The sequence below is a fragment of the Mercenaria mercenaria genome, chromosome 12 (genome assembly GCF_021730395.1).
Source record: "Mercenaria mercenaria strain notata chromosome 12, MADL_Memer_1, whole genome shotgun sequence".
Taxonomy (NCBI): Eukaryota; Metazoa; Mollusca; class Bivalvia; order Venerida; family Veneridae; genus Mercenaria; species Mercenaria mercenaria.
The window spans coordinates 50593598-50853101 of record NC_069372.1 but is presented as its reverse complement, the minus strand read 5'-3'; the positions used below and the strand labels follow the sequence as shown (position 1 = coordinate 50853101).

At 35.6% G+C, this 259504-nt stretch overlaps 6 protein-coding genes and 3 long non-coding RNA genes across 12 annotated transcripts; 5 read left to right on the top strand and 4 right to left on the bottom strand.

Moving 5' to 3' along the window:
* Nucleotides 1-16059: 16059 nt before the first annotated feature.
* On the bottom strand, nucleotides 16060-117852 carry LOC123534828 (syntaxin-like). 2 transcript variants are annotated; one of them, XM_045317262.2, is made up of 10 exons: nucleotides 117662-117852; nucleotides 109520-109600; nucleotides 96534-96633; nucleotides 72722-72796; nucleotides 52689-52762; nucleotides 43307-43415; nucleotides 37052-37125; nucleotides 33100-33237; nucleotides 31204-31314; nucleotides 16060-29186 (listed from the first exon to the last, which is right to left on the bottom strand). In XM_045317262.2, exons 1-10 carry the CDS (start codon nucleotides 117692-117694, stop codon nucleotides 29109-29111), a joined length of 873 nt encoding a protein of 290 aa, XP_045173197.1. In that variant the 5' UTR covers nucleotides 117695-117852; the 3' UTR covers nucleotides 16060-29108. The 2 variants fall into 2 exon arrangements, with proteins under 2 accessions (XP_045173197.1, XP_045173196.1); XM_045317261.2 differs by lacking the exon at nucleotides 43307-43415 and adding an exon at nucleotides 42746-42854 and having other exon boundaries at nucleotides 117662-117848.
* Nucleotides 56819-57484, top strand: LOC123549195 (uncharacterized). The gene is made up of 2 exons (XR_008366489.1): nucleotides 56819-56930; nucleotides 57336-57484. It is a non-coding gene; the product is annotated as an uncharacterized LOC123549195 (long non-coding RNA).
* On the top strand, nucleotides 117818-146264 carry LOC123534829 (GTP-binding nuclear protein Ran). 2 transcript variants are annotated; one of them, XM_053520035.1, is made up of 7 exons: nucleotides 117818-117893; nucleotides 135454-135517; nucleotides 135987-136071; nucleotides 136599-136724; nucleotides 138572-138759; nucleotides 140652-140822; nucleotides 144714-146264. In XM_053520035.1, the coding sequence occupies exons 2-7, from the start codon at nucleotides 135476-135478 to the stop codon at nucleotides 144759-144761; spliced, it is 660 nt and encodes a 219-aa protein (XP_053376010.1). In that variant the 5' UTR covers nucleotides 117818-117893; nucleotides 135454-135475; the 3' UTR covers nucleotides 144762-146264. The 2 variants fall into 2 exon arrangements, with proteins under 2 accessions (XP_053376010.1, XP_045173198.1); XM_045317263.2 differs by lacking the exon at nucleotides 117818-117893 and adding an exon at nucleotides 118054-118203.
* LOC123534827 (uncharacterized) lies at nucleotides 119547-124214 on the bottom strand. The gene is made up of 2 exons (XM_045317260.2): nucleotides 123546-124214; nucleotides 119547-123071 (listed from the first exon to the last, which is right to left on the bottom strand). Exon 2 carries the CDS (start codon nucleotides 123053-123055, stop codon nucleotides 119999-120001), a length of 3057 nt encoding a protein of 1018 aa, XP_045173195.2. The 5' UTR covers nucleotides 123056-123071; nucleotides 123546-124214; the 3' UTR covers nucleotides 119547-119998.
* Nucleotides 146265-152446: 6182 nt separating the features above from the next.
* Nucleotides 152447-167100, bottom strand: LOC123535179 (probable 18S rRNA (guanine-N(7))-methyltransferase). Its single transcript, XM_045317741.2, has 11 exons — nucleotides 166987-167100; nucleotides 162724-162761; nucleotides 162395-162490; nucleotides 160847-160929; nucleotides 159033-159129; nucleotides 157992-158088; nucleotides 157596-157646; nucleotides 156660-156745; nucleotides 154454-154561; nucleotides 153476-153565; nucleotides 152447-152547 (listed from the first exon to the last, which is right to left on the bottom strand). Exons 1-11 carry the CDS (start codon nucleotides 167026-167028, stop codon nucleotides 152493-152495), a joined length of 843 nt encoding a protein of 280 aa, XP_045173676.1. The 5' UTR covers nucleotides 167029-167100; the 3' UTR covers nucleotides 152447-152492.
* A 182-nt stretch (nucleotides 167101-167282) lies between these two features.
* LOC123535181 (uncharacterized) lies at nucleotides 167283-169454 on the top strand. Its single transcript, XM_045317742.2, has one exon. The coding sequence runs from the start codon at nucleotides 167304-167306 to the stop codon at nucleotides 168114-168116; it is 813 nt and encodes a 270-aa protein (XP_045173677.2). The 5' UTR covers nucleotides 167283-167303; the 3' UTR covers nucleotides 168117-169454.
* A 2979-nt stretch (nucleotides 169455-172433) lies between these two features.
* On the bottom strand, nucleotides 172434-192314 carry LOC123535182 (vacuolar protein sorting-associated protein 37C-like). Of its 2 annotated transcripts, XM_045317743.2 has the most exons (6): nucleotides 192175-192314; nucleotides 186417-186635; nucleotides 186031-186060; nucleotides 181061-181232; nucleotides 179677-179759; nucleotides 172434-176704 (listed from the first exon to the last, which is right to left on the bottom strand). In XM_045317743.2, exons 2-6 carry the CDS (start codon nucleotides 186591-186593, stop codon nucleotides 176378-176380), a joined length of 789 nt encoding a protein of 262 aa, XP_045173678.1. In that variant the 5' UTR covers nucleotides 186594-186635; nucleotides 192175-192314; the 3' UTR covers nucleotides 172434-176377. The 2 variants fall into 2 exon arrangements, with proteins under 2 accessions (XP_045173678.1, XP_045173679.1); XM_045317744.2 differs by lacking the exon at nucleotides 186031-186060.
* Nucleotides 192315-192476: 162 nt separating this feature from the next.
* Nucleotides 192477-194053, top strand: LOC123535183 (uncharacterized). Its single transcript, XR_006683160.2, has 2 exons — nucleotides 192477-192687; nucleotides 193640-194053. It is a non-coding gene; the product is annotated as an uncharacterized LOC123535183 (long non-coding RNA).
* Nucleotides 194054-237357: 43304 nt separating this feature from the next.
* Nucleotides 237358-239360, top strand: LOC123550027 (uncharacterized). Its single transcript, XR_008366488.1, has 3 exons — nucleotides 237358-237474; nucleotides 238347-238485; nucleotides 239298-239360. It is a non-coding gene; the product is annotated as an uncharacterized LOC123550027 (long non-coding RNA).
* Nucleotides 239361-259504: the final 20144 nt, after the last annotated feature.

The window sequence follows — 259504 nt, the reverse complement described above, 5'->3', positions numbered from 1 at the left end:
TTAACAGTCAATTGTTATGTCGGACAGACGACGGCAGACACAGGGCGATCTCAAAAGCTCACCTTGAGCACTTCAAAATCCATAAACTTGAAAGGAGGAAAAATTTGTTTCCAAGCTCCTGTGGTTTGGAGGAGAGGCAGGGGATAAGAATTGAAAAGATGAATTTTTATGGGAATAATTAAAATAACAAATATTACAGAACTATTTTTATTGACAAGTTAAAAAACAATAAATGACATAGCAACTGGTGAATAAACAAATAGTATAAGAATGACAGAAATCTACAGGATTAAAAGCTCACAATGCCTTTGTAATACACTGCACAAATTTTCTAGTCACTCATAACTCAATATTGTTCATGAGACAAAAGTCATCCTCCCTAGAATGCATGGTGAAATGCATAATGGAATTTTAAGTAAGATTCCATAAAAATATACAAATATTTTTAAACTTATTTCATTTTTAAAGGCTTTCTTTTGTTAAGTTAAACTGCAATTATAAGAAAGAAATCTAAATAAATTCTGAGCATTGTATGAACTTCATTCATATCTACAGTTAGTAAAAGAGGTTTAGTCCATAAAATACCTGGTATGTCAATTATTTTTATATTTAATTTTGTTATTTCTCTAAAGCGTGACATTTTAACCCTTACCCTGCTAAATTTCTATAATGAACTTGTCCATCTTTCAATTTGGACAATACCATTAACTGTTAAAAGGGGTGCTTACCAAAAAAGATACTAGCTGAATAGCAAACAGTGCAGATCATAGTCAGACTGCACGGATGTGCAGGCTGATTATAATCAACACTGGTCGCAAAGGCAGAATCAATTGTGTCTGGCATGATAAGGGTTAATGTCACTATGCAAATTTTGTAACATGGCTTTTCGTCAATTTGGTGTAAGTAACTTGATGATAATGTTTTAAATTAAAGCATTAAATACTATTCCACTAGCATATATGAAAGGGAAGCCGTTCCAACTGCAGAAATTAAATGGTCAAAGCAAACTGTGAACGTTTGATGAGTTTAACCCTTACCCTGCTAAATATCTGTAATGAACTTGTCCATCTTTCAATTTGGACAGTACCATTAACTGTTAAAAGGGATGCTTAACAAAAGGTACTGACTGAATGGCGAACAGTGCAGATCATGATCAGACTGCACAGATGTGCAGGCTGATCATGATCTTCACTGGTTGCAAAGGCAGAATCAGTGTTTAGCAAGATAAGGGTTAAGGATCCAACATACCAAAGTTGGGGCATGGCATATGTAATTTTGATACCTTAGAAGTCAAGGCAGAATAAACAATCCCCTGTGGGAAGCTGAAATATGATTAACAACATTTCATGGTTAAAAAAAGCACAGTCACAAATTTAATCAACTTTTTCAAAGCAACCACATGAAATAAGTGAAAGGCAAAAATGTCTAAACGGTCAAAATGATTCATGTAATCAATTGTCACTTCTCTGATACGTCTTTAAATTTGCAAATTTTCTACCAGAGGCATGAAATTTAACTTTGTTTTCATTTGTTACTTTACATGAAATAACTTCATAGAAAACTGGTATGTTTTAAACAGTGGAAATGACCAAATATACTGAAAATTGAAACCTCCAAGCATGTTTTTTCTCCCTGATTTTAGGTCTGACCACCCTTTTGTGCAAATCATTTTAGCCAACATCATGAATATGGTAAGTTCTGTATAAAGTATGCCACCAGGATTAAGAACATCTCTGGACTGGCTAGGAAAATTATATCTATATACATGTACTTAAACTGTAAGCCCTTCTGGGCATTTAACATGTACATTCTAAACTGGTTTGTTTTAGGTTTAGTGCTGTTTTTCAACAGTACTTTGTTATGCAATTAATTAACCTAATTCGAAACCAGTATTAACTCATTTCAACTTCTCTACATTAGAGGTGTAGGATGAATGATTTCAGTCAAATTCTATCAAATTGTCATGAAGAATACCCCTTGCACAGAGGTCAAACTCATGACCCAATTGTCCTTAACATTGTAACCCCTTGCACAGAGGTCAAACTCATGACCCAATTGTCCTTAACATTGTAACCCCTTGCACAGAGGTCAAACTCATGACCCACTTGTCCTTAACATTGTAACCCCTTGCACAGAGGTCAAACTCATGACCCAATTGTCCTTAACATTGTAACCCCTTGCACAGAGGTCAAACTCATGGCCACATTGTCCTTAACATTGTAACCCCTTGTACAGAGGTCAAACTCATGACCCAATTGTCCTTAACATTGTAACCCCTTGCACAGAGTTCAAACTCATGACCCAATTGTCCTTAACATTGTAACCCCTTGCACAGAGGTCAAACTCATGACCCATTTGTCCTTAACATTGTAACCCCTTGCACAGAGGTCAAACTCATGGGCACATTGTCCTTAACATTGTAACCCCTTGCACAGAGATCAAACTCATGGCCACATCATCCATTTATCTATGTTTTACCTATTTTAAGCTAAACAGATGGACCTCACCTAAAGCAAATTGATAGTTCAATGTGTCTAAGGATCCTACATACCAGATTTGAGGCTTCAAAAAGAATCTTAAATGTCCTACCTGATACTGGAACATACATGCATACTTAGTACCTTAGCTTTTTTCTTTATCTTCATAAAAGATGTTTAACCCTTAGCCTGCTAAATTTCTTAAATGGACTTGTCCATCATTCAATTTCATCGATACCATTTATTATTCGAAGGGGTGTTCAATGAAAATTTACTGACAGAATAGCGAACAGTGCAGACCATGATCAGACTGCACGGATGTGAAGGCTGATCTTGGTCTGCACTGGTCGCAAAGGCAGAATCACCTGCCGGCAGCAGGCTAAAGGTTAACTATCCTTACATATACTTGACCAGTAAAATAGATCATAGTACATAACAAGAGCTGTCAGAAAGACAATGTGCACGACTATTAAAAAATCCTTACCATACTTATATAACTGAAAATGACAGTTAAGAATTAATGCGACAGAAATATTGTGCATTTTGTTTTTCACTTTCAAGTGTCTGTGTGGTGAGGGGGGAGTGGGCAAGTGTGTGTTATTCTAAGAAACAACATGGGGACATGGGGAAACACAAGCAATTGAAAGATATAAGTATGGCTGGGAAAAGGGGTATGATTGTAAGAAACAATACCCTTTTGGTGGAAATTGGGTTTTGGGGTAACAAGCTGAGGTAGAAGTTTGAAGTGGAGGTAGAAGGGATACTGGTTCTAAGTTTCAGAAATTGAGAAGCATGCAAATTATATCTTTAACCACCACTACTAAAAAAGCTCATCCCAATGGGCTTGACCTTTTGGGTACCTAGCCTTAAACCAAAATATTTCTATCTTTTATTAATATCAATCTATAAGTGAGATTTGATGAGTATAAGGGTAGCAGATAAGAAGCTCTTGTGAAATTGAGAAACTTGCATTAAAACTTTAAATACAACCTATAGTGACCTAGAGTCCCCCCATCCCCTCCCCACTCACACACACAATAACTTCATGAAAATCATTCATAATACAGGTATACAATAAAATAAAGGTGGACAATTTAAGGCCCTTTCTGATTTACAGTATTTCACAACTTTGTATTTTACAACTTTATTGCCTAAGGTGTGATAGCTTTTTTTCTTATTCTGTCAATGCTTTTTAAGTAATTTTTTTTTAGAAGTTTTAAACACAGCTAAATTTAGAAATAAAATATGGTTAATAAAATACAACAAAGACTGAGTGCATACTGCTATATTAATTAAATTAAATTAAATGTTTAGATAGCAAATGTCCAAGTTTTGGCCTTCCAACACTGAATGACATTTTTTCCGTCTAATTAGGCGTAAAAAAAAAATTGTTTGTTTCCGGTATCCCGACCTACCCTAAATTTTTGGCCCGACCCTAAATGTTTTTATGGCCTTGGAGAATATTTTTTTCAACTTTTTAACAAAAAGATGCAAAACTGCACTTTTTATGCTTTAAACATGGCCAGTGATGTTAGAAATCAACTTACTGATGCTCTAAAGGCATAACTCCCTTAAAAATAATTTGTATTCATTTTTTGACAAAAAAATAATTTCCGAAAGGTCTCCTCCCTTAATAAAAAAAATTTCCAAAAAAAAAAAAAATTTTCCGACCTACCTACCCTAATTTTTTTGAGCATGTTACCGGAAACAAAGAATTTTTTTTTTTAGGCCTTATTTATGACAGAGGTACACTGAATGTTACTGTTAATTTGTAACTGCATGAACAGAGAAGATGCTTGTATGTCTCAAGTATATAAATTGCATATATAATTACCGTCATTGAAACACAGAAGAATACACTTATTTTGTGGGTAGTCTTTAACATTTACTATTAAAATATTTGACCCCAATGACCTTGACCTTTAGGATACCTGACCAAAAAGATGCCGATCCCTTACTAAGACCAACCCTTATGTTGAGTTTGAGAAAATATGGACAGTATTGATAAGAAGATACTGTGAAATTGAGAAGCTAATGCAACAAAACTTTAACCTGAAAACAACACCAACAGCGACAGCAATGCTGGGGCAAGTACAATAGCATTCCTTATTCTATGAATAGTTTCATTTAAGCTAAATACTAGAAAAAATAAATGCTAAGCTCAGTAGATATTTCTACGTTTTGGGGAATACTAATAAAGTAGCATAAATTATGTACAAATTTTAGTTGACATAATATTGAGTAGGAAAACCAGCAAATTTTGAGGTAGCAGCAACAAGCACACTAATAAAATGAAATTATTTAACCTATACCCTGCTAAATTTCTATAATGAACTTTACTTTCGTTTGTTAATAATTGTAGACAAAATGTAAAAATGAAGTCTCAGTGAGTTGTAGATTTCTTGGCATTATTGATTTATAAAAGTAAACTTATGTACAAAAGCTATACACTGTGTTAATAACACTATAAATTTAATGAACAAGTTAGCTGTACTTTATATCATACACATAAAATATCATCTTAACCATTACCCTGTTAAATTTTTATAATGAACTTGTCCATCTTTCAATTTGGACAGTACCATTAACTGTTAAAAAGGATGTTTCCCAAAAAGATACTGACTGAATGGCGAACAGTGCGGATCTTGATCAGCCTGCACATCCGTGCTTGATCAGACTGCATGGATGTGCAGGCTGATCATGATCTACACTGGTCACAAAGGCAGAATCAATCATGTCCAGCATAAGGGTTAATACAAAAAAGAATTCACTATCTTCACCTATATTTAGTGGGTCTTAACCTGTAACAGTATAGTGGTGGAGACTTGATTCATATGTCAGTCTTTATTTCAGAACTCATAACATTGCATTTATTACAGTTTAGGTCTACACATTCAAAATGTACTCGAAAATCTTGTGCTGAAGCTCTACATGATTATGTAGATTTATGTATAGCAAACAAATAGATTTAACTTTCCTGACAAATTTCAGAAAATGTTACCGCAAAGTGGTATACCGGTCAGAGTTTGTGAATTTCTGATAACTTTACATGCAATAAATTGTGTTGCTGAAATGTCGTCTGCAACATTGTAAAGTTCATTCATTTGCTCCAAAGGAAGAAATATGCAGAGTAGCAACGCTTGACCTGATCACCGATTTAATCGGGTTGATCGGTTCAACTGTTGCAAAGCTGTAAATTCGCCTGCAGCAGGCTAAGGGTTAAAGTCATTTTGCGAGTGGTAATATTCACAAATCATCAAAAACTTAAGTACCAAAGCTAAGTTAGTTTATCTTTTCTTTTCTCGACTTCATTTTTTATGTCTTGGTGAATATGGAAATTTACACTAGCTGATATTTTCACAAATTTATTGAATTTGCAAAATTTGCAAACATTTCCATGTCACAAACATTTCCACATATATAGTATAGATAGATGACTTTTCCACATGTAGGTGTACACATCTGTCATATACATACATGTATCTAAAGAAATCAAAACCTTTATAACATTACCCAATGTAACAGAATTTATAATGGGTTCCAAAGCAGACCCAGGATATCAAGTTTGATCTGCAGTTCAAAATACTGGCAGATTCCATCTTTCCACTACACCCACCCCATCCCCACATCCCATGTCCTCCGCTTATCATTTGTTTATGTTACTGTTCATTGAAAACAGATATTTAGTAAACAGATGTCTCCTTAAATTAATGGCACAAATATGATATGAAGATTAAAATTCAAGAAATAAAAGTACACAAATAATTTCAAACATCAAAGGTATAGGAACAGCACACCAGACCATTTGGCCAACACTGGTCATATCACTTCATTTTTAGTACATGGATAACAGGGCAGAACATTTGTTCAAATATATAAATTATGGAATATGTGAAGCTTAGAATGTCTGATAAAGCTGTTAAAATATATGAGAAGCTATGCATAAATTTTCAGAAGAGTAGTTTTAGGGATTGCACATACAACTGAACTTGTATTCAGGTAATGGGTTTGTGTTGCTCCATTGGCTAGTTGCTTAACCTTAGTTTACCCTGCTAAATTTCTAAAATGGACTTGCCCATCATTCAGTTTGGGCAGCACCACTTAATATTCAAAGGGGTCTCCACTGAAAATTTATTGACTGAATAGCAAACAGTACAGACCATGATCAGCTTGCATGGATATGCAGGCTGATCTTGGTCTGCACTGGTCGCAAAGGCAAAATCACTTGCCACCAGCAGGATAAAGGTAAATACAGATTTGACAGTATACAAGTGTAAGATAGAAACTTGCATGCTACACAAAGAGAAATGAATGGTAAAAATTCTTATATTACAGTTTATACATATGAGATATATCATGCCCAAATGTCGTATGTCAAAATATGAATAATTACTACAAAGTATTTTTGCAAACATAAAGAAATTGTTTTTAAAATAAATTTGTGAATATTTTACAACTGCCAAAATGAATTTTCTTTGCGCATGTGTTAAAAAAATCAAATTCCGACCATTTTCACCTAAATTATAGCAGAATAACTAACTTTTCCGTTAGAAATGCAGGAACTGCTAGGGGGCACTCTTTGCAACAATAAAAATATAGGTTTTATGCAAAAATTTCTGTGTTTTCCAAAAATACAATATTTATTCAGATAAAATTTTATTTGTGTGCATCAACTTTTGACAATCTTTGTCTAAGGTCCAGAGCCTCCTCAAACTTCACACCTAAATTATATACTAGTATATTATATATTAACCCTTACCCTGCTATATTTCTATAATGGACTGGTCCATCTTTCAATTTGGACAGTACCACTTATTACTCAAAGGGGTTTTCACTGAAAATTTACTGACTGAATAGCGAACAGTGCAGACCATGATCAGACTGCACGGATGTGCAGGCTGATCTTGGTCTGCACTGGTCGCAAAGGCAGAATCATCTGCCGCCAGCAGGCTAAGGGTTAAACAAAGTATGAACAAATAATGGGAAGTCTTTTTAACAAGTGACATTTTCTACATAACATTTAATTGAATATTGGCATGCTTAGCCAATAAAATCTCTGATAAGGATATTCTGTATTTAACTCATTACCAATTTAGTAAAAGATAAGCATAAAATATCTTTAAATATAACCACATAGGAAATATCATCAACACATATATTACGTATCTGTAGACTAATGATTTGGTAACAAAACCACATACTGACCAAAACACGAATCTACAATTACTACATCATACACCAATGATGTAAAAGCAAACTCACATACAGCATTAAATAAAAAATCAGTATGTAAAATCATTGTTCTTGACCAATGAAATAAGCTTTTTTCAGCAGGATGTTATAATATATTCAAACAAGAAGACTGAACATGAGACGTTATGAAACAAAATCACTACTTGTCCATACCATTATTACTACATACTCATTTAAAAAAATCTGTTTAATTTCAATGGAACCTGAAACATCCATATTTTTCCATACTGGCGTTCAAATTTCATATCGAGTGTGTGACGTCAGTTTCATGTATACCGTCTTATATATAAAAGTTCTTTAACAACGAAATTTTCAATTTCACTCGGGCTTAATTACAAAATTGAATCATTTATATAATAATTTTAAGTGTTGATGCATATCCCTGTTTCTCGTATTCTCAGGGTTTCTCATATTCTCATTTTTTGCCTTAAATATGTCAAATAATTTAATGTTTGTTATTTTCTAGACAGGAATGTTACAAAACTGACACACTGAAAATTTCAAGTGATTTGAACGCATATTGACGAAACTATCAGCATTTTACTCAATTTTCAAAAAAATCCTTATTTTTTTCTGGTGGTGTTAGCAAAGTTGCCATAAATTATTGATTATGTAATTAACTGACATATTTCTTGATGTATTTACTACAGAATATATCTTTTTATTACACAATGGTTATTTTAATGTTTTAAATTCTACAACTTATTTGTGATGAAAAGTCAAATCTAAATCCACGGGAATATGAGAAACTCTTGGTCCATTTCTGCGGGTGAGGGTGGTATCAAATAAAGTAACAAAATAATTAAATGGGATAATTTCTGTAACATTTTATGACTCCATCTGAAAGACAAGTGAATTTTCTACAAAATAACACCCAAATGTTGTTTATGAAATGGTTATTCTGTTACTGGGAATAAAAACAACCCCTTAGGCCCCCGAGAATATGAGAAAACAGGATATGTAATAAAAAGATTATTAGATTTGCATTGAGAAATTTGCACTCATTCTTTCGCAGAATAATACTGTGCTCATAAAATCGCGCAATATTTATGCTAAAGAACTCGTGCATATTTCTCAATACAAATCTAATAACCTATAACTTTGTAGTAGCATGCTGAAAATGAATATGACAAAAACAAAACAAGCAAATATCTGGGGGATGTCATCAAGAATGAACACTGAACACTGAATACAATTTTTAGTGGAATGTTGTGCTTACTTCTGAAACACTTTTCAAGGAAAGTATTATACAAAAAGTCTGGTATCAGTTGTGAAGGTAATACTAGTATTACATTACCACAAAGAAATGGAATGTAAATTATGGTTACGGAATGTAAATTATGGTTCTGAAATCACAGTGCATATAGTCGTGTGAAGCGGAATGTACCACAATGTCTTATATACCCAACAGAATATTTTTCATGTAATTTAATTCTATTACAGATTTTGTGTATCAGTATGTCACAACTCCACTCTTATTGAATCTGCATCTGATTCACTTATTTTCTATTTTTCCTAAAATTTCAGCTCAAATAGAACTGGTTGCAGCAGTAACTCAATAAGCTGTCTGATTTTAGTTATGATTATAGACTTTTATTTTTCAATAACCATTTTATAAACAAGAGTTATTAGAAAAACATGTATTCTTTCGACCTTCTTACCTTACTTAGAGGTAACTGGCCATGCAGCTATTGTTTAGTGTAAAGAACAGTATGACCTAATGCTCTCTTAACCTTTACCCTGCTAAATTACTTAAATGGACAGGCCCATCATTCAATCTTGGTAGTACCACTTATTATTCAAAGGGTTGTTACTGAAAATTTACTGACTGAAATTAGCACGAACGTGCAGGCTGATCTTTGTCTGCTTTGGTCACAATTGCAAAATTACTTGGCACCAGCAGGCTAAAGACTGCAGGTTATTTACTGACCACAAGCACTCTATTAAGTCTGTAGGCCATATGCCTTAGCTTACTGGAGATAATGACTAGAAACTGGTTTAAGTCAAAAGGTATGAACACACAAAACTATAGAGTCATCTTCTGACCACAGGAAAACATCCTGTGAAATTTGACTGTTACCGACTTAAGTACTTTCCACTTATTGCTTAGAAACCATTTTCAGTCTTGAAGTCAGTTACCTTGACCTCTGGCCCCAAAATCATAAAGGTCAATTACTGACCACCCGAGCTCAACATTAAGATGCCCTATATTCTTTGAAAAGGTGCATTACATAAAGAAAAGTTCATTCCAGATGGAATAGTAAATCATGAAAGTAAAAACATGGAAATTAACCCTTACCATGCTAAATTTCTATTATGGACTGATCCATCTTCCAATTTGGGCAGTACCATTTATCATTTGAAGGGGTGTTTATTAAAAATTTACTGACTGAATAGCGAACAGTGTAGACCATGATCAGACTGCACGGATGTGCAGGCTGATCTTGGTCTGCACTGGTCGCAAAGGCAAAACCAATCGCCGCTAGCAGGCTAAGGGTTAAGACATGTATACTTTTTCATTCATATTTGATACTGGCATGTTGATGAATTGATGCTACAGAAATTTGGTTCATTTCAGATTTTCTAACCGGAGCAAATACAATTTATTCTATACACTAAGTTCAGAAATTTTCGCCTTTGAAACTTTAATTATTTTGTACAACACTAAATTCAGTATAATATGTGAAACAAAACAAATATATTGTAATATCAGTCACGTGATCCTCCCAATATGATATTAAGAGAAATGGCCAAAACATCATAAAATTTGAACTCCGTAACTCCACTGAAAATCACCAGTTCAGGACATGCTGAAAACATGCACAGCTAGGCTTGACAATGATCACTTTTGTGAAGTTTGGTGTGATTTCTCCTGGTGGTGTAAGAGCTGTTGGCTGACAAGGTAAAATATGACAAATAGTGGTCCTTAACTCCACTGAAAATCACTGAACTGGAACTTGCCAATAATCTATACAATGAGGCTTGGCATTGATCACTTCTGTATTTGTTGGATTTAACGTTGCACCGACACAACTATAATTCATATGGCGACTATCCAGCTTTGATGGTGGAGGAAAACCCCAGGTGCCCCTCCATGCATTATCATGGGCAGGCACCTGGGTAGAACCACTGACCTTCCGTAAGCCAGCTGGATGGCTTCCTCAACGCCCTGAGTGAGGCTCAAACCCATACCGATGAGGGGCAAGTGATTTGAAGTCAGCGACCTTAACCACTCAGCCACAGAGGCCCTCTGATCACTTCTCTCAGGTTTGGTGGAAGTCTGCACAAAAATAAAAGAGAAGTGGCCAAAATGTCACTAAACTTGAAGTATCATGGGCCATAACTCCACTAAACCAGAAAAACCAATGATTTGCACAACAAGTTACAAGGCTTGGCAATCAGATCACATTTGCGAAGTAAAGTGTACATCCGCTTGGTGGTGTCGGAAAGGTTGTACAGACAACTTTTTGACAGAAAGACTGACAGACAGTACTTAATCAATATTATCTCCACTCACCCCCACCCCACCCACATGAAATAAAATGATGTCTGTAACAGTATCTTTCAGCTGGTTGTGTGAGACATTTTTCAAAAGGTACAGACATTTTATGTAACAATGAAAACCTCTATGAAATACAGTCATGATAAAATTACTCGATAATCAAGCATACAAACTTGTAAGCTGCACCAGAAAATTTTATATTTACTGTGTCAGTAGCCGAGTACAATATAAATAATTTTCTTCTCCAACTCACATTGTATTGTGTAGCAAGTCAACAAATGAACTATAAATAGATGAATTCCCACTGGCCAGTCTAACAAACTATTTTTAGTAACTAAGCTAACTATTGTAATGGGGGTTATTCTGGCCAATCAGAACTCATCTGTTTATAATTCTTATAACAATACAAAATATGTACCATAAAGATATGGAACATCCTATATATTACTGCCACTTACATGAGAAATGGAAGCATTAATTACCGTAGATACCCATGTATAATGCACAGTTTTTTGACCCCCGGGACCACCCCCAAATCGTGGGTGCGCATAATACACAGGTATAGACAATTTTCCAACTTCAAAACAAGTATGACTTAAAAGTAATTCAAGCTTTCTACTTTTGATTATGGAGAAGACCAAGGTGTCCCTCCACGCCTTTATTCGGACATGCTGCCTGGGCAGAAACACTGCTCTGCATGCAAGATAAACAGCTTCCTAGAATGAAAGAATAACGAGACCCCAATGAGGCTCAAATCTGCAGCACTGAGGGCGCGTGATTGGATGTAATTGATCGTAATCGTAGCGACCCAGTTGTTATAACTGTACATACCTTATTGCATAATGGTATTAATTACAAATGAAAACATGGAACATTTCAAAAGAATGTCTACATTAACAGAGTAAATTTTGAAACGCTTGCCATCTGCAAGAAAAGTACGACAGGAAAAGCTTGCAAAATATGTGACAGATAATAGACCGCATGTAATGGCAAACATATTATATAACACAGCCAAGTTAATTAGAAAACTACACCATACCCATTTTGGAAGGCAGTATCCCCAGAGTTATTCTTTTGGAATGTGCAAATTTGTACAACTTCTTTTCATACTTGACTCTCATATTAGATCAGATAATACAACTTTTATTTCAATCAAATTTCCATTTAGGGCATTCCTGTTCAAATCCCTGAATTAACATTGATATTTCTTTCAGGTAAAAATAATTTGATAGAAATCCTTAACTTAACAGTAATTCGATCAATCACTGAAATAGCATAGATCTTTTTTTTTAAAGGAAATAATCTCAAAAAAATAATTATTTTCAAATCTGACAGTTGTATCCAGTTGTATGGTATTCCAACTTCTGAACATCCAGGAAAATTCAGTTCCTCACATTCCAGCTGACTTTTTAAAAGGTATAAATAACAAGAAAACAAGTTGATAGTGACACTGAAAACAGTTAAGATGATTAAATCGATGACGTGACATCATAGGCCAAAGTATCCGCCGACAGTTGACACGAGGACTACTATTAAGACAGCTACGCATATCAACATCATTATCTTCTTCTGCAAACAGAGAAAAGAAACATAATTATCATAAAATCATTCATTGTAGACTGGATACAACACTTGATTTAAATATTTGGAACATAGTAAGTAACAAATTAACTGTCGTGAATAAAACAAGAGCACCGCCTTGCGGGTGCTGACGCTCATCTGATTTTTTTTGTGTAATAGAAATATTGTCCTAGCCATGATTTTCTAACTCTAAAAAGGGCCATCATTCTTGCAAAAAGCAGGATAGAGTTATGTTTCTTGGTGTTTAGTGTCCACTTATGATGGTGAAAAACTGTTGCAAGTTTTAAAGCAATAGCTTTGATAGTTTATGAGAAAAGTTGACTTAAACATAATACTCAACCAAGAAAATGATTTTCTAAGTCCAAAAGGGGCAATAATTATTGCAAAAAGCAGGATGGAGTTAAGTTGCTTGCTGTACAGGGTCAGCTTATGATGGTCAACAAGTGTTGCAAGTTTCAAAGCAATAGCTTTGATAGTTTAAGAGAAAAAGTTGACCTAAACATAAAACTTAACCAAGAAATCTGATATTTTCTAAGTCCAAAAGGGGCCATAAATCTTGCAAAAAGCAGGACGGAGTTATGTTTCTTGCTGTACAGGGTCAACTTATGATGGTGAACAAGTGTTGCAAGTTTTAAAGCAATAGCTTTGATAGTTTAGGATAAAAGCTGACCTAAACATAAAACTTAACCAAGAAAACTGATTTTCTAAGTCCAAAAGGGGCAATAAATCTTGCAAAAAGCAAGATGGAGTTATGTTCCTTGATGTACAGGGTCTGCTTATGATGGTGAACAAGTATTCCAAGTTTCAAAGCAATAGCTTTGATAGTTTAGGAGAAAAGTTGACCTAAACATAAAACTTAACCAAGAAATCTGATATTTTCTAAGTACAAAAGGGGCCATAAATCTTGCAAAAAGCAAGATGGAGTTATGTTTCTTGCTATACAGGGTCAGCTTATGATGGTGAACAAGTATTCCAAGTTTCAAAGCAATAGCTTTGATAGTTTAGGAGAAAAGCTGACCTAAACATAAAACTTAACCAGGCAACGCCGACGCTGACGCCGACAACCGCTCAAGTGATGACAATAACTCATCATTTTTTTTCAAAAAATCAGATGAGCTAAAAATGTACAATTTATCCAAAAAGGTATTACTTGCTGGGAAAAGTTCTAAATACCACAAACATTTTTCATCAATTTCAAATCATGAAATAATAGTCACAGTAATTCATCCAATTCTTTGTGGTTTTCACAAAATAATTTCCTTGGCTGCATCAATGTATGAAATTAAATCCAAACAATTTTTGTGAATTTTTTTCACATTTTTACTCATTAATTTTTGAAATTCCAGGAATATAATTACATCCCCATGCAAAACAAAATGAATAGCAGTCCCACAAGTATTAATGATTCCACTTTAGGTAGAGCAAAAGCCGACATGAAATTTGTACGCTGTTAGAGGTTATTTTAACTTGAATATATTCTAAGAAACAGGAACAATCTGCCTCCAAAGGGAAGGTATTTGAGCCGCGCCATGGGAAAACCAACATAGTGGGTTTGCGACCAGCATGGATCCAGACCAGCCTGCGCATCCGCGCAGTCTGGTCAGGATCCATGCTGTTCGCTAACAGTTTCTCCAATTCCAATAGGCTTTAAAAGCGAACAGCATGGAGCCTGACCAGACTGCGCGGATGCGCAGGCTGGTCTGGATCCATGCTGGTCGCAAAGCCACTATGTTGGTTTTCTCATGGCGTGGCTCATTTACTCTTCAGAGGAGTCTTTTCATAAATATATACAATATTTTTCTCCTTTATATAAATTTGCTGAAATAATCTGTTCAAATATCATTATATTTTTACAATTTATGAAATCACAAAATTAAAACAATTTACAGTAAACTGTTTTCTTTATACTCTATCATTGTCTTGTTTACCTGTAACTCATGCAATACTGACGATGAACAAATATTACTGTAAAGAAAAGTTACACAAATTTCAAGTGCAAACCACAGAAAACAAGAAAATGAGAATACCAAAGTGCATACTTTACTGTGAATGCGTGTTTGCCTCCTAACTGTGTATTTACTTCACAATGATATCATCTACATGACATTTCTTTGGAAGTCTTCATTTAGGGATTTAAACCACAGGTTCTTTTGTTTTCTGTTCACTGGAGAACTTTGCATTTATTCATAAATGTAAATATGTGTTGTTCTTAAAATGTCCACAATTTGTTCCTTTTTGTCCACTTTTTGTCAAAATGTCCACAATCTGTTTCATTTTGTTTCCATGCTGTTCTGCACAGTTACAGCTTTTAAGATACAACCTTTTATCCCTAGTAACATTCTGTATTACCTGCACTTCATTTCTTCGGGGTATTTAAACTTATTTGTGAAATTACACCCGCTTTTCTACATAATGTAGGAACTGGAACCATACGGTGAAACTGTCTTACATCTCCCATTTTTAAAATAAATTTTTAATGACATCTTTAGAGCAATGGCTAGAATTCATTGGCTCACCTTGTTTTTACTTTTAAATCACAGAACTGGTTCAAACATTTTGATGTAAAAGGCTTCTGAGTGAAATAATGAATTAAGGAACAATGTTGTGGATCCGTACTGACAAGAAGCAATTTCAGTGTTCTTGTGTGCTGTTTTGGTATTCTTCAGCCATTCCTGTAGCTATATGAGAATATGGCTTTTTGTATTAACCGGGAAATCTGAAATCCTATACAGAGATCATACAACTGTATGGCATTATGGGTGCATCACCTTAATAGCACCAATGAATTTAAAGAACCAAACTTAGGGATTTACAAACAGTGATTTATAATTCTAACATGGCTCGATTTGATTTCCAGTTACACCAAGAAGAAAATCAAGCTCTATATATTCTGCGATAAACAACGGGTGACACGCGGACCGGTAAGAGAGCATTATGACGTCATATTGCCGCATGACGTCCGATATATTACTCCTCGCGTAAACGAAGTCCAGTATAGTATCTAAAATATATCAATGAGCATGTCAGAATGAAAACAATCAAGGCCTTCTTGTTATTTATCGTCTAATTAACCACGGTTCATCATTCAGATGCTTCAGTATTTAACCACTCGGGCTAACGCCCTCGTGGTTCAATTCTTACGCATCTGAACTCTCAACCATGGTAAATCAGACGATAAACACCTCAAAGTCTTGATTATTTGTTAATTAATACTGTAAAAGTTATATTCAAAGAACAAAAACTCAGTTTTCATGGCAGACTATTAAATTTTAATATAACAAATACAACTGTATGTCACATAGTATCACAATAAATCTAGAATGCGCAGAATAAATAAAAAAAGTCGTAAAACAAATATATGAGACACCAAGACAGTTTCCATAGCAACAGATTGCAATATCAAGAAAACCTTAAGACTCCTACATTATTTAGTTTAGCATTATTCCATGATGTATGGCAATACATTATGAAAAGTTCAACGGCTTATATTTATATATAATCATCTGCCTGTATTTATGATTTCGAAAATGCCAGTATTCAAGATTTGCTAAAATTTTTGTAGTTTTGCTTTGCTATCATTCCATTAAAACATAGAGTAAACAACATGTGAAAGACAATTTAATATTATATCATTCTGCAATAGTAATTTCAGAATTGGCAGCAAAATTACATTTGACTCAGAAACAACAGCTCTGCATAGCTGCACAATATACATCCTTGGTTTTAGAAGAATAGAGAAAAAGTATTTAATGAGAAATTTGTGTGGCAGGGGAAGGGGGTGGGGCATGCAAATGGGGGATGGGCAGTTTTCATGGTTTTTAAGATATGCTCCAGACACGAGATATGATATCGTATCTGACTTCTGACTTTAATTTGTGAACTTAAACTTTGACCTAACAACCCAAATATCGTGCTCTACATTACCGTCTCATTGTCATCTACCTACTTACCAAGTGCTGTGTCAATACACTGAATGGTTTTTAAGTTACACTTTGGATAGGAAATATAATGGATAGACAGACAAATGGATGGACAGTCGCATGCACCATTACATAATACATCCTATTTTTTCAGAAAAGGCCTATAAAAATGAGAAACACATACCAAGTTTGATTGGGGTGAGGTACTGATAAATTTAGAACTATCTTTAAATTTAATATATCTACCTTTTCCTGATTTTACCTATTTCCATGGAAAACTGTCTTGTATCACATATTTTGCCCTCATATGTAGTGTTCTTTACAAGCATGTTTGTAGGTAGATACGAACATTTACATATAATTTTCTGAACATATAAACATACATTACATAGTTTCAGCACTGGCATTAAAAGAGCGTTTCCATTAACATTTTACTTCAAAATATCATGCCCTATCTAATTTGTTTGTATAGTACAGATTTAATGCACTTTTTTCCAATATTTAAGTCAAATAATGTGTTTTAATCATAAATAAGGTATCTTTTAATTATTTCATAACACGTCCATTTGAAACAAATGCAAGTAAAATTTTTCTTTAAATAACAAATAATTCAAACAGATCTATTTCAAATGCATTTTATAACATTTTTACTCTAAATGCTTTTTATTATATCAAATGTTTTTTTCCTTCTCTACTTTGCTCTGTTAACTGGCACAGTGGAAGCATGTACATAGTTAAGGGAAACAACCCTTTCTTTCTGCCGCGTAACTGTATATATACCAGTGTTTATATAATAGTAGTTCTACAATTTATACAGGCTATTACTGTACATTGCACATCTAAAGTACATATGAGCCGCGCCATGAGAAAACCAACATAGTGGGTTTGCAACCAGCATGGATCCAGACCAGCCTGCACATCCGCACAGTCTGGTCAGGATCCATGCTGTTCGCTTTTAAAGCCTACTGCAATTAGAGAAACCGTTAGCGAAGAGCATGGATCCTGACCAGACTGCGCAGATGCGCAGGCTGGTCTGGATCCATGCTGGTCGCAAACCCACTATGTTGGTTTCCCCATGGCACGGCTCATATTGTAATAATTCTCTATCAATACTGAAAAATACTTCAATGTGTTAGGCCTATGCCTACACAAATTACAATATAATACACCAATGTTTCATTGAGATTTACTTCATTTGAGTAGATGAGAAACCATTGTCAACAGTTTCAAATTCAGTATTTTATTCTATCATGTATATAGTTAAATCTATTTATAAAGTTCTATTTATAAAATGTGAGTTAACTCCCTTGTACCTCTTGGTGTATTCTTAAATATTACTAAATTTTCTAAACAATTAAGTGAGCTGGAGTGGAACGATGAAAATGAGATATGAAATACAAGTGAAGTCACCATGACTGCTCTAACTGTTAAACTACCGAAGACACCATTTAAAGATAACAATGAATTAAAATCTAGTACATTCTAGATGTTATATAAAAAAATTATCGGCATATGCCGATACATGTACACACAGACAACACAAAGATTGGTATGAACTTAAAGTTCACTTTTGTGCATCTTCAAGGCAGTCAATTGCATTAATCTACTGCACTTGTAGATGATTTTTACCTTTAAATTTGTTCATTATTAGAATTTTGACAGTTTTTTTTTCAATATACTAAAGTGTGATACCTAACAAATTTACCATTTCTAGGAATATAATCACTACACTTTATTTAAATCTAGTCAGCAACCTTCCAACTGAAGAAATGATGGACACAATAAAATCCTAAACAAATTACTAAGGTCTGGTGAAAGAAACAAAACTGATGGATATTCATTTCTCTTAAAAAAAAATGAAAACCCTATCATCCCCGTAAAACTCACAAAGATCATTCCACATGACAAGATTGGTCAGTCCATTATGATGCCATTGGGATGTTACAAGTATGTTTTTCATACCAGTATGTTAGCATAGTTTCAATGATATGACAATGGTAGAGATAATTTTTTTAAATGACCTAAAAAGCTAACCACAAACATTTAGACCATGAACACTAACATCAAGCGTATAATGTGAACAGTGCCTGAATGATTTTATTCAAAATGACCTTTCGGCAAAGGTCTTAGGAACAAATTATAACCTTTGTTGAAACGGTCATTTTTTAAAACAGACTATATATAAATTTATACAATGACAATGAAATACACTCTATGAGCAAAAGCTACCTAGCTGCTACTTTGTATTAGAGCTAAAGAGACTCGTCGGCTGTTGGCGCAAAAAGTGTCTATCTCTTTTGGTTTGCAAGAAGACAGAACTGACATTTTTTGTTCATGTACAAAGGCTATTAGAAAAACATTAAACACATGGTGGTATGGCAGTTAAAATATACTGTTGATACAAACTACAGAGAAACATGTACTAAAAACACCACTTCTCAATAAAGATGAGAATTATATAAAAAAAAACTTTCGACAGTATGATTTTACTTATAATGAGTGGCCAACCCTTAACAAAGACTTTTTTTTTTCCACTTCAAATTAAGATATTCTGTCAGGTTTATATGTCCTGAATCTCTATACATAAAGGGACAGATACACCAAGACAGGTTAGGTTTTCACTGACAAAAAGCTGTCAGACAATCTAACATAATTCTAAAATTATTTTCTTTAATTACACAATATTACTACTCTTCATCATGGAAAAATCTTTAACAATATAAATATTAATTTTCAATTATTTTTAGTTGTAACATACACGTGTGTCTTTGCCAACTCTATAAAACTGATATTGCATGGTGATATTGCACAGCCAGGCGTATAAATATGTTTATGAGCCTCTGATTTGGTAGCCAAATTATTCTTAACTGTGATATAAAAACACCAAAGAATTTCAGTACTGAGTTTATTAAACAAGCTGAATACAATTGTGTAATTGCAACAGGCTTGCTTAATATAATTTTATTCACATTGTTGAATAAATTCAGTCCTGAAACTGTACTCATCTGATATCTAATTCTTCATACATAAATGAGTATTAAAAGTTCTCGACCCAAGCTACACTGATTATCCTGTGCAATGTTTCTGCACATGTATACTTTACTAGGAGAATCTTATGCAAAAGAATTGGGATATTTCAATCCACATATACAACCAGTGTTTGATTCTTTTTCTTGCATACTGAAATCTCCAAATATAAGAAATTAAATGCTTATATTATTAAATCTATATTTATAGTCCTTTCCATTGGTCTAGATCAATGATAAAAAGTCTTACTGACTCAATGGCATAGTCAAAAACATGTACTGACCTGCAGCTGTGACGTCATCAATGTCAAAACAATGTAACGTCTTGATCAATTTACTATGAAAAATGACCAAAGGCTGCAGATATTTGTATTTAATTTTTATCCGTTACAAGTAGGCTGGATTTAATGATAAACAATTGTTGCTTTTTACATTCGGTCAATATGTGGATCGACCTGATAAAAGCCATATCAACCGAGGGCGCGACCAGGTTGATAAATCCACAAATCAACCTCACCAAAAGGCAATAACTGTAAATTGTTTTAAGCACAATTTTACTACAGTAGGGTATGAATTTGCACATTCTGTCATAAATCATAGTACACCAGTCCTCTTACAGTCCGAGGTATTAGACGAGATATTCCAGCACTGGGGAAAACATGGAAATATCCTGTCTGGCATGCAAGAAATATGTAATAATACATGACGCTAAAATATTATACATGCAAAGTGCATACTGTATCCCTATAAAATAATACTTTACTCTTCCAAAATTAAATAATTTCTAATCTATGTAAGCCATTCGGGTCTTTTCTTTATTTGACAAGTACTTAACAACAGGAAGAAAATTAGGACTAATAATAACAACACAATAGGCCACTTCATTTATCACTAAAGATTATCTATGGTAACTAAAATCCAATGAACACTGACAGTTCAAAATATAGTTGGAGCCACAGTGTTACAACGATCAAAACTGTATTAGCAAACAACCAATCTGTTCCTGATACTAATTGGTGGGCACCAATAAATACATGGATCTGATTGGCTACCTTCCTTGTTTTCCTCATGCTTTCTATTTCACCTGAATGTGCTACATAATCTGGCCATATTATAGATAAATATGAAAATCCTTAATTAGTCATTGACTAATTCTAAGCCCGTTGTAACCAACTGAGTCTCTAAAATAAATAACGATGTACACAATTTTTAGCAAATGTCTTAAAACATCCTACCATGCAAAAAACTTACACTTAACATACCTGCATGGAAACACTATGAAGGAAAGACACATTACGTTTCTTGACTTAAGTTACTTTAAATGTCAAAACTATAAACTGTGGGCTGAGCGCGAAACTGTTAAAACAACAAGATACAATAGTTTTACACTCAGCCCACGAAACACTAAACGTAATAGTCTTATCAAAATCTTTGCTACAATACTTTCAGAAAGTTACAGAATAATGTGTAGCACACACACAAATATATATGTCATGATTGAAGCTTTTTGGACCTATTGTTCAAATGGAGTATTTCCTTTGGAACTGGTCTGACAGAAAAACAGTCTGTTTTCCTACACTGTTTTGCAAACTGATCTGATATTTTATGTGTAGGGGTAAAAAACACTTAAAACAATTTAAACACACTAAGTTAAGACACAAGAAAAGCTAACAACACATTTAACAAGGTTAATAATTATGATGATGCTGATGATGATGAAGATGACAATGATGATGAAAAAATGATGATAAAGTTAAGGAAAATTTGAATAAACAGCAACAGTGTTTTGTTTCAATTACTACAATGAAATCAAATTATATATGAATACTATGTTGTTTAAACTGGATCTGAATGATTAAATTATATGCCCAGAAGTTACATGATTCAATGTTTTATTTATGTGACATGTATAATATATATAATAATAACAAAATAATAGAATTTGTAAAAAAAATCTGACTAAATGAATTATACTGAGGTATAAATATTAACTGAAAAAGCTTCAATATCTTTTAAGGGGAATGCCTCAAGTTTTATGTCATTTTCTTTTCTTTAAATTTGAAAGAACATTCAATTATTCATTATAGTAAATAGAGAGTAAATATAAGGTGATTCCATGAGATCCATGAAGAATTTAGGCCTAAAATCAATAAAATATGTTGAAAATATCTCTTAAGCATAATTCGCACAGTAAAAAGGTTGATTTGATATAAAGAATTTGCTGTAATTTATACCATACTCATTGTAGACTTAGGATACTGATACTCTAATACTGTGCATACTTTTTACAGCAAACGCCTCGCGCTTGAGGGTCTATTGCTCAGTTCTCCAGGTTCACTTGGGCTGATTCTAGACATTTCCTTTACATTTTCTCTGTTTCGATAGCTCAGATATCAAATATCTCAAGCACACTGCTAATCCCTTGTAACGTCGATCAATCTTAGTTTTACTGTTTTTGTTTTGAAAGGATGGTACTTTGAAGCAATCTAAAGGTGAGTCCCTTAAACGGGTATGCCTTGAGATTTGCAAAGAACACTATGAAAATATTGATTTCTAAATCATAAATTAGCAATACTGTGTTTAAGTTGATATTTTGTATGTATGATATAAAGTACAGCTAAACTGTTCATTAAAGTTGTAGTGTTATTAACACAGTTTATAACTTAAGGACTATCAGAATATTTTTATAAATCAATAATGCCAAGAAATCTACAACTCAATGAGACTTCATTTTTACATTTTATCTACAATTATTAACAAACGGGAGTAACTTCCAAGTTTTTAAAAAATTGGCATAAATCTTGAGGCACAACCCTTTAAAGGTCTAGCACACACAGACACAGCTATCATAATATTACATAGCAGCACACATTTTATTACGTTGTACAAAATGCCTCCTGATATAAATTTCTTAAATGCAATGATGGACAAATAATATTTCCTTCCTGATGTACCGGTAACTTCAAGTAAGATGAAATGAGATAATCAGAAAGTTAGGACACCAACTCTTGTTACTTAAAAGACACTGCACCACCTAAATAATTCTAGCAGCTGTTCTGCCAGTGAAAAATCATGCAAGATGTTTTCTCTAACTTAAAGGTGTTTTCTAAGCTGACATTTAAAATTGTTTCTTTTTTGAGACCGGGACAAAAACTGTTATGATGAATGGCTTGCTGTTAATAGTTTCTATTTTCCTGATGTCCGTAACACAAACAGTAATGACACATCTAAAACATATGTATGCTTGTTCGTTTGATTTGGGTTTAATGTCATTTTTCAACAGTATTCAAGCCAATCAAAGCAGTATACAAACCAATCAACAGTGGTCAATTAACCCAACAAGTACACCTGGATTCTGTGCCAGTGCAGATTTTTCTACAGAAGTTCACAACTTCCCCACATGAATCAGAGGTGGAAGACAAATGATTTCAGACACAGGATCACCTTTCAAATCATTAAAGAAAACACTTACATAGGCAGTTCAAATGCATGATGTATTATGACTATAGAGGATTTAAATTGACTTGTCAATGTCTTTAAAATCAAGGTTTTTTTCTCTACCTAAAGAAAGCATAATTTAGTAATTCTGGCTTTGATGTTATAAATCTGAAATTGCTGGTCAGTCTAAGAATGCAGCCTTGCCATTGGTCAAATTCAAAACTGTACTCACAAACAACCAATCAGAAGCTGAGGTTATTCAGACTGGTTTCCAAATTTCAGTTTTATAACCTTAGATCCTATTTGTAATTATCTAATAACTGAACAGAATACATACACATGGAACATTCACAACCTACACAATAAATTTACATAAAAACAGGTCTCGTAACTTGTCATATAATTTGATAAAGCTCTAATATCGTGGCGAAAAAAGGGGGGAATACAAGAAAGATATATGACAATAAGAAAATAAACAGAAATATTATTGCACTTTTAAATTGAAAATAGGACAGCATCTTTGTGAAAGAAATCAAAATACAATTGCAAAACCTTTATGTAAGTGTCTATTTTCACATTTATAACAATTTCCCTGTATTGCATTTGTTCCTTTTAAATTTTGGTTAGTGCTGGAGAACAGAAGGTCAAAACTCAACTAATACTGTGATCATATCTCTATATCAGTAGGGACTCTCCTTAAAAAAAAAGCGTAACAAAGCAAGGACAGAAACCTTCCTACTTTGTTGGTGATTCTGTTATCCATGACCCATCCAACTTGCTGGGCCATCATAAATGCAGTGACTCGTAAATCTATCAGCCATCCTTTCCCTAAGGACTGAGAAGTATAAATTTCTGTTGAAAGTAGTCTATGTTTGACTTCAGACCTTCTATAGACACCTACTATAATGGATAATATTAGTATGGAAGAATTTGATCCCGATAGGGTTTGAATCCAGAAACTGGCAAAAGGCTAATAGTATGAAGTTAAGCCACCTTAAGTAACCCTTACTTGAAGGTTTCACAATATGCATTTTATTTATAACACAAAAGTACTGCCATTTCCCGCAGAACACTGCACAATTAAATACAGTTTTCAATATAGAACATGTTTTGACAGCACTTATTGTTAAATCCATTAACTGAATTTTAAGATACAGATAAATGAGCCACGTCATGAGAAAACCAACATAGTGCCTTTGCAACCAGCATGGATCCAGACCAGCCAGCGCACCCGCACAGTCTGGTCAGGATCCATGCTGTTGACAAACAGTTTCACTAATTGCAATAGGCTTTGAAAGCGAACAGTATGGATCCTGACCAGACTGCATGGATGTGCAGGTTGGTCTGGATCCAAGCTGGGTGCAAACGCACTATGTTGGTTTTCTCATAGAGCGGCTCACTTGTGTGGGTAAATGAATGTATACAAGCCATGCTGTAGATTAAATAACTTTAGTGATAGTACAATTATATAATTTGCATACAGTACAATGCAAATATTAACAATGGTTATGCTTTTAGCTAATTATAGATATCGCATTACAGTTTTTTTTACTAACCTGCATTACTTCCCTTAACATTATTAAATATGAAGCAAGTTTCTTTAAAACTGACTGTGTATGAAATCAGGAAATAAATGTTATGTGAAAAAATACCGAATTCACAGACCTGAATTTACAGAACTGTTACGAGAAATAATAATAATATTTTGTATAACTATAACGTAAGACACACACAAGTGTATATGGTAAGAGACTAAATGTGTTGTTATGGATTTCTCGCAATTATACTGGTCCTAGAATGTGTCATCATGAAAAAGCTGTGAAGATCTGCTACTGCCAATCCAATGACTGGGGTTGAAATATGGCGTTAGTTCTAATTTGATTAAATTAAGTAATCAGAACACAGTAAGTCGACAATCCTGATTCATAGGTTAAAGAAACAATGTAAACTGAAGTATATGATAATGTTGCTGTTCAAATATGTTTCACTGCACTATATTTGTAGTGCGTTTTCATGGACTTTTAACTCAGGGTTATGAATTCCCAAGACACCAATGTTTAAACCACTTGTGCAGTATTCCTACTGTTAAAAAATCTACACTGAAACGAGATAGCAGAGATTTATCCAACAACAAATTTAACTCAAGCAATGCATAAAATAACACCTACTGATTGCATAGTTCTAAATTACCAATAAATAAAAAACACTTTACCTAATGTAAAACAAAACAAGAGGTTTACATTTAAACCACGACTCTGGAGGTATGGTCCTTCTTACATATTTTGTGTCTGAAGATCTGACAGCCTAGGTTTGAACTCAAGGGAAAATACTACATATATGGTATGTAAAAACCCTTATTAATATTCTATATCTGAATAGTACTCATGGCATCCATAGACATACCAGTATATGGTATATTTAAGTAAGGGTTGCATCTAAAGACTATGACACACAAACTTCAAAAATTCCCTTAAACTTGTTCTTTAAGGTAGCCGGACTGTAATGGTAACAGGCTATTTCAGTTGGATAATGTAAAATCTGTATCCGAATTTTGGCATTCCTGTCTCAATTTTGGAAAGCTATACATTCACCTGTAAAATGCCAAACAAACAAGAATAAAAACAAGAGCTGTCCGTAAGACAGCCAAGCTCGACTATTCGAAATATTGTCACAGAAGCAGGAAATTATTACCCAAAATGTTAAATATCAAAAGAGTTTTAAGTTCGAAACGGGACATAATTTGACCAAAATGCATATCAGAGTTATGGGACTTGATGCTATCAACTAGTTTAATAACCCCGAAGAAACATGTTAAGTTTCAATTCCATATCTGCATTAGTTTTGGAGATAGTAACTTGCATGTAAAACTTTAACCAGAATTTTCTAAGTCCAAAAGGGGGCATAATTTGCTCAAAATACATGTTAAGAGTTATGGAACTTGACCCAGTGAGGTTGGTAACTGACCTAGAAAAAGAATAAATAAGTTTCAAAGCTATATGCCTTTTGGTAATAGCTGTATGTACTTGCACGCAAAACTTTAACCAGGATTTTGTAAGTCCAAAAGGGGGCATAATTTGGCCAAAATACATGTCAGAGTTATGGAACTTGATTCTATCAACTAGTTTTATAACCCCGAAGACACATGTGAAGTTTCAATTTAATATCTGCATTAGTTTTGGAGATAGTAACTTGCATGTAAAACTTTAACCAGGATTTTTTAAGTCCAAAAGGGGGCATAATTTGCTCAAAATACATGTCAGAGTTATGGGACTTGGCCCAGTGAGGTAGGTAATTGATCTAGAAAAAGAAAAAATAAGTTTCAAATCAATATGCATTTTAGTAATAGCTGTATGTACTTGCACGCAAAACTTTAACCAGAATTTTCTAAGTCCAAAAGGGGGCATAATTTGGCCAAAATACATGTCAGAGTTATGGGACTTGACCCAGTGAGGTAGGTAATTGATCTAGAAAAAGAAAAAATAAGTTTCAAATCAATATGCCTTTTAGTAATAGCTGTATGTACTTGCACGCAAAACTTTAACCAAAATTTTCTAAGTACAAAAGGGGGCATAATTTGGCCAAAATGAAGGTCAGAGTTATGGGACTTGGTGCTATCAACTAGTTTTATAACCCCGAAGACACATGTGAAGTTTCAATTCAATATCTGCATTAGTTTTGGAGATAGTAACTTGCATGTAAAACTTTAACCAGAATTTTCTAAGTCCAAAAGGGGGCATAATTTGCTCAAAATACATGTTAGAGTTATGGAACTTGACCCAGTGAGGTTGGTAATTGACCTAGAAAAAGAATAAATAAGTTTCAAAGCTATATGCCTTTAAATGATAGCTGTATGTACTTGCATGCAAAAACTTAACCAAGGTGTGATGCCGATGCCGACGCCGACGCCAGGGTGAGTAGAATAGTTAGACTATTCTTCGAATAGTCGAGCTAAAAACAAAACTTAATTGCACCCAAATTTCGGACTGTCCATGTGGGACGGTACTCTAAAGTTCAAAGACATGTTACAGAAATTCTCTACTCAAGTCCTGACAGATTTTGTGAGTGTATTCTGTTATGCCAGTTGAACTTATATATAGTTCTTAATATATTTAACACAAGTGGACTGAAATAGCTGCTTTACTGCAAAACTTTACTTTGAATTTTTGTCACCATAAAATTTAACTTTATTTTGTCTGGCATCCATTAGATAGTGGACACGTAATGGTGATTTCTCATTACGCCAAATTCTATGGAAAGCCATGTACGCATTGAACCAAAGAATTTCAAATTGCATAACAAAAGTATGTAATCATACTAAAATTGCCAAGCACCATTATGGGTCCACTACTTTAACAAAATTTCTTCCCGTTAGTGTCAGGTAATTTTTTTTTTCAAGAAATATCGAAACAAAATTCTCCATGGTTACTATCAGTACTGAACAGATGCTGTTTCATATTTATATGAAAAGAAGGTGTTTTATGAAAAAAATTAGCAAAAGTAACGCATCTAACTTAACTACCTGAAATTGCTTGGAAAATTAGTAAATACTCATTAGTATTGTATTTACAATATCTCCTAAGCACTAATCTACCAGAAGCACTGAAGTCGAAAAAAATGACCATTCAAGCCTCGAGGAATATCATTATATTCACACAATATCCTAAAGTTTTACTTTCCTAAATATGATGACACAAGTCACATTCATGATATCTCTCTCTATCAAAACTTACGCTCTAAAAGTAAAATCTTGAGTTCTAAAACTATAACTTTACGCTCTAAATGTAAAACTTCATGCTCTTAAAGTAGAATATTTTCAAACATAAATTCCAAGAGCGTGAAAGAAAGTCTTATTTTCTGAAGGTAGTTATTTTTATACCATTTGAGCCATGCCATGAGAAAAACCAACATAGTGGCTTTGCGGCCAGCATGGATCAAGACCAGCCTGCGCATCCGCGCAGTCTGGTCAGGATCCATGCTGTTCACTTTCAAAGCCTATTGCAATTAGAGAAACCGTTAGCGAACAGCATGGATCCTGACCAGACTGCGCCGATGCGCAGGCTGGTCTGGATCCATGCTGGTCGCAAAGCCACTACGTTGGTTTTCTCATGGCACGGCTCATATTAATAAAGGCATAAATGCAATTTTCCATCTCTTAGACTCAATTTCAAGTTAATTTGCAACTAAATTCAAGTAACTTAGCCCTAGTGGAAGATTATGAAACAAAGTTGTTTCAATATATGAAGAAATATTAAGAAATATCCTATCAAGTGTATAAATACTGTTAGAAATTCTGCATTTATGGTTATTTTTTTTCTTTTATGTTCAAAATTTAAAATTATGCGACATTTTTTCAAAAAGTACAAAAAATCTAACATCTATAAGAATGGCTATTGAGGCCTATTCATAGTAACATCTAAAGTAAAACTTATGGTTTAATCTCCTTGATAATACATAGTTTTCAAGGTGTAAAATACAATATAAAATAAAACAAATAACTTATGACTTGTAACCCGCAGTTATACAAAATTGCTATGCGAATTTAAAACTACTTTCTATCATCAGACACAACTTTTGTAGACATTTCTTGATAATTCGAAACTCCTTTGATGTCACCTTGCATCAGTTTGTAGCTATGAAATGCAGATGTCATAAAAAATCTGCATTATAAAACCCATTCTATGAACCATAAAAACCATATCCTGCACCAGAAATAATAATGGTGTGTCAATCTGCTGTCCTAAAACACTGTAATTGTCGTCTGCTAATCTGAAGTCACTGTCTCAAATCCCAAAATCTATTTATAGTTTCAAACATGGAGTCTTTGCTGAATTTAAAAGTCACATGATCTTGTAGCCATGGCATCAGGAATGTAACGAGTGTTTTCATTGGTGGACACTCAGCCAATGGATGACTAGGTCAGCGATGTTATTAAAATTATTGCTAAGATAGCAATCAGTACTACTACACATATTATTATAAAAATGAGTTTCTGAAAATTGAAAAGAAAAGAAAACAAAATTAATCACATGTAAAATAAATCATCTTGCATCAAAAGGAAAATCACTTTCTGCTTTGGTTAAAATCTTAACAAAATGTTTGCATTGGTTGATAGAAGTTTTAAATATATTCACAATAATATGTAGATTAAATTATTAAATGTTCTATCTGCTGTAATTATTTTTAAGTCACAACAACACAATTTAGGTTATACTGATTTTACAGACCCCAAGTAAACATTTGGGCAATATTTCAAGCATGTACAGGCACATGGGAGCATGGGGACAATCACAGATTTTCTGTTTGGCAGCTGCAATAAAGAATTCTCCATCCCTTGCAGAATTTAGAATGCACACCAGTGAGGGAAATGTCTAAAGTCAACCAGCTTAACCCTTACCCTGCTAAATTTCTATAAAGAACATTTCGACAGTACCATTAACTGTCAAAAGGGGTGCTTACCAAAAAAGATACTGACTTTATGGCGAACAGTGCTGATCATGATCTACACTGGTCGCATAGGCAGAATCAGCTGTGTCCGGCATGAAAAGGGGTAACTACGGCCTTCCAGAAGTACCAAAATTTGATTTAAATTAAAAGTAAAATTAAGAACACAGCTGTGTGGAGCAAAGTACTCTCAAAGCAATGTGCCTATACTTTTATGAGGATCGTATGCCAAAGCATTCTTAAATGACTGGTTGGAAACTGAATTGCTAACAGACAGACAACCAACACCATCATATGAGCCATGCCATGAGAAAACCAACATAGTGGGTGTGCGACCAGCATGGATCCAGACCAGCCTGCGCATCCGCGCAGTCTGGTCAGGATCCATACTGTTCGCTTTTAAAGCCTACTGCAACTAGAGAAACTGTTAGCGAACAGCATGGATCCTGACCAGACTGCGCGGATGCGCAGGCTGGTCTGGATCCATGCTGGTCGCAAACCCACTATGTTGGTTTTCTCATGGCGCGGCTCATATATCTGATCACTTTGCATGATAGTGACAATGAGTTTTGACTATGAGATCTTATATGGTGAATGCACCTTTTGCACTAGTAGTCAATGTGGTCTTGACCTTTCACCCACTGACTTCAGAATCTGCAGGAGTCATTCATTTCTCATGTGCTCAATTTGCCCACAAAAATATTGAGGAAATAGTTTTTGTACTAACTCTATGACCTTAACCTTGACCTCAAGATCACTAGGGATAATTCACTGCCCATGAGCAACGTGTATGCAAAGTTTCAGGATCTTAGATCAACGGATTCTCTAGTTGGAGCTAAAACTGTTTTTGTATTAACAGTTACTGTGACCTTGACCTTTGACCATCTGACAGCAGAATCAGTAGGGGACCTTGATCTTTGAAGCACTGACCTTGGGCATATGAATGCCATGTTTGGAAAGCATTCTCAATTCACTGAGCAGAAAAGGACAAACAGATGGGTGATCAGCTCCCTCAAATAATACAACCCTTCAAGCATGTAACAACTAACACAGCCAATACATTCACGTATATTTGTTTCTCCACATGTTCATTTTTCCAGCAAAGCAGAAAGTGATTTTTCTAACAAAAATAAATAAAGTTAAATAATCTTTAAAAGTGCAATATTTAGTGCTGTGTCAGCTTGCATTTAAATTTGCTATATTGAAAAACAATTAATAACTTGCAGTGAAAACTTACTCTAAGACGGTAATGCACACAACTTCACACGATGCATTTAAGTTGCAAAACTAAAAGACTTACTATAATAACAAATCCGCTATTTCTGTTATCATGCGAATTAAAAGCTTTGTGACCTTGAAATACAGCCATTTTAATTCTTAAATAACCAATCAAGAGCATTTTGCGTATTTAAAAACTGCAATATTGACCCAATTCCAGGAAATTGCTAAACTTTGCTAAAGTCCCATAAAATCGTACTGTTAGCCAAATTACACGGTTCTAACTGCTGTATTTCAAGTCATGCTGCCATTTTGTGGAGTGGAGTAATACGTCTTAGAATACAAACCCGTCGAGCCTTGCTTTGGTATTTTACAGCTTTTTTCGTGTCCATTTTGGCGGTTTCTACATAGTCTACAGCTTGTTCAACATTGTATTCTATTCTGTCTATCATCTCACCCTGAAAATATCAAACAGCCGTTAACAAACCTGTTTTCTTTTAGTCAATTATAGAGTTAGTTATCACATTTTATGTTGACTAAGCTCAATGACCGCTTCCTAGACACTTCTGACAAATACTTGCATCATGCTTAGGGGTTACTGAAAAAGCAGTCAATTCCACTCTTATTGAGACTAAAACCCAAAACCTACAGATCAGAAGTCCAGAGGAAAAAAATATACTTTGTTTAATCACCTTGTTGAACTTTAAAAATTTATAAGCCAGCCTATACAATTGCCTTTGCCATTTTTTAAACAGTCTAAAAGAGTCCCTTAAATTTCTGTAGATACCCCACAGGTTATCTGAGAACATATGTGAATATTCCTTTGACCTTGAGTTATTCGACTGTATAGGTTATATTACAAAATTTTTATGCAGAGTCAAATCTGACATGATGCTGAACTGCCAATTGGTGGTATGTGTTACCCAAGATGTCAATTAACTGCTGGTTTTCACTCATCAGTATATGTTTTCTTTAATACAGAAAACTAAATGGATCTGATTACAGGTTAAAGATTACCCATTAATGATATTAAAAGTACAAAGACATTGTTACCATCACAATATTATTCTCCTTTAGCAGAATGACATCCAAGTCTTTTTTTCATTGTTCACATTAATACAAATTACAACTGATGACAAGGTTTTGTGAATTTTATGGTTGCATGCTTCCTCGCAATTAAATTCCAAAGAACAGTTATTAATCCAATTCATTTTATGTTTAAAAGATGAAATTCACAAATTCAAATTCCCCCCAAATAGCTCTTTTGGCCAAAAACAAAGAAATTTAAAACACACAACATTAAACAATTCCATAGTAACAGGCAAATCTGGGACATACTGAGCTGAGGGTTATTTGCATGAAATTAAGGTTGGTAGAAGCTTAAAAGATAACAAGAGCTGTTTTTAGAACAAGTATGCCCTGCATGATGGGTTGTCTCATTTTCAGTCATGTGATCACAATGACCTTGACCTTTGACCTACTAACCCCAAAAACATGAGGGGTTATAAAAATCATAGGTACAATCATGATATCAAGTTTGAAGATACTGGGTCAAGTGGTTCTCAAGTGGAGACAGTTTACAAGGTTCAGGTCCCTGTGACCTTTGACTTACTGACTCCAAAAACAATTGGGGTTTTCTCCTTCATTAAGCCCAATCATGTTACCAAGTTTTAAGGTTCATGGTTAAGTGGTTCTCAAATTAATGAGGAGAAACTTTTTTTTGTGACCCTGATTTTTGAATCCAAACACAACAGGGGTCATCTACTTCATAAGCCCAATCATGCTATTAAGTTTTAAGGTTTTCTGTCGAGTGGTTCTTAACTTATTGAGCTGACACTGTTTTCAAGGTTTAGGCCTCTGTGACAAACTGACCTCCCCACTAAAAACGGGGGTAATCTACTTTATAAGCTAAAACATGCTGTCAAGGCTGAAGGTTCTGGGTCAAGTGGTTCTCAAGTTATTGGGAAGTAACTGTTTTCAAGGTTCAGGCCCCTGTGACCTTGACCTTTGACTTACTGACCCTAAAAACTGTCGTGGTCATCTACTACATTAGCCCAATCATTCTATCAAATTTTAAGGTTCTGGGTCAAGTGGTTCTCATGTTATCTGACGTTTCACTCTACCGACAGACGAACCAACCGATATACCGACTGATGTGACCGACAGGTCCAAAGCTATATACCTCTGCTTTTTCAAAGTGGAGAAGGTGGGGGTGGGGGGGCATGACAAAGAATATCACTTACTTGTTGTTCAACTAACATTGCCATATCCATAAACATATCGTGTAATTCTTGTATACTTTTCTCTAATTTCATAATATCTGCATGCCGTGCCTCGATGTCTGCTAATGTTTGTTTTGCCTGTTGCGTTTCCATTATAATCTGTCAACAAAAATCATCTATAGAAAGCTCATCTACAAAAACATAATGATTTCAAACATGCAAGTCTTCTACTTTCCTTCCTTTTCTGTGATCAAAATACATAACCCTTTATCGCATTATTTACATTATTCTTAGCTGTAAAAATGACATGCTACCTTCTTTAATTACCATTAAACCAGCAGACTGTTTTTTATGGAATTTGGACCATACATAGACTGAATATTAACAATTACACACACATAATACTCATTTCAAAACTATACAATTCAGGGTTCGACACTAACGGTGTCCCGGGGGCCCGAGGATCCCAAATTTTGAGGAGGAACACCAACTTCTAAAAGCTGGGATTCCGGCTGGATACCTATTTTTTTGGTCAATGATATCCAAAAAGTAAAAGATAAATACCTGTTTGAAAAATATTTTAACCCTTTCCCACATCGATACGTTTATCACCGTATCTATCGATTACCAAACAGAAACGTATTGACCTGTGTCTATTGGTTACCCGATAGAAACGTTTAATACCGATTAACGGCCATTTAAACAGAATCGTTTTATCCCGTGTCTCATAATCAATCGCTTTATTTTCGTTCTTTTCCTAAAGAAACAAATTCCGGATGTTTACTAACTCAAAATATGGGATTTCGTCATCATTATTTACGTACAAGATCATGTGGTTACTATTTAAATATATCGGGTACTTTTCAAAGAAATACACCGGGGTTTTTTCCTACATGTGCTAGACGCTACGTCATGGAAAATTACTGAGAAAACTGCTTGCAACTGGCCGGTTCGCGGGACTTTCCTCGTTCTAAAAATAACAACCATTTAACATCTAAGTATTTTTAAATGTGTTAGGTCATGAAGGTCACGCGTGATACATGCAGATTTCCCCTGAACAACATGGCTTGGAATTTATGGCCTTACACAAAGAAGTATAAAATATATTTATTTTTATAGATCTAGCTCTTTGCCTTACAAAACGGGAAGTGTTAATCAAAACAGAAGGACAGCGGCTTCCAAATATTTTATGACACCCCAAGAGTTAATTGCAGCGGAAGTCACCCCGATGTACGGACGTTTGATCATCAAAATATTACTTAATATTATCTAAAAATATTTTAATTTTTAGTACAAGAATACTGTAGTCGGTTATGAGTCTCCATCTCAGCGATCTTTTTGCATTTTCAGAAATTTTACGATCCGTTATTTTTGTAGTGTTATTCAGTTTGATGGTTGTTTTTTTTTTTTATATAAGTACTTACCGATTCCGATTCGGAAGGTAAGTCTATTAACTATAAATCAAACTTTCAAACATCAAAATGAAATTGTATATGAATTTCAATGTGAAAGTAATCCAAAACAGAATTTTATGCCTAAAAATGTAATTCCCTTACTTTAACACTTTATATCTTCAAACCTCAAAGAGAAACTACAATAAATTCTGTATCATCGGAAATATAAATGCCAGGTTATATTAAGATTTTATATTTTAAAATATATGAAGAGAAGTCAAGAATTTCAAGAATTTTTTTTTTTTGATATTATAATTTTTAGTGGTTGTCACAATAGACTTGACAATGATTATATCTATAAGATACAAGTGTCTCCAAAGTCGAGACCTTGTCTTGACATTGGCAAACATGTAAATTGATATCAGTTGGATACATTCTTCTGTAGGAGTTAAGGTGTCAGCCACTTAATACAGAGGTTGCGGGTTCGAATCCCACTGGGGTCACGACCGTAACTTCTCATAAGACACCTGTTGTGATTGTTTTTATATATCATATTATGAGGGATCCCAAAGCCTGAGGAGGACCCCCAGATTTAAAAAGTAGAGATTCCTTTGGGAACCTTGTTCAAATAAGTTAGTGTCTAACCCTGCAATTAATAGGCAAAATTACATTATCAATGAGATCACATAATTGGTCGAAAGAAGAAGAATGCCATATTGATTCTATGTCGCTCATCTTGCTTTGACTGTTTGACCTTGAATACATGTATGCCAAACATAATCATGAATGGTAACAACTGTGTTTTATATAAACTAGTGGCCCGTAACAGAGGCCAAGTGCCATCAATGAAACAAATTAAGGACAGGTTGTTACAATGAAGCTACAGACCAAATTTCATGGAGATCCATCATGCACTCCATAAGAAGAAGTTGTTCAAAGGTATTTATACTTTAAGCTATAGCCAGCCCTTAAAGGGGCACTTTGTCCCAATTTGAACAAATTTAGGTGAGGACCTTATAATGATCCTACAGACCAAGTTTGGTGAAGATGCATCAAGAAGTTCATGAGAAGTTGTTTAAAGTTTTTCTATTTTTAGCTTTAGTGGCCCCTGAAAGGGGTCAAGCAGATCCTTTGCAAAAACTTGAGAGAAAATATTGCCAGGATGCTACAGATCAAGTTTGATGTAATTCTGACCAGTCATTTCAGAGGAGCAGATGTTAAAGTAAAACTGTAGATGATGGACAATGGACGCTGCACAATCCACCTATACTAATAGCTCATCCTGAACTTTTGGTTCAGATGAGCTAATAAATGGCAGGTTAGGTCTTTTGATAAGACAGTAAACTTACTAAAATCATATCAAATATTCAAAGGTACTTATAAACGTGTTGCTGTAAATAAACCCTTGTAGGACATAAAAATTGTGTTGATTTTTAGTCTTGCTGGATTTCTCTATACAAAAACATATCGAGTTGCATCTTGCCTAGATACTTATAAGGGTGTATAAACTTACATCTTGCCTTTAATCTTGAAAGTAAAATCCTGTTAACTCACTTTAAAGTAAAATCATGTAACCTTACAGCTTGTGTCAATACTTGTAAGTAAAGTGTGTAAACATGAATCTTGCATAAACCCTTGCAAGCAATGTGTAAACTTAATCTTGCTTAACCCTTAGCCTGCTGCAGGCGAATTTAACAGTCTTTGCAAACAGCTTGGAACCAGATCAGACGCCGATTAAATCGGCGTCTGATCAGGTTCCAAGCTGTTTGCTACTCTGACAATATTTCTTCCAATTTTGGAGCAAATTGACTGAACTTTACAACTTTAGCAGACGACATTTCCAGCAGACGACAATTTATCTAGCATGCTAAAGGTTAAATACCTGTTAGTAAAAGCATGACTTGTACACTTACATCTTATGTAAATCCTTGCAAGAAAATGTGAGCAAACTTAATCTTGCATAAATGCTTATACGCTAAATGAGCCACGCCATGAGAAAACCAACATAGTGCATTTGCGGCCATCATGGATCCAGACCAGCCTGCTTTGTTTGTTTGTTTTGGGTTTAACGCCGTTTTTCAACAGTATTTCAGTCATGTAACGGCGGGCAGTTAACCTAACCAGTGTTCCTGGATTCTGTACCAGTACAAACCTGTTCTCCGCAAGTAACTGCCAACTTCCCCACATGAATCAGAGGTGGAGGACTTATGATATCAGACACAATGTCGTTTATCAAATAGTCACAGAGAACATACGCCCCGCCCGAGGATCGAACTCGCGACCCCGAGATCCGTAGACCAACACTCTTACCTATTGAGCTAAGCGGTCGGGCTAGACCAGCCTGCGCATCCGCAGTCTGGTCAGGATCCATTCTGATCGCTTTCAAAGCCTATTGCAATAAGAGATCTGTTAGTGGACAGCATGGATCCTGACCAGACTGTGCGGATGCACAGGCTGGTCTGGATCCATGCTGGTTGCAATTGCACTATGTTGGTTTTCTCATGTGGCGTGGCTCAAATCATGACTGTAAACATAACTTTCATAAATGCTTGCAAGTACAAGAATGATTGTACACTTACATCTTGCGTAAATACTTGTAAGTTGCCAGATTCTAACATATCCTCTAACTCATCATTGGTTGTTGTTTTACCAGCTGTAAAATGGAGATATTATTTCAATGAAACATGCAATCTAGAATAATAATGCAAGAAATTTCCTACCTTTGTTACAAAAAAAATCTTGCAAGAAATTACCTACCATTTAGCCAGCTGTATAAAGCAAATACCTATTTTAGCAGGTGTAAGCAAAATTCTTGATTCTTTAAACCATCTATTTAGTAATTATGTTAGAAATTCCTTGTTTTGCAAAGACTCAACAAAACAATTGAAAGAAGTATTGTTTGCCCCCTGAAACAAACCTTACCACATCAAAATATAATAATCCATTGTTTCAGCAAGAGATTTGTAAGATTAAATGACCTGCATACCAACTATAAAACAACGCAAATGATGAATTTACAGTTACAAATTAATGTACAAGGAATCATCAGAGATGCATAATTTCTATTTCAATATTTTACTAAACTTATTTAACTATTAACTACCGTTTCATTTGATCTATATGCCCCTATCCAAAAAGCTATGTTTCCCCTCTTTATTTTTTGTCTGTTACATATCAGTTTCAACTCTGGCAAAATTGTTTGAAACATGTAATTCTTAAATTCATCTCCACCTTTCTGGAACTTTCAGTGTAAAATTATGAATCAGAATTTACTTAAAGAGTCACATTTTACTAAAGAAGTGGTCGGTTTGTTTTTACTTGGTTTAAAGTCCTTCTGCTGGTCATCACCAGGCTTCCTTACATGAAAAGTATTCTATATACCAAATGAGGTTTTAAACTAACATTGGCGAGGGGCAAGTCATTTAAAGTTAGCAACCTGAACCACTTGGCCACAGAGGCCCCAAATGTGGCATGTTACCCTAACGATACTCCCTTCTTTTTTCACACAATTTTACAGACATACATACAATTTTTTTCAGCCTCAAAAACTGAGCATCTAAATGCTTGTCCATGAGGACATAATTGAAACTGACCAATGATAAAACAGTGTTCCAAACTAAATGTTATAATTATAATTAAGCCACCAGATTAGGTATGTTTGTCTGGAACGGATCTTTGACATACTGAAATATTACACTAGATTTTATTTCATTCCTTACCATCACTTACTTCTATTACACTTTTGCAATCTTAAAGCAAGAGGACCAAATGGCCCTAATTTGCACACCAGAGGAGGAACCGAACACTTTCTTCTAAACAAGTTTGGTGAACATCCTCAGGCACTTCATGAGAAGAACACAATAAATTGACTAAAGTGTTACAAGGGGGGCACAATGATGCTAAAATGTAACTGCTCAGTGAGATCACCTCTTGACCATGAATATTTGTGACAAGTTTTAAAACATTCAGTAAAGCAGTTTAACATACTTACATGCAAACCTTCACAAAATTTGTGTTAAAAAAGGGGGCATAATATTGGCAAAATTCAAAACCTGCTCTCCGAGATCAATGCATGATGCTGAAGTGATGAGTCTGAAAGTGTTTTTGATAAACCTGCTTACATGCAACACCAAAATTTCTAAGTTAAAAAGAAGCATAAAAACTACAGTTATGTAACTTGCTCTATGAATGCAAACAGCTTGTGTGGAGTCTTAAATCATTTGCCCCAGTAGATTCTGAGAAATCTGCTTACATGCAAAATTTTAACCAGTCAGTATGTTAAAAAGGAGCATAGTTTGACAAAATAACAAGAGCTGTCTCTATAGGATGACACATGCCCCCGATGGCACTTTGAATGAATATATAGTTATGGCTGATGTTAGAGTTTAGGACCTTTGACCTACGGAACTGGGTCTTGTGCGCGACACATCGTCTTACTGTGTCACACATTCATGCGTAGGTATTTTAAAATCCATGTATAAATGACAAAGATATGGACCGGACACGCCTATCAATGCACTATCATGAAAAATGACCTTTAACGTCTAAGTGTGACCTTGATCTTTGAGCTACGGACCTGGGTCTTGCGTGCAACACGTCGTCTTACTGTGGTACACATTCATGCCAAGTTATTTGAAAATCCATCCATCAATGACAAAGATATGGACCGAACACGCCCATCAATGCACTATCTTTTAAAGTCTAAGTGTGACCTTGATCTTTGAGCTACGGACCTGGGTCTTGCGTGCGACACGTCGTCTTACTGTGGTACACATTCATGCCAAGTTATTTGAAAATCCATCCATCGATGACAAAGATATGGACCGGACACGCCCATCAATGCACTATCCTTTAACGTCTAAGTGTGACCTTGACCTTTGAGCTATGGACCTGGGTCTTTCGCGCGACACGTCGTCTTACTGTGGTACACATTCATGCCAAGTTATTTGAAAATCCACCCATCGATGACAAAGATATGGACCGGACACGCCCATCAATGCACTATCCTTTAACGTCTAAGTGTGACCTTGACCTTTGAGCTACGGACCTGGGTCTTTCGCGCGACACGTCGTCTTACTGTGGTACACATTCATGCCAAGTTATTTGAAAATCCATCCATCGATGACAAAGATATGGACCGGACACGAAAATTGCGGACAGACTGACAGACCGACAGACTGACAGACCGACAGACAGACTGACAGACCGACAGACGGTTTAAAAACTATATGCCTCCCTTCGGGGGCATAAAAACTAGAATTAAACTGGAAACAGTTGCCCTGTGAGGTCATCACATGATTCAAACAAGAGGACCATGATGGTCCTGAATCGCTCACCTATCCCCACATGACCCAGTGTTGAACTGAGTATGACGTCGTTATTTCTATTATTTGACACAGTGACCTAGATTTTGAGCACATGTGACCTAGATATCATCAAGATAAAAAATTCTTACCAATTTTCATGAAGATCCATTGAAAAATATGACCTCTAGAGAGGTCACAAGGTTTTTATATTATTTGACCTAATGACCTAGTTTTTGAAGGCACGTGACCCACTTTTAAACTTGACCTAAATATCATCAAGGTGAACATTCTCACCAATTTTCATGAAGATCTCGTGAAAAATATGGCCTCTAGAGAGGTCACAAGGTTTTTCTATTTTTTGATCTACTGACCTAGTTTTTGACCGCACATGACCCAGTTATAAACTTGACCTAGATATCATCAAGCTGAACATTCTCACCAATTTTCATGAAGATCCATTGAGAAATATGGCCTCTAGAGACATCACAAGGTTTTACTATTTTTAAACCTACTGACCTAGTTTTTGACCCCACGTGACCCAGTTTCGAACTTGACGTAGATATCATCAAGATGAACATTCTGACTTATTTTCATGAAAATCTCTTGAAAAATATGGCCTCTAGAGAGGTCACAAAGTTTTTCTATTTTCAGACCTACTGACCTAGTTTTTGACCGCACGTGACCCAGTTTCAAAATTGACCTAGATATCATCAAGGTGAACATTCTGACTAATTTTCATGAAGATCCATTAAGAAATATGGCCTCTAGAGAGGTCACAAGGTTTTTCTATTTTTAGACCTACTGACCTAATTTCTGACCCAAAGTGACCCAGTTTCGAACTTGACCTAGATATCATCAAGGTGAACATTCTGACCAATTTTCATGAAGATCCATTGAGAAATATGGCCTCTAGAGAGGTCACAAGGTTTCTCTATTTTTAGACCTACTGACCTAGTTTTTGATCCCACGTGACCCAGTTTCAAACTTGACCTAGATATCATCAAGGTGAACATTCTGACCAATTTTCATGAAGATCTCATGAAAAATATGGCCTCTAGAGAGGTCACAAGGTTTTTCTATTTTTAGATCTACTGACCTAGTTTTTGACCGCATGTGACCCAGTTTCGAACTTGACCTAGATATCATCAAGATAAACATTCTGACCAACTTTCATAAAGATCCCACACAAAATGTGACCTCTACAGTGGTCACAAGCAAAAGTTTACGCACGCACGGACGACGGACGCCACGTGATCACAAAAGCTCACCTTGTCACTTTGTGACAGGTGAGCTAAAAACTTATACGACATTTCAAAGCATTCCTTTCAATTGATTCTAGAAATTTGTTTACATGCAAAATGTTTAATTGTGGTGCAGACGCCAACAGAACGATAGCAACAAAAACTCAACTATATGAAATAGTTCAAATAGCCAAGCTAGAAATTGAGAGGTATCCATGAAGGATACTTTTAACCAAGTTTGGTGAATATCGATCCAGTTGTTCATGACAAGAAAACTAACAGGGTTTCTCTACTTTTAGCTCTCACAAGCAGCCCTTTGTCCAGTCAAGCATAACCATTTGAACAAACTTGAGAGAGGTCTAATCAAGAATGCTTCTGACTATGTTCATTAGAAGTGAATGCAGTCAAGTGTAACCATTTAAACAAATTGAGAGAGGCCCATGCATGGATGGTTCTTGCTTCTGACTAGATTCATTGAGGATCCGTCGAGGTATTCAAGGCAGAAAAAGCTGATGCCACATGACAGACATCGAGATCACAATTAGCTCACCCTGTGCTCTCAGGTGAGCTAAAAAACACCCTCAAATTTCCTGAAAACATTCCATTAAATACACAAAATGTTCACACTCAAAACAACTAAAATAAACAAAATTTCAATTAAAATAATCTTTAATAAATCTATGATATGAATAAAAAAAACATGACGAAATATGAAAAAATATATGTATGAAAAATCTAGAAATTGTTATAGTCATCAAAATCAAAACATTACAGCAAAAACATTTGCAAAAGATGTTAATTGTATCCCTATAAGAAATATGTTTCAATTACCTGTATTTTTTCTTTTTTCCTCAGACTTTTCATATTTTTTTATATTTTTCACTTTTGACTTTGTATTTCAAAGCTACCCATATTCCGAAAGTTTGTGGTGAAATCTGTTCATTTGGTTAGCATAAGAATTAGCTGATTTCTGGCTAGAATTGCTACTTTGTGGGATATGAAATATGAAATTTTAAACATTTAATATATAAATAGGACATCCAACTTTTAGCTAAGATCTAAGGAACCTCTAAATAAAAAGAAAACTCACTGCCCGCAAATATAAATGATTTAACAGTATCTTTGGTCACAACAAAACCAAACTAAGCACTTATAAATATAGTGCATTTCTTAATGTTTCCAAAATACACAGCAATGAAAGGCATTTTCAATCAAATAAATCAAACTAGAGAGCTGAACCAGACTCACTAACTTCAAAGAAAATGATTAAAAAAGTCTTCTGCAAAAATTCTTGCTGCTCTTATGTGATCAGTTTTGTGCCACATCAACATGATTATATTTGTGACATTAGTGTAGTGTGTTATTTGTTTTTGTGAGAAAATTGAAAGAAATATTTGCACAGATTTTCTATGTGATGCTGGAAAAAAGGCTAAGAATAAATCAAAGTACTTTATGTATTCATTAAAAATCAAAAGTGAAACCAGTGTGATTGCAGTTACCCTACCTTTGCTTCAAACATTTTCTTTGACTCGCTAAATGAATTACAATCTTAAACCTGAAATTCTCATCACCTTTTCATTACATTCTGCTGAACATCCTGTTAATTATCAACAAATAATACAATTATGTGAATGAAAATCGACACAAAACGTTGAAAAAATCCCATCTCCCACATTAGTCAAGTTTTTTTTCCATAACCAAGGGAGGTAAATCTTGTAAAGCTTACTTATTTCCAGTTGCCGTTGTATTCTCCCTTTGCATCGTTCTCTGTAGTCAATCTGACACGCATTGTAATCATTCATAACTTCGACAAATTTACGTGATAATGTAGCGTGCTATGACAAGAAAGAAAACAAAGAAAAATCAAAAACAGAATTGTTAATAAATCGTGAAAAAAGACAACTAACTTAATGCTTGAAATGTTACATAATACAAATAAACATATGCAAAATATGCAATAAAACTGTAAACAGTCAAAATGACTAAATGAACACTTAATAAAATCAACTTTGTTGACCAAAAATTAGCATAGCTTAAGATTACATTCTCCAAAAATGAGGACAGCTCTTTTAAATGTCTCCATTTGATGCAACAACCCTCAAATGGGGACTAAACCTTAGAGCTTTCATGCTTTTTATTGTTTCTTTATCTAAAACACTGCCAAAGTTCATCCAGAATACATTACACAAAACAGTTTATACTTATCACATGCTAATTTTTGGTCATTTTCCTACAAAAAACGCTATCTATTCTCCAATGACGCATTTTCTCATGCGCGTCTCCTTACTGATTTCCATTTGCCGCTGTATCCGGGCCTTACATCGATCTCGATAGTCTATTTGGGCCGTGTTGTAAGTGTTCATGGTCTCGACAAACTTACGAGAAATTGTCGAGTACTAGAAAAAGAAACATATACAGTAATATTCTATGTCAAATGATATGATTTGTTTACATTGCTGCTGACATCTCGTTATGTCTAGTACTGTTTACAGATGGCAACGTTAAATACTTACTACTACAACGTTATGAACTTCCATGTGCCTTTACTTATACATGTACCATAAATTTATAATATTCTCATTACAGAAGTGTTTCAAGACTGATGTAACTAGCTTCTTGTATCAAGTTTTAAGACTAACAAGAGCTGTCTGTAAGACAGCGCGCTCGACTTTTCTCAGTGCTTGACTCTATATTAGAGCTTTGCCAGTATTAGAAAAAACAAGTTAAAAAGGGACATAACTCTGTCAAAATTCAAACCAGAGTTATTGGAATTGTGTTTCCTGGTGTAGACTTTGATAGTAAATAACTATTTTGAGTTTCAAGTCAAAAACTTTAATAGTAACAGAGATATTTGACTTTATCAAAAATTTTAACAAAAATTCTAAGTTAAGAAGGGGCATAATTCTGTCAAAATTCAAATCAAGAGTTATGGAGATTGTTTCTCCTGGTGTAGACTTTGATAGTAAATAAATATTTTAAGTTTCAAGTCAATAGCTTTGATAGTAACAGAAATATTTGACTTGATCATTTAACCAACGGCAACGCTGACGCCGGGGCGAAAAGTCGAGCTAAAAACTAACTTAATAATAATTTTCAAATCAAATACAATGTACATCTTTAAACTAGGATTTTTAATTTTGTTTTTCCTATACATGTATTAACTGAATTAAAATATGATCATTTCAAGACAAAGATAGCCTAGCTTAAAAAATGTCAATACATCATTGTCACCAACCAGGATCATCATGATGATAACACCAACTGTGCAAGTCTCCCCAAATACTGCAGACCTTTGAGGGATTCTGTTACTAGCTGAGCCAAATCATATTCAACTAGTTGACTGTCCTTCAGACAATGGTGCCTACACTTACTGTCACTGTACAGTCATGTCATTACCTTGGAGTTGGGGGGGGGGGGGGGGGGGGGGGATGGAGAATGGGGCAGGGCTTGAGTGGGAAGGTAAGGAAACTACAAATTGAGAAACACAAGATAAAAGAAACTGAAAGAGTAAGAAGTATTATTGGTCACAAGGTGGGAGTGAGGAATAGGGGGCAGTATATGTGTGTTGAGGGTAGGGGGAATTATTCCAAATAAACCCCAGGTGCACTACTTCACATGCCAAGTGACATTCCTATTATGTTTCATAATCCTAAAGTCAAATACTTTTTGTGATACATGCAACACAAACTTTTAGAACCTTTATGCATGTTTTTTTACTAAGTCAAGGGCCATAATTCTGATCTAGTCAAGAGAAACCCCTATGTCAAATACTTTATGAGACATGTGCAACACACATTTTTAGGCCCTTTATGCATATTGTTGACTAAGTCAAAGGCCATAACTCTGGTCTAACAAAATGAAATCCCAAACAATAATCCAGTTGCTTAATAACAACCCTATTGTTTTTGATGACTCCAGGTCATATAGTTTTTGAGATATGTATGTAACAAATTCAGACAGATGGGCAAAAAGGCATATCTACTTGCTCAGCAAGCACACATAAGCCAAATTTGGATGGACGGATGTGGAAAACAGTATGTCTCCCATGAAATTGGGCAACATAATTATTATACTATTAGCTTTTTGCATCATCGTTACTATCAGTTTCAAATAAAAACTAATCAAAATTTGTTTTCATTTTCTTTCTTCATAACCAAATTGGGAATGATAAAAATTATATTACTGGCACATTGTGTAATTGAAAGCAGAATTTTTCATCTGTAACCAAATTCTGGTTGCACCCATTATATAATATGTAACTGCGAGCGATATTTAGAGAGCAGACAGGATATTAGAACATAGTGTCAATCTATATGGACTACCTCCCCCACACTTCAATTATTTCTGAAGTAGTGAATAGAGGACATTCTGCACGTAGACAAAAACAGGAACAAAACATGATGTAATTTTATCTGTTTTAAGAGGTGCATCTTGACAAAATGTAATAAGATATTTGTTTTGTTCAGTTTGTTTAATGATCTTTTTGAACACGATATAGCAGACTGTGGTTTCTTCAGTAAAAGGTTACCCCCAGCCACTGACACTTTCAATTCTTATAACCACTTCCTCTTAAAGGGGCATAACTTCATGTTTTTGCAAGGTTTTTGAATTTTATTATGTTTATATTCACTGTTATTAGCTAGTTATCATAGTTCATACAGAACATCCAAAAATAATTCAAGGACTTTTTATCTACTTGTTTTCACTGTTTCAAGGACCATTTTTCCAAAATTCCTGTCTAGAAATCTTACCAAGTTCCAACAACTGTATCCAAGGAAACAGAACAAATTTCACTCTAAAAATTGTGATAGATAGAGGATATTTGTTTGTTTGCAGTGTGATATCGAAATATATCCTCACCGATAAGGGAGACAATTCTGATATTTTCACTCAGGCAGAGTGAAAATATTCAATTGTCTCCCTTATCGGTGAAGATATATTTCGATATCACACTGCAAACAAACAAATTTTCTTTTTATTTTATGCTAACTGGTGAAGATCAACGAATTTTCTGTTTATTACATGCTTACATGTTCAAATAAGGCCAATACTTCATGATGATATTAGGATTTATTAAGGATACCGTGTTACATATGATGCGTCCGCTAAATCACCATGGACACTCAGGCACATTAATATTGAATATTGGTGATTATGTCTGTGAAATCAACAAGATGCCATTTTGTTTTTTGAAAACAAAAACTACATTTAAAATATTTTGTTAAAAAATGCACAATCCGCGGCCAACAGACAGGAGTTAAGTAAGCATATTTAAAACTTTTCGGTCAATGCCGTCAGTTTGTTGAATAACCGGAAGCTTGCTTTGTTTACAAACGCTGAAGGTCAGATTTAAAAAAAAAAACAACCCGAAAAACGTAAACAACTGAGGGATATCCGAAAGTCCTTGCAAAATCAAGCTGCGGAATAAAATATCATGATGGATTGAATGGAAATATTGGTCTAGGAGCCGTATAGCATAACGAACAGAAATGGAATTTGGAACACAACTGGCTGGGTGGGGAAGAATTTCGACGAAAAATGCTGGCATATTACGTAAGGTTGAGTTGATGTCTTGTGATAATAAACTAAGACAACAACCAACTAAATGTGCTGTCGCCAGTAAAATCTACCATACGATAGTGAGGAACCGATGAAAAGTGGAGGAAAGACGTATCTATAGCTACATAAACTGCAAGGCCAAGCAACCAAGGTAACATTTCCAGAGCATTAGATCTACCGTTATTTCTTTTGCAAAGTTTATTATAGGTAGCTTGTCCTATATAGGATTATCTAGCTGTACATGTCTCCTGTTTGGCTTGAATGTTATGATAAGAATAGGAAACCAGCAATTATAAAGGCAACAAAGGGAGTTTATTTTAGAATATATTTCAAGGGAGATAATTTTATCTGAAAAAAAAAAGAAGTTCAGCACTGTGAGTGATATAGAGAAATATCTCACTGATATTTTTCAGTATTTCACCAGTTAGCATAAAATAAAATGCTGTCTTTTATGACTGCTACTGGTACATACCCAGTCAGTTTTCCCACAACAGGTTAATTCCCCATTCTGGGCCATCTGCTTTTCCCCATTAAAGTACGTGTGTGTGTATCTGTGTGTGTGTTGTGTGTGTGTGTGTGTGTGTGTTCCAATTTAATGTCTTTTTCAATGATTTTTTCAGTCATATAAATGATGATGTTTACTTGTAGCCCAACTTTGTACAGCTGCCTCACTGGAAAATCATGTTGCAGACACATGACATGATACCCCACCCAGTCACATTATACTGATACTTGACTAAGCACTCTTAATACTGAGCACAACTACTATTTTTTAAGTCTTTGGTATGGTGTAGCCAGGGATCAAACCCATGACCTCCTGCACTTGAAGTGGGTGCTCTACCACTAGGCTACCGAGGCTGATTAGCATCAAATTCAAGGACTTTTCAACATCTCTACAAACCCTTATTATATACAGTGATAAAATGTAAAATTAAAGTTACTTAGTAAGCACTAAGCAGATTTTATTTATAAACATATGTGTAACCTGTAAAGATCTGGACATTTAAGCCCTTGATGAAAAAGTGGACTGCTGGACACTAAATTTTGCGTCTCAGTTGAAATGGTAGATAGGACATTTGCCCCTCAGCTGAAATGGTAGATAGGACATTTGCCCCCAGCTGAAATGGTAGATAGGACATTTGCCTCCAGTTGAAATGGCAGATAGGACATTTGCCCCCAGCTCAAATGGTAGATAGGACATTTGCCCCCAGTTGAAATGGTAGATAGGACATTTGCCTCCAGTTGAAATGGTAGATAGGACATTTGCCCCCAGCTGAAATGGTAGATAGGACATTTGCCTCCAGCTGAAATGGTAGATAGGACATTTGCCTCCAGCTGAAATGGTAGATAGGACATTTGCCTCCAGTTGAAATGGTAGACAGGACATTTGCCTCCAGTTGAAATGGTAGATAGGACATTTGCCCCTAGCTGAAATGGTAGATAGGACATTTGCCACTCCCCCCCCCCCCTCCCACAATGGTTATTAACAAAACATACATTTGCACCCCAGTATTGTGTCCCCAAAATTTAATGATTAATTGTTTAGGAACTAAGTAGAAGATTATTACAGCACCAACTGGAAAATATGTAGAAACGACTTAGAAACGCCTAGTGATGTGCAACAGAAATACAATTTAAAAATGTTCCTAAAATATTTTCAATATTTAACAAACAACGCTAGCTGTTTCTTTTTGAAAATATGATGTTCATCAGTAGGCGGTGCCCCTTTAATAAAGTTATTTCTTTCAAACATGAAACATTATAGAGAATGAATACTTTGTTATCTGGGTGGTGACAGTCTAATCAGGTAAAATATTGACAACTTGATTACTTTAATGTTGGTAAATACAGAAGTTGAATTCTGTATTTATTTGTTTAAACTGAAGTATAAAATTCCTGGAAAGCCTGTAAATATCCTAACATAAACAAGTGTATCAGTGTATCAGAATGTACCCCCCGCATGCACTGACACAGTACATTGCAATTTGACGCACACAAGTCTGCATAATTATGTGGACTGTATGTATATAGACTGTATGTATACAGTATAGTAACAAACAAGAGGGCCAAGATGGCCCTAGGTCGCTCACCTAAGAAACACACCATAACACTGTAAAACATGTTTGACCTAGTGATTTCATGGAAACAAATATTCTGACCAATTTTCATTAAGATTGGACCAAAAAATTGGTCTCTTGCGATAAAACAAGCATTTTCTTAGATATGACCTAGTTTTTGACCCTAGATGACCCATGTTCAAACTCGACCTAGATTTCATCAAGGCAATCATTCTGACCAAACTTCATGAAGATCAATTGAAAAATACAGCCTCTATCACATACACAAGTTTTTTCTTTGATTTGACCAAGTGACCTAGTTTTTGACCTCAGATGACCCATATTCAAATTCGACCTAGATTTCATCAAGGCAATCATCCTGACCAAATTTCATAAAAATCAATTGAAAAAAACAGTCTCTATCGCATACACAAGATTTTTCTTTAATTTGACCTAGTGACCTAGTTTTTGACCTCAGATAACCCATATTCAAACTCGACCTAGATTTCATCAAGGCAATCACTCTGACAAAATTTCATGAAGATCAATTGAAAAATACATCCTCTATTGCATACACAATGTTTTTCTTTGATTTGACCTAGTGACCTAGTTTTTGACCACAGATGACCCATTTTCGAACTCGTCCTATTTTATCAAGGTAATCATTCTGGCTAAATTTCATGAAGATCAGTTGAAAAATACAGCCTCTATTGCATACACAAGGTTTTTCTTTGATTTGACCTAGTGACCTAGTTTTTGACCCGAGATGACCCATTTTCGAACTTGGTCTAAATTTCATCAAGGTAATCATTCTGACTAAAATTCATGAAGATCAATTGAAAAATACAGCCTCTATCGCATACACAAGGTTTTTCTTTGATTTGACCTAGTGACCTAGTTTTGATCCCAGATGACCCATTTTCGAACTCGGCCTAGATTTTATCAAGGTAATCATTCTGACCAAAATTCATGAAGATCAATTGAAAAATACCACCTCTATCGCATACACAAGGTTTTTCTTTGATTTGGCCTAGTGACCTAGTTTTTGACCCGAGATGACCCATTTTCGAACTCGGCCTAGATTTCATCAAGGCAATCATTCTGACCAATACTCATGAAAATCAATTGAAAAATACAGCCTCTAGCGCATACACAAGGTTTTTCTTTGATTTGACCTAGTGACCTAGTTTTTGACCCGAGGTGACCCATTTTCGAACTCGGCCTAGATTTCATCAAGGTTATCATTCTGACCAATATTCATGAAGATCAATTGAAAAATACAGCCTCTAGCGCATACACAAGGTTTTTCTTTGATTTGACCTAGTGACCTAGTTTTTGACCCGAGATGACCCATTTTCAGACTCGGCCTAGATTTCATCAAGGTTATCATTCTGACCAATATTCATGAAGATTAATTGAAAAATACAGCCTCTATCGCATACACAAGGTTTTTCTTTGATTTGACCTAGTGACCTAGATTTTGACCCGAGATGACCCATTTTCGAACTCGGCCTAGATTTCACCAAGGCAATCATTCTGACCAACATTCATGAAGATCAATTGAAAAATACAGCCTCTATCGCATACACAAGGTTTTTCTTTGATTTGACCTAGTGACCTAGTTTTTGACCCGAGATGGCCCATTTTCGAACTCGGCCTAGATTTCATCAAGGTTATCATTCTGACCAATATTCATGAAGATAAATTGAAAAATTCAGCCTCTATCGCATACACAAGGTTTTTCTTTGATTTGACCTAGTGACCTAGTTTTTGACCCGAGATGACCCATTTTCGAACTTGGCCTAGATTTCATCAAGGTTATCATTCTGACCAATATTCATGAAGATTAATTGAAAAATACAGCCTCTATCGCATACACAAGCTAAATGTTGACAGACAGACGACAGACAGACGACAGACGGACGACAGACGACGGACGCCGGACATCGAGCGATCAGAAAAACTCACCTGAGCATTGCTCAGGTGAGCTAAAAACAAAGTCCCGTAACTATGCAGAATATTTATCTAAAAGAATGTAACATGTACCATGCACAACTTGGGTTGGTACTGATCACTTGTGTGAAGTTTCATTAAATTGTGTATAAGGGGATGAGGAGAGATGGTGCGCACAAGATTGTGTCTATGTATATAGTATAGTAACAAAAAAACAAAGTCCCATAACTCTGCAAATTTTTTTTCTGAAAGAACCTAACATGCCCCATGCACAACTACTGTTGTTACTGATCACTAGTGTGAAGTTTCATTAAATTGTGTCAAGGGGATGAGGAGAGATGGTGCGCACAAGATTGTGTCTATGTATATAGTATAGTAACAAAAAAACAAAGTCCCATAACTCTGCAAATTTTTTTTCTGAAAGAACCTAACATGCCCCATGCACAACTACTGTTGTTACTGATCACTAGTGTGAAGTTTCATTAAATTGTGTCAAGGGGATGAGGAGAGATGGTGCGCACAAGATTGTGTCTATGTATATAGTATAGTAACAAAAAAACAAAGTCCCATAACTCTGCAAACTTTTTTTCTAAAAGAACCTAACATGCCCCATGCACAACTACTGTTGGTACTGATCACTTGTGTGAAGTTTCATTAAATTGTGTCAAGGGGATGAGGAGAGATGGTGCACACAAGATTGTGTCTATGTATATAGTATAGTAACAAAAAAACAAAGTCCCATAACTCTGCAAAATTTTTTTCTGAAAGAACCTAACATGCCCCGTGCACAACTACTGTTGGTACTGATCACTTGTGTGAAGTTTCATGAAATTCTGTCAAGGGGATAAGGAGAGATGGTGCGCACAAGATTGCGTCTATGGACAGACGGACAGACAGACAGACGGACAACCTGAAACCAGTATACCCCCCCTTACAACTTTGTTGTCGGGGGGGTACAAAAACACGAAGAAGGAAACTGATGAAAATTGCAAATAGAATATTATTACTGAGTCCTTGAGAAATGAACAGTGCCATGAGAAAACCAACATAGTGGCTTTGCGACCAGCATGGATCCAGACCAGCCTGTGCATCCTGTTCGCTAACAGTATCTCTAATTCCAATAGGCTTTGAAAGCGAACAGCATAGATTCTGACCAGACTGCGCGGATGCGCAGGCTGGTCTGGATCTATGCTGGTCGAAAACCCACTATGTTGGTTTTCTCATGGCACGGCTCATTAAACAAATACTAAATTGCTTCTTGATTTAAATGTTGACACTGTTCTTCAGTTGGTATCAAAATGCTTTAACAAGACAGCACAGAAATGAACGGAGATGTTTGTAAGACATGTATATGCTCCAACTGATAGCCTTCTGGAGGTTACTTCTTTGAGCCTCAAGCATGACCTTTGACCTTATACCATAAAGGCAACAGAGAGTGTTATAAACATCGTGCTATGAAGTTTGATGGCCATAAGCTCAAAACATCCTCTATAATCCCCAAACAATACCTCAGTGATCCACTGACTAGAATCAATCATCCTATAACATTTGACCATTACAAGCAAAAGTTTCTAGTCATTAATCGGAAAATGTTTTCAGTGTCAAGGTCACTGTGACACTGACCTTTGACATACTGACCCCTGAATACTAGGGATCATCTAAGGACCCAATGTAATCACTCTTAGGAAGTTTGACGACTGTATAGACCCTTTCCAGTCTTACAGTCAATGTGACAATGACCTCTGATCCCCAATACAGAAAGGGTCACCTACTGACAAAATGGAATTTTACCACTGCAGGGTAGTTTATGTATAGAAAAAAAATCTACCAACAGACAGATCCATGGGCATGAGCAAAACCATACAATCCTCTTCACTGAAGGACAAAATAAAAGTGAAACAACATGATATTGTGCTAAAGTGGTCCTCAAAAAAATCCAGATATGACTGAATAAAGATTTGACCATCTAGCATTTGGAGTAAAAAAGCGAGGCTATTCGTTTGCTTTGTTATTCTCTGTGCATAGTTCTGCTGATACTGGTTCAAGGAAGAGCGTATGAATACTTTTATATCATGTCATATACTTTCATGTTTCACTCACCTGTGTTTTGCGTATTCGGAGATCGGCAGTGGATTTACTTGAGTGTTCCTCTTGTTCTATATTTTGTTCAATAACTGAAAAATACAAAAAAGGAAAATCTGTAAAAATAACCCTTTTACACTTTCCAACTAAGACACTAGCTGCCTCTCTGGTCATTATTTCACTCACAGACAGGCTAGTCGCTAACCTTCTGCAAGTAAACTGTAGATGGTTCTTCACATGAAAGAATTTGACACCTTAACCATAACCTTTCTTGTCCATTTAAAGGTCCATTACTAAGGGAAAGTGAGTTGGCATTTTTTTTTCATAGCCAGTGCATAGACTTCTGCAAGACACTAAATAATGAAGGTTGGCAGGTCAAAATTTACAGAAGGTCTTTGGAACTCAAAGAAATGTATGTGTATTATGTTGAAATTTCAATGAATCGACAGAATGACCCCCCAGGTCTTTTTAACTTTCTTCATACTTCATAGAAAAATAATTGTACATATACTGCGATTTATTTCGAATTTCTACATACCAACTTTCATTTTCCAATAAAATGAAATAGTTTCTGTGCTTTTTAAAAGAAATTAAAATGTTCACTTTCCTTAGTATTGGACCTTTAATTATTCAGCCCCATGAAAACTTGCATAAGACTATGTACAGAGACAAAATGTAATTGGTATAACAGAATGTCACACTATGTCCAGTCTTAAAAGATGTGTAAAGAATCTATATCAATAATTCATAGACTTCTAATAGAAAAGCACTTAAATGCCTGCTGTTGACCCAAGATACAAGATATCAATTTACTGTATCTAATGCACTTATGCTGGGTTCACACTCAAGGTAATCGAGATAAAAATTCATGAAAATTTCATGAATAAACAGTATCCATACATTAATTATATAGAGTAGATAGATAACAAAGTACAGCTGGTAAAACACCAGACCTCTGATCTGGATGTCTCTGGTTTGAACCCTAGTAACAGTGGAATTTTACCATAGCCTTCACAATCCTTCGCCAAGGACAGTATTCTGGCCAGACATCAAGGAAGCACTTAAGAACTTGTGAGTGAAAATAATTTCATTTAGGAAATAAAACATAATAATAGGAATATGTAATTGAATCACAAAATTGCTTGAATAACATGCTTTTATAAAGGCTTTAAGCATGTGAAGTATGATCAGATATAGCGGATAAGTTACTGCGATTATATTGATCATAATTCCCTCTATTATGTGACAGATATCCCATCTCTATGTATCAGGAAATTTCTCCCATCAATCAGCAAGCAATACCCTAATTGAACTACCATTTAAGCTATTCTCACGCTGTAGTACTTCTTACAATAACACCATTGATTTCCTCAATTTTTTGTCTCCCTCTGTGAAGAGCAAGAGAGAAAAAACTCTCTTCTAATAATAGGCTGGTTGTTATACTGCATATTTATGGAAAATATGAGTTTCTTTCTGGTTAAAAATATTATCCAAGATATTGGTGTTGTCTAAATTATCAAGAAAGAAATCAATTGAGTTCCAGGAGAGCATTATTAGAGAAAAAATGATGAAAGTCTGCAACAGGTGAAATTACTGTCTTGCAGACAATTCGGGATAGACATTACGCACGATAGCCTTATTACTGAGCTTAAATGAAGTTAACAATCAACAAAACTTCCTGGGTGGGTAAGATACTGCTTGTAAGAAGGCCCAATTTTGAACTGAAACATTTAATCAAATGCCCCAGTGTCCCACCCCACTCCCCCACAAATCTGTGTCCACTTTTACAGAAAAAGGAACAGTATTCATACCCTGGACAAATGTAGCCAACACACTTTATTGCAGACAAATAGAAATAAGTTTTCATCACAGTGAATAAGTTTCTGGCTCGAAGTTTATTAGAAAAAATATTAGCCTCTCAACTGAGATGGTCATGTATCCGACCCCTCCAAACCACTGCTTCTTTTATGACATCATTACTAAACCAATAATTAATATTCTAAGAGTCCAAATTAAAAAAAACTTTCAAAAGAACTCTTGAAACATGGCCTTACTATTGTTACTTAATAATGCCTGTTTTATTGTATATATATTCAAATGTCATAGAAGTGGAAAGTTTTCATCAGTACTCCAGTTAAACGTAATGGCTGTTGTCAACTTAACTAGTGTATTGACATTGTTTTCTACCAGAAACTGACAACTTCCCCACATGAATCTAAAGTTTATGTTAAACACAAAATATTTAGAAATATTGTCTTCAGTCAAATCATCACGGGAAAATGATCGTCTCAACAAGGGACCAGACCCACTACCTCTCATACTATACTCTTACCTTCTAACCACTGAGCTACGTCAGAACAGAAAGCAAAACAATAAAGAATTTACGATCGTGTGACAAGCATGGGTTCTGGGAACTGTTTATTGAATTTTACAGTTTCTGCATCATTAAACCCTTCATTAAGGCTGTGAAAATCTGTAGACATGTGTCACCAGTGACCATAAATATTTCATGTGAATCTTTCATGATTACATGGATATACTTGTTTACAGGAATCATTTGACACATGGAAGTTGTCGAACAACCAATCTGACTAAAGTGCTTGATCTTCTAAAAGAAGATCTGAGAACGACCCATTCACATTCGTCTTCTGTATATTTTGGATTTCCATTATTGCTATTTTTATGTTACCCAATCACCCGGCTGTAGAATGTCCATGGCCAGATATTTTTATCCATGGTTAAAACATGGATATCCATGGCCAGAGCATGGATATCCAGGTGAATTAGGAGTTTTTCCATGGAAAAGCTGAATCCATGGACAGTTGTCCAGGGATGAAGGCAGGGATATCATGGACATTGTCCATGGAAAGTGAATAGCAGCATGGACATGGTCCATGGTCAGCTTTTCTGTTCACACTTAGAAATTCTCTGATGAATAAGGCAGAAAAAGTTCTAAGTCGAAAAAATGGGATTTTTTTTTAAAAATTATTAATTCATTACTGTCCTTAGTTTTATGGTCATATAGGTATTCAAATTAATTGAAATGAAACAAGGAATGTAACTAAATAAAATGTTTTCATTTTGCATATTAAAAAAATATGTAAATTAGAATTATATCATTTTATTAATTCATCTTGACAGTTGATGTAACAAGATATCATACATCATTGAAAATATATCCCACTATATAAGCTATTTATTTCTTTCAGTTTGTTAATGAACATCTCAAACAATGGCACCAAAAAAAAATACAGTAGTTCATAAGGATTAAATGTCATATAGTCAAAGAAATTGTTATGAAATTATGCTCATATATGTAAACTCATCATATTATAAACTGAATTAGTCTATGCCTTTGATAATCCAGGCAGTGATTAATTATCTAGCTTTTACAGCCAGTAATACACTGCTGTTCAATGTGTACTGTACGTTGTATATATGAACACACAGAGATAGCTGATAACATCTAGAGATTCTGACCAAGATAAAGACCAATGGAAATGCAGGCTTCTGAAGCCGTTTTACACATGTAGTCCCAAGAAATAATCCCAATACTTTTTTATTTTTTTCTGTGATCTTTGCAAATTCTGTGAGCAAATAAATGGAAAAATTCTCATGAACTGTATATATATTTTAAGAACATTCCAGATATTCCCTTCAGTAACTATACTGTACCAAGGAATATTGCTCATGAATACAAAAATTTGAATGTAAACAGGAAGTGCTTTGTTCTAGATGTTGGAGGCAAAATGGAATGGAGCTAAATAATTTTGTACCTTGAAATTCTAAAATGCTTTTAGAGAGATATCAGGTAAGAACATTAAACTTCTGAACTAAAATATAATTTAAATCTATATATCATAGAACTAAAATAAATAGACTGAAGCAGGAACTTTATTCATCTCAGCGGCTTAAACTTTCACCTGGTTACAGCTAAATACAGGTATTTTTTAAGGTATATGTGAATGATACATAATTATGCTTCTGTAGCAACAGTTTATTTAATGCATATAGTTCTTGCAGTTTTCTATTATTCATTTCTTGTAATTAGTTCTACAATCACTTTGGCTTACAAGAAGTCTAAACATTATCTTATAATTTTACTTTGCAGATGCAAGAGTGTACATATTTAGTTACTAGAAGCATTTGTCTTCAACATGTATGAATGAAATGATGTAATCAGAGATATTTGATGGCTTTAGTGACTATGCTACTGGATGAAATGAGATCACAGACAGAGACCCCATCAAACACTAAACTGTAAGTAAATATTTGCAAACACTTACACTAGTATATTTATTTCTATAAAAGGTTGATGATGTATTAATTTATCTTGTTGGGGATAAGGTTTCACTGACAGGCTGATAATTCCATCAACATTTTATGACATTAATTTTTTGTCAGTACGGAATTCTAAAATTAATTTTTAAGCTTGTCTGTCATCATTATTAATAAGCATTTCCTGAGATGAGGGATAGTACCCATAAATTGTGCTCTTATTTTCATTTCAGTGTCCAGTTATAAAGTAATTGGTTTTGATTCAACATTTAAATGGTAACTGCAAATTCATTCTGGATTTAGAGTTTTCATTTCACATAGGTAATATTGTATTGTCTAAACATTTTAATTGCAATTATTAATATGAATTGTTTATATCAATTTCAGAAATGGCTGGAATGACGTTCCTGACCCTGGTGATGGTTTTAGCAAAGCTATAAGAGACATTCTAGTGCCACCTATATTGAGCCAACATAACTCCAAAAATGATTTTGTTGTATTCATAACTTTCTATTAAATCATTTTTATATTTAATATATCTTTTAGTTTAATTTTTTAGTTAAAGCTAAGTGAATATTTATCATTCTTAACCAGACATCCACTTGTCTGATATGTAGATTTGAACAAATGCCCTGTTACGGTAGGAAGTTCAAGCCACAATTGCCAGGTTAGGCTAAGAAGTGCTGCATGATGACAGGTCCTTGGATGGCATGGACCCAGTCCACGGATGGCATGGACACCATCCATGGATGGCTTAGACACTGGACAATGTCCATGGATGGCATGGCCACTGTCCATGGATATGCCCTGGACACTGGCCATGGATGCCATGGACATTGTCCATGGCCACTGTCCCTGGACAGGCATGGATTTTTATCCAGGGATACACAGTTTTTGTCCATGGATATGTGTTCCAATACTCCATGGACAACAGACCATGCTGAAATCCATGGAATCCATGGACATACTACAGCCGGGCAGACGACTTGTTCGATTGTCAAAGAGTAAGAAAAATATGCAGTTATTCCAGGACTCGAACCCGGGACCCCTCACTTACAAAGCAAGTGGCCTACCGACTGAGCTAACCGGCTATTTGATACATTACAACATAAGAATTGTAAATATCAAAAGTCAAAGCTACAGGTAGATTTGCAAGATGTTGTAAGCTAGGCTCTGATTGGCTAGTGAAAGGGCCGTCAGAACGAGGCAATGAATAGGTCGTTTTCAGATCCTATGCGTAGCGTAATAGGAGATGTACTTTAGTCAGATTGTCGAACAACAATCCTGTTGACAAGGTTACATCGGTTATTTCAGCATTCTTCAAGACTAACTTTGAAAAGAATCATACTGCTGATTTTTCTGAAAGCAAATTTCTGTCAGGTAACTAAATTGTCAGGAATCAGGCATGCTAGACTGTCTCGACTTGAGGAATAGAACAACTGTCTGCTCTAAAGGATTGCCCTAATTGTCTGTACTTAAGTAAAATGTTTATTTCTGGATTTCAGGAAACCCGAATTGTATGGTCTTAAGGCAAATCTAAATTGTCTGGACTTAAGGAAACCCTAAACTGCCATGGCTTAAGGCACTGGACTTGCAGAAACCCTGGTGGTAAATAATGGACTATCTGGACTTAGGATGACAAAGTAGTCTGTACTTAAGGTAGTTCTGCACTTTTGATTTACCGGAAGTAATGGCGTAACGTCATTTATCCGGAAAACGTAGAATAAAGCCCGGATTCGGCGTACGGAATTGAAAATCATTTTATGAATTATTGACAACCTGTGAGTAAATTTATTAAAATGACACTGTTACCATATTTCTAGAGTCAAAATAAGATATTAAAACATAATTTACGTTAAATAATTCAAAATAATGTCTTAAAATTAGCTAGAAATTGTCGGTTCACTTTAATCATGGTCAAATATCTCAAAAATAAGCACACGGACCTATTCATTTTATTTCACCAAATTATAGGCCATATGTTTATTTACAACTGTGAGAAGTTTCATCAAAATCTACATTGTAGGAAAATTTCTATTCGCGAAAATGTTTTGGAAGATATGATTTTTCCATAGACTTCCATTATGAAAATATGCGTGAGGTCCAAATTTTTAAAATCAATCTAGCAAAAAATCAAGCACACGACCCTATCCTTTTTATTTGCTGAATTTTCTAGGTATAATCTGAAATTATGAAAAATCAGAGTTTAATCAAATTCTACATTATAGAAAAAAGTTCGATCCAAACGTGCAGAACTACCTTAAGGTAGTGGACATGTAATGACAATCCGTAATTTCCAGGCAATTACATATTCTACATGTGCAATCTGGGCATCATTCAACCACAATAGAAAATTCTTTTTATATCAGCTTTAGAATGCTGAATGCATATGGAAACTACATAATCGAACGGAAAATGCTGACTGTTATCAAGGGTCTGCTTCCTCAAGACATCCCTAACTGTCTGCAAAAAGGCAAACTAAAACTGTTTTGACTAAAGGCAATGCTAAGCTATTTGGACTTCAAACATCTCTATATTGTCTGTACAGTTAAGGCAACTAACACTTGAATGTTTAATCTACTGGAAACCATACTTCAAGCATCTCTATATTGTCTGTACTTAAGGCAACCAACACTCGATAGTTTAATCTACTGGAAAACATTGTACTTCAAGCATCTCTGTATTGTCTGTACTTAAAGCAACCAACACTCGATTCTTTAATCTTCTGGAAACCATACTTCAAGCATCTCTATATTGTCTGTACTTAAGGCAACCAACACTCTGTTCTTTAATCTTCTGGAAATCATATTTCAAGCATCTCTATATTGTCTGTACTTAAGGCAACCAACACTCGATTCTTTAATCTTCTGGAAACCATACTTCAAGCATCTCTATATTGTCTGTACTTAAGGCAACCAACACTCTCTTCTTTAATCTTCTGGAAATCATATTTCAAGCATCTCTATATTGTCTGTACTTAGGCACCAACCTCGATTCTTTAATCTTCGGAACCAACTTAAGCATCTTTTTGTTGTTACTTAAGGCAACCAACTCTCTTTCTTTAATTTCTGGAAATCTATTTCAAGATCTCTATTTTGTCTGTACTAAGGCAACCAACACTCGATTCTTTAATCTTTGGAAACCATACTTCAAGCATCTATATTGTCTTACTTAAGGCACCACACTCTCTTCTTTAATCTTCTGGAAATCATATTTCAAGCATCTCTAATTGTCTGTACTTAAGGCAACCAACACTCGATTTTTTAATCTTCTGGAAACCATACTTCAAGCATCTCTATATTGTCTGTACTTTAGGCAACCAACACTCTGTTCTTTAATCTTCTGGAAACAATACTTCAAGCATCTCTATATTGTCTGTACTTAAGGCAACAAACACTTGATAGTTTAATCTTCTGGAAACCATACTTCAAGCATCTCTCTATTGTCTGTACAGTTAAGGCACCAACACACTCGATTCTTTAATCTTCTGGAAACCTACTTCATAGCATCTCTATATGTCGTACTTTAGGCAACCCAACACTCTGTTCTTTAATCTTCTGGAAACAATACTTAAAAGCATCTCTATATTTTGTCTGTACTTAAGGCAACAAACACTTGATAGTTTAATCTTCTGGAAACCATACTTCAAGCATCTCTATATTGTCAGTACAGTTAAGGCAACCAACACTCGATTATTTAATCTACTGGAAATCATACTTCAAGCATCTCTATATTGTCTGTACTTGGCAACCAACACTTGATAGTTTAATCTACTGGAAACCATACTTCAAGCATCTCTATATTGTCTGTACAATTAAGGCAACCAACACTCGATTATTTAATCTACTGGGAATCATACTTCAAGCATCTCTATATTGTCTGTACTTAAGGCAACCAACACTTGATTCTTTAATCTTCTGGAAACCAGAATCTTTAATTTTCTGGAAACCATACTTCAAGCATCTCTATATTGTCTGTACTTATGGCAACCAACACTCGATAGTTTAATCTTCTGGAAACCATACTTCAAGCATCTCTATATTGTCTGTACAGTTAAGGCAACCAACACTCGAATCTTAAATCTACTGGAAACAATACTTCAAGCATCTCTACATTGTCTGTACAGTTAAGGCAACCAACACACGATTTTTTACTGTAGGCTTACTTATTTTAGCGGTGTACTAATAACAGCGCTTTAAGCGCTACTGCACGTGCGCTAATTCATGTCCGTGCATTAATTTGTCCAAGCATTTTCATGTACATTTTCATTCGATGATGTTTTCTTCGATCTTTTGCAAGTAAATACTCTTGAGAGTTTGCACTAGTTATACAGTAGTGCTTGCTAATATTTTAAGGTTCGTATGATATTCCTGTTTATTGTTCATATTTTTATTTTAAATATATGATCATGCAAAATAAAATATTTAAGCTTGTAGTTTGTGTTTTTTCTCATTTGATCAAGTTGTTATCGATTTCCATATCACCTTTGGGCATGTCCGTTGTTGCAGTCGCTCATTTACGGAAAGGTGTGAACGTTTGTATTAAGACACAATGCATGAAGGACAAAGGGGATTCAATGATTAAAATGTGTGACAATCTCGTTTTATTTCAGCAATTATAACTAGTATAGAGAATATAAAACACGCAGATTATTATAATTAAATACAAGAAGACAACACAGTTAGGCAATATTATACTTTATATACTGTACGTAAACATAAATCTACATCACAGTTGAGAGTATCATTAAAAAAATACAAGTATCATCACGGCACACTATCTTAAAGTCATACTTGGTACATGTTTCAAAGTTTTTAGCTAACGGATTTTTTCGATTGCGTCCATTAGACCTGTAAGGTGCCACCCTGTCATGACTGATTCTTTTTGGAATGACAAATGAAAACTGAATTTTATTAGACTTTAATCAATCATCAGATATTTACTAGAAGTAACTAGTATTCACAATACGTTCACTGACCAATTATCGCATTTTCAAGAGATTTACGGTGTAACACTTAAGTAAATAATTTCAAATCAATCGTACTTTCTTTTGCCCGCTAATAGTGAAAAAAGTTGATGTCATAATCAGTATAACGTATTATTACAGCAGAAACACATTACATAAAAATTGCTGACGGTTAAGTTTATTTTCGAAAATCTTCGTGAATCTCCGTAAATCTCCGAGAGCCTCATCTCGGACTGCGCTAAAATTAGAAATTAGCGGTCTCGCGAGAGCACTAATTCACGTCCACGCATTAATTAGATATTTCACCAAAAATTGCGTTTGCGCTAAATTTTTGCCGCGCTAATAAATGTACGCCTACAGTAATCTATTGGAAACCATACTTCAAGCATCTCTATATTGTCTGTACTTAAGGCAACCAACACTTGATTGTTTAATCTACTGGAAACCATTGTACTTCAAGCATCTCTGTATTGTCTATACTTAAGACAACTAACACTTGATAGTTTAATCTACTGGAAACCATTGTACTTCAAGCATCTCAATATTGTCTGTACTTAAGCAACCAACACTCGATTCTTTAATCTTCTAGAAACCATACTTCAAGCATCTCTATATTGTCTGTACAGTTAAGGCAACTAACACTTGATAGTTTAATCTACTGGAAACTATTGTACTTCAAGCATCCTTCTGGAAACCATACTTCAAACATCTCTATATTGTCTGTACTTAAGGCAACCAACACCCGATAGTTTAATCTACTGGAAACCATACTTCAAGCATCTCTATATTGTCTGTACTTAAGGCAACCAACACTGACGATACTTTAATCTACTGGAAACCATACTTCAAGCATCTCTATATTGTCTGTACTTAAGGCAACCAACACTCGATTCTTTAATCTACTGGAAACCATAATTCAAGCATTGTCTGTACTTAAGGCAACCAACACCTGATAGTTTTAATCTACTGGAAACCATTGTACTTCAAGCATCTCTATATTGTCTGTACTTAAGGCAATCAACACTCGATAGTTTAATCTACTGGAAACCATACTTCAAGCATCTCTATATTGTCTGTACTTGGCAACCAACACTTGATTTTTTTATCTTCTGGAAACCATACTTCAAGCATCACTCACTATATTGTCTGTACTTAAGGCAACCAACACTCGATAGTTTAATCTACTGGAAACCATACTTCAAGCATCTCTATATTGTCTGTACTTGGCAACCAACACTTGATTCTTTTATCTTCTGGAAACCATACTTCAAGCATCCCTACATTGTCTGTACTTAAGGCAACCAACACTTGATAGTTTAATCTACTGGAAACCATGCTTCAAGCATCTCTATATTGTCTGTACTTAAGGCAACCAACACTCGATTCTTTAATCTTCTGGAAACCTTACTTCAAGCATCTCTATATTGTCTGTACTTAAGGCAACCAACACTCGATTCTTTAATCTTCTGGAAACCTTACTTCGAGCATCTCTATATTGTCTGTACTTAAAGCAACCAACACTCGATTCTTTAATCTTCTGGAAACCTTACTTTGAGCATCTCTATATTGTCTGTACTTAAGGCAACCAACACTCGATTCTTTAATCTTCTAGAAACCTTACTTCAATCATCTCTATATTGTCTGTGCTTAAGGCAACAAATCTGGAAACCATACTTCAAGCATCTCTATATTGTCTGTACTTAAGGCAACCAACCCATGATTGCTTAATCTTCTGGAAACCATACTTCAAGCATCCCTAAATTGTCAACCAACCCTTGATTGCTTAATTTTCTGGAAACCATAAACCCTCCAGACTTAAGCAAATCCTAAACTGTGTGGAATTCTGGGATCATAGACAGTCTGGAAGCATGGCAACTTTTTAGGTAACCCAACTGTCTGCACTTCAGGCAAAATCTAAATTATCTTGACTAGAGACAACCATAAACTGTATAGACTTAAGGCAATATTCTAACACAACCTGATTTTTTTATAATGCAGAAGGCCAAAGCTGTGTTATTATGCTATAAAATCACTTTTGGTAAGTTACAATTATAATGTCATAGCGTCAAACAGCATAGAGACACGCTGGATAATAAAACCAAACAAAACAGGAAAATACCTGGTGGATATCGTCAGACATGTACATAATTATGTAACCTTTATTTTGTAAGAATGGAAAATAATAAATTTTTGTCAAAGAGATAATGTAGTATTGCATTATGCGGACTGCACCCTTGTGATATAATTCTTTCACATCTGACCTCCAAACAATGATCTTATTCAAAGACAAATCACTGTTTGGGATATCTTATTTCTTATTTAACCTTGGATAATTTTAACTGCCTGACAGTTCTCAAAATAACAGAAGTATCTCTGTTGGATAATATTAAAGGTATACCAGACTGAAACTTTGTACATTATGAACAATTACTACATAAAATCTCTATATATTAAACATAAAATAAAGAAGTCTACTTATATTAACAGTACTAGTTTTAAATTAGTACAATAGTTAAATACAGCACAAAATGTACTATTATTTACTGAAAAACTGAAAGGTTTGTCAATGCGAAACATTTAATTATGAAATGTAGCTCTACACAATGTCATGCAAATTATATGTAAATCTAGTAAAGTTAAATACATTTGATGGGGACTTTCTTACATTTGAAGTAATTATCTACAGCGAAAGATGAGCAATGGATACCTTTAACAGTCAGGCAAATATAGGAAGAATGCTTTCATGTAATATTGTAGCAACTGCCAATATTTCATACAGTGACAGGTCATGCAATCTTGGAAGTCAATTCATGTTTTTTTATGAATAAAACTATTTACCCTTCCCTCTTTCATCTCTGATTTGATATGTGGGGGCGGACATGTCAGAAATAAGGAAATGAATCTCTTGGATCATACTGACAGAGAGTTAATCAAATTCATACTCAAAAGTTGTATGACGAAAACAAGCAAAACATCATTTGTAGGGCAAATAAGTCTAAAGTATCAAGTCGTTAAGAAGTTCGCCACACAACCAGCGGTCGTGGTTATAACCAAAGTGGGATCATGACCATGCCTTTTCGTATGGCAACAGTACTTTTTTTTTCTGGAAATCATGGGGAAGTTGTTCAAATAAGCTAGAAACTTTCATCACAATCGAGCTAAAATGAATTAGTATAAACTAAACTAGAAAATGCTTTTGTAAAAAAGTGCATGTCTCCCCCAATGCAAAGTCCTATAGGCAAGAAGTCAATAGGGGTCAGGAGCGAAAGTCAAAGAGACACTGATGGCTGGCTGCAATAGGGATCATCTACTTGGCATGTCCAGTCATCCCGCTAAATTTCAACACTCGTGGCCTAGTGGTTCTCAAGACACTGTTCAGGCTCCTGTGACCTTGACCTTTGATCAAGTGACCTCAAAATAAATAGGGGTCATCTACTCTGCATGTCCAATCATCCTATTAAGTTTCAACATTGTATGTCAAGTGGTTCTCAAGTTATTTCCAAAAAATGATTTTACATGAACAGGCCACTGTGACCTTGACCTTTAATAGACTGACCCCAAAATCAATAGGGGTCATCTACTCTGCATGTTCAATCATCCTATGAAGTTTCAACATTCTGGGTCTAGCGGCTCTCAAGTTATTGATGGGAACTGGTTATCAATGTTCAGGCCCCTGTGATCTTGACCTTTAACGGAGTGACCCCAAAACAATAAGGGTCATTTACTCTGCATGAACAATCATCCTTGAAGTTTCATCATTCGGGTCAGAGGTTATCAAGTTTGATTGGAAATGGTTTTTCATGTTCAGGCCCTGTGGCCTTGACCTTTAACAGAGTGACCCTAAAATCGTTAGGGTTCATCTACTCTGCATGACCAATCATCCTACGAAGTTTCATCATTAAGGGTCAAGTGGTTCTCAAGTTACTGACGGAAATGGTTTTCAATGTTCGGGCCCCTGTGACCTTGACCTTTCACAGAGTGACCCCAAATCGTTAGGGTCATCTACTCTTTATGATCAATCATCCTATTAAGTTTCAACATTCTGGGTCAAGTGGTTCTCAAGTTACTGACCGGAAATGGTTTTCAATGTTCAGGGCCCTGTGATCTGACCTTTAATGGAGTGACCCAAAATCGATAGGGGTCATCTACTTTGCATGTACAATCATCCTATGAAGTTTCAACATTCTGGGTCAAGTGGTTCTCTAGTTATTGATCAGAAATGGTTTTCAATGTTCAGGCCCCTGTGAACTTGACCTTTGACGGAGTGATCCCATAATCAAAAAGGGTCATCTACTCTTTATGATCAATCATCCTATCAAGTTTCAACATTCTGGGTCAGGTGGTTCTCTAGTTACTGATTGGAAATGGTTTTCAATGTTCAGACCCCTGTGACCTTGACCTTTGAAGGAGTGACCCCAAAATCAATAGGGGTCATCTACTCTTCATGACCAATCATCCTATGAAGTTTCAAGTTTCTGGGTCAAGTGGTTCTCCAGTTATTGATCGGAAATGGTTTTCAATGTTCAGGCCCCTGTGACCTTAACCTTTGACGGAGTGACCCCAAAATCAAAAGGGGTCATCTACTCTTCATGACCAATCATCCTATGAAGTTTCAACATTCTGGGTTAAGTGGTTCTCTAGTTATTGATCTGAAATGGTTTTCAATGTTCAGGCCCCTGTGACCTTGACCTTTGATGGAGTGACCCCAAAAATAATAGGGGTTGTCTACTCCAGCAGCCCTACAACCCTATTAAGTTTGAAGGTTCTAGGTCAAATGGTTCTCCAGTTATTGCTCGGAAATGAAGTGTGACGTATGGACGGACAGGGCAAAAACAATATGTCTCCTGGGGGAGATATAATAATTTATTAACTTCCAATACTACAAAAGTTCCTATTGGAGAAACTTCTTCTAAGTACACAAATAAATCATTCTCCATTCAATACAAGTATCATTACATAAAAGCGTCAAATGAAAATACTCAAGGCGGCAATGAATCAGAACATCTCAGAAAATGGTTTGTTTTATTTAGCTTTAACTTTACTACTTCATTGTTGCTTTTATCTGACTTATGACTTCAAGCCCACTTCCTGGAAAATCCAGTTTTGGTGCCATTATGAAGTTGTCCTGAGCCATGCAGGGCTCAATTATACCACTGACCTATAACCTGCTTGTGACTTGCAATGTCAATAATCAATTTTTTTTTTAAAATATGTCAACCGACAAATACCGAAAAAGCTATGCTGTTAGTATATGTATAAAAAAAGAAGTAAACTGCAGAAATATACACCATTTTTGTCCTTGAAAATGATTTGGTATAAAGAGTTCTGTGGCTATATATCACTGACTTACAGACATTCTGTTCCACCTACATTTATATAGTGCCTACTTTTGCAGCTTGCTAGACTTCCAGTGCAGTAATCAAATGATGCTTAATAATGACTGAAACCTTACAATCTGTACAAAATGGAAATGAGATGCTCTTTAGGCATACGGTATCACTATTTAAGCAAGGGTTTCATTAATCTCGAAGTTGCAAAGGTACAGTGGGGGTCTAGGGTCCCTTTCATTTAGAAATTTACTTGCTGCAGGATAAGTGACTTAGGTTTTACGGCGAATCGACACGAAATGGTCATATATGGCCGATGCTGCAGGATAAGGCGGGGCTTCAGACCACTGTAGCAAGTGAAATCTCCGCTCCCCTCCTCGGCCCTTCATGAAACCCCTATTAAGGAAGAATGTAAGCACTTACATTCTTTTTGCATCTTTAACCAATATCTAACTTTTATTTTTCACCCACTTTATCATTTTTTAGTGTCATATATGCATTCTATGCCAAACTTGGTGGAAATGAACATGTTGAAAAATTTCACCCAAACTGTGGGTGACTAGCTTTAACCATACTTTCTATATGTAAAGTGTTATACAGCAAAATAACAAAAATTCCAAAAGGCTTTAAATTTTGTGTTAAAATCTGGAGAAACAGCTGTCCAAATAAATGTTACGCATAATCACGTGGTTGGAAAAGTGCTATTTTTAATACTGCACATGTTTACAGTTTGAGCATTAAAGGGAGGTAATCAAAACCAACATATTTAATAACACCTTCTGCTATTGGTATTCAATATTCAAACCATTGACAGATGTTAGAGAAAACTATTATCAGAAATAAGATTTAACCAGAAATTGATACATTTTATGTTTATGATGAAAAAGGTGGCAGCCACATTCGTTAAAGAATACATTATGAGCCTTTAAGGTTTGTGTGGGGACAAATTTTCATGTATTACGCGGTCGAGTCAATCCACAAAACTTAATTCCAGCGAACAAGTAAAAGTCCCAATCACTTTCTGTTCAAACCTTCATACAATTATCCCCATGAAATAGCTGTTTTCACTGAAAACAAAGAAATTTTTTGTCCCAAAGAAATTAAATGTTTTCCCTGAATTTTATAAAGTGTTCTGCACCTGATGCTTCACTGTAATCATTTTAGAAAAGGGAGTAACAGCTCTGTATTTAGATTGCCTGCAAAAAACTATGGAGAAATTGTCTTGATTTAATCTGCATTTCATTCTGTAAAATACAGCTCTTCTCCTGCACTATTTGGAGAGGATATCAAAGAATGTGCTCAATCAATACTGTAACAATCATGCAAACTATCTGCTTTTTTTTCTATATTCATTATTCAATCGTACTTGCAAATTCTGCAAAAAATTGCACAGAATCTGTCGGCATTGATTTGCATTTAAAGCAAACTTGTAAGGAATTAATTGTTTCTCTACAAAAAAAGCCGAGCAAGTACGAAACAGGAATAACCAGGAATACCACTGATGAAAGCGACATTTCTTTTACAGAAAATTGGACTTGGGTAAGGTTATGTAACATGATTAACGAGTAACCTTTCTGCAAATTTTTCTCACCCACCTAATATCAGCCTCCTAACAAGCAATGTCTGATATTGCAAGAAATTCTTCAATTTTCGCAAGACAATTGTTAAAAAGCAAAATTAGAATGATATACTTCAGGGTGTTTTTGTTTTGTTTTCTGTTGTTGTTTTTTTTTATCTAAATGTCACACAAGTCACATTTTCAACAAAAGCTATCCAGATACATCACATTCTGTCTTAGAGACACCATTCGTTAAATACTATTAATTCTGGTTATATGTGTTAAACACACTGATTTCCGCCGAGTTGTCACCAATATCCAGTGACGAATGCTCGAAAAAACTGAATGCTCTTGCCAGCACTTTTAGGGTTAAGTTTAAGTTGCCAGTAACCTTGACCTTTGCAATACAGACCTTACTCCTTTGTCAAACATTCTCAGGGAAGCATGGGTGGTCTTTTTTTCTACAATTTAAGATTATGTCTTAGCCTGCTGGCGGCAAGTGATTCTGCCTTTGCGACATCAACCTGCACATCCATACAGGCTGATCGTGGTCTGCACTGTTCGCTGTTCAACAATTAAATTTTCCATGAACACTCCTTCCAATAATAAATGATACTGCTCAAATTGAATGCTGGACCAGTCCATTTTAGAAATTTAGCAGGCTAAACTTAAACACCTTTGATACTAATCCTCTAGAAACCACATTGACTTAAATGCTAAAGTTTACACAATCTATTACCCTATGGGGCTGAGGGAAATGTAACTATAATGTTACTGCAGATTACATCAATATATGATCCATTAAAACAGTATCGAACATATTAACATGAGAGAGTCCTCTGAGATGGTATTAACATTTTGAAAATAGATCTTTAATGAAATAACTCATTGCCAAGGGAGATTGATGAACATTCTTTTGATCTTTAGGTTTTGTTTTGTCTTTTTCTCCCAGAAGGAATACAAAATCTCTGTTTCAAAACTTAATTTTTAGCATCAAAGCTACTTGTTCACACATTTTAGGGTGATTTTTTTTCTATCAGAAAACTGATACAATGCTGGTACTGTAAAAAAAACCTAGTGACAATTGCGAGATTCTAATATTTAATACTGTGAATTCATTAATATTCCGGGGTGGGGGGTGGCACTAATATTGTGCATGACCATGATCAGTCTTGATCAGCCCTTGTCACAGAATCACTTGCCGCCAGCAGACTATTTAAGGCTGATATTCCAAGAAAATATCATCAATGCTTGAAACAACTGATAAAAAGAAATATTCATTAATGCAGACTTCCATCAAAACAATCAAAGCAGTGAAAGAAAGCTCAAGAGAGAAATGTGTTTTTTAACTGCATTCCAATCACTCATGCTGTTTGTTCCTTGAAAATTAATGTCTTTTGCAGACATTTAATTACATTAAAAGTTCTTTTCTTTCATTAAGATTTAAACTGAATTCCTTTTAAGGAGATAATGGGTCTTCTGAATTGTACAAGAGGACCTGCAAAATGAAAGGTACCTGTTAAAGTTAACCAAGTTTCATTAGAACAGGAAAACTGTGTTAGTCAGTAAAACCTGTATACAACAAGTAAATGCATTTTTAAAACGCAAAATCATGCCACTAGGTGTATGACTAAAGATGTTGTTTTCTGAGGTTTTAAGTTTGAAGGTGAAGGTCATATGAAGGTAAAGGTCATTTACATAAGTCTTGCCACAAGTATAGGTGAGTGTCTGAATGAACTAAATCAGGTCATTAATGTAGGTTGTAATCGATCTAGTTCGTACAGATGGATGGACATAATTATGGACAGTTCAACTGCTATATGACTAGGGGCATAAGATGTTCTAAATTTCTATATTTTGCTTTCACGATCTCTTGGATCTGATTACCTATTCTGTGAAAAAAAGAGGCATAACTATACAAACTCTAAATAACTTAGGCGTTATGTCCAATGAACAATGCATTAGACAGTGGTCTGTCTTCCCAAAGATTTTGCAACTGAAGTCAGTTAATAACCACAACATTTAAAAACCAAAAGGAGACCTGGAAAAATTAGTAGGAAAAGGTTAAATATGAGGAAAAATATGTTGTAGTGCAGACTATGAAAAACGTTAATAGTTGAGGGATCTATTACTGATAAGTTACTGGGTTTACCATCACTGATCAGGACACTATATCAATCAAATTCATGGACAGTATGCTTTTGTATGTTCAAGTTTACCAACTTTTTAAACAATTTTTCAGTCATATAAATGACAGTGTCTACTTGTAGCAGTGAGCACAATGCCCAACTTTATAGTGCTGCTTGAAACTTGAAATGCAACGTAATAATGCAACACATGTTGCTGTTAACAACGATATAAATTTCAATCCTGTGATATGTCTATCGGGTAAGTTTCATGAATTCAAAAGGAAGCCGCTTCTTTTTGTAGGAGGAAAACTGAACGTGAAGGACTAGCACTGACTGCCATCCAAATAATATGACAGATATTTAATTTTAAAGTCTATAGTCCTGTCGAGTATACATTGAAATAACATCAGTTAAAATAACTGTTTGATGTGCCGCTTATTTTTGAAATAATAAAAAAAGTTCCGAATTTTCTGGAACAACCCTCGTACCTCTATATTCAAAGCAGAAGGGTATGGTGTATTTATTTTCCCAGAGCAAATCAATATATTAATTCAGTGACATGACAAGGAAATGCTCCTGTGAATGATGTACTGCACATTGGGTATTGACCTTCACATTATCAATCTTGTCAAATTTCTTATGTGTCACGGGCTATGAAAAAGTTACTTCAAGACTGCTTGAAAAATTTATAAATTATTAAACTGGCGGAGCATTTTGAACAATTATGCCTTTGATCTCAAGAAACGACCTTGACTGTTTAGGAAGATCTAGTGTTAGTAAACTGGCATCCATTTGTGCTAACCTATATTACCCAGTGTTTGACAAAATTTCCTATCTTGGCAACAAGACTGGCAAGTTGCTAATCTACCTGCATCCATAAACGTATAGGGAAATGGCATCTATGGTGGCAATAAAAATTATGTAACAGCAAGAAGCACTCACTAAACGTATTGTGTTCACAATAAGCGATGCAAAAAATGATACTGCGTCTAGTCGCCATTAATCTTACATCATAAAATAATTTTGTTTATATATGTAATCAATACAGAATGTTGGGACAATCCATAGAAATTCCCTGCACAATTTCATTTGAAGTGCTGGTATGTTTGCACTTTGTTCAGTTTGACGCCTGTCTGTTCGATCAATTTGTTTGATACGGTTTAATGCTATTTTCAACAATACGATCATCATCAATGGTCCAATATATTTAGGTTATGTAACAGCTTTTTATTGTTGTTACGGCATTCAGTACAAATAAAAACAAAACCCTGTTCTATGTGAGTTTCTGGGAATATTGCTGGCAATGTTTCAATCGATGAATCATGCGGAGACACAAGGTGAATGACTCCCTATTGACATTTACAGCGTAACACCATTCGCACGACGCAAAGATAGCCCAAACACATAAGCTGATTCGAAACAAATCATACGGTCCCTAACCATTTTCTATGTTTGGATCACTCGAACATTTTGGTTGTCCTCTAATACAACCTCGGGCAATCAGTATTTTACTGTAGAAAAGTCTGTGGATCAAACATGTAACGTATGCCCCTCTGTATAACCATAAAGCTAACCCTTATCTTGCTAAATTTCTACAATGAGCTTGTCCATCTTTCAGTTTGGACAGTACCATTAACTGTTAAAAAGGGTGCTTACCAAAATGATACTGACTTAAATAGCAAACAATGCAGATCTTGATCAGACTGCATGGATGCGCAGGCTGATCATGATCTACACTGGTCGCAAAGGCAGAATTAGTGGTGTCCAGACTGATATGGGCTAATACTACTCACCCTTTAATTTGGCTCTAACTTTATTTGCTGTTCTTTTAATGTCATTCATTAATTCTTCTAATTCTTCTTTAGTTTCTGAAAAGAAAAAGAAATAATAAATTGTTAGAATCAGAGATAACTATTCTACTACATGCACAGAACTAACAAGAAATGTTGTTAGCTTTCAGTTTCCACTCCTTTTGATAACAAGGGCCTGATATGTTAAGACCAATCTTAGTGTTGTTTCTGTACAAAAAAATTAAAATCAACCAATGTCAAGGACACATTCAGAAACTGATAAAAAAAATCAGATAAATAACCTTTTAAAAATTTCACTGAATTCCCAGCCCAACAATGAATAGAACACTTTTATAACCCCTCTTCTTCAAGTGGAGCATAAAAATTACTTTCCTCTTCACCTTCTACTACAAAAGTTTAATATGGCAGCCTCAAAATCACCAGATATAATCATGGCAGGTTTTTCTTGGAATTTTCTTGATTATTTAACAGTTATATTGTATCAATAAACTCCCGTGAAGGGTGCCTGTCTCTAGCTTTTTTATTCACAATTTTCTCAACAAAAGGCTTTAATTATTACATATTAGCAAGCTGATATTAGACACAGGACTCTAGATGTTCTTCCAAGTAAATGTTGTTGCAAAAAGTCTCACTGGGTCTGACAATATAAAAATAGGGCTATGTTTTCTCTTCTCCTCTCGTATTTTCTGTAATCACTGCATAAAACCGTGACAGCACTCGTACCGCCACATATTATACTGACAAGATATCCATGACAACAAAGAACAAATTGTTGGTCTAGCCAAATCTTTGTATAATATGTGGTACACTATACAGCTAATGGTACAATTTCATATAAAATACAATATGCCATAAACAAATATTACGCAAAGTAATTCATTCTCAGAATAATTCAATACAGACTGTGCTCTTCATGGACGGACCTAAATCAAACAACTAAATTTTCCCAGAAGTCTCCTATTTTGTGTAAATACAGCACATCTATTTGCTAATATTGACTGACATCGGAGGAATATATGTATGTTAACTTAAGATAATAGGATGAAACGACATGCAATCAACAGTCATTTTCTGTCTCTACTATTTTTTTCTATACTAGGCTGATGACCCGATTTTCCATTCAATTCATACTCTATATTTTGTTTCAGTGTTTATTTTTGTGTTACACAAACACAATTTAGGCTATGTCAAGACTCTCCAGATTTTCCAGCTTCAAATGGTGGAAGGATATTCACAGTGGCAGTTTATTTGTTTGTTTTAAAGGTCCAATACTAAGGAAAGTGAACATTTTAATTTCTTTTAAAAAGCACAGAAACTATTTCATTTTATTGGAAAATGAAAGTTGGTACGTAGAAATTCGAAATAAATCGCAGTATATGTACAATTATTTTTCTATGAAGTATGAAGAAAGTTAAAAAGACCTGGGGGGTCATTCTGTCGATTCATTGAAATTTCAACATAATACACATACATTTCTTTGAGTTCCAAAGACCTTCTGTAAATTTTGACCTGCCAATCTTCATTATTTAGTGTCTTGCAGAAGTCTATGCACTGGCTATGAAAAAAATTGCCAACTCACTTTCCCTTAGTAATGGACCTTTAAGTTTAGTGTTGTATTTAAACAGTACCAATTTTACTTATGTTTACTTTGAACAGTGTTCCTGGATTCTGTCCCAGTACTAACCTGCTCTCAGTAAGTAACTGCTAACTTCTCAACATGAATCTTTCTGACACAATGTCTTTTACCAAATCATCACGGACAACATAATTATGCTTCTCCCTGGGATCAAACACACGATCCTGTGATCAGTATATCTGCACTCTCCCCACTGAGTTGAGCGGGCAGGCACAGTGCCAGTGTAGGCATATTTCAGGCACAGTCTAGCATAGTAGAACCATTAACCTTCCAAAATTTAGTAATTTTATACTCAAGTAAAAGAATTCTAAACTGCTAACAGGGTTCGAACAGACAGTGGTATAAAGACAAGTGGCTGTATGTCAGCCACTTCTCCCACTCAGCCACAATTTTAGGACCTCTGCTGGGTTGAACATGTGGGTGTTCCTCAAGATTCTGGAACTTTGACCCTAGCACACTGCAAATTCCATTATTTTCATTCAGTACACCAAGAAAATGTCAATATAAAAACAATCTGTGTTATTATTAATGAATAATATACCCTTCATGGAAGAAAATCTGAATGAATAAATCATAAGAACCTCTTTGATAAGGATCAATAAAATTTTGCCGATACAAATGTACTGAAACTTTCCTTTCAGAAACAAACACATGCAGCATTTATATGATACAACTTGTTTTTAGCAGGCACTGTTGCAAGTGAGCAAGCAGCTTCTAAATATGGGTAAAGTTACAAAGGTAATGATACTTGGTAAATTGTGTAATCTTTTTAATTATTTCCTGCACGTAAGTTCTTGCAAAAATTCAGATTAAAATGTACGGCAAATGCATAGTATCGTTGCTTAACTAGTCAGTCCATTAATCTTGCTGGATTTTGGTCATGTGAAAATATTTGGTTGTACAGGAATAGCTGCTCTGTGATATTGGAGGAGTGCAGAGCTTTATGGTCAAAAGAGAACTCAGCCCTAATAATGGCCTGACTCTTGTTTTGTGTCTTTCTGAGTACAGTTTATAGCTTGCCTTGGTCAACAGATCATCTTTTTTTCATAACTTTGATAAAGAAATTCATTGAAAGCAATTTTCTCAAATATTACGGATATAGAACATCATCTTTTTTTATTACTGGTATTTATTACCAAGTTTTCCTAAACAGTAAAGATGAATAATGACATCACTGAGCCTAAAATAGCTGCCATTATATAGAAATGAGGCTTATAAAATGCCTTAATAGATGTCTGATTGGAACTGAAACTATAATTTTTGCCCTTTTAATAAGTTATTTCATTTCAATTTATATTGACACAAAAATTTGCACTGACAAGGGAGGGAACTTTTTTTTTCTGAATTCAATATTTTTCGCTTGTTTAAGATGAAATGCTTTTGCTATTACAAGAGAGATAACTTGTGTTTTTTTCTGAATTTAATATATCATTCATTAGTGACAGGGGAGACAACTTGTGCTTTACATTATTTACACATTTTGCATGAAACAATTTTGTTATGACAAGGGAGGTAAGTTATGCCTGCAAGCTGTTCCTTTCCTCAATGCCATAAATTTTTGACAGCTAGGAGACAAATGAATTACCAGTATATAATGTAATTACATGTAATCACCAGTTAGAAAAGATAAAACTGTGTAACAACTGGACATCTGTCACCTATCAGTAAGAGGACCGATATTCTTTCAGACCATATCAATTTAAGCCTATACATCTATGACATACATTCTGACTAGCAAAATAATTCAGTACTCAATCATTCAAAGTTTCCATGTTTAGAAAGTCTGTTTGCTGGCTGATGAACAATCTCATTCAAAGTTTCCATGATTGTGTTAAAACCTGACTGCCGGATGATGAACAATCTTATTCAAAGTTTCCTTAAAACCTGACTGCTAGATGATGAACAATCTTATTCAAAGTTTCCATGATTGTGTTAAAACCTGACTGCCAGATGATGAACAATCTTATATTCAAAGTTTCCATGATTGTGTTAAAACCTGAAGGCCAGACGATGAACAATCTTATTCAAAATTCTCATGATTGTGTTAAAACCTGACTGCCAGATGATGAACAATCTTACTCAAAGTTTCCATGATTGTGTTAAAACCTGACTGCCAGATGATGAACAATCTAATATTCAAAGTTTCCATGATTGTGTTAAAACCTGACGGCTAGACGATGAACAATCTTATTCAAAATTTCCATGATTGTGTTAAAACCTGACTGCCAGGTGATGAACAATCTAATATTCAAAGTTTCCATGATTGTGTTAAAACATGACTGCCAGATAAATGAACAATCTTATGAAAAGTTTCCATGATTGTGTTAAAACCTGACTGCCAGATGATGAACAATTTAATATTCAAAGTTTCCATGACTGTGTTAAAATCTGACGGCCAGATGATAAACAATCTTATTCAAAGTTTCCATGATTGTGTTAAAACCTGACTGCCAGATGATGAACAATCTAATATTCAAAGTTTCCATGATTGTGTTAAAATCTGATGGCCAGATGATAAACAATCTTATTCAAAGTTTCCATGATTGTGTTAAAACCTGACTGCCAGATGATGAACAATCTAATATTCAAAGTTTCCATGATTGTGTTAAAACCTGACTGCCAGATGACGAACAATCTTATTCAAAGTTTCCATGATTGTGTTCAAACCTGACTGCCAGATGATGAACAATCTAATATTCAAAGTTTCCATGACTGTGTTAAAACCTGACGGCTAGACGATGAACAATCTTATTCAAAGTTTCCATGATTGTGTTAAAACCTGACTGCCAGGTGATAAACAATCAAATATTTAAAGTTTCCATGATTGTGTTAAAATCTGACTGTCAGATAATGAACAATCTTATTAAAAGTTTCCATGATTGTGTTAAAACCCAACTACCAGGTGATGAACAATCTTGTTAAAATCTGAACTGACTGCCAGATGATGAACATCTCATTCAAAGTTTCCATGATTGTGTTAAAATCTGACGGCCAGATGATGAACAAGCTTATTCAAAGTTTCCATGATTGTGTTAAAACCAGCTGATGGCCAGACAATGAACAAGCTTATTTAAAGTTTCCATGATTGTGTTAAAACCTGACGGCCAGATGATGAACAAGCTTATTCAAAGTTTCCAAGATTGTGTTAAAACCTGAAGGCCAGACGATGAACAAGCTTATTCAAAGTTTCCATGAAAATTGTGTTAAAACCTGACGGCCAGACGATGAACAAGATTATTCAAAGTTTCCATGATTGTGTTAAAACCTGAAGGCCAGACGATGAACAAGCTTATTCAAAGTTTCCATGATTGTGTTAAAACCTGAAGGCCAGACGATGAACAAGCTTATTCAAAGTTTCCATGAAAATTGTGTTAAAACCTGAAGGCCAGACGATGAACAAGCTTATTCAAAGTTTCCATGAAAATTGTGTTAAAACCTGATGGCCAGACGATGAACAAGTTTATTCAAAGTTTCCATGATTGTGTTTAAACCTGAAGGCCAGACAATGAACAAGCTTATTCAAAGTTTCCATAATTGTGTTAAAACCTGAAGGCCAGACGATGAACAAGCTTATTCAAAGTTTCCATGAAAATTGTGTTAAAACCTGACGGCCAGACGATGAACAAGCTTATTCAAAGTTTCCATGAAAATTGTGTTAAAACCAGATGGCCAGACGATGAACAAGTTTATTCAAAGTTTCCATGTTTGTGTTAAAACCTGACGGCCAGACGATGAACAAGTTTATTCAAAGTTTCCATGTTTGTGTTAAAACCTGACTGCCAGACGATGAACTAGTTTATTCAAAGTTTCCATGTTTGTGTTAAAACTTGACGGCCAGAAGATGAACAAGTTTATTCAAAGTTTCCATGTTTGTGTTAAAACCTGACGGCCAGACGATGAACAATCTCATTCAAAGTTTCCATGTTTGTGTTAAAACCTGACTGTATGCACACTAAATCTTATACTCAAGCTAATGTTTAAGTACAATTTTTTGGCTTCAAGCAGTCCTTTGCTGACACAAGTGCAGGTGTCAGAGCAATCAGAGCTGGCCTCTTCTGGATCTCTGTTTGATAAAATCAAAACAATGAGGCAACATTAATATACTGGATTACAGCAACAGCATTTTGGAAAAAAACTTTTTTTTTTTTACCTTAACAAAATGATTATGTGGAATATGGAGAATTTGGATGGACTGCTGTGTTTACTTTCTTCAGCCTCAGTATCTAAGAAATGTAACCGAGGACTTTTAGTACATTCAGGTCAATACTTCATAGGGGAATGATAATATTATTGTAACATATTGGTTTTCAATTTTATCCAGTGTACCTACATTATGAATGAAATGGTGTAAATCTCAGATCAATATCAAAGTCATCTAGTGTAACAATCAACATACCATCAAAATGTTTGTGTTGTTTCAAAAAAAATATTGCTATAATAAACCTAGCAAAACAAGGCAGTCTGAAAGACAGCTAAATCCCCCGCCACTGCTATGAATAGTGAAAGGGTATACCTTTGACCTTTAGCTGTGACCTTGATCTTGAACTGACATGGCTGACTCATGAACTCTGCACAATGTCTTGATGAGGTGACCATTTGACCCAAGTTTCATGAAAATCCTTCAAGGGGTTTAGGAGATACAGAGCTCAAACCTTTGACCTTCAGTTGTGACCTTGACCTTGAGTTGACATGGCTGACTCATGAGTTCTTGATGAGGTGATAATTTGACCCAAGTTTGATGAAAATCCTTCAAGGGGTTTACGAGATACAGAGTGGACACAAAATGGAAGGCTCAAACCTTTGACCCTAAGTTGTGACCTTGACCGTGAGCCAGCATGGCTGACTCATAAAGTTCTGCACATCGTCTTGATGAGGTGATCATTTGACCCAAGTTTTATAAAATTCCTTAAAGGGGTTTAGGAGATACAGAGTGGACTTAAAATGGAAGGCTAAAACCTTTGACCTTGAGTTGTGACCTTGACCTTGAGCTGGCTGACTCATGGGTTCTGCACATCGTCTTGATGAGGTGATTATTTGACCCAAGTTTCATGATTATCCTTCAAGGGGTTTAGGAGATATAGAGCGGACACAAAATGGAAGGCTCAAACCTTTGACCTTCAGTTGTGACCTTGACCTTGAACTGACATGGCTGACTCATGGGTTCTGCACATCATCTTGATGAGGTGATCATTTGACCCAAGTTTCATGATCATCCTTCAAGGGGTTTAGGAGATATAGAGCAAACACAAAATGGAAGGCTCAAACCTTTCACCCTAAGTTGTGACCTTGACCTTGAGTTGGCATGGCTGACTCATGGGTTCTGCACATCGTCTTGATGAGGTGATAATTTGACCCAAGGTTTATAAAATTCCTTCAAGGGGTTTAGGAGATACAGAGCGGACACAAAATGGAAGGCTCAAACCTTTGACCTTGAGTTGTGACCTTGACCTTGAGCCGACAAGGCTGACTCATGGGTTCTGCACATCGTCTTGATGAGGTGATCATTTGACCAAAGTTTCATAAAAATCCTTCAAGGGGTTTAGGAGATATGGAGCGGACACAAAAATGTTACGGACAGACGGAAGGACGGAGACCATTCCTATAACCCCCACCATTTGTGGCGGGGGATTAACAAACAGGGCTTCCTAAACTTCATTTTTCAAAAGTCTGGTCACAGTAAATCATTCCTGTTAGCTGGTTAATTACAACTGACCAGTCAAAACCCTTGAAAGACCAAACTGTTCCGTTAATGAAACAAGAATGCAAGAGATTTTTAGCAAGCGTCACATTCTGAGAATAGCTATGTTCAATGACAAAATCCTGTTTAGAGAAAACATCTTTTTTGTGCTGATATAATTGGATTTTCAGAATAATTCCCAACTGTCTGGACCATGATGACCTGCCATCAGATCTTATGTGTAAAAGAAAAATAAAGCATTTTGCTAATGTATTTCTCTTGTAGATTTCAATGTTATCTAAAATTTTTATCTATGTTTTTGTTGATCAAATTTTTAATTTGCATATAAAAAGTTTTTTGTGCCCCCCAAATTGTTTGTTTTTTCTTAATTTACATCATTAAGTATAAAGTAATTAGACATGATACAATAGCTCATTATCTCTTTTCATTTAGTTTTCAATATTTCATTTGCAGCTGATATTGTGTAGAGAAGTAACTACCTGGAAAAAGTAACAGACTTTAAAAGGTTGAACTTAACTAGTTGAGTTGGTTAACTGTAATTACTTAACGTTGTCAACTTCAGGTATTCAAGATGGGTATGAGCTAGTTAACTATACATATTAAACCTATCTCAGCTTACATGTAGGCATCTGAGCTGATTAACTGCAGGTTTTGAGCTGGTTAACTGTAGGTATATAAGCTGGGTATGTAACCTGGTTAACTGCTCATAACTGACTGGATAACTGTAGGTATCTGACTAGGTTGTTTTATCTACATGTCTTACAGCTTATTAACAGCAAACTATCAAAGATATGAATCATCTGGACAGTTATATAAAATGTTATCATTTATAGCCACCTTGAACAATGACATCATTTTTTGACCGTCTGCCTAATCCATGACTCAGTCTATGATTTATTTCCTGATCATTCAGCGAAGCTTATACACTTCATAACTTCATTTCCATAAACAAAATGTACTTCATTGTGTAATCAATCGTCCAGAATCTATACATCAGGAGACCTCTGGAAATAAGCTATCATTTTTTTCACACAATTTGTGAACTCGTTTATCCAGAATCTGTAGTATGAGGGAGTTAAAGATATGACATGGTAAAATCATCAAAGACAACTTGATCGATGAATGGAAAAACTGGGGAAAAGCACACGCAGCTCAAAGATCAAAAACCGAAAGCTTTCTGCTAAGATACTTTTGAGTAGTTGTTACTTACAATAGTAAATATTTTGGGTAATTGTCAATTGATTTGCTGGTGTAATAGTCAAAACTATTTCCCCTGGTGTAATAGTCAATACTATTTTCCAAAGTTAGAGGAGGCATCATCGGAACAGGTGTCAGATTCCAAATCGTATCAGGTTGAAAGCAAAAGACCTTAACAATGTCCTCAATATTACGACAAAATAAATTTTGGCTCTTCCAAGCCAAAGCATTTATAAAATAACTGTTTTACTGCCAAATCGATTTCCATCAGATGCACAATAAATGAAACTGAGTTTTAAAAGAAAATAATTTATGTACAAAACAACTAGTGATAACATGGCAGTCTGAAAGACAGCTATATCCCCTGCCACTGTTATGGATAGTGAAAGGGTTGATGGTACTGGGTGGAAGAATTGACTTTGTTAAGTATATTTTATTGTCCATGTATGAGGAAATCAATGAATTTGAAAATCCTTCAAAGGGTTAAGGAGATACAGTGCGGACACAAAATGGAAGGCTCAAACCTTTGACATTGCATTGTGACCTTGACCTTAAGTCAACAAAGCTGACACACAAGTTCTGCAAATCGTCTTGATGAGGTGATCATTTGACTCAAGTATCATGAAAATCCTTCAAGAGGTTTAGGATCAAACCCTTGACCTTTAATTGTGACTTTGACTTTGAGCCAACATGGCTGACTCATGAGTCTGCACATCATCTTGATGAGGTGACCATCTGACCCAAGTTTCATGAAAAATGGAATTAGGAGAACGGATACAAAATGGAAGGCTCAAAACTTTGACCCTGAGTTGTGACCTTGACCTTGAGCCAACATAGCTGACTCATATGTTCTGCTCATTGTCTTGATGAGGCAATCATTTGACCAAATTTCATGAAAATCCTTCACGGGGTTAAGGAGATACAGAGCAGACACAAAATGTTACAGACAGAGGGAAGGACGGAAGAAAGAAGGACAGAAGGACAGACAGAGACCATTCCTATAATCCCCATCACGAGTGGTGGGGGATTTAAAAATATGCTTCAAAACTCTGTCAATTAAACTGTTGATTAGAGGTAACCAATGGGAACTTTTTTTTTAGCTTTGTCACCTTTGTACCGATAAAACAGTTCACTGTAATGGGTAAGTTGTTTAAAGGCTTTAAGTGTGCAGTCAAGCAGAACCACTTGAAAAAACCTGGAGAAGTTCCATCCCAGGATGCTACATACCAAGTTTGGAGAAGGTCATAGAATAAGTCATTTAAATGATTTTTCATTTTCTGGTACTAGCGGCCCCTTAAGGGCTTAAGGAAAACTATCTGAACAACCTTGAAAGCGGTAATACAAGAATGTTACAGAACAAGTTCTGCGAAGATCCATCCAGTGGTTCATAAGCAAAAGTCAATTATAGAGTTTTCTATTTTTAGATCTGGAAGACCCTAAAAGTAGCCAAGCAAAACTATTAAACAAAATTGAGAGATACCCATACAAGGATGCTACAGATCAAATTTGGTGACTGAAACAGAATGCTTTGAGGGAACTTCTTGGGTCACCAAAGGAACATTGCTGTGGAATAATTTCAAAATTGGGCCTATGGTTTCAGGGCAGATTGTTAAAAAAATCCTTTTTGTTGCCATTGCAACCAGAATTCGTCACAGATGACCTAGATTTACAGGCACCAGAAAGGAAAACCTCCAAGGACTATTCTTGTGATGTTTAGAATGATGTGCAAAAAAGTAAAAACCAGACACTTTTCTTCATATCAAAATTATGCAGCATAACATTGCCCTACCTTCAAAAGAGCTCTCTCAAATGAACAATTCCATCAATATACATGATGTCGTCAATGCTGGAATGCTTCAATCACAACATACAGTAACACCTCCAGACATTATTGTCCCAGAGGAAATCAGACAAATTGATTGCTATTGTATATTAAGTCTTTATATATCTATAGAAACTACAATTAGAAGTTTAGAATGATATAGACAGAAGTCATCAGGGCTCATTTTTTGCTCTTAGAGAATTTATCAGACTGTAAATTTAAATACGACCTATTTATATCCTTTACCCTGCTAAATTTCTAAAATGGACTGGTCTTTCATTCATTTTGGGCAGTACTACTTCTTATTCAAAGGAGTTTCATTGAAAATTTACTGAATGAATAGCGAACAGTGCAGACCAAGATCAGCCTGCACTGATGTGCTTGTAATTTTAAAATGAGGCACACTGAATCAACCAATTAGATGCTTGATTTCCGAGACTGATATTAAAAGAACTGATCACAGATACAGGTATCATGTTCAATACTTTGTGCAATGGAACTTTAATTTTTTTTTTTGTGAGGGGTGGGGGGGGGGGAGCAAAACCATGTCACTCCTATGAAATACTTTCTGCTAAGTACAAAGCACTGTGTCAAACAAGTGTAGATTAAGAAGGAATATTTATCATAAACATCTAAGCAGTAACAAATCATTCTTTTCCAAAATACTGACCACTGAACTTCACATATTTCTCGTAAACTATAATCAAGCATAGTAATTACTGCAAAGAATTTTTTTCCCAAGTTGGGAACAGTACAGTTGAACTGTCTCCTTTCAAGATTAACAATAAAGGAAAAAGGTATATTTTTTAAATAAAGAAGAAATGCGTAATAATTCTCTGCTCTCTGCGCATTACATAAGTAGAACTTTCAAGTTTTTGATTGAACTTATAAGTGATTGCTCTTCTCTGCTCTCTGGGGATAATATAACGTATGTCTCTGCATTATTATAATGCTTCTTGACTTTCTGGAGATACCATAACATATAGTTTATTAATGGCTTTTCTTTGCTCTTTGCTCTCTGGGGATTAGATTGAAGTATAATTTATCTTTGATAACACTTCATCATACAACTGTTTGTTTTATCTATGTGAGGTTTTAAGGTCACACATACTGACACAATTAAAGGTCATATGAGCCGCGCCATGAGAAAACCAACATAGTGGGTTTGCGACCAGCATGGATCCAGACCAGCCTGCGCATCCGCACAGTCTGGTCAAGATCCATGCTGTTCGCTTTTAAAGCCTACTGCAATTAGAGAAACCGTTAGCGAACAGCATGGATTCTGACCAGACTGCGCGGATGCGCAGGCTGGTCTGGATCCATGCTGGTCGCAAACCCACTATGTTGGTTTTCCCATGGCATGGCTCATTTGGTGACTTTGCAGCTTTTGATGGTGGGAGAAGACTCCAGGTGCTCCTTCGTGCATTATTTCATCAAGAGCGGGCACCTTGGTAGAACCTCCGGCCTTCTGTAAGGCAGCTGGATGGCTTCTGCACATAAAGAATTAATTGTTTCGATAGTGGCTTGAACCCACATAGGTCTGGAACAAGTGATTTGAAGTTAGCAGCATTAACTTCTAACATGTCCTCTCAGGATTACGCTCTTTAGCCAGTACAATTAAGAAACTACAAGACTTTCACAACTTTTCTCTGCTCTTAGACTTAAAAATTCTGTTAAGATCAAGTAAAGGTTATTTCTTTCTGATACTTTCTAAGAAAACCCTTTTGTCACTAGGCTCGGATATAAGAGATACATTTTTTTTCAGCAAGTGTTATTTGAGAGGATATAATGGCAGAGATATCAATTTTAAAGGACTGATGCCAGTCTACTCTGCTCCCTCAGGAATACACATTTCTACAATTGTATTACACTCTGAGACTCTTTGCTCTCTGGGGAATACAAACAATTTGTCTGAACAGTAGCAGAGAATTCAGCAATTAGTCTGAACAGCGGAGATGAACTGGCAACTACTCATCTTGAAATCGTCTTCATTCCTGACTTCTCAAACAAGGTTGTTATCAGTCCACTCTTCTTGTCATTTCTGGGTGTCAAATAATTTTTTTAATTATTGTATTATATAGCTAAACTTTCCAATTAATTTTTGTCATTCAACATTCTGGCAACAGTTTTAGAGACTTAGTTTTTATTTTTAGCAGTCATTTTCTGAGAGATAAAATATCACGATACTGCGGGCAAATATTAATCATAAACACACCTTCTTCAGCAAAATTGTTGAACTGGAAATCTAAGAAAGTATGGGAATTAGACAGAAAGGGATTCAAACATGCATGAATATTATCAGTGCTATGTTATTTTCTTTATCAATGTCTTGTCCATAATTATAGACAAAATATCCATATTGCAATGTACAATGACACTCCATTTGTTTTGCCTTCAAATGTCTGCAAAATGTTTTTCTTTAAATGTGTATATCAGAGCAAAATTCAGTCTCACTAGAAAAGTATTGATAAGAAACCCTTCAATGACATGAAACCATGTTCTCAACATATGACCTTGACCAAAGTGGCCACAATACAATGGTCTCCATACAGGCTTGCTCCATAATAACAGTGACCTTGACCCCAGGTCTCTAAATGCATACTAGGTCTGGATATAAGCTTGTTATACACAGTTTTCAGTTTGGTGACAGTTAAAAGTTTCCTGTTTGATGTTACATGATTAAATCACATCTACTGTGAAATGAAGGTAATATGATGTTGGAATAACATGATATTTTGCCCCTTCAGTCATAATTTACCTTGCTAAAATTAAAATTCTTGAATCTCACAAATTGAACAGCCTTTTAATCTAGCCTACTCTTTGCAAACTTTAATCATTCAATCTTGTATTTAAATGGATTTACCCAAGAAAAGTAATACTAGAAAATACAACATTTTCTCTCTCAAACTCTAGGGAGCCACAAAACATCTTTTCAACCAGAAAACATGCGAAGTCATAAACTAGAAAGCATGCATGCAAATTTATAAATAATTGTAACACTTAAAGAGTTTCTTATGATCTGATAAACTTGGTTTCAGGTTTTGATCATAATCATTTCAAATAACTTCTGTTTTACATGACTGACTCAAATCTAATATACATTAATTTGACAGAAGCAGAGTTAAATAGGAATCACAAAGGCCAGCAACTCTGTCAAAAGAAAACTCTTCACTCCGAGGTCTGAAACTTACATTATAAACCCATTACCTCAGCACAAAAATATACAAGTTCTTCTTTATATCAATGAACTTACCACTTTCTGTGCGGACAATAACTTTTACACCAAAATTGAAACTAAAGCCCTCATAAGACAGCCCACATATTATTACACACTTAAATACAATAATAGCTTTATGCAAGCCTTACCAAAATAATAATAAAAGCAAAATTTTATACAGACAAGAAAAAGGGGCATAATCTTATAAAATGTTAAAGAAGAGTTACGGCACCTGGCTTGACTAATGGTCATTCTTGGGTAGAGTTTGGTAGCATTCAGAGAATTATTAGAAAAACTTTCATCTAAATTTCTATGCTAAACAAGTGGTTTATGACAAGGTCATTTAAAAATATTTTTTGAGCTCCAGTGGCCTTTTGAAGGGGCCAAACAAACATTTTAATAAACTTGTGAAAGGACATTATGAGGACGTTCAGACCAAATTTGCTTAAGTTCTATCAATGGTTCAGGTGAAGATATTTAAAGGCTTTTATATCTATTTTAGCTCTGGAGACCACTAACTGGGGCCAAGTACAACCTTTGACAAACTTGAAAGAACTTATAACTGAACGCTACAGACCAAATTTAGTGAAGATCCGTCTTGTCAATCATAAGAAGCTGTTTTAAAGATTTTTCTACTTTTAGCTCTTTCTGAAGCATCTAAACTAACTTTAGAGGGTTCCTGACGCTTCCAACCAGGTTTAGCAATGATCCACCATTACGTTTCATGGCAAGAACCTGTTGAAAGTTGGAGATGGCAAAACTTCTCTGTATTGCAGATGTGAACAAGGTCACAGAAAAAACTGTGACAGAAATAGCTCTCTCTTTTTAGCCATCAAGCTTAAAGCTATTCAGACTGAAAATTAATGTCTCTAAATAGCAATTCTTCGAAAAATCTGCAAAATGCAACATCTCAATAATTCTCTAGTTCTAGATATCTGATACAAGCTATTTTTCTCAGTCAAAGTATATTATCTGGAGTGCCTGTCATTTTCCAATGAACTCCCGAAGGATGCAATTTCAATATGATAAGCTAGATCACATCTCCACCATATTTCAATCCCTATAATTGGTATGTTGCAGTAAATTCCATTTTGATTCCACATTTTGCCCGAGAGAATGCAGGCAGCTTGCAGCACAGCTATCATTCTTCTTTAGTTATTCATGGAAAAATTAACAATTTTTTTTATTTGTTCTTCTCACTTTTACCAATTTTTCTTGTGATTTTTTTGCAATTAACTGAGTGTTTCTACAGGCAGACAATAGGGACCATTGTTTTTGGCTTTCAGTAGTATTTTTATGAGGCATCAGTTTCCTCAAAAATAGCAATATCTAATTAGTGTGCATTAAAGCATAATGGTAAAAATGTCCAAGAAGTGCACAGTCAAGCCAGTACCTGTCACCTCAAGTACTAAAAAGAACAAAGTCAAAGGTTATAAAATGTGATTTAAGACCAGTCTAAAACCTTGAGCATCTAATTGGCTATTTTCAGAACACCTTTTCTAAATTGGCCAATGGCAAGCAGCATTCAACCTCAGTCTAATATCCTTTGGCCTAGCATCTGGTTAGCTGTCTTTAATCCCCGGCTGGCTGTTAAACTTTGCTAAATATTACGATCATAACATTATGACAAATTTTGGAAAACACTGCAGAGGAACTGCTCAAGTTATAGGGAGCAGACACCTTGGCAACACCCACCACAGGTTATTGCATGTCCTGTTTCACAGAAAGCAAAAACCATTCATCATGATATACAATGCTCTACTTTTCTAAATTTATACTTAACCGTCTTCAATTATTAATGTGGTCTCTCTTCTCTGTCCAAGAACTATTTCAGGCTTAACAAGGAATAATTGTATAATAGGTTAAAATGTGCTGCACCAAAGGATACCATACAAAGTGGGGCTTTTGAAATTGAATTTCCTTGATATGGATATGATGAACAAATAGAACTAAAGATCTTTTCTTGATGCGCTGATGAATGAAGCATCAGGTCCTCCTTCCAAACCAAAATCTGAATATTCAGTCATCATAGTATTTGAATTTTCATTTAGAAAGTTGACTGAAAATTCCAATTATTTGTTACCATCTCTGAATTATGATCCAATGTATTCAATTGCCGTTTTATAGTACACAATCATAAAGCACAATTGATCTTCTTTTTTTCTACTTGATTTTTTTTTCACACTGCACCCTCACACTAGCGCTTTCAAGAGCTTAAAATTTCTACATATTCTACAGACCGCTCAAGTGATTTTATGATTAAATACAGCCCGGAACTCGCTGGAAAGTCACTTCATCATCATTGTTACATTTAACATAGAATATCTAACAAAAGAATACAGTCATGGTCTTAATTTCTAAAAATATTCGGGAAAATTGATAACAACTTTTCGCCTGTACCAAGGTCAATATACTTCCTAGGTCTATAATGATGAGAAACTTTGGATCAATAATCGGGTCAAAGATTGATCCTACATTAGTGCAATCAATGTTGTTTTTCATCAATGGTGAAAAGTCACACTATATATAGCAATTGCTTACATACAGAACAAAAACTATCCTCATAAACTTTCAGCTGATTTCTGTATAATCTTGAGACAGGCACCTACAAAGAGTGTAGGATGAATCCAGAACAAATTTGTCATGAAACTACAATATTGCTCATTTTAGTATATAAAACAAAAGTAGGAAGCTTCAAACATATACCATGGAAACTGTGCATGCACACACAAAAATAATAAAAAAGAACAATAAATTAATAAACATATTATAACAAAAGAAATGCCCCCTTGATGCATTCAGTAACTGCACAAGGAACAGAAATTTTCAGGTCATTGTGACCTTGACCTTTGACCTACCTCAAACTCAATAGGGGACATCTGCTGGTCATGACCAACCTCCCTTTTAAGTTTCATGATCCTTAGGTCCAAACGTTGTCAAGATAACATCCGGAAACAGTATAAATGTTCCGGGCCACTGTGACCTTGATCTTTGACCTACTGATCTCAAATTCAATAGTGATAAAACTCATTATGTTTTGTGATCCTAGGCCCAAGTGTTCTAGAGTTATCACACTGAAACTGTTTAACTGTTCCAGATCACTGTGACCCTCATCTTTGACCTCAAAATCAATAAGGGTCATCTGCTGTCTAGTAAGTTTGTTTGTTTTGGGTTTAACGCCGTTTTTCAACAGTATTTCAGTCATGTAACGGCGGGACTGTCTAGTAAGTTTTGTGATCCTAGGCCCAAGAATTTTTAAGTTATTGTCCGGAAACAGTTTAACTGTTCTGGGTCACTGTGACCTTGACGTCTGACCTACTGACTTTCAAATTCAAAAGGGGTCATCTGCTGGTCAGGATCAACTTCCCTATCAATTTTCATGATTCTAAGCCCAAGTTTTCTTGAGTTATCATCCGGAAGCCAATTGGTTCACATACCGACTGACCGAACGACATCTGCAAAACAATATACCCCACCTTCTTCTAAGGGGGGAGGGGGAGGCATAATTATAATACTGCTAGTCAAGAGATGAATTTCAGTCTGAAATTTCTTAACAAGTTGAAAATTTTTGAACTGGCAAATCTAATTTGAAACTGACAAAAAATTGTTTTAGAGCAGTTCCCAAATTTTTCTGACCTGCCAGATTTTTATTCATGTAAATGATATAATCAGATTAAACAAACCCTGGATGGCTCTCCTGAGTAATTGGGCCTACAGTCTCTTTTACCCCACATGACCTAGTGATGATCACCAAAATAAACATTCTGACCAAGTTTCATAAAGATAGGATCATAACTGTGGCCTCTACTGTGTTAACAAGGTTTTTTTTTTTTATTTGACCAGGTGACCTAGTTCTTGACCCCACATGACCCAGATTCGACCTTGACCTAGAGGTCATGAAGACAAACATTCTGACCAATTCTCATGAGTTTCAAACTTAAACTGTGAACATAAAGTGTTAACAAGATTTCCCTTTGATCTGGCCTTCTGACCTAGTTTTTGACCCCACATGACCCAATTATAAATTTGACCTAGAGATCATCAAGACAAACATTCTGACCAAGTTTCATAAAGACTGGGTCATAACTGTGGCCTCTTGGGTGTTTATAAAGCAAATACTGATGGACACGCCAGACACTGCACAACGCTCACAATATATATATATATATATATATATATAGTTCTCTGTACATTGTAATGTTCTTATTTATTTTGCACTTTATTCTCTAAATTGGAATTCACATGGAAAAAAAATGTCTGCTTTATATTGCTCTAGAGATAATCAGAAGATAAATGTCTCCTTATTGCTCTCTACATAGAAATTCACAAGATAAAATGTCCTTATAAATTTTGTCAATTTAAGCAAGAATTGGCACTATAAAATATTTTAATAGCTTGTTCCTACAATTGCCACAATAAAATGTTCTACTCTGACAAACTGCACTGTATAATTATTTAATATCAGAATTGACCAAAAGATGTTTGTTATATTTACTACTAAATGTGTGGTAACAAATTACAAAGTCACAGTTTGAGTGAAAAAAATATTTTCAGTACTTATAGTGAAAGTAATCAAATTGTGAAACATGAAATCCCTTTTTTGTTGGGTTTAACATCACACCGACACAATTTAGGTCATACGGCAACTGTCAAGCATTTGAAGGTGGAAGCACGGCATTATGGAATCACTGCGTCCACATATTAAAAGATTCTACACCCCAAACAAGGTTTTGAACTCATTGAGGTGAGGGACAGGTAATTCAAAGTCTGAGGTCTTTACTACTCTGTAATGGAGACCCCAGAGGACATTTTATCCAAAGTGTTAGGACTGTTTGTTTATGGAAGGGAATCTCCGCCAGGACATTCATGCTGCTAAATGACATTGCAATGTTATTTACTTACATATGCGTTCTGCAACATTGCAAATGCATTTTAGGGAATCTCCGCCAGGACATGCATGCTGCTAAATGACAAATGCATGTTGCCTTGTGTTATTCGTTTTAAACTAAATGCAACATCCATGCGTCTTTGTGTTACCTTCCATCCGTTAGTGGCACATACCTTGCATCTTTCGTCACTGCATGTATGTAAAACGCATATTCGTGCGTGTAAATGGCATATGCATCCATTCTGTGGCATATTAAAATGTTTATGTGAACAAGTTCTAAGTGTTTTGTTACGTTTTACTTTCTGAAATTGATTAAATCGTTCCCTTATATAAAACTAACACATGCATGTTAACATTTAGTTGTTGCCTGTTGTTTTTTGTTTTTGATATATAGGTCCCTGTTGTAGACCTTTTCTATGTAGGTCCCTACTTTAAATTCACGGATTCTAAATATTGCAATGATTGAAATTTATGCAAGGCGAAAACAGAGCTAAGTAAGCACTAAGCAGCACGAAGTTAATCAAATGCGACTTTAACATTTGTAAATATGAAATTCGTAGAAAGCTGGGAACCAGAATTTCCGGCAGTTTCCGTAAAATCAGTGAACCATGAACGGTGTTTTAGTAAAAAAGTACCCAACGAATTTGCCTCCAAAAAACCATACTGGTCAAAGCTTCAGTAAATTACATAACAGATTCAGGGAGATTTGATTAATGTAAATTGAACAATTTCCCCTCAAATTAAAATTAAGTCAAAATACTAGAAGACATTTTTGTATAAAGCAACAGAGAATAAGCAAAATAAGAGTAACAGTAACCAGAGATGACAACGATACAGCACTAGGGCGTTGGACGATTTGAGCATTGGGGTGGCGGAGGGTGGGTGGGTGGGTTTGGGAGGGGGGTACCCCTCCCATCTCCTCCAATGAACTGGGTCACGGTTGGCCCTGTGAAAATGTTGCATATAACTAGAATAAATAGTGTAATCTGGCGACTTCTTGGACTGCTCAGTAGCTGTTGAACATACTCGTTTCTTTTCGAGTTTTTACCCCTATTTACAGTTTACTGTGTTCAAACACTGAAATGGCGGTACTATGTTAGATACGGACAATGTATTGCCAGGGTAGAACCAATACTGTCTAAGTAGGGGATCGAGCAGGAAGACTCATATCATAGTGAATCCATGGAAATATGCTGAAACAATTGAGGGTTGAATAAAAGGAGTTCAGGGTTCTTTTTACCGAATGATCGCTTTGGAAACGCAAAATGGTGTGGCTTATTGGGTTTTTCCATTTTTATATTGAAGCTGTAATACTTGTTAATGTAACTAGATCTGTAAAATCAATGAGGATTTTTCTACATTTAATGCGTAGATTCATTATGATGGTTTCTTTGATATTTCAAACAAATTGTTTAAGTGTCCAAAATTTTAATTTTATAAATTTTATGAAAAGACATCTAAAGATGCCGATTTGCGTTTGTGTTTTACTCAGTCGGCAGAATTTGAGACAACAACATTAATTGCAAGTGTCTAAATCTGTTCGGCAGTATGCAATTAAATACGATTGACTTTCATTAATTAATGTATCGCCTATAACCCGAGTCTGCGGGGTGTGAAAATACAGCAACTTTGGTACAATACACTGTCACCATGGTGATCTAGCAAAGTGTCAGCGATACAAGATTCTGTGTACATATCAGTCGCCGATGCATTTCATGATAAATTGACAAGGGAATACCGCTGTATTATTCTCATTTTCAAAAAATACGAGTTCGGCATTTCACCGCTCCTGGAATTATTGGGGCGGCGGTGCCGTCCTGCCGCCCCAGCTCCTACGCCCCTTTAGCACAGAATCGGTCATCGCTACAACAAAGAAAAGTGGAATACGATCTGCACACACACACACAATTCAATTTCTGTTGAAGACAGTATTTAGGTAAAGGATTTCAGCTGGCTCTCTGTTCAAAAAACATACAATTTGATTGTGACAATACTGTTAAGGAACTTGTCAGGAATAGAAATATTTTCATTGCCGATAACACCGAAAACAACACAAGTACACGGGTAAGTTTAGACTCTCTCACCGTTTAACCCACGGAAACTACCGAACACGTGAATTTGCTGTCGAGAGTGGTCTCCGTGTATACTAATTTGCGCTAAATTTTTTGCTTTTTGTTGGTTCCCTGTAAAGTTGTAATGCACTACCGTGCTTAAATTTTTGTTGTACTGCAAGTTTAAATATTTATTAAAGCCATGTGTTTTAGTATATTATTTTTGCCGGGAAACTGTAATATAAACAAGAACCAAGTGGTTGCAAACATCACTAATGTTAAATCCAAAAAGCAGTAACAATCAAGTTATGAAAATTTCGGAATATTCACAAGTCACAACGTTGTTAATAGCTCGTTACATTCAGTAGCAACAAAGTCAAATACGCGTAAGAAAACATAGAATACAGTTAGTAATAGCATGAGTATACATTCCAATATTGCAGTAAGCAAACAAAAAGGTTGAACGCACTTGTCAATTACATGCAAGAATAACCGATATTCATGAAAGGACTGTTTTCTTAGCATTAAGAAGCATTAAAGATGAATTTCTTGTAAGGCAAATGTAAGAAACTAAAATGCAGTTGCAATGTTGCAGAACGCATATGTAAGTAAATAACATAGCAATGTCATTTAGCAGCATGCATGTCCTGGCGGAGATTCCCTTCCATATTTGTTTGGCTGACTTTTTTATCTGTCACATCTACACAATTTGTGTCAACTTTTCACATATAGCAGAGAATGAAGACCCAAGTGTGCTTCCAGATATTACTGTAGTCATGGGCAGGCAGTTTGGCAGAACCTATGATCTTTGTCAGTCGAGCTAGACAATTTTCTCACAAGAAAGAATTCAAAGTTTGATCCTGCAAGTATTTCAAAGTCAATGACCCTTAAGTTAACCATTCAGCCACAACAAACATCTTGCAAAAATGACCACAATGGAGCTTTAATATAAAGGCTGTTTTCAAATTAACCTTTACCCCGCTATATCTCTAAAATGGTCTGGGCCAATGTTCAATTTGGACAGTACCCGGTGACTTATTATTCAAAGGGCCTTTACTGAAAATTTACTGACGAATAGCTGCGAACAGTGCAGACCATGATCAGCCTGCACAGACATGCAGGCTGATCTTGGTCTGCATCAGTTGGTCGCAAAGGTAGAATCACTTGCCACCAGCTGACTAAAGGTTAATTCAAGCTGCATTTTTTCCCATGGACTTTGTCAAACTATCTATAGAAAACCTTTTTATGCATACTGCAAATAATACTTCAATGCATTCGGTAGCTCAAATTAAATTTTTTCTGTAATTTCTGAAAATTCACCTACTCCTTATTCCGTCCCAACATTTAAATAAGTTTTACAATAAGGTGTATAAATATATATCAGATGACACAAATCTAGCCTGTTCCACAGACACAGCAATATCAAAATGATGACTGATGGACTGCTTAAAAACTGACATAAAATACGGGAAATCATTCCGATAACCAGAAACAGTGGCAACTAGTAATTCTGCTTAATTTCATTAGACCTTATTGGCAAACTCATAATGTAACATTGTCAGAGAAATCTATACTGAAACTCACAGGGTCAGTCATAAACGAAGAACTGAGACACAGTTTGTCTGATACATTCATTACTTGGAACAACATCAAGGGGCTTTTACGGGAAGAATTAATCTACACAGGCATAGTATGGATAAGAAATTAAGCTTTTAATCGAAAGGAACATTATTTTGTTGTGTACAAGAAAGACTGTTTCCTGTTATGGAATAAACTGCCATGAATTTGAATTACTCCCTAAGTTTTGGCAATATGCGTTACTTAGAACTGCCTTAAGTTAGCTCAGTTGCAGAGTACAAGATAATCCCTCAGGTCAGTTCCACAATTTGATCACCTCATCTACTTCTTGCAATTGTGAATACACCTTTACTTTTCAAAATGCAGTCTAATGTTACCCAATCAACAAAACTTTATATACTGTCATGGAAAACAAAACTATAAATGTATACTGTGAAATCATTTATATTCGTGGGGGACTAATTTTTGTGGATTTCGTGGTTGAGTGAATCCACGAAATTTAATCCCAATGAACAAGTAAAATTCAAATTCATTTTATGTTCAAAAGCTGAAAACCACGAATTCATATCCCCACTAAATTGCCGTTTTGACCAAAACCACGAAATTTCATGCCCACGAAATTAAATGATTTCACAGTAAATACGCTATAATTTTCATTCTGTTTATAAAACATAGTGAAAAACTAGCTTCTTTGAACATTCGATAACCCTATAGGGGTAACAACAGTGTTCTAAATGTATAAGCAGTAATTTCTATATTGGTCTGAAAAATATTGTCGGTTTTAGAGTATAACTCCACCCACATGAAACATGCCCCAAAATGTTAACGGCTAAAGTGTTAAATCTTTCTTAAAAAAGGATGAATAATGGACTGCTTGAAAATTGACAGAAAATACAGAAAATTACTGACAGAACCAGAAACTGTGGCAAATAGTACTTCAGCTTAATTTCATTAGACCTTATTGGCAAACTCATAATGTTACATTGTCAGAGAAATCTATACTAGAATTTGCAAGGTCAGAAGAACTGGGAGACAGTTTGTCCGATACAATGCAACATCAAGTGGCTTTTATGGGTACATTGCTTCATGGATTACAGAATAAGGCTTTAATCCTTAGGTACAATTTCTCTGTTGTTTATATGAGAAAGACTTGTTTCCTGTTAAGGAATTAACGACCACAGATAGGAAATAATTCCCAAGTATTGCCACTTGTATTAATCCTGTCTCTTATCTCTGAATGCAACTGAAGAAATTGGCTGTGCACCAGAAAAGATATATTTTTTATAACCAGAGCTAGGTCAAGCAAAATCGAAAAAGAAAATTTTCTGTCATGCCCAGTAGTGTATTTTTCAGCCTCCAGGGCTGACAGAACAAATGCTACAAGTTAGGTAGTTAAGAAAATGAATTCTGACTTAGTGAAAAGCAGAAAGCAAAATCCACAAGAGTTGCTAAATAATTAGTTAGTCATTTTTGTAAGAGTGTCACTGTAACTTTTAACACCATTTTGTTTGTTCAGATAAAAAAAATCTGAACCCATAAACATCTCTGGCCATAGGAATTATCAATTTTTTTTCGTTCCTTGGAGAAATTATGTTTTTTGTGAACACAAGAGGAAATGGACAGCAATAAGCCACTACAGGCCTATAATTCTGTCTCGATGATGAAATCTACGTCCAACAATGACCAATGCTATACGTCAATACTTACTATCATCTGTATGAGGCGCTGATAATATGGTACTATGTTTCATCTTGACTTCCTCCACGTTGGACGCTATCTTATCTATCATCTGACGGATTTCTTCAACCTACAAAATACAGTTGCCAATATATTATTTAAAGCTGATCAAATATTTATAGTCAAAATCTTTAATGCTTGTCTCGTCTCCCAGTACAAAATGCAAGTATAACATTAGTATTGACTCACAGTACAAAAGTGTCTGTTTCATACAGGCTAACTGTATTTAGGTTTTAGCTTGATTACATGAAAGCTATTTATTTAGGTTATCTTGAACATCTCTTGAGTCTGTTTTCTGAGGGGAAAAATGAACTGGTGTCACATGAGAGGCAATCATGACTCAAGTGAGACTAAAAGCCATGACCTCCTACAACAGCATCCGACACCTTATCCACTAGACAACTGCTCACCAGTGATAATGCTTTGATGGTCATTTACGTGTTTTTTATTCTGTCAAGTTTAAAGTCACATCAACACAAGTTAAGGTTAAACAGCATCTCTCTTGCTTCTGACAGTGGAGGAAGATCCTTCGATATCCCTCCAGCCATCATTCCAGGCACAGTGTGACCGTGTCTGTGTACCTGGCATGATTATTCAAAGCATAAGAAGAAGATTAAGGAGTACTGAGAACCATAGATTAATATTGTTTAAGTTGTACTTTAATTTATGAGAAGATTATCAAAACATCCGGTTATGCTGAATCAATTCTTTTCTGTGTGACAGCTTTTCTTCATATCTATCAAACTATGCAGGTGTTTATTAGAAAAAAAGACACTTCTTTGAATTCAAATTCATATCCTGTTACAATTTAACTACAGTACTACTTAATATTGAAATATTTGACATTAACATGCTTGATTTGCAGTTTAGTGCATTTCTTTCTCATCAAGTCAGTTTCCAATCTCTTGGGTAGGGTAGGTAGCAAGTGTCCCACTGATATAATTTGTTTTGTGTTTGTTGGGTTTAACGTCACACCAACACAATTTGTAGGTCATATAGTGACTTTCAGGCTTTTGATGGTAGAAGACCCCAGGTGCTCCTTTGAGCATTATTTCATCACAGGCGGGCACCTGGGCAGAACCACTGACCATCCATAAGCCTGCTGGATGGCTTCCTCACGTGAAGAATTCTACACCCCAAGTGAGGCTCGAACCCACATCGGTGAGGGGAAAGTGATTAGAAGTCTGCTACCTTAACTGCTCGGACATGGAGGTCCCTACTAATATAATTACTCTCATCTATTTAACTAAAAATCTGACCAACCATGGTCTTGGCTCTGGCAAAAAGGTAAAACTGCTTTTGTCTTGATCATTCTGCACAACCATTATAAGCTAGGAACTTGTCAACCCTTTCTAAATGTGTACACAATTAATGGTCCAGCTTTAAAACACTGCCTGACATTGAAATCTGGGTTCAAATCCCTGCTCCTCCAACTAAAATACTAAACTTGGGATAGAAGGCCCGTGTATGAGTGTTTTACACTTGGCATGCAAAAGAACCCGCAACATCTTGAACTGCAGTGTCTTCTGTATCAATGCACTCTTCTCCGACTTACACTACTAACAATTTTCTGAAGGATTCGTCCATATGGCTAACAAGCGGCGACTGTAAATAAGGTTTCAAACAAACAAAAAACAAATTCCTCAGTGCAGAGTAAGTAGTTTTTGCCTCTTCTATGCAGTTACCCTATAGACTGTGGGGGATAACTCAGAAGCAATCTACAAGTGTTACTCTGGAAGGCAAATTATGACAGAGAGACTAACTTATGGTTGGAATCAAACATATTACTCCTGCTTTGTGCACGGATGTCTGTAAGAGGTGACTACTGAGACTAAATTTGGTTATTGCGTAGTACTGATATCACACCATTTTATTGCAACAGTTGGTGGCATCTCTAAATACAGATAATGGTAAGATGTTCCACTTTTATTCTGAAGATCATTCAGGTAAGACTAAAATAATAGGGTCTGCATCGTAAAATTTTTATACAAGGAGTGAGGTTATTTATTCATGAGTTATCTCTGGGATTTAGACACTAAGCTCAGCAAAAACAAACAAAACTGGTGGAAAAATATTTTATTCAGCCAAACATAATGCGTTTATGGAGACACTATGGAAATGATCAGAACTATTTGCAATTAGAACTTTTACTCTCGGTATACTATTGGGACACCTAACTTATAATCACAATCTGTTGATAGTTCTGATCTTTCATTAAAACTCTACAATGCCTAACTGCAGGAAATACATTTGTATCTGTGATATTGTCTGAGATTCAATAGTTTCTATGTAATTAAAATACAGTCCAAATCTTGCTAAATATCAGCCTCTTTTTAAAATTTTCAGCAAGGAAAAGCTTGATATATATATATAGCCAATACTCGACTGGTTTGATCATCTGAAAAGATCCGTCAGAAATCTATAATACTTTTGTTATCAATGGTCAACTTATTGTTACAAAATTATAGCAATTATTCTGGAATGAATAGCCGAGGTATGCCCCCATTATATTGTCAGTTATATAAACATTATCATGAATACTTCCATTCCATTAAACAAATTTGAGAATGAAAATCAGTATTTAACATGGCAATTTAAACAATATTGCAATGTTTGTTTCTCTAACCTGTAAAATCAATCTGGTTACTCATTATGACAACATGCTGAATCACTGGCTGTAGCATTTGGCTTAATGATTTATAGTTATTCAAGATCATGGTCCTCAATCTCTGAAAGGTGGATAATCTGAACTACCAAATTTCCATTAAACTAGTAAACCTTGGCGGCTTAAAAAGTGCTGCATATGGTAAATCTGACAGCTAGGCTACTGGCTTCCTTGTGACTTTTCATCTTTTAGATGCTAAATACTTATATCTTGATGTTTTATCAAAGTCTATGTTTACCATTACCTCCCTTAAGAAGACACTTGTTAAATCAAAGCACTCAGAGTACTGAAGGGCAGCTTCATCATGAGAACTGTTCTTTTTGATATAAGCATCATCAATCCAAGGATTATCAATCCAAGGATTATCAATCCAAGGCTTTGTTTGCTTGTTTGATGGCCTATTCTTCAACAATATTTCCACTTACCAGCATGAATCAGAGGTAAAAAATGAACAATTTTAGACATATTTTTTTCTATCACATATTACATAGAACATTCAATTCACCCCTAACTTCAACTCACAACCTCTACTTCAATTAGTTCTACCTAGAGAACTCAAACAGTATGCACGATGATGCTTATTCTAGATAAAGCACCATTACGGTTTTAACCTAACCTATATAAACAAAATTTTGACATTTTTTTTATTTAAAATCCAAAGAGACCTACATGTATAATAAGAGCTGTAAGCATCAAGATTTACTACATAACAAGAGCTGTCTCCGTAGGATGACACATGCCCCCGATGGCACTTTGAATGAATAGTTATGGCTGATGTTAGAGTTTAGGACCTTTGACCTACGGAGCTGGGTCTTGCGCGAGACACATCGTCTTACTGTGTCACACATTCATGCATAGTTATTTTAAAATCCATGCATGAATGACAAAGATACGGACCGGACATGCCCATCAATGCACTATCATAAAAAATGATCTTTAACGTCTAAGTGTGACCTTGACCTTTGAGCTACGGACCTGGGTCTTGTGCACTGCAGGTCGTCTTACTGTGGTACACATTCATGCCGAGTTATTTGAAAATCCATCCATCGATGACAAAGATATGGACCGGACACGCCCATCAATGCACTATCCTTTAACATCTAAGTGTGACCTTGACCATTGAGCTACAGACCTGGGTCTTGCGCACTGCACGTCGTCTTACTGTGGTACACATTTATGCCAAGTTATTTGAAAATCCATCCATTGGTGACAAAGATATGGACCGGACACGCCCATCAATGCACTATCCTTTAACATCTAAGTGTGACCTTGACCATTGAGCTACGGATCTGGGTCTTGTGCACTGCACGTCGTCTTACTGTGGTACACATTCATGCCAAGTTATTTCAAAATCCATCCATTGTTGACAAAGATATGGACCGGACACGAAAATTGCGGACAGACCGACAGACGGTTCAAAAACTATATGCCTCCCTTCGGGGGCATAAAAACATTAATCAGCACTAATAAAATTCATGAAATACTGGTGTCGGAATTCTGGACCTTAATTGTGTCATATGATGTGGATGATGATATGGAACAACTAGTTTCAAGACTGAATCAAAACCATTTAATAATATTGGAGACAGTGAAAATACATCAAGACTTTAATCAAAAATTCAAAGCAAAAAGGGGACACAATTCTTGAAATACTTGTGCACAGAGTTGTAACCCTTGTGTCATACAATATGAGTGATAATGACAAAAAAAAATTATTCAAGTATGAAGCAAATCCATCAAGTTATAACAAAGATAAAGTCAAACAAAACTTTAACCAAGTTCTGGACTGGGACTTTTACGCCATCACTAGGGTCAATAGGATAGCTTTCCATATACCTTGTACAGTCAAGCTAAAATATTGAAATATGCGGAAAACAGAAACTTCTATTCTCTTCTATTCTAAGAGTATTGACAGCCACTTGAATATATAGCCTTGCAGCCTACAAAAATTGAGAATTGCGACTGTATTGATTCTACATTTACCATTCAACTGACAGTTATGAATGATGCTGGGACAAACTACAACAATCATACACACGAAAATTGCTAAAATTACAATGTAGTCATTTTTCGGTTTATGGTTGCAATGTTTGCTGTGCTTGCAAAATGTTTCTATAAATGGTGGTTTCTGGGAGAATATACATTAGATTATTATCTAGAACATTAAATTTCTCTTCAATTATTTTTGAAAGAGAAGAGTTCCGACAAGCAAACTGTATTGATTCATGCAAAATAATAAGAGATAAATTCATTCAATTTAGTTTTATTTCTTTGGAAAATTCAATCAACGAAGTGAGAGCAAAAAAAAAAAACTAGAAATGTGTCCATGGGACACAGATGCCCCCACTACATGACAAAGGACTGTGGACAGATCAACTTTGGGAAAACAATATGTTGCTATTTAAAAAAAAAAAAAGAAAAAAAACAACATATATAATGTACATACTTTTAGAGCTACACGCGACACAACATTAAAATGACTAATTTTTAACTAAGTCAGGGGCCATAACTCCTACATGACCGAATGAATCTGGACGCGAAACCCCAGGTGCACAACTGCACATGCTGACTAACATTCCTGTAAACTTTGGTGACTCTAGGTCAAATATTTTTTAAGCTACGCGCGACACAACATTAAAATGACCAATTTTTAACTAAGTCAGGGGCCATAACTCCTACACGACTGAATGAATCCGGATGTGACACCCTAGGTGCACAACTGCAAATGCTGACCACCATTCCTGTAAACTTTGGTGACTCTAGGTCAAATACTTTTGGAGCTACGCATGACACAACATTAAAATGACCAAATTTTTACTAAGTCAGGGGCCATAACTCCTACAAGACTGAATGATTCCAGACGCGACACCCTAGGTGCACAACTACACATGCTGACCAACATTCCTGTAAAATTTTGTGACTCTACGTCAAATACTTTTGGAGCTAGGCGCGACACAACATTAAAATGACCAATTTTTTGCTAAATCAGGGGCCATAACTCCTACAAGACTGAATGAATCGGGATGCGAAACTCCAGGTGCACAACTACACTGGAAAATTGCTGCATGTGGGCCAGGTATTATTTCAAAAATGCAGTAGTGGCTTGGACAAACCACTCAACTGAATGACTTCTATACATATAATAATTTAATCAACTCTTCTGTAGAGCCTACATTCTGTGAATTAAACCTGTAATAAGCAGCCAAAGATTAGTAATGATAGATTTTCTAGCATAATCGTTGTTGAGATAGAACAAAAAATAGAGAAACTAGAAGACAAATCACATGAAATATATTAAATGATCTTGAACAACACCCCACCCACACATACACCTACATGCTAGTCACTTCCAAGCAAGCATAAATCTTCTTTTCTGATTTTAATTCCTTTTCTCAGAAATAAACATAGAGGATGTAAAACATTTTCAGGCAATGGTGAATCTTAATGGACAGCATAATTACTATATAAACAATGAAAACTTGAGTACATCAGCCTGATCAGATGCTGCTTATGGTAAATCAATGAATACGAGAAAGAAAAACATATAAATTATGTATTATATTTGTTAATAACAGCTTTAACCCTTACCATGCTAAATTTCTAAAATGAACTGGTCCATCATTCAATTTGGGCAGTACCATTTATTATTCGAAGGGGAGTTTACTGAAAATGTACTGACTGAATAGCGAACAGTGCAGACCATGATCAGACTGCACGGATGTGCAGGCTGATCTTGGTCTGCACTGGTCGCAAAGGCAGAATCACTAGCCGCCAGCAGGCTAAGGGTTAATACTGGAAAGCAAGACCATAACAATGATTTAAGTCAATGCAGTCTTATACTGTGCCAGTGAAATCTGTTTACCGTTCTAATGTTATAATTAGAATTAATTAATTGATTACTGTGAAATCAGTTAGTTTTGCAGACATAAAATTCCACAGTCTTGACAAAAATGACATTTTAACTGTTAAAGATTAACAAAAATTAAATTTACAAATGAATATTTAATGATTTCACTGCATCTGATTAATATTCAATGATTTATTTAACTGATTAACTGATAAACTGTTTTTAGGTACTGTTCTCAAAGCTTTAATTTACCCAAATATACAAAAAGAGTGTGGGAGTTATGAATTACTACCAAATTATCTCCCAATATAATAACCAGACTGGTTGCAAGCTTTCTAACATCAAAATCCCATATAAGGGTGTCCAATATCAAAGGGTCTTTTGAGTTAAATAGTAATAGTGTAAAAGGCAAGTGAGGAAAACAAGTTTATCTACAGTAATTTTGATTGATTGCTTGCTGTTTTGGTTTGCTGGCAATGTATTTTGTCTGTGTTTATATAGGCTTAAATTTAAGGTGGTGTTTTACACTTTATGGAATTCTCTAAAATCTTCGAAAGTGCGTTATCATATTTAGAAATATAAAAATCTATACATTTTTAGAAAGGTTAATATCTAAGTCTTCAAACAGAGAAAACAGAACTGTTACAGCCCTTATTGCTACAGGAAAATAAAAGACAATATAGGGAACCTAAAATGCCCACGGGCAACATGTCGAGCCCGCCAGCTGTCAAAAGGACTAACATTTATGATACTATTTGGTGGCGACAGAACTGATTGCAGCCAACATTCCTGCCAAGTTATTTAAGAACATCTCCATCCATGGCTAACAAGTGAATGAAGTATTGCCATGCAATACAAAGTCCCCTACTGGAAGGCACCTAATTTTCTCTACTGCAGTATAACATAATGAACTGATATCTGTCAATGATGTATAAACAATATTGTACTATATATACAATATGTTATAACAACACACTTGGATTAAAATGTGCATATATTAAAACCCAGTTGTTTTCATATTGAAATGTTTTTGCTGATTATAAAAAGTTATCATATAAGTTATTTATAGTACCAACAAAAGGAAATTAATCTTAAAAAAAAAAAAAAAAAAAAAAAATCTATATAATATAAGTCCACAAGAAACTCTTTACCAGGTAGATAGGTCAAAATACACCTAAAAATTGGATGTAACATGCATGTTGTACCACAGAAAAGTGGTCTCGATTTTTCTCTACGGCCAATAATAAACAAGAGGGTCATGATGACCCTGGATCGCTCACCAGAGTAATATATTTCAAATGTCAAACTGATGATTTTTAGCAATTTTTTGGAAAATTTTCCGATGTACAATCAAGTAACCCCTGGGGCGGGGCCAATTTTACCCCGGGGGTCATGATTTGAACAAAGTTTGTAGAAGTCGACTAGGCAATGTTACATATCGAATATCTAAGATCTAGGCCTTCTGGTTTATTATAATTAAGCAAATTTATGAAGATTTCCCTATGTACAATAAAGTAACCCCTGGGGCTGGGTCAATTTGACCCTGAGGGGGTCAAGATTTGAACAAATTTTGTAGAGGTCCACTAAGCAATGCTACATGTCGAATATCTAAGCTCTAGGCCTTCTGGTTTATTCTTAGAAAATATTGAAGATTTTTCTATGTACAATCAAGTAATCCCATGGGGCGGGGCCAATTTGACCCCGGGGTCATGATTTGAAGAAATTTTGCAGAGGTCTACTAGGCAATACTACAGGTCAAATATCTAAGACCTAGGCCTTCTGGTTTATTTTTAGAAATTTTTTGAAGATTTTCCTATGTAAAATCAAGTGACCCCTGGGGCGGGGTCAATTTTGACCCTGGGGTCATGATTTGAACAAATGTTGTAGAGGTCCACTAGGCAATGCTACACGTGAAATATCTAAGCTCTAGGCCTTCTGGTTTATTTTAAGAAAATTTTTGAAGATTTTCATATGTAAAATCAAGCGACCCCTAGGGCGGGGTCAATTTTGACCCCGGGGGTCATGATTTGAACAACTTTAGTAGAGGTCCACTAGGCAATGCTACATGTCAAATATCTAAGCTCTAGGTCTTCTGCTTTTTGAGAAGAAGATTTTTTAAGGTTTTCCTATGTAAAATCAAGTGACCCCTGGGGCGGGGTCAATTTTGACCCCGGGGTCATGATTTGAACAACTTTAGTAGAGGTCCATTAGGCAATGCTACATGTCAAATATCTAAGGTCTAGGGCTTCTGGTTTTCGAGAAGAAGATTTTTTAAGATTTTTCTATGTAAAATCAAGTGACCCCTGGGGCGGGGTCAATTTTGACCCCGGGGTCATGATTTGAACAAACTTGGTAGAGGTCCACTAGGCAATGCTTCACACCAAATATCTAAGCTCTAGGGCTTCTGGTTTTTGAAAAGAAGATTTTTAAAGTTTTTCCTTTCGGTTGCCATGGCAACCAGAGTTCTGCATGGAATTCAATTCTTTGAACAATTTTTAGAGAAGACCATCCAAGGAACATCCCTGTGAAGTTTCATCAAAATTGGCCTGTTGGTTTAGGAGGAGATGTTGTTTAAAGGAAAGTGTGGACGGACGGACGGACGACGGACGGACGGACGGACGGACGCCGGATGGTGAGCGATCACAATAGCTCACCCTGAGCACTTTGTGCTCTGGTGAGCTAAAAAGTTACAATAAAATCTATTCATAGTAACAACAAAGGGACGTAATTCTAAAAACAAGGGTGCCTCATGGTGGTTATCATTTGGTCCAAGTTACATCAAAATCCACCAATGCATGAAGAAGAAATGCTCCGGACAAAGTCATACTTGACTTTGACCTCTAAATATGACCTTGACCTTAGACCTAGGGACCTGGTTCTTGTGCATGACAATCCGTCTTATGTTGGTGAGCATTTGTGCCAAGTTACATCAAAATTCCTCCAGGCATGAAGAAGGTATGCTCCAGACAAAGTCATTCTTGTGTCTGACCTTTGGTCTGAAGTATGACCTTGACATTAGACCCTGGGCTTGGGTTTTGCGCATAACACGTTGTCTCATCCAGGGAAATATTTGTGCCAACTGATATCTAAATCCTGTTTTGCATGACAAATTATAGACTGGACAGGAAAAAAATCCTACTGACCTTTGATCTCAAAGTGTGACCTTGACCTTTAAGCTAGGGTACTGGGTGTTGCGCATGACACGTTATCTCATCATGGGGAACATTTATGCCAAGCAATATTGTAATCCCTTGATGGATGACAGAGTTCTGGATCGGACAGGAAAAAAACCTTATTGACCTTTGACCTCCAATTGTGACCTTGACATTTGAGCTAAGGATCCGGGATTGTCATCTCATCATGGGGAACATTTGTGCCAAGTAATATTAAAATCCCTTAATGAATGTCAGAGTTATGGACCAGACACGAAACAGACCCTGTTCATGCTATGTTTACATTTGACTGCTAAGTGTGACCTTGACCTTTGAGCTAGGGGTCTGAAAGTTGTGCAGGACACATCGTCTTATTATGAGGTATATTTGTGCGAAGTAATATTAAAATCCCTTCATTGACGGCAGAGTTATGGACCGGACAGGAAAAAAGCCCTGTTGACCTTTGACCTCCAATTGTGACCTTGACCTTTAAGCTAGGGTCCAGGTTTTGCTTACGACATGTCGTCTTATCATGGGGAACAATTGTGCCAAATAATATTAAAATCCCTTCATGGATGGGAGAGTTATGGACCGGACAGGAAAAAAGCACTGTTGACTTTTGACCTCCAATTGTGACCTTGACCTTTGAGCTAGGGGTCCGGGTTTTGCGCAGGACACGTCGTCTCATCATGGGGAACACTTGTGCCAAGTAATATTAAAATCCCTTCATGGATGGGAGAGTTATGGACCGGACAGGAAAAAAGCCCTGTTGACCTTTGACCTCCAATTGTGACCTTGACCTTTGAGCTAGGGGTCCGGGTTTTGTGCATGACAGGTCGTCTCATCATGGGGAACACTTGTGCCAAGTAATATTAAAATCCCTTCATGGATGGGAGAGTTATGGACCGGACAGGAAAAAAGCCCTGTCGACCTTTGACCTCCAATTGTGACCTTGACTTTGAGCTAGGGGTCCGGGTTTTGTGCATGACACATCGTCTCATCATGGGGAACATTTGTGCCAAGTAATATTAAAATCCCTTCATGGATGACAGAGTTATGGACGGGACACGAAATTGCGGACGGACGGAATGACGGAAAAGCGCATTCCTATAGTCCCCGAAACTGGTTTTCAACCAGTAGGGGACTAATAAAATCTGTAAACGTAGAATACAACAAAGAAGAATAATAACAGACACAGTTTGACTGAGTCTGTTCAGGAGAAGTAATGAAATACAGGTGTAATACCTCTCACGTCCCCTTGCACCGACTTTTGCGAAACTCTATTACACATATATTGAATGGACTCCATGATCCCAAAGGACCAGAAAATATAACAACACTGAATCCAAGTTATAGCCCAGACAAGAGAAACTGCATCAACTTTTGACCTTTGACCCCTAAGTGTGACCTTGATCTTTCAACGACTTACATGTACGCCTGACAGACTGTCTCATTCAGGAAAACAATTGTGCCAAGTTATCTAAGAAACCCTCAATCCATGGCTGAGTTCCAGCCTAGACAAGGAAACTGCACCAAGTTTTGACCTTTGACCTCTAAGTATGACCTTGACCTTAAAGCTACCAATATGGTTGTTTTGCATGACACATCAGCTTATCTAGGCAAATATTTGTGCAAAAGTATTTAAGAATCTCTCAATCCATGCAAAACAGCACTTTGACCTCAAAGTATGACCTTGACCTTTAAGCTACTAATCTGGTTCATGCACATAACACACCATATCACTGAGGCAAACATATCATGTGCCAAGTTATTTAAGAATCCCTTGATCCATGGATAAGTTACAACCCGGACGAAGAAAAAATCATACTGAAGATATAATAAAATTATTGCACATTAAGACTCAATTTTGTTCCAGTCTTTTTTTCCCAGGGACATCTCTGTTATGCCCAAAGATTGCCAACACAAACATTTCTACCATACTTAGCTAAATAGCTAAATTACAAACTTACCACCAGTATAAATACTATGGTGGCAGCTGACCAGTTATAATCAAATTGTCACACTAAACTCTCCCTCTCTCCACAGCTTCCTAACAGACTGGTTATTTTCCAAAACAGATTTGCAGCATTTCCCAGGAAATGGGAACCGATTTTCAACATAAGCCAAAGAGTAGCTTAAACAAGAACTGTCAGAGGGTGGCAACGCTAGACTTTTCAACAGCTTTGTCAATTAAATGAATAGGTGGTAATACAATTATAATATCTCAAACAAATTTTGTCGGTCCCGACGAGTTCGAGTTAATGAAGTTAAACTGTACAAGTATCACATTCAGAAATAATATTCCTAATACCAGCAAAACTCTGCAAGAACCAGATCATCCATTAAAAGGATGTAGGTTAAAGAACAAACAGGTTTCTATAGGCAGGATGATTGGCCCTATTTCTCATTTTTCTAGTCAATGATGAATAGACTTTAGCCTTAAAAAAACAACAACAGAAATTAATGGGGAAAAACTGAACACAAAATGTCATTACTACTTGCAATACCACAGGTTTCTAATATAGCAGATTATCAAAAGTACATTATAGATACAGGCCAGTGCAAAACAAACGGCTATCACAGAGAACGATAGATCGAATAAACTACTGATTCTGATTGTTAATGTCCCGATAGTGTGCATCAATAGTCAAGGTTATGATCCAGTATTGCCAACTGATCATGGTCATAGTTCTCACAACTTTTGTTTTCAATAGTGTACACATATGCATTCAATGCTTTGTATAGTTTGTTTTCACTTTTCCCTCCTTCTTCGTTGTATATAGTCTTATAACTGTTATTATTATAAATGGACTCCAAGACCACTGAACCAGGCTTGTGAGAGGAGACAGCACAATTGACTGTTTTGATGTGGATAGTGAAATAGGGCATATCTGAGGAAACTAGAGCTATCACCAGAGTGATTAATACCTTTATCACTGCATTATTAAAACATTAATACAATCCAAATAGATCACAAAATATCACAACTGACTATTAATGACCACCAGTGAAATGAAACTGGTCACCTTGAAAGAATTAACTGTAGCCCAACATTTGTAAAGTCAAGCTAAATCAATGTCCCTTTCAACTTGTGTTAGACCCGGCGCAATATGTGTGACAAAAAGTAAGGGTAATAACAGTAAAGAAGGATCCAAGTAGCTCCAAACAATATTTCAAGCACAGGCTAGCAACTGCATTCAAAACTATAGACATCCCCTTTATCGTGAGCCACCAACATCTTCTTTTAATTTCCTATATTCTTAATTACATGAGCTGATATAAAATTAATTACCTGTGCGAAGAACTCGTCCATGAAGCCGCCGGAGTCAACCCCAACCTGAACCTCCTCCGTATCATCATCATCACTCTGGGTCTAAAAATAAATCAACAAATCTGTTCAATCTACTAACTGAGTAATTCTGGCAAGTTAGAAGAAAATGCGGGGAAACATATATGAAAGCATTGCTTTGGACATGTTTGTTTTGCAGACTGAACAGCATTTTTCAGCAAGTGTTTTAGTTCTACAATTTGTATCATCTATTTCAGACTTCCAGAACTAAGCACCTAGCAATACTTTACCTATTCTCTCAATCTCTGAAAGGACTGAAAAGTTCTCCACAACAGTATTCTCAATAGTCTGACAGTGTTTTTTTTTTCTCACTCAGATCTGGGATTCGGGCTGGGACAGAACTGTTAAAAAAGTGAAATTTCTTATCAAAATTTTACATCTAAGAAAAAAATTGGTCATAAATGCATTTAGTATCCTGTCTCGAGTTTCAAAATTAATGTTAAAGGAATTTTATTAATACAGTCTAGACTTTTTTTTTAATCTTTGAAATCGGGAAAAGAACATACTATTTGCCACTGGGATTGGGGCCTACTTCTACCCCAAATTGGCCCCACATAAAACACTGTCTGGAATGGCAGAACCATGATATGGGGTCAAAACAGTCAAATGCCTACAATAAGGATTCTTCTATATAAAGAATAGATGAAACCCAATAATTTGATTTTATCCATTGTTATATTCCAATAACGTTGATTAAACATTCATGATACAAGTATCATTTAACCATTTTTTGTAACAATTGTATAATTTGGTATGATCACAAGTCCGTATGACATTTTTCATTATTATTATACTGGAAGATATTGAGTGTCAATTAATTATATTTAACATTATTATGGCTTCCATCTTTTTACATAACAAAATCTTCACGTACATGTGTATATCAAACTTATCTTGATGAAACGTTGTTTTTTTTTATTTAAAAGTGATATTTTCAGATAATTTTGGGCAAACAAAAGCCTATTCAAGGGAAAATGGCCTTTTTGTTGCTACTGTGAGTACTAAGGTCTAAAAACGTATGGCTATTAATGTATCTCTTTGCGTGTTTCAATGGTTAGGACACTTACAGCATATTTACCAACAGAGTTGCTATGATACCATATATCTAAATTGATCACATGAAAGTCCTTCATCCCTCCTTCCTTCCAAACAATTGGTGACAATTAGCTTATCAAAACTGTCTCCCTTTATCAACAGTGATTAAATTCTTACTGCCCCTATTAGCTTCTTTCCTTCATTAAAATGGAAAATCAGTATTAACACTTGATCAAAATTGAATATTTTGTCACCGTCATTCCCAAATTGAAGGAAATTGGTCCAATTAATACATAATTCCTTCCCAATCATGGAACAATCAGTTCAAACCATCACTTAATTAAATTGCCACTTTCTTTTACTAACAGGAAATACAGCCTTAGGCTGCATATTCAACATCCAACTAGATCACAGGAAAACCTTTGTTCCTTGATAAAATGTCTTGATAAAAATCACAGGAAATTATGTGTCCCTTTTCTCAATGAAAAGGAACAATCAGCATAACAAACACTTGATAAAATCACAGGGAATGTCTCAATTATCACTATAAATTATCACACTGATTATCTTCCATATCACAGACATTTAAATAGTTAGAATTGACACGTTTACTGGCATTTTAACTTATTTTACTCTGTCAGTTACATTATAAGCAACAAAAACATTTATATATCAATAGATACATGCTAATTATCATGTGATACTGTGTACATGGCATTGCACTGGGACATATATTCATTAAATTTCCAGGTGTTATAATATACTGGCAAACTTTTCATTCTGACATTCATTTTCAACATTTAGACTCTTGTGTGTATACATCAGGAATTTCTATTTTCTTCATAAAGGTAGGTTTTTACAGCATTACTGATAATAAAACTTTATGCAAGTTCAAATCTTAATTAGATTATTTAACTAAAATGAGAATTACATATCTGTATTTTTTTCCAAGAGATTCATTGCCAAACAACATAACTTGTATTAAAGCTATGCACCCATACTAGTTTGGGTGAAATTTTTCAACATATTTATTTTCACTAAGTTTGGCATAGAATTACTATAATTATATGACACTGAAAAATGATTTAGTGGGTGAAAATAAAAGTTATTGTAAAAATGCAAGAATGTAAATTTATTTTCTGCATTATTACAAAAGCGCTGCAACAGCTTACTACCTTCTGCACAATAGTTTTGGTTATTTTTAATAATTTCTTGCAAAAATCTTACTTCAATAAGTTTGTACCACTTTCAGAGTACTCACTTTTTATGGATTTTAGAGAAATTATTTTTACCTAAAATGTGTGGGTAAGTAGATTTAAATGTAAAAATATAATATTTTAGTGAAAATGTAAACTCTGAAAAATACTGGATCTTACATATAAGACAAATATTCTATTTATTTAAGAAATAATATAATATCTCATTTAGTGTTTTGTCGCTGAATAAATCATTGTTTTTAGTGCTCCATGCTTCCGAGAAATCTAACCTTACCTATTATTTTTTGGAGTTCAGATGCAAAGGAATCATCACGAGGGCACAGCCCCGAGTGATATAATAATACGGATCTGAACAAAACAGTGATTTTATTTAAGAGCAAATCACTAAATGAAATATATTATTTCGATTCTAACATGTTACAAAGGATTTTACAGTACATTCTTGACGACATTCATTAAATATTTATCCGTTTTCAATTGGTTTCTTTTCAAACGCGCCGCTATGCCGTTTGACGCTATGACATAATTGTGACGTCAGAAAAAATGAATTGTTGTATAATAATTCACTGTTTTTAGCCTTCTTTGTTTAATAGGAAAATGAACTGGATCGTGTTTAATAATACCTTTTTTATTATTTCAACCAAATTTTATCAGTTCTGTAGTTCTGTAACAATGAAGCTTATTTCACAGTGAAACTACCAGATATATTTCAATATTTAACAGAAAAACATGTAATAAAATCTAACATCTACAATGTAGGTGTTTGCTAACTTCAACTAAAACCCTATTTGTCACTGCAGTTTTACCATGAATTCAATTGATATATCTTTTTAAGATAAAATTGAAATGGCTGCAAAAAGTAACTGTTAAAATTCAATACTATCTAAAATATACTAGTACAGAGTTGGCCAGTTTTTCAACTATTAAGTACTGACTTAAGCCGTGTCGGATATATTTACAACGATTAAGTCATCACGTGAATAACGGGACTCGACAAAAGTTAAACCTTCGATTGGATTTTTCTACTTTGAGCGGTGTCAGCAATGGCTTATCTTTCTATTGTTATTTTAAACCTGGGGCATAGGTGGTTTAAGAAAAGATGGAGGTGGAATATTTAGACATGGATTTAAATTTCCAGTATGAAGTTAAAGCAGAAATGTTGAGGAGGGAGGGAATGATATGGGACTGAGCAAACCCTTTTCGTTATGTACGACGATTTGGACTTTTTGATAGATTTCGTCTCAGTAAAGCTAGTATTACAGATGTTTTGCTTTATAAAAAAAAAGACTTAAACCAACAGCGACTCCGACGCTGGGGCGAGTGCAAAAGCTCATTTTTTATTCGAAAAGTCGAGCTAAAAATGTAACAGATTCAACTCTTCAGTTTTTACTTTACTAAATTCCGCTACGTTTGTACACGTTTCAAAATATACGTGCAAGCATAAATATGTAAGTGCATGTTTTTAATAATAAGTACATGTAACGTACAAATATGTAGTTGAACATATATATATATGGATACGCACGTCTGTGTATATACGTCTCCTTTCAATGACAAGTGGAGTTTGAAATTCATGCGTTTGCAAGTGCAATTTGGCATTGTTTGGGTACCTATACTATAAATTCAAATTTACAAATGCATTCCTAATTACATGTACATGAAACTGAAAGGTGGAACATTTAGGAATAATGAAAACAATAAGGCAATGAGCAAACATAGGAATGCTTATAGTCTTACCTTGAAATAAATTCACCTTTTTTCCCAGCAAATTTTTTTTTCTCATTCATTATACGGGCGCTAGTGCTTCTGTGTTTTAATGTGTCTTTGTATTTTTCTATGATTTCTATGGGAATTTCTTTTTCGAAAGTAGTAAATCACCAAAGTAAAACATTTTATATATGAAAAAAATAAGCGAAACGGTCCGATGACTGTACCTACATAGTGTGTGACCAAGGCTTAACTAATACATCGCAAATATACCCGACGAGTATTAGTAAAAATCCATTAGAAAACAAGGTTGAGCGATGGCTTAACCAATACTGGTTTGAGCCGTTCTTAGTGCTAGAGTTGAAAAACCAGCCAAGTAAGTGCTTCAAGGCCTATGTACTTGATGTTATTTTAACTTTTACATGGAATTAAGATTTAAATAAAAAGCATGTAACCTATGCAGGTTAAGAGTTTTAAGTAGAAATCTGGATGATAAAGGCAAATCTTTAAATTAGGATGAGGCCCTGACCTCAAGTATTGCGATGATATAAGCATGAATTTTGTCAAATTGGGAATTTGGAATAAAGCAGGGTTTTTTATCATTAAACTGTAACAGTTGCATTTCACAAGATTTTTCCCCTATTTTAACTTAATTGTGCATACTGCCTTTCAAATGTTCAAACTGACACAGGGAGAGTTTGACTGTAACATTTGGAATTACACCGAGTATATTCTGAAAATTGGGAAATTAACGGCTACTGAACATAAGAACATTTTAAGACCTGAAATAAATCATTGTCTTCAATGGCGTACATTTTAAGCATCTGCCATACTAAGAATTGTATTTTAACAGAAAGGGCTTTATAAAATCAGAGTTCAGAAGGAAATCAATATAGAAAATTAGCCCTATATATGCAGTACACTAGGTCCTGTTATATCCACTTGTTTGGTATAACATTTTTATGGGTGCATAATGCATGTGCATATTTATTTTCAAAAATATATTTCAAGTAAGAGCTTCTGTGGCAAGATCAGACATAATAAAATATATTTACATTTTGACGCTTTTAATCTAACTAAAAAGTATACTTACATATGCAGGTCTGTTTATAATTGACCAAAATCTGGGTCACAAAATTATGTGACAGTTGAAAAAAACATTATAATCAAAGCTTGAATTATTTACAACAAAAACAATTACTCTAACTTATTTTCTGTGACCAAAGTTAATTTTTACCAATGACTTCTGCTTTCTTATGGCAGTTCTTCATTTGAACTAGCCAAAATCAATCTACGGCCATGATTTCAAAATTCTTATAAATATTAAATCACTAACATCCTGTTAATCTATCATGGTCTGTCAAAAAAGCTTGAAAAAGATTTCCCCCAGAAATTACCATTTTAAATGGCGGCCAATTATTAAATGTGTGTTTCTTCATTTAATACCTAGCACTGTCGTTTTTGATTCCGAGAAAACATCATCTTTATTTCTTTAACAATGAGTCTAACAGTTGAAACTCGTCTTCAAATACCTTGCATGATTTTTTAGCTCATCTGATTTTTTGAAAAAAAATGATGAGTTATTGTCATCACTTGAGCGGTTGTCGGCGTCGGCGTCGGCGTCTGTGTCGGCGTTGCCTGGTTAAGTTTTATGTTTAGGTCAGCTTTTCTCCTAAACTATCAAAGCTATTGCTTTGAAACTTGGAATACTTGTTCACCATCATAAGCTGACCCTGTATAGCAAGAAACATAATTCCATCTTGCTTTTTGCAAGATTAATGGCCCCTTTTGTACTTAGAAAATATCAGATTTCTTGGTTAAGTTTTATGTTTAGGTCAACTTTTCCCCTAAACTATCAAAGCTATTGTTTTGAAACTTGGAATACTTGTTCACCATCATAAGCAGACCCTGTACATCAAGAAACATAACTCCATCTTGCTTTTTGCAAGATTTATTGCCCCTTTTGGACTTAGAAAATCAGTTTTCTTGGTTAAGTTTTATGTTTAGGTCAGCTTTTATCCTAAACTATCAAAGCTATTGCTTTAAAACTTGCAACACTTGTTCACCATCATAAGTTGACCCTGTATAGCAAGAAACATAACTCCGTCCTGCTTTTTGCAAGATTTATGGCCCCTTTTGGACTTAGAAAATATCAGATTTCTTGGTTAAGTTTTATGTTTAGGTCAACTTTTTCTCTTAAACTATCAAAGCTATTGCTTTGAAACTTGCAACACTTGTTCACCATCATAAGCTGACCCTGTACAGCAAGAACATAACTCCATCCTGCTTTTTGCAATAATTATTTCCCCTTTTGGACTTAGAAAATCATTTTCTTGGTTGAGTATTATGTTTAAGTCAACTTTTCTCATAAACTATCAAAGCTATTGCTTTAAAACTTGCAACAGTTTTTCACCATCATAAGTGGACACTGTACATCAAGAAACATAACTCTATCCTGCTTTTTGTGAGAATGATGGCCCTTTTTAGACTTAGAAAATCATGGGTAGGACAATATTTCTATTACACAAAAAAAATCAGATGAGCGTCAGCACCCGCAAGGCGGTGCTCTTGTTTTTTTGAAATCCTCATGTACATAACTTTACATACACTCATACACTTGTTTTACATTGTACAACATCTTTAACATACTTCCATTACAAAATTGTCCATAATTTGGTCAATATTTGTGCAATTTCATTGAAATTTTTTTCAGAATTCAGATTGGGAATTTTTGCACTCATTTTGGGAAAAATATATACATTTTGGCATTGGGAATATAGCCGAATAACGGCCGAAAAAAAAAACCTGAAAGTGCTGGCATCACGTTAGCATCAAAGATAAAGTGGCATGTGAAAGTGCCTGAATACACTATCAGACTTATATGTCACTCACTGACATGTTTATTAAGATGCTTTTATGATAGAGCTTCCGCAATTCAAGGAAGTCAGGAATACTGAATAGTAAGGGATGTCAAATATACATATATACATGGGGTAATCGCTTACCAGGAACCATGAAACTCTCCGAATATGACTTTACCATCAGTCAATTTTCAGACTGTGCATAAGACAATCAATCTTACGCTTGACAGCTGAGATTCTACAACATCAGTTTTATGTTGGACCTTAGTTATAAAATAACATGTAAGATCAAAATAATCTTTAACGTGTTAACAAAATATCTTAAATTTTACATTAATATTATTCTGTGTGGCTATTTTGTGGTACATAATACCTGCCAGATGCATGTACATTTTAACGGTCCAAGCTTGCATTCGAAATTTGGTTCTTTAAGAAACAATTTACTTTCAAAATAACCATAGTGGTCACTGTGGATATCCACTTTTATCTGCATTTCACAGCACGGCTGCACTAACTGACAATCAATCTTACGCTTGACAGCTGAGACTCTACAACATCAGTTTTATGTTGGACCTTAGTTATAAAATAACATGTAAGATCAAAATAATCTTTAACGTGTTAACAAAATATCTTAAATTTTACATTAATATTATTCTGTGTGGCTATTTTGTGGTACATAATACCTGCCAGATGCATGCACATTTTAACAGTCCAAGCTTGCATTCGAAATTTGGTTCTTTAAGAAACAATTTACTTTCAAAATAACCATAGTGGTCACTGTGGATATCCACTTTTATCTGCATTTCACAGCATGGCTGCACTTACTGCTGGACAGACTGTGCTAGCATTAGATCATTAGATGCCATCTACTGAACCAAGCATGAACACTACTCTATATCTGGTGCTACTGAGTCTATGACACCCCTGAAAAAGTCTAGATAAATTTTGTAATGTTTTGTAAATTTCGTGAATGTATGCCGGCTGTGAGCAGGTTTTCCAATGGAATAAGCAGCAGTTAAATTCATATTATAAATAATGTACCTAAGAAGTCGAAGCTTCACTGTCAACGGCTTTTTAGAGACAAGTTACACAGACATAAGCAAAATAAACACTCAGTACAACTTAATTTGATAAGGACTGATAGCAACTAATAGGATTGTGCCTTATGAAATTGTAAACATTTACATTATAAAACAGTCTTATTTTGACATTTGCAACGGACTTTTGTATGTCTACACCGTTTTTAGTGGAATGGAAACACCTACCGCTTTCAGGGCCGGCAGGCGGTCTTTTGTCATCCTGCTTTTCTTTCAGCACTTTCGGCTGGCTATCCTCATTAATTTTACACCAATTTTTTATTCCAAAAGTCTACTGAACCGCCATGAGTTATGTTAAAACGGGAAAAATCAATACGATTTTAATATATACACTATTCCCGTTTCCGCTGTCACTGCGCACGCGTGAAACTGTCTTTCCGGTTCCGGCCATTTAACAAAGGTAAGATCGTAGTTTCGGAAAGAGCGAAAAACTTCAAATTTCAGGATAATTGTAATTCGTATTTAACATTTTGAATCTTTTGAGTAAGTTTGGACTTAATATCAGTAACTTTTGATGTTGGCACATTAATGGAAAATTCCCGCCAGTTTGGTTCAAACCGGCTTCCACTGGATCTCTGAAAACAAAAAATTGCGCCATTGATGGTCAATACATATACGTTTTAAAATCTAGATACATCGCTTACATTTGCATTTTGATACATCCAGTGTATATCGGAACAGTTCAATTATAGAAACAACGTTTGATATTTGTAGGTATTTTTAACAGTTAATTCGATGTTTGGAAATTAGTTGAACGGTAATATCTGTGTGTCTTCCTTCTTTCACATCTACATCTACATCTACATCTTTCACCCAACCGTCGATTTCCGACTATCACTGGGCGGCGCTGTCAGAGAAACAGTTGTTAAAGAACTGATATGTTACAATGTTAAAAGAATAAAAGCTAAAAAAGACAGTATGCTACAGTTAAAATGGGACAGAGGCAACAGAATTACATACTGACCACCGCCAGCCTGTCTCTAAAGATACTGAGACTGGGGCTAGATTTAACATGAGTTGGTAGGGAGTTCCAGAGTCGGATGGTCCTAGGGAAGTAGGAGTTAGAAAAGTACTGAGTGTGAGACATGGGGATTAAGTAATTTAGGTTTCTAGTTGGAATAAGATGAGATTGGTCGACTGCAACTGTCTGGGTCCTTATTTTATAAAACATTACTAATGAATTGTGTAACCTTCTATATTGGAGTGTATTCCATTCTAAGGTTTTCAGCATTTGTGTAACACTACTGGTGTAACTGTAGTCATACATGACGTACCTAGCAGCTGACCTTTGGACATTTTCGACTTTGCTAGTGAGGGTTTTTTGCCAAGGATGCCAGACGCTTGAACAGTATTCAGATTTTTATTTTAGGTAGCCAACCACAATTGAAAATGTATGATCTTTTCTGCTGAAATGTTGTTTTCTCTTAAAGTTTTTTCTGTGCAGAGTTTGAATTTTTTGGTATGATATGGATGTTTGAATAGGCTGGGCACATCTCCCGATCGACAGGTCTAGGAAAGTGGAGTATTTACAGATTATCTGTAAATTTACAGATAATCTATAAATTTACAGATTTTTCAATCTGTAAATTTACAGATCAAGTGTTTGAAAACTGCTAAAATTATATTTAGACACAAAATCGCAGCTTGAAATTAATTGATTTACTTATGGTATGTATAAATAAAGGTCAATTGTAACTTTCAGTCATTTCTGTTGACTTTGATTAGCAACCACAGCTGATTTTTCAGTGTAGTTTAACCAGTGATATAATAACATATTCATATTCTGCTTAAATAAACAAACAAAGAACTTTTTAAATTTTTGAAATATCTTTAAAAATAAAAAAGTTATGAAGATTTGAAATTTCTGAAATTGTCATTTTTTCGGGAATTTTTCCTCTATATAAATAATAAGGAACCGATTCGCAGTCGCGGACCGTTAAAACTCTAAAATTTACATTAATATTTAGTCTTTCACTCATTTTCAAAAGATAATTAGCTGAAATTTGGCACACTTATGGTATTTTTCCTGTAGAATACATTTCTGGTGTCTGTTTTGGCATAGGGTGTATAGTTGCCTTGATATTTTACTTTAAATAAGACATGGTTAGGATTTTTTTCTTATTTTCTTGTTTTATCTTGACTCCAAGTCCAAATATGTTACCATATTCTCACTGTTTTTTCACCAGACATACAAGACATCATGTATAGGACTAGGAATGTAAAACAAAGCATATTTCAATTAAATCTATCATTTTAATGAAGAAATTAAATGTATTATTTTAATATTAAAAGAAAAATATTTCAATATGAAATAAACATGATAACGTGTGACATTTCAATATGAAACAATGATGACATTTCGATATGAAATAAAATCAAGACATTCAAGACTTGTACAGTAACATTAACAATAATCTTGAAACTGGTACACATAAAGAATAAATGGTGTAGTATGAATACCAACATGTAATCTTACAATAAAACATGATATCACAGACTAGTAAATTAAAAAAACATGGTATGAAATTTGCTGTACACATTAGTAATATCATTATGCTCCTTGACATACCACTGGCGGCCTGAACTGATACAGTCTGGAATGAATTTTGTGCACAACACAAACTGTTTATTCACAACTTGTCGGTCATCCCTGGATGGCCATTGATAGTACCCATTTTTTCTGCAAGGTGCCATGAACTTTACAACTATTGTAGTGTCATCAACAACTTTTTCTACTACACCAGGATACCAATTGTCCTGATAGGCTATAGCAACATACTCATTGACACACAACTGTTCAACTACCTCAAAATCATTTTTTTGCTTTTTGTTATCATTTCTACCATCTGTGTTGGCTTTGCGTTTCTTTCCTTTGCTTTCTTGAGTCATATTTCCATGTATTTCAGTGAGCACATTTTTTTCATGTTCACGATGTTTCTTTCTTAACATCTTCCCCCCTTTACGCGCTGATGTCAGAAGGTCTGTTTTTTGCGAACTGTCCATATCACAAATCCACCTCATTATGTTCGCACCATTTCTTTTTAGCAGTTGAACAGTGGAATGGTGGTGATAAGAAGCATGTGGCCGTCTTCTCTGGCTAGAGTCCAGGTCTCCAAAATGGTGTTCACAGGACAGATTTGTTACTGGGGCAAAGTCTGATTCTTTTGTTATGTTTGGGGATATGTCATGGAATTTCCCACCAGGGAAGAAATCGTGTAGCTGTTTGTGAACACATTTCAACATTGCGCGAGCAACCACTGGTATGACGTTGAAAAGTATGTCTCGTGTTTCATCATCTAGAATAAAAACTTGTTCTGCCAGCTGGTCATAGAATGGTACGCGACTAATGTCCAGTGGGTCAGATGAAGACCAGTGTGTATCTTTCAACAGGAGGTGCTCTGGTGATTTTTCACAAGTGGACAAGAATTGGTCAATTTCTTCTATATGGGTCCATAATTCAAAGTAAGACACTTTTCCACAAGTCACTAGATTCCAGTAAGGGCCAGTCAGTTTTAGGTAGAACAGTCCTAAACACTGGAGAAGTGCACAGACCTCCTTTGATTCTAGGTCAGATTTGACTGCTTTCAGTTTCAGGTTTGGTTTGGACACAGTTGCAAGTACTTGTATGAAGTCTTTTCTATGTAAGAACACTTCAGCAGAGGTCTGGAATAAAGCATTAAATCTGTTATCACGGTAATTTCCAATGTGGGACTTTATGCCATTTTCACAACAAAATGCATCCCATCGGTCACGGACACCAAGATGGTCACCTGCTGGCCCGAATGTGTCAGATGTTGTGCGGACAACACGATTCACAACGCTCTCCTTCTTGCTCCATGAATTGAAGTAGGACAATGAATCTCTTCCAATTGGACCACTTTCCTCTTGCAGAGTTTGTTCAAAATCTTTTATATCTGGTGTTATATAACTATGAAACCCCAGCAGAACGTGTGCCATGCAATGGAAGTGGTGAACATCATTTTCATTTCCCCCGTAATCTCTCAACATTGTATCTCGCCATTCATCCAGTAACTGATCTGCACGTTTTTCATTGGACGCCCTATCACTCATAGTAAATGCAAGTTTTTGAATAGTCTCGACTAGATAATCTGGGTTTTGCTTAGTTGCGCACAATTCATTTAGATGTTGTTCTGTGACCTTTTGAATGGTGTCGGCTGTTTCTCGCGCTACACGAGTGAATCCCAAACTGATGTTGTCACCGGAGGCAAGTGTTATTGCTGTATCAACAATTTTTTCTTTTCTTCTTGTTGTTCCATCACGACCAAGTCCCCAGTTTGTAGTCTGTTCCAGTTTATCAGCTATGTAAGCCTTCGCTAAATAATGTCCCTCATCGACTATGGTTTGTGATGTTGTAGCGTTTGGTAATTCCTGCTTTGTAAATTCTTTTCCAAATATGTGCTTTGAAACAACCTGAATAATTGACGTCATTTTTTCCACTGCAACTTCAAGACCTGCCAACTGCATAATGCATAAACGAATATTTTCTAAGTAACCGTGTTCATTTTTGGTCTGAATTTTCAAATTTTGTAATTCATTAATTTCCTCCTCAAGTTCAATAATAGTGCCTTCTTTTTCAGCAAGCTGAAGTTTGATCTTTTTATTCTGTTCGATTTCTTCCTCAAATATACTGCTGCACTCGCAACTATCCAGAGCCTGTGTGCGTAACTGGTTCACTTCACCTCGTAAATAACTGTTTGTTTTTTGAAGTGCAACTTTCTTTTTCTTCTCTGCCTCGCATTTTTCAGTCAAAGTTTCTACTTTTTCTTTCAGATCCGCATATTCTTGTTGAAAGTTGATGAAATCTAATTTATAATGCTCTTGTTTTTTGATAATCTTATCTTGTTTAATTGTCTTTCTCTGTGCGTCTCTTAGTGCGTGTAAATTCTTCCTTGCCGTTTCATCACGTTTATTCACGTTTTTCACAGAATAGTGTCCCTTAGCACTGGTAACATTTTCTAATTCAGATTTCTTTTCTGACACTTTATTTGAAAGTTGGACAAGTTTACGCTCTTGTACTCTAATTTTGTATGTCAGCAGATTAACTTCTTTAACATCAGTCTCATTTTCTGTCTGAACTTCTTTTGAAAGTTTTGAAAGGGGACTTTGGACAGTTTTTACAACAAGGGTCGGCTGAATTTCTTCCTGACATATTTCAGTTTCATTTTCTTGCTCAGTTTGTTCTGGAATACCACATATTTCTTTGTTGGTTCTTTGGACTGGTGCACAAAATTGCTTTGCTAGCAGCTCTTTCACATTTTTCACACCTTTCACTTTCTTTTTTGAAGTTAGTTTTTTCTTCTGATCTTTAACAGTACTGAGTTTACTTGTCAATGCCGACAGATTTACCACTGATGCAAAATTTTTGTCAATTTGCGACAACAGTTCCAGTAATTTCTGAAGAGTCCAGTCCCTCTCGTTAGCAAATTTTTCAAGTTCCAACACTAATCCATTTGTTACTAACCCTAAAGGTGGTGCTTCACCTTTCTCTAAAGATGTTTCAGATATTCCAGCGGACTGGCAAAATGGCCCAAGACCGGTCATGACTCCAGATGTAATTCTGAAATACAAAGTGTAAACTGCATTAGTATATTATGATTGGATCATAAAATTTCAAAATTTTACATTTCAAAAGATTTTCTACACAAAAATAATACATAATAGTCATTAGACACGTACTATCTATGAATAATTACTACTGAACTGAAATTTTCGTTTTTCGTACACATTAGGTACGAACAGGTTGAGTACGAAACGCGTAAGAAAAATCGTCCATTTATGCATTAAAATTGCGTAGGTAATAATAATTATTAACAGACTTTGATTGAAAATAAAAACACCTTCTTTAAACATTCATTTCTGGGGGCAAATCATGACTCTTCTCCTTAAATAAGAAAGAAATGCAGAACGAAACTGAAACTCCGGTCAGCTGTTCGTCAGCGTAGTTCCGACATTGACTTTTTCTCAATAAATCTTATTTCTTCTTCGTAGTTTCGGCTAAATATCAATATTTTTTATAGATATACATACTTACCAAATAAATACCGGTGGAAATGGGTCTTTTTACATGATTTTCGAGCCGAATCAATCGATTTACCGCATTGACCTAATTGATCAATTTTCCAACATGGCAGACCGCCGAGTGAAAAAATTGGAAGCGGGGAGTATGAATTTCAAATGAAAATGCGGCATACTTGTAGTAGGTTCCGAAACTTGATTCTGGTATCAAATTAATTGTTAGGGTTTATATTTATTAAAAATAAATGTTAATGTAACAAATATGGTATATTTTAGCGTATTTTTCACGTCAACTTTACCGAACTATTTCTCCGGTTTGGGGGGTCGTATGCAAATTTAAGAGACACCTACGTGAAGGTCGTCCAATCGGCTGTCTTCTGGTACATATCATATGAATATTAATGAGCACCACGCGACCCGCTTTTGTATTTGAAAGAAGTACATGTTGCCCGCGGCGAGTAATAAAGCAATAAACCACATACTGTTAATAAACAGTGGCCAGATTAACTAATTACTGGGGCATCTGGTATGACTTTAAATCAGATTTATGAATGTTTTATACTGTTAGAAAGATAATTTTATCATCTTTTAAAAGGTATTTTTTATATTTGTGTAGCTTGACAAAAAAAGATTTTATGGGGAAAAAAGTACACTAACCCCTAGAAATCACCAGAATTCCAGCTGATAAGCCATTGATTTCCTTATCAGCTGTGGTTGCTACTTTGATTTTTCTTAAAATGCCTAAAACTCAAAGTCAACAAAAATGGCTGAAACTCACAAATGACCTTAATTTATGCATGCTATAAATAAACCAATTAATTCCAAGCTGCGGTTTTGAGGATAAATGTAATTTCATCAGTTTTCATACACACAATCTGTAAATTTACAGATTGAAAAATCTGTAAATTTATAGATTATCTGTAAATTTACAGATAATCTGTAAATACTCCACTTTCTTAGACCTGATCGAGGTAAGTTAGCTCGTTCGGGGTATTTTACCTTGATTGAGGTAAAAACCTAACAAAAGAAATCATAAAATATCAAAATTATGACCGGGAGCAGGTAAAAGCGATATCTGTTCCATGTCTCGATGTTTTCTAAGTAAAAACAAGGCAAAATGAACTCATACATGTACATTTTTCTTTCGCATAAAATGCGCATTTTGGGTAGAAAAATAGCAGTTTTTGAAAATACAGGCTAAAATGACCCCATACTATCACTAACACTTACAGATCGAGAATTATTATTCGACCGTTCAACGCAGCAACTCAATCGCAGCCATCTTGAAGTGAATGGATATTTTCCGTGATGCACACAACCCTTATTTCGGGTCACACATTAAACCGGAATCCACCTAAAAACCGGAATACACGTTGAATAACCGGAATACACCTGTATTTTTTAATTTAAAGGTATTTTTGAAGTGTTTTTGATATAAATCAATCATATATATCATAAATAATTAACATACGAAAGGAAAATAAAATACGTTCACGCAAAATGATTTTATACGAGACTGAAAATCGGCGACCGCGCGGGAAATTTTCATAACCGAAATACACCTGTATTTTATTAATAAATGGTATTTTCGTAGAGATTTTTTGCAGAAATCATTCCTGTGTAATATAAATAACAATATTAAAAAAGGAAAATAAAATACTTTAACGCAAAACTATTTTATACGAGATCGAAATCTGGCGACCGCTCGGGAAATTACCTTAACCGAAATACACCCGTATTTCTTCAACAAATGGTATTTTTGAAGTGGTTTATGACTGAATTCAAACATATATATCATAAATAATTTATTTTCAAGAGGAAATTAAAATAATTTTGCGCATTACGTCTTGTACACGATTGAAAATCTGCGAGGGCACTGCAAATTTGCGCATTCGTGAATGAATTTCCATGTCCTAAAATTCTCTAATATACACCAGTATTTCTGTTATAAATCGCATTTTTAGGGTTTATGACAGAATTCAGTCATATCTAAAATGAATAATTAATTTAAAAAAGCAAATTAAAACACGCAAAACGTTATCATACGAGGTTGAAAATTTGTTGAGCGCACGTGAAATTTGCGCACTCGTGGATGAACTACAGTCGTTATTATTTTGTTAGCTAATTTTAACAGTTTATGACTTATTCGTTGGTTAAGATAAATGTACATAATTGAAGCAAAAATCTTGAATCTATCAACTCAAAAATACAATAAAATTACAATCATACGCCGTTTTGACGGGTATTCATGAACATGTTGATTGGATTGCCGGTTAACACTTGTTATCAATTATTATGTCTTATCACCGCGATTGTATTTTTGATTGCATAATATTTGGTAATGATATTTGGTAATGACACATGCAATCTGACTAAAGTACTTGATCTTCTAAACGAAGATCTGAGAACGACCCATTCACATTCGTCTTCTGTATATTTTGGATTTCCATTATTGCTATTTTTATGTTATCCAATCAGGCGACTTGTTCGATTGTCAGAGTAAGAAAAATATGCAGTTATTCCAGGACTCGAACCCGGGACCCCTCGTTTACAAAGCAAGTGGCCTACCGACTGAGCTAACCGGCTATCTGATACATTACGACATAAGAATTTTAAATATCAAAAGTCAATGCTAGAGGTAGATTTGCAAGATGTTGTAAGCTAGGCTCTGATTGGCTAGTGAAAGGGCCGTCAGAACGAGGCAATGAATAGGTCGTTTTCAGATCCTATGCGTAGCGTAATAGGAGATGTACTTTAGTCAGATTGTGACACATGATCAATACCAATACTCTAACAAACAAAAAATGCTGCCACAAAATCAATTTCGCGTGCGTAGTCGCACGATATTTTATCATAATTATATTTCAAACATCCAACTTGTATCATTTTGGTAATAAATACGTCAAAACATTTAGTCTTCCGAGCACTATGCGTATCATTTGTAAGACTGTATATTCTTAATCGGTAAAATGTTAATGTCATCCACATGATTTGCACACAAATTTCAAAGAGGCAGGAGACCAAGATTTGGCATCCTCCTTGGACATACCACAACAAGTGTGGTGTGTCCACCTTTGACAATAGTCACATTTGATTCTATTAGTTTCACAAGTTTTATTACATAAAGTACATAGATCCATATTTCTGAATATTTTAGCAACAAGAACAATTATAGTTTTATTCATAATAGGAGAGATCGTGTTTGTATACAAATCCCTTGTATTTTCTATTTTTAGAACTGATAAGACAAATATCGGGTGGGCAGAAGCCGAGCGTCCATGTTTTTTTGTAAACAGTGATGTTTTTCTAACGGCTTAAACTTTCTTAAAACACAAATGATATCAATAAGTTTTTGATCAATGGAAAGGATATAACACAAGCAGTTTATTGATTACTTTTAATTATCATTTCGAAATAAAATTGATTTATTATGAATGCTTAACTTACAGTGTTTTTTCTAAAAGTTTGGAGCATCGCTACGCCGCTATTAAAATCATATGTCATTTAAAATGGGTATTCATTTTAAAAAGATATTTAAATGAGAAAATATGAAAATCATAAGCATTTCAAAACTTTTTGAATTTAAAATCCATAAATGAGCGAAAAAGTTATTAAAAATTAAAAATTCCGATCCCATACATAAACGATGTGAAAACATTTTGTTTTGCCAACCACCAGATAAACAGGTGTTAATGCTTGACGTCACGGCGATCTCTCCTATATATACGAATGAGTTCTGCATTAAACCCTACAAAATACCTTTTATTAATATAATACGCGTGTATTTCGGTTATGATAATTTTCCGCGCGATCGCCGCATTTCAGTCTCTTATAAAATCGTTTTGCGTAAACGTATTTGATTTTCCTTTTGTATATTAATTATTTAGGATATATTTGATTGAATTATATCAAAAAACTTACAGAAATACCATTTTTTAATAAAATACGGGTGTATTTCGGTTACGATAATTTCCCGCACGGTCGCCGAATTTCATTCTCTTATAAAATCATTTTGCGTGAACGTATTTTATTTTCCTTTCGTATATTAATTATTTAGGATATATTTGATTGAATTATATCAAAAAACTTACAGAAATACCATTTTTTAATAAAATACGGGTGTATTTCGGTTATGATAATTTCCCGCACGGTCGCCGAATTTCATTCTGTTATAAAATCATTTTGCGTGAACGTATTTTATTTTCCTTTCGTATGTTAATTATTTATGATATATATGATTGAATTATATCAAAAACACTTCAAAAATACCTTTAAATTAAAAAATACAGGTGTATTCCGGTTATTCAACGTGTATTCCGGTTTTTAGGTGGATTCCGGTTTAATGTGTGACCGCTTATTTCCATTGTTTTTAATAATAAGTACAGCCTGTACTCATAATCATTGAACCATCATGTTATTTTTAGCTCATCTGATTTTTTGAAAAAAAAAATGATGAGTTATTGTCATCACTTGAGCAGTGTACGAAATTCAGATTTGAATCCAATAGCCCGTTTGGGCTACCAGATTAAAAATTTTCCAAGCCCGACATCAATTTCACTAGCCCGAACTTTAACACCTTAAAATACATAATTTTTGCACCATATAACATTTTGTTTTACAGACATCTCTATGCATGTTTGAAGTAATAAAAAAGACATACAGTACATGTTTGCCATGTTTTTGAAAAATTTTAACTCTAAATACTCCAGTCCAGATCAGCATTGTCAGAGTCCAAAAGCATCGGACATGACACTCCTTGCCAAAACGAAATCTTAACTGTTATGCTCTATTTTTAGGATCCGCACTCGCCAATTACTGCAACTCGGACTGTTGACAATTTGTAAGATGTAATACCGAGTGCTGAATACACATTACACACACGCTGATAGCATAATTTAAGCTCCACCTACTGCAGGTACTTGTGAGATTTTCGCGAGAAGTGTTAAAGCTAATAAAATTATCTGTTACGCTAGAGGTGATTGTATTCAGTCAATTAGAGCTGCGGTTACGTCTTTGGCACTGTGTTTGATTGTCAACAAGTAAGAGTGCACAAACCAATAATTCCATAAGCGTTTCTCAGTCTCGGAAATCACGATGCAGTACTTGTTTAATTAGCATGTTTTTTTTAGCTCACCAGAGCACAAAGTGCTCAGGGTGAGCTATTGTGATCGCTCACCGTCCGGCGTCCGTCCGTCCGTCGTCCGTCCACACTTTCCTTTAAACAACATCTCCTCCTAAACCAACAGGCCAATTTTGATGAAACTTCACAGGGATGTTCCTTGGATGGTCTTCTCTAAAAATTGTTCAAAGAATTGGATTCCATGCAGAACTCTGGTTGCCATGGCAACCGAAAGGAAAAACTTTAAAAATCTTCTTCTCAAAAACCAGAAGCCCTAGAGCTTAGATATTTGGTGTGAAGCATTGCCTAGTGGACCTCTACCAAATTTGTTCAAATCATGACCCCGGGGTCAAAATTGACCCCGCCCCAGGGGTCACTTGATTTTACATAGAAAAATATTAAAAAATCTTCTTCTCAAAAACCAGAAGCCCTAGACCTTAGATATTTGACATGTAGCATTGCCTAATGGACCTCTACTAAAGTTGTTCAAATCATGACCCCGGGGTCAAAATTGACCCCGCCCCAGGGGTCACTTGATTTTACATAGGAAAATCTTCAAAAATTTTCTAAAAATAAAGCAGAAGGCCTAGGTCTTAGGTATTTCACGTGTAGCATTGCCTAGTGGACCTCTACAAAATTTGTTCAAATCAGACCCCCGGGGTCAAAATTGACCCCGCCCCAGGGGTCGCTTGATTTTACATAGGAAAACCTTAAAAAATCTTCTTCTCAAAAAGCAGAAGCCCTAGAGCTTAGATATTTGACATGTAGCATTGCCTAGTGGACCTCTACTAAAGTTGTTCAAATCATGACCCCCGGGGTCAAAATTGACCGGCCCTAGGGGTCGCTTGATTTTACATATGAAAATCTTCAAAAATTTTCTTAAAATAAACCAGAAGGCCTAGAGCTTAGATATTTCACATGTAGCATTGCCTAGTGGATCTCTACAACATTTATTCAAATCATGACCCCAGGGTCAAAATTGACCCAGCCCCAGGGGTCACTTGATTTTACATAGGAAAATCTTCAAAAATTTCTAAAAATAAACCAGAAGGCCTAGGTCTTAGATATTTGACATGTAGCATTGCCTAGTAGACCTCTACAAAATTTCTTCAAATCATGACCCCGGGTTCAAATTGGCTCCGCCCCATGGGGTTACTTGATTGTACATAGAAAAATCTTCAATATTTTCTAAAAATAAACCAGAAGGCCTTGAGCTTAGATATTCGACATGTAGCATTGCCTAGTGGACCTCTACAAAATTTGTTCAAATCTTGACCCCCCAGGGTCAAATTGACCCAGCCCCAGGGTTTACTTTATTGTACATTGGGAAATCTTCATAAATTTGCTTAAAATAAACCAGAAGGCCTAGATCTTAGATATTCGATATGTAATATTGCCTAGTCGACTTCTACAAACTTTATTCAAATCATGACCCCCGGGGTAAAATTGGCCCCGCCCCAGGGGTTACTTGATTGTACATGGGAAAATTTTCCAAAAAATTTCTAAAAATCATCAGTTTGACATTTGAAACATATTACTCTGGTGAGCGATCCAGGGTCATCATGACCCTCTTGTTTAAACAAATGAGGAAAATTCGGTAGCCCAGTCGGGCTTGTACCTGTGGAAAATCGGTAGCCCGAGCTGAAATTTGGTAGCCACGGGCTGTCGGACTACCGTGAATTTCGAACACTGCTTGAGCGGTTGTCGGCGTCGGCGTTGCCTGGTTAAGTTTTATGTTTAGGTCAGCTTTTCTCCTAAACTATCAAAGCTATTGCTTTAAAACTTGGAATACTTGTTCACCATCATAAGCTGACCCTGTATAGCAAGAAACATAACTCCAACTTGCTTTTTGCAAGATTTATGGCCCCTTTTGTACTTAGAAAATATCAGATTTCTTGGTTAAGTTTTATGTTTAGGTCAACTTTTTCTCTTAAACTATCAAAGCTATTGCTTTGAAACATGCAACACTTGTTGACCATCATAAGCTGACCCTGTACATCAAGAAACACAACTCCATCTTGCTTTTTGCAAGATTTATTGCCCCTTTTGGACTTAGAAAATCAGTTTTCTTGGTTGAGTTTTATGTTTAGGTCAGCTTTTATCCTAAACTATCAAAGCTATTGCTTTAAAACTTGCAACACTTGTTCACCATCATAAGTTGACCCTGTACAGCAAGAAACAATACTTCATCCTGCTTTTTGCAAGATTTATGGCCCCTTTTGGACTTAGAAAATATCAGATTTCTTGGTTAAGTTTTATGTTTAGGTCAACTTTTTCTCTTAAGGAGGTAGGTTACCTTCATATTTGTATGTGCGCATGTCCAACCGGAAGCTAACGTGACGATTTACGACGACGTTTACGACAAACTAAATGTGTTTGTATATTCATTCTTCTGAAAACAAATCATGAACCTGTCTTCGATCTGATGCTTTATGGTTTAATAATGCAGGAATAATGAATAAATTGCCGCAGAAACGCTTCAAAACAATGTTGTCTTAAAATGACGTCATTGACGTCATGACGTTACGTGTCAGTTACCACGCAAAATTAATAGCTTTTATCTTGAAAGTACGTAATTCTGTGCATTTTCTTTATTTTGAACTATTTTCAAATAACCATTATTTGCTGAAATATTTTTATGAGTCTTTTCCTCTGAATAATGATCAATATTTTGCTTCTTTAATGTAGTTATATAGAAATGTTATGCGGAATGTAAGAAAATGGATGGTGGTAACCAATGTTATTTGGAATATAGTTGGGTGAAAGGTTACTTGTTACGGCCATTTTCAAATAAAAAATCTAGCAGTTTGATTTGTAATACCTATTTTTCAGTTTCTGTTGATAGTTTGTTACTCATATACTAAAACTAAGATTAAAATTGATCAAATTTCAGCAGAAATTGTGGTTTCTTGAATTGAATTGATGTTACCATGGAAACGACGCCCGTGACCTATGTATCTAAATGTAAAATTCAAAAGTGTTAACACTGGTCTATTTAAGAAACACAGCCTCGGCTTTTTATTTTCATTTTAACAATATCCATGAGAATAACAGCAGCTTGCTGAACGATTTTTCCATGAACAATGCCAGACGAGGGGTACTGCTGTAAGTATTCTAAGCTGTGAAATTTGTTTAAATCAATGCAAATAACACGAAAATATAACTTACGTTAGAAATAATATGTTTTAAAGCTACATCAAGCAGAAAGATAATCTTTTTCAACATTTTCTATAAGAAATTACGATAAAAAGCAAGATATAAGCTATTTTAAACATCTCCGTTGCCATGGTTACTTTAAACTTTAAGAAAAATAGGGTACCATGTAAAGTTTTTGGTATTTTGCTAATAATATTACCCAAATATTCCATGTTGGTCATTAATAGAATGGCACTGAAGCCGTCGAAAACCCCTATTTTTATACATAATTGTTTAAAAATGAGAGAAAATGCGTTACCATGGAAACACGAGCCCCGCGACATATACATTTTAAGCTTATATTAGAAAGCTAACGTGCATACTAGTAAAATTATCAATTATGCAGACTTCTACGGATATCAATGAAACTAAAATACACTGAAAAGTGTTAAATATCCGTATTTTCCTTCTTCTTTCAATATGAAATACCTTTGGAGGGTCATGTTCTTCAAACCTGGATAGAAATTGAACTTGAAGGGACAGGGACAAACGAAATTGAGATTGTAGCAGTTAAAACTTCATATTACACGAAATACAAAAATATGCTGCCGTTCAACAAATTTGAATTTACCCTTGTAACAAGGTAACCTACCTCCTTAAACTATCAAAGCTATTGCTTTGAAACTTGCAACACTTGTTCACCATCATAAGCTGACCCTGTACAGGAAGCAACATAACTCCATCCTACTTTTTGCAATAATTATTGCCCCTTTTGGACTTAGAAAATCATTTTCTTGGTTGAGTATTATGTTTAAGTCAACTTTTCTCATAAACTATCAAAGCTATTGCTTTAAAACTTGCAACAGTTTTTCACCATCATAAGTGGACACTGTACATCAAAAACATAACTCTATCCTGCTTTTTGCAAGAAGGATGGCCCTTTTTAGACTTAGAAAATCATGGGTAGGACAATATTTCTATTACACAAAAAAAATCAGATGAGCGTCAGCAACCGCACGGCGGTGCTCTTGTTTTATCTTATTCTGGAACCTGAAGCAATTTTCTGTATTATTTAAAGGTCTCCCTCACTATACTAAATAACACGTTTTCCCTACATTCCTAATTTATTTTATATTTAATTACATAATACAATGACAGATAATGCAAGTCACTGTCAGTGACGCAACTGGTTAGTAATACCGGTATATATATAAATCACTAACTCGTGTATCCATAATTTTAACATGTGCGAGACATTGCGGAATGATACTAAAAATTCATTTAGGTAATGATAACATTTTACTCGGACTTTATCATAGAATCCTTGTGTAAAATCTTAAACTTTAAACTAAAATAAAACCGTTAAATCCAAAAAAAAATCCGGATAAAACTTCGAAGTTTTGTAGTTTGTAGCATCACCTGGGACATGTGCAGTCAAAAATCTTTCTCAACTGAAAAAGTGTGATATTTACTGATTTTAGTCAGTATATTAAGCATATTATACAATAAATGTGTGCTGACATGTAAAAAAAATGCACAATTTTGCCATGCGCTCCAATAAATCATTCAGGGCATGCGCTTGACGGCTGCACTGATCTGTAATGAGAAAAGTCGAAGTTGAAACTGGCAGGTACTTAAAAATGCAGTGCTCTGATTGGTCATTTAAAACTCATTTTATGCGAAAGAAAAATGTACATGTATGAGCTTATTTTGCCTTGTTTTTACACTTAGAAAACATCGAGACATGGAAGAGAAATCGCTTTAACACGCTCCTGGTCATAATTTTGATATTTTATGATTTCTTTTGTTAGGTTTTTACCTCGATCGGGGTAAAATACCAATGCGAGCTAAATTACCCCGATCTGGAGATGTGCCCAGCCTGTTGAAATCTAATACACCAGTGGCTAGGTGTCTGGTAACCAGGTCAGAGACTTCCCCTGGATTGAGATACAGTCTCTCGATCTAAACACTGTCTCTCGTTTGAAAGACAAAATGTCTTTGATCGAAAGACTGTATTTAGCTTAAGTGTTGAAAAAACATGAAACATATCTTGCATACAGCAAGGAAGTACAAATATTTCAGTCTTTTCTGTAGCTGACAAAAACAGTGATTGTAGAAAATCGTGAAATGAATTCTGTCATTTTTTGGTAGATCTAATATTATTATAATGCTTACCTTAGGCTAAGCCACACTGAGACCAATGACCATGTCCCTACTACTTGTTGCTATGGCATATAACGATGTCATTAAGCTAACGTAAAAAAAATGATCAGATAAAAAGTAGAGTTCAACCCTTCTAACCAACAACTGTAACTCAGCATAAAAATATGAAAGTTCTTTCCACTGAAATAACATCATGGAAACAAAAATTTGCCGGCATTATTGTCCAGTGTCAACATATAAATTCCCTCGGACATACTGTTACAAAATACGAAGATTTATTAAAGTTTCGTTCATTTTTTGTCCCACTTTCTATTGACGCTATGGACGTCGCCATGTTAACAGCTGTGTCTAACTGCAAGATGTTAAATCCATTTTCATTGGATAATTGAAATGAAATTCTAACGCTTGATTAGCAGACCAATTGTTTGCATACTTATGTTTTATCCTTTATGCATTCAGTAAGTCTATATTTTGGATATTTCCCTTCGGAAACCTTCGTTTGTACCTGTGTAGATTCGTACCCGCTATTGACTCCAAGAAAACATAATCGATTATCGGAATCAGTCAGGCTTTTCTAGCTGTCAATCGATTATACCTGCTAATCGGCCCATCACTAAGACACAATTTAACTCAAACCTGCAGATTGGATCACTTTGTTTCACATTAAAGAAAGACATCCATAATCAGTGCTAAGAAAGTGGTATATTTACAGATTGGATCTATCTGTAAATTTTGCAGATGATTATACATTTACATACCGAGTTTTTGAAAACTGCTCAAAAGAGCAGATTGAAATAATAGGTAGATCTATGTATAAAAGTCAGTTGCAACTTTCAGTCATTTCTGTTGAGAATGACATAAATTTTTCTGAAAGTACCCAAAAACTGTAGTCAACAAAAATGGCTGAAACTCACAAATTTATTTCCTTTATTTACTGGTACTATAAATTAAACCAATAGGTGTTTTTGAGAGTAAGTGTAACTAAGCAGTTTTCATACAAATCTGCAAATTTATAGATTATCTGTAAAGTATAATATACCACTTTCTTAGATCTGATAATGGCTGAAAATCACGAATCCTCTGCATTTTCTCTTTGTTAGGACACAGCTTTACTCACTGGTGTATTGTCGTACATGCAATCTGTATATAGTGTATGAATTTAAACTGTTGTTGGGAGATGTCCATATTTGAGACCTGTTTTACAGAAGCAAAAAAAAGAAAAGAATAAAACTCTCTTTAAGCACCAGGACCCCTCTGGTTGCCATTAACATGTGAAACATCTTTTTGTTTAATTAGTAAGCGTGAAAGGACGGTCTGTACCCATTAAAATGACTATATTATATATATTTAAGTAGTCAATGCATACTGAGTTTGACTTTTCCTGATCATTGTAGAAGTGTATGGTCTGGCACTGAGTTGCTTTTTCAGTGGCTGATGCTAGTAGCTCTGTAGTTAAAAGTTAGTAACATGTATATCACTAATAATACATTTGTTCTTCCTCTTTCAGTAACATCGAAAAGAAAAAAACAATGGCACAACAACAACAGGCAACAGATATGCCAACATTCAAGGTAAGTAATTAGAGTATGTGACAACAAAACTAAATCGGTTTCACCATTAATACAGATCTTCAGCAGTTGGTTGGAATAATTTCAGCTTTAAACTTCAACTATATAATAAGGACATACATGTTACTCAAGAAAAGCAAGTCTTGAAGATTTTTCAGGAAGCAAAACATGAATGGTAAATTTCTTAACTGTTAGGAACTCAAAATTAACAAAAGTAGTAATTAGTGACATTGATGACAATAAATCCAGTTTGGGCATGAAATGATTGACAAGGTTACGGTATTGGTTCTGTTATTTAACTGTTAAGATCTCTGGTATAGCAACACCTTTATGAGCCAAAGATCGACATCTAGAGGTGTTCTTGCTTTGTTACATTTTTGCTGGATAAGTCTGCATGCTTGAAGAGATGTAATAGCTGCATGCAGAAAGGATTTTTAATTTCATGCGTATTGAATTTGACGTTCTGTTTCAGCTTGTGCTGGTTGGCGACGGTGGTGTAGGCAAAACAACATTTGTGAAACGTCACTTGACTGGAGAATTTGAAAAAAGATATGTAGGTATGTAGAAAGCCAGTGCGTTTTTACAAAAATTGGGAAGGTTGTTTACAATTTGAAGGTCGACTTGGATAACATTTTTCCGGACCAAACCGTGAAATTACAATGATGTCTTTTCTCAGGAGTAAAATTGTAATTTTGCTATAAAAAATCAGAGCTTTTTATAAACTATTTAGAGCGAATAAATTACCTAGAAGGTGAATGTTTAGAGTGAATTTTGTTTAAATCCTGTATTTGGAGTTCCTCATATACTAAAAACAAATCTGGTAAGTAGCAGTACCTGGGCCGTATTTTAGCACATTATGGAGTGGATTTGTCGACCCCTTAGAGTTTTATTTCCAAATATCATTAGTATGAAAGCATTGCTTGATGATATAATCTTCAATATCCAGTATTATCTTTGGTTCTCTCAGTATGAATTTCAGTTTGTAATAACTAAAAACCTCCAAAAAATTGTTTAATAGGAAATTAAGACCAAATCAGTCAAAGTTGTCTTAATGGTGACATAGCCTCATTTCTTTCATTTTCAGCCACTCTTGGTGTAGAAGTACATCCTCTTCGTTTCCATACCAACAGAGGCGAAATCTGCTTCAATGTGTGGGATACAGCAGGTCAAGAGAAATATGGTGGTCTCCGAGATGGATACTACATTCAGGGTATTTACCACAGCATTGTTTTCTTAGGAATTTAGATAACTGTACAGAGTATGCTTCGGTGATTAGGTGGACAACTTTGTTTGCCACTAGCAAGTCGTGACAGTCCTCAAGGTGTTGACATTTATTTCTCTCACAGAGAAAAGCCATGTGGCTGTGTTCATTTGAACCAAGGACTTAAGGTGCTGTCTTGTGTCGGAAACAAGATAGTTTTACGGTATTACATTAGATTTAGGAATGAAACCTAGTTAAATAGTTCCACTGTACATAAATGTCATAATTTGAAACCAAAATGGAGAAGTTTTGAGACTTGTTACCAAACTTAGTTTTACATCCATTGAACCAGGGCTCCTGTTCATTTATTTTTTAATCCCCCGCCATAAGTGGTGGGGGATTATAGGAATGGTCTCCTTCCGTCCGTCTGTCTGTAACACTTTCTTGTCCGCTCCATATCTCCTAAACCCCTTGAAGGATTTTCATGAAACTTGGGTCAAATGATCACCTCATCAAGACGATGTGCAGAACTCCCGAGTCAGCCATGCCGGCTCAAGGTCAAGGTCACATCTCAAGGTCAAAGGTTTGAGCCTTCCATTTTGTGTCCGCTCTGTATCTCCTAAACCCCTTGAAGGAATTTTATAAAACTTTGGTCAATTGATCACCTCATCAAGACAATGTGCAGAACCCATGAGTCAGCCATGCCAGCTCAAGGTCAAGGTCACAACTGAAGGTCAAAGGTTTGAACCTTCCATTTTGTGCCCGCTCTATATCTCCTAAACCCCTTGAAGGATTTTCATCAAGCTTTGGTCAAATGATCACCTCATCAAGACGATGTGCAGAACTAATGAGTCAGCCATGCCACTCAAGGTCAAGGTCATAGCTGAGGGTCAAAGGTTTGAGCCTTCCATTTTGTGTCCGCTTTATATCTCCTAAACCCCTTGAAGGATTTTCATCAGACTTGGGTCAAATGATCGCCTCATCAAGGCGATGTGCAGAACTCACGAGTCAGCCATGCCGGCTAAAGGTCAAGGTCACAACTCGTGGTCAAAGGTTTTAGCCTTCCATTTCATGTCCGCTCTATATTTCCTAAATCCCTTCAAGGAGTTTTATAAAATTTGGGTCAAATGATCACCTTATCAAAACGATGTGCAGAACTTACGAGTCAGCCATGCTGGCCTAAGGTCAAGGTCACTGTTTAGGGTAAAAGGTTGAGCCTTCCATTTTGTGTCCACTCTGTATCTCCTAAACCCCTTGAAGGATTTTCATCAAATTTGGGTCAAATGATCATCTCACCAAGAGCTCATGTGTCAGCCATGTCAACTCAAGGTCAAGGTCAGAACTCAAGGTCAAAGGTTTGAGCTCTGTATCTCCTAAACCCCTTGAAGGATTTTCATGAAACTTTGGTCAAATGATCACCTCATCAAGACGTTGTGCAGAATTCATGAGTCAGCCATATCAGTTCAAGGTCAAGGTCACAGCTAAAGGTCAAAGGTTTACCCTTTCACTATCCATAACAGTGGCAGGGGATTTAGCTGTCTTTCAGACTGCCTTGTTTTAATTAAAAACTTTAATTTTAGTAAGTGTTGGCATATTTTCATTAAAGGTCTATGTCAAGTTAACTATCAAGCTGGTTTGAGGAAGAGGTCTGTGATTCAACCCAGATGCCCACTGGAGTCTTAACATAATGCCTAGGTGGGCACCTTGGGTCTTTCTCAGCTGCAAAAGCATGGAAGTAGCTGTGTGACTTTCAACATGTTTGTGGCTCGAGTTAAATCCCAACAAAAATGCAAAAGGTTTTGTAAAATTCTTACAGTTGTTATTGTCAAGTGAAAAATCCGTTTATTGAATTGCAGGTCAGTGTGCTGTGATAATGTTTGATGTCACCTCAAGAGTCACATACAAAAACGTGCCAAACTGGCACAGAGACTTGGTACGAGTGTGTGAGAATATTCCTATAGTCCTGTGTGGAAATAAAGTTGATATCAAAGACAGAAAAGTGAAAGCCAAGGCTATTGTTTTCCACAGAAAAAAGAATCTCCAGGTAAAATTTGTCACACAAGGCAGGAAGAGTTATTGGCAGGGAATTTGTTGAAAATGTCTTTGCTTATTAAGCCATAATTAATTATTTGCTTGATTATCATCTGGGCACATCCCCTATTTTTTATGCTGGCCAAGCCATAGCTGTTAGACTCTTTCATTTGTCAATGTTGGCATCCGGATTTGGTTAAGTTTTTGTATGCAAGCTGGTATACGGTAATTGATGGAAACCTCACACAATTGTTTGTTGTGATGATCTGGCATGCATTGCAGATTCCATACATATTTTGTATTTTAGTATTTTATGATGCCTCTTTTCAAATTTTGCATTTATTTATTAGTGACTGTACAGTTGAATAGCATAGCATTGCAATCTTTTAAACAGCTGTTAATATTTTCTGAATTTGTAATGCTGGGTATTATCAGAAATCTCATGTTGTGATCTGTTGCCGTATCGCAACAGGTATCATATTGTTGCCTGAAATATGATGTTTCAAATGAACTCCAAAGTAGAATTGAACATAGAGGGTATTTGTTTGTGTCATTAGTCATTATAAGATGAAACAAGAGCTGTCGGAGGACAGTAACGCTCGACTATTTAACAGCCTTGTCGCTTGAATGAATAAGAAAGTCGAAAAAGGGGCATAATTTAGTAAAAAAGTAAAATAGGGTTATGGAACCTGTATAGTGCTTATCAGCTCATGACAGTGGACAATCCATTCCCATTAGTGGGTACTGAGATACCAGCTTACATATAAGAATTTAACCCAAAAACTCCTAAGTTGAAAAAGGGGCATAATTTTGTAAAATGCAAAGTTGAGTTATTGACCCTTTGCACTGCATGTCATATCATGACAGTGAACAAGTGTGTGAAGTTTCAATCCTTTCCCATTAGTGGATACTGAGATACCAGCTTACATACAAAAACTTAACCAAAAATTTCTATGTTGAAAAAGGGGCATAATTTTGTAAAAAAGCAAAATAAAGTTATGGGACCTGCTTTGTGCATGTCAGATCATGACAGTGAACAAGTGTGTGAAGTTTCAATCCATTCCCATTAGTGAGTACTGAGATACCAGCTTACATACAAAACCTTAACCAAAAATTTCTAAGTCAAAAAAGGGGCATAATTTTGTAAAAAAGCAAAACAGAGTTATGGAACCTGTGCAATGTAAGTCAGTTTATCACAGTGAATAAGTGTGTGAAGTTTCAATCCATTCCCACAAGTGGTTGCTGAGATACCAGCTTACATACAAAAACTTAACCAAATCGGGATGCGGACGCCGACGCATGGGCGAGTCCAATAGCTCTACTATTCTATGAATAGTCGAGCTAAAAATATTTCACCAGGTGAACAGTATATGCAATTTGTTCACAGGTGTAATATATTTCGATCTTATTTGTAAAACAACCAAATTTTGTTATGATTTTCAATTGTTTTAACTAAACGATATTCACTTAACCTGCATAACATCAGATGCATTGTATCATGAAGTCACAATATGAATGTTGAAAATTTATCACATAGTATTATGATGTTTCCAGATTTCTTTTTCATTTTCTTACGGTGAATGGTATATCTTTATCTTCGTTTAGGTATTTGTAAATCTGTATTGAAATATATTTTGCAAAGGATTTCAGTTAGTTATTATTTCGCATTTGAGTGTAGTTCCATACCAGTGAAAAAATATAAATGATATTTTCAGTATTTGAAACAGTGGAAATATCTTCTCTCTTTTTTTTTAACCAGTATATCCCAGTATTTCATCATGGCAAATCACAATTATCAAATTTACATGTAGAAATGAATTACACATTTTTAAGCAAATACAATTGAACTTTAAAACTAGTGTTTTCATTTTCATTTAATTATAAAAAATATCCTACTTGTTTCAGTACTATGACATCAGCGCCAAGAGCAATTACAATTTTGAGAAGCCTTTCTTGTGGTTGGCCAGGAAACTTGTTGGTGACCCTAATCTTGAATTTGTTGCTATGCCTGCCCTCGCCCCACCAGATGTTCACATGGACCCAGAACTACAGAAACAGAATGAACTTGAACTCCAGGTATGTTGTGTGGGTTTGTGTTATGATCATTTATCATGCCATTACTATAACAACTGCCTGATAAAGCCTGTCTGAGAAATGCAGGCTTTCTCAGGCAGGGGTTCCATTTGACCCGGGACCCCGGGTCCGGACCCAGGAGATTTTCAAAAGACGCTCAAAGGACCCGGCAGAATACTTGCCTGTGCGTCCTTCGGGACCCGGGGGCATTTTCCTTTGATATTCCTTTCTCTTATCGTTATTTTCCTTCAGTAAAACTATTTCCACGATAGACACGTCAGCATTCCCACTGACTTTTTTAAAAGTGGGTACATGTACCCACATACTTTTGAAAATGTGGGTACATGATAAAAAAAGTTCGGTACAAACCATACAAATTGAAAAAAATGTTCCAACTGAAACAAAATTATAAAGAAGTATATGGGAAGTGACACTTTTATTCAGTCTGTGTTAATGACAGTGGTTTGTTTTACACATGCACCTAGGGGATACAGCTAAAAGTCACTTCTCCTTATAGAAAAGTGGAGAGACTTCTAGTTGAAAAATAGAAATTTATGAACATCATTTCTAACTCAGTATTCCACCCCTCAACCCACACACACCCAGCAAGTTTGTGAAGCAATTTGAAAAGATGGCTATAATTTTCTTGTTTCAATATGGATAAAAACTATTGATGTGACCATTCATTTGCTTAGATACATTATTTTCCATGCAAAGAGTTTTTCTTTATTCCATAATTCCTGGGAAGAAGATATATATATCATTGCTCCAGATAATTCTGAGGAGAAAAAAAAACCCGTTTTCAAAAATTCAAGCAGACGCTGATAAGTATCACCCGCCGAGTTTTTATAACATTTTTTTGCTGCTATGTCTTGCTGCAACATTATAGCAACCAAAAAAATGTTATAAAATAAAAACTCGGCGGGTAATATATTGGACTCGAATAAAAATGAAAAATTGCCCGATGAAAGTCAGTCCGCAACCAGTCATTTTGTAAATATTAATAAACAAGCAGCTTACGAGTCTTTCTTTTACAGTGGAGACCAAATAATTGTGTAGTGGATGCCAGCTGACCGCTTAATTATTAAACAACTTGTTGAAAAAAAAACGTCCAAATCGTTGTTTTTGCACTCGCACATGTTGACAATTATCGGAAAGTGTCAAAGATGTAACTGCGTCGTTGATTGGCTGAATACTATCACGTCTAGTTTTACAAATTATTTGATTCGCTGTCACAGTTCTCGCGAAAATCTCACAAGTACCTGGAGTAGGCGGAGATTAAATTATGCCATCGGCATGTAAATTCAACTCCGTCTTGACATGTAGCAAATTGGCAACAGTGTGTATTGCAGTAATTTGCGTGTACGGATCAAAAATAATGTCTGGTTACTTGAATTTCGGCTCTTTATCGACGAACAATGTATTTTCTGTCAGATTTTTTACGCATGCATTGTACCCGTGGAATTTTAAAACTTGCGTGCAAGTGACTTTTTATGCGTGAATTACGCGGATTTTTGCGTGAATGGGAATGCTGACACGTGTATTCAAAATAAACACTCGCGGTCATGCTCTCCTGCCTTTGATCTCTGCTAAATCCCGCCCTTTCTCCTGTAGACATGCCTCGCTGATTTTTTATCTGCAAGTTACGTCACGGCGAGTGCACATAGGTAACAAGAAATCAATGAAGTATTAATTAATTGATAAAGCGAATCCTGTGTACTGTCAAAAAAGGCGCCAATTATTAAATTATCGTAAGCAGCTGATTACCGAGCATGTGAAAAGTGCCCTGCAAGATTTTTTCATGCCAACTTTAAATAAGACCATTGTTTAGTGATCATATCGTAATTTCAACAAGAAACTTCACAAATTTTGATGAATTTCGAAAGCAAAAATAAGTTTAGAATGTCCGTTCACGGGTCTAATTACACCCGATGTCATATGCATATTTCCAAAATTCCTAAAAAAAACCCTGACTTTCAATGCAGATTTTATGATAAGTAGCATCATTATTTCAGGAACTATCGCTGATTTAGCTTAGTTTGCCAAATAAACTGAGCAAAAACTACTTTCTGATGACATTCTGAAAGTGTAACAGTATTCGGATAGTACATTTTGGATACATTTTTCTAGAGTGTTATAGCACTGTTCTGTTATTAAAAATGAAATGAAATATTGAAGAAAAACCTAATTAAAATAACATGAATTTTGATAAATATTAGTTTACAATATGAGACTATATGACCTGAGACTGACATTTTTATTATGCTGTAACATGATCTTGGGTTTATTGTTTTCTTAGGTAAAGATCTACGTATTACTGAATAAAAAAATATAGTAAATTATATTCACGTGTTGGGACAGGACTCCTGTATTTTGGAAAAGGACCCTTCAAAATTTGGGCCCAAGGGTCCTGGGACTCTTGGGTTTTCGGGTCTAGTGGAACCCCTGTTCTCAGGTCAGTTACTTCAGAACACTTTGCACTGTTTAAACCTATGATTAAATCCAAGGATATCAGATTGTGTCCATATTGCATTTAAAAATTATTACCCCTAGTACGACACTGAAGTAGGTCTTTAAAATCCTAAAATATAAAAAAGCGGAAAAAAACAAATGCTAACCTTGTGTTTTGTAACCGATATCTCTGTTCTGCTGAACACTAAAGAATAATTTCAGTGTGTTGCCAAGTGAAATTTTATCCGAAGTTCAGTTGCTAGACGGATACCCATTCTCACCAAGCCAACGTTTGAAGTGGTTTAAATACACGCCATAACGCCGCTTGGCAGAAAAAAAAGCAGTACTGTTTCATCTACCATTGATTTTATTCCGTAACAGTCCATTCCAGAGGCAATATTCCATGATGTAAGTGCAGAGAGCTAAAATCCTGAACAGATGCTTTGCACGAGACATTTTCTGTTTTCTATGAGCGTTTCCGTTATAAAAACTTTTTTGTGGTAATTGCAAATATGGAAGGCATACACTATACATTAGTGACATGGTCTCACGTACCTATTAAGACACGTTTATAAAAATAATCGCATAAACAAGTCTTTTAGCAGTTATTCTGAAAAACAAGATGGCGTCATTTTGAAGAATGAATAAATGAAAAAGGAAGTCCGACAAAACAGCAAAATTTGGTCCACCCCTACTTTTTGCAGTGGTAGGATAAAGTTAATAAATCATGGCATGATAAATAGAATAACAGGTTACTGTCTTTTGAGAAAGGATTTCTCAGACTCGACTAGATATGGTCCGGAAGGAGCTCTTCAAGCCTCGCTAATTCCAGGACCATATCTATTCTCGTCTGAAAAACCCTTTCTCAAAAGACTGATTTTTAACAGGCATTTTGACAAAGGTTTGATAGTAGTTTTCATTCAGGGAAACATTTGATAATTTCTCTGATTAAACATTGAAACTACATGTAAGGAATAATTTGTTATTAAATGGACATGTCTGTAGACTGTATAGATAGATATTGAATGTTTAGTAGGAATGAATTTAAAAGTTGTGACTGAAATGCTTATGCAAGAATCATCCTCTTGCCTCCTAGCTGAAGTTGACTACCTTGATGGATCTAAAAATCTAATCGGAATAAAATGAACTTGCTCCTTGCCTGTTGCACAATTTAAACAAGTGTTACAGTGATCATATATCTCTGCTTTGAAACCATTTATATTTATAGAAGAGTAATTTTCATAGTTGAGTATCCGTGGAATTAAAGTAGCCTGCTAGCGGCAGGTGATTTTGCCTTCATGACCAGTGCAGACAAAGATCGGTCTGCACTGATTTGCAGGCCGATATTTGACTGCACTGCTCGCCATTCAGTCCAGTCCATTTTAGAAATATAGAAGGGTAAAGCTTAACCTTGTGTGACAATTTCTTATTTTGTTCTTTCAGCAAGCAGTAAATGTAGCCTTACCCGATGATGAAGACGACTGTTTGTAATATCCAATCAACCACTAGCTCACTGTTGTTGTATATTTATCTGACGTATTTGAAATTCTGATGAGCCTTTCAATGTCTCCATATTGCTTACATGTTTGTATTGGTGCAATTTTTTGGATAGACTGCAAAGAGTTGATGAACAATGAAACGCTTAAATGATGCACATGTTGCTGCAAAAAGTAAAAATAAGCTGGGAACCAGGGATATGGAGGCAAGATGGCACTTACATCACAACAGAGATATTCCTATGGACAAAAAAGAGATTGTGGAAAGAACAGAACAAAGTATACCTTGAACAGAAAAACTGAATTAGGGAAAGTGAATGGATTAATTTGTGGAAAAATAAGAAATACTGATATTATTTATTTTTATAATGAAACTTTAAATAGGAAAATGTCTGTTAGAATCTTGAACTTTTTTGTTTTTATCTTAACTAATCATTGCAAATAAGAGACAAGCACACTGCTAATGCTTCACAGTTATTTTAGGGTGATCTGCATTATCTCATGCTTATTTTAAGATATTGCAAGACTTCACATCAGGGAGGATGTTGTAATTTCTTTGATTAAGATGTTTTATTTTGTGTGTTTTTCAAAGTCAGATCTAGTAATAGCTGAAAATTGTGATGGTATTTGTGTTCAGTTTGCACATGTAATGTGTAATTTAGGTGTTAATACATAAAAAAATTGTTGTCTTTACATGACAGTTTCTTTGTGATAGGTGTGATATTTTGAATGAATACAGAAATTTAAAAAAAAAAATATTTTTCACGTCACAATAATTTTCATCTGAGATTATTAGGTTTGGCTGCATTTCTATCATTAGATTTTGTAGTTTATTCATGGAAGGTGATGTTAACCTTTTAATGTTCAGTTAATCTCAAAATTATTTATTTGAGGTTAAGATACAAAAGTCAGTGGAAATAACTTAACAGAAAGAAGGGTTAATGTTTTTTTTTTAAGCCGTGTTGACGACCGGATCTTAAGGTTGACTTACCAATCACCACTCTACACAATAGCATTTGAAACAAGATTTCAGTAAAAAAAAACTTTTTACATTTCACCATGTCAAAATTATATATGTACACCAATTCTGATTTTCTTCTTTAAAAGTAATTATTTGTAATTGGTAGTAACCATTTTAAATGCTACTGTTGTATTAACTGAAATTGGAATCAACAACTGTTTTTACTTCTGTCAAATTCATTTATATAGAAAACGGACATCTTATTTTTTGTGAAAATGGATGTGTAAACACTTCACAGGATGTGAAATATGTTATATAGCAGTAGTAAACAGGTTTATTTCAATCAATTTCATATGTAGATAAAAAGAAAAGCATTTCATTGCTGGATACATGCATGTATTGCAAGTTAATTGTTGACACTGATGTTTGGGATGTGGGTGGGGTAACAAAACATACACAAATGTATCCATCTTTGTAACTTACATTGTTATTTCATCTGGTATTTGTAAGTAAATGAAATAGTTTGAAAATGGAGAAGTTGTAGTTGCATTTTTGTGTGTGCATGAGTTTTATCATGATATGAACTTGCGCACCTCTTATTTTTTGGCTGGTTCTGACACCAATTTTTAGTTATGGCCCCTGAAATAGTCAAAAATGCACATTTTCACCTAATAATGTGCCTAGCTCAAAAAGCATTGGATGTATATTCATGAATCCTTGCGCGAGTCTTTATGATGATGTGACCTTGTACACTTGGCATTATTCTTAAGAATCTTAGCACTTATTTCAGAGCTAAAGCCCTTGAAATAGCCAAAATAGTGCATTTTCTGTTTGTGATATTCATAGCTCAAAAAGTATATGGCCTAGAATAATGTGTCCTTTTCATAAAATGTTGAGGCTTTACCCCCTTAAGACTGCAAACAATTATTATGTCTCCCCCAGGAGACATATTGTTTTTGCCCTGTCCGTCCATCCGTCCGTCCGTACGTCACACTTCATTTCCGAGCAATAACTGGAGAACCAATTGACCTAGAACCTTCAAACTTCATAGGGTTGTAGGGCTGCTGGAGTAGACGACCCCTATTGTTTTTGGGGTCACTCCATCAAAGGTCAAGGTCACAGGGGCCTGAACATTGAAAACCATTTCTGATCAATAACTAGAGAACCACTTGACCCAGAATGTTGAAACTTCATAGGATGATTGGTCATGAAGAGTAGATGACCCCTATTGATTTTGGGGTCACTCCGTCAAAGGTCAAGGTCACAGGGGCCTGAACATTGAAAACCATTTCCAATCAATAACTAGAGAACCACCTGACCCAGAATGTTGAAACTTCATAGGATGATTGGTCATAAAGAGTAGATGACTCTTATTGATTATGGGATTACTCCAGCAAAGGTCAAGGTCACAGGGGCCTGAACATTGAAAACCATTTCTGATAATAACTAGAGAACCACTTGACCCAGAATGTTGAAACTTCATAGGATGATTGTACATGCAAAGTAGATGACCTCTATTGATTTTGGGGTCACTCCATTAAAGGTCAAGGTCACAGGGGCCTGAACATTGAAAACCATTTCCGGTCAGTAACTTGAGAACCACTTGACCCAGAATGTTGAAACTTCGTAGGATGATTGGTCATGCAGAGTAGATGAACCCTAACGATTTTGGGGTCACTCCATTAAAGGTCAAGGTCACAGGAGCCTGAACATTGATAACCAGTTCTGATAAATAACTTGAGAACCACTTGACCCAGAATGTTGAAACTTCATAGGATGATTGAACATGCAGAGTAGATGACCTCTATTGATTTTGGGGTCAGTCTATTAAAGGTCAAGGTCACAGTGGCCTGTTCATGTAAAATCATTTTTTGGAAATAACTTGAGAACCACTTGACCTACAATGTTGAAACTTAATAGGATGATTGGACATGCAGAGTACATGACCCCTATTTATTTTGAGGTCACTTGATCAAAGATCAGGGTCACAGGAGCCTGAACAGTGACTTGAGAACCACTAGGCCACGAGTGTTGAAATTAAGCAGGATGACTGGACATGCCAAGTAGATGATCCCTATTGCAGCCAACCATCAGTGTCTCTTTGACTTCCGCTCCTGACCCCTATTGACTTCTTGCCTATAGGACTTTGCATTGGGGGAGACATGCGCTTTTTTACAAAAGCATTTTCTAGTTGCCCCTTATTTGTGACAAAAGTACCAGTGGGGGCGTACCCTAGTTGGTTTGTCTTTGATGCCTGATACTGGAAGTCCGGTCCTTTCATTCATTGACCTTGTCTGTCACACGGAAACTGTTACTTGTTGAAATGTGGTCCTCGATATGGGATTTACAACCAATATGATTACCGTTAGCTCGTCTGAACCAAAGGTTCAGGGTAAGCTATTAGTATGGGTGGATGGTCCATCATCCACAATTTACTTGAATAGCTGTGAAACTACTAGTTGGTCAGTTTTAAAACAAACTTTGTAGCTTCCTTGCAAGATCCTCTAGTTCGTTCAAATGGGGACACTAGAGCTACAAATAGAAAAAATGAATACAAATAAGGGGGTGTGCCGAGCATCAGTAAGTCGATTTCTCACATCACTTATCATGTTTAAAGCATAAAAAGTGCAGATTTGCAACCTTTTGTTATAAAGTTTAAAAAACAATTCTTCAAGGCCTTAAAAACATTCGTCAGGCCAAAAATTTAGGAAAACTAAAAGTTTCCTTTGTAGAAAAGCGCATGTCTCCAGTGCATATTCGTAATAAGCAAAAAGTCAAAAGGGGACAGGAGCAAAGGTCAAGAGACACTGATAGTTGGCTACAACAGAGATCATCTACTTGGCATGTCCAGTCGTCCCATGAAGTTTCAACATTCTGGGTCAAGTGGTTCTCAAGTTATTGATTTGAAACCGTTTTCCATGTTCAGGGCCGTGACATTGACCTTTGATCGAGGGGCCCAAAAATCAATATGGATCGTCTTCTCTGCATGTCCAATCATCCCACGAAGTTTCAACATTCTGTGTCAAGTGGTTCTCAAATTACTGATAGTAAATGTTTTTTTCATGTTCCGACCCGTGACCTTGACCTTAGCTCAAGTGACCCCAAAACCATAAGGGTCATCTACTCTGTAAGTCCTATCATCCTGTAAAGTTTAAAGGGTCTGGTTCAAATGATTCTCAAATTATTGATCAGAAACCATATTCCATGTTCTGTGACCTTGACCTTTGATCAGATATCCCAAAAATCAACATGGGTCATCTGTCCAATCATCCTATGAAGTTTCAACATTCTGGATCAAGTGGTTCTTAAGTTATTGATTGGAAATGTTTTTCCATGTTCAGGCCCCTGTGATCTTGACTTTTAAGAGAGTGACCATAAAATCCATATGGGTCACTTACTCTGCATGTCCTATCATCCTATGAAGTTTCAACATTCTGGGTCAAGTGGTTCTCAAGTTGATTGGAAATGGATTTCCACGTTCAGGCCCCTGTGACCCTGACCTTTGATGGAGTGACCCCCAAAACAATAGGGGAATTTTACTCCATAAGCCCTGCCACCCTATGAAGTTTGAAGGTGCTAGGTCAAATAGTTCTCCAGTTGATCGGAAATGAAGTGCGATGGACGGACAGGGCAAAAACAATAGGTCTCCCCAAGACTGGTGGGAGACAAACAATTACTGGAAACATTTTTTTTAGGCCTAACTAAACACAAGACTTAGTATAATTTCCAATCATAGTATGTATTATTTATTTCATTCCACATAATTATTAACATTCATAAATATGACAAATGGAGGAATCTTAAAAGGCCGGGCTGTGGGAGCCAGTCTGTCACTGTATGGGTCTATTGTCTTGTTACTTTTTAAAGTAATCGTACAGAACACACATGTCAGGAACCTCGAGATTTAGAAAGCTAATTTAAATATTTAGGACCAAAGGAGGCAAAGTTTGGTGTCTGTGAGCCATTTTGACAAGTCAAAAGACACCAAGAACAATTTGGGTCACTATTGCTATTTGATTGGCTGAGGTTTGCTGGGTTATGCCAATATGGCAGCCTCAAAGAATAGAGATAAAATGACGGCAAGGAGAAAAAATTCCAGGAAATTCAGCACTTATTTGTAAATAGTAGGTTAACTACTAGTAACTGATAATTGTGAATAGTTACTGTAAATTCATTTAATTTCATGGGCATGAAATTTCGTGGTTTTGGTCAAAACAGCAATTTCGGGGGGATATGAATTAGTGGATTTCAACTTTTGAACATGATGAATGGGAATTTTACTTGTTCGTTGGGATAAAATTTCGTTGACTCAACCACGAAATCCACAAAAATTATGGGCCTTAAAGTTTGTTTTACAATTATCTCAAAAAGAACTTGACTTACACTCCTAAAGCTATATAGAGGCCATATGTAGGTGGCAGACTGTACATGTACTGATGAAAAACATGCTGCTTCATTTCAATAGAAGGGTGAATTATCGTGTAATATCTTTGCCACCCAATGCTAATGTTGCTGCTGCATATCCTCTCAAACTTGACCTTGAACCAATGTAGTGTTATAGTAGTTATGCATTTCTTTAAAGCAATGGAGCAGACATGGAAACAGCTTTCATGACTGATTCCAGAACGTAACATTGGGCTTGAAACAAGACTGAAAGTTGCATTTTGTACATAAAGTCTCATGTGTCTGTATCTTTTTAGCTCACCTGTCACAAAGTGACAAGGTGAGCTATTGTGATCGCGCAGCGTCCGTCGTCCGTCAGTCCGTGCGTGCGTCCGTAAACTTTTGCTTGTGACCACTCTAGAGGTCACATTTTTCATGGGATCTTTATGAAAGTTGGTCAGAATGTTCACCTTGATGATATCTAGGTCAAGTTCGAAACTGGGTCACGTGCCATCAAAAACTAGGTCAGTAGGTCTAAAAATAGAAAAACCTTTTGACCTCTCTAGAAGCCATATATTTCACAAGATCTTCATGAAAATTGGTCAGAATGTTCAGCTTGATGATATCTAGGTCAGGTTCGAAACTGGGTCATGTTGGGTCAAAAACTAGGTCAGTAGGTCTAAAAATAGAAAAACCTTGTGACCTCTCTAGAGGCCATATTTTTCATGAGATCTTCATGAATATTGGTCAGAATGTTCACCTTGATGATATCTAGGTCATGTTCGAAACTGGGTCACGTGGGGTCAAAAACTAGGTTATTAGGTCTAAAAATAGAAAAAGCTTGTGACCTCTCTAGAGGCCATATTTCTCAATGGATCTTCATGAAAATTGGTCAGAATGTTCAGCTTGATGATATCTAGGTCAAGTTCGAAACTGGGTCACGTGCCATCAAAATCTAGGTCAGTAGATCTAAAAATAGAAAAACCTTGTGACCTCTCTAGAGGCCATATTTTTCATGAGATCCTCATGAATGTTGGTCAGAATGTTCACCTTGATGATATCTAGGTCAAATTCGATACTGGGTCATGTGGGATCAAAAACTAGGTCAGTAGGTCTAAAAATAGAAAAACCTTGTGACCTCTCTAGAGGCCATATTTCTCAATGGATCTTCATGAAAATTGGTTAGAATGTTCACCTTGATGATATCTAGGTCAAGTTCGAAACTGGGTCACGTGCGGTCAAAAACTAGGTCAGTAGGTCAAAAAATAGAAAAAACTTGTGACCTCTCTGGAGGCCATATTTTTCAATGGATCTTCATGAAAATTGGTCAGAATGTTTACCTTGATGATATCTAGATCAAATTCGAAACTGGGTCACGTGGGGTTAAAAACTAGGTCAGTAGATCTAAAAATAGAAAAACCTTGTGACCTCTCTAGAGGCCATATTTTTCATGAGATCTTCATGAATATTGGTCAGAATGTTCACCTTGATGATATCTAGGTCAGGTTCGAAACTGGGTCAAAAACTAGGTCAGTAGGTCTAAAAATAGAAAAACCTTGTGACCTCTCTAGAGGCCATATTTCTCAATGGATCTTCATGAAAATTGGTGAGAATGTTCAGCTTGATGATATCTAGGTCAGGTTCGTAACTGGGTCATGTGCGGTCAAAAACTAGGTCAGTAGGTCGAAAAATAGAAAAACGTGACCTCTCTAGAGGCCATATTTTTCAGGAGATCTTCATGAAAATTGGTGAGAATGTTCACCTTGATGATATCTAGGTCAAGTTCGAAACTGGGTCACGTGCCTTCAAAAACTAGGTCATTAGGTCAAATAATAGAAAAACCTTGTGACCTCTCTAGAGGCCATATTTTTCAATGGATCTTCATGAAAATTGGTCAGAATTTTTTATCTTGATGATATCTAGGTCACATGTGCTCAAAAACTAGGTCACTATGTCAAATAATAGAAATAACGACGTCATACTCAGTTCAACACTGGGTCATGTGGGGATAGGTGAGCGATTCAGGACCATCATGGTCCTCTTGTCTAAGATATTCATATAGTTGTCGGTATGCATTAGTTCTAGTAAGAGGTTACAGCTCAAATAGCTTAACATTGTGTCAGTTCCGTATCTTCTTAACCACTTGAAAGATTTTCATAAAACTATTATCAGTTGTTTACCTTATCAACACAACATGCACAGCACATGGACCAGGGCACAAAATCCAGAATTTTCAGAATTTTAAAAACATGACTGACTGTGGGAAGAGCTTTCCACCTGTTAACATATACATCAAAGACAAAGCATGTGTCTTCATTCTAGAGTTCTCACACAAGTTGTATAAAACAAAAACAAATTTTATTCAACAAAATATACAAATCATCAGAAGTAGGCTTTTCTTTTTCTTCCTGTATATTTTGTGTCTGGTCGAACTTCCCTGCAAAAGAAAAGGCTGATATCAACATATACTCGAGAAATTTAAAAATGCTATATCTAGTCTATGAAAGAATTGTTCCAGGAAGATATTTCTAATAAGTATATTTATCATCTTTCCTAAATAAATTCATAAATAAGGTTTCAATAGTAATTTTTCCGCATACTGTGACTACTGCCTGTGAAATTCAAATTCATGTCAGTTTAATTCCGTTATACAGAAACAGGATTGTCGGTAAGGGATATCCAATATTCACAAAAGTCGTGTCACCATGAAATGATAAATAAATTAACCAGGATTTTCAATTATCTAAGTATGGACTGTGGTTAATTTTTACATTGCGAAATGCTTTCATATGTGAAGTTGACATCATTAGGAAGTTTCCTCTTGACAAGAATAAAACTTTATCATAATTTTAATATATCTGTATTAAATATTATGAAGAAATGGTATCCCATGAATTTGTAACCAACTTATGTATGTAATGAAATTTGATATTTGTAAGAAAATGTAATAGATTGTCACAAATTATAACACAAGCTCCTTGTGCACAAGCGGCTAGGGTCTTCTATCAAAAATCACAACAAAAATCTACATATTAGATTAGATTAATGAGTATTAATAAATGTAGTATTTTTCACAACACATTTTTTTTATTTCATAATAATCAACACCTATATTCAAATTGTTAAACCTTTGAGCATAGCTTGCCAAAGTTCCAAAGATAATGTTCTTCCTTATTTGGGACTGTTTTAAGTTTCAGATTCACCCTGTTGATGAATATCTGGACAAAGTAAGCTAATGACTATTTGATATTCTACTGATGTTTTTGCCTATTCTCAAAACTATGATATTTTAGAGCTATTCTGGAGTCCAGTTTCTCTGTTACTTTAAAATTTAACCTAACTAATCAACTACTTGGACTACTTACTTCCCCTGCCTTCTTCGTCTTTCCTTCTTCTCCAAGATCCAGTCTCTACTCTTCTTTAGTGACTTTCCTCTTGCATTCTTCATTCTATCTCTGAAAGCATCATAGTACAAATGCCATTACAAATCAATAAATTGGCCTCTAACTAAACAATAACATGTTCAGAAATGTAGCCCCATTTCAAAAAGAGGACTGTAAGGGAAAGCTATGCAGAAGGCATCTGAAAAAGAATGGCAAAAATCCTTGCACAAAGAACTGGGGCCGATGTCTAAAAATACTTAAATTTAAAGGATTCAAAATTATTTTCTTTGCTTATAATCTGGCTGCCAAAGTTTTTGCTATGAATGTACTAATTTCTTGTCATTTCCTATTTTCTAATACATGTATATTGGACTTATATAGGAGAAAGTACTTCTGGATCCAGTGATTTTAATTACCTCCCTTTATGACTCTTACTGTGCAAGTTTATGTAAATCAATGAAAGTATTGCTTTTCTTACCATAAAATATTCAGACAACTTCTTCATGGGTTTTTATTTAAAATAAAATCAAAAATACTACCAGACTTTAAACTGACATGCTTGTATGAAATTTTACCAAGATTGAAGTTACGGGCTGAGGAAAAACCAGGAAACAAGTTATGTAAGTTTTCAAAAATAAGTGTTTTAAATTATTGTTTTGTAAGAATTCATTTTTCTACAGAATTTCAAACTCTTTGTGGTGATCTGTTAACATAACCAGTGACAACTCACTGCAGAACACACACAGTGCCCAGGAACAAATCTAAAACCACTCCATTCAGAGTCTTCCTTTTACTAATTGAGCTAACCAGATAGCTGCCTCCCCACTTATTTCAATCTAGCAAGACATGAATAAACAGGGTACAGAGGCAAGTGATTCAAAGACATCAGCTTTTACTCTCCGCCTTTCCATATTTACAATATTAAAATCTTAAATAATATAATAATCATAAAGGGTGAACCTTTTATCTGAGAATGCTATGTGTGATTTCGTGGCTTGAGAGTCCTCTGTACCAAGACCTTTAGGTAACGTCTGAGACTGACCACCAGCAAATAAACACAGAAACATTCTGAAACACAACCAAATATTTTTATTACAAAATTGCTTATAAGAATCTGACTGTCTATGAAAGACAGGGTTTTCCCAAACCCCAAGGGACAGCTTAGGATAGAAAACCAAGCGCTTGCGAGGTTTTTTATCCACACTCTCCTAAGGGTTGGGAAAACTCCTCCCTTACTCAGGCAGACATGTTAGATCATTTTTCTTGCTTACTGTTACCAGTAATATCACTGCAACATTTTCAAAGATATCGTAAATTAAAAATTGCTCATACAGTGTGACATCAAAATATGGTGTAAAACTAGAAAATGCTTTTGTAAAAATACGCATGTCTCCCCCAATGCAAAGTCCTATAGGCAAGAAGTCAATAGGGGCCAGGAGCAAAAGTCAAAGAGACACTGATGGTTGGCTGCAATAGGGATCATCTACTTGGCATGTCCAGTCATCCCGCTAAATTTCAACACTCTTGGCCTAGTGGTTCTCAAGTCACTGTTCAGGCTCCTGTGACCTTGACCTTTGATCAAGTAACCTCAAAATAAATAGGGGTCATCTACTCTGCATGTCCAATCATCCTATTAAGTTTCAACATTGTAGGTCAAGTGGTTCTCAAGTTATTTCCAAAAAATGATTTTACATGAACAGGCCACTGTGACCTTGACCTTTAATAGACTGACCCCAAAATCAATAGGGGTCATCTACTCTGCATGTTCAATCATCCTATGAAGTTTCAATATTCTGGGTCAGGTGGTTCTCAAGTTGTTGATCGGAACTGGTTATCAAAGTTCAGGCCCCTGTGACCTTGAACTTTAACGGAGTGACCCCAAAAACAATAGGTGTCATTTACTCTGCATGAACAATCATCCTATGAAGTTTCAACATTCTGGGTCGAGAGGTTCTCAAGTTATTGATTGGAAATAGTTTCCATGTTCAGGCCCCTGTGGCCTTGACCTTTAACAGAGTGACCCCAAAATCGTTAGGGGTCATCTATTCCGCATGACAAATCATCCTATTAAGTTTCAACATTCTGGGTCAAGTGGTTCTCAAGTTATTGACCGGAAATGGTTTTCAATGTTCAGGCCCCTGTGACCTTGACCTTTGACGGAGTGACACCAAAATCAATAGGGGTCATCTACTCTTCATGACCAATCATCCTATGAAGATTCAACATTCAGGGTCAAGTGGTTCTCTAGTTATTGATCGGAAATGGTTTTCAATGTTCAGGCCCCTGTGACCTTGACCTTTGACAGAGTGACCCCCAAAATCAATAGGGGTCATCTACTCTTCATGATCAATCATCCTATGAAGTTTCAACATTCTGGGTCAAGTGGTTCTCTAGTTATTGATCGGAAATAGTTTTCAATGTTCAGGCCCCTGTGACCTTGACCTTTGACGGAGTGACCCCAAAAACAATAGGGGTCGTCTACTCCAGCAGCCCTACAACCCTATGAAGTTTGAAGGTTCTAGGTCAAATGGTTCTCCAGTTATTGCTCGGAAATGAAGTGTGATGAACGAACAGACGGACGGACGGACGGACGGACAGAATATGTCTCCTGGGGGAGACATAATTATGATGTTAATATGCGCAGGTATAGCTTATCCAATCCCTAGAGAAAAGGTAAGGTGATCTCCTACCCAGATAACCATGTCTTTCCTCGCTAGGTACCCAAGAATAGGAGATCCACAGCAACACCACAGAGAACTGCCTGTCTCAAGATATTTTGTTAGAAATTAAACCTGATTCATATTCAGTGTACACTATACAACACTCGTACAAAAAGAGGATAATGTGAAACCATTCCGGTTCAAATTTTGTGGATTGTCGCAGTCAAGAATATTTATAAGATTTCACAGTATTAAACTATTTAAGGTGTGCTTTCCTCTTTGTTTTTTTTTTTTTTAATTTAAAGTCTAACTAGCACAGTTCCGGTCAGACAGCAACTTCCAAGTTCCTACTGGTGGATGAAGACCCAAAGTGCCCCTCCAGAGACATTCTTTCAGGCACAGGCGGGCACCTGGTAGAACCACCAACCATTATCAGACCAGTTTCATGGCTTCCTTAGATGTGACTTCCTATTTTTTTCTATTCAAAATAAATTTTCAGTGCTTACTTTTTTGCCTTTGTACTATTTGGGTAATCAACAACTAGACCTCCTGTAAATCCTGACTTCATGGCTTGCTGGGTTATCAACTCTAACTGAAAATAAAGCAGATTTGTTCCTCTCAGCCATATCTTTTGCAAATTAAGATACTCAGTGTGAGCTTGAATGTATAAAAACATATTTCTATGTGTTGTTAACTTTCTTCTGTCTTTGGTTAATTCTCTGACAGCATCAAACCAAAGACGTAAAAGATGGTACAAACAGTTTCCTTCCTTGGAGCACAGCATTAAGACAATAGTTCTAGGACTGGTCTGCCTAGTGTCAGTATAATCACTGGGTGTTTTGTCATATGTCTACAGCATGATATTTCAGTGAGGCAGCACTATAGAGTTGGGTATTGTGCTCACTGCTACAAGTTAACAATGTCCTTCATATGACTGAAAAGTGGTTGAAAAGTTGCTAAACCCATCACACTAACACGCTCTCTTTCATTTGAGATAAAACAAATGGTAATCATAGGAACTAAAGACAAAGTTGGTTAAGGAATGAATATTACAATTTCAGTAAGTCTTACTGTCACAAGCCTTGGCAATTTTTGTACATCATACTAGTGCTTAGATAAATCAATACATCTTGCCATGATTTATATTATAGATCTGTATGTCTAAATATTGCCAAGTTTCAAAAGAAAAAAAATTTAACATCTCGAGTCAAGTAATTTGTATAATATTGAAAGTAAATGAAGAAATGTGTTTGACTACTACACTGATTAATTGTAAGCATGTGCTTGATACTATGTACTAAACATTTTTACACATACACACACATGACAATACACACTGAAATTCAAAACTAACAGTATTGTTCAAAAGCAGTCATAACTCAAATATTTTCCTGAGTAAACAAGTAAGTAAGTAATTCCTGAAATTTACAAAATTCACTAACCTGTGAACTGCTTTCTGGGTATAACTGGAAGACTGCACGAGAACCACGAGCCTGAATTTCAAAAAAATGCATGCTGTAAAATTATTCATATCCTCGGAAGAGCTATCACCAAATGCAATTATTCAGCCAAGGTTTCAAAACCTGCAGCCTTGAGGTACAAATAATTCATAGGTCATCAATTTCAACCAGATGCCTACAACTTAAGTAACTTATAACATTCATTTCAGAGACAACCAGCAGACTAAACTTTTTTTCATACTTGATTAAAGTACCAAAACTTAACAACATTTGGGAAACTTTGTGTTACTTTGATGTATTTGCAATTTCAGCTAGTGTCTTAAAAGTGACACCACAGACATCGGTACATACTTAAAATCAATTAAAAAAATTACATACCATACAAGCATAGAGTGTGGAGAAAAACTTGAGTAATCTTTTTGGTGGATGATGATACTTTTTATCTGCATTACACAACCACTGCAAAGCTGATATACTGAAATATACACAATAATACATGTCTATTAATCGAATGTGTACTGTTCAAACAGCCATTGAACTAGTGAGTACATTTGCAAATATATGAAATTAACCTTTAAAACAATCCAGTAAAAACAAGTGACAAAGTGTTGAAATGGCAATGCAGAAGTCAACTACCGTTAAAAACTTTGCTAGTGTTCATCCCTTGTGATTGTTTGCAACAGTGTTAAGACTAAAACTGCTTCAAGGCATTTGGGAGCTTAGAAACCAAAACTATTTTTACTTAAATTCCAATAGTGACCTTGACCTACAAGCAAAGAACATGTACACAACACGTTGTCTCATCATGGGGAACATTTGTGTCCAGTACTAAGATAATCCATCAATACACATAAAAGTTATGGAGCTGAAACAATATTACTTGACCTTCAATAGTGGCCTTGTCTTTTGATCGACAACCATGGGTCATGTGTGTGACACATGATCTAAACAACATGGGGAACATTTCTGTATAGCCGAATAAAAGTTGAAAATAGAACAAAAAGTCAACTAAAACAGTCTGCTAAAGGCATGTGACTGCTTCATACAGGTGGCTGCTAAGGCAGGTTTAACTGTATATCCTCTTCTTCCCATTTAATTCTTTTAAACATGCTTATCCTATGTACCTATATTCCCTACTTAATGCCCCTAGGGGCAATAGAAGATGTTCATCAAGGCCCTGTAAATTCTTTATTTCTTTCTTTATTTCCTTTTTTTAAATAATACAACCTAAACTTTTTTTTTTCATTTTTGTTAGTTTTTTTTCTTTAAGAAATATGGTCATATGAGGGGGTGGGCATTTATCAGTGGGAGGGCATTAATTTGGAGAAAAAAAAAAAACACAAAAAAATGTCAATTTGTAGAACAAGTACAGCATTACTGTAAGTATGTCAATGGGAGCATTTACTATTAAAAATATACCTTATAACTCCATCAAACGTTCCTGGCTTGAATGGCATTCCATAACCCATATCTCCAAGTACCAAGTCTCCTTCTGTCTCTCTTTCAACAGCAACATCTTAAAACAAACAGATGGGTATTAATATGGTTCCTGCTATTCATTACTAACCAAAACTAATATATTTTTACCCCAATGACTCTGGTAAGTATAACACATGAATTAAGTCATATAAAGCATTCAATAAGATTTTTACTGTATGTAAATCCCTAATTGGCACTCTTTCCCCACCACAATATTTTTCAAATTATTTTTAAAGTTAATATTTGTCAAAAGTAAGCACCAGCACTTTGATAGGGCTCTTAAAGTTGCAATTCATTTCTTTGAAGTTGGATCTATAGTTTATATTTACTATAGGACATAATTATGTGCCTCCTACTCCTGTCACTGTACATGGTTACATGACTCTAGGTGAATTTCTTTTTTTAAGGTCTATGCAACAAAAACTTTTAAACACTTCTACTGTATTTTTCACTGTGTGAAGGCCTTAACTCTGGCCTAGCTGAGTGAAATCTCACAGCGAACACTATGCACAACTTTACTTTTGAATTTCAGGCATGAAATGGTGACCTCTGGTGCATTTTTAAGTCTAAATTTGTAGGTAATGGAGGGGTTACTCCCTGCTTGATGGGAGGGGGGTCAGGGGGCTCCCGCCCTGGAAAATTTTGAAATAAAGGTATGAAATGGTGGCCTCTGGTGCGTTTCTGGGTCTAAATTTTGAGAGAATATAATTCCTTTGCCGAAATAGTTGGGTGCACCTTTCATAAGTATAGGTCACTTTTCAGCCAAAGTGGGGTGGGGGGTGGGGGCGGGCTCTAGCAATACATGTGGTGTCTGGTCATTGTTCTAATGTTTTCTGCATTTGGATAATTTGAACCCTTGGTAACCCAAGAATTTTGTTCATCCCAATGTGGCCTTGAGGGATCGATATTTTACGGTAACTGAATCACTCTATAGAATACCGGGTCCCTCATAACCTCCTGATAAGCAATTATAGTCTGGTCCGCTCCCTACTCATCCAAACAACTGTGAGTGGTGAGTCACATACAGTCATACCTGTATTATGCTGCAAGTCAAGACAGCAACACAGTTTGGCTCCTTAAGGTAGACTGCTTAATAAGAGGAGTTAATGTTAGAATAAAATGTCAAAGGGGAAAGTAAGCTGACTGACTGCTTAAGACAAGTGACAGTTCAATACAGGTTGCCTCTAAGGCAGATTCAACTGTACCTAGAATTCACTATCAAACATGTCAGACATCCCCTCAGTATTGGTGAAGCCAATATCTCTCCATTATTCATGTTTAAGACATTCTTGAATAATTCTAGCCAATTATTTCAATACCATGTTTGTGACTGAGCCAGAGAGGCTACGGTTGCTAACTCCAAATCACTTGTCTCTAACTACTTTGGGTTTCCAATGCTGCATGGAAAACTAATCTAATTTTACATGAGAAGGATATCTACTAGATTTGTGGACAGTTAAGTAGTTCAACATAGGTGGCCATCTTCAGGAGTGAATGCAAAAGAGGTCTAAGTGCATATCAATATAGAAGTGCGGCGCTTCTAGCGCCTAGACTTCTTTCGCATTCACCCCTTGAGTCCTGTACCTGAAATAATGTCCAAAGGGGAAGTCTTGTGGTCTTACTTCATTAATGAAGTTCTAAAGTCACCGCACCACTTAAATGTGTCAGTATTACTTCAAACACAACAAGACGAAGCACTTATTGGCCTATCAGTTTGATCTGGTTTTGTTAATTTCCTTCTCATGTTTACCTACCTAACATAGCAGAACTGATGTCTACTCCAACCCAATAATGTCCCTGTTCTGTCAAACATTCACCACTTAGGCCTGATCCACATCTACAAAAAGATTTGTTTATCATTAAACAGAAAACCAAAGGATAACAGTGTTTAAGATTGCATTCTTAAATAGAACACTCAGCTATAAAATGATCAGTAACTCAGGTCCATTGCCTCTTGTTTTTTGTATTAGTTGATATACCGGTAACAAACATTTTATTTACCCTTAGCCTGCTGGCAGCAAGTGATTTTGCCTTTGCGACCAGTGGACCAATTGGTCCAGAGGGTTAAGATGCTTTCCTACAAAGGTGAAGGTACCGGGTTCGATTCCTGGCTACTCCTATTGCGGTGTATCCTTTGGCAAGACACTTTATCACGATTGTCTCGGTCGACCCAGCTATAAATGGGTACCAGCAAATTGCTGGGGGTAAGGTATAATTGGTTTTAACAGTTCTTAAAATAGGGTCGCTAAAAAGCTCTACAGAGCTTATGTTCATTGTTTCACAAAGTGACAGTAAATAAAATTTACTTTTACCTTTAGTGCAGACCAAGATCAGCCTGCACATCAGTGCACCCGTGCTGGCTTGTTATTTTATTATTTTTATAAATCTATGTAAATTATAAAAATAAACAAAGGGCCACAAGTCACTCAAAAATTGTTGAACCTGTCTGATTTTCAGGGGGACACAACTAGTGTATCAATATATCATCCTGACAAAGTTTGGTCAAAATCCCCCAGTAGTTTCTGAGGAGATGTGATAACGAGAAATTGTTGACGGACAGACTGACGGACGGAAGGATGATGGACCACGGAATGAGTGATTTGAATAGCCTAACTTGGCCTAGATTTCATCAAGGTAATCATTCTGACAAAATTTCATGAAGATCAGTTGAAAAATACAGCCTCTATTACATACACAAGGTTTTTCTTTGATTTGACCTAGTTTTTGACCCCAGATGACCCATTTTGAACTTGGCCTAGATTTCATCAATTCTGACCAAAACTCGTGAAGAGCAATTGAAAAATACAGCCTCTATTGCATACACAAGGTTTTTCTTTGATTTGACCTAGTGACCTAATTTTTGACCCCAGATGACCCATTTTCGAACTTGGCCTAGGTTTCATCAAGGTAATCTTTCTGACAAAATTTCATGAAGATCAGTTGAAAAATACTGCCTCTATCGCATACACAAGGTTTTTTCTTTGATTTGACCCAGTTTTTGACCCCAGATGACCCATTTTCAAAATCAGCCTAGATTTCATCAAGGTAATCATTTGGACAAAATTTCATGAAGATCAGTTGAAAAATACAGCCTCTGTTGCATACACAAGCTAAATGTTGACTGACGACAGACAGACGCAGGACATCGAGCGATCGCAACAACTCTAAAAATGAAAATTCCTCCAGAGGACTGTTGTCCATAAGTGTACAAGTAAACTCAGACAAAACAAAAAAGATCTCCCTTAAGCCAAAAACTGTAGATTTTAGAAGAGCACGGTTTTCATTACACTTCCACAGCTTACCCCACATCCAAAATAAAGCATGGTGTGTCCTCTGGCAATGCAAGTAGCTCAATAGCTCGTTCTGACAACTGACTCTGAATTTCTATCATACGTGTGCTGAAACACAGTAAACAAAATAAGTAAGTCTGTTGAATCTTTGTTCTGATAAGAAAAACTTCAATAGAATTTTTTACAATTTTGTTGGCTCACACATTTTTTATTCAATAATCTTGCACGACAGTTACTGATGAACTACATTACTGAAATAATGCATTATGGTTGGCAAAATAAATATTTCATAAACTGAGTTAATTCATCTTATTAACACTTATCTCTAAAATATTTCTTACTTTGCCGTATATTTTCTGGCTTCATCTTCATTATAAAACTGAAAGCGAAAGAAAATTGAAGTAAATGACAGAAGAAATTCTATAATTTCATTAACAATAATGAAATCTTCCTTGAAAATGGACAATAAGATGTTTTAGATCCATCCAGAATTTGTGTTAACAAGGAGGGCACCATGGGACTGCCTTCACTTATATGAGAGGGGGTCAGATCAGCTAGTATATCAAATCTAGAGCAACAGGTAGCAGCTCGGTGACCCCGCCAACAGTTGACAGAAAAATGAAGAACAGATTTTATATTCTTAGCTATCATTATTCATGTATTTGTTTAGTTTCTTTTGTATCAATCAATGTAAACAGATTATAAAACTGTAAAGAAGTGCACTGGTTATAGTAAAGATGTAAACAACAGATTCGGTCTACGAATTATTGGAATGAATAAAATTAATGACAGTCGGTCTTTGTCACAATACTGATTCACAGTGAATGCTACTGACATTGTGTGGTGCAGAAATGTATTTAGTTTGTAACTGTAGTTTCCTATCAAATGAAATCCTCTCAAAACTTGTAAAATTATTGCTTAAATTTGGACAAAACTCGTTATCTTTGCCGTTCGTCTGCTGCTAAAAGGGAAAATAAAAGATTCGGTGTAACTACCAGTTAATAAGTTCATACTCTAAGAAACATGTCAGAGAAATTTGGACAGTTTTGACCAATTAAAATGTTGGCAAAATTAGATTATATTTTTTCTTTACAGAAAAATAATATGCTGTTAGGTAACAAAGCCAATATGCTGATAATCTGAAAAATAAATGGCACTGATGACGATGAAACATGCTACCAAAGGCAACGTGTTTTGGCACGCTTTCTGTAACTAATGCACCTGTCAATATTTTGCCCGTCTGGGGTGGGGGGGGGGGGGGGGGGGGGGGGGCGGCGGGCTGACCCAGGGGAATTTGACATTTCAAAAATTTTGTTGTCTAAATCCCCACCCCAGAGACAACCTTTTTTGTCTAAATCCCACCCTACAGCCTGGTTGGTACATCAAATGTTTGTCAAACTCCCGCCTGTCGGGAATGGTCTTCTGTCTAAAGTCCTGTGTATGCCCGCCGCTCCCACGGGCGGGCAAAATATTGACAGGTGCATAATATACACCATAAGATGACAACAATATTGCACATAGACATAAAATTGGCCTTTTCCTATATTCAAAATCACTTCCTCACCCGTTTTTTTGGGTTACACATTAAACTGGAATACACCTAAAACCCAGAATACACATTCCATAACCGGAATACACCTTATTTTTTAAATTAAAAGTATGTTTGAAGGGTTTTTAACAGAATTCAATCATATATAACATAAATAATTAACTTCGAAAGGAAAATAAAATACATTCGCGCAAAACGATTTTATACGAGACTGAAATTTGGCAAGCGCAAGGGTAATTTCCATATATAACATAAATAATTAAGTTACAAAAGGAAAATAAAATACGTTTGCGCAAAACAATTTTATACGAGATTGAAATTCGGCAAGCGGGCAGGAAATTTGTATTTTTTTTTTCATTAAAGGTATTTTTAAGGATTTTTGACAGAATTCAATCGTATATAACATAAATAATTAACTTACGAAAGGAAAATAAAATACGTTGGCACAAAATAGTTTTATACGAGACTGAATTTCGGAAGCACACAGGAAATTTCCATAACCGGAATACATCTGTATTTCTTTGACAAATGGTATTTTTGTAGGGGTGTATGACAGAATTCAAATATACAGAACATTAATAATTAATTTACTAGAGAAAATTAAAATACATTAGCGCATAACATTTTATATATGCCTGAAATTAGACGAGATAACGGAAAATTTGCGCATTCGTGAATGAATTTCCATGACCTAAACTTCTCCGTATTTCTTTAATTAATCGTAGTTTTGTAGGGTTTATGACAGAATTCAATCATATATAACAAATAATTAATTTACAAAAGGAAATCAAAATACATTTGCGCAAAACGTTTTTATACGAGGTTGAAAATTCGGTGAGCGCGCGGGAAAATTGCGCACTCTTGGATGAACCACAATCCATGGCGCGAAGCGCTGCGGATGAAAATCCCGGAGACGGTAATGTTCATATATAGTTATTCGTCTTTGTTGTTTGCATATACTGAGGCAATTTTTCGAGGTTTTCCGGTTCCAGTTTATGTACACATCACAGCCTGGTTGTCTGCACGAACATCCGAGCACCCCGAATCAGTCACAGAAATTCATAAGCCGCGCCAACATGATTCTTTTACTTCTTTTTCGTAATGAAAACTGTACAGGCAACTGAAAAACACTAAAGATGTGGAGTTCAAACAAATAAAAAAAGGCAAAAAAAAATCCTAAAGCCAGTGCGAAAACGCGGTGTATGACGTCATCGTCACGGCTTCCTGTAAATTTTGCAAAGTATGGTATTTGCTGTAAGAGGTACTGGTTGGGAACCAGTTTCCGGACAGGACCAGTTTCCGGACACATGTAATATCCGCTTTATTTCGTTGTTATTCATGTAATTGTTTCATCTAGATCATTTAAATGTTTGTTCTTTATGTCTACAACAAACCGCTATTTTATAAGGCTGTGTAATGTTTGGGTTTTTGATGATAACTCACCTGCGTTTACAAAACAACTTTCTGTCTTAACGGGGCATGAAGATAGCTTTGCGCATGCGCATTAGTTTACACATGCCGAGGTATCAAGTGGGGAAGAAATAATCAAACTACATAATGATTGTTTGCTGATAACATGTTCTACTTTTAATTTCACCCTAAAGCTTCCGTAAGATGCAGGGCTGTCAATTTTTGCACTAATTTTATTCTATATCTATTGGAATTATCAAGAATTCGTATAAGACGAAATTCGAGTTTTTATAGTCAACCTCGGTTTGCTTTCGTAACTGCTATTGGACGTCGGGTTATGTTTCATGTGCAATTTTGAAGAGACGAATGATAAAGAAATGTGTAGAAATAGTTTAATTACTTATTTTGATATCAAATTAAAAACAAAACACCGTCCAAATATTTGTCCGGATACTGGTTTACCTGACGGGAAAAATAACTTATTTTAGTGACCCCATTTGAGGCCCCATGGAACCCATATTTTACGTCACAACGCGATGTTGATTACAACATCGGATGTGGAAGGAGCTGAAGTTTGTGCAGTGTGGGCTTCATTTATGTCAAATATTTTTTTGGGGAAAAATGGAGCCAAAATATGAAAATGTGTCCGGAAAATGGTTCCCAACCAGTATACGGCACTAAATGTAAACTTCACTGTCAGAGTGAAGTTTCACTTTCTTTTGAGTGTTGAATATTTCTGTAACGTTTCAGTGCCACACAAATCCCGTCGGTGAAAAGCTAGCTCATCACCAAAGGTGATTTAATGCGCATATATACTGTCATTTTACTCCAATGACAATTGACAGGTTTACAAATTTGCATATTAATGGAATTACTTCCCTTTATGCATTCAGTAATCGTTACATTACTTTCCCCTCCGAGAAATCTCGTCCCGAGATTTTGCCTAGGAAATACATGGGTAAGGCAACTCCAGTCCGGCAGTTGACTTCATCCCACCGCTGCCACCATTTGTAACGTTTCAGTGCCACACAAATCCCGTCGGTGAAAAGCTAGCTCATCACCAAAGGTGATTTAATGCGCATATATACTGTCATTTTACTCCAATGACAATTGACAGGTTTACAAATTTGCATATTAATGGAATTACTTCCCTTTATGCATTCAGTAATCGTTACATTACTTTCCCCTCCGAGAAATCTCGTCCCGAGATTTTGCCTAGGAAATACATGGGTAAGGCAACTCCAGTCCGGCAGTTGACTTCATCCCACCGCTGCCACCATTTGTAACGTTTCAGTGCCACACAAATCCCGTCGGTGAAAAGCTAGCTCATCACCAAAGGTGATTTAATGCTCTTATATACTGTCATCTTACTCCAATGACAATTGACAGGTTTACAAATTTGCATATTAATGGAATTACTTCCCTTTATGCATTCAGTAATCGTTACATTTCGTTGTAAGTGGATATATAAAAGATAAATCCCCATGCTAAGAGGTGCCTTAATTCATATTAAATTGATCATCATCCAGGGCGTGTGGTGTGAAAAAAAATTACACCCCTGGACTTTGGCTTATTTCATACTGTAGTGTGAAGTGGCTTGTAATTGGATTCAATAAAATCTCTCTGCACGTCACAAAACACTTACAATTTCAGGCGGGGCCTGTCTTTCTGGCCGTCCACTCGCCATGTGTTTTGTTAGTGTTCAGGAAGTCAACAGACCGGAAGTTGATATATGTAAACAGACATGTACTCGAATTTTTTTATTTATTTTTTGTTAATGTTTTTCTTCCAGAAATTCTTAAGTTCAGTTTAAAGACTTGTAGAGTTATTCAAAATATTTTTAGATATAGGTTTCATGATGCTAATAGTGAGCTTAAAAATTCTTCGAATAATTCGCGCAAGTGGCATGTGAGCTAGCATCTGAAATTAGTCACTACTGTGTTATAAAACAAAACATGCACAATGATTTGCTCACAAAATGCACGTAAAACTGCAAATATCGCAAGAAAAGGACATCTCCTTTGCACTGAAGTAAGGGAACTTACTCTAGAAAATGCCAGACATGTCGAATTTCGTAATACAGCAGCAAAAATCATGAAACAGTTTGACAGCCAATGCAGAGAACACCAAGGTCAAAACTTAACATGTAAATGTGTAGCTGTCAAGAAATACTGTTTGTCATTCAATTTGGACAGAAAATTTTCGACCTCCAGCAAATGCCTCACTGTAACAATAGATTATAAGAAAAACTATTATCATATATTAGGTGTAACACCGAACTGCAGTGCTGTAACTATAAAACAAGCCTACTACCGTCTTTCGAAAGTTTATCATCCTGATGTGAACAAGACTAAAGCAGCAGTTGAAAAATTTCATGAAATTACAGAGGCGTATGAAGTTCTGTCAAGCCCTTCACTAAAACATTCTTATGATAGTGGTAGAAGTGGGCATTCACATGGGTTACACAGAGGCGTTGTTCGTCCTCATCCAGTCAATTTTACTGCTAGAGGACCACACCAGTATAGAAATACTGACAAGTATAACTATGAAAATTGGATGAAAGCACACTACACTGAAAGTTTTGAAAGATCAGCTTATGAGATGAAAAAACAAAAGATGGAAAAGGAACAAAATGAGGAATACTGGGCAGAAAAAGAAAGATTCAGAAACAGGGATGTTCAGACGGATGTTTCTAATAGTAAATTATCATCTCTAGCAATTATTTCCTTTGTGTTTGTGACAGCAGTGTATATTATACTTAAAAAGAAGTTATGAGGGTAATGGCGGGTATATAATAAAACTAGGAATAACAAATTGAATTGATTATGGTCAAGGACTTAGATGAAAGGATATGAAGTGGTCACACGTTTAACCGGAACCCACGTAAAAATGAATACGCCGGAATACTTTTTCCATAAATACACCTGTATTTCATTAATGAAAGGTATTTTTGACAGAATTCAAACATATATAACATAAATAATTAACTTACCAAAGGAAAATAAAAATACGTTCGCCAAAAAAGTTTTTATACGAGATTGAAATTTGGCGCATGCTGGGAATTTCCATAACCGAATTACTCTCATATTTCTATAATATATGGTATTTTTGTAAGGGTTTACAGAATTCAATGATAACAAATAATAAATTTACGAAAGGAAAATAAAATACGTTCGCACAAATAGGTTTTATACCAGATTGAAATTCGGCGAGCATCCGTATTTCTTTGATAAATGGTATTTTTGTAGGGGTTTATGACAGAGTTCAATGATTTATGTTATATATGATTAATTATTCAGTTATAAACCCTACAAAAATACCATTAATTAAAAAAATACAGGTGTATTCCAGTTATGGAAAGTGTATTCCAGTTTTTAGGTGGATTCCGGTTATAAGTTTGACCGAATATGAAGCTTTCAAGATTTTCAATGTAAAACTAAAAGTAACAGTCATTTGAACTGTCAGTAAATGAGAGAGTTTAATAGAGTACAGTTACAATATCAGCCAATGATTGCCATAATGGCACCCACAAGCTGAAGCAGTAAAACTTAAATTTATCTTCATACATTTCCTATTTATGTCTCCAACATGTTGTGGGGGAGACTGATTGATTAAGTGACCACAGTCAGTCTGTCTGTCACAAAGTGTTTCCACATAACTGCTGACACCACAGAATGGATTTACACCTAACTTTACAAGAGTGATCATTTATTATCAAGCCTAGCTATGGATCTTTGGCATTTTCTGATTGAATGATTTTCAGTGGAGTTATGGCCCTTACTTTGTAAATGACACAATATAGAAACAACTAAAACTTTAAAACTTTTATTTATTTAATTCAATTTTGTATTAGAATCTATTTTATTACATTATAACAACATGTGCTCCAATTACAACACATGTAATTTCCGCTCCAAATTAAGGTAATTATCTACCGCTTCTGCATACAGGAGTGAATAAGTGCATTTGTAACAGCAATAAAAAACATATTTGTTTTTGTCTAATACAAAGAATGATTTGTTAAAGAACCTTTTGTTCAACTTCATTTTAATCAACACTATGATTATAGACAATTTCATCAACACAAACAGTTAAGTAACCTTAAGTACATTTATATGCTATTTCTCGTGTTGAATTTCCATCAATTGATAGTAATTCTCATAGCATTGTGTCATTCATCTTAAAGCCTTGAAAGATATTAGTCTGAAACACTTAAAATTAGTGAATCCTATTTTAATTTTGCCAAAAATATGCATTATATTCTGAATGATCATAATTCTTTGAATTTACAATTTTACCTGTTGAAGGTGATAAAAAAAAAGGTTAAAATTTAGCTACATTTAGTTCCATTGTGTCAAGGACTTCATCCTATGGATGACAAACAACTGTGATATTCACTTTGTATACTGTAGAATCTGGTAAATAAGCATATACGCTTATAATAATTTTAGTGACACTTTTGTGCGCCTATTTTTGATACGCGCTTATACTTAAGCCAAAAACTATGCGCTTATATTTGATATGCGCTTATAGACAGGCTGTATGCCTTGTTATACTCCTCGCATGTGTGGTACTGATTCCAACATCTTTTGTACAAGTCAACAATTTCTAATTTATTTTCCCTAAACTGAAACTGAAACCTAGAATAAGATTTGCATTTACGAGGTGTTTTATCCATAATTTTTCACAGATTTATACAAGTATGACAAACTAATGACAATGCAAACAACTTTTCTGGTATTCAAATTTACTGCAAACATGATTTAATATTGTAAACGATTAACGTTTTACCAAACAATAGAGGTTACTAATAGACGCTAAAATATTTTAACACACATCGGCTATTCAGTAGGTTAAAACACATGTCACTTGCATTCATGATTAACAGCTACTAGTATCTCAATATAATACTAGTAACGCTGTTGCATCTGTTGTTTGTTTACTATTTATCGGATATGCTTACTTTCGAGACAAAATGACGGTAAGGAAATAATATGCGCATATTATTCCATACAAAATAACAGTAAGGCCGTATGCGCTTACTTTTTATACACACTTATATTCAAATATGCGCTTCTTTACCAGATTCTTCAGTATTATCTTATGTATTATATTGTGAAATCAGTCAATTTTGTCGTCTTAAAATTCCGTAGTTTTTACCAAAATGGATATTTTTAGGGGATTAAATTCGTGGATTTTTAAAGTTTAGAGATAAAATGAATAGGAATTTCTTTGTAACTTTGAATTAATGATGTGGATTGACCTAAGCACAAAGTCTGTGAAAATTAGTCCCTCTGCAGTATTAATGAATTCACTGTATTTTGTTTGCTTGTTAAGGTATGTATCATAAATTTTTGACAAGATAAATTATAAACACATTCAGCTGACCTGAACTGTAATACTTTTAATCGTTGTTGAGTTTTATGTAAAACAGAAAAGTAATGTCATAGATTGTGTTTTTAAGTTACAGAATATTTTGATCTTAACCAGCATTGTTAGAATCAAACTACTCAATCTCCTTTTTCTTAGGAGAATAAGGTGCTGTAAAACACTTTTTGTTTGCAAACAATTCTGAAGACCAGTCTCAGAATGTAGCATTGCTATTGGTTGATTTTAAAAGTATGATCAGAAACAGCCTATCAGATGCTGAAGTTGTGTGACCAGTGGCCAAATCATAGCATTGTTAACCCTTACCCTGCTACACTTATATGATATACTTTGAAATTATTGCCCAAAGAACCTCTGGGATAGCTTCGTTAGGATAAATATGTTTGATAGTCTGAACATATTATATTAATTGAGTAATTATATTTTTAAGCTGATCATGATTTTGTTGTCATTTTTACAAGATTGTTGACTATTAAAATGATTAATTCATTTTTGCTGTAGTTTGTTTGCTTTCGTTCAGATTTCATGTTCTGTTGAACACATAATATGTGTACAGAGGTTTTGTCCATCAGGCATGAATCTGATGGTTCCCATCAGTAAAATACAAGGGGCCAAAAGCCAGTTTGTTGTCGGATTAATATGAGCTTACCTATTGGCCCACCTGTACATGAACTTGACCCGAGCACAAAGTGCACATGGTGAGCTTTTGGATTATAGGATGCCGGTCATTCTCATTTCACAGAAATAATCTTTGGATGAACTTCAACTTTTTTTTTTGTCAAAAACATGGTCACCAGGAGTGTGAGCTAGATAGATAGATAGATTTATTTCGGTAAGGAGTGCACATACATGGACAATTAAAAACAACATGTATAGTAATTACAACATAATAACATAATGCATACATGAAATTAAAAATAGCCAGGACAGGCAAACAGTCACCAAGGATTACACAAAAAAGAGAAAACTCTTATTTCCATTGTGGTCCTTTGTGTTGGTGGCATGACATAGCTAGTTTTCTCAGTATGGCTATATGGAAACTTCAGAAATATCTTCTGAAACTGCTTGCCTGATTTAATAATAATAATTTCATATTAACTGGGTTTGATAACTTTTTACCAAATTCTTTCAGATCATTCTTCTACATGATAGTACATTCAAAACATGGCTACTAAAGTGACAGGTTTTCTTTATATGGTTCTAGTGAAAACTACTCATTTTGTTCCCAGCAAATAACCAACAACTTCCACACATGTATCAGTTGAAAAACAAATAACACCAGACATTGTCAGGTACTTAGCTCTTATGAGTACTCAAGAGATATTTATACATTTGTAAGAAGTTTGTAGGTCATAACAAAGTTGTTCCTGTACTATGCTCAAGTATGTTTACTGACTTCTAACAAAAGGTCACTTAAAGGCGTTCGCTAGTTTCTGTATACTAGTATGAGATGGGCGAAATATTTACCAATAACAGAATTTCTTCAAACTTTGGATATTGAAGGACAATTCTCTAAGAAACAAAGATATGCAATCAAGGTCATACGTCATCAGTACTGAAAAAGAGTTAACTGCCCTTGAAAACAGCAGAATAATGGAAATTTATTGAACCTTGATGATCATAGTCGGTGCCACTTACACACCGTGCACTACACACTAGTGCCACCTTTTATGTTAGCTGACATAGAAAACTAGAACTAGAAAATCTGATATTTCATCATTTATTGAGTAAAACTCTTTGTTACAAACAAAAATGTCACATAAACATAAATGATTAAATAGAATTAACTAAAATATTGAAGAGTAACAGTTCACTGAAAATTGTTTTCTACTTTTGCAAAACAAAAGTAATCTGGCGTTAAGAAAATGTAAAATTATGCTTGAAGATGATTCCAAACATGAACACCCAACTGGCAATCGTGACTAAATGTTATTTTGTTAATAAAATGAAACTGAAAGCTCACCCGTTTCATGTCGACCCCCCCAAGTCCATTTACAGTAGGAGTAATAAGATATCTCAATCATCTTCCAAAAAGAAATGTCACAACAGCGTCACAATTGTAATGTAAAATAAATATAAAATTTATATGCATACCAAGGGCAAAAAGAAAACTCATAGTCACTGAACATAAAGTTTACATAGGATATATCTATCAAACTCTAATATTGTGTGTCCAATGGTTAATAAGATTCTAAACATTGAATTTAATGGGCAGGGCAAGTGGTACTTCAGGAAAGGTGGAATGGGGGTGGGGTAGGCTGGTGGTTAAAAATAATTTGGTGTAGCATTAGGAATTTTGTAGATATGAAGTATACAACTCCAATTCTTCAGTGTGGTTCTGAAGTTAGGTTTTCTGTAAGAAAAACTGGCTTGTATAACTATTATAGATTTATTTCCAGTTAAAGGCAGAAAACTTGCTTCTTATTTTGTACCAAAAAATTAACTGGTATATTTATAGCGAGTGGATGAAATGATGCAGGAAGCTATATGGGCAAAGATGCATTGTTTTACATTAATGGATTTTAGGTCCCCCATCAGAATTAAGGTAATAAAATTATGGCAACTTTTCCAGCTTTTATTGAAAGAAGGGCCCTAGGTTCCCCTAAGGACATTATTTCATGCATGGGCGGGTACCGTCGAAGAACCACTGACCTTCCATATGCTCGCTGGGTCACTATTTCCACAGATGAAAGAATTCTACACCTAAAACTAGGTTTCAAAAGGGGCAAGTGATTTGAAGTTGGTAGGCTTAACCACTGGCCAGGCAGAAGAAGGGGAAGATGATATATGAGGTGGGTGAGGTAATACGTGTGACGATATTGAGCATTTAAAAAAACACTACAGTATTATCACTAATGACGTAAAAGGTTTCATCTTTAAAGAACTGGTATGAATGACTACTAAATTAATCTGAGATTATCTACCAATAAAATGCAAATTCTTGGTATGCAATGCATTCTTGTTAATCCCACTGGCAAAAAATCTCTTCTTTCTGTTACCATAAAAACTTTATCAGTGGCACATCTGGTCACTGTCACAGAACTGATTTACAATTCACGCTAAATTTGTGAAATTTATGTTATAAGGTAATTATCTGGGCATAAATAAAATTTCTAGTGTTTTTAATGGCATGTATATACCAAAGCAAGTAAGAGGGGTGTAAACTAGTTTGTTAACAAGTGTTAAGCAAAAACATATCTGTTAGAAGGCAAGAGTGGAAGACAATGAAATTTACACTGACATAAATTGTAAGAAAACTATAAACTATATAATTTTTCAGAAAGTCCAGTTATAAACCAAGATCTTGGACGATCAGTTGTAGATTGTCTGTAATTTGTAACCATTTAATCAAGTTACATTATGTTTACAATATATCTTCTTGGTGACATCATCTTTAGTACTTTACACCATTCAAATTAATTTTCTACCTTACAATACATGACAAAACTTATATATCACAATCTCTAAGCATATTTCATGTCAAATGTCTTTCAACGTAGGTATGCTAAAAGAATCTGCATCAACTACAAAATTTCCTTAATTCAAAAAAATCTGTATTTTTCAGCATAACCTACAAAATGTTACTTTAAACAAATCATTTTTTTAGCATAACCTACAAAATTTCATCATTTTAAAATATATTTTTTCAGCAAAACTAACAAAATTTCCTCAATTTTAAATATTTTTTTTCAGCATAACCCAAAAAATTTCCTTTTTTTAAAAATATATTTATCAGCATATCCTGCAAAATCTAACTTAAGCGTAACCTAAAAATTTCCCAAAAGGTACTTATAAACAAATATGTTTATCAGCATAACCTACGAAATGTAACTTAAAAAAAAAACAACATAATCTAAAACAAAAAATTCTGTAAGTTACTAGTAAATAAATATATTTATAAATACTAGAGCTGCTTTTGAGAAAAGCGCTTGTCTCCCACAACTGCCTAATCATCTAAATGGTAAGTCAGTCCTTGTATACAGTTTACTTACTATAAATATACCTTTGAAGTGTAAACGGCTGATTTTGGGTAATTCAAGGGCCATAATTCCTAAGTGCCTCGACCGATTTGGCTAGTTATCAAACTTAGCCAAGGACTTGTCGTCAAACACATTTTGTAAGTCTCTTGAAGATCGGATGAGAAATGTTCGACTTGGAGCACTGACAAGAACTAAAGGGCCGATTTTCGGTAATTCAAGGGCCATAATTCCTGGGGTGATAAGTGCCTGGGGAGATTTCACTAGTTATCGAACTTTGTCGAGGTCTTATGGTCAACCACATTTTGTTCAAGTTTGGAGAATGTTTGATTTAGAGTGTGGACAAGATTTGTGACAGACACACACACACAGAGACAGGACTAAGTCAATATGTCTCACACACCACTGTGTGATGGGAGACATAATAACCTACAAAATGTTATTTCAAAAAATAAATTAATCAGCACAACAAAAAAAATTTCCTGACTTTAAACAATTATGTTTATAAGTAGAACCTACAAAATATCCTTGACTTATATAGATATATACTTATTTCTTGGTTTAAACAAGTATTTTCCTCAGCATAACCTGAAAATCTCCTTAATTCAAACAGATGTAATTAAAAACACAAACAGGGGAATTCATCTACTGCATACTTAACAAAAGTGATTTTAAACAAATGGTGTGACACAATTATTTACTGTCTTTCTTATAAAATAATGTCTGAACTAGGAACCAGTATCTTAAAGTTGTAAAACTTCTCTCTCACAGGATGTGACATCATGTTTTTTCGAAAAGTTCTTCAAGCTTCTTTTTTTGTTTTGGTTTGGTGGGCAATTAATACTAAAGATGAATGATAGAAGGTTTAATTTTTACCCTGCTAAATTTCTAGAATGGACTAATCTATCTGAGCAGTACCATTCATTATTTAAAAGGGTGTTCACTAAAAAATTTACTGACTGAATACTGAACAGTGCAGTTTAGCCTGCTGCTGGCAAGTGATTCTTTGCAACAAACGCAGGCCAAGATGACCCTGCACAGATGTGCAGGCAGGCTCATCTTGGTCTGCGTTTGTTGCAAAGAATCACTTGCCAGCAGCAGGCTAAAGGTTAAACTTCTTAAAGAAAAGGGTATCTCTCTGGATGTTATACTGTGAAATTGTATAATTTCACTTGCATCAAAGTTCCTGGTATAGGATATGTGTTTCTCATGGCGCTTAAATCTGTGATTTTCAATGAAATATACAAGAATTGTTCTGTTCTAAGTTTGATGGAATTTAACCAATGGATTGACACAACCATGAAAGTGAAGCTCCATGTTCAAATCTTTGGCTACTCCCAGCTGGACAAGTCTCTTGCCTCTGTCTACCTAACTGTAAATGGCTACCAGCATGTGTACCAGCTGTGAATAGAGATGAGGTATTATTGGTTTTACTTGTTCTTGATGGTCACCTGAAAGCTCTGCAGAGCTTATACGAACTGTTTCAAAACAAGATGGTAAATGAAATTTACCTTTACCTAAACCTTAACAGCCAAATCTTAATATTTCAGACTGGCCGTGCAAATGTTACAACAAAACAAGAGAAAAGTTGAACAACCAAGAAACTGGAGCTTTGTTCAATAATCACAATGAGCTACTAGTCTATATCATACACTACGCACTATTGTTCTCTCATCTTTGATAATACGATGCCATCGGCATACCACTCCCTCCGTATGGTCCCCCGGGGGCTGGGTATGGAGGCCTGTTACTCATTCCGTAACCAGCACCACCATATGCAGGAGGAGCCACATTGCTTGTATGTGGCTTATTATAAGTGTCATGTGAAGAAGTGTTTGTAGGGTAGGGAGCAGAATTTGTACTTCCAAACTGTCTGAATAATTCACCAACTTTCTCTAGCTTTGCCTTCTTTGTAAACGCTTCACTTCTTTTTGGTATATATTTCGATAAAAAACTGTCAATATCCATCTTGCCATCCAAGAAATTCTCAGCTATTTCCTGTAAACATATACACAAACACAGGTTAATAAAGAACGTGCACGAAATTTTGTTATCAGGGCTAAAACGGTTATCACGTGAGGATGTGATTGTGAGGTTTTCAACTTTTGACGGTTAAGTTTCATGCATGGACACAACCACGAAAATTAGTCCCCCATGAAAATTAATGATTTCACGGTACATTGTTTTTTGTAACTTCTTTGTGTGATGGACTGACTGACAGATAGGAGAGCAACCGTAAGTCCTCTCTGATGAAACACTAGTAGTGGACTTAAAAACAGACTGACATAACTAGTCCTATAATATTATATAGACACCAATTTCAAGTTCAAAGTTCAGCCATGTTTGTTACATTTGCAGAGTCTGGATGTGCATTTAAGAGCCCTGCAGACTTCAAAACTCTGGTTTAGAGGAATACATCGAATCTACTAAACCATATGTATCTTTTTACAGGTATCAAATTAACGAGCGTGAATTAATACAAAAACAAGAGCTGTCGGAGGACAGCAACGCTCGACTATTCAACACCCTTGTCAATTGAATGATAACAAAAGTCGAAAAAGGGGCATAATTTAGTAAAAATGCAAAACAGGGTTATGGAACCTGCATAGTGCTTCTCAGCTCATGACAGTGGACAAGTGTGTGAAGTTTCAATCCATTCCCATTAGTGGGTACTGAGATAACAGCTTACATTAAGAATTTAACCAAAAACTGCAAAGTCGAAAAAGGGGCATAATTTTGAAAAAAAAAAAGTAGAATTATGGGACCTGCTTTGTGCATGTCAGATCATGACAGTGAACATGTGTGTGAAGTTTCAATCCATTCCCATTAGTGAGTACTGAGATACCAGCTTACATACAAAACCTTAACCAAAAATTTCTAAGTTGAAAAAGGGGCATAATTTTGTAAAAAAGCAAAATAGAGTTATGGAACATGTGCAATGTAAGTCAATTTATCACAGTAAATAAGTGTGTGAAGTTTCAATCCATTCCCACAAGTGGTTACTGAGATACCAGCTTACATACAAAACCGTAACCAAAAATTTCTAAGTTGAAAAAGGAGCATAATTTTGTAAAAAAGCAAAATAGAGTTATGGAACATGTGCAATGTAAGTCAATTTATCACATTGAATAAATGTGTGAAGTTTCAATCCATTCACACAAGTGGTTACTGAGATACCAGCTTACATACAAAACCGTAACTAAAAATTTCTAAGTTGAAAAAGGGCATAATTTTGTAAAAAAAACAAAATAGAGTTATGAAACCTGTGCAATGTAAGTCAATTTATCACAGTTAATAAGTGTGTGAAGTTTCAATCCATTCCCACAAGTGGTTACTGAGATACCAGCTTACATACAAAACCGTAACCAAAAATTTCTAAGTCAAAAAAGGGACATAATTTTGTAAACAAGAGGACCATGATGGTCCTGAATCGCTCACCTATCCCCAAATGACCCAGTGTTCAACTGAGTATGACGTCGTTATTTCTATTATTTGACATAGTGACCTAGTTTTTGAGCACGTGTGACCTAGATATCATCAAGATGAAAAATTCTGACCAATTTTCATGAAGATCCATTGAAAAATATGGCCTCTAGAGAGGTCACAAGGTTTTTCTATTATTTGACCTAATGACCTAGTTTTTAAACCCACGTGACCCAGTTTCGAACTCGACCTAGATATCTTCAAGGTAAACATTCTGACCAATTTTCATGAAGATCCATTGAAAAATATCGCCTCTAGAGAGGTCACAAGGTTTTCCTATTTTTAGACCTACTGACCTAGTTTTTGACCGCACGTGACCCAGTTTCGAACCTGACCTAGAAATCATCAAGGTGAACATTCTGACCAATTTTCATGAAAATACATTAAGAAATATGGCCTCTAGAGAGGTCACAAGGTTTTTCTATTTTTAGATATACTGACCTAGTTTTTGACCCCACATGACCCAGTTTCGAACTTGACCTAGATATCATCAAGGTGAACATTCTGACCAATATTCATGAAGATCTCATGAAAAATATGGCATCTAGAAAGGTCACAAGGTTTTTCTATTTTTAGATCTACTGACCTAGTTTTTAACCCCACGTGACCCAATTTCGAACTTCACCTAGATATCATCAAGATGAACATTCTGACCAATTTTCATGAAGATCCATTGAGAAATAAGGTCTCTAGAGAGGTCACAAGGTTCTTCTATTTTTAGACCTAATGACCTAGTTTTTGACCCTACGTGACCCAGTTTCGAACTTGACCTAGATATCATCAAGATAAACATTCTGACCAATATTCATGAAGATCTCATGAAAAATATGGCCTCTAGAGAGGTCACAAGGTTTTTCTATTTTTAGACCTACTGACCTAGTTTTTGATCCCACGTGACCCAGTTTCGAACTTGACCTAGATATCATCAAGGTGAACATTCTGACCAATTTTCATGAAGATCTTTTGAAATATATGGCCTCTAGAGAGGTCACAAGGTTTTTCTATTTTTAGACCTACTGACCTAGTTTTTGATGGCACGTGACCCAGTTTCGAACTTGACCTAGATATCATCAAGATGAACATTCTGACCAACTTTCATAAAGATCCCATGAAAAATGTGACCTCTAGAGTGGTCACAAGCAAAAGTTTACAGACGCACGGACGGACGACGGACACCGCCGGGACAAAAGCTCACCTTGTCACTTTGTGACAGGTGAGCTAAAAAGCAAAATAGAGTTATGGAACATGTGCAATGTAGTCAATTTATCACAGTGAAGAAGTGTGTGAAGTTTCAATCCATTCCCACAAGTGGTTACTGAGATACCAGCTTACATAAAAAACATTAACCAAATCGGGACACGGATGCGGACGCACGGCGAGTCCAATAGCTCTACTATTCTATGAACAGTTGAGCTAAAAAATGCAATGGAAATGATAGCTAAATTAAATTGCAAAAGTGAAGGAAGAAAACATATAAATTATGTTACCTCTGAATTGTCATCTGCATCAGCAGCCTCTGTTTGATAGATTGCTAATAATGTGTCATGTGGTTGACAGCCTGGTGCACTCTCTAAAAATTGTTATAAGCACAAATTATACACAGTCAATGAAATTAATCTGGCACAGATAATTTTGCAACAATTAGATCTTTCAGTATACATGTATATTCTTAGTCTATACAATACCAGAAAACTACACAATACATACAGGTATATAAATATTGTTGATGTACTTCAAAGGGATGGAACATTGTCTCACAGATTTGACAGAATTTTCAATATCAATCAAACAAGAACAAAGTTATGTTAAGTAAAAATCTAACTACGCTAGCAGTCATGTAGCTACCAGGGCAATTATTTTTGAAACAGCATACAATTTACATTTGATGACATAGAGATTTTCTATTGAAGATGTTCTTAAAACAAATATTCAATACATTCTTTATAATTCTATAAAATGACTGCCCCATAACAATCTGCTACTTCTGAAACTTAAACTGTCATTTCAATTTCAGTGATTAAATAATTAAGAAATTGGGGTTACCAATATTATTCCTTTTGTAATTACTAATTAGGCACTCTGAAATATACCATAATAATGTGATTTTGTGGCATACTAATTGGAACAGATATGAGCCGTGCCATGAGAAAACCAACATAGTGGGTATGCGACCAGCATGGATCCAGACCAGCCTGCGCATCCGCGCAGTCTGGTCAGGCTCAATGCTGTTCGCTTTTAAAGCCAATTGGAATTGGAGAAACTGTTAGCGAACAGCATGGAGCCTGACCAGACTGCGCGGATGCGCAGGCTGGTCTGGATCCATGCTGGTCGCATACCCACTATGTTGGTTTTCCCATGGCATGGCTCATATGTAAATGAGATAATCATAGATTATTCTTCCTATTTTCAATGAAACAGTGAAAACATAAAATTGTCTACTAGAAAAACAAATTTCTTGTTAGGAAGTATGAACAGTCAATGAAACATATCCTACAGAAGCTCAATAGGGACATATTTGTACGTATTTTCATCTTATGGCCATGAGGTAATTACTTTTGGGGAAAAAGACAGTAGTACCAGTAATTGTCATGTGGTATTCTACTTGTACCCAAACGATCACTATCCTGTTTCCATGACTTAATTAATCTGAGGGAAGAAAAAAGTAATGTGCAGCTATGCCGATATTACCTAGTAGCTACAAGATTGTAACTTATTATTTCATTCCAATTTCATGCCCATGGCTAGTATCTCCTGCCAGGAGACAAAAAAATACAAACAAGTCCCCTTGAAGTTTCTGCAATATCCTGCAAATGGTGAAAACAAGGACAATTTATGTCCTCAGTGAAAAAAAAAATAAAACTACAAACATACCTAGTTTTGCAACATCTGTACACAATGCCATCTTCAATGCATTTACTTCTTCGTATGCAGTTGCAACATTTCGTTTCAGGTTTTCAAAATGAGGCTGCAAACTGATATTATACTCCGCCAAACTTTTATTCTTCACAATAATATTCTCTCTATCCTTCTGTATAACTTTTGTCTGAAAAGTTAAAAATAATCTGAAATCATTAAATATTCATGATGTCCTACTTTTTTGTTTTTGCGTTAGTCAAAAAAAAAAATCCCAACAAGGAAATGAAAATTGGACTGATAAATCATCAAGAAGTGTGACAAATGCCCCCGTAAGTTCCCTAACTTGTGACCTTGACCACAGAGATACAGACCCAAGTCTTGTAAGCCCATATCTCATATATTTAGTTACCCTTAAATTGTTTAAAAATTTATAGCTGAAACACTGGGTTTCTGAATTAACAATCTAACGTACAAGGTATACCTGTAGGACAGAGGAATACCAGGTAATAACTATAATTATACATGTACTAATAAAATGCTCTTCCTAGATAATAGTGACTTAACTCAACAAGAGTGTCATTGACCCTAAAGCGCTCACCTGTGTACAAGGCTTCAAGTGTGTTTGTATAAGTACAGAGTTATGTTTCTTCTATGGTAGCCTATATTATATACATGTCACACACATTTTTGAACATAGGGCAATAATTTGAATATTTATGGTAGACATTACAAATCTGATATCACACTGTAGCTGTAGCTATTATTGATTCAGAGAAGAAGCTTTTCAAAGTTTCTTATATATAAGCCTATAGTAAGTATATGTCAGACACGGGCATGGCCATTTTATTGACCTTAGGGCAATAATTTGGACAATTATGGTAGAGAGTCAAAAGTCAAACCCTTACATCACATGCCAAATATCAAAGCTCTAGAGAAAAGGATTTTTAAAGTATGATAGCTGAAAACCTAATTTTTAACCAAACAGACCCATATGTTCAATGAACCAGAACCATTTAACAACTTTGAAAGAGGGCTACCCAGAGATCATTTGTGTAAAGTTTCATCAAAATACATTTAGTAGTTTTGGAGGACTGTCTGATGTTGTTTAAAGAAATTGTTGATGAAAAGTGACCACGCCCTCTGGCGGCCATGTTTTTTGACGAATCAGAAAAATTTAACAATATTTGTAGAAGGTCACACAAGGACAATTTGCGTGAAATTATTTTAAAATCAGGCTAGCAGATTCACACAAGAAGATTTTTAAAGTTACAATTATATACATATTATAAGGGACAAATAACCATGCCCTCTGGCGGCCATGTTTTTTGACGAATCAAAATAATTTGAACATTCTTAGTAGAGGGTCACACAAGGACCATTTGTGTAAAATTATTCTAAAATCGGGCCAGCAGTTACACACAAGAAGATTTTTAAAGTTTCCACTATATACATAAGGAAAAATGACCAAGCTCTGGCAGCCATGTTTTTTGACGAATTGGAATATTTTGAACAATCTTGGTAGAGGGTCACACAAGGACCATTTGTGTAAAATTATTCTAAAATTGGGCCTGCAGTTTCACACAAGAAGGATTTTAAAGTTTCCACTATATCAGGCAAGCAAGGTGTATCTATGTGACACCAGAAGATAAAAAACTTTCCATTTAATTTGTCGTCTTAAATCTTAGAAATTCTTACTGACAACGAAGACCAATAGATTTAAGTAATAGATTACATTTGACGAACTGCCTATGCTTTTAACGTAAATCAACAGAGTGAAATGATATGAAATATTATCAGCTGATATCTGTCTTCCAGTGATAATCAAATTTGATTGTTGGAAGTAACACAGCTGAAGTTGAAGTCTCTGAAAAATGCAACAAACATTTTATGAGGGAAACAGAATGAGAATGTTTGAAAGTATGAATCATCAGTGGCATTTTAAATTTTTTTAGATGCCTCTTTGAACAAAAGAAAGGATTAGCTCAACATGGTAGGCATTATCTAAAGAATAGTACTAAATATCTACCATGAAAGATTCTCAGATTCAATTTGAAAGTAGTATGAAAAATGATGCCCGCAGACGCACTTGGACGAATGTCCTTTCGGTGCCAAGGCGCGCGCTAAAAGTGCCCTTTCTCTGAGGAAGCACCATGCCCCTTTTAGAGTCTGCAGGAAACACTAAGTCTTTGTTTCATCAGTAATACCAAGTCAGAAGTATTTACAGATAATAATTATATCTTAAACAAATATAAATAAGCACATACATTATGATGCTCATGCGGAACAAAAAACACACATTCCTGGTTTCTCATTTCTAAGCCGATTTTTATTATTCTTTCATGGCCTTAAATTATTTATGGTAAGAAGACCCAACTTAGAGAATGAACACTGTCACAATGTTACCACATGGACAGACCTGCTTTAACGAAACTAACAGCTAATGAAAAACATGATGACCCTGGATCACTCACCTGAGTAATATGAGCTACATGTTTCAAATGTCAAACTGATGCTAAAATATTAAGAAAGTAGGTCACATTCAAGTTTTAAAAGTAGCTCAGTAGGTCATATTCACGGTCACTGAAAGTCAGTTTTAAGATTGGTGTGCTAAACTGTGCATGTCATCCGAATTTCAAGGCTGTACAATGTATCTTAAACAAGAGCTGTCTCAATAGGATGACATATGCCCCCGATGGCACTTTGAATGAGTAGTTATGGCCGATGTTAGAGTTTAGGACCTTTGACCTACGGAGCTGGGTTTTGCGCGCGACACGTCCTCTTACTGTGCCACACATTCATGCGTAGTTATTTTAAAATCCATGCATGAATGACAAAGATATGGACCGGACACGCCCATCAATGCACTATCATGAAAAATGACCTTTAACGTCTAAGTGTGACCTTGACCTTTGAGCTACGGACCTGGGTCTTGCGCGCGACACGTCGTCTTACTGTGGTACACATTCATGCCAAGTTATTTGAAAATCCATCCATGGTTGACAAAGATATGGACCGGACACGCCCATCAATGCACTATCCTTTAATGTCTAAGTGTGACCTTGACCTTTGAGCTACGGACCTGGGTCTTGCGCGCGACACATCGTCTTACTGTGGTACACATTCATGCCAAGTTATTTGAAAATCCATCCATCGATGACAAAGATATGGACCGGACACGCCCATCAATGCACTATCCTTTAATGTCTAAGTGTGATCTTGACCTTTGAGCTACGGACCTGGGTCTTGCGTGCGACACGTTGTCTTACTGTGGTACACATTCATGCCAAGTTATTTGAAAATCCATCCATCGATGACAAAGATATGGACCGGACACGCCCATCAATGCACTATCCTTTAATGTCTAAGTGTGACCTTGACCTTTGAGCTACAGACCTGGGTCTTGCGCGCGACACGTCGTCTTACTGTGGTACACATTCATGCCAAGTTATTTGAAAATCCATCCATCGATGACAAAGATATGGACCGGACACGAAAATTGCGGACAGACTGACAGACCGACAGACTGACAGACCGACAGACGGACAGACGGTTCAAAAACTATATGCCTCCCTTCGGGGGCATAAAAACAAGGAAGTAGGGCAGTAGGTCACATTCCACATGACCAAGATTCAAACTTGACCTAAAGATCAAGGTTAACATTCTGACCAAGTTTCATTAAGATACGGTCATAAATGTGGCCTCTATAGAGTGTTAACTAGCTTTTCCTTTGATCTGACCTGGTGACCTAGTTTTTGACCCCATATAACCCAGATTTGAATTTGATCTAAAGATCATCAAGATCAACATTTTGACCAAGTTTGAAAGAGATATTATCATAAATGTGGCCTCTAGAGTGTTAACAAGCAACTCCTTTGATTTGACCTTGTGACCTAGTTTTTGACCCCACCTGACCCAGATTTAAATTTTACATTAAGATCATGAAGATTAACATTCTGGCCAAGTTTCATTAAGATATGGTCATAAATGCAACCTCTAGAGTGTAAGCTAGCTTTTCCTTTGATTTGATCTGGTGACCTAGTTTTTGACTCCACCTGTCCCAGATTTGAACTTGGCCTAAATATCATTAAGACTAACATTCTGACCAAGGTTCATTAAGATATGGTCATAAATGTGGCCTCTAGAGTGTTCACTAGCTTTTCCTTTGATTTGACCTGGTGACCTAGTTTTAGACCCCACACAACTCAGATTCAACACTAACCTAAAGATCATCAAAACAAACATTCTGACCAAGTTTCAGAAAGATATAGTTATAAATGTGGCCTCTAGAATGTTAACAGGCTTTTCTTTTGATTTGACCTGGTGACCTAGTTTTTGAACCTACATGACCCAGACTTGAATTTGTTTAAAGATCATCAAGACAAACATTCTGACTAAGTTTCAGGAAGATACAGTCTTAAATGTGGCCTCTAGACGTGTTAACTAGCTTTTCCTTTGATTTGACCTGGTGACCTAGTTTTTGATCCCACCTGACCCAAATTTAAACTTGACCTAAAAATCATTAAGATTAACATTCTGACCAAGTTTCATAGATATATTGTCATAAATGAGGCCTCTAGAGTGTTAACAAGCTTTTCTTTTGATTTGACCTGGTGACCTAGTTTTTGACCCTAAATGACCAAATATCGAACTCGTCCAAGATTTTATTGAGGTTAACATTCTGACTAAGTTTCATTAAGATTGGGTCAAAATTGTGACCTCTGGAGTGTTAACAGTCAAATTGTTGACGATGACGACGGATGGACGACGACGGACACATGGCGATCACAAAAGCTAAAAAGACCCTTTCATTATTTTAACAAAACTCAAACTATTCAGACAGGGTCAAAATCAAATCTAATTTACAACTTAAAAACTATATAGTTATTTTTTTAATAGCTCCTATGAACCTTATTTGCACATGTAAGACATACAGGCAGAAGATAAACATGTACATTCAGTTTATAAGTAATAGCTTCTTTTTTTACCTTTTCTGGGGGAACAGATCCAGTACCTGTCTAATTTGGAAGTTTTGAGTCACTTACATGGCAATTTGTTATTATATAAGCAGTCTTATTTTTTCTAAGTTCTGATTAATACAGTAATCATACGATGTCTTGTAGGATATATAATCTATATACTAATCAAACAGCAAAATGGTGAAATTATTAAAAAAAAAAAAAAAAAAAAGCAAATAATCACTGAATAAACATGATGACATCAATAAAGATATAATAGCTTGGCTATCATCATTTTACAGTGGCTGGAATTGGAATTTTTCAGTTGAAGTGGGAAAATTTGTAGCTCTGGCAATTGGGAATGCATCTTTTCACTGGGCCTGTCTAAAAAAGAAGCAAAAATGTAGACAAACTACCTGCTCTAAGTCAGCTATATGTGTGTCAACTTTCTCTGGATTATCAATGAACTCCTGTAGCTGTTCTTTTGTCATGTACTGTAACAGTGTAGTGGCGGCATTCTCATCCATCCTTAACTTTGGAGCTTCCAGACGCATGTTGCTTTCACTCTCGTGTCGATGAAACTCCCTGTACATACTTCATCAAACACAATATACCTTGTTATCAGCTGCTCTAAACTGAAAATGACATAACAGCTATATACATATTACTGATGTTGCAGTAACAGAACATATATCATTTTCTCTTTTTAACTTTTTAAGCTCTGAAATAAAATCTTTTTTATTTTTGCTTTGCTGGTCACAATGCATTCAAATCATCAGCATAACCATTGTATGGATAGCCTCGGCCAAATTAAAGATGTAAACAAGAGGGCCATGATGACCCTATATCGCTCACCTGAGTTACCAGTAAGTTGCTTGCTTGAACAAACTTCTTTGCTAAAGCTTCAAAAACAAGAAAGTAGGTCAGTAGGTCATATTCATGATTACTGAAAGTCAGTTTTCAGATTAGTGTGCAAAACTGTACATGTCATCCAAAGTTCAAGGTTGTATCTTAAAAAACAAGAAAGTAGGTCAGTAGGTCACAGTCAGGTGACCCTTATCAATTGGGGTCATCAGATAAATATAATCAAACAGTCTAGGAAATATGATCTGATAATTTTTGAAGTATTTTTTCCTAAATAACTCAATTTTTTTATATCAAGTGATCCATGGGGCGGGGCCTCTTTGCACCCCAGGGGCATAATTCCAACAGTCTTGTTAAAGATCAACTAGGCAATGATACATACAAAATATCAAAGGCATAGGCCTTGAACTTCCATTCAAGAAGATTTTTGAAGTTTTTTCCTATATAAGTCTATGTAAAACTTGGGACCCCCAGGACAGGGCCTCTTTCACCCCAGGGGCATAATTTGAACAATTTTGGTAGTAGACCACTAGGCAATGCAACATACCAAATATCAAAAGCATAGACCTTGCAGTTTCAGGGGAAAAGATTTTTAAAGTTTTTTCCTATATATGTCTATGTTAAGCTAGGGACCCCCGTGGCAGGGCTTCTTTTCACCCCAGGGGAATAATTTGAACAATCTTGGTAGGGGACCACAAGGCAATGCTACATACATGTACCAAATATCAAAAGCCTAGGTCTTGTGGTTTCAGACAAGGTTGTTTTCCTATACAAGTCTATATAAACCATGTGACCCCCATGGGCGGGGCCATATTTCATCCTAGGGGGATAATTGAACAATCTTTGTAGAGGCCCACTAGATGATTCTTCATAATTAATATCAAAGCCCTAGGCCTTACGGTTTTGGATTTTGGACAAGAAGATTTTCAAAGTTTTTCCCTATGTAAGTCTATATAAACCATGTGACCCCCGGGGCGGGGCCATATTTGACCCTAGGGGGATAATTTGAACAAGCTTGGTAGAGGCCCACTAGATGATGCTGCATACCAAATATCAAAGCCTTTCCTTTTGGTTGCTACAGGTAGGTCTAATACGGGGAGTAGAAACTCCGTATAAATCAATACATTTATCTGTATTATGCTGTCGTCCATACCTGTAAATATCGACCAGTCGTTAGCGATCGATATTTTGTTTTTGCCACTATCGATTATCGTGTAATTAGCATATTACCTCAAGTTAATCATGGAGCTATAACACTTATTGTTCAAAGAGTTTACCAGTCACATGTTAAGTGGCGATAATTAGATGATCAGAGATTGATCTAAAGGGATTCTGAAGCAAAAACAGCATGCGACTGCATGTGGTAATATGCTTAATTATTATGAATTAACTCGAGCTCACTTCCCTGAAGAAATATTTTACCATGTAACTTCAAACCTTTATCAAAGGACCGATTTTTGTTGGATTTGAATAAAAAAAAAATGGAAAATAACAGAAAGCTGACACTTTTCTTAATCTTGTAGAGCCATAATTATAATTATTGTTTATAATGTCAGATTTCTACATACAGAAACAAACATTCTTCTTGAACGTAGGGAATGTTTCAAACGAAATTGTTGTTTAAACTTCAAGAATTAGTTTAATAAATTTAATCTTAAAACTGATGTGTGAAAAATACAATGTATTTAAATAAAAATAACAATATTTTTTTTAAAAAGGCCGACAACGAAGTTACATTTAGTATTCCGAACTTTTAGATAAAACTGCAAAAAATCATCTAGGTTTAACACGCATTTAAATGGTGCAGAACAGAGCAATATCATTAACAAATATTTTCAGGCAACAGTTAACAGTTTTGACTTGCTATTTTCATTAAAATATGTCCTAATTTTTTTGTTCTAAATACTCTGAATCAACAAGGCAAATATCATGTAAAAAATGACATCTTTCTCTCTGGGTAAGACAAGTCTAGATTCAGCCACTTTCACAGGGCAAAAAGTAACATTAATGTAGATATTTTCCATTTAAAAACAGAGGCAGGCAATAATTTCATGGCAGAACTTTTGTTTTCAACAAAAAATTCAACAAATGCTTTCCCAGATTTTCACTGAAAGGACGAGTTAAACTGTAAGGCGTAAGTGTTTGAGTAATAGCAGAATAACCTACGGCATACGCTTCGATTGGACGACAGCATAAGATAAGATAAATGCCGGTTTCCAGTCCCCGTATCAGTTGTTCCAGGTTGCTACGGCAACTAGAGTTCTGTACAGAATTCAATTCTTTGAATAATTTTAGAGAAGACCATCCAAGGATCATCCCTGTGAAGTTTCATCAAAATTGGCTTGGTTGTTTAGGAGGAGATGTTGTTTAAAGGAAAATGTGGATGGACGCCGGACGGTGAGCGATCACAATAGCTCACTCAGCTAAAAACCAAGAATATCTGGAAAAAAGGAGTTCCCTGCTCCTACACAGTCCTAAACAGACTTCTCCAGAGGTAAGAATCAGAACTTCTAAAGGTATAAATCCATACCCCTATACATTTCATATTTATAAGTAAATAGGTGTTGGATGTTTTTTCTGTTCTAGAATGTCTACGGTTGTTTTTCTTTAGCAACATTATTGACCACAGGCACTGGCTTAGTGTATCTTTTTTTCTCAAAAATCCATTTTTCACACAAATGTACTGTTTATACCTTAGTCAAATGAAAAAAATAAATTGATGACCAAAAATCCGGTCACAGTATAATATACATTGACAAGGTGAACTATGCGAGCATAATGCTATGGGAAGTTACTGGGCATACTTGTAAAACATGCCAAAATCAGAGTTAATAAACTGGCAGCCATTACATGCATGATAAAACTTTTTAAACATTTAAAGGCTTCCCTAAATACAAGACTGACCCTAATGTCCCTATAAACTGTTTTGAAATTTACAGTACAAGTCCGCCAAACAAGTCTCTACGGACTAAATGCTTCAGTTATCCCAAATGATTTTAGCTTGCCAAAATAAATGATTCAAAATAATTTGACGGCCAGATTGACAGATTGTTTTATATTTGTGATGGGCAATCTACTATCTTGCTATCAAAACTTCAAAGGACCAGAATATTTGAGGAAAAATCACAGTACACAGTCATGTAAAATTATTGGTTTAATCGTTTGCGCATACAGTGCTTTAGGGTATAGCGGATAGCTAACTAATATTTCCTGCATTCTAATTCAAAGAAACAGAATTAAGTACTTTTTTTCCTGTATGTCAGACAGAAAACAGCTATTCAAAACATTCAGCATTTACATTCAACATTTAACAGAAATTCATGTGATTTTTCTCTCCATGCTATTTTTTACATACATGCTGGTTTATGGGTGTACAGGATAGCTTTGGTCATTTTTTCCATTATTAGTTTAAAATCCACACCTAAACAAACTTCCCAAGAATTTTTTACTATAAATCAGAATAATAATGTATTCTTTTTTCAAAAACATTCAGCTTCTTAAATTTCTATCAAATACTTTTCATTCACTGATGTTGTTTAGTCGAATTAATCCGATGCATACAGGTTGTTTTATTATATTGTGATGGTCAAACTGTTACGCCGTGGTGGCTGCAAATGTCAGAAATTAAAAAGCGGCTGCTCAGCCACAGTAGTCAGTGAATGTGTCACTTTATGTACCAGACACTTTATGTACCAGCACTTTATGTACCGCTTTGGACACCTTATGTACCACATATATATTATATAGTGGATGATTATTTTTGTTTTGATTTGACGAAAATGTTTTATTTTATGTTACTTGAAATGTTTTTTTACTAAATTTAAATGTTAATTGTCATAATTAATAAGGTAAAATTATAATATGCACATAGAAATGTTAACAACATTCTATGGACTTAAGCTGATTAAATCAAAGTTGTTTTCACAGGTAATTATCACATATTGACAGTGCTACACAATGAGATAAATTACTATATAATATGTAGGTAGTACACTAAGTGTCAAAGTGGTACATAAAGTGTCTGGTACATAAAGTGACTGGTACATAAGGTGTCGCACCCGTAGTCAGTAAGCTTGTCTGTTCTCATAGCAGTCATATCTCAGAACAAAATGAAGGATTCTTTATGACATAAAGTACAAATATTTTCAATTGAGTAAGTAACTCAGGAAGAGTTCACTATATATACAATTTATAGGCAAGAAAATAAAATAAGTATTGTTTTCCACAATAGACATATGAATAATGAGTACATTAATTATCAGAACTTCTTTCCACAAGAGGTTTACAATGAAAATGCTTCAATATTGAACATGGAATCCTAAAGCTTATTGAAACATTAAATATAAGCTTTTTAGGGCAGGTAATACTGATAATGTTTTGATATTATTACTTTTCTATGATGTTTTTTTTTCTGACTGTGTCACTGCTTTGTATGATATATAAGGGACACTTTAACTGTGTGTCCCTGGTGACTATATCATAAATGTCCAAAACTTTTATCTAAATCATTCAATATAAAAAATATCTCCTGCAAATTGGTTTGTAGCCATAAATATCATAATCATTAAACACCTGTGTGTTTAATCACAGGTGTTAATTTAATCAAAAGGTGTAAATCACACCTTTTGATAATTTAAGTGCTAAACTAAGGGAGTTCACATTTTTGTATCTGAGAATTTGCATCTGACTTGAACAAATTATGAACATTGATTAAAAAATCACGAGAACAGGAACTGGAGTAAAAAATAATTTTTGTTAATAATAGTCCAAATAATATAAATTGTACTCGAGAGTTGAATTTCGTTAATATTTTTTGACTTGTCAATATCCGCCTACCTCTAGGTAGACCAATGTAAATATCAAAATGTAAAATCAATCTACCCGAGGTCTCATTATTTAGACTAGTTAATATATATGGAAGCTTTTAACCATATTCATTGAAGCCATATCTCAAAATAAATGATGAAATTAAGGGATAAAAGTTTGACTCAACAAGAGCTATATTTTTCTTTGAATGTCCAAATTATTTCACTAAATACTTGCTGAAGTTCATTACAAATGTACACTTTATTTCAAAACAATCCAGATTTAATATCAGGTGAAATTGTTTAGAAAAAATTATTTAAAATTGGGTGAAACGTCTTGTTAAACTTGGGGGGGGGGGGGGGGGGAAACGTCTTGGAGAATGTCTTGTGGGGGGGGGGGGAATGTCTTAAGGGGAACTGTCTTGGGTCGGAAACGTCCTGTATTCGTTAGTGTTAGGCTTAGCACTTAGCCAGCAGAGTCGTACGTGCCCATACAGTACATTACCTGAGTTTACAAATTTTCCAGGAAAAGATATTACTTTTTTCATAAATAAACAGTAATCAATTACGTTACAATATCAAAATAAACTTTAATATTTTGAAATAACTAATTCCTAATTTTTCTGAAACAGGAAGTAATCATCATCAAAACAAATAATGTATTTACGAAATCAAATTTTGGAGTCATATCGTTGTAATCACAATACAGTGTTTGGCTATGTTTATTTTTTTTTTTCTGATGTTCATCGTCAAAGTTTTAATAGTTTATATCATTTCTATGTGTGTAATTCATATAAATTTTCATGAATAAATTATATAAAAAGTCGATTTTACGGAATGATTTTTTTGCGGTCGCGACGTCGTTCATATGGTAACCGCGACGTCACTGTTGTAAGACAATCAGGGGTTTACTGAAGCAGCCACTTTTGCACGAAAATATATCGAAAATTCAGATTTCAGGTCGGATTAATCAGAAGGTGTATTGACAACTCCGTGTACGAAATATGGGAAATACAAGGTAGAAATTAATAGATCTACTAGATGTTTCTATTTTGTTATAGATCTATATAGCTGTTCTGTTCGGTTACGTAGGAGGACCACTTCTGGTAAAACCCTGTTCTATGAATCTATCTATAATTCTATCGAAAATTTATCCAAAAATTAAAATAAAACATATTTGCGTTAATTCGCAGTTGATCCCAAATTGTTCGTTGCCATCGCATGCAGTAGTTTACATGTAATTTCAAGTAAGTCAATTAAGTTTCATTATCGAAGTTTAGTGACTTCGACTTTCGAGATATGGGGTTCAAGAATAAAACTTTCGATGGTTCAAAACGAGACACCGTATTAACCGGCCTTTGAAACAGAATGTGTCGTATACATTCAATGTCAATACTATAAAATAATTCGGTATAAAATCACGGTTGTTTTTTTTTTTGTTTTTTTTTTTTTTTTTTTTTTTTTTTTTTTTGTTATTCCCACATTCCGGTCGGTCTTAAAGCTCTAGGTTTTAGTTACCATCCTCTATCCTAGTGTTGATATGAGTGTCTGATCTATGTAATCCGTACCAGGGTTTTTGGAAAAATGCGGGTTTATATTTAACAAACGTTGTTACATAAAAGGTGGATCAAACAGTACATAGGGCTGCTTCGAAAAAAAAAAATGTACGGAGAACGCCCCTTCACTTCCTGTTTCCAAGTGCTGTAGATTTCACTTCATAGCATTTTTCATGTTATATTTTGCACACAGTTTAACGAGTTTCATTGTATCTAAGTGATAAAACTTCGATTTTAAAAACGATCATTAAATACTAAAATACTAAAGAGAAAAACAAGTTTAGCAAAGTTGCTGCTATATATTTAAACAGACAAAAATTAAATGTTTCATATCAGAACTCATTCGTTTCAAGCTGACAAGTATACGATACTGAACCTATCGTAAAAATTAGATATTTTAACTCTTAATTGCAGACAAAACGCCAGACGACTTGGCACAGTGAGACGACGACTTAGACGAGTAACATGGAAGCTGGTCGGTGCATCCGTTTATTACGGGTTGATGCTTACCTTGGGAATGTACAAAGCAAAGTGGCTGTTATGTTGGCTGTGTAGAACCTACCTTACGACCATCAATGCATCGGAATTTTTAATCTTGTTTGGACTCTTTTCATTCCTTTTTATGTTGCTGAACTGTCTCGTGGTAAAACTATCAACAGTGCTGATGTACCCGAAATATTACTTCCGGAAATCGCGATCCATTCTCTATCCAAATTACAGGGATCCAAAATACACCCGATCTGGCTTAATCTATGGTTATATGTAATTTATTCTACCTTTTATTCAATTAAATAGTTACATTTTCAATAAAATTAAAAAAAGTCATAATTGGTCTTGTTCTGTTTTATAGCATACAAAGTGTGTTGTTTTCTTCTTTTCCTATTTATTTTGCCTGGAGAAGGGTCTCAAAAAGGTCCTAAATACATTGTATTAGTTTTGTATGGTTACTTTGCATATATTTTAAACGCCGTATGCGGAGTAATACATTTACTAGAAATACCGTTTCTAGTATCTTAATTCACGTATTTGAATTCTTTCAATATTTATTAATCTTATGAACCAATTTAAGATAAATAATTCATTATAAAAATGTTTGTCATAAAGACATTGGTGACGGTTCCGTTTCAGTTTCAAAAACAGGAAAGAGAGAAAGATAATTTGTTGGGCCATAATCCTAATTTGATTTGAACGAGATGCATTTTTTACAGAAAAAGCATGATGGACCATGAGGCTACTGAATTGATACTTAATATTTGGCATTAACGCAAATCAATGCTATTGTAAAGAGGACTAATAGAAATTAAAAAAGTAAAAATACAGAGGAGAAATCTGTTCTACACAATTTGGTATACATATCTTGATAAGCAATGGTCTTTGATACAAACAATTTCAAAGTGAAACCCCACTATAGGGGGATGGTAAGTACCACATCCATGTAAAAATTCATTTTGTTATTTCATACTTCATAGGCGGCTGCTTTTCAAAATATAGGTACCAATTATTTTTCAGAAAGGTAGAAGAAATTGCTGTATGAGAAAATATACAGTGAGACCAGTCTATCGTCTAAATATTGTACCACGAACCTTTTATACTCCACCAAATAGCGTGAACATATTTCAAGCAGTTCAAAACTACATCCGGGGAAAATAGACAATGTTCACTGAATACTCCATGCTTTGCTGCTACCATTTTCAATTATCTTACTTATCAATCCGTATTTTTTCTCCTGTCTATATCTCATTTTAACTTATTTTGAACTCACCTACGAAATCAGAAATAGCAAAACTCTGAGTCAATTTAAAAAAAAAATCCTTCAACTGTATCTTTTAAATCTTTTAAATGAAACTATGTAAACAATCTCGCTTTTATTCAGTTAATCTACTCTAGGTCCCGAATCAAACTAAATTTTTATGTTTTCCATGCTTGCTGGTACAGCCACTGTGTAGTACTTCTTATTTTTAATGGTAAGTGATGACACCATTAACTAGGGGGCTTGAACCTCTATATATGCAGCCCGTCTGGGTTTTCCATGTAAGACTTTGAGCACTGGTATCCGGCAATACGGGTAAGATAGCCTCAGGGGGGAGGGTGCGGCCATGATTGTTTGTTTTCTTATTTCCTGATTTGTGCATTCTATTTCTCTGACCACCATTATCCATAATATCATTCATTTGTGCATACTGTTCATTCTTCCCATTCATGAGTTCTCAGACATTGAAGCCATTCTTATATACCTTTATAAAAATATGCATTATTCTCTACACATCTTCCTTTGATTGTTGTTTACTTAGTTGAGCCGCGCCATGGGAAAACCAACATAGTGGGTATGCGACCAGCATGGATCCAGACCAGCCTGCGCATCCGCGCAGTCTGGTCAGGCTCCATGCTGTTCGCTTTTAAAGCCTATTGGAATTAGAGAAACTATTAGCGAACAGCATGGATCCTGACCAGACTGCGCGGATGCGCAGGCTGGTCTGGATCCATGCTGGTCGCATACCCACTATGTTGGTTTTCCCATGGCACGGCTCAGTTTACTTAGTGGCATTGCTTTCGTTTTATTCTCTTCTTATTTTATTAAACTTTTTTTGTAATTTGCACTTTGTCACTTTACATTGTGATGTGGTAGTTTTTCATTTTTACGTGCGTTGATGTCGTTACTTGTCATTCGGCAGTGATAACATGCCATTCGGCAGTGGTTACTTGTGATTCGGCAGTGATAATTGTCATCTGGAAGTGGTTACTTGCCATTTGGCAATGGTAACTTTTCATTCGGACAGTGGTTTCTTGTCATTTGGTAGTGGTAACTTGTCATTCGGCAGTGGTTACATGTCATTTGGCGGTGATTACATGTCATTTGGCATTGGCTTCTTGTCATTTGGTAGTGGTTACTTGTCATTCTGCTGTGACAACATGTCATTTTGCAGTGGTTACTTGTCATTTGGAAGTGGTTACTTGTAATTTTGAAGCGGTAATTTGTCATTTGGGCAGTGGTAACTTGTCATTTTGCAGTGGTTACTTGTCATTCGGCTGTGATAACATGTCATTTTGCAGTGGTTACTTGTTATTTGGCAGCGGTTACTTGTCATTTTTTGCAGAGGTTTCTTTTTGTCATTACAATGTTTCTTGTATCTGTAGTGACTTCATCGCAATGAATTTGCAATTTTTACTATTACTTTCCATTTGCAGTGGTCCCCCTGTCATTTGCGCGAATTTGTCATTTGGCATGTTACGGACGACTTCCTGTAATAACATGTCATTTGCCGTGGTTACTTGTCATTTGGCAGCGGGAACTTGTCATTTGGCAATGGTTGCTTGTCATTTGGAAGTGGTTACTTGTCATTTGGTAGTGGTAACTTTTCATTCGGGCAGTGGTTACTTGTCATTTGGTAGTGGTAACTTGTCATTCGGTTGTGATATGATGTCATTTTGCAGTGGTTATCTGTCATTTGGCAGCGGTTACTTGTCATTTAGCAGTGGTTACATGTCATTTGGCGGTGATTACATGTCATTTGGCATTGGCTTCTTGTCATTTGGTAGTGGTTACTTGTCATTCTGCTGTGACAACATGTCATTTTGCAGTGGTTACTTGTCATCTGGAAGTGGTTACTTGTAATTTTGCAGCGGAAAATTGTCATTTGGTAGTGGTAACTTTTCATTCGGGCAGTGGTTACTTGTCATTTGGTAGTGGTAACTTGTCATTCGGCTGTGATAATATGTCATTTTGCAGTGGTTACTGGTTATATGGCAGCGGTTACTTGTCATTTGGCAGAGGGTTCTTTGTCATTTGGCAGAGGTTTGTTGTTATTTGGTAGTGGTGACTTGTCATTCGGCAATGGTAACTTGCAATTTTGTAGTAGTTAATTGTCATTTGGCAGTGGTAACTTGTCATTTTGCAGCGGTAATTTGTCATTTGGGCCGTGGTTACTGGTTACTTGACATTCGGCTGTAATAAAATGTCATTTTGCGGTGGTTACTTGTCATTTGGCAGCGGGAACTTGTCATTTGGCAATGGTTGCTTGTCATTTGGCAGTGGTTACTTGTCATTTGGTAGTGGTTACTTGTCATTCGGCTATGATAACATGTCATTTTGCAGTGGTCTCTTGTCATTTGGCAGTGGTTACTTGTCATTTTGCAACAGTAAGTTGTCATTTGGCAGTGGTTACTTGTCATTCTGAAGTGGTTTCTTGTAATTTGGGCAGTGGTTACTTGTCATTTGGTTGTGGGTACTTGTCATTCGGCTGTGATAACATGTCATTTGGAAGTGGTTTCTTGTCATTTGGCAGTGATTACTTGTCATGTTGCAGTGGTAACTTGTCATTTGATAGTAGTTACTTGTCATTCGGCTATGATAACATGTCATTTTGTAGCGGTTACTTGTCATTTTGCAGTGGTTACTTGTCATTTGGTAGTGGTTACTTGTCATTTTGCAGTGGTAACTTGTCATTTGGTAGTGCTTACTTGTCATTTTGCAATGGTTACTTGTCATTTGGGTAGTGGTGTCTTGTCATTTGGTAGTGGGTACTTGTCATTCGGCTGTGATAACATGTCATTTTGCGGTGGTTACTTGTCATTTGGCAGAGGTTACTCATCATTTTGCAGTGGTTACTTGTCATTTTGTAGTGGGTACTTGTCATTCGGCTGTGATAACATGTCATTTTGTAGTGGTAACATGTCACTTTGCGGTGATTACTTGTCATTTTGCAGTGATAACTTGTCATTTGGGTAGTGGTTACTTGTCATTTGGTAGTGGGTACTTGTCAGTCGGTTATGATAACATGTCATTTTGCAGTGGTTACTTGTCATTTGGCAGTGGTTACTCGTCATTTTGCAGTGGTAACTTGTCATTTGGATAGTGCTTACGTGTCATTTGGTAGTGGGTACTTGTCATTCGGCTGTGACAACAAGTCATTTTGCAGTGGTTACTTGTCATTTTGCAGTGGTTACTTGTCATTTTGCAGTGGGTACTTGTCATTTTGCAGTGGTAACTTGTCATTTGGTAGTGGTAACTTGTCATTCGGCTGTGATAATATGTCATTTTGCAGTGGTTACTGGTTATATGGCAGCGGTTACTTGTCATTTGGCAGAGGGTTCTTTGTCATTTAGCAGAGGTTTGTTGTTATTTGGTAGTGGTGACTTGTCATTCGTCAATGGTAACTTGCAATTTTGCAGTAGTTACTTGTCATTTGGCAGTGGTAACTTGTCATTTTGCAGCGGTAATTTGTCATTTGGGCCGTTGTTTCTGGTTACTTGACATTCAGCTGTAATAACATGTCATTTTGCGGTGGTTACTTGTCATTTAGCAGAGGTTACTCATCATTTTGCAGTGGTTGCTTGTCATTTTGCAGTGGTTTCTTGTCATTTGGTAGAGGTTACTTGTCATTCGGCTGTGATAACTTGTCATTTTGTAGTGGTAACATGTCACTTGTCAGTGATTACTTGTCATTTTGCAGTGATAACTTGTCATTTGGGTAGTGGTTACTTGTCATTTGGTAGTGGGTACTTGTCAGTCGGTTATGATAACATGTCATTTTGCAGTGGTTACTTGTCATTTGGCAGTGGTTACTCGTCATTTTGCAGTGGTAACTTGTCATTTGGATAGTGCTTACGTGTCATTTGGTAGTGGGTACTTGTCATTCGGCTGTGACAACAAATCATTTTGCAGTGGTTACTTGTCATTTGGCAGTGGTTACCTGTCATTTTGCAGTGGGTACTTGTCATTTTGCAGTGGTAACTTGTCATTTGGTAGTGGTTACTTCTCATTTTGCAGTGGTTACTTGTCATGTTGCAGTGGTAACTTGTCATTTGATAGTAGTTACTTGTCATTCGGCTATATTAACATGTCATTTTGTAGCGGTTACTTGTCATTTTGCAGTGGTTACTTGCCATTTGGTAGTGGTTACTTGTCATTTTGCAGTGGTTACTTGTCATTTTACAGTGGTTACTTGTCATTTGGCAGTGGTAACTTGTCATTTGGTAGTGCTTACTTGTCATTTTGCAGTGGTTACTTGTCATTTGGGTAGTGGTGTCTTGTCATTTGGTAGTGGGTACTTGTCATTCGGCTGTGATAACATGTCATTTTGCGTGGTTACTTGTCATTTTGCAGTGGGTACTTGTCATTTGGTAGTGGGTACTTGTCATTCGGCTGTGATAACATGTCATTTTGCAGTGATAACTTGTCATTTGGGTAGTGGTTACTTGTCATTTGGTAGTGGGTACTTGTCAGTAGGTTGTGATAACATGTCATTTTGTAGTGGTTACTCGTCATTTTGCAGTGGTAACTTGTCATTTGGGTAGTGCTTACGTGTCATTTGGCAGTGGGTACTTGTCATTCGGCTGTGAAAAACAAGTCATTTTGCAGTGGTTACTTGTCATTTGGTAGTGCTTACTTGTCATTTGCAGTGACTTGCCCTTTTGGGGTAGGGGGTGTCTTGTCATTTGGTAGGGTACTGTCTTTTCGGCTGTGTTTAACATATCTTTTTGCAGTGGTAACATGTCACTTTGCAGTGATTACTTGTCATTTTGCAGTGATAACTTGTCATTTGGGTAGTGGTTACTTGTCATTTGGTAGTGGGTACTTGTCCGTCGGTTTTGATAACATGTCATTTTGCCGTGGTTACTTGTCATTTGGCAGTGGTTACTGGTCATTTTGCAGTGGTAACTTGTCATTTGGGTAGTGCTTACGTGTCATTTGGTAGTGGGTACTTGTTATTCGGCTGTGACAACAAGTCATTTTGCAGTGGTTACTTGTCATTTTGCAGTGGGTACTTGTCATTTTGCAGTGGTAACTTGTCATTTGGTAGTAGTTACTTGTCATTTTGCAGTGGTTACTTGTCATTTTGCAGTGGTTACTTGTCATTTTGCAGGGGTTTCTTGTCATTTGGTTGTGGTTACTTGTCATTTTGGCAGTGGTTACTCGTCATTTGGCAGTGGTTACTTATCATCCGGTTGTGATAACATGTCATTTTGCAATGGTTACTTGTCATTTTGCAGCGGTTACTTGTCATTTGGCTGTGATAACAAGTCATTTTGCAGTGGTTACTTGTCATTTGGGCAGTGGTTACTTGTCATTTGCCAGTGGTTACTAGTCATCTGGCTTTGATAACATGTCATTTTGCAGTGGTTGCTTGTCATTTTGCAGTGGTTACTTGTCATTTGGTAGCGGTTACTTGTTGTTTTGCAGACCCACTCGTCATTCGGCTGTGATAACCTGTCATTTTGCAGTGGTTATTTGTCATTTGGCAGTGGTTACTCGACATTTTGCAGTGGTAACTTGTCATTTTGGTAGTGCTTACTTGTCATTTGGTAGTGGGTACTTGTCATTCGACTGTGATAACATGTCATTTTGCAGTGGTTACTTGTCATTTGGCAGTGGTTACTTGTCATTTTGCAGTGGGTTCTTGTCATTTTGCAGTGGTAACTTGTCATTCGGTAGTGGTTACTTGTCATTTTGCAGTGGTTACTTGTCATTTTGCAGTGGTTTCTTGTCATTTGGTAGTGGTTACTTGTCATTTGGCTGTGATAACATGTCATTTTGCAGTGGTTACTTGTCATTTGGGCAGTGGTAACTTGTCATTTGGCAGTGGTTACTTGTCACCCGGCTGTGTCATTTTGCAGTGGTTACTTGTCATTTGGCAGCGGTTACTTGTCATTTGCCTGTGATAACCAGTCATTTTGCAGTGGTTACTTGTCATTTGGGCAGTGGTTACTTGTCATTTGGCAGTAGTTACTAGTCATCTGGCTGTCATAACATGTCATTTTGCAGTGGTTACTTGTCATTTGGCAGTGGTAACTTGTCATTTGGTGGTGGTTACTTGCCATTTTGCAGTGGATACTTGTCATTTTGGCAGTGGTTTCTTGTCATTTGGTTGTGGTTACTTTTCATTTTGCTGTGATAACATGTCATTTTGCAGTTGTTACTTGTCATTTGGGCTGTGGTTACTTGTCATTTGGCAGTGGATACTTGTCATTTAGCAGTGGTTTTTGCAGTCCCACTCGTCATTCGGCTGTGATAACCTGTCATTTTGCAGTGGTTACTTGTCATTTGGCATTCGTTACTCGTCATTTTGCAGTGGTAACTTGTCATTTTGGTAGTGCTTTCTTGTCATTTGGTAGTGGGTACTTGTCATTCTACTGTGATAACATGGCATTTTGCAGTTGTAACATGTCATTTGGCAGTGGTTACTTGTCATTTTGCAGTGGGTACTTGTCATTTTGCAGTGGTAACTTGTCATTTGGTAGTGGTTACTTGTCATTTTGCTGTGGTTACTTGGCATTTTGCAGAGGTTTCTTGTCATTTGGTTGTGGTTACTTGTCATTTGGCTGTGATAACATGTCATTTTGCAGTGGTTACTTGTCATTTGGGCATTGGTTACTTGTCATTTGGCAGTGGTTACTTGTCATCCGGCTGTGATAACATGTCATTTTGCAGAGGTTACTTGTCATTTGGCAGCGGTTACTTGTCATTTGGCTGCGGATACTTGTCATTTTGCAATGGTTTCTTGTCATTTGGTTGTGGTTACTTGTCATTTTGCTGTGATAACCTGTCATTTTGCAGTGGTTACTTGTCATTTGGGCTGTGGTTACTTGTCATTTGGCAGTGGATACTTGTCATTTGGCAGTGGTTACTTGTCATTTTGGAGTGGGTTCTTGTCATTTTGCAGTGGTTTCTTGTCATTTGGAAGCAGTTACTTGTCATTTGACTGTGATAACATGTCATTTTGCAATGGTTACTTGTCATTTGGGCAGTGGTTACTTGTCATTTGGCTGTGGTTACTTGTCATCCTGCTGTGATAACATGTCATTTTGCAGTGGTTACTTGTCATTTTGGCAGTGGTTACTTGTCATTTGCCAGTGGTTACTAGTCATCTGGCTGTGATAACACGTCATTTTGCAGTGGTTGCTTGTCATTTTGCAGTGATTACTTGTCATTTGGCAGTGGTACCTTGTCATTTTGCAGTAGTAACTTGTCATTTGGGCAGTGGTTACTTGTCATTTGGCAGTGGTTACATGTCATCCGGCTGTGAAAACATCTCATTTTGCAGTGGTTGCCTTTCATTTGGCAGCGGATACTTGTCATTTGGCAGTGGTTACTTGTCAGTTTGCAGTGGTAACTTGTCATTTTGCAGTGGTAACTTGTCACTGGGGCTGTGGTTACTTGTCATTTGGCAGTGGTTACTTGTCATTTGGCAATGGTTACTTGTCATTTTGCTGTGATAACATGTCATTTTGCAATGTATATTTGTCATTTGATAGTGGTTACTTGTCATTTGCAGTGGTTACTTGTCATTTTGGAGCGGTTACTTATCATTTGGCAGTGTTTACTTATCATTTTGCAGTGGTAACTTGTCATTTTGCAGTGGTAACTTGTCATTTGGTAGTGGTTACTTGTCATTTTGCAGTGGTTACTTGTCATTTTGCAGGGGTTTCTTGTCATTTGGTTGTGGTTACTTGTCATTTGGCTGTGATAGCATGTCATTTTGCAGTGGTTACTTGTCATTTGGGCAGTGGTTACTTGTCATTTGGCAGTTGTTACTTGTCATCCGGCTGTGATAACATGTCATTTTGCTGTGGTTACTTGTCATTTTGCAGCGGTTACTTGTCATTTGGCTGTGATAACAAGTCATTTTGCAGTGGTTACTTGCCATTTGCTCAGTGGTTACTTGTCACTTGGCAGTGGTTACTAGTCATCCGGCTGTGATAACAAGTCATTTTGCAGTGGTTACTTGTCATTTTGCAGTGGTTACTTGTCGTTTGGTAGCGGTAAATTGTCATTTTGCAGTCCCACTCGTCATTCGGCTGTGATAACCTGTCATTTTGCAGTGGTTACTTGTCATTTGGCATTCGTTACTCGTCATTTTGCAGTGGTAACTTGTCATTTTGGTAGTGCTTTCTTGTCATTTGGTAGTGGGTACTTGTCATTCGACTGTGATAACATGGCATTTTGCAGTGGTAACATGTCATTTTTCAGTGGTTACTTGTCATTTTGCAGTGGGTACTTGTCATTTTGCAGTGGTAACTTGTCATTTGGTAGTGGTTACTTGTCATTTTGCGTATTTTACTTGGGCCCATTTGCATTTGGTTTCTTGTCTTTGGTTGTGGTTCCCTTGCATTTGGCTGTGATAACATTCATTTTTGCAGTGGTTACTTTCATTTGGGGCAGTGGTTACTTGTCATTTGGCAGGGTTACTTGTCATCCGGCTGTGATAACATGTCATTTTGCAGAGGTTACTTGTCATTTGGCAGTGGTTACTTGTCATTTGGCTGTGATAACAAGTCATTTTGCAGTGGTAACTTGTCATTTGGGCAGTTGTTACTTGTCATTTGGCATTGGTTACTAGTCATCCGCCTGTCATAACATGTCATTTTGCAGTGGTTACTTGTCATTTTGAAGTGGTAACTTGTTATTTGGTAGTGATTACTTGCCATTTTGCTGTGGTTACTTGTCATTTTGCAGTGGTTTCTTGTCATTTGGTTGTGGTTACTTGTCATTTTGTTGTGATAACATGTCATTTTGCAGTGGTTACTTGTCATTTTTTGCAGTGGTTACTTGTCATTTGGCAGTGGTTACTTGTCATTTTGCAGTGGTTACTTGTCATTTTGCAGTGGTTTCTTGTCATTTGGTTGTGGTTACTTGTCATTTGGCTGTGATATCATGTCATTTTGCAGTGGTTACTTGTCATTTGGGCAGTGGTTACTTGTCATTTGGCAGTTGTTACTTGTCATCTGGCTGTGATAACATGTCCTTTTGCTGTGGTTACTTGTCATTTTGCAGCGGTTACTTGTCATTTGGCTGTGATAACAAGTCATTTTGCAGTGGTTACTTGTCATTTGCTCAGTGTTTACTTGTCACTTGGCAGTGGTTACTAGTCATCCGGCTGTGATAACAAGTCATTTTGCAGTGGTTACTTGTCATTTGGCAGTGGTTACTTGTCGTTTGGTAGCGGTAAATTGTCATTTTGCAGTCCCACTCGTCATTCGGCTGTGATAACCTGTCATTTTGCAGTGGTTACTTGTCATTTGGCATTCGTTACTCGTCATTTTGCAGTGGTAACCTGTCATTTTGGTAGTGCTTTCTTGTCATTTGGTAGTGTGTACTTGTCATTCGACTGTGATAACATGGCATTTTGCAGTGGAAACATGTCATTTGGCTGTGGTTACTTGTCATTTTGCAGTGGGTACTTGTCATTTTGCAGTGGTAACTTGTCATTTGGTAGTGGTTACTTGTCATTTTGCAGTGGTTACTTGGCATTTTGCAGTGGTTTCTTGTCATTTGGTTGTGGTTACTTGTCATTTGGCTGTGATAACATGTCATTTTGCAGTGGTTACTTGTCATTTGGGCAGTGGTTACTTGTCATTTGGCAGTGGTTACTTGTCATCCGGCTGTGATAACATGTCATTTTGCAGAGGTTACTTGTCATTTGGCAGTGGTTACTTGTCATTTGGCTGTGATAACAAGTCATTTTGCAGTGGTTACTTGTCATTTGGGCAGTGGTAACTTGTCATTTGGCATTGGTTACTAGTCATCCGCCTGTCATAACATGTCATTTTGCAGTGGTTACTTGTCATTTTGAAGTGGTAACTTGTTATTTGGTAGTGATTACTTGACATTTTGCTGTGGTTACTTGTCATTTTGCAGTGGTTTCTTGTCATTTGGTTGTCGTAACTTGCCATTTTGCTGTGATAACATGTCATTTTGCAGTGGTTACTTGTCATTTTTTGCAGTGGTTACTTGTCATTTGGCAGTGGTTACTTGTCATTTTGCAGTGGTTACTTGTCATTTTGCAGTGGGTGCCTGTCATTTTGCAGTGGTTTCTTGTCATTTGGCAGCGGTTACTTGTCATTTGGCTGTGATAACATGTCATTTTGCAGTGGTTACTTGTCATTTGGCTGTGATAACATGTCATTTTGCAATGGTTACTTTATCATTTTGGCAGTGGTTACTTGTCATTTGGCAGTGGTTACTTGTCATCCGGCTGTGATAACAAGTCATTTTGCAGTGGTAACTTGTCATTTGGCAGCGGTTACTTGTCATTTGGCAGTGGTTTCTTGTCATATTGCAGTGGTAACTTGTCATTTTGGCAGTGGTTACTTGTCATTTGTCAGTGGTTACTTGTCATCCGGCTGTGATAATATGTCATTTTGCAGTGGTTACTTGTCAAATGTGCAGTGGTTACTTGTCTTTTGGCAGTGGTTACTTGTCATCCGGCTGTGATAACATGTCATTTTGCAGTGGTAACTTGTCATTTGGCAGCGGTTACTTGTCATTTGGCAGTGGTTGCTTGTCATATTGCAGTGGTAACTTGTCATTTTGGCAGTGGTTACTTGTCAGTTTGCAGTGGTAACTTTTCATTTTGCTTTGGTTACTTGTCAATGGGGCTGTGGTTACTTATCATTTGGCAGTGGTTACTTGTCATTTGGCAGTGGTTACTTGTCATTTTGCTGTGATAACATGTCATTTTACAATGTTTATTTGTCATTTGACAGTTGTTACTTGTCATTTGCAGTGGTTACTTGTCATTTGGCAGCGGTTGCTTGTCATTTGGCAGTGTTAACTTGTCATTTTGCAGTGGTAACTTGTGATTTTGCAGTGGTAACTTGTCATTTGGACAGTGGTGTGGTATCTTGTCAAGTTGCAGTGGTAACTTGTCATTTGACAGCTGTTACTTATGATTTGACTGTGATAACATGTCATTTTGCAGTGGTTACTTGTCATTTGACAGTGTGGCATTGGTCTGCTTATGCGTGAAGTGTGGTGTGCTGTGTGTTGTGTGCTTGTCACCTTCCGCTTTCAGCCTCCACCGCGGGCTAGCCTTCTGGTGAGAAAGGAGCCGAGTGCCTAAGTCTTCCCTGCCAGTACATAGCCTCTCTGCAGACAAGCCCTTTTGCCGTGCCTCCCAGTTGGCGCCACACGGTAACTTAGCACTCTGCGGCCTCAGGTAGAACTGCAGGGAACTCATAGGAGGTCTGCCCCCAGACATGTGGCATGCCAGGCCCACCGGTGTGTGGACACCCCTGAGCCTATGAACAGACCCCCAGCTATGGGGCAAATAGCTCCTGTGTTCCAGGATAGGGTTTAACTCGGGAACTAAGGGTGAGGTAATCCCGAAAGAACAAAGAGAGTTGAAGACAGAGGTGCTGGGCCATTGGCACTCTCTTAACAAACCACAGCAAAACCCTGCAATATCGCTATGACTTAAAACAGTCATCCGGTATTCAACAATGTGGTGCTGAATCTCTGAGGTCCCTCCAGGGGGATTCATTGCCGGCTCGAGCCTCGACAGAGTCCACCCACAGCTCCTGGGTGTCCCTCCTTCAATCCACAACATGCAAAGAAAGAAGGAGGAACATACCAAGGGGAAGAACCAATCCCCATCAACCTTTCAGGCTGATGCATTGGGAAAGCGGAGGGTGTCTTCAACAAGAAAGCTGAACTTGAGCAATCCTCCATGAGAAAGACATCAATGTCTGTTGCATTCAGAAACTCACCTACAGCCAGAGAAATCCTCAAATCAGAGGATACCATGTTTCGCTGTGACAGAATTGCAGACGAAAAGGGGCATCATGACATTGGTCAGGGAAAAACAAACAGCGCTGTCCAGACCAACACGCATATGGATGACTCCGAGTTCCAAGTTCTGAGCCTCAGAAAGAACGAGTTCAATTTGAAACTTTTTGACATATACTCTCCAGGTGACAAAGATCTGTCCCTTGACAAAGTTACAACTGATGAAACCAGGTTCATCATTGTAGGAGACTTTAACAGTTCCCCCCACAAAGCTGGGGATATGACCACCAGGATAAACGTGGAGAGGAAGTGGAGACCTGGCAAGATGATAACAAGCTAAACCTCATCAAAAAGCCAGATGATCCCCCAACTTTTTACTCCAGAAGCTGGCGAACAACATCAACCCCCGATCTTGCTTTATGTACTGATGACATACATGGACATGTCAAGCGGGGAAATCTACGAAAAACTAGGAGGTAGCGACCAAACGCCCAGTCCAACTTTCTAGGACCATATAGCCTCTACTTCACCTAACATCCCCAGATGGAACACAAGAATGGCAGGTGGACCTTTTACCAAAGCCTGAGTGATGAGCTCTGTAAAGACATCAGAGTGGAAGGTAGAGACATCAACCGGGTTGTCAAAGACTTCAACGCCAAATATACTAAAGGGTGCTTACAGCGCCATTCCAAGGGAGCAAAAAAGGACTATAAGCCCTACTGGAGTGATGAGTTGGAGAATCTACAGGCAAAGTTATCAGAAGCCAGGGAGGAAGCAGAAAACAATCCTCACAAGAAAGTAACCTCTCTCTCAGCAAGCCAGGCCCATTCCTCAGGCACAAACGGGAAAACACAGAGGAAGAGCTGGGGAAACAAAACAGCCTCGCTCAACCTAGAGCGAGATGGTCAAAAGCTGTGGGATTGACGAGAAAGCTGAACGATGAAGAAACAGGAAGAGGCTCAGTAACTTTGGAAGAGAATGGTGAACTGTTGACGGGTAAATATGCGGCAAACACTTTTGCCTCTAATTACAAAGATGTTTCCAACATCACCATCAACAGGGAACGGCAAAGGGAAGCCCGAAGAGAAAAAATGGGAAAGGCAGACAAGCCAAGTGACACCAGAATGCATGAAGCAGAAATCTTAAAACTGCATGAGCTACAGACAGCTCTTAGGCAGTTTGAAGACAAAGAAGTCTCCTGACCAGATGGGAGTCACAAATGAAATGCTGACCCATCTAGGCACGACAGCAATTTGCAAACTCCTTGGGAAATTTACAACTACACTAGACACAAGGACTGCTTCCACAGATATGGAAAGAGGCAGTCATGATCCATCCACAAGAAAGGAAGGATCCAAAGAAGGCTGCAAGCTATCGTCCAATCAGTCTAACCAGCCCGTGTTGGAAAGACCATGAGAGATTGTGAATGCAGCCTGAAAAAGGGGGGACAAGGAGACTAACAACCTATTCGCAAAAGCAAAAAGCTGGCTTCAGACAATTCCGCTCCACTGAGGACAAGACCACTTATCTATCGCAAGAGATAGAGGACGCCTTCCAAGAGCAGAAAGTCGTGCTTACAGCATGGATTATTCTGCAGAGAGCGTTGACAAAGTCTGGACTGATGGACTCCTCGTCAGGCTGATGAGGGCTGGAGTAGGAGGGCACAAGCTGAGGTGGATTAAGTCATACCTCCACAACAGGAACAAGAGTCAGTTTTTGAACATGCCAGCAGTAGGAAGTTCCTGTTGCTCATGGTGTCCCACAAGGCGGGCCTATCCCCTACACCCTTCTGCTTTTCATCAATGATCTGGTGTCGCACACGAAAAAAGTTAAGGCTGCTCTCTACACTGACGATCTGTGTTATGGGTAAGGAAGAAAATGCCACTACAGCCAAAATACAGGATGCAAGAAGCCATCAACAAGCTTTCAGCTTGGGCTGAAGATTGGTGTGTATCGATCAATACAGATAAATCGCCACCACGCTATTCTCCCTGTCGTCAAAGCAGAGGGCGGGTAAAATCAAGATGGGAAATTTCTCCGCTGATTGAAGCAGACGAGGCCAAAATACCTTGGAGTGACCTTTGACAAACGGCTAACCTGGAAGCCCCACATTAGTCAAACAAGAAGGGAAGGCCCTAGGAAGCTTGCCATGATGAGCAAACTTTCTGGAACAACGTGGGAGCGAATGAGCAAATACTCAAGACAGTATATCAGGGAACAGTGAGACCCCATTTAGAGTATAGCTCAACTGCCTGGTCCACTACTGCCAAAATTAACCAACAGGCTTTAGACAAGGTTCAGAACCAAGCATTGCGGATCATGACAAAGTGCTACAAATCTACACCCCAAACTCCTTCATGAGAAGCAACAGGCACACAGCCGTTACAAGACAGAAGACAAGCAAAGGTCTGCTTCAAGCAGAGAATTCAGGGCTTTTTAAGACCATCCCATGAAAGCCAAGCTAGATGGGTACACAAAGAATCGGGTCAAACGTAGTAGCTTCGTACATGAGGCAAAGAAACTCAACCGAGAGTTTAAAACTGAACTAAGCATACCAAAGGGAGGTAGTAAGACATAAACCCACTAGCGAATGATCTGTCCTCAGTGACTGTGAGACTTGCTGTTTCCCCGTCTTGACCGCGGGAAGCAAGAGGATGAAGGCATTCGGAAGAGCCTCACACTTTCTATGATCAAGAAGACTATCCTCCGGAATCATGAACTCATGTCTATACAGATCAGCCACATGCGCCGTCAAAGATGGAGGAGCAGGAGTTTTCATTCAATACCCATCTGGCAAAGAGAAACACTATATGCAGCCACAGGAAAACACTGCAGCAATTACAAGGCAGAGACTGAAGCACTCATGAAGGCTGTCTCAATGGTTGAAGACTCGGCAGAAGAAAGCTCCTCAGTCGTCTTTCTCACAGATGCACTGTCTGTCATGGGAAACTCTGATCAACAATAAAACTCCGCGCTAGCCAGAGAAAAGCAGAGCCTGATATAACCTTCAAAGTAGCACTTCAGTAGATTCCATCCCATTGTGGAATTGCAGGCAATGAAGAGGCAGACAAACTGGCTAAGCTGGGAGTTCAGTCAGAACAACCAACAGAACCTGTGACTTACAAGGAGAAAGTCACCATCATCAAGGCCAAGGAAAGGAGAAAAATGCTTTCATCTCCTTGATCGGGCTGAACAAGTGATGATGGTCAGGCTCCGCTCAGGGCACAACAAGCTCAATGCCACATGTACAGGAAAACAGACTGGCAACCATCGCCAACTTGTCCATGTGGTGAAGAAGATCAGACTGTGGAGCATTTACTTCAGAGATGTAAACGGCATGACCAGGAGCGAGCTCCGACTTGGCCGACAGATACCTCAATCCACCAGAAACTGTATTGAGGCATTGAAGATCTGCGGCAAACCACAAGTTTCGCCGAGGCTACTGGTCTGACAGTGTAGTCGCGAACGACAAGAAGAAGAAGAAGAAGGCAGTGGTTACTTGTCATTTGGCTGTGATAAGATGTCATTTTGCAGTGGTTACTTGTCATTTGACAGCGGTTACTTGTCATTTGGCATTGGTTTCTTGTCATTTGGGCAGCGTTTGCTTGTCATTTGGCATTGGCTTCGTGTCATTTGGCAGTGGTTACTTGTCATTTTGCAGTTGTTACTTGTCATTTGCTGTGGTTACTTGTCATTTGGCAGCGGTTACTTGTCATTTGGCAGTGGTTACTTGTCTTTTGGCAGTGGTTACTTGTCATTGGCTTCTTGTCATTTGGCAGTGGTTACTTGTCATTTGGCAGTTGTTACTTGTCATTTTGCAGTGGTTACTTGTCATTTGGCAGTGGTTACTTTTCATTTGGCATTGGTGTCATGTCATTTGGCAGTTGTTACTTATCATTTGGTAATGGTTACTTGTCATTCGGCTGTGATAACATGTCATGTTGCAGTGGTTACTTGTCATTTAGCAGTTGTTACTTGTCATTTGGCAGTGGTTTCTTGTCATTTGGCAGTGGTTCCTTGCATTTTGCAGTGGTTACTTGCCAGTTTGGCAGTAGGTCCTTGTCACTATGACACAAAATCAGTTATTATTTGTTGAACTTGCACGATATATGATATATTTTGTGTACAAAATCTGCATTAGTAAAAACAAAACTATCAAAAACTACTCCACACAAGAGAAATCGTTTTTACAATACATTTTTAAGTAGAATAAATCTATTTTCAAAAAATACCAGATTGAAACCATGCATTCTAAAACAGTAGTGAGCAATATTCAGTGCTTAATTATCACAGCGCTGTGAACATCGCTATTAGCGTTATTGAGTGAACAATGGCAAGTGTATTAATACAGTTAGTAACAATCAGAGTGCCGTGAACACTAGAAACTGAGTTTTGTTCAGTTTTGTTCATTTAGAAGCTATGAACGCTACTTCATTATTGTGAACACTTTTCAGTGATCAACATTCCATCAGATGTGAAGGCTTTTGTTTGTTTGTTTGTTTTGGGTTTAACGCCGTTTTTGTCAACAGTATTTCAGTCATGTAACGGTGGGCAGTTAACCTAACCAGTGTTCCTTGATTCTGTACCAGTACAATACCTGTTCTCCGCAAGTAACTGCCAACTTCCCTGCATGAATTATCAGAGGTGGAGGACGAATGATTTCAGACACAATGTCTTTTATCAAATCGTCACGGAGAACATACGCCCCGCCCGGGGATCGAACTCGCGACCCCGCGATCCGTAGGCCAACGCTTATTCACTTATTTGTATATTATCCTTGAATGCGAGAACTTGGTGAAATGAAACATTTTATAACTTACAAATTCTAAATATCTTTTGTGGTGTAAGCATGTCGCAACTTCTCATTGTAAGCAACTTATGTTGACGAAAGTCACAGATTTAATGGATATAAAAATATATCTGCCACTACAGAGCGAATAAATTCTCTGAACAGGTATGTTAAAATTATGGATACTAGTAAATACGTTTTACCTCAAGTATTATACATAACAACATACATATTACAGTTTATCATCACCATTACCATAATTATTATAGCTTTGTTTCCATTTTTTTTACTTAAGAGCCCCGTATTTAATACCACAATCTATGAACTGGTGATTTATATAAGAAGTCATGTAATAATAAATATCATTACATACCACCTCATCTAAATCATCGGCCGAAATATAGTTTGTGCTATTGATCGGTCCATAAATGTAGTGAAATACAAGTTTAATTGCGCTGCAAAAGTAAAAAACCTGAGTACGAAATGGAATTTATTTTTGATATCAAGTAATAAACATTTAAACTCAAAAACAATACTCAGAAACTGTTAGTCGTTGGTATGGAAGCCGTGGAGGGCCACTTTTGAGTTTCGACTTACGTTTTTTTTAACTTTTGAGTTATGACGTGCATGCCTCATGATGGTGGACAAGGAGATATCAGACTAAGTAAGTTAATTTTGTCTTAGTTTTTTTCCTGTATTATTAGCGAAATAATTGAAAGTGAATTTTTGAATGATAGAACAAGTTAAACGTAGAATAGAAAGGAGAAAGAGGGAAGAAATGGGAATGTCTCGGGGTTGCTAAAAGAATCTCTTACATTTGGATATGTATGTCTGTACATGAGTGAACATAATCATGTTACTCTGATCAGAAAGGGCTATGTTTCAAAATAGAACAGTGTCCAAGTCAATTACGAAATTTCGCAAATTATTAAGAAGATCGTTTCGACAAAGATTCTGCATTCAAAAAAGAAGTGGAAATTAGTTTCAGCCTGTCCACATTATCTTTTAGGTAAAGATGTTGATTCAGTTCACTGCATTTGGTTCGTAGTCGTGTATGGAGCACCTGGAATTTCCTGTTTCTTTGGTAGCTCCGGAGACAATGTGAGCACATTCATTTTGAATTTTGTCGAGTTGATCTATTATACTTGGTACAATTGCCCTACACTACGTCTGCGTATTCGAGTATTGGTCTTATGAGAGAAATATATATGGTTTCAAGGGAACGACGGTCAAGTGAGAATTTCAATTTATGCATTATGTATACCCTCTTCTTTTCTACAATGAAGTTGATATGAGAATGACATCAATAATCATTTGACAGGAATACGCCAAGATGTTTATGTTCAAAGACCTCGGGAACAATCTGGTTAAACATTCAAAGAGGAGAATGAAGTTGAAAATTTTGTTTTCTTGAAATTACACGGGTTTCTGATTTGAAGGGATTGAATGTTACAAGCCATTTTTCTGCTCATGATGAAATTGTTTGGAGCAGATTTGCCGCAATGTCCGGTTGCTGAACTATGATATATAGTCTTGTATCATCAGCAATCAGGCTGATGCATTATCTAATTTGTCATTGAAAAAGATAAGGAAAAGAAGAGGTCCGAGAATTGAACCCTGTGAAACTCAGCTTTGAGAAATGCCAGTTAGATTTGACTCCTGGCAGAACAACGCGTTTACGTCTATGTAAGAGAGAATCTTGAAACCACATGTGAGGAGAACCTGTGATTCCTGCGAATTTAGTTTACATAGTAAACCCTTGTGCCAGACTTTGTCAAAGGCCTTGCTTATATCGAAAAAGACAGCACAAACTTCTAGACCGTTATCGAGCGCTTCACAGAGAGTATCGTATATGAAAACAAGTTGATTTAGCTGTACAGGAGTAAAAAGCAAGAATCATGAAGATGGTTAAAACATGCTTGAAATTGAGGTGTTCAAGAACGTTTTCAATAGTGTTTAAGAGATATGTTGGACGATATAGTTACATTGTATTTAGAAAAGTAGCATCATCTTTCCTGAAGATTGCACTAACATGGGCTTCCTTTCACGTGGCTGGCACAGTAGAAAGTTGAAATGAGGCATTGAAAAGGTCACAAAGAGAAAAAGATGGTTCATGAGAAACCTCAAGTAGAATTCTGTTGCTTATACCATCATGAAGTACGGCCTTGTGAACTGTTAGGGACTTCAAGACATCTTCAGTTTCTACTGGAGAAAGATTAATTTAATTTAAAATAGTGGTAGAATTGGTAAGACCGAGATTGGGTAACTCTATATTTTCGTCATCAATGTATTCTGTTCAAAAATCCCATGTTAGACGCTGTGTCCACGTGCAGGAAGACCAGGAAGACCACATGTTTTAATTCGATAGTATATCTCATTCGGTATACCGGTATATCGCATGCTACCGTGAAGGGATCCCGATTAATCGATTCCCTAATAATGAAACAATGGCAAATGCAAACGGAGAAGTTTCTGTAGGAAAACACATTTAAGCAATAAAATATGTAGGAAACTGTAGACATCAAGTCATACAGCGCAGACTTATCCCTCTGTTACAAGATTGCGTGCCAAACTGGCTTCCCCGAATCTCTCTGCCACACTAAAAGGTTCCTATATACACGTACGTTTTTTCTGTCATTTATATCTAGACGGAATTAACTATCATGGAGTCTCAGCATCTTTTACACTTAATACATTTTTTTTTTCAAAATACTTTTTTAGAGGTTTATCATATTAAATCACATTGTGAATTGTATTTCTAGATGTCTAATGTATAAATACAGCATTCAAACCGATTTCTAAACAATAAATAAAAACAGTCGCACACGATGGCTGATTTATTTCTGAATTTAAAAGTAAAAGCATTTTATATAAATGGAAATTCCCATTTGAAGGCTGCTAACTTTTAAATGTATCCATTGAGTTGTTTTTCTTCCATTTTCAGGACAAAAATATTTGATACTTTGTGTCGTGTTTAGTGAAATGTTACAATACGGATAAAGGAAGGCAAACTCGAAAAAGTTCGATAGGCATCCGAATTAACTTAAAAATCTAAAAATTAATTTCCATATTTACCCCCTTCGCTGCCATCGGAAGATTCAAAAGATGGCAAAGTGGCGTCTATGACGTCCAAAGCCATTACAAAATCCTGACGTCAGTAATTATGTTCATGCTTGTGGCACCATGAAATGTCTCAACACCACTAAATGTCGCAACCACTGTTAAATGTCGCACTTCCCGTTTGACACTACGACTTATATAATAAAAACACTTCCTTGTGTATATTTTTTATTTAAAACCATCTTTCCTGGAAAGAACCAGTAAAGGCCTCTTAGTTAGGTGGGAGACACTCAAGAGCATCTCAGAAATTTCCAGTGCCTGGACCGGGATTCCAAACCCGGACCTCCGGATTGACAGTCCAGGGTGTTGCCACAAGACCACTGGCCTAGAAACTAACAGCAAAAAAAAAAAGAAGAAAAAAAAAAAGAAATGAAAATACCCTCTCGTACCTAAAATAAGGAAATCGTCGTTTTCTGCGGCTACACTGGTACAAAACAGTAACACTGTTTAGGTTAACTGGCTGTGGGTATATAATAAGTGACGCGAGCAGATTAGAGTCTCTCTTGTACATCCCTTTACATAAACTGGCTTAACAAGATCGGTGCAGTTCACATTATTCGTATGTGCATCGAATTGCGATTTAATGTCTTTCAACCTGTCGTGTTCGGTTCTTTGGTGGCAAGGCATTTTAATGTCGCATATATATCTTACATTTTCCCAATAACAAAAATATACTTTGCAGCAGCTTTTACTGAAATGAAATAGATTGGTCTGGACTGGGCTAGTTTAGCCTATATATTTGATAGAAGCCACACGCTTTTTATACGCCCGAAGGAACGTATTATATTATGACACCGGTGTCCGTCTGTCCGTCCATTAGCAGTTTTGTGTCCGCTTCAACTCTTGGTCCCCTTGAAGGATTTCGAAGAAACTTGACACAGAAGTTCACCACATCAAGACGACGTGCAGAGTGCATGTTTTGGATGGCTCGCTTCAATGTCAATATCACACTTAGGGGTCAAATGTCATATGACTTTGTTCCGAATCCACTCTGTAACTCTTGAACTGGATTTTAATGAAACTTGGCACAAATGTCCACCACATCAAGACGACGCGCACTGCGCATGTTTTGTATGGCTCGCTGTAATGTCAAGGTCACACTTAGGGGTAAATGGTCATATCTTTGGGCGTATATTGCTCCGTATTGCGGTGCTCTTGTAATCTATTGCTATCATGAAGGAAAGTTCACGGTCGGCAACTGTCTAAAACAAATCTTCTATTTTAGTAAAGTACGGTGGTATGAATAGGACGCACGCTTATGTTTTTCTTTTTCACTTATCACCAGCAACCACAATAAGATGTCTTGCGACTGAACCAGAGATTTTCAGCTTACTTCGACGCGTACTGCGGGTTTATTATAGCGGTTTTCTCAAACTATATAAGAAAGTTATGCATCATTTAATAGTGGCATATTTAACATCCGGTTCTCATGCCGTAATACTGTTTCTATTCAATATCCGTTTTATTGTACATGTATATGAATTACCAAATAATAGCGTGGGCGCATTTTTGTTAATTTTGCCCTTTTACCTTTACTTTTTATCGCTTTTTGTATCTATTCAAATCTTTTGACTACCTTATTTATGAACAAGAAGCTGGAGGTCGCAAACTTTTTCTTCTTTATTTGAAGTGCTGCAGTTTATTTATACGCTTGTTGTGAAATTCTAGCTAGTTTTCGCTAGCAGTAAAAACGACTGTTGATTCAACGATAAAAATACCCTCTTGTCCACGATTTGAACTGTTCAATAATCTCCTGGTGAGGAGACGGACACTCCGATGCAAGAACTTCACCTATTTTACATCTGGCGATCCCTATGCGTAGGGGATCACGACAACATATGTTACAAGTTATTTCTTGATCAAAGAATGTATGTAGTTTATATGGAAACATGGAGTCACTGTATGTTCGTATTAATGCACTCGCGACACTAAAATGCTACTGTCCGACGCACATTTTTATATGCAACTCGCAAGATACGATACGATGCATAACATTTTTATGCAGCGCGCTAAAAAATAACGCACGTGGTATTATATATTCTTAACCATTTCAAACCATACAAATTCAGTTTTATACTGTGCTGTTATTCATTCACTTTTTCCGTACAGTATGAATTTTCAAAGCAATTTAGACCTTGAGTTTTCACGAGTTATTATCTTTATCAAGTCCCCTAAAGCCGAGTATCTACACATACCATAAATGCATGTGTTCGAAAAGATATTTGACTAAAAAAGCTGGCTCAAAGAAGTATAAAATACAGCTCTTTGGCTGGATGTGACTAATGACAAAACGGAATTGCCCAAATTGATATCATTGGAATGACCAAGTCAAAAATATAATTAGTTGACATTTCTATGCATGAAACTGCCCATAAAACTGGCTTATTATCGAAATTTTGACCTGGGAAACTTGGTTGAGATTGAAATTTTGAGAGCTATTTTACAAGAAACTTGAAGATTAAATTAAATTAAGACTGACCATCCATACTGATAGTCACTTAAAATAGTCATGAATTTAGAATTTAAATTTTAACATGCAATTTTGATATAAATCATGACAAATAAAGTTTCATTATCGAACTCACCTGAGACTCAAACTGTTTTTAAAACAGAAGTCTAGGTGTTCAATCTTGGCGTGACCCCCATCCGAAAAACGAGCCTGTCTTGATCATTTTCAAACTCTGATAATACAAAGCGGCTAACCAATTTTATTTACATACATGTAATCAACTGAGGATGATAATTTCGTAAAACTATGGTAATGTATCGGAGCTCGTTCCGACGGGGATGAAAGATACATGTATGAGAACTTAGGTATGTTTAGAGAAAGTGTTGAACTAGATCATTCAAAATGTTTAATTAATAATGCATTCGACTTGACTTTTTCGAATGTCTCTCCGAATGTCTAAGGTCTCTCAGATATGAATTAGCCTTTAGCTTTTCGAATGTCTATCTGAATGTCTAATGTCTATCAAATAGGCATTCGACTTGCGTTTTTCGAATGTCTATCCGAATGTCTAATGTCTATCAGATAGGCATTAGACTTGTGTTTTTCGAATGTCTATCCGAATGTCTAGTGTCTATCAGATAGGCATTCCTCCACTTTTTTCGAATGTCTCTCCGAATGCCTAATGCCTCTCAGATAGGCATTCACCTATTATTTTCGAATGTCTCTCCGAATATCTAATGCCTCTCAGATAGGCATTCATCTTTTCTTTTCGAATGTATCTATGAAAGTCTAAGCCTCTCAGATAAACACTCGAGTATTTTTCCGAATATCTCTCCGAATGTCTAATGCCTCTCAGATAGGCATTCACCTATTCTTTTCGAATGTCTCTCCGAATGGCTAATGCCTCTCAGATAAGCATTCGTCGGTAGGCATTCGTCTATTCTTTTCGAATGTCTCTCCGAATGTCTAAGGTCTCTCAGATATGAATTAGCCTTGAGCTTTTCGAATGTCTATCCGAATGTCTAATGTCTATCAGATAGGCATTCGACTTCCGTTTTTCGAATGTCTATCCGAATGTCTAATGTCTATCAGATAGGCATTAGACTTGTGTTTTTCGAATGTCTATTCGAATGTCTAGTGTCTATCAGATAGGCATTCCTCTACTTTTTTCGAATGTCTCTCCGAATGCCTAATGCCTCTCAGATAGGCATTCACCTATTATTTTCGAATGTCTCTCCGAATGTCTAATGCCTCTCAGATAGGCATTCACATTTTCTTTTCGAATGTATCTACGAAAGTCCAATGCCTCTCAGATAAACACTCGACTATTTTATCGAATATCTCTCCGAATGTCTAATGCCTCTCAGATAGGCATTCACCTATTCTTTTCGAATGTCTCTCCGAATGGCTAATGCCTCTCAGATAAGCATTCGTCGGTAGGCATTCGTCTATTCTTTTCGAATGTCTCTCCGAATGTCTAATGCCTCTAAGATAGGCACTCGACTATTTTTTTCGAATGTCTCTCCGAATGTCTAAAGCCTCTCAGAAAGGCATTCGTCTATTTTTTCGAATGTCTCTCCGAATGTCTAATGCCTCTCAGATAGGCATTCACCAATTATTTTCGAATGTCTCTCCGAATGTCTAATATCTCTCAGATAGGCATTCACCTATTTTTTTCGAATGTCTCTCCGAATGTCTAATGCCTCTCTGATAGGCATCCTCCTATGTTTTTTCGAATGTCACTCCGAATATTTAATGCCTCTCAGACAGGCATTCACCTATTCTTTTCGAATGTCTCTCCGAATGTCTAATGCCTCTCAGATAGGCATTCGTCTATTCTTTTCGAATGTCTCTCCGAATGTCTAAAGCCTCTCAGATAGGCATTCGCCTATTTTTTTCGAATGTCTCTCCGAATGTCTAATGCCTCTAAGGTAGGCATTCACCTATTATTTTCGAATGTCTATCCGTATGTCTAATGTCTATCAGATAGGCATTCCTCTACTTTTTTCGAATGTCTCTCCGAATGTCTAATGCCTCTCAGATAGGTATTCACCTATTCTTTTCAAATGTCACTCCGAATGTCTTAAGCCTCTCAGATAGGCATTCGCCTATTCTTTTCAAATGTCTCTCCGAATGTCTTATGCCTCTCAGATAGGCATTCGTCTATTCTTTTCGAATGTCTCTCCGAATGTCTAATGTCTCTCAGATAGGCATTCGCCTTGACTTGTTTTAATGTCTCTCCGAATGTCTAATGCCTCACAGGTAGGCATTCACCTTTTTTTTCGAATGTTTCTCCGAATGTCTAAAGCCTCACAGATAGGCATTCGTCTATTCTTTTCGAATGTCTCTCCGAATGTCTAATGCCTCTCAGATAGGCATTCGACTATTCTTTTCGAATGTCTCTCCGAATGTCTAATGCCTCTCAGATAGGCATTCGTCTATTCTTTTCGAATGTTTCTCCGAATGTCTAATGCCTCTCAGATAGGCATTCGTCTATGTTTTTTTCGAATGTCTCTCCTGAAGTCTAATGCCTCTCAGACAGGCATTCACCTATTATTTTCGAATGTCTCTCCGAATGTCTAATGCCTCTCAGATAGGCATTCGTCTATTCTTTTCGAATGTCTCTCCGAATGTCTAAAGCCTCTCAGACAGGCATTCGCCTATTCTTTTCGAATGTCTCTCCGAATGTCTAATGCCTCTCAGGTAGGCATTCACCTATTCTTTTCGAATGTCTCTCCTAATGTCTAATGCCTCTTAGATAGGCATTCGTCTATTCTTTTCGAATGTCTCTCCGAATGTCTGATGCCTCTCAGATAGGCATTCGTCTATTCTTTTCGAATGTCTCTCCGAATGTCGAAAGCCTTTCAGATAGGCATTTGTCTATTCTTTTCGAATGTCTCTCCGAATGTCTAATGCCTCTCAGATAGGCATTCGTCTATACTTTTCGAATGTCTCTCCGAATGTGAAATGCCTCTCAGGTAGGCATTCGCCTATTTTTTTCGAATGTCTCTCCGAATGTCTAATGTCTCTCAGATAGGCATTCGCCTTGACTTTTTTTAATGTCTCTCCAAATGTCTTATGCCTCTCAGATAGGCATTCGTCTATTCTTTTCGAATGTCTCTCCGAATGTCTAATGTCTCCCAGATAGGCATTCGTCTATTCTTTTCGAATGTCTCTCCAAATGTCTAATGCCTCTCAGATAGACATTCGTCTATTCTTTTTCGAATGTCTCTCCGAATGTCTGATGTCTCCCAGATAGGCATTCGCCTATTCTTTTCGAATGTCTCTCCGAATGTTTAATGCCCTTAGATAAGCATTCCTCTATTTTTTTCGAATGTCTCTCCGAATGTCTAATGCCTATAAGATAGTCATTCACCTATTCTTTTCGAATGTCTCTCCGAATGTCTAATGCCGCTCAGATAGGCATTCGTCTATTCTTTTCGAATGTCTCTCCGAATGTCTAATGCCTCTCAGATAGGCATTCGTCTATTCTATTCTTTTCGAATGTCTCTCCGAATGTCTAATGCCTCTCAGATAGGCATTCACCTATTCTTTTCGAATGTCTCTCAGAATGTCTAATGCCTTTCAGATAGGCATTCACCTATTTTTTTCGAATGTCTCTCCGAATGTCTAATGCCTCTCAGATAGGCATTCACCTATTCTTTTCGAATGCATATGGGAAAATTAGATCCATCGTGAAAATCACCACAAAAGCCGGTAATACGTTTGGCCAGGTGAATCGGCTGTCAAGACTGTTCGCTAGTTTTCGGCCTACTCCGTATTTCAGACCGATGTCTAACCCTTCTTCGCCAATGTACCGTTACATTAATACTTTTGATCATATGGATTTAGGGATATTGTTAAGTCTAATTTACAGTGATTGCAAAGATAGATTAGAAAATAGAAACCTAAATGGCTGTTGGTGGTTTAATCAGAATACCATTTATAACGGTATTCTCAACAAACACATTATTATAAAACCAAACAATGTCTTTCCAAAAGTAATTTCTACTTTCTTACAATCAGATGGAAACTCGCTTTCATAATACTTTCTTTGATGTTCATGATTATGAAATAAAGATTTTAAGCAGTTTTTTAATCAAATAACTGCATATTTATCATTATGTCGTGAGCGGTGTCCAACTAGCTTAGAATTTTATGTCAGCTCGAAGATCGAAATTCAACTTCATAAGTATTCGAATTTTGATCCTAAGCTACACTTGAAGATGAAAAACGTCAAATTGCAAATAGCTTTTATTTTCGGGCCAAGCTCAATGATCGAATTTATAATATTCCAAAAGCCAATTTCGATCTCGTTATTGAATGAACAGCCTGTTACAAGATTGATATTGAAATGAAAAAGTCAAATATCGAGCAAGCATTAGTGTCGAGCCATCTCGAAAATCGTACTTCAAATTCTGAAAAGCTGAATTTCTATAATACTGAAACTGCGATATGCTCACACAAATCGTGCAAGATCGGATATATCGAAATTCAAGTTTTTATGCCCCCGGCATCTACTGATGCGGGAGGCATATAGTGATTGTCCTGTCCGTCCGTTCGTTCGTTCGTCCGTCCGTCCATTCGTACGAGGTTAACCAAATGGGACCGTTTCGTCTAGCATCAATACCCCTTACTAGAATGACTTGATACTAATGCAGATGTAACCTGTGACCATTCCTCGTCTTCAGACATCACCTGACCTCAGTTTGACCTTGACCTTGAACTTGACCTCGTTTTGGACTTAGGTTGCTTTGTATCGACAAGGATGCCACCTGGGGCATCAAGCGTTTATTGAACACAGCTCCTTGTTAAAGATCTAAATAGATTATTCTCAGTAACATATTTCAAGCATGCTCGAATTTTCAAAGCAATCGAATTTAAAACTGGTATTGAATGTGAAACTATCTTTTAAACAGCCAGCTTCCGGGAAAACCCAGTACTGGTGTCATATGTGAAGTCATGGTCGTGACCCCTTACACGGATGCTCGAACCCACGACCACTGGGTTGAGCGGTCGACACATTATTCACTGGACGACCGCTCCCCTCAAAATATTTGAATTTCGGTCATCCCGCTGGATCTAATTTCAATTCTGCCTCGAAATTCGACGAATTCTTTTTATTTTAATTTCGATTTCCTAGTCTGTGCGAAATTCAATGTAAGCGAAATTCAACATCATCCTTTCAAAATTTGAATTTTGATTTTCTTCTTCTAACTTGCCCAAAATATGCCGCCTAAAATTTCAACGTTTCTTTTTTAAATTTTGAACTTCGATCCTCAAGCTGTTTAAAATTGACTATTGGCTGTAAACAGATCATGGGCTATATTCATAGAAAATACTCCAACACCACTCATTGAGTACACTCAAATAAATTGCCTAACGGTCACGTCTTTACTCAGGAAAGATTCGATTTGTATTTATAAAGATGAGTGACAGTCGAGTCGACTCCTAAGAGTGAGTGAATGTTGAGGGAGGTCTTGGAGACCCTTGAGTGTTTCTCGCGGTCTCATAATATAGGTTAAGTTGATAAATTTACAGTATTTAATCAATTAGAAGGTAAAATAATAATGCCATGTATGGATTTTAAGCCGAGGTTCATATGTGTGCAAGGTTTTTTGGAAAAAATATTATGTTCTTTTTAATACATGTTGCTGAGGACGAGAAAAACGCAAAAAAGACCCAACAAATTAAAAGACAGTAAACTGATGCAAACGGTTAAAATAGATAAAGGAAATCAAGTATACGTTTACGAAGCCTAATCTAACGGGGCTTGTCAGTCACTCTCAGAAAAACACATTGTAGTAACAAATATTGTCATAAACAAAACCTATATTCATTACATCTATTTGTTTAAATGACAATGGAAACATTTACTTTATAAAAAATGTTGTTGTTGTTTTTTTTTTCCTTTTTTATTTTTTATTTATTTTTTTTTAAATTAAACTCGTGTATCTTTAAGTATAAATTTCATTCTACTTATGCTGATTAGACTGACTGACTGACGGACGAACGAACGGACGGAAGGACGTTTTGTCAAACATATAGACGGGCGGATGGAAAAACATACAGACAACTTCCGACTACAAAAATGATGATAGCACTTTTGCATACCTTTGATGCTATTGTCATATAAACCGTTATAATCCGCTAAATCTATTGTGTACAATGAAACCATTACTTGAGCTGTCCTTCCGAAAGTTAAGATTGAGTGGAATTTATGAATATGACATTCGGACTCCACTCACACTCCCGCAAGGTCTACTCGAGGTCCACTTGAGTGATACTTACCCAAGTTTGAGTCAAGTGTGAGTTTGAGTGACGACTATGAATATGGCCCCATATTATGGAGCGTCCATTAATTCATAAATCCGTACATGTGTGCTGTTAAGCGGGTGAGAAGATATCAGTCTTTACCGTTAAGGAGCTTAAATTCCGTAAGAATTGACGGAAACATACGAGAATGTTCGAGTCTTTCCGATAAGGAAAAAAAAAACCTATACTCATCTGCAAAATGCTTAAAAAAGACCATTTTCTTCTTCATCTAGAAAACTGAAATTAGTGTGAAACAATAGCTAAATGAATTTAGATTACTAAGTCGTTTGCAAAGGCCTTTAAGCACACACAAGAATCTATTTATTCTTTGTTAAACAGAAGAAATTTAAGCAAATTATCCATATTTTACTATATTTCTAATTATAGTTAGACAGACATAAAGTATACGCAAAAAAAGACCATTTTCTTTTAAATTCATTTTTAAAATAAAATATTCATAAGAAAGACAATGCATTGAATATTATCACATCGTTTGCAAAGCTAAAAAACCTATAATACTTTTCCATGAATTTAAATAAAGTAAAGGGCTCCTTCTTTGCGCTATATAAAATATTTTCACTCGTGTGAAAAATCGATGGGTCTAATTTTCCCATATGGACTCTCCGAATGTCTAGTATGCCTCTCAGATAGGCATTCGTCTATTCTTTTCGAATGTCTCTCCGAATGTCTAATGCCTCTCAGATAGGCATTCACCTATTCTTTTCGAATGTCTCTCCAAATGTCTAATGCCTCTCAGATAGGTATTTGCCTTGACATTTTTGAATGTCTCTCCGAATGTTTAATGCCTCTCTGGTAGGCATTCGCCTATTTTTCGAATGTCTCTCCGGATGTCTAATGTCTCTCAGATAGGCATTCGCCTTGACTTGTTTGAATGTCTCTCCAAATGTCTAATGCCTCTCAGGTAGGCATTCACCTATTTTTCTCGAATGTCTCTCCGAATGTCTAAAGCCTCTCAGGTAGGCATTCGCATATCTTTTCGAATGTCTCTCCGAATGTCTAATGCCTTTCAGATAGGCATTCACCTATTTTTTTCGAATGTATCTCCGATTGTCTAATGCCTCTCAGATAGGCATTCGTCTATTCTTTTTCGAATGTCTCTCCGAATGTCTAATGTCTCTCAGATAGGCATTCACCTATTCTTTTCGAATGTCTCTCCGAATGTCTAATGCCTCTCAGATAGGCATTCGTCTATTTTTCGAATGTCTCTCCGAATGTCTAATGCCTCTCAGATAGGCATTCTCCTATTATTTTCGAATGTCTCTCCGAATGTCTAATGCCTCTCAGATAGGCATTCGTCTATTTTTTTTTTCGAATGGCTCTCCGAATGTCTAATGCCTGTCAGACAGGAATACGTCTATTCTTTTCGAATGTCTCTCCGAATGTCTAATGCCTCTTAGATAGGCATTCACCTTTTCTTTTCGAATGTCTCTCCGAATGTCTAATGCCTCTCGGAGAGGCATTCGTTTCGAATGTCTATCTGAATGTCTAATGCCTAACCCACTGCCAACTTCACGGACCTAAAAACGTAACTTTATCGTTATTTAACAAAATTTTATAACCTCGTGAAGTAATCTTCATTTTTTGCCCTTTATTTCAGTATATTTTTTTTTAGTTTTTTTAGTGAAGTTGTCCCCTCGGTTAAGATCGGTGCTTTATTTTCTTAAAATACTGAACTATGGTTAAAAGTTCCACGTAGTAACCTCTCATATAATTCTTCCGTAAAAGATTAAACGTGATGTGACGCGACAGAAAACCACTGTAAAAGTGTCGTTTACAGTGCGTTGAAAAAAAAAAATGATTATTTTCTTTATATGTTGATAAAATATAGGGTTCAGGGATCAATCGCAGTCCCAAAGCACTGCATAATATACACCACACTGATAGGGCCCAAAACACATCCCAGGAGATGTTTTATCTTATTTTTACGCCGACGACTCGAGTGTAAGGCCAAATCTGAGTGACCTAATGTATGTCTAAAACTACGCAGCCATCAAATTTAAATCTTAATACGCCTACCAGGTGTTAACCTGCGACGAAATAATGCACTGAAGGTGTAACATTAAATATTATATACCTTCTCAAATGCGCTCATTTGATTGGTCAAAATGGGTGCACGCGCGCGTCCGCAAAAGTGATATTGACCCGCAGAAGTGATAATAACTTGTGATATCAATTTATCTTATGTGTATGAACTGTGGGCAAGTGCAATGCGTGTATTTGAAGACATATAATATAACAATTATAGACGTATGTTTTGGTCAATTTCATTTTTACAGGTCCTTACCAACACTTATTACATACTCGTTTCTATACACTGGTACCGGAAACGTCAATATTTTTCCATATACTGACGCCTTAATTTCATATCGGGTGCGTGACGTAATTCAGTGTGTGTTGTTGCACTATTTTTTTTTTCTATTTAGTCCAGTGTTGTAAATCCTATTCAGGCTATTGAACATATTTATGATATTTACATGATATTTATACGTGTAGATGTGTATGTAATAAAAAGGTTATAATCTTTGCATCGGGAAATATGCACTTGTTCTTCAGAGGAAGAATATTGCGCTCCTAAAGTCGCGCAATATTTCCGCTGAAGAACTGGTGCATATTTCCCGAATAATATTGACCCAGTTGAAAAAAGACCCAACACGTCCTTTTTCAAAGTTGAGAATTACCCCTTTCTGCACTTCAACATTACAATTTGATCAAAAGGTCCTTCTTCAACATTTGGAATTGACTCTGCCAACATTTCAACATTAAATTTTTATGAGAACAGAACAGAACAGAACAGAACAGAAGTTTATTTACAGAAAGACTTGAACATTAGATGTTCATCGTCATATATATATATATATATGAGAACAGAACAGAACAGAACAGAACAAAACAGAACAGAAGTTTATTTACAGAAAGACTTGAACATTAGATGTTCATCGTCATATATATATATATATATATATATATATATATATATATATATATATATATATATATATATATATATATATATATATATATATATATATACATTACAAACATGCATGATTATAGCGGAAGGTTAAAATATATATTTTATGGAAATAATATGAACACAAATATACACATACAATAAATATGAATACTGATATGTTTTATGTAATTTATTCAAATACTGATATTTTGTTAATTAATTCTATTAATTAAGACGGTTTTTGCATAATTTCGTGTAACAGTTCATTCTTAAAAAAAATACTTATAATTTAACTCGACATATAATAGGATCGGTTAATAAACAAGAGCTGTCTGATGACAGCGCGCTCGACTATTCGAAGAATCGACTGAAGAATGGGGTCAAAATATTTCCATAGATTTTCAGACAAAAGAAAAAAAAAATGGATTAAACAAAAAAATGTTCCTGTTTTTGTGGATTTCGATTAGTCTTGCACTAAATGGCAATGTGTGACCATGATGGCAAATATGTTAATTTATATGTTAGGCGAAATATGGACATGTATAATAAAATTTAACTAATTTCTAAGTCCAAAAGGGCCATAATTCAGTAAAAATAGTTGACAGAGTTATGTTCTCTTGCCTACAGATGGAAATCATGTTGATAAACTAGTGTTAAAAGTTTCAAAGCCACAGTTCAAATAGTTTTGACAAAACGCTGACTTGTAAGAAAAACTGAACAAATTTCAAAGTCCAAAAAGGGCCATAATTCAGCCAAAATAGTTGTCAGAGTTATGTACTCTTGCCTACAGATGGAAATCATAATGATAAATGTTTAAAGTTTAAAAGCCATAATTATGTCAAATAGTCTTGACAAAACATGGACATATACAAAACAGAACCAATTTCCAAGTTCAAAAAGGGCCATAATTCAGCCAGAGAAGATGACAGAGCTATGTACTCTTGCCTATTGATAGAGACTATTATACTGAACAAGTTATAAAAGTTCCAAAGCTATATGTCAAACACTTTACACAAAATATAAACTGGTATGAAAAACTTAACCAAGATTTCTAAGTCAAAAGGGGCCATAATTCAGACAAAATGCTTGATGGAGTTATGTACTCTTGCCTACAACTGGACATGGTGATGGTAAACAAGTGTTGAAAGTTTCAAAGCTTTATTTCAGAAGACTTTGTCAAAATGTGGACTGGTACGAAAACCTTAACCAAGATTTCTAAGTCAAAAAGGGGCCATAATTCAACCAAAATGCTTGATGGAGTTATGTACTCTTGCCTACAACTGGACATGGTGATGGTAAACAAGTGTTGAAAGCTTCAAAGCTTTATCTCAAAAGACTTTGCCAAAAAATGAACTGGTACGAAAAACTTAACCAAGATTTCTAAGTCAAAATGGGCCATAATTCAGTCAAAATGCTTGACAGACTTATGTACTCTTGCCTATAACTGGACATGGTGATGGTAAACAAGTGTTGAAAGTTTCAAAGTTTTATCTAAAAAGACTTTGTCAAAATGTGGACTGGTACGAAAAACTTAACCAGGGTGTGACGCCGACGCCGACGCCGTGGTAGGATAGCTCTACTTATTCTTCGAATAGTCGAGCTAAAAACATGAGAAGTGAAAAATCATTCTTAAATCCTGTATGATGAGATTAGTCATACATTGTGACTTCAATTATATCTTATCTTTGTCAAGCAATCACTGGTGCATAACACATATCAGCAACGAGATTTTCCATAATACATTATTATAGGTCGATATCTTTCAACTTGCACACCCCTTGACCCTGAATATTCATTTGATTAGTTCAGACCTATCAATAGGTAATTTTTCAACGGTAATTTTAATGCACGTGCTTTTCGTGAAGTTAAGTAGCATAAAATGATGAGATTTTCAGCATAATTATACTTTAATACGTTAAGTATGAAGAAATTGTGATCAACGCGTCTTTTCAAAATTGACATGTTACACACCTTTTTCCACTTAAGTAATGTGAGACATTTTTTATTTCGTGTAAACGAAATCATTTTGTTTAAACGAAATAACTATTTCGTTTTAACGAAATAACTATTTCGTTTAAACGAAATCATTTCATTTAAACGAAATCATTTCGTTAAAACGAAATAACTATATTTCGTTTTTACGAAATGTTATTTCGTTTAAACGAAATCATTTCGTTTTAACGAAATAACTATTCCGTTTAAACGAAATCATTTCGTTTTAACGAAATAACATTTCGTAAGAACGAAATCATACACACCGTAAAAATAGCTGTAATCATAATTTGAAAATGTTCAAAATAGGACGGTCCGTTTAACACATGTCAACGGGGTGAAGTGCACAAGTTGAAAGTAACCTGCCCATACAGGTATTAACCTAACTACACACAAAAACAAACTCCAGTTTGCAGTGGGCAAGACTTGCTATATTTATTGGACGAAAGGCAGGCGCATATAATATGTACATGTACGGTAACAAATTGTGATAACATAATAGATCTAAGTAGTTTAAAATAATTCTGAAAAGCGTTACTGTTATAATGTATACTATCAACATAAGTTCAAACGTGCACAAAATAAGCTTAGATCAAAAAGTTTCGATTCGGACTCGCGTTATTTAGATCAAGACGGACGTTGCATCCACTACACCACAATGTAAAGCTATTTATAGACTGCGAAATACAGATATAACATGATTAAGGGCGGCTTGCAAGAATGATAAAAAAAGTCGATGGATCATATAGCTTTAAATGCTACTTTAAGAGAACGGTATAAGACTTATAAAATTCAAGAATATTTTATGCAATACAATAACTTGTGTACAGGCTTGATGATACATCGAACTTTTCAAACTTGATTAATGGACGCATCGACAGATCAAACAGGTTTAAATGTCCGGTTGTACACGTAGCCACGATACGCTGTGTCGTGCTTATCCGTGGTTTAGCGGAAGATCCCGAGCAAAAAGCGCCCTCTGGTGCTAGAACGTGACATGCTACATGCTATGTTGTATTCGGCTTAGAGACATGTGAAGTGCAAACTTAGGGGTATATAGTGGTCAACCGTTCAATTGTTCGAATGAGCATCTTTTCACGAGAAATGTGTATAACAGAAACGAGAAGCAATAACACAACTTATAAATGTCTAATTTTAGATAGAAAAAATCGCAATACGTTAGCGCATCCGCCAAAGTTAAACTGTTTCATTCATACATTGCAGAAACCAGTTTATTTCTTATCGTCTGCGAATATACAACACAAATGCATGCATAATGCACGATGTAAGTTTACCACCTGCCAATGCATCGAATGTTGCATGTCACATTGCAGTATGTCCAAAAACAAGATAAATACAGTCGGCGAACGGTAATAAAAATGGCGCGAAAATGCCAGGCAAGTCAAAGAAAGATAATTTCGGTTGATCAGTTATTACAGTAAATTAGATTGGCATTCTTATGATACTTGTCAAATATAAATTAACATTTAAAATTGAATGGCGAAATAGCTCAGGTGGCTAAGCTGTTGGTTTTCAGATGCAGTGCTAAAATAGCACGAGTTCGAAACTCGCAAGAGGTTTATTTTCCAAGGAAATGTTTTATGTAGCCCAGCTTTATTTGTTTTATTTCAGTTTGATTCTCAGTTTGTCTTCTCTTTTTTATTTTTCTTACTACGTGTGTAAGTTTTATTTCTATTTTCTTTTTCTTTACCTTTTCGAACTGCAACCTGTCGTTTCATGTTAGCCCAGATCAACTAAATAGCGTTTAGATCTGGTGATTCGGCGGTAACCGAATACAGTCATGTCCATGAATTTTAATTTTATCTAATTTTAATTTTAAGGATGTTCACGAAAAACCCGTGCATGCTGTGTTACCATTTTATTTTCAAAGCCAGTGGTAAAACCGGTATTGTATCTATGCTGAAAAAAGTAAAATAAAGAAGTTCATTTCAACCCAGTATCGAACTTCGGACCTCGGGTGTCATACCTAGCGGCCTAACGCGTTGCCCTAATACAGTACTTTGTACATCAAGCCTCAGTTTTCAGATACTAATCCATATCGTCTATGCGTGATTTATAAGTACCGCACAGTATTATGGCGTTTTTATTTTTAGCAACATGTAAATAAACAATCAGTACTTAGCAATATCTTTTAAAAGGAAATATATTAAATGTAAGATCAATAGTCGGCTTAATGGCGCAGTAGGTTGAGTGGATATACTTGTAATCTCTTTAGAGTGATAGTTTTGATGGTTCGAACCTTAACTGCATCCGTCATTCTTTTTTATTTTACATTTAATTTATATACTTTGTGTAAGTTTATTTTTCTCTGATTTCTAATTTATTCATGAATGCCTAAAATATCAGATCATATTAAAGATGAAGCATATTTAAACATAATTACGTATTAACAATGACATATACATGTTAGTGAACAAAGTTAGTACTAGATTAACAAACTTTTGTTGTTTTCGTTGAATCCTATTGAAAAAAAAAAAAAAGAAATTAAATACAGTTTTCAAAATACTTTTTTACGGGTTCGGGAATCGAACTCCCGACGAAAAACTATAAAACGGATACATATACCGCTCGGCCAACGAGGAATTACTAATTGTAGCGTAACTTGAATTTATTCGATTGCTTTGTTTGTTTACATTTTAAAGCGCCTTATTACTGTGCGATATAGTAGTCGCAACTTTACCGCGATGGTTGACCTTAGGCTGATTATTCATATTGGTTATTTCATATTAGAAATCAAGGGTGCTTAGGGTAGCTGTGTATATTTATATGGAATTAGTTTGTATACAGTGCAGTATCAAAGTATATATACTTTCATTTGAGCAGTTAAAACTTTCCAATACACTAATTTATATTTATACAAATTTATATTTCCTTTTTCTCGTGCAGCTCGTGTTTTACGTACACTCCTTTTCAATAATAGGTTGTGCCTCATTATGTATTATAATGCAAAGGTCAACCATCGGGGTCAAGTTGCGTCCACTTTATACCTACACCTAAACTGGTAAATAATACGGTCGACTACATTTGTTTACAAATATCAAATTATCGTTCGATTACTGTATTTGCAGACCTATGCAGAAGGTCACATGTAAATTTACTAATAAACTACTGATGCAGAGATATGGGCATATAAGAATGCAAAATACATTTTCAAATGTCAAAATGTCGATGCCACTGTGTAAAATAATGTCTTACATGAGTACGAAAGCAACATGCAATTTTTGATTTAATGCTGTTCCATAAACGTGCACTTGACATTGGAACTATTAACAATATTACATTAAACAATCATATCTACACACTGGCCATAGCTTTATCAGATCAAGTGGTTCCAACGTTGTTTGAGCGGTGAATTTTACGCCGATCAGATGGAGAATTATGGCCGATACTACAAATTTCCGGTATTGTAAGTATGATTTAAAGGAATTTCTACCCGTTAAATAACGAATCAAATGAAAACGATGGGTGCACCTGGAGCGCAAATGTGTCTATGTTTTAGCACATGTGTCCATTTAACTGAGATTTGTGCCGTTTATTCAAACACTTCTGTACAGTCCGGCGGGGGAAGGAGATTTTGATAGTTTTTGACAATATCGCATAAAATATAGTGTTAATCGGGAATAAGTAACTGTTAAAACACTTTTTATGTTACGGACTACCTCTTTAAACAAAGCATATGTATTTTCATAGAATTATTCAGGGTTATTTCTGAAAAATCGGCCGAAAACCTAATGCAACGCCGTTTCGAGTGGGCCGCTATGCAACGCAATCAAGTGGATACCGTTCTGTGTCTTACTTGCGAAGTCTTATCCGTTTTAAAAACAGTCATTAAAGCCTAACAATGAATAAATTTAGTGAGCTTTATAGCATTATAATGATCTCGCCATTTCTAATATATTGTACATCGAACAATATCATTAAGTAAATAATAGTAACAGTTGGTAAAAACAAGAACCAGTTCACGGATATCTACCTCCTCCACGAATGGTACTGAACAGCATACCAAAATCGGGTTGACTCTTTAAATCAGTACAGTTACAGTTGGTTACTTTTTAGTCCCTTAAAACCAATACATTGCGATTTCATTACTAATTTGTTGTGCAATTAAGCTGTTCATACAAAATAAATAAAATTTGGTCCATGATAAAAGTATTGATCAGTTGTTTGTACATATTTTCATTCACATTCCTGTGGTAGCGTTCATTTATTTTCAGAGAAATAAATCACAAAGAACGTTAAAATTGGCCAGGGAAAAGACAAGATTTTATTTATCCTCCATAAAACAGAAACAACGTAATAAACCTCTATGGTCCCGTTCAAAAATGAAAATACAAATGAAATACAGACACCAATGAAAGAAAATAAACGGACCAGCAATACTAATAGAGATGTGCCACAGCTTTTGCCAACGCGTACTTATTCGATTTGATAAGAGTTAGAAATATTGTAAAATAATGTATCTTTTGCTTCAGAAAGTTGTCTCAGGACAACCTTGTCGCTTGCAATGTCTAAAAAATCTGTTTCTTCCTCTGTTAATTCTTCAAACATTTCATCACATAAAACTCTTTCTTTTAATACCTTATTGTGAACAGCTTTTTTTCTTGATATTTTGGTGCTTGAAGTTGGAGTTAGCAGTCTTTTCGGGTTTTTTTTTTTATTCACTTTGAGGACATGCAGAAAACGCTCTTAATCGTTTGCTTGATGACACGTCTCTATTAGTATTGCTGGTCCGTTTATTTTCTTTCATTGGTGTCTGTATTTTTATTTGTATTTTCATTTTTGAACGGGACCATAGAGGTTCATCACGTCGTTTCTGTTTTATGGAGGACAAATAAAATCTTGTCTTTTCCCTGGCCAATTTTAACATTCTCTGTGATTTATCTCTCTGAAAATAAATTATCGCTACACCGACAATATGAATGAAAATATATACAAACAACTGATCAATACTTTTATCATGGACCAAATTTTATTTATTTTGTATGAACAGCTTAAATGCACAACAAATCAGTAATGAAATCGCAATGTACTGGTTTTAAGGGACTAAAAAGTAACCAACTGTAATTATACTGATTTAAAGAGTCAACCCGCTTTTGGTATGCAGTTCAGTACCATTCGTGGAGGAGAAAAATATCTGTGAAATGGTTCTTGTTTTTACGAACTATTACTATTATTTACTTAATGATATTGTTCGATGTTCATCATTGCTTTATATTTTGTGTTGATGTTTTTTGACAATGTCCACAAAAATATGTTAAATGTTAAGCTAACATGAAATGTATAAGTACAGTATACTAGAAATGGCGGGATCATTATAATGCTATAAAACTCTCTAAATTTATTCATTGTTAGGCTTTAATGACTGTTTTTAAGACGGATAAGACTTCGCAAGTAAGACACAGAACGGTATCCACTTGATTGTGTTGCATAGCGACCCACTCGAAACGGCGTTGCATTAGGTTTTCGGCCGATTTTTCAGAAATAACCCTGAATAATTCTATGAAAATACACATGCTTTGTTTAAAGAGATAGTCCTTTACACAAAAAGTGTTTTAACAGTTACTTATTCCCGATTAACACTATATTTGAAGCGATATTGTCAAAAACTGTCAAAAATCTCCTTCCCCCGCCGGACTGTACAGAAGTGTTTGAATAAACTGCACAAATCTCAGCTAAATGGACACATGTGCTAAAACATAGACACATTTGCGCTCCAGGTGCACCCATCGTTTTCATTTGATTCGTTATTTAACGGGTAGAAATTCCTTTAAATCATACTTACAATACCGGAAATTTATAGTATCAACCATATTTCTCCATCTGATCGGCGTAAAATTCACCGCTCAAACAACGTTGGAACCACTTGATCTGATAAAGCTATGGCCAGTGTGATCTAGTGGTTGTGATAAGGTAAAACGTTTAGAACTACAAGCTGGCACAATTTGTGTCGGACATTAGGTTTACAAGATGACTGAACAGGTTGCAAAAAGTCAGGTTACATATATTATGCTACACTGCTATATTCATTGGACTTTATGAGGTGGAAAATTTGACATGAGAGATACTGTCAGATTCGATATGAATAAATTAATACCAACGCTCAACGGATCAAACAAACTACCTGGAATTTCTTACCTGATTCTGTCAAACTGTTCTATAGGCCTATATAAGTCCATTTCCGGTTAAAACTTTTGTCAAGTCCTTAAAGAACTTTCAAATATCTGTGTTAGCATAGAAGCAACACATTCTTGTAAAACTTTTGGAAGGTTGAGATTGTTTTCCCTATTTTTTGTTTGTTTCACAGGTCAAAGTGTTTCAACGAAAATATACAAATTATGAGCTGTAAAAGTATCTTCGTAATTTTGAAAAAAAAATCCTACTACCACACCACATCAAGATATTTATTACATGACTCTTCATATAAATCACCGGTCTATAGTTTGTAATATTGACCTATCAATAGCTCTACACAGGTGTGCTGTGTTAATGTCAAAATTTGAAGACATGAAACCTGCGAAAATGTATTTATGACGTCATGTAATAAAATACAAAGTGAGTGGCTTGTCGATAAATTGTCAATCACACTATAAAACACTGACATGAAATTAGTGTATCAAGCAGTGAACCTTAATTTTGGGGAAGGGGATCAAAGCTCCTCACGTGCTGTAGTACAGGAGACAGATACAAAAAATATAACCCCGTTTGGACTACAGAGGCGTCCTATGGACAAGAAAACAGAAAGAAACTTGAAAATCTCAATATTACTGGTAGTTTTTTATTATATGTGTGTGATGAGAATCGTAGCAAGGTTTTTTGCGTCAGGCGTAAAAGGAAAGAGTCACACGTATATCTTAAGGCGCATGCATGCTTTAAAAAGCCGTACCTACGTTATTCAATGCGTTATGTATGCTACGAAAAGTCGCAAGTACGCTTTTAAACTTCTTAAAGTCTTTCGTAAACCGAGCGTGCACATATTTTTTTTTCACATATTTTTTTTTCACAGACATGAGTCTGAAAAGGTTACGTCCCATGTTTACTAAATGCATATAAATCAACAACGTTGAAGAAGTGGCGGAAGATGATGTAAGCGCATGAGTGCCGATGCGCTCCAAGAAAAAATCATTTTCTTTAATTTTCGAAACCTCAGCTACGGCCTGTCGGATTTGGGCCATGAGGTGTCATCCCGGAGTTGAAAATCTTGTTTGAAAAGAAATCAACTTGGTAAATGAGGAAGGTATAAATTGTAACACAGCACAGCGGTGCGGTGCAACGACCCGGTAAGCCTGATGAACTCGTACAAAACATGTTTGACACAGTCTTACACAATTCACTCATCCTTTATAAATCAATCAACACGTTTTTCCCGAGGCAATGCCTATGTTCAGTTCACATAGCACGTGATTTTTATGACTACATATTGTTATTGTTGGCGCGAGCGCGGATATATTTAAAGTGACACGTCTAAAAAGGTATGTACAGTATTTCTTCCTCTATTTTTTTCTCTATTTTCTTTCTGTTTCTGTCGTTCTTCTTTTTCTCTTTTCTTCCGATACATATATTACTTATTCATTTTGTGTTTACCACATGTTTTTCCTGTGATAAAAATCGTGCAAATTCGACTGTAGTGTAAACAATGGAAACTATTTATAGAGAAATAGCTTATGCAATTGCTTTCTCAGTTCTGCGGATTGATAAAAAAGAATAATACATCAGAATTTTCATAGTTTTAATTGATCAGGCTGGCAACATTGCCCGAACGGGCTTTCGACATAAAAACTAATATTTCTTGAAAAATAATGAAGATATTTCTTTCAAACTTGGTCCACTTATTAAGCATAACATATGATGCATATTAAGATAGAAATAACTTTGTTGCCTTCCGTTTTGTTAGAATTACTTCCCTTTTTCAGATTTTTATGATGCATAATTTTTGAAGTCCTAAAAAAAATATGTTTTAATGCAATGTTTAAAGCAGAAAAGGGCTCAATGGCTTTCTGTTGCTCCAAACTTGTGCGCCAATACCTTTATTCTATATATTTAGGGTTAATACTTTGTTTATAGTGCTGATGTTTGAACAATTTTTTTACAACTAACATTTTTCTGTAATGTTGTAAGTGAAAGCACAGTAAAATGTACACATTCGTGTACTAGCGCAATAATTTAGAGCATTAGAAATCCATTGAACCCATTTTTGTTTTAAACTTAACATTAGAACATATTTTTTTGGACTTCAAAATTTATGTGTCATAAAAATCTGAAAAGGGGAAATAATTCTACCAAAACTGAAGGCAACCAAGTTATTTTTATTTTAATTTGTATCATATGTAATGCTTTATAAATAGACCAAGTTTGAAAGAAATATCTTCATTATTTTTCAAGAAATATAAGTTTTTATGTCGAAAGCCCGATCGGGCAATGTTACCAGCCTGTTGATTAACTCGGAGTGAAAAGCATCGGGAGAGAAACCATGATTATGCTCAAACTGACGTAGATATGATGGAATTTCCGCGTGTACATGTTCCTATTTTCTGAAATGAACTATAACTATGGAAATAGCCAAATTATGTTTTGTGCAAATGTATTTTTAATGGGAACATTGTTGATCGCGCAAACAACCTCGCACCCATGAAAAAAGTGTTTTTGGGGGCGCATAGTATAGCTTCCTGCCCCCAGGCCCAACCCCTGTCTATCATCAAAATGTATTGTACAAAATTCGAAGAAAATGTTTATTTGAAACTTCCTTATTACTTACTGAATGAAACTTTTACAGCGTCTTTTGACAAATATCAAAAATATTTTGGTCAAATTTCGAGGGTTTTTTTATCCTAGAAGTGAAAACAGTCAGTCTAGAATCTTTTTTTGTAAGTTTGGTCGTGAGTTTTTCTACCAATTGCCAAGCCTTTTGTATAAGTGTTGTTCCAATGAAAACAATAACTTTGATAGTTTTAATTGCAACTGAGACATTTATGTTTAACAAGGTCTTATTTCTTTTTTAGGTTGTGTCTTTGTGGCAGAGATAAAGTGGTGTATATAAGATCATAGATGGGTCCACGTGGTTTCAGATTTCTACTGTAGGGTAAAAAAGGTGCGTATGTTGTCTTACTTTCTGTGTTTGAAATTTCTAAAGGCAACACTACGATAAATATTTGTTTCTGTTTTTACACACCCCTTTCTGTATTTCGTATCCTTATGCTGCGTTTACACTTAGCCACGATGTCCACGATGCCCACGATTTAAAGAAAAGCTCGGAGCTTCACGATTTATTGCACGATTTTTTTATTTCTACGCTTTGTTACTACCTGCAGCGTTTTATTACGAAACCATCACGATTCTGATTGAGATCTACCACGATTTTTTTTATTTCTACGCTTTGTTACTACCTGCAGCGTTTTATTACGAAACCATACCGATTCTGATTGAGATCTGCCACGATTTTTTTATTTCTACGCTTTGTTACTACCTGCAGCATTTTATTACGAAACCATCACGATTCTGGTTGAGATCTACCACGATTTTGTTTTATTTCTACGCTTTGTTACTACCTGCAGCGTTTTATTACGAAACCATCACGATTCTGATTGAGATCTGCCACGATATTTTTATTTGTACGCTTTGTTACTACCTGCAGCGTTTTATTACGAAACCATCACGATTCTGATTGAGATCTGCCACGATTTTTATTTTATTTCTACGCTTTGTTACTACCTGCAGCGTTTTATTAAGAAACCAACACGATTCTGATTGAGATCTGCCACGATTTCATCACGTTTTCTCAAGTTCTCTTACGATTACCACAATATGGTATCACGCTTTGTCACGTTCTGTTTAGATCCCTCACGTTATCAAGTTTTGTTAAGCTCTCCTACGATTTATGGCCACTATTTGACCAAGATTGACACGTTTGAGCACGATTGAAGTATTAATAGGAGTTATGGATCATCCTCACATTCTTTTCAGAGATTCCAAAGAGGAACGAGATATGCATCAAAGAGATGAGCAAGATGCTTAATTTGCAATTTTCATCATGGTATGCCTATAATAGTTACGCGTCGGCAGCAGCAACAAGGGACGGAAGTGTAAACGTAGCATTAGTAAGGTAAACGAAAATCTAGATAATGATATAAAATGAATGACTGACGTTCAACTAAATTAATATTTGACCAATATTTGATTTTTAGCTAATCTGATATTTGGGGGAAAAAATGATGAGTTATTACTTGATCGGCGTCGGCAATATCAGATTTCTTTGTTAAGTTTTATGTTTAGGTCAACTTTTCTCCTAAACCACCAAAGCTATTGCTTTGAAATTTGTAACAGTTGTTCACCATCATAAGCTGACCCTGTTCATTAATAAACATAACTCTGCCCTGCTTTTTGCAAGAATTATGACCCTTTTGGACTTAGAAAATCATGGGTAGGACAATTTTTCTATTATACAAAAAAAAATCAACAAAAAAGTTGGTTGTCGAGGCGTTGCCATGGAAGTAAATACTTTAGAATAGTTTTAAAGCCCTGCTCCCGTCCTACCTTTTAACCTTGAATTGTCACTATATAAAATTCTATATGAAATACCTGTGGTTATGCGTGCTAAACTGTGGCACGTGGCGGTTAACTGTTTCCTATTGTAATCATGGGTTGCATACACACAAAGGAATTTGAATAGCAGCGTAGCAGGGCTTTAAATACAAAATGAGATCAGCCGGCGCGCTTAGCTCGATAGGGAGAGCGTAGGTTTACGGATCGCCGGATCGTAACGGGGGCGTATGTTCTCCGTGACGATTTCAAATTTTGTTGAAAGACATTGTGTCTAAAATCATTCGTCCTCCACAACTGATTCATGTAGGCAAGTTGGCAAGAAGAGAGATTTAAGTAGAGCAACATTATGTTTTCTGTTTTCTTGCTATGTAGGTTGTGTTCAAGTGACAAAAAAGTTCAAGATCAAAGAAACAGATCACGGGTGGATGTGTTTTTCAAATTATGGAATATTAAATGTATGTTATTTTACACTTTTTATCTGGATTTTTAAGGCAAAACTGATTTATTTTATATTTGCTTCAGTTTCTTACACATGTCTTTCTGTATTTTATACAATCAACAGTGTTAACTATAGAAACGTACATCTACATTCTGATATAGGTGCTATAAATGAATGACTGATTCTGTAATATTGTTTATGGATTGCTTTCATTGATTTTGTCTTTTCGTCCGTCCGGAGCCATATCTAGGAAATAGTTGGGAATATTTATATAAAACTCCGTATACATGTTCACCCCATTTGCCTTGGTCACACCCCTCCCCGTCCCAACACCCCTTCTCCCTACACACTCCTAAAACATTTTAGCTCCACACTTCTAGGAGAATAGGGGGGCTATACTACTCACCCCGGAGTCGGCGTCGGCGTGACCCTTTTTGGTTAGTCTTTCGGCAACCTTTGTTTTTCTGTCATATCTTTGTTACTATTGTTGCTTATATCTTACTGTAACTTCACATAAACATTGTCCAGTATACAAAAAATGTATGAGTAGGGGCTGAGCCCATTATATCCAAGGTCAAGGTCACCAAGGTCTTATACTGAGGTTATTTTTAAGGTTAAAGATTTTTGGCAACCTTTGTTTCTCTGTCATAACTTTGTTACTTTTGCTTATATCTTACTGTAAGTTCTCATAAACATTATCCGGCATACGAACATAGTATATGCTGGGGCTGGGTCCATTATACCCAAGGTCAAGGTCACAAAGAAGTTATACTTGGAATTATTTTCATGTTATTTTTTTTTCAAAAGCTTTAATAGACAAATCTTTGTTACACTAAAAGATAATGACTTGAAATTAAAAATATTTGTTTATGATCATCATCTGTATGTGTGGTTACATACCCCATAACACTGATTGTATTTTTGATAGAATTATGTCCCATTTGTACATATATTTTTTTTTTTTAATTTTTGATTTCTTGATGTAACTTAAATGAAATATAAGATAAAACTCAAATGTATCTATATCACCATCATCTGCATGTGATAAAAATCCCCATAACTTTGATTTGTATTTTTAACCAAATTATGCCCCTTTTATACTTAAATTCTTTTAACAAACTTCGATTTCTGGACATATCTTTGGTACTACATAAGATAATGACTTGAAACTCAAAATATATCTTTATCATCATCATCTGCATATGTTGTAACAATCCTAATGACTCTAATTTGTGTATTTGATGGGATTATGCCCCTTGGTGTATCTTCCTTTTATAGAAGAGATCTCTTATTCAGACAAATATTCATTTTACTGTCAAATCCCCATATGGTGGAGCGCGCTGTCTTACGGACAGCTCTTGTTATTTCATGCCTTACTTTAGATTTTTTTTTCAAACCTTCCATGAATATTTATCAACATGCAAGTTGTACCACTCCCCCACCTCGCATTTCAATTAACTGCATTTAATTCTAAAAGCTAAGCTTATTACAGTAACATCCCATTTAAAATAAATTCTTTAGTTAGGATCAAAGTATCATACATTTATTATGTAAATTGATTTTGACTAATGAAATTATTATTAACATCCTGAATTTCTTGCCCGATATATTTTTTGCCATTCCTCACCACAAACCCTTTCGGCGGGGAATATCAATTCATTGCATTTGCTTGTTTTTCTTGCATTTTAAGTTGTGTTTTAGTGGCAAAGACCAAGCACAACATACAGATCATGGACAAAGGTGTTGTTAAATCTGGAGCACAAACGGTAAGCATATTTTCCTATTTTCTTTGTCTAGAATTTCTGAAAACAACACTAGAATTATGTCTCCCCCAGGGGGACATATTGTTTTTGCCCTGTCCGTCCGTCCGTCCGGCCGTCCTTCCGCCCGTCCGTCCGTCCGTACGTCACACTTCATTTCCGAGCAATAACTGGAGAACCATTCTACCTAGAACCTTCAAACTTCATAGGGTTGTAGGGCTGCTGGAGTAGACGACCCCTATTGTTTTTGGGGTCACTCCGTCAAAGGTCAAGGTCACAGGGGCCTGAACAGTGAAAACCATTTCCGATCAATAACTAGAGAATCACTTGATCCAGAATGTTGAAACTTCATACGATGATTGGTCATGAAGAGTAGATGACTCCTATTGATTTTGGGGTCACTCCGTCAAAGGTCAAGGTCACAGGGGCCTGAACATTGAAAACCATTTCCGATCAATAACTAGAGAACCACTTGACCCAGAATGTTGAAACTTCATAGGATGATTGATCATAAAGAGTAGATGATCCCTATTGATTTTGGGGTCACTCAATCAAAGGTCAAGGTCACAGGGGCCTGAACATGGAAAACCATTTCCAATCAATAACTAGAGAACCACTTGACCCATATTGTTGAAACTTCATAGGATGATTGTACATGCAAAGTAGATGACCCCTATTGATTTTGAGGTCACTCCATTAAAGGTCAAGGTCACAGGGGCCTGAACATTGAAAACCATTTCCAATCAATAACTAGAGAACCACTTGACCCATATTGTTGAAACTTCATAGGATGATTGTACATGCAAAGTAGATGACCCCTATCGATTTTGGGGTCACTCCATTAAAGGTCAAGGTCACAGGGGCCTGAACATTGAAAACCATTTCCGGTCAGTAACTTGAGAACCACTTAACCCAGAATGATGAAACTTCATAGGATGATTGGTCATGCAGGGTAGATGACCCCTAACGATTTTAGGGTCACTCTGTTAAAGGTCAAGGCCACAGGGGCCTGAACATGGAAAACCATTTCCAACCAATAACTTGAGAACCTCTCGACCCAGAATGTTGAAACTTCATAGGATGATTGTTCATGCAGAGTAAATGACCCTTATTGTTTTTGGGGTCACTCTGTTAAAGGTCAAGGTCACAGGGGCCTGAACATTGATAACCAGTTCCGATCAATAACTTGAGAACCACTTGACCCAGAATGTTGAAACTTCATAGGATGATTGAACATGCAGAGTAGATGACCCCTATTGTTTTTGGGGTCACTCTGTTAAAGGTCAAGGTCACAGTGGCCTGTTCATGTAAAATCATTTTTTGGAAATAACTTGAGAACCACTTGTCCTACAATGTTGAAACTTAATAGGATGATTGGACATGCAGAGTAGATGACCCCTATTTATTTTGAGGTCTCTTGATCAAAGGTCAAGGTCACAGGAGCCTGAACAGTGACTTGAGAACCACTAGGCCAAGAGTGTCGAAATTTAGCGGGATGACTGGAAATACCAAGTAGATGATCCCTATTGCAGCCAGCCATCAGTGTCTCTTTGACTTTCGCTCCTGACCCCTATTGACTTCTTGCCTATAGGACTTTGCATTGGGGGAGACATGCGCTTTTTGACAGAAGCATTTTCTAGTTAGTATTTGTTTCTGTTTTTAAGCATGCCTTTTTGTGCCGCCATGCGTGGTGGGCGCATATAGATTTGGTCTTGCCCGTCCGAGCGTCCGTCCGTCCGTCAGTCCGAAGTTCGTGACGCGCATAGTTAAAAAAGTATTTGATATAAATTAATGAAACATTGCATGAGTCTTTATCATGATATGAACTTGCGCACCTTCTGTTTTTATGATCCCAGCTCTACTGATGCAGGGGGATATAGTGATTGTCCTGTTTGTCCGTCCGTTCGTTAGCCTTTCGTTCGTCCGTCCGTCCGCCCGTCGAGGTTAAACCAGATGGGCCCTTTTAAATCTAGCATCAATCCCCTTACTGAATGATTGATCTAATACGATGAAACTGTGACCATTCCTCTCTTCAGACATCACCTACCTGAGTTTGCCTTTGACCTTGAACTTGATCTGTTTTGACTTATTTTACTTTGTACCGAAAAGGATCCCATCGGACGTTTTTTTGAGCGAGTTTCTTTTTCGTCGGCCCGCCCCCTGTTTTTGATTTAGGGCCCTAAAAAAAGTCAAAAATGCCATTTTCCCCTTGTGACACCCCCACCTAAAAAAGTATTTGTATCATTCGGAACCTTGCATGAGTCATAATCTGATTTGAACTTGGCCCCTTTTTTTTAATACCGCCACAAGTGGTGGAGGTTATAGGAATGGTCTCGCCGTCCGTCTTCCCCCCTTCCCGTCCGCCCTTCCCCCTGCGGTAACACTTTGTGTCCGCTCAATTTTTCCCCTAAGGTTTTAAAAAAAAACTTGCGTCAATGACACTCTCAAGCGATGTGCAAAACCCCATGAGCCAGCCTTGTTGGCTCAATGTCAAGGCTCAATAAGGTCAAAGGTTTCAGCCTTCCACTTTGTTCCGCTTTATATTCCTTAAACCCATTGAAAAAATTTTATAAACTTGGGTGAAAGACCACCTCATAAGAGAATGAAAAACCCCCAGAGTCAGCCACCCGGCTCTAGGTAAAGGGTCCACTTGGGGTGAAACTTTTTGAGCCTTCTATTTTGTATTGCTCTTTTCTCCTAAACCCCTTGAAAGATTTTCATAAAAACCTGGGTCAATGTTCTTCATAAAAGAAATGTGCAGCCTTAGGGTCAGCATCCCCGTACAAGTCAGGTCAATCGGGAAGTAAAAGGTTTTGAGTTTTCCATTTTGTGTCTGCCTGTATTTCCAAACCTTTGAAAGGATTCATATAAACTAGGGTCGAATGATCCCTCTTAAACCTGTGCAGAACTTATGAGGCAGCCATATCGGCAAGGTCAAGGTCACAACTTGGGTGAAGGTTTAAACCCTTCCTTTTGTGTCCACTCTGTATCTCCAACCCCCTTAAAGGTTTTCATCAAACTTTGGTCAAATGATCACCCATAAAAAATTGAGTCGCAGTCGTCAGGTAAGGTCACAACAAATGTAAAAGGGTTGGGCTGGATTTTAAAACCCTTAAAGGTTTTTCATGAAACTTGGGTCAAATGTCATCATCCAGGTTGGGGAAATTCATGATCATCGTGTCGTTCCGGCCAGGTAACAGCAAAAGGGTTTAAAGGTTTATTTTCACTATCTGTAGCATGGCGGGGGATTTAGCTGTCTTTCAGACCCCTTGTTTATTTTGGTCTGCCCCAATTTTTAGAGTTTTGGCCCCTGAAATAGGAAAAAAAGCCCCTTTTACCCTGGACGTGCCTAGCTCAAAAGTATTTATTAAATTGTCAAATTTATTGAGACTTTTTCTGATTGAACTTGTGCACATTTTTTTTTGTCTAGTCCCCCCCTAGTTTTTTTGAGTTTGGCACTTTAAAAAAGTCAAAAAAAAGTACTTTTCACCCTTTTGACGTCCCCGTCAAAAAGTATTTTTATGAAATTTATTAAAACCCTTTTTTGTCTTTGCCTGATATGAAATACGCACCTTCTTATTTTGTTGTGTTTGTAGTTATATAATATTTCAGTGGTCAGACCCAGGTTTTGGGGTTTTATAAATTATATAATTTTCTAATATTTCAGTGGTCAGACCCCGTATTGTTGTTTTGTAAATTAAAATTTTTCAGTGGTCAGACCCCGTTTTGGTGTTTAGAAATTATAAATTTAGTGGTAAGACCCGTTTTGGGGTTTAGTTTGTTGTGTAATTTCAGTGGTCAGCCTAGTATTGGTGTTTAGTAATTGTATAATTTTCAGGGTCAGACCCGTTTGTTGTTAAGTAAGTTGTATAATATTTCAGTGTTTTGTAAGTTGTAAATATTTCAGTGGTCGACCCGTTTTGGTGTTTTAAAGTTTTATTATTTCATAATATTTAGTGGTCAGACCCAGATTGTTGATTTTTAAGTTTATAAAATTTTTAGTGGTCGACCCCCGTATTGGTGTTTTGAAAGTTATTAAAAATTTCATGGTCAGACCAGTGTTGGTGTTTAGTAAATTGGAAAATTTAGTGGTCAGACCTAGTATTTGGGGTTAGAAAGTTTGTAATTTTCAGTGGTCAGACCCAGTATTGGGTTTTTAAGTTGTGTAAAATTTTTAGTGGTCAGACCCGTATTGGTGTTTAGTAAGTTTTTAATATTTCAGTGGTCAGACCAGTATTGGTGTTTAGTAGGTTGTTAATATTTTTAGTGGTCAGACCCCGTATTGGTGATGTAATTATAAATATTTCAGTGGTGTTTTTAAAATATATATATTTCGTGGTCAGACCCCCGTTTGTTGTTTAGTAAATTATTAATATTTTGGGTGTTTTATCAGATATATAAAATTTTAGTGGTCGACCGTATTGTTGTTTAGTAAATTATATAATATTTCGTGGCGACCCCTTATTGTTGTTTAGTAAATTATATAATATTTTAGTGGTGTTTTATAAAATTTATATTACGGGTCAACCAGTATGTTGTTTAGTATAAATATTTAATATTTTAGTGGTGTTTTTAAGATTTTTTAATTTTTCAGTGGTCAGACCCGTATTGTTGTTTGTAAATTATATAATATTTTGTGTCAGACCGTATTGGTTTTTTTTAAGTTGTATATATATCATTTTTCAGACCCCGTATTGTTGTTTTATAAGATTTTTATATTTCAGTTGTTGTTAGGAAGTTTTTTTTATATTTTTGTGATCTACCCCGTATTGTTGTTTGTAAGTTATAAATATTTCGTGGTCAGGCACAGTATTGTTGTTTAGTATGTTTATAATATTTAGTGGTCAGACCCGTATTTTGTTTAATAATTTATATAAAATTTCTTGTCAGACCCGTAATTTTTTTTAAATATGTTATAGTTTTTCAGTAGTCAGACCCGTATTTTTGTTAGTAATTTTTTAATAATTCAGTGGGCAGACCCCGTATTTTGTTTGTAAGTTTTATAAATTTCAGCGGTCGACCCGTTTTGGTGTTTTATAGTTTTAAAAAAATTTCAGTGGGCGACCCCTATTGTTGTTTTAAGTTATATAATATTTTAGTGGTCGACCCCAGTATTGGTGTTTAGTAAAATTATATAATCTTTCAGTGGTAAGACCCAGTATTTGTGTTTAGTAGTTATGTAAAATTTCAGTAGTCAGTCCATTATTGTGTTTTAAAAATTCTAAATTTTCGTGGTCAGACCCAGTTTATGGTTTTTAGAGTTATATAATATTTTCATGGTCGACCGATTGGTGTTTCATAAGTTTATAAAATGTTTCAGTGGTTTAGACCCAAACATTTGGGGTTTAGTAAGTTATATAATATTTCAGGGTCAAACCGTACTTGTGTTAGTAATTCATATAATATTTCAGTGGTAGACCCAGTATTTTTGTTTTGTAAGTTTTAATATTTAGTGGTCGACGCGTATTGGGTTTAGTTCGTTTTAATATTTCAGAGTCGACCCGTATTGGTGTTTAGTCGTTATATAAAATTTAAGTGGGCAGACCCCGTATTTTTTTTTTAGTAAGTTTATTATTTCTGGTCTGACCCCCGATTTGTGTTTAGCGTTTATAATATTTCCCCTGGTCAGGCCCAGTATTTTTTTTTAAGTTTTGTAATATTTTAGTGTCAGTCCATTATTGGGTTAGTAATTTATTAAAATTTCAGTGGTCGGACCCAGATTATTTTTTAGTAAATTTTTTAAATTTCAGTGGTCAGACCAGTATTTGGGGTTTTTTAGTTATAAATGTTTCGTGTCAGACCAGTTTGGGGGTAAGTAAATTATATAATTTTCAGTGGTCAAATCCCGTATTGGCGTTTTATAAGTTATAGAATATTTCATGGGCAGACCCAGTTTATTTTTTAGTAAATTTTATAATATTTCAGTGGTCAGACCAGTATTTTTGGGTTTTGAAGTTTATAATATTTCGTGGCGACCGTATTTGTGTTCGTCGTTTATAATATTTAAGTGGGCAGACCCAGTATTGGTTTTTGTAAGTTTTTATATTTCGTGGGCAGACAGTACGGGTTTAGTAATTTTTGTAAATTCGTGGTTTTAGACCCGTATTATTGTTTAGTAAGTTATATAATATTTCAGTGGGCCGACCGTTTGTTGTTTTAAGTTAATTTTAAAATTCGTGGTCGATCCGTTTTGTTTTTTTTTTGTTATATAATATTTTGTGGTCGAGCCAATATTGTTATTTGTAAGTTATATAATATTTTTAGTGGTCAGACCTAGTATTGGGTTTTTATTAAAATTTAAGTGGTCAGATCCGTAGTGTTTTTTAGTAGGAATATAAAATTTTTATGGGCAGACGCAGTATTGGTGTTTATAAGTTATATTATTTCGTTGCGAAACCAGTATTGGGGTTTAGTAAGTTATATAATTTTCAGTGGGGAAGATCTAGTTTTGTTTTTTGTAAGTGTTTTTGTTTTAATGTAAAACCCTTTTTTAGTGGCAGACCCGTATTTTTTTCAGTATTTTTCTAATGTTTCAGTGGTCTGACCAGTATTTTTGTTTGTAAAATTTATAATATTTCAGTGGTGAGACCCCGTGTTGTGCTTTATAAGCTATTTTTTATCTTGTGGGGCGACCCAGTATTGTGTTTGTAAGTTATAAAGTTTCGTGGTGTTTTTTTAGATATATAAATTTTGGGTCGATCCAAAATTTTTTGTTTAGTGTTATTTAAATATCATTGGGCAGACCAGTTTGGTGTTTTAAGTTTTTTTTTCGTGGTCAGACCCAAAATTGGGGTTTGTTTGTTATTAAAATTTCAGTGATCGACCGTTTTGGGTTAAAAAAGTTTTTTATATTTTCAGACCCAGTATTTTTGTTTTTAAGTTATAATTTTTAGTGGTCAGACCCAGTTTTGGTGTTTAGTAAATTTTAATTTTTTGTGGCAGACCCGTATTGTTTTTTATCAGTTTTATATTTAGCGGTCAAACCCAGTATCGTTGTTTGGTAAGTATTTTTATTTAGTGTCAGACCATTTTAGGGTTTTTTTAAATTAATAAAATTTCAGCGGTAAGAACCAGTATTTTTGTTTTATAAGTTATATGATTTTTTCTGATGTTTAGTAAGTTGATAAATTTCGGGTCAGACCCAGTATTTGGGGCTTAGAAAGTTATTTATATTTCCGTGGTGAGACACAGTATTGTTGTTTAGTATGTTTTAAATATTTCGTGTCAGACGTATTTGGGTTTTTTTTAAGGATTAAATTTCATTCTTTAGACCCAGTATTGTTGATTTATAGATCTGTTATTTTTATTTTGTTTTGGAAGTTATTTATATTTCGTTATCAGACCCCGTAATGTTTTTTGGGAAGTTATAAATATTTCAGTGGGCAGACCCGTTTTTGTTTTTGTAAGTTATATAAAAATTTCAGTGTCAGACCCAGCATTTTTGTTTGAAGTTATACATATTTCAGCGGTCAGACCCGTTTTTTGTTTTGTTAAATTAATAAAATTTTTAGTGGTCGACCAGTATTGGTGTTTTTAAAAATATAAAAATTTCGGGTCAGACCATTTTTTTGTTTAGTAAGTTTTTAAAGTTTCAGTGGTCGGCCCAGTATGTTTTTTAGTAAATTTATAATATTTCAGTGGTCAGACCAGTATTGGTGTTTTTAAGTGATATAAAATTTCAGGGGTTTAGACGCAGTATTGCTTTTTTTAAGTTTTTATATTTAGTTCAGGCCCCGTATTTTTGTTTAGTAAAATTATTTATATTTCAGTGGTCAGTCCCGTTTTGGTTTTAGTAAATTTTTATAATATTTCGTGGTGACCCAGTTTATTGTTTGTGAGTTATTAATATTTCGTGGTCAGACCCCGTATTGTTGTTTAGTAAGTTTATAAAGTTTCAGTCGTCAGCCCAGTATTGTCGTTTGAAAAAAAATCTAAAATTTCAGAGGTCAAACCCGTATTGGTGTTTTGTAAGCTATTTTAATATTTCAAGGCGACCCAGTATTGTTTTTTAGTTGTTTTTTAAAAATTTTTTAAATGGTCGGACCCCTTTTGTGTTTAGAAAGTTATATGTATTTCGTGGTAGACCCAGTATTTCTTTTTAGTAATTAATATAATATTTTAGTGATAACCAGTTTACTGTTTAGTAAGTTATGTAAATTTTTTAGTCAGTCCATTTTTTATTTGTAATTTTTTAAAAATATTTCAGTGGTCAGACCAGTATTATTGTTTAGTAAGTTATATAATATTTCAGTGGTCGACCCGTATTGGTTTTTTTTCAGTTTTAAAATATTTCAGTGGGCAGACCAATTTTTTGTTGTTTAGTAAGTTATCTAATATTTCAGTGGTCAGATCCATATCTGTATTGTTATTTATATATATTTCATGGTAGACCCAAGTATTTTGTTTTAATAATTATAAAATATCCAGTGGTCAGACCCAGTATTGGGTGTTTGATAAGTTAATAAAATATGTCTTTGGTAAGACCCGTAGTTGGTTTATTAGGGGGGGATTATTATGATATTTCAGTGTGGTTTTATTAGATATATAATATTTTAGAGGTCATACCCAATATTGTTGTTAGTAAGGTTATTAATATTTCAGTGGGTGAGACCCAGTATTGGTAATTTATAACTTATTATATTTCATTGGTTACCTCAGTATTGTTTTTTGTGTAAGTTTATATAATTTCAGTGGTCAGACCCAATATTGTTGTTTATTAATTATATTATTTCAATGAATCAGACCCAGTCAGTTGTGTACGTAAGTTTCTTGTATTTCAGACCCAGTATAGGTTGTTTATAATTTATATAAATAATATTTCATGGTCATACTTCGGTAATGTTGTTTTATAAAGTTTAGAAAAAAAAGAAAAAAAAAAACACATAATATTTCATGGTCAGACCCATATTGTGTTAGTCAGTTTAGATATAGTTCAGGTGGTAGACCCATTTTGGTGTTTATTAAGTTATAAATATTTCAGTGGTCAGACCGATAATTGTTGTTTAGTAAGTTAATAATATTTCAGTTGTCAACCCCGACTTGTGTTTTTAATCAATTATATAATTTTCATTGGTGAGACCCAGTATTGGTGTTAGTAAGTATATAATATTTCAGGGTCAGACCATTATTGTTGTTTAGTAGTTATATAATAGTTCAGTGGTCGGACCCAGTATTGGTGTTTTAATAAGTTCAGAATATTTCAGTGGTCTGAACCCAATATTGTTGTTTAATAGTTTATTTACTATTTCAGTCGCAGGCTATTATTTGCGTTTTATCTAATAGTTAGGTGTGGGTCAGAGCCCAATATCGGTGTTTTATAAGTGAATAATATCTCATTGTCAGACCCGTAATTGGTGTTTAAGTAAGTATCTAATTTTTCAGTGGTCAGACCAGTAAATGGGTGTTTTAAATAAGTTCTATGATATTTCAGTGGTGCTTTTACTAGTTTATAATCTTTCAGTGGCCAGACCCGACGTATTGTTGTTTTAGTATGTTTATATAGTATTTCAGTTGTCAGCCCAGTATTGTTGTTTTTTAATTATATAAATTTCATGGTCAACTAGTATTGGTGTTTTATAAGTTATATATATTTCAGTGGTCGTCCAGTATTGTGTTTTCATAATAATTTATATTATCTTTCTGTGGGTCAAACCCGTATTGTTTGTTTGATTGTTTACATAATATTTCGTGTCAGACCCAGTATTGTTGTTTTATAAGTTTATATATATTTCACACTGGAAGTTTAGTTGTAAGTTATATAATATTTCAGTGGTCAGTACCCAGTATTGTTGTTTAGTAATTATATAGTATTTTCCGTGTTCATACCATATTGGTGTTTTATAAGTTATCTCATCTTTCCAGTGGTCTTACCCATATTGTGGTTTAGTAGTGATAGAATATTTCAGTTTTCATCCTAGTATTGGGTTTTATATAATATTAAAGTTTTTAAAAACCCAGTATTGTTGTTTTATAATTCTAGTACTATTTCACATTGGTCAGACCCGGTATCAGTGGTTTTTATAGCATTACATATATTTCAGCAGTCCGACCCGCATTGTGTTTAGTACGGTCTATAATATTTCAGCGGTCAGACCCGTAGTGTTTGATTCGTAAGTTTATATAAATTTCAGTGTTCAGACTCGTATTTGGTGTTTTATAAGTTTATAATATGTTCAGTGGTCAGACACAGTATTGGTGTTTTTATAATTTAGATAATCTCAGTGGTCCTGACTCCATAGTTGTTGTTTAGTACGTTATATAATATTTCAGTGGTCATTCCTATTTATTGGTGACATTTTATATACTCTTTAAATGTCGGACCCATTAATTGTTTGTTTTATAGTTATATAATATTCATTTTTTCAGACCCATAGTTGTTGTTTTAATAAGAGCTGTAAATTTCAGTTGTTGTTTAGTAGATATTTTCAGTGATCAGTCCTAGTCTGTTGTTTAGCAGTTACAACATAATATTTACGTGGTCAGACCCGTATTGGGTGTTTAATAATTATAAAATGTTTTCAGTGGCCCGACCCAGTATTGTTGTTTAGTAAGTTATATAATATTTCGTGTTCAGACGCAGTATTTGTGTTTTGGTATTATATAATTTTCAGTGGTCATATAGCCCATTATTAATTTTTAATAAGTTATATAAATATTTCGTGGCAGACCCAGTATGGAGATTTATAAGTTATAAATATTCTTTTGTCCTGACCATGATTGTTGTTTAGTAAGTATATGATATTTCACGTGGTGTTTTTATCAGATATGTATCTTTCAGAGGTCAGACCCATCTTGTTGTTTAAGGTAACTTATATATTATTTCGTGGTTAGACCCCGTATTGGTATTTTAAATTTAATTCTATTTCATTGGTCACCCCAGTATTGTTTGTTTGTCATTTATATGAGATTTCAGAGGTCAGGCCAATTTGTTGTTTAGTTAGTTTTATATAATATTTCATGATCAGACAGTATAGTGTTTAATGAGTTATATTATATTTCAGACCCTGTATGGTTTGTTTAATACGTTATATAATTTCAGTGTTCCGAAACGCAAGTCATTGGTGTTTTTATAAGTTTTATAAAATATGTTCAGTGGTCAGACCAGATTGTTGTTTAGTCAGTTATATAATATTTCCGTGGTCAGACCCAGTATGGTTTTATTAGTTTATATAATATTTCATTGGTCATACCCAGTATTGTGGTTTTGTAAGTTATATATATTTTAGTGGTCATACCCAGTTGGGTGTTTTGTAAGTATATATAGTTTAGTGGTCAGAACCAATATTGTTTTCTTTATCAGTTATTATAATATTTTCATTGGTCAACCCCGTATTGTTGTTTAGTAGTTATAATAATAGTTCATTCAGTGGTCAGACCATAATGTTGTTTTATAAATTATTATATTTCAGTGTCAACCCAGGTTTTTTTGTTTTTTAAAAGTATGTTCACTTGTTGGTAGTAAGTTATATATATTTCTTGGTCAGACACAGTATGTTGTTTTAGTAGTTATATAATTTTCAGTGGTCCAGACCATATTGTTGTTTAGTAAATTATATATATTTCAGGGTCATACCTCAGTATTGGTGTTTTATAAATTAATCTAATTTTCAGTGGTCATACCCAGTATTGTGTTTTGTAAGTTATAAATATTTCGTGGTCTTCCCAGTATTGGTGTTTTGTAAGTTTATTAATATTTCATTGGTCAGATCCCAGTATTGGTGTTTTATATGTTTACGTGTATTTCAGCGGACAGACCCATTAGTGTGTTTAGTAAGCTTATCTCAAATTTCATTTGTTCAGACCCAGTATAGTGTTTAGTAAGTTAAATAATATTTCAGTGGTCCACCCCCTATTTTTGTTTATAGTTATATATTTTCAGTGGTCAGTCCCAATATTGGTTTTTTATCAGTTTATATAAGATTTCTTTTCAGATTCCCAGTATTGCTGTTTATACGTTCTGTATATTTCATTTTTTGTTTAGTCTAAGTTTCTCTTATATTTCAGTGACAGACCGGTCATTTGTTTTTATGAGTCAGTTATTAATATTTCAATAGGTCAGATCCAGGCTTGTTTGTTTAGTAAATTATATAATATTTCAGTATCAGAACCAAATAATTGTTTTTTTAAATCATTTAATAAATATTTCAAGTGGTCAGACCATATTGTGTTTTTAATCAATGTAAATATTTCATTGGTCAGACCCATATTGGTCTTTTAAAGTTATATAATATTTCAGTTTGTTTTTTAGTAAGTTATACGATATTTCAATGGTCCACTCAGTATTGTTGTTTTATAAATTATATAATAGTTCATTTTTTTTGTTTAGTATTATATAATATTTCCGTGGTCAGACCCTATTGGTGTTTGTATAATTTATATAATATTTTCCTATTTCAACCCAGTATTTTTGTTTTATATGTTGCTGTAATAATTCCGTTTTCGTTTCACAGTTGATGTTATATTTCAGTGATCAGATCCAGTATTATTTTCAGTAAGTTATATATATTTCATTGGTCAGTCCATTATTGTTGTGTTGTATTTATATATATTTCAGTGATCATACACAATATGGTTGTTAAGTTAGTTTATAATAATAAAAATTTTTGTCGTGACTCAGACCCAGTATTGGTGTTAAGTAAGTTATCGAAGAATTCAGACCCCGTATTGTTTTTTTAGTAAGTTATACTAATATTTCAAGTGGTCATACCCAGTATTGGTATTTTATAAGTTATAAATATTTCAGTGTCAGAGACCAAGTATTGTTGTTTATATGTTTTATATGATATTTCACTAGTTGTCTTATAAGTTTATATATTCGGTCAGACCCATGTATTGTTTGTTTAAAGTAGTTATATAATTTTTTCAGTGTCAGACGTAGTATCGTTTAGTTTCAGTATTTTATATATATTTTTCAGTGGTCAGACCAGTATGGTGTTTCTCAGTTAAATCGTATTTTCCTGTCAGACGCAAGTATTGTGTTTCATAAGTTATATCATATTTCGTGGTCAGACCCAGTATTGGTTGTTTTTATAAGTTTAATAATCGTTTCCGTGGCCAGACCCAGTATTGTTGTTTAGTAAATTATATAATATGCAGGTGGTCAAAGGCAGTATTGTCGTTTAGTAGTTATATAATATTTCAGTGGTCAGACCCATATTGTTCTTTATAAGTTATATAATATTTTTCAGTGGTCAGACCCAGTATTTTTGTTTTCTATGTTATAATGATATTTCCCTGGTTGTTTAGTAGTTATATAATATTCAGTGGTTCAGACCCAGTATTGTTGTTTAGTTAGTTATATATATTTTCAGTGGTCCAACCCAGTCTCGTTTGTTTTAGGATATTTTAATAATATTATTTCAGTGGTCCGACATCAGTAATTTGGTGTTTTATAAGTTAAATATTATTTCAGGGGTCAGACCCAGTAATTGTGTTTCATAATTTATATATATTGCAGTGGTCAGACCCGTATGTGTTTTGGTATTTATATATAGTTCAATTCGCCAGACCCATATTGTTGTTTAGTAATTATATATTTTTCAGGGTCGAGGCAATATTGTCGTTTAGTAAGTTATTAATATTTCAGTGTCCTGACCCAGTATTGTTGTTTTTATATTATATTATTTTTCAGTGTTGTTTAGTAGCATTTATATATTTTCAAGGGGTCAGACCAGTATGGGTGTTTTATACGTAAATAATAATATTTCATGGTCAGACCCAGTATTGGTGGTTTTATAAATTATTAATTTTCAGTTGTCAGACCAAGTTTGTTGTTATTAGTTACATAATTATATTTCGTGGTCAGACCCAGTATGGGTTGTTTTAATAAGTTATATGATATTTCCCAGTTGTTTAGTAAGTTTATAATCATATTCACAGAGTGTCAGAGACCCGTATTGTTGTTTTAGTAAATTATATCGTATTTCCGTGTTCAAGACGCGCAGTATTGGTGTTTTATATTTTATTTAATTTTCATTGTTCACGCCTAGTAATTGGGTGTTTAATATTATATTTAAGTGGTTAAACCAAGTATTGTTTTTTGAATAAGTTATAATAATACTTCAGGGGCAACCTAGTATTGGTGATTCTAATTTTTCTAATATTTCGTTGGTCTGCCCAGTATTGGTTGAGTTTTAAGTTTATTAATATTTCACAGTGGCCCGACCCGTCTTGGAGTTTTATAAGTTATATAATACTTCATTGATCTGACCCAGTATGGGTGTTTTATAAGTTATATTATATTCCCGTGGTGGACCCAGTTTTGTTGTTTGATCAGTTAAATAATTTTCAGTGGTCAACCCAGTATGGGTGTTGTAATTTATATAATATCTCAGTGGTCAGACACCAGTATTGTTGTTTTATAAGTTATATTATATTTCACTGGTTGTTTTTTATATTATATCATATTTCAGTGGTCAGACCCAGCATTGTTGTTTAGTAAGTTATATGATATTTTATTGGTCAGACCCAGTATTGTTGTTTAGTAATTATAATGATATTTCAGCGGTCAGACCCAATATTGTTGTTTATTCGTTATATAATATTTCAGTGGTCAGACCCAGTATTGTTGCGTATTAGTATATAATATTTAATCTTTAGATGGTCAGACCGATATTGGTGTTTAGTTAGTTATGTAAATATTTCAAGTATCAGACCCTGTATTTGTGTTCAGTAAGTTATAATATATTTCAGACCCCGTAATGTTAGTAGTTATATAATATTTCACAGTGGTCAGACCCATTATGGTGTTATGTACGTTATATACTATTTTAGTTGTAAGAACAATTGTTTCTTTTACAGTTATATAATGTTTCACCGTATTCTACCCCGTATTGTTGTTTTAGTAAGTTATATAATACTTCAGTGGTCAGACTCAGTATTGTTGTTTTATAAATTATATAATATTTCAGCGGTCAGACACAGAGTTGTTGTTTTATAAGATATATGATATTTCACTGGTTGTTTAGTTAGTTCTATAATATTTCATTGGTCAGACCCAGTATTGTTGTTTAGTAAGTTATATAATATTTCATTGGTCAGACCCAGTATTGGTGCTTAGTAAGTTATATAATATTTCAGTGGTCAGACCCAGTATTGTTGTTTTATAAGTTATATAATATTTCAGTGGTCAGACCCAGTATTGTTGTTTTATAAGTTATATAATATTTCATTGTTCAGACCCAGTATTGTTGTTTTATAAGTTATATAATATTTCAGTTGTTGTTTAGTAAGTTATATTATATTTCAGTGATCAGACCCAGTATTGTTGTTTAGTAAGTTATATAATATTTCAGTGGTCAGACCCAGAATTGTTGTTTAGTAAATTATATCATATTTCAGTGGTCAGATCCAAAATTGCTGTTTTATAAGTTATAATATTTCAGTGGTCAGACCCTGTGTTGGTGTTTTATCAGTTATATAATATTACAGTGGTCAGACCCAATATTGTTGTTTAGTAAGTTATATAATATTTCAGTGGTCAGACCCAATATTGTTGTTTAGTTAGTTATATAATATTTCAGTGATCAGACCCTGTATTGGTGTTAAGTAAGTTATATTATATTTCAGACCCAGTATTGTTTTAATAAGTTATATAATATTTCAGTGGTCAGACCCATTAATGGTGTTATGTAAGTTATATAATATTTCAGTGGTCAGGCCCAGTATTGTTGTTTTATCAGTTATATAATATTTCAGTGGTCATACCCAGTATTGGTGTTTAGTAAGTTATATAATATTTTAGTGGTAAGACCCAGTATTGTTCTTTTATCAGTTATATAATATTTCAGTTATCAGACCCAGTATGGTTGTTTAGTAAGTTATATAACATCTCAGTGATGGGACCCAGTATTGTGTTTTATAAGTAATATAATATTTCAGTTGTTGTTTTGTAAGTTATATAATGTTTCAGTGGTCAGACCCAGTATTGTTATTTAGTAAGTTATACAATATTTCAGTGGTCAGACCAAGTATTGGTGTTTGATAAGTTTTATAATATTTCAGTGGTCAGACCCAGTATTGGTGTTATGTAAGTTATATAATATTTCAGTGGTCATACTCAGTATTGTTGTTTTATAAGTTAAATAATATTTTAGTGGTCAGACCCAGTATTGTTGTTTAGTAAGTTATGTAATATTTCAGTTGTCAGACCCAGTATTGTTGTTTAGAAGTTATATAATATTTCAGTGGTCAGACCCAGTATTGGTGTTTTGTAAGTTATATAATATTTCAATGGTCAGACCCAGTATTGGTGTTTTATAAGTTATATAATATTTCTTAATATTTCAGTGGTCCGACCCAGTATTGTTCTTTTATAAGTTGGATAATATTTCAGTGGTCAGACCCAGTATTGTTGTTTAGTAATTTATATAATATTTCAGTGGTCAGACCCAGTATTGGTGTTTAGTAAGTTATATAATATTTCAGTGGTCAGACCCAGTATTGTTGTTTAGTAACTTATATAATATTTCAGTGGTCAGACCCAGTATTGGTGTTTTATAAGTTATATAATATATCATTTGTTGTTAAAGGCCTGGATTCACTGCTATATAAGTGTCCCCCCCCCCCAAATCCAATATACAACTCCCATCTTATATGCTGCTTATCAGCGATTATGTAACCGTAAAGATACAGTAATAATATTGAAAATAGTATTGATAATAAAACACAAGTTTGAAGTATAGTGAAAACTTCATGAGTTCTATGTGCTGACAAACAATATTTTTCAAATTGGAAACTGGTTTCTGTATTCATGAAACAACAATATTGAACTTAAAATTATTGTGTTCCATCTAAACTGAATTTTCATATTTAGTATGTTGCCAAAGTGACTTGTTCATGCTTTGCTTTGTAACCTTTGAAATGCACATACTGATTTTTTTTTTTTTTTTTTTTTTTTTTTTTTTTTTTTATTTTTTTTTTTTTTTTTTTATTTTTTTTATTTTTTTATTTTTTTTTTTTTTTTTTTTTATTTTTTTTTTTTTTTTTTTTTTTTTTTTTTTTTTTTTTTTTTTTTTTTTTTTTTATTTTTTTTTCAATTTTAGACAATGTTATTTACAGTATGCTGCAAGTCTTTAGATGAGGTGATAAAGTCACATTTTTTTCTGAAATATCACAAATCTCCAACACAGACTTTGAAAAAAAAAACTTGCATATTTCTTAAGTAAGTTTATCATATTTCAATTATTTTGAAAGTAAGTTTCTGAATATCTTATAGTGTTTGATCAACAAATATTTTTCTTTACATTAGAAATGCCAAAAAAAACAAAACAAACTAATGATAGACGTTTTAAAAGTTATCAATTATATATCAATTTAAAATAATTACAATTGTTTCTTCCCCCTTCTCACCAATTAAATACACTTGTTTTTTAAGAACAGACTGACTCTCCCACAAACATTGACCCTTGATTACTGGAACAGCGTGATGGTCATTACCCCCACTGTGCTGGTGTAGACAGAAATCCCTTGGCCCACTGCCAAAATCTAGGCCTTTAAGTTAGTTATATTATATTTCAGTGATCACACCTAGTATTGTTGTTTAGTAAGGTATATGATATTTCAGTGGTCAGAACCAGTATTGTTATTTAGTAATTTATATGATTTTTCAGCGGTCAGACCCAGTATAATTGTTTTATAATTTATATAATATTTCAGTGTCCAGAACCAGTATCCGTGTTTTATAAGTTATAAAATATTTCAGTGGTCAGACTCAGTATTTGTGCTTTATAAGTTATATAATATTTCAGTGTTCAGGCCCAGTATTGTTGTTTTATATGTTTTATAATAAATATATCAGGGTGGTCAAACCATATTGGTGTTTAGTAAGTTTTATATAATATTTTAGTGGTAAGACCACAGTATTGTTCTTTTATCAGTTATATAATATTTCAGTAGTCAGACCCAGTATTGTTGTTTAGTAAGTTATATAATATTTCAGTGGTCAGACCCAGTATTGGTTGTTTAGTACTTTATATAATATTTCAGCGTGTCAACACTGTATTGCGTGTTTTATCAGTTATATAATATTTCAGTGGTTAGACCCAGTAATGGTGTTTCATAAGTTATAAAAGTTTTCAGTGACAACCCAGTATTGGTGTTTTTAAAAGTTTATATAATATTTACAGTGCCCAGACCCAGTATTGTTGTTTAGTATATTGTATAAAATTTCAGTGTCAGAGCCATACTGGGTTTGTTATAGTATGATTATATAATATTTCAGTGTCAGACCCAGTATTGTTGTTTTTATAAGTTATAATAATATTTCAGTTGTTGTTTAGTAAGTTATATAATATTTTCAGTGGCCTAAACCCAGTATTGCTGTTTAGTAAGTAAATAATATTTCCATGGTCGACCAAGTATTATTTTTGTATAACTTAATA

What these genes read in the sequence shown, in the direction of transcription:
- LOC123534828 (XM_045317262.2), bottom strand. Translation starts at nt 117,694, where the DNA reads ATGACAAAAGACCGCCTGCCGGCCCTGAAAGCG. An exon ending in GCCTGCCGGCCCTGAAAGCG is followed by an intron (nt 109,601 to 117,661) that starts GTAGGTGTTTCC and finishes ATTTATTTTTAG; the next exon opens with ACCCAGAGTGATGATGATGA. An exon ending in AGCGCCTCATACAGATGATA is followed by an intron (nt 72,797 to 96,533) that starts GTAAGTATTGAC and finishes TTTTCTTTTCAG; the next exon opens with AAACTAAAGAAGAATTAGAA.
- LOC123535181 (XM_045317742.2), top strand. Translation starts at nt 167,304, where the DNA reads ATGATTTGCTCACAAAATGCACGTAAAACTGCAAATATCGCAAGAAAA.
- LOC123534829 (XM_053520035.1), top strand. Translation starts at nt 135,476, where the DNA reads ATGGCACAACAACAACAGGCAACAGATATGCCAACATTCAAG. An exon ending in CAGATATGCCAACATTCAAG is followed by an intron (nt 135,518 to 135,986) that starts GTAAGTAATTAG and finishes GTTCTGTTTCAG; the next exon opens with CTTGTGCTGGTTGGCGACGG. An exon ending in ACAGAAAAAAGAATCTCCAG is followed by an intron (nt 138,760 to 140,651) that starts GTAAAATTTGTC and finishes TACTTGTTTCAG; the next exon opens with TACTATGACATCAGCGCCAA.
- LOC123534827 (XM_045317260.2), bottom strand. Translation starts at nt 123,055, where the DNA reads ATGACCGGTCTTGGGCCATTTTGCCAGTCCGCTGGAATATCTGAAACA.
- LOC123535182 (XM_045317743.2), bottom strand. Translation starts at nt 186,593, where the DNA reads ATGTACAGGGAGTTTCATCGACACGAGAGTGAAAGCAACATGCGTCTG. An exon ending in ATATAGCTGACTTAGAGCAG is followed by an intron (nt 186,061 to 186,416) that starts GTAGTTTGTCTA and finishes CTTCCAAATTAG; the next exon opens with ACAGGTACTGGATCTGTTCC. An exon ending in TACAGATGTTGCAAAACTAG is followed by an intron (nt 179,760 to 181,060) that starts GTATGTTTGTAG and finishes AACAATTTTTAG; the next exon opens with AGAGTGCACCAGGCTGTCAA.
- LOC123535179 (XM_045317741.2), bottom strand. Translation starts at nt 167,028, where the DNA reads ATGGCGAGTGGACGGCCAGAAAGACAGGCCCCGCCTGAAATT. An exon ending in CATCAGTTCTGCTATGTTAG is followed by an intron (nt 159,130 to 160,846) that starts GTAGGTAAACAT and finishes GTTTGTTTTAAG; the next exon opens with ATGTTGCTGTTGAAAGAGAG. An exon ending in CCACACTCTATGCTTGTATG is followed by an intron (nt 157,647 to 157,991) that starts GTATGTAATTTT and finishes TTTGAAATTCAG; the next exon opens with GCTCGTGGTTCTCGTGCAGT.